General features: G+C 41.8%; 2 protein-coding genes across 2 annotated transcripts; one reads left to right on the forward strand and one right to left on the reverse strand.

Moving 5' to 3' along the window:
- Nucleotides 1-113,406: 113,406 nt before the first annotated feature.
- On the reverse strand, nucleotides 113,407-122,760 carry LOC109492397 (spidroin-1-like). Its single transcript, XM_045036548.1, has 4 exons — nucleotides 122,681-122,760; nucleotides 121,798-122,575; nucleotides 113,982-114,095; nucleotides 113,407-113,738 (listed from the first exon to the last, which is right to left on the reverse strand). Exons 1-4 carry the CDS (start codon nucleotides 122,758-122,760, stop codon nucleotides 113,613-113,615), a joined length of 1,098 nt encoding a protein of 365 aa, XP_044892483.1. The 3' UTR covers nucleotides 113,407-113,612.
- Nucleotides 122,644-227,262, forward strand: MARCHF11 (membrane associated ring-CH-type finger 11). The gene is made up of 4 exons (XM_023239442.2): nucleotides 122,644-123,310; nucleotides 124,541-124,696; nucleotides 202,857-203,049; nucleotides 226,771-227,262. The coding sequence occupies exons 1-4, from the start codon at nucleotides 122,759-122,761 to the stop codon at nucleotides 227,091-227,093; spliced, it is 1,224 nt and encodes a 407-aa protein (XP_023095210.1). The 5' UTR covers nucleotides 122,644-122,758; the 3' UTR covers nucleotides 227,094-227,262.
- Nucleotides 227,263-288,358: the final 61,096 nt, after the last annotated feature.

Here is a 288,358-nt window from a genome sequence, read left to right on the forward strand (position 1 = left end):
TTGGGAAAGGGGAGAGAAAGAAGAGGAGGAAACATGGAAGAATCCTGGGGAATAGGTGGAGGTCCAGGGAGCCGTGATTAGGACCTCAGGTGTTCTCAGCAACAGGAAGCGCAGGATTCTCCTGTTGTCCACCCTTGTTGTTCCTTGTGTCAATACTAGGGATCACGGCACCCTTACACACCGGTCTCCTGCACATATCCTGTGTGTGCGCCTCTCTCTGTGCACCTCTCCCCTATGGTGAAGAATCAGCAGTACCAAAGGGACATGCCCACCTTGAATCCCCACCTAGGCCCCGGGATCTTGCAATGCCCTGCCCATCTGGCCCTCAGTTGGCCTCCAGAGCCTTCACAGCACTTCCCGTCCATCTTCAGAGGGCAGATAGCTGAGCAGAGGAGTTGTCCCTTAGGCACAAGGTATACTCTGAGTGGGGTTACAGCTAAAGCTCTACACCTGGATCTTGCAGACCATTCTCAAGGCCCTGGGAAGGCAGAATGGGTCTAGAGTAGCCCGGAGGTGTCAATATATTGACAGAAGAGAAGAGTTGTAAGATGTCCCAGCTTCGTTCTGACTCCCAAATCTCTGCCGAATCTCACCTAGGCCGAGATGTAACTGGCCCTCCTGTAAGTCCTCCAAAGTTTTCCTTTTCTTAAAAAGTTGGAAAACAGAAAGCATTACACATAAAATATTAAAAAACCCAATCACACATACTCCTAACACCTGGAATTAACCCTGTCAACGTTTTGGCATATTTGCTTCTAGTCTTTTTTTTTTTTTTCTATGTAGACACCAAACACAATTCTGCTGGTGATATATGCATATGTCACCATTTCTTGGTAAATTTTTTTGATATAATTTCAAACTTAAAAGTCGGAAGAATGGTATGAAAACTCCTCTTATGTCTTATACCCAGATACACCACATGCTAACATTTTGCCTCATTTGCTTTATTTTTCTCTTTTTCTTTCCCTCCCTTCCTTCCTCCCTGACCCCTTTCTTTGTAGCTTTCTCTCGCTCTCTCTGAAGTTATTTTCTGAACCATTGGATAAGTTTTAGTTTTTAGTTTATTCCAAAATATTTCATGTGTGTTCGCTACAAACAAGGACATTCCGATGATCACAGTCAAGAACTTTAACATTGATACAACACTGTTATTTCAGTCACAGTCCAAACTTGTTTGATTGTCCCAGTCATGTCCTTATAGCTATTTTTGGTTTGGGCTCAGAATCCAGTCCAAGATCGGGCATTGCACCTAGCTGCCTTTAGTCAATTCCTCAGCTTCCTTGTCTTTCATGACCTTGACATTTTTCAAGGGTATAGGCCAGTTATTTTGCAGAATGTTCCTTAACTTGGGTTTTTCTGATGTTTCCTTGTAATTGGATTCAGTGTCTTTATTTGGGGCAGGAACACAAGAGATGTGGTGTTAGTCATTTCCCAGAATGTTGTAACAAACAGTCTGGTGCCCTCCAGTAAGGCTTCTCTCTCTGACGATCCTGATTCCTATTCCTGACGCCTGGATCTCCCTTACCCCCATAGCCACTGTTACGTGGGCCTCCTCTTGTTCTTTAAAAATAAATTTACAAACTTACGTGTGCTAAGGGACAATCTGTACTGTTAATTTTATACTTTTAAAGTTATACACGTAAAGTTTGAAGCTATACATACGAAACATTTGTAATGTGTCTGAACTCCATCCCTGGCGATGCATATAGACCTATGCGATTCCTTTTATGGTTCTTGTTCTCCAGAATCTTCAGTTTAATGCAGGCCTGAGAATTTCTCCAGGTGGCTGCAATATGGATCCCACAAGATCATATCTATCTAGTTTACTACTGTGTTACCAGTCCAAGGCCTTTCCATCACAGGTCCTCAACTAATTTCTGCTGGATGGACTGAGACATCACCAGGATTAGAGGAATCTTCCAAGCCAGCTCCAGGGCTATTTCCCATACCTGGTTCTATCAGCACCAGGAGAGCTTACTGATTCCCCCACATTGTGACACTGACTCCTGGGTCAGAAAGTTCTGATGCATGAAATCTCACCTTTCTGTAAGTTTTCTTAAAAATTTGTTTTCGAATTCACGTTAAGAGAGAGGAACTGGTAATCAAGATTAATGTTAGCCATTGAGGTGCACATATTTTCTTACTGTCATAAAAGAACATTATTGGTATTTGAGAACAGTGAGTCTCCATATATCGCTGCTATTAAAACTTCAACACAAAGCCTTTTCAGGATGTTTTAATGATCAGTGAATGACTTAATGAATGTTGAGCTGGAGGCTATTAACCCTGACTCTGACCTCTATTAGCTATGAATTAAGGCAGAGCTTTAGGCTTCGAAGAAGGGATCAGAATAAATGTGGGGAGTAATTAAGCTTCCAGGGGTCCCTGGATTTTTGCATTTCCCATTGTAGCCTGTGTAATTGCCCAAAGAGCTGATCACTCTGAACCTTCAAAACAAAAAGATTTCTTATTCTTTGATTGTGAGTCTGTATACAGATGAAATGGTGTGTAGTCTTTCTCACTTTGAAGAGAGTAGTGGAAAAAGAGAAGTAGAAGTAAAATTGATGATAGAGGAACCGACTGCCATGCTTTCAAACATGTAATACACTTGTCTGGGGGAAATGGCTTAGTATTCATGTTTTCACCAAGTAGACTTCTGTAATTGGCCAAGTGCAAACACAGAGGCTTTTACCTTCTTGCAAGAATCGAGCAAAGCTCCTTTTTTCTAATCAACAGGATATCTGATTGAATAATATATTGTGTAACTCTGGGATATCAAAGTCAGTGTTCTTCGAATATGTATGAATCATAAGGAATTTAGTTGGTCAACATATTTACCCTGTAAGATTTTACATTTGCTTTTTTATTTGTAGTTTTTGGAAAAAACAACTCGTTCCTAAAGGGGATGATTTGATGACAGATTTTCATGTTATAGAAGCCAAATTGGGTCAAAGATATCCTTATTTTTAATCAGGTTTTCTGGGATAGAACTTCAAAAACCTGGAGGCTTTTAATTCCACTTTTCGTTAGAAAGGAAGAAAGGAAGAATGGAAGATATTAAGGAAAGAAGGAAGTAGAATGGAAGGGAGAAAGAAAATAGACCCTTTCATAAAATTAATTCCTCCTTTGAAGAGCTATGTAGAGGCACAAAGGATCCCCTAAGTCCTCCTGAACGACGGATGTGAAAAGTCATGTGAGTGGTATACTGATAGTGATCAGGGGAGCCCCTAACCAGGAACAGGGAGCCTAGGACCTAATGGCCAATGCATAGGACATATGGCAATACCTAACTCTTGGGCTTAAATTCCAATGTGCATCTCTTATAAAAACAAATAGTAAGGGAGTACAAGAGAGGCCACAGCACTTTAATATGCTTGGAGACTCCCATCTCTTCTCTGCTCCTAGCAGAGAGTAGAGGGATTTCCCCCAAAATATGTGTCATCTGAGAATGGTACTTGAAGAATTAAATGAGACAAGATGGACTATATGTATATTTGCATATCCCTGTAGTATGTATGTGTGTACATGTGCACGCTCACATACACACATATTTTAAAACCTAGGATAAAAGCTAAATTAATAGTGGAAATGCCAGCCTTTTTAAAGACTGTGAAAGTGTTTGTTTATTCTTCGTGAGGAAGCGGGATCTCTCCACTATGTTCAACACCATTAAATCAAGCAGAATAATGGATCCCTGAAGAGTTCCACATTCTGGAGCCTGTGAATATATTCCCTCATTTGGAAAAAGGGAGTTTGCAGATGTGATTCAGACAAGGATCTTAAGACAGAGAGCTTATCCTTGAATATCTAGGTGGGCTATGTAATCACAGGATTCCTCAAAGATTGAAGAAGGAGGCAGAAGAGAAAGAAGTGACAGAGGATTTGAGGGGTGTCTGCTGCTGGCTTTGGAGATGGAGGAAAATGCCATAAGCCAAGGAATGAACGCAGTCTATAGAAGCTAGAAAATACATGGATCCTCCCTGAGAGTCTCTAGAAGGAATGGAGTTCTGTTGACACCTTGATTGTAGCCCACTAAGACCCATTTTGGACTTCTGACCTCTAGAGCTATAAGATAATAAATGTGTGTTGTCTTAAGTCACTGGGTTTGTGGTGATTTGTTGTAGCAGCAATAGGAAACTAATGCACTGAAGCATTTGCTTTCCAGATGAGAGTCTCTAATGTTCTCTAACACACCATTGACTATGAAGGTCTTGTGTTCTAGATGGTTGTCACTACAGGATGGTGGAGCCTCTGTATGCCTGGGTCTCTGAGTCCCCACATTACTCCTTAGACTGGGGGCGGGCTCTGCTCGAGCGATAAATAAACTCTCTTCTGATTAAGACCTGGAGATTTTAGGATTGTTTGGTTTCACTGGGTCACTTGGCCTTTCCCCAGTTAGTACCCAGGACCTGCCTGGTAAACTCAGATCTTCACAAATGAGGTTTTATCAGTGGTGTACTGATAAATGGTTATTTCTATGGTGTAAATATTCCCACCACGGCTAATTTCAAGTAACATATAATGTCACTGAAGGACAAGTAATATGCACAGTTAGCTTTTGTGAGTGTGTAAGTTGTACCAGCTCATTTCTGGGTGAACTTTGATTGGATCTTAAAGATGGGGCAGAATTTGACTATTTTGTAAATTTAACAGTGGCATATCTATAGAGGGAGATGAATGTGGGAGAGGACACAGGCTGTTTGTGGTAACAATAACTGGAAAGGCTATATTTAGTAATATTTTGTATTAAGACTTTCAAGCCAGGAATTAGAAGATTGAAATCATACCTGGTAAAATAAATTCTAGCACTTAAATTTTAAGATCTATTTAATATACCCAACCAAGGCAAATAATTTGGAAAATTATTTTGTGGGTTTGGGGTTAAAAAAAACCTTTTTTTAAAACATTTATTCATTTTTGAGAGATGGGGGGTGCAGAGAGAGAGGGAGACACGGGATCTCAAGTAGGTTCCAGGCTCTGAGCTGTCAGCACAGAGCCCCGACACGGGGCTTGAACCCACAAACTACAAGATCATGACCTGAGCCAAAGTCAGACGCTTAACCAGCTGAGCCACCCAGGTGCCCCTTATGAGTTTTGGTTTTAAATGATGGCTGTATAGCTTATTTTTGTGGAAAGAGCAAGTTACTGCCATAGTAAAATAAAGGTAAATGAAAACAGAACATTTTGGAATTTTTTATAGTAAATGAACTTTCTTACATTTGTTTTATAACTCAAAGACATTATAATTACCTATGTAAATATTTAGGAGGATGTGAAATGTCAACCGAGGAGTTTAGGTAAGTTAAATTATAATTTAAATATCATTTTTTACAAAATGTTTCTTGTGAGACCCAATATCACAAATTATGTGCTCCTATAAAAACAGTCCATTTAAATTATCTAGGAAAATATTTCAAGTTTCTTTTTTTGAAAGAGTCTTAATGTCAAATAATAGTGTTATTTTTAATGTTAATCTAAATATATTTTTCTAAAGCCCATAATGAAATTTAGGGCTTTAAACCAATTCACTCTTTTTTTTTCTTTTTTAAAAAAATATGAAATGTATTGTCAAATTGGTTTCCATACAACACAGTGCTCATCCCAACAGGTGCCCTCCTCAATGTCCATCACCCACCCTCCCCTCCCTTCAACCCCCCCCATCAACCCTCAGTTTATTCTCAGTTTTTAAGGGTCTCTTATGGTTTGCCTCCCTCCCTCTCTAACTTTTTTCCCCCTTCCCCTCCCCCATGGTCTTCTGTTAAGTTTCTCAGAATCCACATAAGAGTGAAAACATATGGTATCTTTCCCTGTATGACTTATTTCACTTAGCAGAACACTCTCCAGTTCCACCCACGTTGCTACAAAAGGCCATATTTCATTCTTTCTCATTGCCATGTAGTATTCCATTGTATACATAAACCACATCTTCTTTATCCATTCATTGGTTGATGGATATTTAGGATCTTTCCATAATTTGTCTATTGTTGAAAGTGCTGCTATAAACATTGGGATACAAGTGCCCCTATGCATCGGTACTCCTGTATCCCTTGGGTAAATTCCTAGCAGTGCTATTGCTGGGTCCTAGGGTAGATCTAGTTTTAATTTTTTGAGGAATCTCCACACTGTTTTCCAGAGCAGCTGCACCAGTTTGCATTCCCACCAACAATGCAAGAGGGTTCCCGTTTCTCCACATCGTCTCTAGCATCTATAGTCTCCTGATTTGTTCATTTTAGCCACTCTGACTGGCGTGAGGTGGTATCTCAGTGTGGTTTTGATTTGTATTTCCCTGATGAGGAGCGACGTTGAGCATCTTTTCATGTGCCTGTTGGCCATCCGGATGTCTTCTTTAGAGAAGTGTGTCTATTCATGTTTTCTGCCCATTTCTTCACTGGATTATTTGTTTTTCAGATGTGGAGTTTGGTGAACTCCTTATAGATTTTGGATACTAGCCCTTTGTCCAACATGTCATTTGCAAATATCTTTTCCCATTCTGTCGGTTGCCTTTTAGTTTTGTTGATTGTTTCCTTTGCAGTGCAAAAGCTTTTTATCTTCATGAGGTCCTAATAGTTCATTTTTTCTTTTAATTCCTTGCCTTTGGAGATATGTCAAGTAAGAAATTTCTGCGGCTGAGGTCAGAGATGTTTTTTCCTGCTTCTCCTCTAGGGTTTTGATGGTTTCCTGTCTCACATTCAGGTCCTTCATCCATTTTGAGTTTATTTTTTGTGAATGGTGTAAGAAAGTGGTCTAGTTTCATTCTTCTGCATATTGCTGTCTAGTTCGCCCAGCACCATTTGTTAAAGAGACTGTCTTTTTCCATTGGATATTCTTTCCTGCTTTGTCAAAGATTAGTTGGCCATACATTTGTGGGTCCAATTCTGGAGTCTCTATTCTATTCCGTTGGTCTATGTGTCTGTTTTTGTGCCAATACCATGCTGTATTGATGATTATAGCTTTGTAGTAGAGGCTAAAGTCTGGGATTGTGATGCCTCCCACTTTGGTCTTCTTCTTCAACATGACTTTGGCTATTCTGGGTCTTTGTGGTTCCATACAAATTTGTTTGTTCTAGCTTCAAGAAGAATTTTGGTGCAATTTTGATTGGGATTGCATTGAATGTGTAGATAGCTTTGGGTAGTATTGACATTTTAACAATATTTATTCTTCCAATCCATGAGCACGAAATATTTTTCCATTTCTTTGTATCTTCTTCAATTTCCTTAATAAGCTTTCTATAGTTTTCAACATACAGATCTTTTACATCTTTGGTTAGGTTTATTCCTAGGTATTTTATGCTTCTTGGTGCAATTGTGAATGGGATCAGTTTCTTTATTTGTCTTTCTGTCGCTTCATTATTAGTGTATAAGAATGCAACTGATTTCTGTACATTAATTTTGTATCCTGCGACTTTGCTGAATTCATATATCAGTTCTAGCAGACTTTTGGTGGAGTCTATTGGGTTTTCCATGTATAATATCATGTCATCTGCAAAAAGTGAAAGCTTGACTTCATCTTTGCCAATTTTGATGCCTTTGATTTCCCTTTGTTGTCTGATTGCTGATGCTAGAACTTCCAACACTGTGTTAAACAACAGCAGTAAGAGTGGACATCCCTGTCGTGTTCCTGATCTCAGGGGGAAAGCTCTCAGTTTTTCCACATTGAGGATGATATTAGCTGTGGGCTTTTCATAAATGGCTTTTATGATGTTTAAAAGTCTATCCTGACTTCGAGGGTTTTTATTAAGAAAGCATGCTGAATTTTGTCAAATGCTTTTTTTCTGCATTGATTGACAGGATCATATGGTTCTTATCTTCTCTTTTATTAATGTGATGTATCACATTTATTGATTTGTAAATATTGAACCAGTCCTGCAGCCCAGGAATGAATCCCACTTGATCATAGTGAATAATTCTTTTTATATGCTATTGAATTTGATTTGCTAGTATTTTGTTGAGAATTTTTGCATCCACGTTCATCAGGGGTATTGGCCTGTAGTTCTCTTTTTTTGCTGGGTCTCTGTCTGGTTTGGGAATCAAAGTAAATCTGGCTTCATAGAATGAATCTGGAAGTTTTCCTTCCCTTTCTATTTTTTGGAACAGCTTGAGAAGGATAGGTATTATCTCTGCTTTAGATGTCTGGTAGAATTCCCCAGGGAAGCCATCTGGTCCTGGACTCTTATTTGTTGGGAGATTTTTGATAACTGATTCAATTTCTTCTCTGGTTATGGTTCTGTTCAAATTTTCTATTTCTTCCTGTTTGAGTTTTGGAAGTGTGTGAGTGCTTAGGAATTTGTCCATTTCTCCCAGGTTGTCCAGTTTGTTGGCATATAACTTTCACAGTATTCCCTGATAATTGCTTGTATTTCTGAGGGATTGGTTTTAATAATTCCATTTTCATTCATGATTTTATGTATTCAGGTCACCTCCCTTTTCTTTTTGAGAAGCCTGGATAGAGGTTTATCAATTTTGTTTATTTTTTTCAGAAAACCAACTCTTGGTTTCATTGATCTGCTCTACAGTTTTTTTAGATTCTATATTGTTTATTTCTGCTCTGATCTTTATTATTTCTCTTCTTCTGCTGGGTTTGGGGTGTCTTTGCTGTTCTGCTTCTATTTCCTTTAGATGTGCTGTTAGATTTTATATTTGGGATTTTTCTTGTTTCTTGAGATAGGCCTGGATTGCAATGTATTTTCCTCTCAGGACTGCCTTCGCCGCATCCCAAAGCGTTTGGATTGTTGTATTTTCATTTTCATTTGTTTCCATATATTTTTTAATTTCTTCTCTAACTGCCTGGTTGACCCATTCATTCTTTAGGAGGATTTTCTTTAACCTCCATGCTTTTGGAGGTTTTCCAGACTTTTTCCTGTGGTTGATTTCAAACTTTACAGCATTGTGGTCTGAAAGTCTGCATGGTATGATCTCAATTCTTTTATACTTATGAAGGGCTGTTTTGTGACCCAGTGTGTGATCTATCTTGGAGAATGTTCCATGTGCACTCAAGAAGAAAGTATATTCTGTTGCTTTGGGATGCAGAGTTCTAAGTATATCTGTCAAGTCCATCTGATCCAATGTATCATTCAGGGCCCTTGTTTCTTTATTGATCCTGTGTCTAGATGATCTATCCATTATTGTAAGTGGGGTATTAAAGTCCCCTGCAATTACCACATTCTTGTCAATAAGGTTGCTTGTGTTTGTGAATAATTGTTTTATATATTTGGGGGCTCCCGTATTCAGCACATAGATATTTATAATTGTTAGCTCTTCCTGATAGATAGGCCCTGTAATTATTATATAATGCCCTTCTTTATCTCTTGTTACAGCCTTTAATTTAAAGTGTAGTTTGTCTGATATAAGTATGACTACTCCAGCTTTCTTTTGACATCCAGTAGCATGATAAATAGTTCTCCATCCCCTCACTTTCAATCTGAAGGTGTCCTCAGGTCTAAAATGAGTCTCTTGTAGACAGCAAATAGCTGAGTCCTGTTTGTTTTTTTGTTTTTTTTATACATTCTGATACCTTATGTCTTTTGGTTGGAGCATTTAGTCCATTTACACTCAGTGTTATTATTGAAAGATATGGGTTTAGTGTCATTGTGATGTCTGTAGGTTTCATGCTTGTAGTGATGTCTCTGGTACTTTGTGGTCCCTGCAACATTTCACTCACAGAATCCCCCTTAGGATCTCATGTAGGTCTGGTTTAGAGGTGATGAATTCCTCCAGTGTTTGTTTATTTGGGAAAACCTTTATCTCTCCTTCTATTCTGAATGACAGACTTGCTGGATAAAGGATTCTTGGCAGCATATTTTTTCTGATCATCACATTGAAGATTTCCTGCCATTCCTCTCTGGCCTGCCAAGTTTCAATAGATAGGTCTACTACTACCCTTATGTGTCTACCTTTGTAAGTTAGAGTCTGTTCATCCCTAGCTGCTTTCAGAATTCTCTCTTTATCCTTGTATTTTGCCAGTTTCACTATGATATGTCATGCAGAAGATTGATTCAAGTTACGTCTGAAGGGAGTTCTCTGTGCCTCTTGGATTTCAATGCCTTTTTTCTTCCCCAGATGAGGGAAGTTCTCACCTATGATTTATTCAAGTACACTTTCAGCCCCTTTCTGTCTTCTTCTTATGGAATTCCTATGATATGGATATTGTTCCGTTTGATTGCATCATTTAGTGCTCTAATTTTCCCCTCATACTCCTGGATTGTTTTATCTTTCTTTTTCTCAGCTTCCTCTTTTTCCATAATTTTATCTTCTAATTCACCTATTCTCTCCTCTGCCTCTTCAATTCGTGCTATGGCTGCCTCCATTTTATTTTGCACCTCATGTATAGCATTTTTTAATTCCTCATGATTATTTTTTAGTCCCTTGATCTCTGTAGCAATAGATTCTCTGCTGTTATCTATGCTTTTTTCAAGCCCAGTGATTAATTTTATGACTATTATCCTAAATTCTTGTTCCATTATATTGCTTAAATTGGTTTTGATCAATTCGTTAGCTGTCGCTACTTCCTGGAGTTTCTTTTGAGGAGAATTCTTCCATTTCATCATTTTGGGTTGTCCCTGCGGTAGCTCCAAATGGCAGGGCACTTCCCCTGTGCTGTCTTGTGTTGGTGGGCAGGGCTGCAGTCAGACTGGTGTGTGCCTTCTCTTCCCCTCTCCCAGGGGCAGGACTCACTGTGGATTGGTGTGGTCCCTGTCTGGGCTACTTGCACACTGCCAGGCTTGTGGTACTGCTTCGATGGGATCTGGCCAGGGGCGTATTAGCCGGGGTGGATCTGCAAGGTGCATGGGGGCGGGAGGGGCAGGCTCAGCTCACTTTGCCTTTGGTGGTCCACTTTGGGAGGGGCCCTGCAGCACCGGGAGGGAGGCAGACGCGTCTGAGGGATGGATCCTCAGAAGCACAGCGTTGGGTGTTTGCGCGGTGCAAGCAAGTTCCATGAGGGGAACTGGTTCCCTTTAGGATTTTGGCTGGGGGATGGGCGAGGGAGATGGCCCTGGCCAGCACCTTTGTTCCCCGCCAAGCTGAGCTCTGTCGTCCGGGGCTCAACAACTCTCCCTCCTGTTGTCCTCTAGCCCTCCCGCTCTCTGAGCAGAGCTGTTGACATATAACATTCCAGATGTTAAGTCCTGCTGGCTGTCAGAACTCAGGGAGTCCAGTCCCTCCACTTTTGCAAGTCAGACTTGGGGGCTCTGCCTTGCCAGCCAGGCTGCCCCTCCACCGCCCTGGCTCCCTCCCGCCAGTCCGCGTAGCGCGCACCGCCTCTCCCCCCTTCCTACCCTCTTCCGTGGGCCTCTTGTCTATGCTTGCCTCCATAGAATCTGTTCTGTAGTTTTCTGGTGGTTTTCTGGGTTATTTAGGCAGATGTGGGTGGAATCTAAGTGATCAGCAGCCCAAGTCACTCTTTAAGAAGCTATTTATTTATCTAAAATATTCTAAGGAATTAAAGGATACCATACCACTGTCTGTGATAAGAGATAGTTAATTACCAGAAGATGACTATGACTGTATGTATTATTAAGCATATTCATTTTAAAAATAAAAATGTGTGTTTAACAAAGGAGTGGAAAAAAAAAAAAACAACCAAAGACTTAAAACAAGGGGGAAAAGGGATAAATGTATATTGACACAAAGCCCAGAGAAGGCAATGCTTGCTATTTTGCCTAGGATGAAGGACCCATGAGATGGGCGTCCCTGTCCAAATCAAAACCTTGACCTCATCTTTGAAGTAAATGGGTCTGGTCACCTGCACACACACGTAGAGCTGCTCTCTGTCTGTGCTGTTTTCCGCATGAGGAGAGGAAACGTTCTTTGTCTTCTGCGTATCCTGTCCCAACAGCAAAATTTGTTGTCCTCAGTTTACCATATAGTCTGCCCTAAAATCTGCTGGCATGTATATTGCCTGTAGTCAGTTGTGAAAATGTTAGTCACGGGTGCAGTCGTTGTCAAGTAGTTATTCTAGTTAGAAGCTCAGCCAAGACTGTGGACAGTCCTCATTCCTAAACTCCATCTTTGCTTTCATTTCTATCAACTGGTGAATCTCCTCTGAGGACCTTTCAGATGCTGCCCTTTTTTATAATCAGTCCTTAATGCTGTGTATGTGTGTGTGTGTGTGTGTGTGCATGTGTGTGCACACACACCCGTGTGCACACGCATATGCAATGCATACATATGCACGCAAACATACTCATGCATATACACATGTGTGCATATACAGACCTATGCATGTGCGCACACACACATACACACACACACACACACACACACACACGATTGGGAGACTTGCAGCATACATGCATGTGTGAGCATACACACACATTTTGTAGACTTGTAGGAATTGTTTTGAGTCATTGAATTATTGGTGGACTTTCCAGACAGCCACTTGGCAGTATTCTCTCCTTGCTTGTACTTCCTGGCTTAGCACCCAGAAGCAAAGTGGGGCAGGTGATGTCCTCATGATTTGTATGCTCTTCCAGTGTGGCTCAACACTGCTACCGAAGTCATACTGCCAAGCAGGTGCACATGTGTGCAAAGCTGTGCTAACAAAGAAAGAAGCTTATCCTTCCCATCGGGGGCCATTTGTGAATATTCGGGTTGATTTTATTTACATGGAGGGAGTACTATCCACAGGAATGTATCCTAGTAATTGTACGTGTATTCATAGGATGGCAGAAGTTCACACATGTGCAGAGGAGACAGGACTCATTTCATTCAAAAATAAGATCAGGGCTTTGGAACAGAGTGATCCAGCAGCTATACAATGATTCAGACAGGCAGGAAAGTCCAATGGGTTTCTCACTCTAACACAAATTTAAGGACTTCTAAAACACTTTATTTCCAAATTTGGCTTATTCTATTTGACCAATAAGAACATTTGCTTATTCCACAGGTCACATTGCAAAAGAAGTAGTGAAAGCCCTTATGGACTGAGAAATGTTTTGAAAGTTCACATCATCTAGAACCAACAGGGGCACAGAGAGTTGAAAAGAAATTGTGAAAAAAAAGTAGCCAAGTTGTGGGCAGAGAGCCAAAGTGATTAGATGCCACTTGTCACAAAACCTATAGCAAATGGAGTAGTAGGACTGTGTTTGAGCGTGAGTTCCTTGAAAATGGCGTCTGAGACAAAGTTCATAGTGTCCAGATATGTTATTCGGGATTATGATTCCAGGGAGCAGGAATGCAGGGTATAAGGAATGAAGCAGAGAAGAAAGGAAGGCCAATATTGAGATGCATTACAGAGCAGGTCCATCCTCCAGGTAGCCCGTGCTCTCTTCTGCAGGAACTGCTGAGGAACCTTATGAAATGTGCCTGAAAGTGACTACATAAGAGACAACAGGTGGACTTATTTTCCACTGACTCCAGCTTACCATTTGTTAAGGGAAGCTTCACGGGTGGTAACGCTCCCTCGTACGTTTAAGGTCCTGAGGCAAAAATCAAAACGCGTGCATTAGTGCAAACAAGATACTATCAGATTGAACTTGCATCAGGCTGCTAGAAACGTGGGCAGAACTGGTAGCCAGAGCAAAGGCTGGAATGAGGCAGTGCCACGTGGATGAAATTAATGTAGAAGTATCTGAGAAAGACTAATTATCTTCGTCGGTTTTCACTAGGTGTGCTGTGTTAGGAAACAGCCCTGATATCTCTTAAAACAACAACAGTCAAGGGGCGCCTGGGTGGCTCAGTCGGTTAAGCATCCGACTTCGGCTCAGGTCATGATCTCACGGTTGGTGGGTTCAAGCCCCGCGTGGGGATTTGTGCCAACAGCCTAGAGCCTGCTTTGAATTCTCTCCCTCTCTCTCTCTCTCTCTCTCTCTGCCCCTCCCCCACTCACGTTCTGTCTCTCTGTCTCTCAAAAATAAATAGATGTTAAAACAACAGTTTACTTCTTGGGCTTTCAGACTGAAGGAGAAGCCTCTATTTAGGAATGGCAGAGGGAGAAGAGCAAGGGCATATGTTGACTTTTAAGGCATTTGCTCAGACATGACATGTATCACTTCTGTTCATGTTCCATTGGTCGAAGCAACCATATGGCCAGGTAGCACAGACTGGAAAACTCAACTCCAGAGGGAAGCACTACAGCTCACGTGGCAACAGACAGGATTGTGTCGCGCGCTCACAAGGAGGGCAGAGAATGAGCAAGAACAATAATACAGTCTAACCAGGGGACCTCCCCATAAGAACTGTTTACAGGGAGGGCCATGAGACTTCTTATCACTGCCTTATTACTGCCTTATTACTGACTAGTGGTCACCTGGATAACTAAGGTAACTAATGTAATTACTGCAAAGCATTGAGAATTCGTGATCAAGCATTCCAGTCACAGATAAAAGAAGCCCTGTTCACTGAGCCTGCCACATATGACACGAGAGAAATCAGAGTCCGAGTTTACGCCCAGATTCATCAAAGACACAGACAGCAGTGTCGCTGTCAAGATAAAGTCTTTCCATTGTCATCCATGCTTCTCACTATATGTCATCCATGCTTCTTACATTGGCCACATTACACACACACTCACACACACACACACACACACACTCCTACACTTCCCTTTTTCTCTTAGACACAAGGACTGAAAATAGAAACATGTGACTTGAGCTTCAGAAAGGTGCTGAATGTCCACAGGAGGTCTTGGGTGTTTTGAGATGTTTTGCTTCCAGCTCTCAGACCTTCTATTTTAACGATGGCTCGTGCATAAGTAAAATTCAATGCAAATTTCAGAATTAGCCAACTACCATTGAGATCTCCTCCCACTGGGTTCTGGCCTCTATATTTAAGATGCTCAAGGAAATCTTACAGAAAACTGCCTTCTTTGGGCAGAAGAGATTTTAATTTTTAATTTGCATGCTGTCTTAGTCTATTTGGGCTGCTGTAACAAAACACCATAGACTGGTGGCTTACACACAACAGAAATTTATTTCTCACAGTTTTGCAGGCTAGAAGTCCAAGATCAAGGCGTCAGCATGGTCCTGTTTTGGTGAGAGCTGTCTCTTGGTTCATAGCTGGCACTTTCTCACTGTGTCCTCACAGGGATTTCTGCGGAGCTTCTTTTATAGGAGGACTAATTCCATCAGGAATTAATCACCTTTCATAGGCTCTACCTCCTAATACCATCAACTCTGGGGGTTAGGATTTCAACATATAAATTTGGGGGAGACACAGCCATTCAAACTGTAGCACATGCTTATTTCCTACCAAGTTGAAATTCTCCAGTTAACTGGTGGTTTCGGCCATGTCTCAAGTTTCAAGGCACAGACTTGCAAAGCAGATACCGCATGATTTTTCCAGCTTGCCTGAGGTGTAATTAGTATACACAAAGCTGCACACAATTAATGTATACCATTTGGTATACGTGTGTGTGTGTGTGTGTGTGTGTGTGTGTGTGTGTATTGGCATTACTATCGCCACAGTTTGGGGAATGAACGTACTCGTCACCTCCAAAGGGCGGATTCAGTATCACTCGTCCCTTTTCTGCCAAAAACCGTTGTAACTATTTTCTCATTAAAAAGTGAGGGGTTGGAACTTCAGGTCTTCCTGACCAGTTACTCTACTATCAAAATATACGTGGACAGCTGGGGTGCAGGTGCAGGAATTCTAAAGGGCATCGCCACCTAAAAGTAACTGTTTAAATAAAGTGAGAGGCTAAAAATCATTTAGGAGAAGAAACCTCTGTTCTGTATGCAATTGCTGCAGCAAATTGTCCTTTTGATGTACATATCACAACGGAAACTGTCTTTGAAACTGAACCTGTGGAATGTGGCCTTTACCTTTTTGAATACTAATTGGTCACCATCGGTAACAATGTTTAAATTAATGTATGCAAGTTTCAAAGACATATAGATAGATTTGCTTCCCTTTCCAGAAAAGCTTTGGAATTTATTTACTCTCCCTCCATGAATAAAGGGTAGGTATAGTGATAACTCCTTACTGTAAGACAATTTAAGTATAACTGGCTGCTTATTGTCATGTGACTGGGAAGGGCCTTCAGAATTGTGCTAATGAGGTCAGATAAGATTAATAATGTAAGAACCACAGTTAAGGGCCAAAATGGTCTTAGAGGTAACAAAGTGAAGTAGTAATAAGGGATGGATGCCGGGAAGGGCTATGGGGGACTGAGGGAAGCTGGCTGCAGTTGGGTTTGTTTTGGGGGGGGAGGTGGAAACATTCGTCCCTGTCAAATGCCTCTCCCTTTACATGATCAGTGGGATCATATAAGGACCCAACATCCCATGACATGTCCTGGTTTTGGTTGAATGTGACATGTCTAAAGAATAATAAGGCTGAATTTTCCTTGTGATTTAGGGAAGCAGGGCAGAAGGACTGTCACAGCCACTTCTAGTCACACTTGACAGAGCAGCATGTGGCCCTGTAGCTGGTCAGTCTGCTGAGATCAAGGGAATGTTTTTCTTTGTCCATGTGAAAATAATTGCTCAAAATGCAAAGCTTTAATACCAAATAACACATAAATTTTAATCAACTAAGGATAAATTATCGGACATATCAGTTAGCATCTCTAGGGATAAAGTAACGTTCTAATCAGGAATTAATTCCCCCCCCTGTCATATTGGGTTTTAAAAGTCAGGAGAATACCCCAGTCGTAATGAGTACCCCTAACAGCCAGATCTTGGTTTTTAATAATATTCTCAAATCAAAGGAACCAGAGCTTTGGAGAAATGACTTATTCCAGTACTGAGGCAGGAAATAAAAAAGATCAGTCTAGAGTATCTAATAACATCAGAAAGTAAGGAAGTATCCCTCTTTTCCCCAAACCGCACAATGACAGGCTCTGTCAGAGCCATGCAGGAGCTAACTGAAAGATTTCCCAACAGCCAGAGCTGGAACAATTTGAGCAGTAAAATAAATACAGCAGTATTGGATTATAATCCCAAAATAAATAAATAAGTATCCATGTGTCCATACTGATATAAATAAGTGATTGAATACATTAACAAATGCAAGAGAAGAGACAAGTCTATGCAGAAGAATTCCAAAATACCTATACAGATACTCTGAACTGGAGAGGGAGAGCGTAACTCCCCATTCCTTAGGTCGGGGCTGCAAAGGGTACATTCATTCTAGTATGAAAAGGAAGAGGAAAAAAAGAATAAATTTGCAGTGGAAAATCTGACAAACACTGCCTCAGCTAGGTGGTCAAGGTCTGTAACAGTCATAAATCAAGTTGATGGTAGATGCCCATGATGTGATGTGACGAAGATGGCACCTGACCTCGGTCCTCCTGATAGTAGTATCATGAGAAAAACATCACATTCCCAGCAATGGATCCCTGACAATTTTCTCAAAACTTTCAGTGTCACCAAAAACAAGGAAAACCTGAGAAATGGCAGCAGCCAGGAGGAGCTTAAAGAGACACGATGACTAAATATAATATGGTGTCCTGGATGGGATCCTGGAACAGACGGACATGAGGTTGAAACTGAGGAAATCTGAGTAAACGCTGGACTTTAGTTCATAGCAACGTATCAATATTGGTTCATTAATTATAATAAATGTATCATACTTATTTGCAGGTGACATGATACTATATGTACAAAACCCGAAAGACCACCAAAAAACTAGAAATGATAAATGGATTCAGCAAAATAGCAGGATATAAAATCAATGAGCAGGTATCTGTTGCATTTCTATACACCAATAATGAAGCAGCAGGGAGAGAAATTAAGAAAACCATCTCATTTACAGTTGCACTAAAGATAATAAGACACCTAGGAATAAACCCAACTAAAGAGGTGAAAGACCGGTACTCTGAAAACTATATACACCAATGAAACAAAATTGAAGATGATGCAAAGAATGGAAAGACATTCCATGCTCATGGGTTGGAAGAATAAATATTGTTAAAATATCTGTACTACCCAAATCAATCTATAGATTTAATGTAATCCCTATCAAAATACCAACGGCATTTTTCATAGAACTAGGAAAAACAATCTTAAAATTTATATGGAACCGTAAAAGACCCCGAATAACCAAAGTAATCTTGAAAAAGCAAACAAAGCAAAGCTGGAGGCATCACTGTTCTAGACTTCAAGTTATATGACAAAGCTGTAGTGATCAAAACAGCACGCCACAAAAATAGACACATAGATCTGTAGAACAGAATGGAAAGTCCAGAAATAAACCCACAATTACGTGGCCAGTCTTCAACAAAGCAGGGAAGAACATCCAATGGGAAAAAGACAATCTCTTCAGCAAATGGTGTTGAGAAAACTGGGTAGCAACTTGCAAAAGAATGAGACTGGGTTACTTTCTTACACCACACACAAAAATAAACTCAAAACAGATTAAAGACCTAAATGTGAGACCTAAAACAATGAAAATCCTAGAAGAGAGCACAGGCAGTAATGTCTCTGACATGGGCCATAGCAACATTTTTCTAGGTATGTCTCTGGAGGCAAGGGAAACCAAACCAAAAATAAACAATTGGGACTTCATCAAAATAAACACACAGTGTTTCCCACACAGTGAAGGAAACAATCAACAAAACTAGAAAGCAACCTAAGGAATGGGTGAGCATAATAGATAAGTAAAATAAGTCAGACAGAAAAAGACAAACACCGTATAATTTCACTTACATGTGGAATCTGAAAAACAAAACAAATGAACAAACAAATCAGAAACAACAGACTAGTGGTTGGCGGAGGAAGGAGGTGGTGTGAGGGGAGGGGCAAAATGGGTGACGAGGGTTAAGAGGTACAAAGTTCTAGTTTGTAGTAAGTCATGAAGATAAAAAGTACAACATGGGGATATAGCAACATTGTAATACTGTCTAATGCATAGACTTGCCAAATCACTATGTTGTACACTTGAAACTAAGGTAACATTGTCAATAGCATTTAAATAATAAAAAAGCTTAAAAATCGTCTCAAGTGTGCATGGGTGGCTCAGTCAGTGAAGCGTCTGACTTCAGCTCAGGTTATGATCTCTCTGTTCATGAGTTCGAGCCCCACAACGGGCTCTGTGCTGACAGCTTGGAGCCTGGAGCCTGCTGCAGATTCTGTGTCTCCCTCTCTCTCTGCCCCTCCTCCACGTGTGCTCTGTCTCTCTCTCTCTAAAAATAAATAAACATTAAAAAAATAAGGGCAAAACTTAAGGGGACACCAACATAAGTACTATTTCACTGAAATCTTTTTCAAAAGCCAAATGAATGTAAAAAATCCATGACGAATCAAATGCCAAAATTTTATTCAATTTTAATTCCAATATAGTTAACATACAGTGTTATTATTGGTTTTGAGCGTACAATATCGTGATTCAACAGCTCCATATGTCACCAGGTGCTCATCACGACAAGTGCACGCCTTCACCCCTATCACCTACTTCATCTGCCCCCCACCCCCGATCCCCCCTTGGTAACCATCAACTTGTTCCCTATAGTTAAGAGTCTGTTTCTTGGTTCCTCTCTCTCTCTTTCCCTTTGCTTGTTTATTTCCTAAATTCCACATGTGAGTGAAATCATATGGTATTTGTCTTTGTCTGACTGATTTATTTCACTTAGCATTATACTCTCCAACTCCATCAGTGTTTTGCAAATGGCAAGATTTCATTCTTTTCTATGACTGAATGGTATTCCATTGTGTGTGTGTGTGTGTGTGTGTGTGTACCCCATCTTTTTATCCATTCATCTTCACATATAACAATTGATTCATTTTTAACATTTATTTATTTATTTATGTTTATTTTTGAGAGAGAGAGAGAGAGAGAGAGAGAGAGAGAGAGAGAGAGAGAGAAAGTATGCATGTGTGCATGAGCTGGGGAGAGACAGAGAGAGAGGGAGACAGCTCTGAGCACAGAGCCTGATGCAGGGCTTGAACTCACAAACTGTGACATCATGACATGAGCCAAAATCAAGAGTCAGACACTTAAGCGACTGAGCCACCCAGGTGCCCCTAACATATAACAATTTTTTAAAAAATCAGTACCAGTGCCAGGTTGACCCCCAGTGAGTTCTGAGGCAAAAAGAAAACTCAGTAAACTGAATCAGATACTGATCCTATCTTCACTTAAATGCTTGATATTTTGTCTGTCATGGATTTTTAGGTATTTGCTTGATTTTTAAAGGATATTGCTGTGAACTATGATTTTCTTGAGTACCAAGTTTTCAGTGCTTCTTAATTTTGTGCTCAAGACCTCACTCGAGCCTCGGCCCTGGATGTCTGCCTCAGATTTTATCCTCCTCTTTTCTCTTTTCCTCTGCTCTGGCCACAACGGTTGCCTTGCAGTCCCTCAAACATTCTAGACAATTCCTTACATTAGGGCTTCTGCACTGGAATCACCTCTTCCCGAACTCCTTTTACCCCAGAAAAGTACATAGCTTGGTCCCTCGGCTCTTCTAAGTTCTTGGTACAAAGCATGCTTTTCCTGAAAGGTCTACCCTAGCCACTGTACGTAAATATAAAATCTGTTCTACCCCTCCTGCAGCCTCCCTTTTCGCTTCAGTCCTCTCTTTGAAATAAATAAATAAATAATCAATCAATTGATCTCCATGGCACTTCTCACGTCTTTCACTAGATAGTTTCCTGAAGGCACAGTTTTTTTGTGTGTGTCTGTTTTGGTCACTGCCTAGTGCATAAGGGTTGTTCAGAAAATATTTGTTGGATAAATGAATGGTTTAACCACTCCAAGGCCCGTTGAGAGCTTTTGGAAGGGTCACAGATTCATTTGATTCAGATAGACATCAATTGTAAAGTGTTTAAGAGGTAGAATAGATTCAGTCTGAAACTAATTGAAGGAAAGTTTCTGCAGAATGGTATTGGGCATGGTCATTAATTTTTGTCCTTAATATTGGAAATTTGCCTTTCTCCCAGTCTTCTGCAAGAAAACACGATCTGAATAGGATCCTCCCAAATGATGTGGAAAAGTATGCCAAAATCTATATTATAAAATTCCAAAAACCACGCTTAACTACTAGTAAGGGAGGAAAATGTTGATGTATTTTGTGGCTGTTGCTGCCTTTGATTTTGTAGAATTTATCTGGCAAGGGCAAAATGTCCCGTATTGCAGACTGAGATTCGGAAGTCTGTGATTCTGTTAACCGAAAATATTGAAGTATTTCACTCATTGTCTTTATTTTTTCCTCATAATGAATATTTTAAACAATTAGAAATGTGTTCTAATATAATGAGCACTCAGATTGTCACTAAATTGTCAAATTGTACTATTTTTTCCATATTTGCTCAAATTTTCCTTTCCTTTTTCCCCTAAGAAGTAAAACCTGATAGATATGACAGATAATATATGCTTTCTCTTTCCCATGGTTCTTCCTCCCTCTCCAGTTAAGTACTCTCCTAAATTTGTTGTTTATCATTTGCATGCATGTTTTTATACTTTCATTAATATGTATGTACCCATAAACAATTTATAGTTGCTTTGCAGATTTTTAAAACTGCATATAAATTTTATCCTACTGTATATACCCATCTGAAACATTTTCTTCTGTTGTTAAAAATTATGCTTTTAAGATTCATCCGTGTTGTTACATGTAGCTTTGGCTACTGTAGTATTACATTGTGTAAATATACCTACCCACCATTGGAAACAATGTTGTATACATCATTCATTGTATTTATCTCTTTGGGTATACAGCTGGGTGCTTGCTAGGATTGCTGCCTGGGGAATAGGTCTATGTATCTGCAACGTTACTAGAAGTGGATTGATTGTTATCCAAAGTGATTATGCCAATCATGGGCATTTTCCATTAGATCCCGGAATATTTTCTGGGAGCCTGTGTTTTGTACAAAAATGATATCACCTAATCTGATCACCCATCTGTTGAAGTGTAAATGTGTTGTTTAATTTTTTTTTTAATTTAATGTTCATTTATTTTGAGAGAGAGAGACAGAGCGCAAGCAGGGGAGGGACAGAGAGTGAGGAAGACCCAGAATCCCAAGCAGGTTCCAGGCTCCGAGCTGTCAGCACAGAGCCCGACGTGGGGCTCGAACTCACGAACTGCGAGATCATGACCTGAGCAGAAGCTGGACTCTCAACCAACTGAGGCACTCAGGCGCCCCAAATGTGTTGTTTTTCTTATAAAAAATATATCGCTTAATAGACATATTAGTAGAAAAAAGTACTGCTTAATAGATATATTAGTAGAGAAAGGTGCAAAAAAAAAAAGCTTGGACTAGAAGAGTGATGAATATACTGTAAAATCAATTCAATCAGCATTACCTATGGATGCAAAGTGGGGGAAGAGGTTTCCTGCTGTTCCCGCCAGAGCCGGGGTCATTGGGAACAGTCTCGCGAGCGTTGTCAGAGCAAAGTGTTCATCATTCGGCTCAGTCTGCGTGGCTTCCACCAAGGCTCTTGAAGCCTCTCCAGTTGCCTGTACACCCACATTTGAGACGGAGACAGGGAGGGGAAAAGAAAACTCTGCACTGCCTTTTTTTGGGGGGGGGGGCAACTTTGGTTATATTGCTTTACTTCAAGCAAAAGTAAACCTTAGCCCCTAACTTTCTGCTCCCATTGTTCTCTTGATTAAGCCGCTTTTCCCTTCTTTTCATTTTCCCTTCCGTCCTCAAAGTGAAAGGTACCAGACACAGGACGGCAGGTGGAGACACTTGAATGAAGAGACAATATCCACGTTCATGCTTGGATAAAGTTGGGGGAAGGATAGGTAGTGGCTTTTCCTTCACCCCAATTTCTGCCCTCTTCCCCAACCAAGGCTGAAACATTCTTTGTCTCCTTTTAAATGGTTTCACTTTATTTTCCCCGAAGCATTTTTTGGCTTAAACAGTGACTGAAGCTGTCCTGGTTTCCCCTTCTCACCTTCAAGAGTGTGTTATACTTCCTTTGGTGCCTTTCTGCAGTGGAGAGAGAACCTGGTTAGATGGCTGATTAAAAAACAAAAACTAAATAATTTGTCCATAACATTAAAGTCTATTAGTGAACAACAACATTTTGGCAAAAAAGCACCACTTTAATTCAAGAGAACATAGTCCAGCTGTCAACCTACAACTGCTGCCGTTTCCCAACCCAGAAAGTAAGATTCAGGAGGTCATTTGGTAGAAAATGGCTTTGTCAATACCAAGCGTAATGCCACTGCTATGGCTGTGTTCCACTCTCCTATTCTGAAGTACAAATGGGACTTTGTAAGACTGGGTGGATGGAGCTTAACATTTTTTAGGACTTTAATGGAATTCCTGAACTTGCTTTTCTCATGGTAATAAGGGACCTGGCCTCGATGGAGCAGCCGTTCAGAAAAAGCATATGCAGTGTTCCGATTCTGCAAAGACTAACGTGGAGAAATGGGGTGCGTTGAGGAATTTATCTTCGTGTATTCAGGCGGTTGAAACAATGTTGCTTAATTCTCACGTCGCTCCCACCAGGTCTACTGGAGTCGGGAAGAGGCTTTAAATGGCTTCCTGAATTTTTCTTTGTGTGAATAGTTTAAGGGTCTGAGAAACTTGGCACATAAAGGCTTGAGAAGTGGTTGGGTTGATTCAAAAGACACTTATTAACTGCTAATGGCATGCCTTCATGTCACCGGTGATTCTCAGATAGAATGTATCTCCGAAACTCTCCTCCCTTTCCCTAGTAAGCTCATTGCCAAGTGTGTTAGTTTCCTAGCGCTGCAGTAACAACTTAGCACAAACTCTGTTTAGAACAAAAGAAGTTTATTCTTTCACAGCTCAGGAGGCCGGAAGTCCACGATCATGATGTCAGTAGTGTTGATTCTTCCTGGAATATCTGAGGGAGAAATGGCTCATGCCTGTCTCCTAGCTTCTGATGGCCACCAATGATGTTCGGTGTTTCCTCGTCGGTAGATGCACTCTCTGGAGGTATTCCAATCTCTGCCTCCGTCTTCACATTGCTTTCCTCTCTTTGTGCCTCTCCTCTTACTAATCTCTGGATTTAGGGCCCACCTAAATTTCTGTGCCTTTGCCCTCCACCATGCTTGGAACTACTTGTGTTCATGGTAAGAACACACCATGATGCCTGCCTGTGTCACCCCCCATGAACGCTAAGAGATGGAGTCCAAGAGAGAGCAGAGAGGTGAACCAGATCATCTGCATACTTTATGTGAGCAGCAGATCTAATGGTCATGCTTACCAAGTCACTAGACCTCCAAGTTTTCCAGGTTATCTGTTCTTCCCTGGATGCTATCTTCCGGTCACACATTTCTCTGAATCTTTCACCCATGCGCAGTGATTAATTGTCTGCCATCAGCAAAATCCCGTATCTTTTACCTCTTCTCTGCACAACTTTGACTTTCACGATCCAACTAAAACTCACTCCCTAAGGACTCTGATTCCCTTATAAACTGAAAGGGTGGGCCTATGCCGCCGACTCCATCTTGTTCTGTGTCCTTCACCTAGACCACGCCTCCTCCCCTTGAGTAACCTCCTGCTCACCCATTCAAACTTCCTGATCAAAACATGCCCAGCAACCTGCGTAACAGGACTCTGACCCTTCCCCAGCCAATCGGCCGAGGCCACGCCCCTTCCCCAGCCAATCGGCTGCCCCTAGACCCCTATAAAACCTTTGTGCTTTTGGGGCGCCTGGGTGGCGCAGTCGGTTAAGCTTCTGACTTCAGCCAGGTCACGATCTCGCAGTCCGTGAGTTCGAGCCCTGTGTCGGGCTCTGGGCTGATGGCTCAGAGCCTGGAGCCTGTTTCCGATTCTGTGTCTCCCTCTCTCTCTGCCTCTCCCCCATTCATGCTCTGTCTCTCTCTGTCCCAAAAATAAATAAACGTTGAAAAAAAAAAATTAAAAACCTTTGTGCTTTTGAAACTCGCTCCCCCCCCCCCCCCCCCCCCCCCCCGTATCTTACCGCTGCGTCGGTGCAGGTAGGGGGCTGAGGTCGAGCTAGCTCGAATAAAGGCTCTTTTGCTTTTGCATTGGACTCAGCTCCCTGGTGGTCTTTGGGGATCACGAATTCTGGGCATAACATAAACTCTTCATACGGTGCTGTTTTTCCAATACCCACCCTGTACCACTTGGGCCAGAGGTGGAGTAGAAGACCTTTTTGTTCCTTATTGCTACTTATGGACACTGTCTTCCCCTGTCCCTCAAAAATCTCTAAACCTATCATCAGAATCCACCACCTGCTAATTTTTCTGGTTGTAATCATCAACCAGCATCCTGGTCACATCTGCATTTACTGAGGTTTTTGTTCCCTGGTCCATGGTCTTTTTAATCCAACATTTTGTGTCTCACTACATTTACCTACCTTCCAGAGACTTTTTCCCAGCCCCCACCCCCAGCCACTTCTCTAGAACAGTGGAGTCCAATGGAAATAAAATCTGAGCCACAAAGGTGAACTCTATGTGCAACTTTCAATGTTACAATAGCCACATGATAAAAGTTCAAAAAAACCTGAAATTAATTTTAGTGATATATTTTATGGACCCAATATTCAAAATATCATTTTAATATATGATAAACATAAAAATATTAATGATGGGTTTAATGTTTTTCATACAAAGTCATCGAAACTTGATGTGTATTTTATACTTGCAGCATATTTCAATTCAAACGAGCCATCCAATATCAGTCCTTAGTGGCCATACATGGCCAGGGCTACCATACTATATAACTCACTCAGCGCTAGGGAATGGATACACTCCAGGTGTTGTCCTAACTAGTAACTGAACCACCACCATTATCCTGATCTTAAGGGTCTCATACCCTGGCACCACCTCTTCCTAGGTCACTGACCCTAGAACGACCTGTCCAAGAACTCTTCTACTCTAAGAAGACTTCTACTCAACTGACCTACCTCTTTACTGTCCCTCATTCCTCTGATATCCATATGCAGCCTAGCTACTACGTTCTACCCACTGTAATGGTTCCCTTACAAATACCCTTCATCTCTCACTCCTCCCTTATGCACTTGACTCGTAAAACACCAACTCCAGGAGCACGTGGGTGGCTCAGTTGAGCATCTGATTTCAGCTTAGGTCACGATCTCATGGTTCATGAGTTTGAGCCCCACATCAGGCTCACTGCTGTCAGTGCAGAGCCTGCTTCGGATCCTCTGTTCCCCACTCTGTCTGCCCCTCCCCTGCTCATGTGCGTGCTCTCTCTCTCTCTCAAATAAAAACATTTTAAAAAGACACAATTATAAACACACACACACACACACACACACAAACACCAACTCTAGTTAAGCTCAGCCCCTTGACACCTGTTCCACACCTGCACCAGAACAGCTGACTATACCTGGAGAAAATACATGACTGCAAGAATCTCAAGTGGGACCTCAGAAACATGCTGTATTTCCTTAATAGTGAAGTCTCATTCTCTGAGACAACTGTTTAACGTTTTCTCCTCTCTTCCCAAACTGATTATCTTACTCCTCATCTCACTTAGAAAATAGAAGCAAGCAGAGAACAATCCCATTTTGTTGTAGCAAATCTACCAATCTAACAAGTGTCGAAATCCTGCCATTCTGCCTGTTGTCCTGTTGGCAGGATGTCTTAGGCCAACCTCTCTTCCTGCACTTGGATCCTAGCCTATCTCACTACTCAAGGACTTTGCTCCTATACCTGTTGCCTCTCTTCCCTACATTATCAATTGCTACCTCTCCAATGGAATACACCTCTTCCCTACCCAGAAAGGCTACAATGTATCAAAAGTTACCCAAAAAGTGCCCCCCTTGATCTTCCAATCTCCTCCAGGAACTGTCCCACTGATCTGTTTGCCTTTAAGCAAATTCTTTTAAGGAATTTTCTATCTTCTCCATCTCATTTCTCACCTCCCGTTTTCTTTTTTATCCCCTCTATTTAAGCTTTTGTCCCTATTCACTTGCCCCATCCACTGAAAGTTCTCTTGTCAAAGTCACTAATGACTTTCATCTTGCCAGATCCAATGTAAAATTCTCGATACTCATTTTATTTGAGCTTTCGGCACATTCGACGCACTCCATACTCCTTGAAGCACTTTATTTGCCTTCTATGACTCACGTTCTTGATTTCGATTTACCTCATTGGCTTCTTCCCTTTCACTCTCTTGATGAGTCTATTATCTCTCTGCTTCTCTTAATGTTGGAATGTCCCACAGCTCACTTCTCAAAACTCTTCCCTCTGACTGATCTCATAGCTTTAGATACCACTACATGATGATCTCCCCAATATTTTTCCTCTCTCATTGAGCTCTCTTGAGCTCCAGACTCTTATAATCAACTGCCTTGTCAACATCTTCTTCTAAGGACCTTCATGTTATCTCAAGTGTAGTATTTCCAACTCACAATTGATTCCACCTCCTCCAAGCCACTCTTCCTCCCATTATTCATGTCAGAAATCTAAGATTTGAGTCCTGATTCTGTATTTTCCCTCATATGCCATTTGTAATCCATCAGCAAGGCCTGGTTGACCTACTTTAAAAATATATATGAATCTAATCCCAATTCTTATCAGTTTTTCCTCTAACACCCTAGCCCAAGGCACCATGGTCTCCCTGAACCACCGTCAAAACTCCTACAGAATGAACCTTTCAGATGTAAGTCAACGTACTTCCAACCAAATCCATGGCTTTCTATCAGACGGAGAACAAAATCCAACACTTTAATATGGCTGAAAGCCCCTATGTGATCTGGCCCCTGCTCACCCCAGTGACCTCCTCACCTGCCATCTTTCTCCTTTGCCTATTCCAGTCTGTCTGCTATGGCCTCCTTGCTGATCTCTGTATACACCAAGATCATTTCTGGCCCAGGCATTTGTACTTTTTAGTCCTTCCCATTAGAACACTCTTTTAAAAGGGCTTTAAAGATCTTGCCCTTATAAGTTTTTTTCAGGTCTTTTCTCTAGTGTCCACACTAAAAAGTATAAACACCACCACTATCAACAACAAAAACTATCTAGGACTTAAATGTAGTGTTCATGATGCCCCCAAATAAATAAACAAATATAAATAAATAGAATCTCCAAAATTAAAAAATAAAACACCGAACTCCTCTTACTATCTGTCACATTGTTTTCCTCAGTCTCTGCTTCTAGAGGATGCCAATCAACGTCTGAGAAGCCCAGGAGAAAAGAAGGACCTTCAACATTAATTGACAAGGAGGAGGAAGAGAGGGCCTTAGACGGTGCTCAATATCTAAACATCCCTCCTGCTCAGAAACATTTTGGCACATTTGGTTTAAAAAATTAACTCTACTAGTTGGGATTCCTATCTGTCTTTACGTGGCTCAGATGCAAAATAGCAATGTCTTAGATAAGACAGTTTATTTTTCTTTTGTTTAGGAGCCTGGGCTGGTATCATGACTCTGCTCTACAAAGTCTCTAGGGATCCAGCTCCTTCCATCTTGTTAATATGCCAGCCCTAGAATACCCACTGGCCGTTCTAAGATGACTCCCCCTCCAACAAGGAAGGAGGAGGGGAGAAGGTAAAGCAAACCCCATGCCTTTAAGTCCTAACCCCAAAGTGGCACACGTTATCTCCACCAATACGGCATTGGCCAGAATCTGGTTATGTGAGTATGTCTAGCTAGCTGTGTGGGAGATGAAGAATTTTGTCCTTGTTCTATTCTGTGTGGTCGTGTGCTATATACTGGCTGAATATCAGGGGTTTTACTGTTACAGTAGAAGGGGTGAATGGCTATTAGGTAGTGATGGGAAACTTCAGTAATGCACATTTCATGAAAAATAATCACATAAGAATTATAGAATGACTGTATTGCAATGAACTGGCTATCGTGTGCACATGTATGTGTGTGTATCTATGTAGGTGTATAAAAATTTGTGTATGTCTAAGAGAGATGAACTCTTGAAAGATTGATAAACTCTCTCCATAGAGGAGTTCAAGAAGGTCTGGGAAACATCATGGAGTAAGTCTATAACCTCTCAGGGCAATGACTTTAGAGAGAGCATCAATAATTGTGTTCTTAAAGCCTGCTGTGTTTTTACTTCATACAAATGCATGAGGATCAACCTCGTACTCTGTGTATTAGGAACATGACATGATTTATACCTGCATAACCAGATATGTGGTGTAACAAAGAACTTTTTAATTTCCTCATTAGAATAAGTAATCACGACTGTAAACAGCTATCAGTATGATTGTAGGGCTTAGTAATACCTATGGAGGAGGCAAGTCTGATTTTAGGTGTAATGGTCTCTCCCTCCTTCTCCCCCCCGTAGCTTTGCCTCGACTGCTGTTAAATGCTATCCTTTTAATCAGTCTTGATTGCTTTGCCTTGCTTTGAGACTTGCTTAGAGACTCCTCAGAGGCACATTGTTTCATGGGAGACAGCTGTTCTTTCCTAGCTCACACTGACTGCGGTTATATATAGTGACGATAATAACCGTCTGCACATACGCACACAGCACATGGGGACCCACTGATGAAAATTAGTGTTTTGTGCGTATGTAGTGCTTTCCTTTGATTGCATTTACAAACATCCAGCCTAACTTCCCCCCTCCAGCTGCCGCAACGTATCTCCTTAGCTCACAGAGGGGTCAAAAATTGCCCCCTCAACCTCCAAGACTCCTCTACAACTTGATAATTAACACATTCCTGACTGAGGTTTCCCCTTCCAGTTTCTCCTCTAAAAAAAAAAAGATTCAGATCTCTAGGTTTTTAATTCTTTGAATTTTATTCTGCGAACAAAGCTTTTATTCTGTAAGTACGATGCAATTTCTAGATAAATTCCACTTACAAAAATAAAATATTTTTAATTTTTTTAATTTGAATCAATTTTGAAATTGGTATTTGTAACATTCAGCTCCACTTCCACTTCCCATGAGGCACCAGTGACTGTAAAACAAAGGGCTTAAAAATATTGATTACCAGTGGGAAGAAAAGTAGAACATGCTCCTTATTAATGTGTTTGATAACAGTTCCTTTGTTTAAAATGCCAACCCAAGTTTCTTCACTGATCATATAGAATTTATAACAGTCATATACTAAAAATGGAGACCACCTATTTGAAATAACAAATAGTGTCCTTGTTTGTGGCGTCAGCCTAATCAGATCTCATATGCAGTGACAAAGGCCCCCTCTCATTGCCAAATGGAGCATCTCTAAAGCCCAAAGTATGGTTGTTCACCACACTGGCCTTTCAATAACAATCTATTTTGAAGTTGGCAGTTGTATTAAAGGGCATGATATTTACACTACGGTGCATATTCTTCGGGGTCTCTGGTTTTCATTTAATTTTAGGTCTTCATATTCACTCTTTTTTCTTCCTAGTTTTACATATCCTTATGTTAATGTTTCATTGCCATGGAAAATCCCATTATTTTTTTTTGTTTCTTTTCTTTTTTTCATTTAAGACACTACAGTGTTGTCTTTACCACAGTTTCCTCACAGTTTACCACCATAGCATAAACTAGGGCCATAATTTCTCTATGTCCTCTTTGAATTGCATCAGGACCATAGTGGAGTGAACCAGATGGTTTTCCCCAAAAGAGAGAACTCTGGGAGAGGGCACACCGTTTCTGAGGTCACAGATGACCCCAGTGGCCACATTGCATATGGTACCCCAAGACAATGCAGTCAGTAATTATAGAGGAGGTGGTCTCTGCTGTTTAGAGCCTCCTCGTTTTTCTTCCAGGCTGCTTTCCCTCTTGCTGCACATCCAGCCTTTCCTGATGGCCATTTTGTCTACGTGCAGTATACCAGAGACTGCACTGGCTAAGGCTTCTGCTCTGGGCTCTATCTCTTCCTATGTCAGTTTTGATATGATAGATGGCATCTCTGAGCCTACGTACTTAGTTTAACAGAGGTGGGAAAATGGAAAGAACTTGAGAGTAGGCTGACTTGGGTTCTGAGCTTGGTTTTGTCTATTACTGGCGGCACAATTAATTACCTTGAGCACTTGACCTCCTCTCGGGGATTTGGGCACAATGCATGAAGTCTTACATTTGAAGGGCCTGCCTTGTATCAGAGCTTTATAGCTCTCTGCTTTCTTGTCCTACTTGTCCCACCACTTTTGTGAGAGTCTGGTGAGATAAAATGAGAGAACACACTTTGAGTATTGCCTGGGAGCGTTCATGGTTTTCAATGGTGGACTGCATAACCAGAAGGTACATTTAGATCAGATAACTATTACTGACAACAGTTGGTTACACTGAGAACATACACACCCCTGGCCTGTCTTGGTGACTTCAAAAGTGATTCACATGTGGGTCAAGTCCTCATTGGTATTTTACTCTTATTTTCTGCTTTTCAATAATCTTGAATAATGTGTGAATTTTACAGTTTGAAATTAAACTTGAGGGACTTGAAATTATGCCACTTAATTGAGTTTCAGTTGCAAATGTGAAGGGTTCTAAATGATCCCTGTACACAAATGATACAAATGATGTCTGTCAAATGATGCCTGTACATAGGCAATACAATGGAAGCCAGTCATGGTTTATCAGTTTCTGCCGATGAGCTAATTCAACGTGCTGTTGTGCTAACTGTGCTACCTTGGCTGGACTCCATTCCCCAGGCATTTACTCTCTAGCCTTCTCTGTCCTGCTCTTTGCCCGAGGTGGCTGGTACTGTGGGCAAGGATCCTGGAGCTCCTTCACCTTTCTAGTTAAGTTTGACCATAGGGAAGCGTGAGCAGGAGCTCAGAGGATCGAGAGAGAGAGGTCAGCATACTTCAGACTGGATTGCACATTAGCTGGTCTCTCCCAGTAGCTGATTCCTTTGATGACCACAGCCACACTATTTCTTCCAAAGCTTCAGCTCTCACTGAGCTTCTTCAACACAAATTCCTTTCTTGTCCCTCCAGTTTTAGGGTTGAAAAAACTCCCACCTGTTGCTCTTCCTTTGGGCCTCCCTGTTCCTTGTCTGTTCCTTTAATCCTTCCCAAAACTCAGTAAGAAGTCTCTCCTATTGAACCTCCATATTTGAATCACTCAGGGTGAACCCTGTTTCCTGCTAGACCCTGGTCTTTACTCTTGAGAGCCCTCAAGTCACCAGTCTACACAGGGGATGCCCAGATTCTCGATTTCCTCTTCTTAGATCATGAAAAAACTTTACCTCTGATTGTTCCTGCTAGAAATGCCTTCAATTAATCAGCTTTATATGTTCAGCTCAATTTGAGGGTGAGGGTGGCATTGAAACATTAAGTACAAGCATGAGAAACATTTCATCTTCTCTAAAATTAAGTGAATGTCCAAAGTCATTCATTCAGATAAGAATCCACATGCTAAACCTCTCCACCATGAAAAAGGTTCTTTTTGTCTCAATAATGTGATTATTAAATATCTAATTTCTCTATTAATTCTCTGAAAACATTTTAGGCAGTAGTCAGGTTATAAATTACACATACAGAAAATTCCATTAATATTACTTTTATTACATGATGAAGTCAAGGGTCTTGGCAGATAGCCATACTGGGAAGGGATTGCCTCCTGTATGTATGGCTTAGTGAACCCTCTAGTTGTTAGTGTTGTGGAAATAGGGACTAAACTGATGAAATAGTAAGAAAAATTGAGGGACCCAAATATCGATACAATCCTAAATAGAAAGTGGGGGGAAAAAGATATGGATGTTGAGTTTTTAAGAAAATTGGGAAGCAAAGTATAAAAGAATGAACATTTTATATATGGAGAAAGGGCAGAATTTTGCAAGATCTCATAACTTCGGCTAAATGGCCTCCTAACCTTTTGAAAAGATGGATAGGGAAAAAAAATAGTTTAATTACTGAAGGCTTCATAGAGAAGTTAAAGGTATATGGGGAAGTCTTATTAAGTAAAAAAAGACAAATTATTAGTAAATTTTTAAAAGACTCTAAATTATCTAAGATTAAAATTTAGAGGGAAAAGGGTAAGTATATGTGGCAAAAAAATGAGAATACTAATATAAGGCAATTCAGAAATATTCCCACTGAGATAGGAAAAAAGCCTCCAAAGAAAAGCAAATGTGTTAATAAATGAGACAAAATTCTATGACTCTTGCAAATGGCTTGGAGAAATCAATAATTCAAGATTTTTAATATATATATATATATAATATGTATACTATGTATATTATAATATATAATACTATATATTATATTCAATACACATTTATTTATATATATTTAAAAAATATATATATATTTATATATATTAAAAACCTTGAAATATATATGTGTGTGTGTGTGTGTGTGTGTGTATATATATTTATATCAAACCCCTTGAGTATGTTGTTATTAAAAGGAATTATTGTTATCATCTCAAGTGAACCATCTGTGGGGTCAGTGAGGAGTTACCCCAAGTGGTCTTTCCCTATAAAATTCAAAATGTTGCACAGTAAATAAGCACTGAGAAATTGTCAACTTTTGTTGTGGGTTGAGTTGTGTCCTCTAAAGAGATACATTGAAGTCCTAACCCCTTAGTACCTGTGGATGCAGCCCTATTGGAAATAGATGTAATTTGTAGATGTAATTGAGTTAGGATGAAGTCATAGGGTGGGTCTTTAATCCCATTTGACTGGTTCCTTTGGGAAGAGGGAAATTTGGACACCGGCACAGACACACAAGGAGAAGGCCATGTGAGCTCAGAGGCAGAGCTGCAGGGTCTTGCTGTTGCAAGCCAAGATATGACAAGGCCAGCAGCCACCAGCAAAAGCTAGGAACAGGGACAGAGGGACTCAGAGTCTCAGAACTGAGAGAGAGTGCATGTCCATTGTTTTAAGCCACCCACTTGGTGATACTTTGTTTTGGCAGACCTAGGAAATGAATACAAGTTCCTCTTCTTTTTCTTGTCCTTCATGATGGTGAAAAACAGAAGGAGAGGTCCCTATGGGTACAGGCAATTAGGTAGTGCATTCTTTACAGAGAACTTGTAAACAATAATACAATTAAACTAACAGCCAGGCTGTGCTTTGTCATCACGGTGGATCACCAATTTTAAACCTTGTCAATGATCAGCAACTAGTCTTCCCCCCAAATGAGGTGCTGCTGTAAGGTCTAACCATTTGCTGCAGTTACCGTAGAACTTTTAAAATACATATATAAGCTTCCAATGAGTACATTTATATTCTGTACTTTTTATTTAAAAAAATTTTTTTAATGTTTATTTATTTCTGAGAGACAGAGCATGAGTGGAGGAGGGGCAGAGAGAGAGGGAGACACAGAATCCAAAGCAGGCTCCAGGCTCTGAGCTGTCAGCACACAGCCTGATGCAGGGCTTGAACCCACGAACTGTGAGATTGTGACCTGAGCCAAAGTCAGACGCTCAACCGACTGAGCCACCCAGGTACCCCAAATTCTGTATTTTTTAATGAAAAATGTTTTCTGTGCAGAGGTTAATATGGAGAATTCACAGTTAAACAGTCATCCTGCACCGTGGGCAGACTCAGCTATCATATTCCTTTCGGGGTAAAGCTTGAGCTCTGGGTTTGTGCAAGGTTTGTGCCTTCCTCCCCTTGATACTAGATATTCCTGTGTTTGAAGAGCAGACTCAAAGTAAACAGTGATAACACTCTGCCTCCCTAATGTGGCCACTTGGAGTTTTTATTTGTGTGTAAGTTTTTTCGACAGAAAAACTTAAAAGCTGCTAGAAAGGAAAGCGAAGACATGGATAGTGTTATGGTTTCTGGAATTTAATGCGAAATAGGATTTTTATAACTCTCGACCCAACTTACTCTTGCGTTGAAGGCTTTTTTTTTTTTAATCACTTGTAAGTCTGCAGTTTAATGTAAAAGAAACTCATCTAAAATAAAATAAAATAAAGTGTGATTCAATCAACCATGATTGAGACTGGGTGGACAAATCTCATTGTGTTTTTTATCAAACATGACTATGTGAAGATCAATGTTGATGAAATCATTGGCAAATTTGCAGTTAAGAATTGAAAAGAGAAGCTGTTGCACTATTATCCATTACGGTGATAAATCAATATATATGCATAAATCTTTCGATCTTTTAAAATGTGTGTGTGTGTGTGTGTGTGTGTGTGTGTGTATGAACTAGTACTAATCAAAAGTACTAATCCATTACTGTATTGGTTTCCTACCACAAACTGGGGAGCTTAAAACAACAGCAATTTATTTTCTCATAGTTCTGGGGGTCAAAAAGCTGAAATCAAACTGTTGGAAGGGTTGGTTCCTTTTAGAGGCTCTGGAGGCAGAATATGTTTCATGCGTCTCTCCTAGACTCTTGTGGCTGCGGGCGCTCTCCCATTTTCTGCCATTGCTTTCTCGTAAGCCTTCTCCCCCTGTGTCTGTGTTTTTCTCCTCTTCTTATAAGGACACTTATCCTTGGATATATGGATCTTGAGATTCCTCACTTAATCACATCTCCAAAGACCATGGTACCAGGGGTCAGGACTTGGACATATCTTTGGAGGAACCACGATTCAACCCAATACAGCGAACTTTTGCCTATTATCTATGGCAATACTTATTTTATCTTTTTATTATTTTAATTTGGGGGGCATGATTTTATATGAAAAGCTTCATAAAAGAAAGTGTTCACTGTCTCTGTTTCTTCTGTGGCCATTATTATTATTAATTTCACTTTATGAATATTCCTAAGAGTACTAAAAATGGCTATGATTTATGAAGGAGCATGGCATTAAAAATTATTTTCTCTGAGTGCCAAATAGCTAGATATGGATTGCTTCTTTGCTGGGTTTTCCAAGGGAGAAAACAGAAAGCAGAGTACAGGCTGGAAAAGAGAAAACTGGGAGAGGATGAGAACTCATCCATGTGGTGATGTCATTGTGCAGAGCTTAACAGCATGAGCTTCTGAGTTTGAAGGTGAGGATTCATAACCCCAGCCTGTTGCCCTTGCAATGATATCTGACCTTAGCATGGCTTCACCAAGTGCAGAGACTTTTCAGAAGAGGGTGTAGGAAGGGAAACTCAATCATTTTTCACTTGTTGTGCATGTAGGGGTGCAAATGTAGGACCTGGTGCGCCCTACAAAGCTGGCAAGGATGAAACAGATCTGGGCAGTCAGGCAGGGGTGAGGGTGGGGCAGCTTTGGACGCCCGGAGGATAAATGAAGGCATGGAGACTGGGAGAGAAGGGGTCAGCTGCGCTGTGCTTAATGTAGAGTCTATTCCTTCATCTTATTGGAAAAGGGAAGATAAAAGAAGATGGACAAGCTATACAATTAGTAGGCCATGACCTACCAGTGCTAACTGGGCCTTTAGAGAGGAAATCATCCAAGCTCCTTCATTGTCAAAGAGGAAATGTGGAGTCCACAGGGGTCTAATGTGTTATCTGAGACAACTCATTGTGTTGGTGTGGAAGCCCCTCTTCCACGGTGCAGAAAACATACACGTAGCCTTTGTAGTAAGTTGTCCTCACCTGCCACGGAGGCTCCTTCGAACACTCTACTATGTATTTGCACGGAATGACTGGTACCATGAAAATACACCTATACAAGATTGCAATTATAGTCGCAAATTTATTATAGGAAGAAAATAATGAAGTGAAAAAATTAAAAACAGAGTCAATGATACACTTTACTGGGAAATACTTACCTTGTGTAAATACCTTAGATATGTTAAATGACAACCACTTAGAAATGCATTACAGAATTCCTTTAATAAAATGTAAAATCCAGAGTTAATGGCTATATATATATTTTAATGACACACATTTATTGCTACACATAATTCATTGCATATATTAAGTATGAAATTTCCTGTGAGCAATAATAAATGTGATTTATAAGTCACAAATTTGTGTGGAATCTATTTCTTATTCTCTTGAGGACAGTTCCAAGAACCATAAAAAAATAGAAAAATATCTAAAACAATTGGAGATCATGCCAGTCAGAGTGGCTAAAGTGAACAAATCAGGAGACTATAGATGCTGGCGAGGATGTGGAGAAACGGGAACCCTCTTGCACTGTTGGTGGGAATGCAAACTGGTGCAGCCGCTCTGGAAAACAGTGTGGAGGTTCCTCAAAAAATTAAAAATAGACCTACCCTATGACCCAGCAATAGCACTGCTAGGAATTTACCCTAGGGATACAGGAGTGCTGATGCATAGGGGCACTTGTACCCCAATGTTTATAGCAGCACTTTCAATAATAGACAAATTATGGAAAGAACCTAAATGTCCATCAACTGATGAATGGATAAAGAAATGTGGTTTACATACACGATGGAATACTACATGGCAATGAGAAAGAATGAAATATGGTCCTTTGTAGCAACGTGGATGGCACTGGAGAGTGTTATGCTAAGTGAAATAAGTCATACAGAGAAAGACAGATACCATGTGTTTTCACTCTTATGTGGATCCTGAGAAACTTAACAGAAGACCATGCGGGAGGGGAAGGAAAAAAAAAAGGTTAGAGAGGGAGGAAGCCAAAACATAAGAGACTCTTAAAAACTGAGAACAAACTGAGGGTTGATGGGGGGGTGGGAGGGAGGGGAGGGTGGGTGAGGGGTATTGAGGAGGGCACCTGTTGGGATGAGCACTGGGTGTTGTATGGAAATCAATTTGACAATAAAGTTCATATTTAAAAAATAATAAATAAAACAATTGGAGATTTATTTGTTTGTGGAATCATCTTTGTTTCAGTTCATCCTACAAAATATATTTTGAAATACAACTAGCTTATTTATATTCCTATCATCAAAATTATACGGAAATTAAAACATGTAATTTTAAGTCTCTCTTCATTATTTTATTTTATTTTATTTTATTTTATTTTATTTTATTTTATTTTATTTTATTTTAAATTTATATATTTTTCAGAGACAGAGTGAGACAGGGTACAAGCAGGGGAGGGGCAGAGAAAGAAGAAGACACCGAATCTGAAGCAGTCTCTAGGCTCCGAGCAAGCGTTCAGTACAGAGCCCAACAAGGGGCTCGAACCCATGAACCCTGAGATCATGACCTGAGCCGAAGTCAGTCACTTAACCGACTGAACCACCGAGGTGCCCCAAGGCTCTCTTCATTTTAATCACTCAAGGAACATACTAATTTTTTATGATTTTGAGTAAATCATTTTCTTCTGCTTTTTTAAAAATTAAAAGTGAACTTTATTACAAAATTAGTGAATATAAATTGTAAAAAATTTTAAATAAAAATAAAAAAATTAAAACAGGACAACCTACAGAATGGGAGAAGATACTTGCAAATGATATTTTCTGATAAAAGTTTAATATCCCAAACATAGAAAGAACATACATAACCCAACCCCAGAAAAAACAAATAGTCCCATTAAAAATGGGCAGAGGACCTGAATAGACATTTTTCCAAAGAAGACATACAGATGGCCAACAGACACAATGAAAAGATGCTCGACATCACTAATCATCAGGGAAATGCAAATCAAAAACCACAATGAGATATCACCTCACGTCTGTCAGAATGGCTAAAATCAAAAAGATAAGATATAACAAATGTTTACGAGGATGTGGTGAAAAAGGAGCCTTTGTGAACTGTTGGTGGGAATGTACATTGGTGCAGCCACCCTGGAAAACAGTATGGAGTTTCCTCAAAAAATTGAAAATAAGAATACCAGTAAATATGATCCAATAATTCCACTACTGACTATTTATCCAAAGAAAATGAATAAACTAATTCAAAATGATATATGCCCTTCTTATGTTTATTTCAGCATTATTTATGATAGCCAAGATATGGAAGCAATCAAGTGTCCATCAATAGATGAATAAAGACGATGTGGTGTGTGTATGTGTGTGTGTGTATGTGTGTGTGTGTATGTATGTGCACATATATACATGCACACACATGTATGTACATACACACACACACAGGAATATTACTCAGCCATAATAAAGGATGAAATCTTGCCATTTGCAACAATGTGGATGGATCTAGAGGGTATAATGCCAAGTAAAATAAGTCGAAGAAAGACAAATATCATATGATTTTTACTTGTGTGTGAAATTTAAGAAACAAAACAAATGAACAAATAAATGAACAAAATACAGACTCTTAATACAGAGATAAACTGATGGCTATGAGAGAAGTGGGTGAGGGATGGGTAAATAGGTGATGGGGATTAAGAGTACACTTATCATGGTGAGCAGTGAGTAATATATAGAATTGTTGAATCACTCTAGTGTACATCTGAAACTAATATAACACTGTATGCTAATTATACTGGAATTTAAAAGAAAGATGTGGTATAAATGCACAGTGGAATATTACTCAGCCATAAAAGAGAATGAGATCTTGCCATTTGTGACCACATGGATGGACCTAGAGGGTATTACGCTAAGTGAAGTGAGCGTAATTTCATTTGTCTTTCTCTGAGAAAGACAAATACAATATGATTTCTCTGAGAAAGACAAATACCATATGATTTCACTTATATGTGGAATCTAAAAGTCAAACGAACAGATAAAAAAAGCTGAAACGGACCCGTAACGTAAATACAGAGAACATGATGGTTGCCAATGGAGAGTGGGGTTGGGGAATGGGCAAATGTAGGTGAAGGGGAATGGGAGATACAAGCTTCTAGTTACGGAATGAATAAGTCACAGGGATGAAAGGGCACAGCATAGGGAATACAGTCAGTGGTATCGTAATAGCACTGCATGGTGACAGACGGTAGCTACATTTGTGGTGAGCATACCATAATGTATAGAATGGTTGAATCACTATGTTGTACATCTGAAACTAATGTACCATTATGTGCCAACTATACCTCAATAAAAAAAGAAAAAAGAAGATTAAAATACTATATTCCCAACACTAGTAGCACTATAATGAATACAGTTGTAAATTTATATATATATATATATATATATATATATATATATATATATATTTTTTTTTTTTTTTAGAGACGAGAGAGCCCGAGTGGGGGAGGGGGCCATAGAGAGTGAGAGAGTCTTAAGCAGGCTTTATACTCAGCATGGAACCCAATGCACGGCTCAATCCCACGACCCTGGGACCACAACCCGAGCTGAAATCAGGAGTCGAATGCTCAACCAGCTGAGCCACCCAGGTGCCCCATATACATATACATTTTTAAAAAAAATGAAATAGCATATATAATGTGTATGAATGATTTGTTTTTGTCAGTTGACATTTTCCATTTTTCCATGTAAATGAAACTATCCCATTTAGTATCCAAGCCACGTTAAATTGCCCTAATTATACCCAAAATGTCTTTAAAGCTTCCCAAGAAGAATCTCCATCAGGACTGTCTATTGCATCCTGTTGTTATGTTAAGTCTGTAATCTAGAACAAGGGCTGCTGGCCAAATTCATCAGGCTGCTGGTTTTTATAAATAAAGTTTTGTGGGAACACAGACACTCATTTATTTAGGGCCGTCCATGACTGCTTTCACTCTATAAAGGAAGAGTTGAGTAGTCATGACATAGGCCATGTAGCCCACAAAGTCTGAAGTGTTTCTATTTGGCCCTTTTCAAAAAAGATTTGTTTACCCCCAATCTAGAATAGAACAGTCTTCTTTTTTAATGACTCTGAATTGCTGATGTGACTGGGGCAGTTGTCCTCCAGAATGTCACAGTTTCTGGATTTATCTGGTTGCTTCCTATAGTATCTTAGTTTATTCTTCCTACTGGATGTTTTTTCCCATTTCATTACAGTAATCTCAATTACCTTAGTGTCAGTATGACCAGGATTTCATAGATACTAAAAGGATACATTAAATGAAATGAATGAAGAGAATTCTCTGATCCTGCCAAAACTTAGTTTATGGGGATAAACTCTTTCACTGTATCAATAGAAAGAAATACTTCAAATGAAAATATCTTGGGAGAAAGTATAATGGATGAGGCAGCACAGCCAATGGCTGGGTTTTAAAGCAGGGGAAGGGGAGACGTAGGGAAGATAAAATGCTGTTGGAAAGCCAGTCATACCAAGGTGTGAGTGGTCCAGGCTTGTGACAAAGAGAAGCACAAGGCCTGCAGAAAGGCTTTGTTTTCCTGAAAGAGTGGAGAGATAACAAACCATAAAGAAGAGAAAGTTGAATATCAAAGACAAACTCTTTATTCTAAAATTTTGTCTGGAGCCAATTCTGAGCAGTAAGCATTGTGTAGTGTCCAACCATTTCAAACTCATTCGTGTTTCCATCTTCTCTATGGGAGGCATTGCATGGTGGTGGAGAGGCATAAGGAAGACCTACCACTTGCCTAGCACTGTTCTGATTACATTTCTGTAGCATTATTATCTATAAATTTCAAGTATCCTCGAGTGGCCTAACTCTATCTTTATCATGCAGTATTCAGTATCGGCCAATGAGTCACAGCAGAATAATTTGAAAAGTAACAACAGGATAATTTGAAAACTGTCGTAATGTTTGATACAACACTGGCTTTTTAGGTGCTAGATAGTTCTCTGGTGACCTTTGATTACAGCATGTGAAATGACTTCTGCCCAAAGACCGGTTGATTAAGCAAAGCTGAGTTCACTAAACTTCCCGCCGCAAAGGAGATTGTCACCTTATCTTGGAGGAAGTTAGGGAAGGATTTCTTCCGAAGGAATTTTGAGGTCTGGGACAAATGTTTAAGATGGGTCTTTCAAAGCAGGGACTGGGTGAGGCCAATGACAAAAATTTAGGTGTGGTGAACATATATGGCAAAGCAAGGTTCTGATGAGCAAGCTCTTTGAATAGGGAAGGAAATCTTTGTTCTGACAGGAGAGCTGTTTGCCCAGATGAGCAAACTGTCTGCCTTGATAAATTGACTTGTAAGCATTTCCTGAAACAAATGGTGAGGTTAATTATTGGTTTCTAGTCTTTCTCTTCCAAGGTATAAATTACCTGGAACAATCAGGTCATATTAATATAGACGGTCTCAGTTTTCAGTCCTAATGGCTGAGTTATGTTGACGCAGATGGTCTCATGCCTCAAGAACTTGGTGGAAATTAAACAAAAACAAAAACCTAAGACGTAAAATTATTGCCTTAAGTATTTTTATATATTAATAAGGAATATTTGTTTTGTTATACCAACGTTATATTGGAAATTTTCCAATTTGCTTTCAATGAATATTTAACTATTTTAATCATTTATTTTGAGTTACCCAATTATTTATAAGAATAAATATTAAAAACATGATCGTGAACATACTGGTCTTTTTCCCTTAGTGATAATTATAGCTGCTTAGACAACTTTTGGAAATTAAAAGAATATGTCAAAGTTAACATGCTAATTAACAGCATCCGAAATGTTGTTTCTAATTAAATATGTGGAAGGAATCTATGTGTTTGAACAAGATATGACAAAAACAATTTTGCCAATTAAAATGATTTCCTAAGATACTTTATATAATAGTTTTTCATTTATACTTCTTACATTTAATAGGTATTTATTGGGCATCTACCATTTACAAGGTACCATGTGCAATCTCTAGAGAATTCAGGCCCTCCCTGACCTCCAGGAGCGGACAGTTTAATAAAATAGATGACAGAGAAAACTATAAGTAAGGGATATTTTATGCAAATCAAGAGGAGTCATAGAAAGTACTTCCCAATGATAGTGTTAAAGTATAATTTTTTAAAAAGTTAAAAACATGAGTCTAATGCAAATAGAGAATGACGTGAGTCAGAGTTTTATTAACTCATTAGTGAAAGAACTATTAAAATGATAAAGCTGGTCCAAAGATCATTTTGAGGAATTGGGTATTTATTGGCACTTTGAGAAAAGAATGTTAAAATATGACAGGTAGGTTAGGTACAAAATTAGCTAATGTCCTATAGGGCAATAAAATCATAACCTCGAAGATTATGTTTTCTTCCAGAATAAAATCTGCAAGTAAATAGTAATTCCACACAGTCGAAGATTCTTAATTAATAGTAAATAGCAAATTCAAATGCAGGAATTCCCTGAGATAATTAAATAATCTTTATATGAGCCTATTATATGTGACTTTGGAAGTAGTGTTTTCATATGGGAGTTCCAAAGTGACATTTCTTGGGGATGTTATTCTAAATCCTGAATCCCAAGAAAAATCAGTTGAGAAAAGGGGAAACAGGACAAAGTATTAAAATTCTCTTGGGGCGCCTGGGTGGCGCAGTTGGTTAAGCGTCCGACTTCAGCCAGGTCACGATCTCGCGGTCCGTGAGTTCGAGCCCCGCGTGGGGCTCTGGGCTGATGGCTCAGAGCCTGGAGCCTGTTTCCGATTCTGTGTCTCCCTCTCTCTCTGCCCCTCCCCCGTTCATGCTCTGTCTCTCTCTGTCCCAAAAATAAATAAACGTTGAAAAAAAAATTCTCTTACAAGAGTTAAAACTTTTATCAGTGTAGAGACATTACTGGCTCAAAGGAATCCACTGACACCAAGTAGAAAGCAAGGGCAGTAAATGATCATACACAGAGGAGAAGGTTAAGTTAATGTTTCTAGGAATGTTTCGATGTAAAGTTTTAGACCATTTTTCTTAACAGACACAAGAAGGATCAGAAAACACTCTTAGAGAAAGCTGTGGACGAGGAATAGTTTAAACACGCAAAAACACAGATGGGGTGTGGGTAGGAGAAAAGAAGGGCTTTCTAAGCAAAGGGAACTCTGCGAACAGAAGCAGAACGTTTGGAAAGTGTGCGGAATCTATAAAACCTATAAACAAGGGAAGATGAAGGTTGGGCCAGATGGTAGGAGGTCTTAAGTTCCAAGATAGGATTTGAGTTTTATTCTGTGAGCAGAGTAGTTACGTGACTGTAGATGGGTTTTGTGTACATAATTAAGGCTGCAGATTTTTGGAAGGGGGTGAGAGAAGCTAGGTTAAAGGAGTGATAGCACTGGAGTCGGGCAGATGGGTTAGGACAATGTCACAGTATAAGTTAGATGTAACTCTGGCCTAGACTAGGTTAGCAGCGGTAGGAGTAGAGATTAAAGGGAAACAGGTACACTGCTATCTTGGTTGCAGATGCCAAAAGGTAGGTCAAATGCTTGGATGTATTAGGGGGTGAAGAGGGGCTGATAGGAAGGCAACAAGAGTTTTAGAAAAAATAAATGTGAGACTGGAATATTCGTATAGGAAATATGGAAAAAGTAGCAGGCACTTTCTGCTTTGCCATTAAAATGGCTTACTATGATGATCGTCTTACCAATAAATTTGAATATTCATCAAAAGAAAGGTTTTCTGTAAATTATTTAATTTGAAATAAATTTTGTTTCTGTATCAAAGTTACGGAAAAGTTAAAAACTTTTTTTTTTTTTTTTCCAAAATACATTCTCCCTTTTTCAGGAGAAGGTCAGTTAGACAATAATCAACATACTACAAAGACAGTTGGCTTTGGAAATAAGCCAACCCAGAGAGCAAGGTTCTGGATAGAAACTCAGCAATTGGGTAGCCCAAACTTAGGTACTCTTGAGTCTGTGTCTTAGTCAGTTATCTACTGGCCATTTGGTATTATGAACGGACAGTGAGGAAAACAAGGGCAAGTGTTTTGGAGATAGGAAGGGGGATGGGTTGGGGGGAGGGAGTATCTCTAGCAGAAAGGTGACAAACTTTATTAAAGAAAGAGAACAAACTCTATTATACATCCATGAGAAAATGGAACATTAACATCAATACTAATGCTACTGACTCATTAATTCATTCACTCCTTTGTAATTAATTCTTATTCTGAGAATCTTGAATTAGCCATCTGTTTTCATGAAGTTTCCTCCTTCTGCACTAGAGAGAGTCCTGGATATTCTGACTAAGTACACTTTTGGTCTTGGTTTTTCTAAGCTATAGAATGGCTATACTTTCGGAGTGTGTTGATATATACATTATGGGATGTGTGTATTTGGCATGTGTGTGTGCGTGTGTGTGTGTGTGTGTGTGTGTGTGGCTTAGTTAACTATGTTTCAGTATTTTATTTCACATAGAAATTATCTTGATACCCAAACATTCTCCATTAATTAACTTAATTTAATTGTAGTCTAGGATGAAAAATTATCTAAGTACCTTAGATACTATTTTTAAAATTACTTTTACAAAATGTTAGAATCATGTTTTAATTTAGTTGAACACACAATTTTATATTTTTTACATTGCTAAACATTATACAGATGTTAGTTATCTGATCAATAAACTGATATAAATCATTTAAGGAATCAGATTAACTAAGCTCTTAAAAAAACTAAAAAAAACCCATATGGTTTGTATAATGTGCTTCACTGATAACATGCCACACTGATATCAAAGAAAAGATATATAGTTGGTGTTACTTGTTTTTTTTTAATCAAAATCATTAAATAAGTCTGACTTGTCTAAAATTCACTTTAAATATGGGAACCTGAATTCCTTTTTAAAAGAAGCTTCTGAGCCAGTGGTTTCTTTTGTTTAGTTTTACTTAAAAAGCCTAGCATAATAAAAGTATTAGAAACTGAGTTTCTTTATTTTCTGAAAATTCTGGCAAATTATTGACATGCAAATACATATTTATTTCCATAAACCAATCAAACAGAAGTTCTTTAAGAGGTGTTATAATCTAATTGAATAATAACCTCTAGTGGTAGGAGAATATTTATGGAGAGGTAGAGACCTTTTCCAGGTTCAGATACACAGGTATCCAAAGAGAATGTACTTCAAGGTCCCACAGGTCAGAGTGAACACAGACACATGACGCCTCACCTGTCTTGTTCTCAAAGAACCATTCTTCATCCGAGATCACATATAGGCAAGGATAAAGAAAAGACTAACAAATTGGATACTCTGTTGTTTTTCACCAACTCAACCAACACACCTGACTAAATTGCCAAACCATTAAACCAGATTCCCAGCCATCATTCTCCTAATGCTGCTGCTGCTGCTGCTGCTGGTAACTTATCTGCTATGTATGAAGTCATAGCCACTTGGACAAAGAGTTTGCAGCTTCCCACACAAACCAGAACGAGAACCAAATTTGGCCAAGATCCAAAAGCAAAAGGAAGGGCTCAGCATCAAGTTACAAAAAGAAAGAAACAGAGTGAGCAAAAGTAAATGTTCTAGTGTGCTGGAATCCCCCCGGGTCCTAGAAAAGATGAACCTACGAGAAACACTTCTTGGATAGCGTGGTTTAATTTGTTCTGGCACAAATTACCTGGACATGTTCGACCATCTCCAAGCAAAGTCCCATTTGGGGAAAGTTAAAAACATTACCTGCTTTCAGATACAGAAAGAGCACATGCCAAAAGTTTTACTCTTGTTAATCAATGAAGGAACCGGCAGGATCACAGGACTGATTGAAAGAAGAATTCCTGGAACAGGGATTTATGTCACCAGAAATTCAGAGGAATGCAGAAATAAATGTTCTAATGGCTACAAAATTGGTTAGTGTCCAATGGGACTATACAAGTTTAATAACTGGAGCTGTCATTTCTGGTGGACTGACATCTACAAGTAAGCTTTTAACTTTATAATGTCTGTGCTTTAATCAAATATAGTTAAGAGTGATGTTTCACACAGGTGCGTTTGTCTAAATAATTAATTATGACGTGTGGGATCTTGAAGGCTTTGAATAGACTTTGGATTTTAACCAAAATGCAGTTTGCAGCAGAGTGATGATAGTAGCTTGGATTAGGGAATTGGCAAGGGGAACCAAGAATGCTCTTGAGATATATTTTAAGGAGGAAGATCCCCCAGATGATTATTAGATTACTGGCATGAGCATTTGGGGGTATTTGGGTGGCATTTATTGAGACACAGAACTGGAGGGAGAACAGATGAAAGCAGGGATGGGGAGGTTAACTTGGGAAGCACTAGGTTAGAGATGTCTGTGAGATAGGCAAAGGCTATGTTAAGTAGACAATTGGGTGTTGGGTCTGGGGCTCAGCAGAGAGGGCAGGGTAAGACTTAGCGGTGCGGGGATGCAAAGTATTAGATATGGATGACCTCCATGAGGAGAGATTGTGAACGAGATGTGAGCTCAGAATGGGGCCTTGGCACCCTACCCTGAGGGGTCAGCTGGTGGAGGAAGAGCCAGCAAACAAGACAGGCTGAGGGGCCAGTGAAGTAGGAGGACCTGGAGAGTCAAGAGGAGAGAGTGGGTTTTGAGAGTTTATCAAAGAAAACTCAGTCACTATTTGTGTGCACTTGTGTCCCCTGAAAAATATATGTTGAAGTCCTAAGGCGCATTACTTCGGAATATGATTTTACTTAGAAATGGGGTCATTACAGATGAAGATGAGGTCATCCTGGAGTTGGGTGGGCCCTTAATCCAATATGGCTGGTGTCTATTTGATTCATAAAGTGCCAAGCATTGGTGACTTGAGCAAGAGTGGCTTTGCCGAAGATAAGCAGAGCCAGACTGCCGTGGGGGATAAACTGCAGGAGATGAGAGGTGGGGGCAGCTTTCCAGGAACTGTGACCCCCAAACCTCCTATGCTTACAGAAGCTCTGACAAGGTTTGGGAAATGTGTACCTCCATGACAGTTGTATGTTAACAACCTTTCACATCATAATTTTAAATAATACCTATATCTATATCTATCCATGCATTCTTTTGGGTCTTGTATTCAATTTCAGCATGTGGAGGGGGTGAGGGTTTTTACGGAGGCCTCATTACATGGGCATGAGTGATTAAATCATTGGCCATTGGTGATTGAACTCAATCTCTAACTTCTCTCCTCTCTCTGGAGGTTGGGGGTGGGTAGGTGGGACTGCAAATTCCAGCCCTCTGTTCACATGGTGCTCCTAGCAACCAGTTCCTATCATTAGGTGGGTTCCAATAGCCACCTCATTAACATAAAAGGCACATCTATCACTCTTTCACTTAGGAAATTCCAAGGGTCTTAGGAGCTGTGTGCCAGAAATGGCGATGAATACCAAATATAGATTTCTTATTATAGACCACAATATCACAGGCATATTGTAATAATTGAAATTTTAAGATAAAACTATTGTACGGTCCTTTAAAATATACCTAGTGGAATCAGCATGCAATCGCAATTTGATATTCAGTAATTCACTTGAAATATTCATGAACAAGTTGGAAATTTTATGCTGTTCTTTCCCTGTATAATCTTATTGTCATTTGATTTCTTCTACAGAATTTTATCATAATATATCATTATGTTTGGCAATCTTTTTTTTTTTAGCAGTCTTTGCAATAAAATAAAGACATTGACATTAAATTTTTAAAAAGGCCTATGACCATAAACTTTGAAGCAGTAAATATTTTTCTTTTGGATTGATTTCTTCCTTTCTTTTTTCATGTTTATTTTATTGAGAGAGAGAGAGAGAGAATGAGTGAGCACGTGTGATTGGGAGAGGGGCAGAGAGAGAGGGAAAGAGCAAATCCTAAGTATCACAGCTGACAGTGTAGACCCCATCACAGGGCACGATCTCACCAGCTGGAGATCATGACCTGAGCCAATATCAAGAGCCAAATGATTAACCAACTGAGCCATGCAGGGAGCTCCCTGGATTGATTTCTTTTTCACATTTTCATACAGTTGGTCAAAACAATATAATGCAATCTAAAATTCAATACATAATTGTTAAGTGTATAAAAGCTAGTGGAAATGTATCTGATAATGAGACAGATGGCAAAGGTTTTTCTTCAAGTAGTTTAAGTATCCCTGGTTCAGTATTTTTTTGTGAGAATGAGACAGAGTTCTGCACCAACACTTTTCTCGTTTTTCACTTTTGTTAATATAACTCCTGAGAAACCTTTTCACAGAAATAAGTAGACAAGAATGGAAGGACTTTTGTTCTAGCAATACCACTAAATTCTTTAAATGGTCCCCATGATGCCTCCAGAGGAAGAGCTACTCTTATACTAAAGCTCAGTCCGGCTTAATCATAGGCTGTACCTCCTCCCAGTGCTTTTGAGTTACATGGTAAAAATCAGAGTGTGTGTATCAAACAACATTTCCCATAATCTATTCGTTGACAGAAGGATTGGTTTCTCCCTTCACTTGTGTTGAAAGCAAGAATTGGAAAAGATCTTTTACCCAGTTGCTAGAGTGATTCACTTTCTTAACACCTGTACTGACATTTTGAACTGCCCCTTGGGCAGTGGCAGAGGAGGAGTTACACCTAAAGACAATGAAGTTAATGAGATTTGAGCTTCCAGAACCTTCACTTGTACCTGCCCCAGCTAATGCCGAGAGTTAGGAGCCTTGCTACTTGAAGTACGGTTTGTGACTGAGCCATACCAGTATCCCCTGACCATGTCCTGGGGATTGTCAAATATGTAGAACTCGGAGCCCATCCAGACCTACTGAATCCTAAATGGATCTACATTTTGCCAGGTTCCCCAGATGTTCATAGGTTCTTTGAGGTTTGAGAAAACACTGCTGTTGGGTATTCCAGGTTAGGAAGACCAACCAAATTGTAATCAGTTACCATTTCTGGTAAGTTGTGCAAAGAGATCTCAAAAGAAAAAGGACCCGGATTCCCAAGTCTCTAGTATTTGGTGTGTTTTCTTTGCTCATTTGAAACAAATATTCACCTTCTGGGGTGCCTGGGTGGCTCAATCGGTTACGCGTCTGACTTCGGCTCAGGTCCTGATCTTACAGTTCGTGGGTTCGAGCCCCGTGTCGGGCTCTGTGCTGACAGCTCATAGCCTGGAGCCTGCTTCGAATTCTGTGTCTCCCTTTCTCTCTGACCCTCCCCCATTCATGCTCTGTCTCTCTCTGTCTCAAAAATAAATAAACATTAAAAAAATGGAAATAAATCTTCACTTTCAGACTAAATTTTAGGTTTGTAATGTTTTTCTTAAAAGGGACTCTTAATACTGTACAAACTTCAGGGCTTACCAAACCTGTTGTGTCCTGGCCGGGGGGGGTGGGGGGTGGGGGGGGTGGGCACTGAGAGCAGAGAGTGGGGGAGGAGGTGAGGAAAGATGCAAAGGGAGAGGAAGCTCAATGGGGAAAAGCACCAGGGCTAAGTGTCAGTGAGGAGGGCCTACTGGAGGTTGGCGATACTGCTTTGGCTGTGTGACCTTTTTTTTTTTTTTTTAGCAGCTCCTAATGATAGACAGGGTGGGTGCCTTCTTTCTCCACAGGTTCATGGGGTAGATTCAAGAGAAGGAGGAGGAGTGATGAGAAGATGGTAGTTTCTTATTTCTCATTTTATCCTCATGACACTTTATGATATGTGAGGGCATACATACGACCACCATTTTAGAGTTGATGCTGAGCCTTGAGTCAAGTACTTTTCTAAGATGCTACACTGTTCTTGACCCACTTTATCACCTCCCCAGATCCACTTAGCTTTTCCTGCCTCCTGCATCTTAGCCATTTGTTCAGTGGAGAGATGCATGGACCCTCTAAGCCCAGAGGGGTGGGTGCTCTGGGAGTGTTGGCCTTTGGCACGGCCTCCATGATGCCTCCAAAGGAAGAGCCGCTCTTATGCCAAAGCTCAACCCAGCTTGGCCATAGGCTGTACCTCCTCCCAGCACTTCTGGGCTCAGGCGAGCACTGTGCCATAGGCAATGCAGCGGGCCCTCCAGCAGCTGCCTAGCAGGGTCAGACAGCAGTGTGTGGGAGTCAGCGCCCCAGGGGATGAGACACAGGTAGGCGCTGGAAAACAAACTCCTCTCCCCTCATAGATGGTCCTGAGGCTCAGGACTTCTACATGGCCCATCTGGCTGGTGTCCTGGGCTAGGAACCAGCAGCATCTTAATCAGCAGCTGTAGCTGGCTCAGTAGCATATGTATCACCTTCATTTTGCTTTCTGTTTTCTTCTCTTTCTGAAGGCCTTGGGGTTGTACCTCCTGAGGAGGCCTCAACACACAGCTCTGCCTCAGTGTTTGCTTTTGGAAGTGCTCTGGACCAGGAGACACTTATTCAGGACACAGGAGAACCAACAATAGAAGTTACCTCATTGTCAAGGATACACTATATGCCAGGCACTGAGCTGGAATGCAAAGTAAAACAAGAAATATGTGGCCCCTTCCTTCGGGGGGTACAAATCCAGCCTTCCCATCTCCTGGTCCCATGTTCTTTCTAGAAGACACCATAGTGATTGCAATGGATGATCCGTCTCTAAAGAATGGATGGAAACTCACCAGAAATCTCCTACTGGAGAAAGTTCAAGCCCTCTTGTCACACTGCTCAGAACTCATCAGTTTCGTTTTCTGAGTGGATTTTATGTGAAAGTATAGCTTGTTCTTTCTGTGTCTATAGAATAGAAAGAGAGCAGCAAGCAATATATCCCACAAAAATAATTTATCTCAAATGGGAATTTTTTTCCCTAGAAGATATGCTTTTCATTTACTCCATTGAATCTGACACACCTTGTGGTTATCTAGGTTATTAGCCACTCTAATAATGAATGAACACATATCCAGTCCTCTCTTCCCTTGTCTCCTCCATAAATGTCATTATTCATACTTCATTCATTCATTCGTTTGTTCGTTCGTTCATTCATTCATGTATTCATTCACAGAGAAAGGGTTGTTGTGCTGAATTTAGCAAAATAAAATATTGACTTCTGGTGTAACCTTAGCCTTTGGTGAAGAGCCAGCAGCCTGTTTTGAGCCATGATATTGACCATTTGGGAGGATGCAAAGTTGGCATAGTATGGGCCATAGGGATCCTCACTTTACACAGGAGGAAATGGAGTCCCAGGGAGGGTAGAGGGATTCTCCAACACTAGTTAGTGATAGAGCTTGGACTTAGGCATAATCACGCTCTCTTACCATCATGATGTTTGGGGACTATTTTCTTTATCAGAAAAAAACATGTTCTATTTTGATATTCAAGTATTCATCCTCCTACTGCAATCCTCTCTTAAGAGTGAGCAACTGGGATGAAGTCTACTTCTCAAAGAAAGGGCCATAACCTTGGAGTTAAATATTTATGAGGAAAGCATTTCTATTTGCAACTGCCACATAAGAATTTGGGAACAGCTGCAGGGTCAGGCCGTAGCATATAATGCTTCTTCCCCCACTCCAGCGTCAAAGACAAGATTATCTCTGCTAAATTTTCTAGGTGATTTCCCCTGCTTTATATTTTGTCCAGATTAAAAATGTCCAGAACACCCTAAATGTAATTTTGCAGAATTGGCAATATTTAATGATGCTAACATCTTGGTAATCATTACTCTGAAAATATGCACCTAACTGCCTGGCCTGAATAAGGGAAAATGTTTGCCTCATCAGGCTGTTTAGTGGATTTTAAAGTGGATCGATCCACTGGGAAAGAGTTTATATGAGATTGTTCTGGTTTTTTTTTCTTTAAGTTAATTTTTTTGAAATTTGCTGCATAAGAATAATGAAATGAACTCCAATGAGATTAATTTAGTATAATGCTTCCTATAATTAAATCCCAACTTAAGTTCAGTACTGCAAATATGAGTAAGCATCTAAATTAAATCTGTTTTAACTAGGCTCTAATAGTCTAATTGAAAAATCTATGCTAGAATCAAGTACTCAGGTTTATAGTAAATGAGCATCTCTCATATGACATCACACTGTAAAATGGAAATCTTTAGTAAATTTTGATAAATATCTAAATACTTTGCCCCCTATATTTTGAATATGTTCTCTCTCCACCCCCTGCAATTTTTAATATTTGCTATTTTAGCTTGAGAATCTGGGGAAATGGCTCCATGGTTAAATGTGGAGTAGTTAACATAGTCCTACATTTTGGTTTAAGGGACTTAAGTCCTGGTCGCAATTCTACAACAAGACATCTTCTTTACAAAACCACTTAACCTCGGGTTCATTATCTGTCAAATGAGAGATTTTGTCTACCAGACAATATCTGTGTTTCCTGCCCCATTCAGTCACCAAATGAATATTAGTCTTTGCTCTAGTATTGGAATGTGCATTTAGCCTTTGCTGTGGTTTTTATTATCACACATTTGGAGATGTTGCCTTAACTACCTTTGAGAAATAGTATTACATAAGGAAATCATTTTATAGATACGCATATCAAGTAATTAGTAGTGGTTCTTGAAATCATTCAATGTCAGTCAGATTTTAAACCCTTCAGAAGCGTCCTATTCTTAAATTATGGTAATACATATCTTTCCAGGAGACGTTTTCTAAATGAAAGGAATTTTTAAATGTATATAATCGTCTCTAATTAGTGAAGAAAGACATCAGGCCTCTTGTGGTTTACAACACCCAAATGAAACACTTAGTCAAGTAGATTGTTTATTTGGAATATACATCAGGACATAGCTTGCAAAGTTTGAAGGTATTCAGTCAAAGATTTTGTAATCAAAGACCCCTGAGAGCAAATCTCTCCCTGCCAAATAAAACATGGTAGAAATATTAGATTTGGTCATTTACCAACTGCATGAATTAGACAGGATGCATGTTTATATTCCAATTTTACAGAAGAAAAAACTGACCTTCAGAGAGTTTAAGCACCTTGGCCAATTTTACACAGCTCTCCCACTGGGATCAAAATCCAGGCCTTTCATTTAGTTACTCTGTTAACTACATCACAGATTCCTTTGAGTTGCCTAAAAGGAAAACAAAATTGCACACGGAAGGTAAGAAATGCCACTTTATTTAAATGGACAAACAGGGTAACAAAACAAAAGCCAACTGCTCTAAGAATCCCAGAGGAATTTGAAAACGTTGTATTCACGTAATTTCTCTCACGTATAAGTGCTCTTGCTTCTCTGCCCCTTGTTAGAGACGGAATTTGTTGAAAAGATTGGTTGAAAGAATAATTTTCATAAGGAAGGTTAAGGCTGGAAGAAGGGAATGGCAGTTTATCAAAGCTCCCCTGTTGAAGGAATTACTTCTTACCTAGAACGTAGGGCAACAGACCATGGACCAGTGAGGTGAAGACGCCAGCGGGGTTGGTGGTCCTTTGCTGAAGGCTCACAGGGCAATTGAGTAAAACCTGAATAAGAAATAATTTGATTCAAACGTATACAGGTTACAACAAAGAGTGGCTAGATACTTAATTATGTGTTCCAAGTCAGAGAAATTATCGACAACCGATGGCAGAACAAATATAAATAGTTTGTTGCATTACAATTTCTTCAGATAAGAAAAAACAGCTTTCTTTGTATGAATGAATGGTCACACTTGGCATATTTGAATCATCGGTGAACTGGTTATGTAAAAAAGAAATGCAAAGATTCCATTTCTTTGTTCTCCTGTGTTGCCTTTGGAGAAAGTATTTTTGGCATTGTAAATGCTTTCTTCAACTATAGGAAGTGTTAACAGAGGTAGGTGTAAGATGGTGATTCTCACCCCTTGATGAGCAGTTGGGTCATTCAAAAGGGCAGCCAGAGTGGGGAGCTCCTGCCACGGTGGCAAGGTCATGGGCCTCGATGTCAGAAGACCTGAGTGTGAGGATCAGTTCCTAAATTTATTAATTTTCTTTAACGAATTTAAAAATATTTGTTTGATTTGATTAACGTGTGGTCTGTAACATTTGACTTGTAGTCATTTTCCCGGGGTGGTACAAGAGGGCTGCACCTCGTATAATCTGGGGAGAACTTTTCGAGAAAAAGAATAGAAAGATGTCTTACCTTTGCAAATATTAGAAAACCGTCCAACCAAGTGGACACAAGGCAAGCGTCAAGCGTTTCACAGCAATCCCCGCTCTGGCTTTACCGTCAGATCATTGTCGGTGTCTGTTACCATCAGGTGTCTCGTTGAAGAGTGGATAAGCGTGCATTCCAGCTTTAAAGAACTTTATGCAGTATCACTATGGCAGCAGGAAAGGGGAAGGACAAGGCGTTGGGGGGGGGGCATTTGTAGAGGAGAGGGAGCCTATTCTAAAATTCACGGGCTGAAGGAAGATGGATCCTTGCCGAACGAACAGCGCCACCATCATTGGGCCACGTACGTTGAATGCTTTCCCCTGACATTTTATAGTCTAGATACATTCACCGCCAACTTTTTTATTGTTGTTCAAATAGTTTCCTTTGTTACTAAAAGAAGTCATCCTTGAAATTACTGTCAGACGTTAGGTATGTACAAGTTGGATCTGGAATAAGGAAGGTTGTTGGCTTACACGGAAATTATAAATTCATAAATATAAAATGAAAATCCCCCTTTGGCTCTTTTTATAGCATATCCTTTTCTATATCGTAGAGATCTTATCTATTCATGTGGTTTCAACGGCCACATTTGTCTTACTTCTCATTTTATGTGTGCCGTGGTTGCACATTTAACTCACGTGCGCATCAAACACAAATGCCAGTTTCCAGTCGTCTCTCTTGAGTGCAAGATACATATAGGGGCACCTGGGTGGCTCCGTCAGTTGAGTGTCTGACCTCGGCTCAGGTCATGACTCATGGTTCGTGAGTTTGAGCCCTGCATTGGACTCTCTACTGTCAGCTCAGAGCCTGCTTTGGATCCTTTGTCCCCCTCTCTGTGCCTCTCCCTGGCCTGTGCTCTTTCTCTCTCAAAAATAAAACCTTGGAAAAAAAAAAGATACGTATAAATGCCTACCAGACCTCCACATTTCACCTCGAACCTCCTCCGTTCACAAGTGCAAGCATGGAAGCTACCCAGTCTCCTACCAGGATCCCTGTCTTAGTGAAAGACCCACTATCTACACAGCCACCTAAATGGGAGGACTTGGAATCACTTAGACTGCTCCCTCTCCCTCACCCCTGACATCTGATCAGTCATTGAGTCTCACGGATTCTGTTCCTGTATCAAATATCACCTTCTCTGTCTTTGCACCGTCTCTAGCTTGCATTAGGCTCTCCTCGTCTTGCGCTGAACTATTGCAATGTTTGAGGAACAGGTCTACCCCCCGCTTCCAATGCACTAGTAGAGTATTCTTTCTACAGTGCAAAATTCATCATGTTTGCAATCCTGCAAAAGCCTCCTATTTTTGAAGATAAAATCCTCAAGAGCATATCACATTCAGGATGTGGTCTCGGACTTACCCCTCCTATTACCCCTATTGTCTTTGGTCCAATAAGAAAGAACCTGTTGTAGTTCTTTAACAGGCCAGCTTTCTCACTTTTATGCCATTGGTCATGCTGCCCTTCCTGGCTTCTTTGCCAGCTCCTTCTGCATATAACACATGTGCATCCTATAGGGCTTAGCATAGGCATCACCTCTTCACAGAAGCTTCCTTGGCTTCTTCCCCCAATATCCAGGCTGAGTTACATGCCTCTTTGCTGGGAATGAGAGAAGAAGTAGAAACAGCAAGTTTCGATAACTCATATGAAAGGGAACAGAAATATGAAGGAGTAACTAGGGTTAAGTAGCTTCAACTCTACACAGGATAACCGTGACAGAAAACGGTGAACCGTGTCTGAACTCTCCAACTTGATGGCTTCAGCACTGCCCAGCTCAGGAAGAAATCACATGCATTGATGCTTCTGACTTGGATTTTTTTGTTTGTTTGTTTGTTCTGATTTAGTTCTATTTCCTCAACGCAACTTTTAAGATTTTTTATGATAGTTATACCATTTAGACATGAGGCCAATCGCTAAAACTAGTGCTACTCTTAAAAATCAAAGGGTACGGGTGCCTGGGTGGCTCAGTTCATTGAACATCCGACTCTTGATTTCAGCTCAGGTCATGATCTCATGGTTCACGGGACTGAGCCTGCATGGGGCTCTGTGCTGACAGCGTGGAGCCTGGTTGGGATTCTCTCTCTCCCCCACTCTCTCTTTGTTCCCCCGCCACTGGCATACTCATGCTCTCTCTCTCTCTCAAGATACATAAATAAACATTTTTATATATATTTTTTAATGTTTATTTATTTTTGACAGAGAGAGAGACAGAGCATGAGCAGGGGAGGGGCAGAGAGAGAGGGAGACACAGAATCCGAAGCAGGCTCCAGGCTCTGAGCTGTCAGCACAGAGCCTGACGCAGGGCTCAAACTCACAGACCGCGAGATCGTGACCTGAGCCGAAGTCAGACGCTCAACCGACTGAGCCACCCAGGTGCCCCCATAAATAAACATTTTAAAAAAATCAAACAGTAAAGATAAAAACCGTATTTTGAGCTCTAATACATTTTATAAAATTAATATTATTTCTTCTTTGGTAGAATCCATAAGTGAAGCCATCTGGGCCTGGAGATTTCTTTGGGAAGGTTTTTGAATACAAATACATATCTTTAATTATTGTAAGTCTATTCAGATATTTTTTAATGTTTATTTATTTTTGAGAGAGAGAGAGACAGAGACAGAGCATGAGCAGGGGAGGAGCAGAAAGAGGGAGTCACAGAATCTGAAGCAGGCTCTAGATGCTGAGCTGTCAGCACAGAGCCTGATGCGGGGCTCAAACTCGCAAGCCATGAGGTCATGACCTTAGCCAAAGTCATACGCTTAACCGGCTGAGCCACCCAGGCACCCTGTCTGGATTTAGAATAGAAAATAGATTTTAGAATAGACAATAGAAAATAGATTTTCTATTACCTCTTATGTCAGTTTTAGTAATTCGTGGCTTTCAAGTACTTTGCCCTTTGATCTAAATTGCTAAATATATTGATATAAAGTAGTTCATAAACTTTATTATTCTTTTAATGTCTATAGATCATTATCAATATCTTCTCTTTCATTCTTGTTATTGGTAACTCATGTTTTCTCTATTCTTATCTTATCAGTCTAATTAGGATGTTTCCCTAGATTCTCAATGAAAGCAATGGCTGTTGATTTTAATCCTTTCCTCTTTTTTATATAAGTATGTAGGAATATAGAATTCCCCCAAACACCGCATCCCACAAATTTGGATATGTGGTATTTTCCTTATCATTCATTTAAGAATATTTTCTACTTCTTCTTTTACCCAGGTCTTAAGACATAGGCTTCTTAATTTCCAAATATTTGGGGATTTTCTGGTATCTATTTTTAAATCATTTTATAATTTAACTACTTTGCTGTCAAAGAATATACCCTGTATGGTTTCGATTGAGATTTATTGTAGCTTGTCTTATGGCCCAACATATGGTCTATATTGGTAAATGCTTCATGATCGTTGGGGAGGAAAAGGGTATTGCGCAAGTGAGGTTAGTTGATAGTACTATTTAAATCTACTGCATGCACATGGCATGTTTTATATACTTATTCTGTCTACCTCTGACAAAGGAGGTTTGAAATCTAAAACTTTAAGTGTGAAATTTTCTATTTCTCCCTTCTGTTCCATTAGGTTTTTCATTGTATATTTGGGATTTCTCTGTTTAGGGGTATACACACTTATGATTTTAAAGTTTATTTATTTTGAGAAAGAGAGAACATGAGTGGGGGAGTGGCAGAGAGAGAATCCCACGCAGGCTCCGTGCTGTCAGTGTAGAGCTCAATTTGGGGCTCGATCTCACGAACCCATAAGATTATGACCTGAGTCGAAATCAAGAGTCAGACGCTTCACCGACTGAGCCACCCAGGCACCCCACGTTTACGATTTTAATGGCCTCTTGATGAAATGATCATGTTTCCATTATGAAGTGTCCCTCTTTATCTCTGATATTTTTTTTTTGTCCTAAGGTCTAATTTATCTAATATTAACATAGCACCCCAGCATTCTTATGATGAATATTTCAGTGAAATACTTTTTCATCCTTTTCTCTTTCATAAGCAGCATATTGCTTTTTTTTTTTTTTTTTAGAGAGACAGAGAGCCGGAGCACGGGGAAGGGGGTGGGGGGTGGGGGGGTGGGGCAGGAGCAGAAGAAGAGGGTGAGAGAATCTTAAGAAGTTTCCACGCCCATTGCATGCCTAATGCAGGGCTCAATCTCACAATGGTGAGAGATCATGACCTGAACTGAAATCAAGAGTTGGGTGCTTAACCAACTGAGGACCCAGGCACCCCAACAGTATATTGCTTTTTTTGAAAACAAAAAATCCGATCTGATCATTTTTTCCTTTGATTAGAGTCAGTCCCATTGAATGTAATTATCAGATAAATATGATTGTGTTTAAATATGTTATCTTGTATTTACTCTTTCTGTCCCATTAGATCTTTGTTCTCTTTTCCTCTTTCCTGCTTTCTTTTGAAAGAAGTTTTATTTATGATTCCATCTTATGCCCTCTGTGAGTTTTTTTAGCTTTGCCTCTTTCTTTCTTTCTTTCTTTCTTTCTTTCTTTCTTTCTTTCTTTCTTTCTTTCCTTCCTTCCTTCCTTCCTTCCTTCCTTCCTTCCTTCCTTCCTTCCTTCCTTCCTTCCTTCCTTCTTTCTTTCTTTCTTTCTTTCTTTCTTTCTTTCTTTCTTTCTTTCTTTCTTTCTTTCTTTCTTTCTAAACTAGTTGCCCTTCCGTTTCCTGGGTATATCCTTGACATATCACGGTCTACAGAAATATAAATAAATAAATACATGTTATGTATAAAACATATTATGTGTGTAAGTATACACACACACACACACACTTATAGGATATTTTCATCTTTCTGTAATTAAGCAAGAAGAAAGTAATCAGGGGCAACGTGCTGGCTCAGTCGGAAGGACATGTGACCCTTGATCTTGGGGTCATGAGTTTGAGACCCACATTGGGTGTGAATATTACTAAAAATAAATAAATAAACTTTTTCACAAAGAGAAAATACTCATTTATATTTGTTTACATATTTACCTTTCTTGTAATTCTCCATTCCTTTGTGTAGACTTAATTTCCATCTAATATCATTTTGTTTTAGTCTAAAGAACTTCCCTTAATATACCTTGTAGTGCCTGTCTGTTGGTTGCAGACTCTTGTGGCATTGATTCGTCTAAAACTTTCTTGATTTTTCCTTCATTTTTGAAAGATGTTTTCACAAGGTTTTAGAGTTTGTTCTTCCTTTTGTCTCTGTTTTTCCTTTTAGTACTTTAAAGATGCTGATCTAATATAGTCTGCCTTACTTTGTGCTAATAAGTTTAGCTTATGAACTCATATTTCTTTGGCTGACCTCCTTTAAGATTTTTCTCTTTATCACTTTATATATTTTAGAAAGTAGTCCCTTCCCCCAAAAAGTATCATACTTTCTAAGCATTCAGAGGTTGCGATTAATCCCATGTTTCCAAAAATAAATTGTTTACACTTTGTATTGACTGACGTTTCTTTTGGTTCTGTATCGCATTTTGCTGCTTCCTCACAATGTCTAATAATTGTTTATTGTATGCTAGATACTATGGATGCTATGTTGCTGAAGAGCTGGCTTTTATATTCTTTCTTAATAGACAATATATTGAGTATCATTCGTATTGATATTGAGTATCGTACCTCTTACAGAGAGGTAAGTAATTAAGCTTGACACTTTCAAGGATTATTGTAGAGATTTGTTAGGAAAATTTTAGAGTAGCTTTTACTGTGGAACTAGATAAGCATGACTTTTCCTGGGTCTCTGTTGAATGTCAGGGTTATTTTACGAGGTGTCTCCACTCCACCTGGTCAGGACTCAAGTATCTCCCAGGCTTCGTGAGTTCTAGCAGTTGCTCAACTCAAATTTCCCCAGTAATTTTTCTTCAGTACTTGTTTTTTGCCTCATCTTACAGATTCTTGCCCCATGCATACACAGTTTGGTATTGGACCAAAGACCAAGGGGAACCATATGCAGAATTCTGGAGTTTTCTGCGTCTCTTCTCTCCATTCCTGCCCTCCCCAGTGTCCAGCCACCTCAGTAGCCTGGAGCTATGATATCTGCCTACTCAGCCCAGTGAGATTACTGTACTCTCTTTGACTCCTTCCCCTTACTATTCGCAGAGTGCCTCCAGGCACAAACTGGTATAACTTCATCTTATGTTTCCTTTTCTCTGGGATCGCAGACCTGTGTTGCCTATTGTCTAACATCTCAAAATAATCATTTCCTGTATTTTATCTAATGTTATAGTTGATGAGAAGATTAGTCTGACACAAGTTACATTGTTGGTTTTTTTTTTTATTTTTTATTTTTGTCAACCTTTATTTTTGAGAGACAGACACAGGGTGTGGGCGGGAGAGGGGCAGAGAGAGAGAGAGAGAGAGAGAGAGAGAGAGAGAGAGAGAGAGAATGTGAGGCAGGCTCCAGGCTCTGAGCTGTCAGCCCAGAGTTCAACACAGGGCTCGAACTCATGAACTGTGAGGTCATGACCCGAGACATAGTCGGACGCTTAACTGACCAAGGCACCCAGGCGTCCCTGACACAAGTTACTTAGTGAGGGCCACAAGCAGAAGACCTCTAACGTGTTTTGCAATATACCTTGTGAAGTTATAACTCAGCCATCTTTGTAAGTTTCAAAAATTCATTTGTCTTATGAATATTACATGAAGAACAGGGTTTTTTTTTTCTATTTTGAAAATATTGGCTAGACTTTCCCAAGTCCTGAGAAGTAAAATTTTCACTGTATAAACCTTGGATGCCTTCCCACGGTTTGCTGTTTCAAAACTGAAATGGCAAAGAGAAAAAAAGTAATCAAAATTCTACAAGAAATTTTATACCCTGGACATCCCAAGTACAGCCCTAACGCTTTTTCACAAAAAGCAGAGGGTGATTTATTTATTTTTTTTTAGTTCAGAATGGTGGCCAAGTGTCAAAGAGCATTAGACTAAAATATCAGAAAATACTGAGTCTTATCCTGGTTCTGCTGCTTCATAATCATGTGATATCGGATAAAGGCGACAGTTTCCTCATCTGTGAAATTGTGTCTGGTTTGTTGACCTCGTGAGATTAACATGTGGTTTCCATGTTGTTAAATAGATCAGAAAGGATGTTGCTCCTTATACCTTGGGAAATATAAGGGCCAATTTATGCGTAAAGATGCTAATTTCAAGTGTGAAACTCTCAAGTTAAGAAGAATGTCAATAATGGGGTGAAAATAAGAACTTACCTACAAGGATAACTTATTTAGTTTTTATTTGTAACAAAGAAATTAGAAATCATTTTTTTTCTTTTTCTTAAGCTTTTATTTAAGTTACAATTAATTAACATACAGTGTAATATTAGTTTCAGGTGTACAATATGATGATTCAACATTATATTAGTTCATATTCAACATATTCAACAACAATATGATGATACAACACAGGTGTTGTATGGACAACAGCTGATACTCATCACAAGTGCACTCCATGATCCCCATCACCTACTTCACCCATTCCCCCACCAACCTCCCCCCTGCCCCCCGCCCCCGGTAACCATCAGTTTGCTCTCTATAGTTTCTTGGTTTGCCTTGCTCTCATTTTTTCCCCCTTTTCTCATTTGTTTTGTTTCTTACCTTTTTTTTTTAAAGTTTATTTATTTATTTTTGAGAGAGACAGAGAGAGTGAGTGGGGGAGGGGCAGAAAGATAGGAAGAGAGAGAATCCCAAGCAGGCTCCACACTGTCAGCATGGAGCCTGACACGGGGCTCGAACTCACAAACTGTGGGATCATGACCTGAGCTGAAACCAAGAGTCAGGTGCTTAACTGATGGAACCACCCAAGTGCCCCTGTTTTGCTTCTTAAATTCCGCACGAGTGATATCATATGGTATTTGTCTTTCTCTGATTGACTTATTTCACTTAGCATAATACTCTCTAGTTGCATCCATAGCATTCTTTGTAATGGCTAAGTAATATTCATTATATAGATACACACCCCCTGCCCCCACACACAGACCACATCTTATTTATGTATTCATCAGTGGATGGACACTTGGACCGTTTCCGTAACTTGCCTGTTGTAGATAATGCTGCTATAAACATCAGGGTGCATGTATTCCTTTGAATCAGTATTTTTGCACTCTTTGGGTAAATACCTAGCAGTGCAGTTGCTGGATGGTAGGGTAGCTCTATTTTTAACTTTTCAAAGAAACTCCATACTGTTTTCCAGAGTGGCTACATCAGGTTGCATAACTGAAAGTCACTTACGTGTTTTTAGAAGCAGAGCAAATTTCACTCAACTTAGTCAAAATATGTTTAAATGTTGTATGATCAGTTGTTTTTTAGTATTTTAATCACACCTTAGTTTTAGTTATTTAGCTTAATAATTAACACTAATTAATAAACTAATAATTTTATCAGCCAAAATAAAATTTCATTGAAGAAAGAAAATAACTGTGACTTATATCAGTAGTTCTGATATAATTATAGTCTATGCCTTCAAATTTTGACCCAAATTCAAAAGAATACATTACTATTCTTCAATAGTGTTTTCCAACAAGAAAATCACACCTTTGAAACCTTGAAAGATTGCCATTTACCCCATTTTGCTAAAAATAAGCTATTTACATTTTTTGAGCCAATTAGTTCAAAACATCATCAGGGATTACACTTTCCCTCACCAAATTAATGGGCTTATTTATGTCAAAAAGAACTTACTTCTCTCAGTAATCTTATAATCACAGAATCATAAGACAAGGGGTCCAGAAGACACCATGGCCCTGATCTGACTGAGCCAAGATTTCATTGTAGAAAATCAACCATTCTGATGGTGACCAACTCTGGGGAGCCCATGCACAAAGCAGACAGAAAGAGACTGTATACAAATGGAAAAATAAAATAATGCCATGTCAGTCTACAACTATAGTAAAATATCATTTTGTTTTTAGGAGTTATTTAATCTACTAATGTTTTAAATTTTTTAAATATTTATTTATTATTGAAAGACAAAGCACGAGCATGGGAGGGGCAGAGAGAGGAGACACAGAATCCAAAACAGGCTCCAGGCTCTGAGCTGTTCGCACAGAGCCCGATGCGGGGCTCGAACCCACAGACTGCGAGATCACAACCTGAGCCGAAGTCGGATGCTTAACTGACTGAGCCACCCAGGAGCCCCAACCCGCTAATGTTTTTGAATGCTTCTGTCATCACTAATGGAAAGCACTGTACTTGGTGTTTTGATACAAAGGAGTGAACAGCAGAGGTCCTTCGTTCAGATCTTATGCTGAAGTGAGAAAGACAGCCTGGGGCAAGGATGTTGCATCATTATTTCTGTCTGTGAGTTGGGGGAGCTGAATTGAACTTAGTTCCATGAGGGCTTATGTAACAGGTGGCTGTAACTGCAATGGGAACAAATATGTGAAAGAGAAGGCCCTAGCTCTCTTGCACCTTAAAGTTTCGTAGTGATGAAGGATATATGAACAAAGATGTGCATTAATATACGCAGGTCCTGGATTGATAAATATTGTAGTAAGACAGAAGGATGTGGTAGGAAATGAGGCCACAAGAGGGAAGGCAGGGGCAGCGGGGATGAAAAGAATGGTGGAAATTTGTGAGATATTTAGGAAAGAGACAATAGGAAGTGGTAACTAGATGGATGTAGAAAGAAGGCACCTGAGAGGAGACTGGCTTATTCGTTTGGGTGAATGGGTGTGGGATGCAGCCACCAGACAACAGAGAAAATACCGAAGAGCTGGAACATGAGTGGCATTGGGGACAAGAACAATGGTTTTCATTTTTTGGTATGTTGACTTTGAGATGTCTGTGGCAAAGCCTGGTGGACATGCCAGGAAGACTTTGGATACGTGGGAGGCTTTAATCTTTAAGCCCTAATGCAAATAGCGGACATAAATGAGATTATCTGGGGAAAGAGTGTAGAGAGAATAGCAGCCCAAGAAAGAAATCCTGGAGAAGACCAAAACGAAAGGGACTACGCGGAGTAAGACGACGTTATGAAGAAGAGCCAGAGCACATGGTGAGGAAGGTGGAAGTGAGTTCTGTCCTCCTGTACGCGTGGCCCATCGGACCTTGTGTGTTGTAGAATGACACCCTTCCCTTGTCCCAGGAAAATGTACAGTGATTACGATGCGCCAATCGTGGACATCTACCTTTGTCAGTGATATGATTATCCATGAGCACGTGAAGCCGTTCTGGCCACGAAGAAATAAGGGGAAGTCTGAGGGCTGCTATTGTTTTTCAGGCCTAGCTCATAGATTTGCCCGCTTTCCGCCTCTCAAGGAAGATGTCCGAGGCTGAGTTCATTATAACTGTAGCACCCATCTTGGACTCTGAAAAAACACGCCTGAAAGTGAAAGCCAACAACCTACCAGGGGCAGCAGAGGGCACAGGAGGCACTGGAGAGATTTTGCTGTAGGCAAGGCTGAAACTGTGCGTGTGCCTACTTTATATGTGATGAAGTATATGTCTTATGGACTAAAGTGTGTCCCCTCTTTTCCCCCTATTCATATGTTGAAGCCCTAACTTCCAGGGTGACTATATTTGGAGATAGGCTATTTAGGAGGTAATTAATTTTAAGTGAGGTCCTAAGTGTGGGCACTTAACTGAATAGGGCTGATGACCTTATAAGAAGAGAAAGAGGGTTCTCTCTCTGTTTCTCTCTGCACATGCACAGACAAAAGTCCATGTGAAGACATAGCAAGAAGGTGGCCATTTGCAAGCCAGGAAGAGAATGATCATCAGGAACTGAATCGACTGGTATCTTGATCTGGGACTAGACCCAGAACTGGGACAAAATGAATTTCTGTTATAGCCACCCAATCTATGATAGTCTGTATGATGGCCTGAGCTGACTAAGATAAGACCCTGTATATTGTTGAGAGGGAGAAAGAAGGGAGAAGGGAAGGAAGGGAGGGAGAGAAGTCCAATTAGGAGAGGCTGATGTGGAAATCAGACAAGATAGATTATTTGCAAAGGATGGAATGGTTGAAATCTCTAAAGACTCAAAGATCAAGTTCAGTAGTACTGGAAATAATTTCAGAAGGTCGCTGGTGACCTTAACGATTTAAATGATGTGGTCACTACCCAGATGACACCAGAGCAAGGAATGACTAGGAATTGAGCAAGGGGAAACCAATACAACATTTTCAAGAGAGTGGATTGAGAAAGGAAGATAGGGAGGCATCTAAAGGGATACAAGGTCAAGGAAGACTTAGTCTCTACTATGGGAAAGGTTTTTAATTTTATAGGCAGAGGGTCAAGAGTCAGGAATGAGGGAGAGGCTGAAGATGCCAGAAGGAGACTTATTTATGGGGACTGTCTCTGAGAAGGTGAGAAGGGGTGGGCTCAAGAAGAAAGATGAGGATTTTGACCTCGAAAGGACACATCCTTCTCAGTCCATGGAGAGAAGTGAGGAGTGTGAGAGGAAGGGATGGGCAATAGAAGCCAGAGAGGTGATATTATTCTTTGCCTTGAAGGGGGAGAGAATTTTGTTTGTGGCGAATGAGGGGGTGGGTGTTGGCTGGAAGCAGGAGTGGCCACATTCTGTATCTTTGGACAAGCTCACGCAGCTGCCTCTTGGCAGACTGGGGAGTAGCATTAGCCCAGGAATGTGACCCTGTTAAGTCATGCATCTCATTGCACCCAAGTGAATGACGCACCGTTGGAGCCACTGCTATATTAGGTTAAAGTACATGCCACAGGGCCTTATCAAGATTGGGAGTGATTCCAGGGGATATGTGACTGCGTCAATAAAAAGAAAGTAAAAGATGAATTAATATGTTAAAAATAAGGAAGTAATTTTTGCAAGGTTACTCCTATAAATGAATTGTATCTCTAGGCGTTGATATCTGGTGACTTGATTCTATCACCTGAGTACTTACGGAGGGATGACCGTATTTTTTGTTTTTATTTTTTTAATTTTAAAGATTTTAGTATAGTTTTAATTTTTTTTAATTTTTAAAATTTATTTATTTTTGAGAGAGAGAGAGAGAGAGAGAGAGAGAGAGACAGTAGGAGAAGGACAGAGAGAGGGAGAGAGAGAGAATCCCAAGCAGACTCTGCACTGTCAGCACAGAGCCCGATGCAGGGCTCGAACTCACGAACTATGAAATCATGACCTGAACTGAAACCAAGAGTTGGACACTTAACTGACTGAGCCACCCAGGCACCCCTAAAGATTTTATTGTTAAGTAATCTCTACACCAAACGTGGGGGTCAAATTTACAACCCCAGGATCAAGAGTCCCACGCTCCACCAACTGAGTCATCCAGGTGCCCCTATGTTTTATTTTTAAATTAAATACATGTATAGTAACTTGAGCATAATGTGTGTTATCCCAGCCTCTGGCTTGTGTAGGCCATTTGCCATAGAGAAAGCAGAATCCTGTTGATTCCGGTAGCACACTTAAGAAAGGTGGGCAATATGGTGATCCTTAAAAAAGATCATGGTCCATTTGATCAGAATATTGAAAAGTGAACGTAAGAAATAGGTATGATATTATTAGCTATTATTTTCCAGTGGCTTATTAAATAGCAACAACCACCACCTGAGTTTCTGCTCTGTACCCATCGTACTTATTTATTGCCATAGAAGGAATCGTACCAAAACAACCCAAATCCCTTTTATTGTTTTCTCCCATTTTTCTGGGTGTTGACAAGGCTCAGTTAAGCAGGTTTTTTTTTTTTAAATTTTTTTAATGTTTATTTATTTTTGAGACAGAGAGAGACAGAGCATGAACAGGGGAGGGGCAGAGAGAAAGAGGGAGACACAGTATCCGAAGCAGGCTCCAGGCTCTGAGCTGTCAGCACAGAGCCTGACACGGAGCTTGAACTCACAAACTGCGAAATCATGACCTGAGCTGACGTCAGATGCTCAACTGACTGAGCCACCCAGGCGCCCCTCAGTTAGGCAGTTTTTGCTTGGGGGAATCTCATGCTATGGTAGCAGATGGTGTGTGGGGCTAGAGTCATCTTGTGACTCACCTGCTCGTATGTCAGGAGGCTAAGGCAGCTCTTGACTGGGACCTCAACTGGAACTTTAGCCAGAAAGTTATACTTGGCCTCTGTGTGGTCTTGCTACATTCTCACAGCATAGTGGCTAAGTTCCAGAATGAACGTCCCAAGAGGACCAGGTAAAATCTGCATGGCTTTTCATGTCGTAGCCATGGAAATTCCATAGTACCATTTCTGCGGTCATCACAGTCCCCAGCAAGATTCAAGGAGAGAAACAAAACCTCCATGCCCTATAGAAGGAGTGTCAGCATCACACAGGAAGAAGACAGGTTAGACAGCCATCTTGGAGGACACAATCTACATCCTGCTTTACTACAGGTTTATTGTTCCATTCCTCTCCTGGTACAAATGTAAAGAAAAAGTACTTTGGCTTAAAAATGCTTTGTGTAGCTATTCCTGAAAGTAGTAGTTCTTCTCTGACAAATACTCTGGATGCCTAGAGTCTGTCATCTAAGGAAGAAATGGAACCCATTAAAGCACTAGGTGAATGGAGACTATGTCTGGTGGAGGAAGCTATTGTGGAAGGGACCTTCTCTCTTTAAAAACAAGAGGGAACCAGAAGTTTTTCCATTACTGAACATCTACTCTGATTCTTCCCTTCAGCCAAGATTAAATCAGATGGAAGTCTGAGTCTGGGAAGCCTGAATGAAATGGTTCTATCCCACCAAGTACATTTTGTGCTAAGAAGGAGGAGAGTACTGATTTTGTACTTGAAAAAAATGGATCTGATTCAAATATAAATTCATTTCTTCTCTTCAATGGTGGTTGCCATCATCCCCAAACTGATGTCATCATTATGGTCATTATAGTCGTTCGACTGACACAGGAGGAAGTGATTAAATTAACTACATCAAAATAGTTTTTACAAACATTATTTTAGACCTGGACAAATGATAAGAAGTTTAAGCCTAGGACTATTTTTCTTAATAAAACGAATCGAAGCTAAAATAAGGAGGATTATATCATCAAATATGTTTCTACTGATCTGTATAATCTTTGTTGTTGTAAATGCCACACAGCTAATTTTTATTCCTGGTGTTTGTCTAATATTGACTACATCAATAATGAGTAAAATGATAGCACTCAGAAGGATGAAGTTTAGAGAGATGGTCCCAGTGAAGGCAGTAGTAACAGCAAATGCATTTTATTTTACATTGTTCTTTTTTGAAAATTTGAATAAATAGATCTTAGAAGGGTTTAATATTTAATATGAACTTCACTTATAAGTTTGGGGACAAAGTTTCCTTAAAAAAATTTTTTTAATGTTTATTTTTTTTAGACGGATAGAGCGTGAACAGGGGAAGAGCAGAGAGATAAGGAGACAGAATCAAAAGCAGGCTCCAGGCTCTGAGCTGTCAGCACAGAGCCTGATGCAGGGCTCGAACCCACAAACTGGGAGATGATGACCTGAGCCAAAGTCGGACGCTTAACCGACTGAGCCACCCAGGCGCCCCCGAAGTTTCTTTAATAAAACACATCTTGTTCTTAGGAGTCTGCTATTTCAACATTGTTCCTTCCCTTCAGTGATTTTATCTTAGCGTATATGTTCTATTTTATTTTTGCAAAAAATTATAATGCTCATTTTGATGTAAAGTAATGGAGAAAAGAGCATATTGTATGCAAAAAAATTCCCTGAATAATGCTCCATTGAAGACCATCCTGTTGATGCATATATCACTGTTTTCCTGGCTTAGCTCAATGAGGGTAAAGCTCAGTGTCTGGGTCACAGCCAAATGCTCTTTAAGAACTATGAAGTACAGACACGAAATTTCCTTTTACTCACATATAAACCTATTGCCTAATGTTAAGCCATCTTCATTGAATTGATGGTCTTCCTCTCACTTATTTTACTTAATCATATTTATTAGGGAAGCTTAACACATCAAAAGCACATTTAAAAATAGTCCTATGATTTACCTTAGGGCAAAAAAATTAATGTAATGTATATTGCCAAGTTTATTAACTATCTTCCTGATGAGCTAACAGCTGTGTGATGAAGACAGTAGCCATCAATTAGATGAACAGTGATCTTGAGACCAGAGTTTTCATCATGAAATAGTCATCTAAGTTATGGGCATTGAAAGGCAACCACTGGATGGACATATTTCCAAGGATTCCTCAGTTCTATGCCTTATAGAAGAGTGCTTATGAAAAACCTAGGCAAATTGGTCAGGTCAGAAAGCCAAAACACATTTATGTAGTTTGGGAGAATTTTAACAAAAAGTGATTTTTTAGAACATTAATGTATTATGGAAGTACATAGTCACATTCAAAGGTTGTTATTCATCTAAGGTATTAGCAGGTATACACAATAAGAAGTATAAATTATTTTTTTTATTTAAAAAAAATTTTTTTAACGTTTATTTATTTTTGAGACAGAGAGCATGAACGGGGGAGGGGCAGAGAGAGAGGGAGACACAGAATCGGAAGCAGGCTCCAGGCTCTGAGCCATCAGCCCAGAGCCCGACGCCGGGCTCGAACTCACGGACCGTGAAATCATGACCTGAGCTGAAGTCGGACGCTTAACTGACTGAGCCACCCAGGCGCCCCAGAAGTATAAATTATTAAGCTTGCTATTGTCCTTACTCCTTTGCAGAAAGATGTCATTAAATAAAAATGTAATATAAGAGAGACAGCTAATACTCATATAATTGGTATTTTTTGATGAAGCTAACAGACGCTACTTTGAGGGACAAGAGTTGACCAACATCTCAAAGTAAGAAAGAAATGCTTAAGTCTTCTGCTCCATTAAGTAAGATAAATCATAACACAGTTGTTCTAGGGCAGGGGTAAAAGGGAATTTAAATATTTTTTAGGCCAAAGTGCTTCTCTTTTTTCTTGCAGAGTTTGCAGAGGATCAAGAGGGAAGTTGTTTAAATGGTGATACATGTGAAGGGCATATTCCTAGAGGTCGCAGACACTTGCATAAAAACAGTGGAAGTCTCTTCTGGTCATTATGCTTAGAAGAACCCATGTGAAGCAGTTAGTCCAGGGCGTGGCTCAAAGCCAAGGGCTCAAGACATTTAACTGTTGTTATTATTTCATTTCACTTCATTTCATTTCATTTCATTTCATTTCATTTCATTTCATTTCATTTTTAAAGTTTATTTATTTCCGAAAGCGAGAACCAGTGGAGGAGAAGCAAAGAGAGAGGGGCCATAGGATCCAAAGCAGGCCACGTGCTGACAGCAGAGAGCCCAATGTGGGGCTCAAACCCATGAGTCCTGAGACCAGGACCTGAGCCAGAGTAGGATGCTTAACTGGCTGAGCCACTCAGGTGCCCCTAGCTATTGTTATTATTATCCCTCCAAAAACAATTGCATAAAAGCTCTAGGTTGTTGATTCCCACCTAAAGATATGGTCCCCTAATGATGTTGATTCACTATAACATTAAACTCTGATGAGAAGAAAAATCAAAGGTGTAACATGAAAGTTCTCCTTTGATTTTGCCCAGGGAAAATTAAGAAGTTTCATAAACCTGAGATCATTTTATCCAAAAAAAAAAAATCCAAAGTGTTATTGGAGTCTGAAACCTCCACTGAGAAACTGTCTCTATTATTCTAGAGAAAAAAGAAATGTTAATGAAATGAAAGTCCTAAAAATGCTCCTCTACCATGAAAACTTGGATAGATATAAAGACATTTGTGTCCATCAGCCACTGTTACTGGCAGCTGGCTTTGAACCTGGGAGAAATGAGTAGGTGTTATTTATTCTGTCACTGAGTCCTATCTCTTTGCTAGATGAGGAAGAGACTACAGAGAATAAGGAAGCTAAGTTCCTTTCTATTAGGGAGCCTGTGGTCCAATGGGGAGTGGGAAGTTAAGGACAGACAGTATACAAATAAATAATAAACAATATAGAATAAATAATGGCAAAAATACAATAAATAAAGAAAAAGAAATGAAGAAAGTGAACCAGAGTGACATATGGTCATGTGAGATGGGTGGAATTGGTGACAGTCTTGGTGATTGGTGATGACGGTCAGTGATGACATTTGAGCTGAGAACTGGATGGTGAGAAGGAGGCCGGTGGCCATGTTAATATCTTTTTTATTCTCTTTTTTTTTTTTCCAACGTTTGTTTATTTTTGGGACAGAGAGAGACAGAGCATGAACAGGGGAGGGGCAGAGAGAGAGGGAGACACAGAATCGGAAACAGGTTCCAGGCTCTGAGCCATCAGCCCAGAGCCCGACGCGGGGCTTGAACTCACGGACCGCGAGATGGTGACCTGGCTGAAGTCGGACGCTTAACCGACTGCGCCACCCAGGCGCCCCCATGTTAATATCTTTAAAAAGAACATTCTAGGCAAAGAGGTTAGTATGATAAACAGTCTCCAAAGATGGCTTCCACCAACTCCTTCCTTTCCTATTGGGCAGGCCTCTCCTTCTGTCTTCTCCCTTCACTTGAATCTGGGCTGGTCTTGTAACCTGCTTTGGCCGACGTAGAGCTGGGCCAGTTCCAGGCCTTTATCTGTGAAAAGGCCTGGCAGCTTCTGTTTTCCCTCTTCAAAACCAGCTCTGTCTCTTCATAAGTTCAAATACTCTGAAACTGCCATGCTGTCAGGAAGCCCAAGCTACCCAAAGAGGCTCCACAGAGCTCCATCTGGGCACCAGACTTGTGAGTAAAGAGTTCAGAAGCCTTCCAAGAGAGTAACACGATCCACACAGAAGAGAAGAACCACCCAGCTGAGGTGAGTCAACCCACCAAATTGTGAGAAAGAATAATTTGTTATTTTACGTCACAACTTTTGGGGATAGTACACAACTTGGGGGAACAGAACAGCCTAAGGAATGTGCTTTCTTTTTAGGGTGAGAGTAGTGGGTGATAGCGTGTCCTCCAGTTCTACAGCCCGTACTAGAAACATCCTCCACAGGACTTGCTAGGAGGCGGGCATGCTGCTTAAAAAGCATCTGTGTAAGGAATCACCAGTCACTGAGTGCAGCAAGCTTGCAAGTGTATTTGTAGGGAAGAAAGTGCCACGGTGTTTCCTTTTTCTTTTTCTGTGGGGAGAAGGGATTAGTCCTGGTCCTTCCTCCAAGTCCTGTGCAGGAAGCAGTAATTGAACCCTTTGCAGGGGCTGGGGGTTGTTTACCGGAAGAGGAGACCAGAATCCTATGCCTTCTCTCAGAACTTGCTTAGAGAAGCTCAGAGCTCCGCCTCCTGCTGCTATCAGAGAAATGTGAAAGGTAGTTCTTGGAGAATCTCCGATATAGGTGGCAAAGAGTCTGTGGGCCAAACTTTGGTTGGAGAAGACCCAAGATATGAAGGTGGCTGAGGAAGGTGGTGATGGTAGGGCGAAGGGAGAGAACAGAGGGGAAGGACACCAGCAGCTCGGGAGGGGGGTGGGTAGGGGGCTGTGGGGGGGCATCAATGTGAGAAAGTGCCCAAGGACCCTGTGGGCTCTGTGGAGGCAGCATAGCTTGAGACTGCCCGAGGGCTTCATCAGAAGGCTGCCTGCTGAGAGAGAGGGAGTGGGGAGTGGGGCGGGGAGGGGGTCGAGGACCTCTGAGCTGCTTCCTCCTGCCATTTCCAAGCATCAGGCCAGACCTGAGCCAGGGAGAAGGGACAGGCACTACAACGGGGGTGAGGCGACTTTGTTTTCTTTACAAAGTGAGCGGAAGGCCAAGAGCAGGAGCTGGCACAGCTTGAACGGGAATGGGAGAGCATTTTTTTAAATGGAATAAATTTGACACGTCACATCATGTAAACTTAAGGTGTACAACTTGCTGCTTTGATATATTTATATATTGTGATATGATTGCTGGTGTAGAGCTATTTATCACACTACATGATTACCGCATAGTACATTGTAGTCTGCATTCGTCATGCTGTACGTTAGATCACCATGGCCTGGCTACTTCTTGTTCAAGTCAGCAGAACAATCCTCAGAGGGGCACCTGGGTGGCCCAGTTGGTTAGGCGTCTGACTTCGGCTCAGGTCACGATCTCACAGTCGGTGGGTTTGAGCCCGGCATCAGGTTCCGCACTGACAGCAAGGAACCTGCACCTGCTTCAGATCCTGTGTCTCCCTCTCTCGCACTGCTTCTCCCCCACTGTCCTTGCAAGCTCGCTCGCTCTCTCTCTCTCTCTCTCTCTGTCTCAAAAGATAAATAAACTTAAAAAAAAAAAAAAAGAACATTGTTCAGAGCCCTGGTAGGAGAAGACTAAAGCTCTTTTCTGATTACACTCACCCCCTGCCCCAAGTTTAGCCCATTCCATTCAAAGTTCAAAAGCTCTAAGGGAGAGGGGCGCCTGGGTGGCGCAGTCGGTTAAGCGTCCGACTTCAGCCAGGTCACGATCTCGCGGTCCGTGGGTTCGAGCCCCGCGTCGGGCTCTGGGCTGATGGCTCAGAGCCTGGAGCCTGTTTCCGATTCTGTGTCTCCCTCTCTCTCTGCCCCTCCCCCGTTCATGCTCTGTCTCTCTCTGTCCCAAAAATAAATAAACGTTGAAAAAAAAAATTAAAAAAAAAAAAAAAAAAAAAGCTCTAAGGGAGAAACAGGTTTATTATGTGCGAGGATATGAAAGAAGGTGTCTGTGGCAGGCAAGCGCGGGCCAGCAGAAAGCAGGGGAGAGTGATGTAAAGTGAGGCTGGAGAGGAGAGGTAGGCAAGGGTTCCATCCTGTGTCACTTTGTTGCCCAAGAGTGTTTTACTGAATTTTACGGAGTGTGTCGGAAAGCCATTGGGGAGTTTTAGGCAGGAAAATAATAAGATCTTAGTTGCACTTTTCAAAGCCTCTGGCCTCTCTTGGGGGAATCGGGTGGGAGGGGGAGAAGGGTTGAAGCAGGGAGGCCTGTAGGAGGCCCCCCATCGATGGGGATGCCACTTGGGAAGCAGTTAACATGCAAGTCCCTTCTGATCCCCTCTGATCAGTGGTGTGGGGCCCTGAAACCTGCACTGTTAGAAGCACCTGCATGCTCATAACATCTTTGACATCAGCCCTACAAATATTTCTCTACATATGTCTCCTCTGGCAAGGGAAACAAAAGCAAAATTGCACTATTGCAACTACATCAAAATTAAAAGTGCCATATAGTGAAGGAAACCATCAGCAAAACAAAAAGGTAACATACCAAATGGAAGAAGGTATTTGCAAAAGCTCCATCTGACAGCGATTATTAATATCCAAAATACATAAAGAACTTCTCTAATTCAAGACAAAAACCAAAACAAAAACAACAAATTCAATGAAAAATGGGCCGAGGACCTGAACAGACATGTTTCCAAAGAAAACACTCAGATGGCCAACAAACACATGGAAAGATGCTCAACATCGCTGATCATTAAGGAAAACGCAAATTCAAACCACAACGAGACATCAATCTACACCTGTCAAATGGCTAAAATAAAAAACATGAGAAGTAGCAAGAGTTGGCAAGGATGTGGGGAAATAGGAACCGTCTTGCACTGTTGGTAGGAATGCAAATTGGTGCAGCCACTGTGGAAATGGTATGGAAGTTCCTCAAGAAATTAAAAATAGAAATACCATATGATCCAGTAATTCCGCTGTTGGGTATTTGCCCAAAGAAAATAAAAACACTAAATTGAAAAGTTGAAAAGACATATGCGCCTCTACGTTTATAGCAGCATTATTTACAATAGCTGAGCTGTGGAAGCAATCCAAGTGTCCATCCCAAGCGGCCATCCATGGGTGGACGGGTAAAGAAGAGGTGATTACTCAGCCATAAAAAAGAACGAGATCTTGCCATTTGCAACAACCTATACCTAGAGCGTATAATGCTAAGTGGAACAAGTCAGTCAGAGACAAATGCCATATGATTTCACTCATACGTGAAATTTAAGAAACAAATGAACAGGGGCACCTGGGTGGCTCAGTCTGACTTTGGCTCAGATCATGATCTCACAGTTCACGGGTTTGAGCCCCGTGTCGGGCTCTGTGCCGACAGCTCGGAGCCTGGAGCCTGCTTCGGATTCCGTGTCTCCCTCTCTCTCTCTGACCCTCCTTCGCTTATGCTCTGTCTCTCAACAATGAATAGATGTTAAAAAAATTAAAAAAAAAATGAACAAAGGGGGAAAAGAGAGACAGCTGTCCCCCCAAACCAGACTCTAACAAAGTGGTGGTTGCTGGAGGGGAGGTGGGGCGGGGGGGGGGAATGGGTGGAATAGGAGAAGGAGATTAAGAGTACACTTATCTTGATGAGCACTGAGTAGTGTGTAGAATTACTGAATCATTCTATTGTACACCTGAAATTAATATAACACTATATGTTAATTATATTTGAAAATGAATGCATGCATGAATGAATGCATGCATGAATGAATGAATGAAATTTTAAAAGTGCCTGCATTCTCACACAAATGGTTCTGGGACCCGAAAAACCTCTGAATCCAGAGGCCCCAGTTCCCTGTGATTTGGGCTTTCTCAGATGTGCAGTTAACTCTGCACTCGGAATTTCAGCACTTATTAAACATTTTTCTTTTGTTGTTTCATTTTCTCCATTTTATGCTTTTTTACTTCCAACCCTTGAACTTTAAACACTTTGAGGACTAGCTTCTTTTCCTTCCTCCTTCTCTCCCTCTCTCTTTTTAAGTGTTTATTTCTGAGAGAGAGAGAGAGAGAGAGAGAGAGAGAGAGAGGCAGAGAGAGAGGCAGAGAGAGAGGGAAACAAAATCCCAAGCAGGCTCTGCACTGTTAGCACAGAGCCTGATGCAGGGCTCGAACTCTCAAACCGTGAGATCATGACTTGAGCCGAAATCAAGAGTCAGATGCTCAACGCACTGAGCCACCCAGGCACCCCTCCTTCTCTCTCTTTTTAATTACCCTCCTAAGGGAATAGAATTCCAAGTGCATAAGTACTTCTTAACTGTTTTTAAAGCAACACCATTCACAGTATAAACACTTTTAAAGGACAATGTATCAATTACTAGCAGAACAATTTAGAGACAGAAGTGGCTTAATGATATAAATAAAGGACTCATTTTCTCTAGGAAGTAACAGAGACAGTGTCTCCAAATTTCCCCTCCTATAACCAAAGACATTTTAGGAGAATAGACTTCCAGCTCACAGGCAATAAATGGTAAATGAAAATATACAAATGTCTTTATCAGGCATTTTAATCTAAAAAGCAAAAAAAAACCACCCCTAAGTTTGCAGACATTTAATGCTGTGCTATCGGACCTAATGTGGGACAGCTTGCTTTTACCTACAACAAAATGGAATTTGTTCCAGATATCTGGATGACCTTGATGTAGCAGGAAATGTGTGATTTAATCATGTGAGCCATAATACCTCCTATTGGTACAACCAAAGTTGGCACATGTTCCAAACTGTCCCCAACAAGATCATCCAATGGTGGATGGCGGAGGAGGGGGGGTGGGGGTGGGGCAGACATCATACCTTTATGCTGATGAAGGCAGGAAATCATTCCAGTCATTAATGGAGACAGAAGCAAAACTTAGCTGTTATAAGAGTTTTATTATTTTCTTTCAAGTAATCAGCTCTCCCCCCCACCCCCCGCCAAAGGCCCAAACAAAGTCCAAATGACACTTTAAAAACAAAGTATCTTTTTTTTCAAAATACTTTTCTAATAAAATTTGTGTATGAAAAATCAAGAATTACTTTTATCTAGTCAAAGCATGTGGTAAAAAAGACAAAGACCTCAGAAAAGCACCATGTGTAAGTGAAAAATGAATTTCTATTTTTTTTCTTTTTTAAAAGTTTTTTTTGAATATTTATTATTGATTTTTGAGAGAGAGTGAGGCAGAGCATGAGCAGGGGAGGGGAAAAGGGAGGGGGAGACACAGAATCTGAAGCAGGCTCCAGGCTCTGAGCTGTCAGCACAGAGCCCGACGCAGGGCTCGAACTCATGAACCGTGAGATAATGACCTGAGCCGAAGTCGGATGCCCAAGCTACTGGGCCACCCAGGCGCCCCTTTATTCTCTTTCTGATTGCTTTTCTAGGCCCAAAGAAACTGATAGTCAATGCAGACAAGTTGTCCAAGAAAACTTATTTACCCCAAACTGAGGCCAGATCAACAGAAAACAACTAACCAAAATATGGTGTTTGCCACACCTGAAGAGCAGGCAGAACACCTCACAAAACCCACCTGAGGATCGATTCTTTTGTTCCACACCGTTGTCCTCAGACAGGGACACACATGAACGGCTTGTCCCACGGTGAAGAAAATTCAATATGCCTCATGTGATTGCTTGCCGGATGGTGACACATGGCATACAAGTGGAAAGCCAATTGGCATTCAGTCACTTCTATTTCAATAAGCAAGAAAAACACTCATCTCAAACAGAACTAAAAGAAGTCCCTTTTCAGTTTCAGGCCAAGGGCTGGACAGTTGATAGATACACGTCTGGCATATATCAGCAACTTTTCTGTTGGGAAAAATACTTCCCTAAGTAATAAAGTGTTCTCACTGTGATTGAATTCCAAAGTAGAACATGGTATTTTTTGATGTTTATATTTACAGAAAAGGGACCTGCTACTCTTCTCCTTTCTTGAAGAAAATGATTGCCTGATAAAAAACATTATAAATGTGAAAACACTGTTGTCTCTGGAGTTAGACGGAGACACAGTATTAAGGGGAAAAGTGAGACATTTGTTGAGCTAATGAAATTTTTAAGAACTCCAAACTTTTTAAAAAGTTTTTAAAAATATTTATTCACTTTTGACAGATGGAGAGAGACAGAGTTCTAGCAGGGGAGGGGCAGAGAGAGAGGGAGACACGGAATCCGAAGCGGGCTCCAGGCTCCGAGCTGTTCAGCACACAGCCGGACATGGGGCTTGAACTCAAAAACCCTGAGATCACGACCTGGACTAAAGTCAGACGCCCAACTGACACAGCCACCCAGGTGCCCCAAGAACCCCAAACTTCTTAACAATTATTTATAAAAAATAGTTTCATGCCTCAGTGGAAATTGCCTAAAATGTAGGAAATTGTTTCAATGTCATTAAAATCCAAGATGACACAGAAAGGTTTGAGATGATTGATCTATTATCCCTAGGTAATGTCTCTGCCAGAATCCACTTGATAGTTTTTATGGGCTCTTCAAAAAATGTCCAATTTCTGAAAAGAAATTGACATGTCTGGACTATGTATAGAAGCATTACATCATTCACTTCTTATCTCAGAAGAGAGTCTTTGGTACCAGAATGGGCCTTTCTTTTTCTTTCTTTCTTTCTTTCTTTCTTTCTTTCTTTCTTTCTTTCTTTCTTTCTTTCTTTCTTTCTTTCTTTCTTTCTTTCTTTCTTTCTTTCTTTCTTTCTTTCTTTCTTTTAGTGTTATCAGATTGATCAAACCATTGGAGCACAAGGTTTCAATTCAAAAAGGAATGTGTTTGTTCTTGTTAATTAATACAGCAGGCTCTGGATTACAAGGGGGTAAACCAGGTTCTAACCTCAGGAAAGGAGGTTTATGGGAGCAGGGTTCATTACTGCTTGTCTCTGGAAAGGCTGTAAATCAGCATGCAGACTTCAAGGAGGAAACTCTTTAACCTGGTCATTTACATAATTGTGTGTCAGCACACTTTTTCCGCCCCTTCTCCCCTTGGTTGGCATTACATTTTCTTCAAGTATTTATCTTTTTAAAAATAGTATCTCCATTTGCCCTTCAACGTAAAATCACAGACAGGACCTGACTGATACAGGCAATAGAAAACACCTACCCGAGACTCTAAAATGGCTCACCCAAAACACGTTTTCTTTGATGTCCTGTAGTTCGAGGTATGTGCTATTTCTTGAGCAGATGGAAATTTTTTGTCATCTAATAGAGTTCAAGGAGATATCTGGCTGGGGAAACCAATGTATAAAAAAAGAGAAACCGCTATTTAATTTTGTTTGTTTTTGTAGCTAAAAGAAAAAAAAAGTGATTGTCCTAGATATGCTCAAATTTACCATCTGGTTGTCATTCCATATTCTCGTGGTTCAAAAAAAATCACTAGATCCAGGACTGCCTATTAGGGTTATTCTGATTAAGAATGGTTAGGAGGACAGATGGTAGCATTATTTGGTGGAGAAAGTGATGGGGGACAGTGAACTACTTAAAATGGATCCTCTGCTAGCATAGGGGCTGTTGAATTATTGGGTGGAAACTCTAAGTTGAGTGTCATGTCTGGAACATCCCCATGCGGAAAGCATTGCTCACAGAAGGTAAAAAAAAAAAAAAAAAAAAAAAGTTTTGACAAAAATGTATGTACATTAATATAAAAACCTAATCATGTGTCATTATTATTGTTTGTTATAGTTAGCACTTGCTGAGAATTTATATATCATAAATTATACTGATTTCTTTTAATTGAAGAATAATCGACATACAATATTGTATTAGTTGCAGGTGCACAAGTAGTGAATCAGTATTTACATACTATGAAATCGTCACCACAATAAGTCTAGTTACCATCTATTGCCATACAAAGTTGTTACAATATTATTGACTATATTCCTATGCTATCCTCTGTGTCTCTGTGTCTCATTTATTTTATAACTAGAAGTTTATACCTCTTAATTCCACTCACCTATTTCGTCCCTCTCCCACAGGGGCCCTCCTCCCCTCAGGTAACCATCAGTTTGTTTTCTGTATCTTTGAGTCTGTTTCTGGGGGTTTTTTTTTGTTTGTTTATTTTGTTTTTATTAGATTCCACATATAAGTGAAATCCTATGGTATTTATGTTTCCCTGTCTGACATATTTCATTTAGCATAATGCCCTCTAGGTCCATCCATGTTGTTGCAAATGGCAAGATTTTATTCTTTTTTTATGACTGGAGTTGTACTAATTTCTGACATGCACTATGTCATTCCCTCCTCAAACAAACCCCAAGAATCAAGTATTCCTACAACTTCCTTTTTTTTTCAGACCTAGAAATGGAGACCTTGAGAGTTCCAGAATTTGCCCAAGGTCAACTAAGAAGTGGCCAAATGGGAGACTCAAAAGAAGTCCAATTTTGAAGCCCTTACCTACTAAACCACACTGCTTTCTGTAACCTTGAATGATTGTGAATGCAGCCAGTAGTGGTCCTTCTGCTTTAGTCCTCCATTCAACTTGTTTTTCCCAATGTCCACCCTCTCCCTCCACTCTTCCCTTGACATATGCCTTGAACTTGACTGTGATTGAAGGAGTTTCCAAGGAATAACACTTGCGATACAGTTTCGAATTCTAGATGTCATGTCTGCGGTCGCTTACATTTTCCTTGCCTACAGAACCTCCTTCCTTGGTGTACAAAACAGCACTGATCATTTTTAGCTCGCCTCTGTTCTGCTGCCATGCACGATTAACTTTGCCGTTACCCTCGGGCCTTTTGGGACATTAATATTTGACTGACTTCACTCATCCATTGGCAGTCCATGTTTTGAATTCTTTGTTAGTTCTCCAATATATTAGATTGTGACTTGCCAAGTTGAATTTCAGTCCCTCTGTGGTTTTCTCCTCAATTTAGCATCAGATTTCATTACTGTGGTATTTCCACATTCTTCCAGTTTGTCAATAGAGATGTTAAAACCAGAGAGACCTTCAAAGTGACCCCTTGGTTCCTATCTCTATTCTCTTTCAGTGACACCAACCAGGAATAGGTTAAAGTGAATACAGATGGTGGAACTGGATTGCGAGAAGCACCTAAACTTGTTACCAAGGGTCAAAAGAATTACCCATGTGGCAATCATATGGAAGGGGACTTGGAACAGCAGGAATAGAGCAGTTCCAGTAAAACCGGAAAACACAAGGGAGAGGATGAAACAACCTTAGTTCTTGTTGCTAGAGATAGCATGAGGAACGACGTGTATAGTGCCCAGAACATTATTACAAGTTCTTACAAAACAAATTGTATTTTCTCAGAAATGGTTAATGTCATTTTACTTTCACAGCCGGGGTTGTTTTTCATGTCTTCAAAACCATCACCCCAGAAGGTGAATGTTATCTCCATTCAACATATAGAAATGGGGAAGCACAAAAAGATACAAAAGTGCTGATTTGAAGTGATACATGCACCCCAATGTTTATAGCAGCCTTGTCAACAATAGCCTAATTATGGAAAGAGCCCAAATGTCCATCAGCTGATGAATGGATCACACACACACACACACACACACACACACACACACACACACACACTGGAATACTACTCAGCCATCAAAAAATGAAATCTTGCCATTTGCAATGATGTGGATGGAACTAGAGTGTATTATGCTGAGTGAACTAAGTCAGTCAGAGAAAGACAAATACCATATGATTTCACTCATGTGTGGAATTTAAGAAACACAACAGATAAGCATAGGATAAGGGAAGGAAAAATAAAATAAGATAAAAACAAAGAGGGAGGGACAGCTAGGTGGCTCAGTTGGTTAAGTGTCCAACTCTTGATTTCAGCTCAGGTCGTGATCTCAGCGTCATCAGATTGAGCCCCGCGTCTGGCTCTGTGCTGAGAGCACAGAGCTTGCTTGGGATTCTCTCGCCCCCCCCCCCCCGCCTTTCTCTTTCTCTCTTTGTCTCACGCACACTCTCCCTCTCTCTCTCAAAATAAAAATAAATAAACTTTTAAAAAACAGAGAGGGAGGCAAGCCATAAGAGAGTCTTAACTATAGAGAGCAAACTGAGGGTTGCTGGAGGGAAGGTAAGTGGGGAAATGGGGAAATGAGTGATGGGCATTAAGGAGGACGCTTGTTGGGATGAGCACTGGGTGATCTATGTAAGTGATGAATCACTAAATTCTACTCCTGAAACCGTTATTACACTATATGTTAACTACTATATGTTAAGAACTTAAATAAAATCTTGAAAGAAAAACAAAATAGAAACCGGGAAGCAACTTGACAAAGCCCCTTTCTCTTTGGCATCAGACCCAAGTCCACTCATTTCTAGTAAATTTGGAAAGGCATCTGAAATTTAGCAATACGACTAATAAATTGTACATAATAAACACACAATAAATATCTGTTTAATAAAAATCCTTTGCAATCAAATCAGAAGTTCTGTCCTGAAGGTTCAGGAAGTGGTGTTTCTACAAGAGAACCATACCTTGATCCTTCCCTACCCTCTCCTGTATGTCTGTGGGGACATTTGACTTCTATCTATTAGAAGACTTGTGGTACTAGTTTGCTCAGGCTGCCATATAAAATGCCACAGTCTGGGTGGCTTCAACAACAGACATTTATTTTTCACAGTTCTGGAGGCTGAAAGTCCAAGAGCAAGGTGCCATCAGGGATGGTTTCTGGTGAGACCTCTCTTGCTGTTTGTAAAGAGCCACCTTCTCGCTGTGTCGTCATGTGGCCTTCCTCTGCATGTGCATGGAGAGAGAGAAAGAGAGGGAGAAAGGGAGAGAGATCTGGTGTCTCTTGTTCTTCTTAAATGGACACCAATCCTATTGGATCAGGGTCCCAATCTTACAGTCTCATTTAATCTTAATTACTTCCTGAGGTGCTTGGGTGGCTCAGTCCATTAAGCGTCTGACTTCGGCTCAGGTCATGATCTCACAGTCCGTGAGTTCGAGCCCCATGTCAGGCTCTGTGCTGACATCTCAGAGCCTGGAGCCTGCTTTGGATTCTGTGTCTCCCTCTCTCTCTGCTCCTCCCCTGCTCATGCTCTGTCTCTCAAAAATAAATAAATACATTTTAAAAAAAAATCCTAATTACTTCCCTAAAGCCCCAGTCTCCAAATACAGTCACATTGAGGGTGAGGGCCCCAACACATGAATCTGGGGCCGGAGGCAGGCACAATTCAGGCTCTAACACGTGTTGGTGCTGCATATCAACTTCATAGTTGAGCTCTGAGTCTGGTGTAGGTGTAGGTGTGTTCCATTTTTCCATTACGCGTCTCTCGCTACTGCTCCAGAAACACACACACACACACACACCCCACCCTACCACCACTTTGAAATGCCAGGCTTCAGAAAATAGTGAGGCAGTTCTGATCCTCTCCTGGGCCTGGGGTGACACCCTTATCTGAGATGGTGCTGTCTTCTGGTTCCTCAAGAGAGAGCAGTTTCTCAAGAAGAACTGTGCAGACCCCTTGGCTAATGTACTAAGTTGTACAGTGTCCCCTCAAATTCCTGTCCGCTCCCAACCCGTGAATGTGACCTCTTTCTCAAACAGGATCTTGAAGATGTCATCGAGTAAAGATGAAGTCACGCTGGATGACGGTGGGCCATAAGTCCCGTGACAGGTGTCCTTATGAGGAGAGGGAGACACAGATCCACTGAGGCAAGACAGCCAAGGGAAGGCAGAGGGAGGAACCAGACTCACAGAGTTACAAGCCAAGGGACCCCAAGGATTCCTGGCAGGCACCAGCAGGAAATTCGTGATTTCTCTCCTTCACATGGTCCTGTCCAATTCATAAGTAGCACTCATGGAGGGCGCTTCTAAGATGTGTCCCGCTCCTGACCACTTCTCTCCGTCACTATCTGAGGTCGCTGTCGACCTCATCTAAGCCGTGGTCAGCGTTCATTTAAAGTACTGGGATAGTTCCTCCGTTGGCCTCTTGCGTCTCACTCTTGACACCCTATAATCCATCCTGTGCACAGGGGCCAGTGTGATTTGTAAACATTTAAATCTGATCTCCTCGCTCCCCTTCTTAACCCCCCACAAAGGTTGCCCATGGCAATCGGGATGAAACCCAATTGGCTTTTCCTGCTCTTACCACCCACCTTCTGTGACCCGGCCTCCGTCTACAATTCCGCCTCCGTCTACAATTCCACCTCCGCCTCACGCCCTCCCTGCTTGTACACACTTTCCAGCCACGTCTGTGCCCACGACGCCTAGTTCCTCTGCTTAGGTCACGCTTTCTCCCGGGTCTTGTTGCACTTGTCTGCTGCTCAGTACCGCACACGCACACGCTTGCTCAATTTAAGTATCACCTTCTTGGAGAGACCTCCTCTGGGTGTACAATTTAAAATAGTCCCTTGGGACTCCTGGGTGGCTCAGTCAGTTGGGCGTCCGACTTCGGCTCAGGTCATGATCTCAGGGTCCGTGAGTTCGAGCCCCAGGTCGCGCTCTGTGCTGACAGCTCGGAGCCCGGAGTCTGCTTCGGATTCTGTGTCTCCTTCTCTCTCTGCCCCTCTCCCGCTTGTTCTCTGTCTCTCTCTGTCTCTCAAAAATAAATAAATGTAAAAAAAATTTTTTAAATAGTCCCACAGGGTTGGTCCATCACATCAGGTCTCTGTAGGCACTTTGTCTCTGTTTTTCTTGTGTATTTGTTTGTTTGTTTTCCTCCCTCACCCGTAATGTAAAGTCCACAAGAGCAGGGACCTCTTCTGCCTTGTTCACTCCAGAAAGCCAAGGATGGGAGCATGGCTTGACACAGCGAAGCTGCTCAGTAAATACTTGCCTAATGAAGGAGCAAACAAAGAGCTGGAGAAATTATTGTCCTGATGGTGTTTGTGGGGGTTTCCAAGGATCACCAAGTCACAGAGACCCTTCCTCCCTTTCCTTTGCTGAGAGGATCTCGGTACCCCTCAGCGTCACCCATGGCCATGACATGATCCGGCTTTGAAACATGTTTGTTAAAATTTTTTAATGTTTATTTATCATTGAGAGACAGAGACAAAGCATGAGTGGAGGAGGGGCAGAGAGAGGGGGAGATACAGCATCGGAAGCAGGTTCCAGGCTCCGAGCTGTCAGCACAGAGCTCGACGCGGGGCTCGAACTCACAAACCGCGAGATCATGACCTGAGCCAAAGTCCGACGCTTAACCCACTGAGCCACCCAGGTGTCCCATGTTTTTGTTTTTGTTTTTTTACTCACCCTGAGTGTTTCACCTATTTCACTCTGAAAGGAGTAAGTTATCAAGTTATTATTATTATTATTATTATTATTATTATTATTTTTTTTTTTTTGCCTGCCTCAAGGGATGCAAGATAGTTAAGAGTATGTTGAATATACAAGGGGTAGTATGTGATAGTTTCCCTGGGCTTGGGCAAAAACTTTTGACTGCTCAGTGATGCCTGAAATTCCTCTACCTAAGTGAAGCTTTTCATCCTGGATCAGAGATGAAGCTTAAAGATAAAAGACACAGCACTGGCACCTGGGGAGGGAGGTGGGAGAAGCCACCTGTGAGGGCAGGAGTGGAACATCCGTCCCTCTGTGTGGCTTCCTTTGCGATTTTTATCCTGCGTAGAAGCTGGTCACAAGAGCTGCCTAACTCTGATTAGTGGGCGAATCAACAGGCATGCTCCCTTACGCATCCCGACTGCTTTGGAGCCCTTTCCTTCTCTCCACCTTTTGCTAGGCCCCTTCTCCCTACAAACTGTGTTAGGCTGTTCCTTGCGTGCGGAAAACGTATTTCTCTCTGGCTTTTTTCTCAGCAAAATCCGTCTCCTGCAAATTTGTTTTCAGAACTAGGTTTCACCAAATCTTTTGAATCCGGTCCCCGAGTCAAATTCCCTCCCTAGGAGGAGAAGGCCTGAGACGTGGCTCAGGGAGGAAGAGAAACGAGACAGAAAGTCAGCGATTCCTCATCCGTGAAGCCCGCCTTCCTTCCAGACGCTTCTTTCTGGTTTCTTATTTGCTTCTTGTCCTGATTTGCCCTTCAACCGCAGGCCCAGTGGACAAAATCTGTCCCCGCCTTCGTGTTCTCAAAAGCACTCTATAAATTACAAAGGCACCTGTTTTGTTGTAGTTTCCCTATGTTATCTGAATTGCTTCCCTTACGCGGACTTTTTCACAATGATAAATACCCATGCTGTCCTGATTCAACATCTAGTTTCAGTGAGGGACACAGAGTTGATAATAATGCAGGGGTTCGGAGCACAGAGCACAAAGCCGAAGATATGGATCTAAATGTAGTAGTTATGCATCCCCACTCTGCACTTGAAATTGAAATTTAGGCCATATTTTATCAGGGTACCTCCATTTTATATGTAAAGAAAGGGGGGAAAAGGCAAGGTGAGGGTTGTGTTGGGCTCTAAAATAAAAATAGATGTTAGCAGAATCAGGTAAGATAAGGCACACAGATTCACTCTGTAAAACATATGTGTATACAAGTATAAAGTCATAATGTATTATACAGACAGTTGGGTTTGTTTTTTTTTCACTTTCAGACTATGTGAGTGTTTTAAGCTTTCAGAAATTTTTTGAATTTCTTACCAGATGGAAGAGGGCAGAAGGTATAAAGAGTAACTTAGTTTTCTCCTCTTTCTGATTCTGCTCAAAGGTTTTTGTAGGTTGCTAAAGAAAATGGGTGGAGAATTTACTTATTTTCATATGTTCTTTAAAAAAATTTTTTTTTTCTTAAGTAGGCTTCATGCCCAGCATGGAGCCCAACGTGGGGCTTGAACTCACAACCCTGAGATCAAGACCTGAGTGGAGATCAAGAGTCAGACGCTTAGCCCACTGAACCACCCAGGCACCCCTTTCATATGTTCTGAATATTATTTTATTATCTTGATTTCCTCAAGACCAGAGGATATTCCTCAAGAATATCCTCAAGATATTATTTTATTATCTTGATTTCCTCCTTCCTCCTATGAAGGAGCCAGCCACGATGATATAGGTCCAGTCTATGTCCTGTTCCCAGAAAAGAAAGGAAATGTGTTATTAATAATCACTGTTATTAACTGAAATGATTAGAACTGATTTACATCATCAGAGGGTACTTAATATTTGAATAGTTTAGCATCTTTGTGGTCTTTATCCTGGTTAAAGCTCGACATCTCTGAGAAGAGAGAAAAGCAGAAGTGTTATACGCACTTTAGGGATGGGCAGACTGAGGGCCAGAGAAATTTACACCGAGGATTATAATCAGTTGTGTGCTGTTAATCGACAGTCCTGGGGAGGGAACCCCCAAACCCTGATTTGTAGCATTTGCTGGTTCTTGGGGTGTAAATACTCCCACGTGGCTGGCTTCAGGCTGCCTATGTGAAGCCAGTCAACACGCAGTTGGAAGAGATCCAAATGGTGGCTGATGTGTGATGCCGAGAAGATTGAGGTGCGAGACGCGCGGGCAAAGCCAGGTCACATAAGTCCAGAAACGAAAGGTTTTGGAAATGGAAAGCACAATATACCTCTGAAAGCAGGGTTTGCCTGGGGCTGAGGACAGAGATTGTCCACAAGTGTTGACAAGTTACCCCCCGGGTCCCCTTGCTTTTTCCATTTTAATCCTGATTTCAGCTCTCCTTACCTGGCAGGAGACGAGAGAATTATCCTATAGGGAAGCTGAAGCAGCCAAAATCCAGGTTCCTGCTTCTCCAGACAGGTTGCCCCGAGCCCTTGTGCTGCACTCGGCTTCCTGTTCTGCTCCCACCCCCAGAACTGCTGCGGGGGGGGGGGGTGCTGAATTCTGTGGCGTCCCCAGAGGCTGCCCGCCCCCCAGCAGGGTCTGGTGCAGGTGTAGGGAGGGCCAGGGTCAGCGGGGGGGCCCGGGCTACCAGTGCCAAGGCTATTTGGTGGGGGACTCTGCACAGTCTCTCCCCTGCTCCCTATTCAGGAACCAGCACAAAAGTGCAGTCACCTGGGGGGGCAGGGGGGAAGGTGAGGGTGCAGACCGTGCCTTATTTTCTTATTCATTTGGTTATTCCTGTCTATGATTTTATCTTTCTTCGGGAACTGTGAAAAACATCTGAAATCTGAGATAAAGGTGGGTTTCTCCAGGCAAATTTAGCTGTGCTTTTTCAAGGCACTGTGGGTACCGCCCATCTAACTACTTTAAATCGGTCTTTCTCTTAACAGAAGACCATGGGGGAGGGGGAGGAAAAATAAAAGTTAGAGACAGAGGGAGCCAAGCCATAAGAGACTCTTCAAAAACTGAGAATAAACCGAGGGTTGATGGGGGGTGGGGGAGAGGGGAAAGTGGGTGATGGGCATTGAGGAAAGCACCTGTTGGGGTGAGCCCTGGGTGTTGCATTTGCCAAGAAATTTCATATTAAAAATAAATAAATAGTGTAAATCGGTGTTTCTCAAGGAGTGTGTTATTAGCATCTGGGGTGGGGCATTTCTTGATTATGGAAGTTCCGTGCCTCTGCTTCTACCTGAAAAAAAAAAATGCCCAGGGTGCTCCCAGGGATAATGAGAACTCAAGAAAATCCCCAGTCTTTCCCAAATGTCTCTTCTGTCAAGTGCTATCCTCACTGGATGAGAACCCAGGTTCTCAGTGATATTTTCAGCTTGAGGCTTTTGGGATCTCGCAGGTAGTTTGAAATACGGTTTCCATTCTCCCAGGGACCAACTAGTAGCTCCAAATTCTCACGGCTTTTTTCTACTATAATCTGTTCCGAGACAAGGGTTGAGACATTTGCTGTTCCCTGTAGTAGCTTGAATCAGAGGGTACGGTCTTGCTTTCTCCTTGTCTCCCATGCTCACGTGTAACCCTTTGGAATCTCATCTTCATCTAGACCATCACTTATTGGGACCCCCACTTGGGGCCCACCTTGGACTTCATATTCTGCCCTGTAACTGCTGAGGTCATAAAAACTAAAACTCTAGGGCATCGGTTTAGGCAAAGGACCTGAGCACCAAAGCTGGATTGAGTGCTCTTCTGGCCTCCCCTCCTGGTCTGATAATTGATATCTTGTTTTTCTGTTTGTCTTCTTTTGTTTTTGTTTTTGTTTTGTTTTGTTTTTTTTAAATTTACCCAAGATTTCTAGTCCTTTTCAGAAGCTGGAGTGGTTTAGCTATCATAACGGAAATCTTGGCAAGGCATCAGTAGTTACAAATTTCATAGCTTGATTAGGAAAAAAAAAGTGTTATAAAAATGAGCACTTTTATGAGAAAGGCGAAACCACGGGATTCAGGAATAACACGAATCACGCGATATAAGGAGACTCCAGAGTGTGGGAACCAGAGAGTTTTGGGTCTGAATCCCTGCTGTACCACATCCTATCTGTGTGGCTTGGGGTAAGTTCTTAAATATCTTTAAAGCTCAGTTTCCTCCTCTGTACATTGAGGGAAAAAAAATCACACCTCTCAGGGCAGTTGAGATGATTGAGGAGATCGTATATTTTTGGCTCTGTCCCTTCCCCTTTAGTTCAGCTCTGGGGACTTTCAAATCTTATTCACGTTCCTTTACTTTAAAACAAAACAAAACAAAACAAAACAAAACAAAACTCTTGCCATTCTCTTGTCTTTGCAGTGGGCCTTGCAAAGGGAACTGGACACACCTGGGTGCCAGATGAAGTTTTAATTAAATCTCTAGAAGCTCAGGGAGCAAATTCAAGTATATCCTCAGATATAGAACTTAGAATCTCTCTCTCTTTTTTTAAAGTTTATTTATTTATTTATTTATGTATGTATGTATGTATGTATGTATGTATCTCTTTTGAGAGAGAGCGAGAGCATGCCTGTGAGCAGGGGAGGTGCAGAGAGGGAGAGAGAGAATCCCAAGCAGGCTGTGCACTGTCGACACAGGGCCAGATGTGGCACTCGATCTCACGGACTGTGAGATCATGACCTGAGCTGAAATCAAGAGTCGGATGCTTAACCGACCGAGTCACCCAGGCACACCAAACTTAGAATCCCTTAAAAGAGGCCCAGTTGTAAATGAACAGACCACTTCCCATCCCCAAATACCTGACATATTCCTCAGATGTGTACTATAGTGGATGCCATTAGCTGTTTGAGAAAATGGACAGTGTCATGAAAATACAACCCCAGGTAATGCCACTGAGACTGTCTTTTATGTTCATTAAAAACTGGAAGAAATAGACAAATCCAGTTTGTTCTTATGTGACCAGAGTACAGGGAGCTCAAAACTCTAGGTCAGAAATCACACTTGTGATGATCAGAAATGGGAAACCATTGGAAGAGGGAGTGAGTAGACAGGTAAGCTCTTGGTTACAGTTGAGTTTTTAATAAGCTACTGAGAACAGTTATGAAAACTTCCAACGTAGACACAGAATATGTGCATATAACTTCTATGACTTATCTCAGAGAGAGAGAGAGAGAGAGAGAGAAGGAGACAGAGAGGAGGGGGGAAGGAAGAAGAAAGAGGAGGAGGAGGGAGGGGGGAGGGAAAGAGAAGGAGGAAGAGCGGGGGAGAGGGAGAGGGAGAGAGAGAGAGAGAGAAACATTGTGATGATTCTGCTCGCTATTTCATCAAAGACCATGTACCTTCAGCGAGAATGAAATGGAAGCCAAATCTGTTGTTGGTCCTGGGGGACCTGGTTGCAGAATATCTCATGCCACTGAAAATGATTCTCATTTTGCATATATATTTTATCCCTAGAAAATGGCTTTTACATGTATGCAAGCCAGTAACTTCATTTGATATGGAACTGATGAAAAAGCCATCTGTGGTAATGTGAGATTACATTATGTGTAAATGTGAGAGAGATTTGGCGGCCTTGGATTTGAGAGAAAAGGAATGTCTACCTTCGTTTGGGTGATTGTCAGGGGTAATTTTTTTACACGTGATTTTTGCCAAATAGGCCGACTTTAGAACGTAACCCGGTACAGTGTAACTCTACTGTGATTGAAATTTATATTCTCTACACGATAATCAATAAGCTATGTTAGCACTTGGATTGGTGAGAGCGAATCTGTTTTTATATACCTTCAAAAGTGTAAAAAATTAAACATAATTCGGATGAAATCAACCACTAGTGGAAGCAATCTACCCTCAAAATCATACAAAAACCCTCTTTTCTTTCCAAACCTTGATCTAAGTGCAAGGGTGTTTATCAAATACGTAAGAACTTAAGTTATAGCCACCATGAGATAAATGTTGGCGCATTTAATTCTGGTAGATTAGGGGTAACGTTCTAAAAGATGTGAAATCTCGCAAAAAGAGATTCAGAGTCAGAATTTTTCAGGAATAAGTAAACGCTGTCCAGGAGGTGGACCAGGAAATTTTCTACTTTCTGTATGCCAACGAATAAATAATGCATACGCTTGGTGAGCATACAGTGGCAGCCTATTTTATCCAGGTTGTGGTAGATTGGACGCTCCAGCTATAGAAAATTATCCTTCTAGGAGGTCCTGATTGAAGATAATGGGTACCTTAGCACAAAATCCCAACAGACACACGGCAGACTATTAAGTATGGACTAGATGCCAAAAGTTCCACAGCAACTTGGTGTTTGAAAGAATGTATTTCATACAATTATCAAAGTTGCAACTAACCATCTGTTTCAATATCATGGCATCGTGCTGTTGGTCAGCATTGTAAAAATGAACATCTTGTTGTTTTTGATGAGCACCATTTAGGTTTATCTGAGCATATGAAACACTAATGGTAATTTAATTCAACATTCATTGTGTGTCTAGAATGTGAACGGCATGGCAGTAGGCAGTAGGAGAAAGATTGGGCAAAAAGAACTCCTTTCCTCAAAGTGCCGACCGGCAAGAGAGACAAAGACTGTGCACAGATTGATCTTGTAGAGGGCGTGATGGGGTTATTTGTTTTAGACATGGTTTGCACACTTACTCCATGCCTGGTACTGTGCTTAAACCTGCGGACACAGACTCATGAGGCACAGTCTTTGCTCTCAAGGAGGTGACAATAAGGTTGCAGAGGGCAGCAGGAAGAGACACGGCCATGGAAAGTCACATATACTGTTCTTCGTGCTATGATAGAGAAAACCGGAGGGTATGTTGAGTCACAAGGGAAGAAGATCCTATACCGTCCTCCTTTGGGGGCATCGGGGAAGGCTACTCAAAGACCCCCTAGGCTGAATATTTAAGATCGAGCATTTATTGACTGTTTCACTCAGCACATGCACACTGACCCCCACCCTCTTCTGCACGCTGTGCGAGACAGAGGGGCCCTACAGCAGCAACACGATGAAGCTCCCTGGGTGCACGGAGCATATTTTTCTAGTGGGAGGAAAGAGGGAGTAGTGAGTAGATGATGAAGCTAGTATCAGCTGCTAAACTCGCTTTGAAACCTTAGGTTATGTGGGGACAAAAATAATAACTATATGTTAACGCTGAATCTTCTTAATCAGAAAACACGGTACTTAAATTCTATTTTCATTGCTTCGCTGGATTAGAAACACATCTCCTAAAGACAGCAATCATCTGTTAATAGTTAAGCAATCTCACTAATTTAATTATAGCCAACCGAGGAAGGGGTAAGATGGGAGAAGAACATACCAGAAAGGAAAACAATGGTAGGGAAAAATACCACGTTGGCAAGTCATAGACACAAGAGAGGATGATGTCCTCGCACACCTGTAAACGTATTTAGTGTGGCCAAGGCGTAGGGGATGTTGCAGCCAGAGGGAAAAGTGAGCAGTAACTAGATCATAAAGCCCTGTCTGCCCAACCGAGGAACTTGGACGTTATTATCAAGGGAGATTTTCAACCTGTCATCCAGATGATCAAATGTTTATATTAGAAAGATGAATCTGGCAGCAGAGTGGGGAATGGTTAGGAGGGGGGCAAAGTTGGAGATGGGGGTTAATCACAAGGCTGCTGCAATTGTCCAGAGGAGAAGTGATGCGGGTCTGAGCTAAGGCGGAGTCAGTGTTGACGGACGTGAGCTAAATTAAGGAAGGCAGAATCCTTGGGGGTCTAGTAATTAACAGGGTATGGAGCCTCTGTCAGATGCTCCAGTGAGAGGGGCACTCGTTTTCAAGATGGAGACCCTAAGGAGGAACATATTTAAAAAGCCAAATTAACCAAGACCAAATTAGGGTGTTTGAGATATGTGAGGGACAAATAAATGGGTGTGTTCAGGAGGCAGCTGCATCTATGAGTTTAGAGCTCAGCAGAGTTGGGGACTGGGAATCACTGAATCCAGGGCCGTCTGGGTGACTGAGGAAGCTATGGGAGTATCTGAGGAGAGAACTGAGGAGAGAAGCAGGAACTGATGAGAAGAGAAGAGAATATTCACACTGAGGTGCAGCCAGAGAAGAGCCCCCTCAAAAAAAAGACCAAGAAGGAGTTGCAGGGATAAAGGGAAAACAGGGTTCTGGAAAGCTAGGGGATTTGTAAGCAGAAGGAAGTGGGCAACTGTCAATCACAACAAGAGTTTGTGATATGGAGCCTGAAAATTGTCTGCTGTTCAGCAACGGCAAACCCTGTGGCCACCTTCCGCAGAGAACTTTTAGAATGTGTGTGGCACGGGGCTGAGGATGGGGGCTGTGTACAGGGATGAGGAGGCAGGACATTATAAAAGGCTAAAGAAAAGGTGAGGGATTAAAGAGTGGAGACAATGTTTGGAGAGAACACTCAAGAATGTTGACTCTGAAAATAAGGAAAGTGAGTAGAACTCGGGATGGAATCAAGAAAGCACCCTCTCCTTTGCCAGTGGGAGAGGCTTCAGGTGATTATTTTAAGCTGAAGCTAATGGCGGGGGTGGAGGAGGGAGAGAGAGAGAGAGAGAGAGAGAGAGAGAGAGAGAGAGAGAGAGAGAGATTTCAGAGAAAAAGGGACTCTGGCTCCCAGAGGCAGGGGGAGATACAGGTCCAGAGCAGAGAGGGAGTGGCTTTCAACTGAAGGCAAACGACTTTTTCGATTAAAATGGAGCGAAGAAGGTTTGATGTTTAATTTTATGTGTCAGCTTCAGTGGGCTAAAGGGTGTCCAGGTAACTGGTCAAACATTGTTTTGGGGTGTGCCCATGGGAATGTCTCTAGGAGAGATTAGCATTTGAGTCAGTAGGCTGAGTAAATGAAACTGCCTTCACTAATGTGGGGTGGCAGGTGGCTGTGGGGGGGGGTACATCGTCCAGCCCATTGAGGGCCTGCCTACAAGAAAAAAGGCAGAGGAAGGTTGAATCACTCTCTTTTTTGCTGGAACCGAGACACCTATCCTTTGCCCTTGGACATTGGTACCTCTGGTTCTCAGGTTTTAGGACATAGACTGGAACTAACCCAATCAGCCTGATTCTCAGGCCGTCAGACTCGGAATTTACCACTGGCTTCGCTGGTTCTTCTCGCAGAGGGCAGACTGTAGAACTTCTCAGCCTCCGTAACTATGTGAGCCAACCCCTCTAATAAATCTCCTCCTCTCTCTAATGTAGCTATACAGATCTATAGCTATAGCTATATCTGTCTCCTGTTGGTTCTGTTTCTCTGGAGAACCCCGACCGATACAGGAGGTGTGGCTGTGTTTGTGGGCTGGGAAAGCTAGAAGCCAGCGGAACTCAATGCTCGTGGGTTCTGTTTTCACTCTGAAGTAGGAGGAAGGGTCAAATGCCAAGTAAGGATGATAGTATGTGTTATTTGGGATGGGAGGAGAGGAGGAAAATGTGAAGGGCCAAAAAAGAGATGGATATAATTTTGACTAGTGTGTAGGACAGACAAGGTTTTGTGGAGGAGGTAGATTTGGCCCCACTGTGGACAAGATGGAGGAAGATGGTGAAGGAAGAGGAAGTTCCGGGAAGGCGACTACAATGAGAAGAAGAAAGAAACTGAAGAGTGAAGGTCATTTCAAGATCACTCATTCACAGAACTGAGAATGTTGGTTAGATAGCAGGATGCATGAAGGCAATTATACAGATATAATAATGACAAATGTTACGTTTATTTATGTGTCTATAGAATCCAACCTGGCTCCTGGCACAAATATGGGTCCTCAATACGTGTGTGTTAACTGAATGAGAGCAACTTCATTTGCTGTATCATAAACTAGAAAAATTAAAAGGAGTGTCCAAGGGCAGCCAATGGATGCTAATTTCCTTTTTTTTTAATAGCAAAATATTGGGGCACCTGGGCAGCTCAGTTGGTTAAGCGTCTAACTCTTGAGCTCAGGTCAGGATCTCAGGATTCCTGAGGTCAAGCCCCACATCAGGCTCCACACTGTCAGCATGGACTCTCTCTCTCCCCCTCTCTCTCTCTCTGCCCCTCCCCATTCACATGCACTCTCTCTCAAAATAAATAAATAAACTTAAAAATAAATAAAATAGAAAAATATCATTACATTTCATTTTCCATCTATGGAGGTGCTCTAGTCACTATTGCTGTACAACAAACTATCCCAAAACTTAGTGGGTTAAAACAGCAACCTTTCAAAAGGTGAAGGTCACTGATTCTGTAGGCAAGGAATTCGCGCATGGCTCAGCTGGGTAATCCTTCTGCTTCTGGTGACTTTGAGATTACTTAGTGGTACTCAGTTAGCAGATGGGCTAGTCTGAGGGTCCACAATGCTAAACATCCTATGATGCATGGGACATCCCCCACCCACTCTTCCTCACAAATGATTTTTCAGCCCAAAATGTCAACGGTGCGAATGTTGAGAAATTCTGCCGTAGATCCTGGGACCCAAGAGAAACAGACAGCGGCTGCAAAACCTTCTGAAGTCATGCAGAGGGTCACTTCTCCTCCACTGTATTAGTTACAGGATGTTCACAAAGCCAGTCTAGGGAAAGGGACCAGACTCTACCTCTTGATGGGGGGAGGGGGGGTGGGGATTAGCAAGGCTTCATTGTGCTACAGCATGTGGACAGCACAATTTTGGTAAATGCAGTTTACTAGGACAGAGATGGAAGCACAAAACAGATGAGGAGGCAGTATTTAATGCCAGAGAAGTTGGAGTCCAGAATATATGTAGAATGCGGACGGGAAATGGAATGGACCCGATGTGCTTCACAGAAAAAGTGTGCTTCCAATAGGAAAGCTGAGAGGGAAAACTGCCTCTCCCCCATTTGGAATTGTCCAGTTGACAAGCGACAAATCAGTGGTGGGTGGGCCTATCAGGAAGAATTGGGCTTCCCCTTCTGCTAGTTCCTTGGGACATCACAGTCTAGGGTCTTTACTGATGCTGGGGTCACTGAGCTTAAGCCATCAATACTTTCACCAGGGATACTCACTCTCTGAGCTCTTGGTACCCAAGATTATTCTCCAATAATCTTGGAGATTATTGAGAACAGTTCTTTGGTTTGTGTTCATTCTCGTGTTACCCTCCCCTTAGGGCCAGATCACCTGTGAGGCCGAACCTCTGAACCTCTACTCTGCCTTCCGTCAACATGAATTCTTTTGTAAAAGGCTCCTTGGGCCTTTATGTAAAGTCACCAACCTGTCAAATTGGATTTTCAGTTGTATTTTGCTTATTAAAAACATTTTTTTTTGTACTGAATCTTTAAAAGACACTTAAACAAGTTGTCAGTATCTCAAAATTAGAAATTTTGCATAGAATAAAAGAACTGTTTTTGCTACTTTTGCAAGCCTGGAAGATCCAGATACATTGGACCCACAATTTTGACAGCAACAATTGTTGGAATCAGGTAGCAACTGCCTTGGAGATACTTTGTGGTGGAAAAAGTCTGTGAAGTACAAGCGAGAGTCCTCATCTTAGGGATTCCCAATGCATGGTGGCATATTAACCCCTCTGGCGAGCCCCGAATCATGCCGATAGTAATGATAATGATAATAATCACGGTGTAATTTTGTTTAATGGAGCATTTTCCAATGGGCAAGAAAAATTTTCTTTAAAAAAAAAAATGACTTTGAGACAGGTAGAAGCAAAATGTAAGCAGGCCCTCGTGAAAGCCTATGCTTTGGACTTCATGAAAATATCTGAATCTGGGATCTTTGGTACATGGCGCATATATATATATACACGCGCCCTAGTGACTTGTTTGGCTAATAGGGGAATAACAAATATGACACATGCATAGATTTAAAATTCCTATGTATTAGGTCTTGCCCTTACTTCCTCAGAATTCTGAGACCACCGTTTGAATAACCTGAGCTAGCCTGCCGGAGAGGCCAGGGGGTGGAGAACTGAGGTGTCCCAGCCTACAAACCAAGCCAACTGGTAGGCTCATGTACGAGCTCTCTGGGACCAGCCACTCTACAGACACTTTTCCAAATAACCACAAATACATACACAAACCCAGCTGACACCACCTGGAACAGCTAAATCTTCCCAGCTGAGCCCTGCCCGAATTGCCAACACGCAGCATCATGAGCAAATAAGTGGTCGCCATTTCAGGTTGCAACTTTTGGGATTGAACAGCAGTGGAAGACAGACACGTCTCACCATCTGAAATTATGTAGGATGATTGGCTTAGTCACTGCCCTCCCTCCTAGGATTTAGCCTAGCGAAGGCAGGAACGTAGCCTCATTTACACTGTGGTTGGCAAGCTTAGAACACAGTCCAGAAGCCACCTACGGAAACCCTCAGGAAATATTAGTTGAATGAATGAAAATCGCCTGAGAATCTCTCATGAAGCAGCCTCATGTGTGCTCCTCCTCCTTCTGGAGAAAGGGAAGAGAAGGAGGTGCCCTCAGGAGAAGTGAGGGGATTAGAGTCTGGGTGATTTGGAGTAAACAGTGCTTGACATTTTTTTTTTTTTTTAAGAGTGGAAAATTTCAATCTGCACAAGAGTAGAGAGACTGGTTTTAATACACTGCTCCTGAACTTGAACTCCTTCTTCAACAATCATACATTTATGACCAATATTATTTCATTTATTCTGAGTGAAAACATTTCTGGAATATCTGAACATGGCCACCCCATCTGATACAAGGTGTGTGTGTCTGTTTTTTTAATTCAGTTGATTCTTAAGTCTATTAGAGAGAAAAATGACTTGAAGTCCTTTTAATTTTTTCCTGAATACAATATTACAAATGAAGCAGCCAGGCTTACTCATTAAACTCCAATCCTCTCAAAAATCTTGGCATACTATTTTAAAGACTGCTATATATTAGCTGCACATTATGAACTCAGTCCAGCAGTCTGAATAAAGACAAAACTCCCATTTGGATGAGGAAAAAAAAAGCAATTAAGTGTAACTGGTAAAGAGGAAGAAATGGGAAAAAAAAATGTGAGATTAAGACCAAGATTATTTTTTTTATGTGAAATCATCAACACAGGTGAAATTATTTCAAAGATCAAAGGACTGACATTTTGTAAGGAAGCCAAAGAATGTACTATATTTGCTCTGTGGGTCTACACATATGGAGTCCTCCCATCGACTGGACAGGCTGTTTTAATGTAATCAGTTCAAGTTCTGAATCAAGTTTAATTTCAAAGGACGAGCAGTAGAGCACCAGTCCTTTATTATGCAAAACTATTTTACTATCTAATGAATTTACTGTCAAGATATCTCTGCAGACAATGTTGCTTCCCCCTTTTTTTTAAAAGTCTTTTTTTCAGTTTATAAAATTGCATGAGAATCTCAGAAACAGAACCTCTGAGATCGTAAAAGCCGTATTATTCCTGCCTCAATTTTTACTATTAACATAGACAAAAGAGTTGAGACAAAACTTGGGCATAAAATATAGGTAATTGTATCATGCACCCTCATTAAGACTTTAATTATTGTATTTTTGAAATTATGCATATGATCAAATGCCAAATGTTACGAAGAACGTATAGTAAAAAGAAGCCCTATATGCCACCTTTGCCCACCTGTCCCAGAGTGCCTTTTCCAAGAGTCAACGATCCAAGTTGTTTCTTGCACCTTTGTAGAGATATTCAGTGCACACACAACCATTGAGTAGGTGCCTCTGTTTTACCTTTCTCACTCAGATAATAACACAGTATAAACACTCTCCAACACTGTTTTCTATTCCCACCGTATCCAGCACATCTTGGCAATCATCCCATGTTAGAAGGACTGGTGCTTCCTCACGGTTTTCAACGTTGCATAGGATTCCATTATACGATGTATTATAATTTATATTATCATTCCTCTATTGATGGATATTTAAGCTGTTTTACTCTTTAGCTGCTGTAGAAAGTGCCACAATTAATAGTCTACTACTCTGTCTTTAAGTTTCTGTGTAAGTATATCTGTAGGCTAAAAGCCCTCAGGGGCACCTGGGTGGCTCAGTCGGTTGAGCGTCCCACCTCAGCTCAGGTCATGATCTCACGGTTTTTGAGTTCGAGCCCCGCATCGGGCTCTGTGCTGACAGCTCAGAGCTTGGAGCCTGCTTCAGATTCTGTGTCTCCCTCTCTCTCTCCCCCTCACCTACTCATGCTCTGTTTCTCTCTGTCTCAAAAATAAATAAAAACATTAAAAAAAATTTTTTTAAAGCCCTCCAATAGAACTGCTGAGACAAAAGGTATACATGTTTTAAATTTTCATACATATTGACAACTTTTAGGGAGATTATATAAAAATTATACCACCAATAATAATATACCATGTGCCTATTTCTCCAAAATCTTGCCCACTCAGGGTGCCACATAATTTTGACAATGTAAGTAAGAAATGGTATCTTTTAAAATTTTTTTTTGATGTTTACTTATTTTTGAGACAGAAAGAGACAGAGACACAGAATCCGAAACAGGTCCAGGCTGCGAGCCGTCAGCACAGAGCCCGATGCTGGGCTCAAACTCACGGACCGTGAGATCGCGACCAGAGCCAAAGTCTTACACTTAACCGAGTGAGCCACCCAGGCGCCCCAGAAATGGTATCTTATTATAGTTTTCATTTGCAATCTCTTATTTTGAGGTGACTTTCTTTTCATAAGCATGAAAAAGTTTATATCTCCTTTCTGAGAATTACCTACTCATGACCTTTGACTGTGTGCATAAGATTATTGATTTCTTCTTTTATTTTTTAATTTTTTTTTCAACGTTTATTTATTTTTGGGACAGAGAGAGACAGAGCATGAACGGGGGAGGGGCAGAGAGAGAGGGAGACACAGAATCGGAAGCAGGCTCCAGGCTCTGAGCCATCAGCCCAGAGCCTGACGCGGGGCTCGAACTCACGGACCGCGAGATCGTGACCTGGCTGAAGTCGGACGCTTAACCGACTGCGCCACCCAGGCGCCCCTGATTTCTTACTTCTTAATAATTTGTAATAAATCAGTAGTATTTATAGTAACCATTAAATATATTTACATAATTAGAGACATTATCTTCTATGTGAATATTGCCAATATTTCTTGCAGTTTGCTATTTGTTGCTTGACTTTGATCATGTTGTGGTGGAATTTTTTTATATGATTATTTTATAAGCAACCTATTCTATCTTTGAAGGTCTCTGTCTGGGAGTCAACACTATAAAGAATATATCATATTTGTTCTGAGAATTCAGATTTAACCTAAATTTTTAAAAACTGTTTGCTAGGGGCCATGCATGCCAACATGCTTTCTAGGTGAAACGGGAGAAGATTCTAGCAGCAACCAGTGGACAGTGAGCACACTCAAGTAGAATCTGACCGCAAGAGAGTTGATCTTTGAAAAGGTTCTACATCTTAGATGACAGGGAACATAGCATTTAAGATACAGGATAAGAGTCTCCATTTAAAAATATTTACTCCGAGGGGCTCCTGGGTGGCTCAGTCAGTTGAGCGCCCAACTCTTGATTTTGGCTGATGATCCCAGGATCATGGGATTGAGCCCCGTGTCTGCCTCTGTGCTGAGCGAGCCTGTTTAAGATTCTCTCTCTCCCTCTGCCTCTCTCTCCCACTCACACATGCTCTCTCTCTCTCTCTCTCTCTCTCTCTCTAAAATAAAAACAAATAAATAGATAAACATTTAAAAATATTTACTATGAAAAACAGAGGTTAATTTGGAGAAATATTTGCTTCCATGATCAATGAAATGTAAGGATAGATGAATTCCGGGAAATAAGAGTCCGATGACAAGATGAAAACCCCGTCTTGCACGAGTTGGGATGTACCTGAGAGGTGGGTGGAGATAAAAAGATAACTGGGTGAGACAGAGAGGGTTGAAAACAATGTCAAGACAAAATTATGGAGGTAAACTTGTCGTTGGAAGACTAATTGGTACTGTAGAAAAACAAACCATGAGGTGAAAGCGAACGTAAATATTTCAGAATACACAGGGAAAGGACAAAAAGAGAATAAAAATGAGCCAAAAGAAAACGAAAATAGAGGAGGAAACACAGAAATGGAAAGCCGCTGATGTTGATGAAGACGCTAGAAGAGATGAGATTAACAAGAATGAGGACAGTGTCGCGTTCTGATTTCTTCACTGCAAGCTGAAGAAAAAAATTCTGGGTCATTTCACCAGAAAGAAGAATTTACTTACAAGTAGTGGCTAGCTCACGATATCTCTAAGAAGCTTCCAGAAGCAGGCTTGGCAACTTGGTAACCAGGAAGCAGGCACATGGTTAGGCAAAGATGTTGCTGCCTGGACCTCAGAAGTACTGAACGCGGGATCCAGAATGCCCCCACTTCCTGCCGCACCGTGTGCTTGGGTGTAGCTGCTCCCAATACTTTTTCCCAGGAGTGGCTTTTGTTTCAAAGTCTGTAGTGGTACATCTAAGTGGGTAAGTGTAGATCATATCCTTGTATCCCCGACGCTAGGAAGGCAGTGAATGTGTGGTGACTGCCATTGTCACTTTCTGTAGAGGTGCACAGGCTTTTCCAAACAATGAGAGGAACTTCAAACATGAAAAAAAAAAGCATGCAACTCTTGATCTCAGGGTCCTGAATTTGAGAACCACGTTGGGTGTGGAGCCTAGAAGAAGAAGAGGAAGAGGAAGAGGAAGAGGAAGAAGAAGAAGAAGAAGAAGAAGAAGAAGAAGAAGCAGCAGCAGAAGCCTAGATGGATTGGGTTGGATTTAGAGACATGTTTCTAATGAAGAGAATACAATAAAAGTGATGGGATATCCCTCCTGAGATTAGGTTACAAGAAACTGACTGCCTCCTTGCTGGACTCTCTCTCCCTGGCTCCTGTCACTTACTCATTTGATGACACAAGCTGTGACGTTGAGCTGTTGAACATCCAGTGGAAAAATGGAATCCTGCCAACAGTTACAGGAGTGGGCTTGGAGGCAGATACTTTCCCAGTTGAACCTTGAGATGAGTCCCATCCGAGCTGACACCATGACTGCATCCTGGAAGAGATTCTGAGTCAGAGCCACACAGCTGAGCCACAGAAATGATGAGATAGGATATGTTGTAGTGTTTTTTTTTTTAATATTTGTTCATTTTTGAGAGAGAGACAGAGACAGAGAACGAGTGAGGAGGGGCAGAGAGAGAGAGAGAGAGGAAGACACAGAAACCGAAGCAGGCTCCAGGCTCTGAGCTATCAGCACAGAGCCTGATGTGGGCTTGAACTCAAGAACTGTGAGATCATGACCTGAGCTGAAGTCAGATGCTTGACCAACTGAGCCACCCAGGCGCCCCAGTGTAGGTTGTTTTAATCTGCTAGGTTTTATAGAGTTTGTTATCAAGCAATAAAAAACCAGTAAAAACAAAACAAAACCCTAACTACTTCTTAATGATTCTTAGATCAAGAGTTAACCAAAACTAAAACTATTGATTCCTCAGGAAAAAAAAAGCAGCGATGAAATAAATCACGTATCAAAATAAATAGGTGAGTTTTGACTTCTGACCTCAACGGTAGAGTCTGTGGCTGACCAGTACCTCAGTGAGAACAACCAAAGCTGGTTGCATTAAAAAAAAAAAAAAAAGATTCTATCTGAAGGTTCCAGAGACTGCAGACGCAGCCTGGAATAAGGGACCAAGCTCCCGGAGAGAGGCCAACTTATTGGCTTGGATTTCTGCCAAGGCTGGGAACTGAGGGGCTAATATCCTGGACAGAAAGAAGAAGATGGAAGCCGGTAGGTGAAGTATTTCCCTTTCCTTGCCCTCCCCTCCCCCATAAAGACATTCCAGAGGTGCGGTTGGCCTGAAGCAAGCCCACCTGCAGGGCGACATTTCTGCAGCCAGGCTCCCAGGGACCCTCCTGACAACGGTGCCTCACCCGCCTTGTGCCTCATTCCTGCTCCTGGGAATGCTAATTCCTAATAAAGTAATAGCTCATAAGCCCCTCCGCCTGAGGCTTTGCTCGGTATTGAAACCAGACTCCAAACAAATGAACAGAAACTAAAACATTTTTAAGACACCAACAACAGCTAATTAGGAAACATAATGGGAAAAGCACCCCGTACGTTTTATTGGGTTGTGTTTTCATTATCAGTTAAACATATTTTCTAATTGCCATAGTGATTGCTCCTTCAGAACCATAAATTGATACACGTGAAGTGCTAAAAGGTACATAGTACACCCTGTATAAGTGCTGGCTTTTATTCTTGAAAAGCATAAAGATAACATATCCATAACGGTACATTTACATACATATTAACATACAGTATTACAAGTAAAAGGAAACTTACAGTGTATGTGACAAACAAAATAATAAAACAGATGACATTAATGCAGTGCCCTCTATGTCTTATAGGACAATACCATGTACTTTTATCCACACTTTATAAATGAGGAAACGGAGGCACAGTCATTTGTCCAGGTCATACAACTGGTAAGTGACAGAGCCTAAATTTGAACATAGGCAAATCTGACCATTGATAACAGTCCAGTTTAGATAATGAGAGGCATAATAAAGACTTTTTCTTTTTCAAACCCTATTAAAATATAAGAAGAAATCTCTAAGTAAACCCGTAAGAGACTGGAAAGCCAGTGGGGGTGCTAATGGCATAATAAAACAGGAAATTCTGGAACATAGAAAGCAACTGGTAATTGAGTGAGAGATATGCTAACAGAGCTGAGAACCTACAACCTGAGGACACTGTAACTTGAGCTCAAAAAAAAGAAAAAAGCAGGAATGGGAGAAAGCATGGGCTGAGGAGGTGAGCCTTCTAAGCAAGGGTCCTCAGGAGCCCAAGATTCCAAGAACCCCCGAGGGATGTGGAGATCTCACATCACAAGTACGGACAGTACGTCTAGCTCTGTGTCTGTGGGTCTGTCTGTCCTCGTGCCTCCCTTCTCCATGCTCTCCTGTCTCCCTTCCTCCTGCCCTCACCCATCCCCACACCCCACTCAGCACCAAATGCTGTGTCGAATAGAAAACATAAACGAAACAAAGGTCATTCCAGGGGTGCCTGGCCAGCTCAGTTGGGAGAGTATGTGACTCTTGATCTTGGGGTCATGGGTTTGAGCCTCACTTTGGGTGTAGAGATTACTTGAATAAATAAAGATTAAGGAAGAAGAAAAAGGACATTCCAAATTACTATAGGGTAAATAATTATTTTAATTACATTATATATTATGTAGAATATATAGTTCTTATATAAACACTACACATATATTAAAAGATACAAACTTTACACATAAAAGTGTATATTATATAAATATAATAGTAAATAAGCTTAATAATAATAATTAGCATGGTTAAAGAGTTTCAATATAAAGCTAAATGAACACAAATCCAACAGACTCATTGAGCGATTTTCACACTCTTAAAAATCGGCACATCAAGGAGAGAAAAGCCCATTTACAATGTACATATGACTTTGCCCTAAACAAAATAAGAATATGAAGTCTTTTCAAGCGCTTATGAAAAAAAATGACAAATGTTCACCACAAGCACTAGGTTGCAAAGGAAATCTTACATATTCCAAAGCAGAGAAATCCTGCTGGCCCCATCCTCAGTCCACAATGATGTAAAAGCAAAAATAAGTGACAAAAAGCATGCTCTTCTCTTTAATATATTGTCCTTGAAAGTTTTTAAGTCATTAAAGAATACCATTTGAGAGAAAAAAAATTAAAATAGAAATGACATTCTATTTAGAAACGCTCAATGGGTTGCTGCCAAGACACTGCTTCCAACAATTGTTTCTAGTTTTCGAAATAGAGCAATGACAGCAAAAAGAAAGCACAATTAAATTAATTAAATCAAAACTTTAATTTTTGGAAAGTAGCAAATGAGATAGTACAAATAAAACATTAGGTTGGAGGACATAATTATAAACATTTTTTAAATAAAATATGAAACTTCGAATCGTTGTCTTTAGAAGTCTACATGAAAAGGGTAATTTTCTAAAGAAATACAAGACGGGGGAAGAAACCTCAAATAAGAGGGGTTAACAATGTAAGGACAAAAACCTCACAAAGAGAGAGAGCAAAAAAGTATTTGCTATGCATGTAGCATTAGGGATTAATACCCAACCTATATAAAGTACTCTTATAAGACACTTAAAACTCAAAATTAAAACACACACACACACACACACACGCACATTCAAGAGATGGGGTGGGGGACACCTCAGTCACTTAAGCATCTGACTTCAGCTGAGGCCACGATCTCTTGGTTCCTGAGTTCGAGCCGTCCCACATCCAGCTCTGTGCTGACAGCTCGGAGCTTGGAGCCTGTTTCAGACTTTGTGTCTCCCCTTCTTTCTGCCCCTCCCCTGCTCATGCTCTGCCTCTCTCTCACTCCCCAAAATAAATAAACATTAAAAAAAATTTTTAAAGTAAAAAAAAAAGATAGGGTCGCCCAGCTGGCTCAGTCGGTAGAGCATGTGATTTTTGATCTTGGGGTTATGAGGTTGAACCCCACGTTAGGTGTAGAGATTACTAAAAAAATGAATAAAAACTAAAAAAAATCTTAAAAAATAAAAATAAATATAAATTTAAAAATATTCACAGGATATAAATATGCTATTCACAGAAAAGGGGATAATGAACGATAAACCGATAGAAAATAACACAACCTCACAGGACATCAGGAATATGCAGATTAAAACCAGAAGACTACTTATGTGCTCTTTCTCACCACATTATAATTTAAAATGTTCACATGATGGCTCATATCCTGTTCTTTTGGACGTGAAGGGAAACATATAGGTGGAAGATAAATTGATAAACCAGTTTGCAATGTATGTGGGCAGCATCTATCAAAATTCAAACTCCGCCATCTATCTTTTATTGTAGATTTCTACTTCTAGAGACTTTCTGTTTGGAAATATTCAAACAAAATGTATTAGTAGAAACACCCTATAAGAAACAATGGACAACTAGGGCGCCTGGGTGGCGCAGTCGGTTAAGCGTCCGACTTCAACCAGGTCACGATCTCGCAGTCCGGGAGTTCGAGCCCCATGTCGGGCTCTGGGCTGATGGCTCGGAGCCTGGAGCCTGTTTCCGATTCTGTGTCTCCCTCTCTCTCTGCCCCTCCCCCGTTCATGCTCTGTCTCTCTCTGTCCCCAAAATAAATAAACGTTGAAAAAAAAATTTTTTTAAAAAGAAACAATGGACAACTTACGTTGTTACACAGAGTAAAGCACATTCAAAAACATGAACAGCCCTACAGCTTTAAAAAGAATGATATCCAAAGTATTATGGAAGGAGACATTTAACGTCATTCTATTTATTTATTTATTGTTTTATGAAAAAAAAACATTTAATGCAATTTTAAATCTCTTTTTAAAGCTCCATTTGGCAATGGTATCAAAAGTCTCTAAAACTTTCATCTTCTTCCTGCTGTCACCTTGGATCTCCCAACGTGTCCTGTTAAGCCTCAGACACCGTTCCTGCCACGCAGCCGCAGTTGCACGGTCCTAGGCTGGGACAGGGTCGGAACAGAGCCTGATAGTTGTGAATCCGTATAGGAGCTGCAGGAACAGGATTCCACACAGGCAAGCCCCCCTGGCAACAACGCCCGAGATAGATGGTCCAGTCAGTAAAAGCAAAGCAAAGGAAGTCTTGGGAGGCCATGTCCACACCAAGTCCTCAACGGGCTACAGAAGTTACTGGAGTAGCCTCCCAAATTCTTAGAATTCTTAGAATGTGCCCTTTGTCATCACAAGGCCACATGTCTATACGAGCCCAGCCTCAGACACCTACATAATTTTAGGGGAAGAAGCCAAGGTCAAGGGTCTGTCTCAGCAAGCATAGCTAGCAGCTGCTGAGAAATTCAAAATTCAAGTGAGGCTGTTTAGAACCTTCCAGAAAAAGAGAGACTCCAAGTGCCTAAGAGGAGAGTGAATGGAAGGAAGTTAATGAAACAGATGTGAACATTCAGGCCCTGGAACTGATCATGTCATAAGCAAACGTGTCGAGCGCAAAGGCAGTTGGCGCCCTGCAGAACAGCAGTAATGACACTGTGAGTGTTATTATGGAATTAACAATGAGGCCATCCAAATAGAAGGGCTCTTCCTTCTTTCGGTGTTTCAAAAGAGCGACTTAGCTTGGTTTTACATCTGTGCCGTTTCCACCATTGATCCAAGTACAGTTTCTGTTCCAAACTGTTTGGCCTATTCCTTCTAATGCTGTGATTCCTCTTTAGGAAATGATCATAAAACACAAAGAAAAAAATTCTATACTTATGCGTATACACATATTATTAAAATATAAAAAAAAAAAACAAACAACGAAGCAAAAACAAACAGTGACAAACATAGAAAAAAAGAAAAGCGAGCAATACTCTAACTGTCCCAGGAGAAAATAAACAGGATCTCCATAGAATGCGGTGTGATCTCGATGTGAGGTCTTCGAGTGCAATGGTCGAGAAAGAATTCTTCAGACGGTTGACAGTGCAAAAAAGTGCTTTTGTTATAGCCTGGGGACAGGACCCCTGGGCAGAAATGGCTGCACTGGGGTTGTGGGGAGTGACTGCTCATATAGGATTTTTTATCCTGTGGAGGAGAAAGTGATGTTAGGGCTCCAGGACATTGACTGTACAGGTTCCTGGAGGTCTTTTACTCAGATTGTACTTTTCTTGTAAAGCGTTAAGACCATGACAAACTCTGATCGAGTTTCTGTCCTGCATGACTGCAAATCTTTATCAGTTGACCATTTGTTGCTCCCCTGCCTTTGTTCTTGGGCAGACCTGAGGGACATCACAGGTAGCCCACCTTTGATGTGGGGGAGGGGGTGGTATGTGGGTGTCAGTTTGCCTTTTGCCCTTTCTTCAATCTCACCATTAAAAAGTCTATTTTAGGAGCGCCTGGGTGGCTCAGTCGGTTGAGCATTCGACTTCGGCTCAGGTCATGATCTCACGGTTTGTGAGTTTGAGCCCCACGTCGGGCTCTGTGCTGTCAGCTCGGAGGCTGGAGCCTGCTTCAGATTCTGTGTCTCCTTCTGTCTCTACCCCTCCCCTGTTTGTGCTCTGTCTCTCTCTGTCCCTCAAAAATAAAATGTCAAAAAAAATTTTTTTTAAAGTCTATTTTAGAAGGATATGAGAAAATGACCAAAATATACTGTCTGTAGAGTAGACTTCCATTAGCTGAGCCATATCTTTGGGAGGACTACAGGGCTTAGTTAATTCACTCAATTAGGAAAACTTTCTGATAAGTCTGCATTCCTAAAGACTAGCCTGTGGAGATTTCTTATTACGTTAAGGGTGTTCTTATTATGATAAAAGTGTTCTTAGTCCTTGTGTCCCCTCCTCTAGGCTTCAGTCAATCTCTGGCTCACTCCCCAACTCTGTACTTTCAACTAAACCCCTCTTCTTTGTCTTTCTGAAGAGGATTGGGGGAAGGGCTCAGATGCTTCTGGCCCTTCAGGGAGAAGCATTTATGACAGAAAGAGAAAGCATTTATTTGTCTACCCTAACTTCTGGCTCAGTAGCAGAGACACCCCTTTGACTCCTTGTCTGTCACATTGTTATCCCAATGGAGACTGTGGCTCTTTTCCTGCTCTTTCCAAAGATCCCTCCTAGGAAGGCATTTCTGGAGTGGAGAGAAAAGCTCCTATACTACGTACTTATGTTTGGGTAATAGAATCAGTAGTCATTGTTTTATTTTTTTCATTTGTTTTCTGTATTTTTCAACATTTCAACAGATAACATATGTAGGGAAGGAAAGGTAATTTTTTTCCTCTACTCTTCTAGGTTCTTGGTGGAGAAGGCCCCCGGATAGAAGATTAACAAGAGAAAAACAAACAGAAGTTTACTCCGGCATACATGGAGGGACCCAGGAGAACATCATCTTAAGGCTTAAGACAGAAGGATGCCGGGGGGAGGTGACCAGGAAAAGCTCAGGAAACAAGGTGAGGCTTGTTACATAGGTCTAAACTGAAGCCTTCCCCATGGCCAAGATTCTTAGGATTTAGAGTTGGCCTTGTGTTACCAGAGGGAAACATCCTTACACTTGCAGATTTCCCTTGTTAATGGAAATGCCCCTTAAGAGAGGGTAGCCTCTTGGTTTTCAGAGCTTTTGCTGTGGCTGCAGTTTCTTCAAAAATAAAAGTTAAGGGGCGCCTGGGTGAGCATCCCGACTTGGGCTCACGTCATGATCTCACAGCTCCTGAGTTCGAGCCCTGTGTTGGGCTCTGTGCTGACAGCTCAGAGCCTGGAGCCTGCTTCGGATTCTGTGTCTCCCTCTCTCTCTGCCCCTAACCCACTCGCATTCTGTCTCTTGTCTCTCTCAAAAATAAATAAACAAAAAAAAAATTTTTTTTTGAATAAGAAAAGTTAAAAAATCAGTTCCAGATCATCTTTATGCCAAAGAGGCATATTTTGGGGTGGAATGTTTGGCTCCCCTTCTTATAAAAAAATCTGCAAAAAAAAAAAAAAATCAGTCATTACAATTTTTTTCTTTTTGTCTTAAGAGTTACTAACATGATATTGGATGATAAGGGATTTCTTCTGAGTGTTTTGTATTTATGTATTTATTTATGTACTTATTTATTTATTTGTGAGACACCCCAACCTATCTCTGTGATATCTCTCCTGATAGGATGAGGGCCCCCAAACGTGGGGTGACCCGACTGGGTGGAAGCTGGTGGGATGGGAGGTGAAAGGATTCACCCAGGGCAGAACAAAGGAAAGAGAAGTTCATTGAATGCATCACTATGGAGCTGCAGGCCAGACAGCAAAGCAGAGAGGATCTGCCACAAGGCAGTGAGTGAGGGTTGTAGTTAAAGGGAGAAGGTGAGGCTGTATGGGAACTTACGGGATACTCCTTTTCTGGGCCCGTGCCTGGTTGTAAGTAGCCCATTGGTAATTGGCCTGTGGATATTTTGGGTGGGTCACCTGATGGGCCTGTCTGTATTCAGCTGGAGAGGGGCTGGTTACTGTGGGCCCTTTGGCCTTGATCGGGTTTCCATTGCTCAAGCCTCTTCCCGAAAAGTGGCTTCTACCATCTCCAGACATGGACAAGTAATCCTAGGGTTGGAAGATACAAGTGGGCAAAGTCGCTCCCTATTGAGAACCGCAGGACTAGGGCCAATTTTAGGTGTGTGTTGCCATTTTTCCATTATGATTTATAAAGGGATTACTCTCTGAAATATGAAAGTGAATACGCCTTTTACACCTGGATTTTTTTTTTAAGACTACACAGATAAGAGCATAGGAAGTACCATACTCACTCGACTCGATGACCCTTCATTTCTGTTATTTTATTTCCGCTAGTGGCATCCAAACATGATTTTGAGAGAGTATGGCCATAATACTTGAAGCTATCAATCTCAAACGGTCAGGCACGTCTCAGTCCCACCTCCCCAGTGCCCCATCCTAACACTCCCTGCTACTCAGGAGCAGAAGGGAAAATGCAGATGAAAGTCACGTTTACCTCTGTCGAAAACAAGACATCAGGCCCCAAGTGGAGTCTCTTATGCTAAACCTCACATTGCCAATCCAAAACTTAATTATGGTTCCTGTCTTCCCAGAAATGGAGTCTTAAGCCTATCAGTCAGGAATCTCCTGGTCAGCACCAGACGGGTCACCTGCCTGACGGACCCCTGCTAGCCCCTAACAGAAAGTGACTTTGCAATAACCAGCCCACTTTTTGTTGCCCCGTATAACTTTCTTGCTCCTTCTGCCCCTTCTGCCTGTCAGTCTTTCATTTTGCATAGCTTCTCAGAGCCCCTTTCTATCTGCTGGATTGGGTGCTACCAGATTGATTTTTGCTCACACTCAATATTTTTTACACGCCTCTGTTTATCTCCCATGCTCACTGCTTCATTATTAACAATAGCCAAGATATATAAATGGATGCAGAAAGTGTATTCTATATATGCAACAGAATATCATTTGGCCTTAAAAAAGAAAAAAATGCTACCATTTGCAACAACATGGATAGACCTTGAGGATATTATGCTAAGTGAAATAAGTTAGGGAAAGACAAACCCTGTATGATCTCACTTGTATATGGAATCCAAAAATGTCCAGCTCACTTGTATATGGAATCCAAAAACGTCCACTCGTAGAAGAGTGGTTACAAACTGAAGACTTTTGTTTTTTAAGTGGTGAAGCTACACTGATGATCTTAGCTGTCTCAAGCCACACAGGTTTCTTTTTGGTCTGCTATGAGTTAGATGACACGGGAGGCGTGTAGCAGTGTGGGTAAGGGGATGGGCTTGAGCATCGCATTTCCCGGGGTGAAGAAGGCAGCCTCTGCTGCTTACTAGCTGCCCGGATGGGCACAACTCCTTTTCTCCGGTCCTACTTTCCCATCAGTAGAATGAGCATAATTGCACCTGCTTCATGGCACTGTGGCAAAGATTAAATAAATTAACGCATGTTCAGCGCTTGGAATGGTGCCTGACCCAGGAAATGGTCAATCCATTTCAGTTATCATGGGTTAAGTGCAAGAGAATTGTTCATGTAGTTAAAGGTTCATTCATTTCTGACATAAATCTTCTTTCAAAGTGTTACAATCACGTCATTTCTCTGGTTCATGAGCTAAAACATTTTTGGCTCCCCATTACATACCAATGCATTTGTACTTAGCACTGGGAGCAAACCATAAATTTCGTATGTATATAAATGATCTGGCTTCAACCCCTTGAGATCTGCTGGCCGAGAAAGAAGCAGCGAGAGTAAGAGGAGGGAGCTTGTGTGATCCCCGCCCCACTTGGAGTTGGGGGAGGGGGAACTAAGGGGCTCCAGCCCGGAGCCTGATACAAGTCTCCATCCTAGGACCCTGGGATCATGAGCTGAGCGGAAATCAAGAGTCTATGCTCTCAACCAACTGAGTCACCCAGGCACTCCTCTGAGAAAAAATTTTTAATCTGGTTACATTAAGTGGTAAAAAGTTGTAATTTACCATATTGGAAGGGAATCTTCTGAACGTGTGCCTCATCAGTCTTTACAGATTGCCCAGGCCATTAACTTTTCTTGGGGACTCAAGCCCTTCATGGTGAGTAACAGTGATTGTGCAAGACTACAAGACAAACACCCCCCCACCCGTGGCTTCATAAACTGTGTGCAGAGCTGTTTGCTCTTAAATGAACCCTTACTGCTAAGATTTTTATTTTTATTTATTATTTTTTATAATACTCTATTTTTTAAGTCATTTATTTATTATTTTTAGTAATCTTTACATGCAACCTGGGGCTGGAACTCATGGCCCCGAAATTAAGCATAGCATGCTCTTTCGAATGAGCCATCCAGACGCCCTACCGCCAAGGTTTTTAAATTATTGGGTTATATTGCTAGATTGGTTATTTGTAATTTGCTGTGGATAGGGAGATCAAGCATAGTAATGAGGATTATAGTTAAAATCAAATACAACATCTAGCGGTTTCACTTGATAGTTAATGTGATTCTGCGAGGCGGGCTGTGGTGCTTTTCTGGAGGCTGATTTATTTCCTGGTTCTCAGGTGGTTCTAGGTCACGTTTGATGCAAGAGTGACTTCTTAGGAATTACATGGTCCAAACCCTTCTACAGTGATGTTTTTTCCAACAGAAGGAGTGCTCCTCTTCTAGCATTTCAGGAGCTAATAAGTTATCCTGCTTATCACTGTCTTCATTTTTTATGAACTTGAATCATTTCCTCAATCACCCTCCCTCGTCTCTCTGGTCTTTGTGCTTGAGTCTGATGCCGACAGCAGGTCCTGTGTCCTCTTGATTTTGTTAGTTGCTGAGATGGGCGTGTACCTGGCACACTCCTACCTAGCCTTCAAAGCCCAGTCCAAATGACCCACCCTGAGAAACTTTTTCTCAGGATAACCATCTTTCTCCCGCAGAACTGTTGCTATCTGTACCTCCTGCATGCTTTTAATCTCCCTACTATAACTCTTAATCTGTGTAACATGTTTATGTCTATGTGCTTATCTTTTTAGTTGGACTATGGCTGTTTTGTGGTTAGGTCCATCCCTCTCTCAAAGTCCCTTACCCAAAAAGTTGTCCCTTGGCAATTGCTGATTTTACAAAAAGATGGCGTTTTATGGTCTGTCCTCAATCCCTTTTTGACAATGCCCATGATTGTGGAATCTTCCACCCACCCATCCACTTATCCCCCCCGTCCCGCTCCGCCCCACCCAGTATATTGAGCTCATGCTTATAGCATCAAAGATTATTTATTTTTTTAACGTTTATTTTTCAGAGAGAGTGTAAGCTGAAGGAGGGGGAGGGGGGGATAGGGGATCTGCGCCGATAACAGGAGACTGACATGGGGCTCAACCTCACCAACTTTGAGATCATGACCTGTGCTGAAGTTGAAGTCTGATGTGTAACCGACTGAGCCACCCAGGTGCCCCCCAAATAACACTTTTTAACTGTATTAACTTATGCCCCGTTATTCAAATTTTCCTGCATTTAAGAAGCCTTATGGGGGCGCCTGGGTGGCGCAGTCAGTTAAGAGTCCGACTTCAACCAGGTCACAATCTCGCGGTCCGTGAGTTCGAGCCCCACGTTGGGCTCTGGGCTGATGGCTCAGAGCCTGGAGCCTGTTTCCGATTCTGTGTCTCCCTCTCTCTCTGCCCCTCCCCCGTTCATGCTCTGTCTCTCTCTGCCCCCAAAAAATAAATAAACGTTGAAAAAAAAAAAAAAAGAAGCCTTATGTATAGCTGCAGTTTATAACTCTTGGTTTTGCATTTCAGTATCTTTCAGAGTACAATTTCATATTGTTGGCCTAGCTGGGAAGGGCTACGTTTGGGAGTTCCAGTGGACAGGAGGAAGGGGCTGACAAGTACTGCAAATCTAATGGGCTAAAAGTCAAATTCCAAGATGCAGGGAGGGTTGTATCTGTTCATATCTGTCAGTCATGTTCAGTCATTTCCCTGGAAAAAACATTTCTCTTCCTTTGAGGAGTTGCTGTTTGACCGTAACAGCCGCATCGTTGCGTTGAAGGTTAACTTCAGTGGTTGATCAGCAGCTCCTGATGCAGACTGCGTCTATCATGGTCATTTCATGAAATTGTTAAAGTCTGGAGAAGGGGTGGGTTGGGGTAGAATTGGAAGTGGGATGTGGAATTTGTGATCTGGTGTAAACATGGAACTGTCTCCACCTCTTGTCTGAACAGGGACCCTCTAAAGGGAATGGGAGCAGACTAGTACCCCTCATGGAGGCGGGGGCCCTGGAGAAGAAAGAGGGAGCCTAGGATTTTATGGGAAAGCAACCAGGGTTCAGGTCAGTACCTGGTTGAAGCCAAGCTCCAGCAGGACATCCTTGTAGGTTTCTGGCTTCATAGCTCCACTTTGCTCAAAACGGTGGGGCAACTGCCCAGCTGCCCAGGTGGTAAGAGAAATATCCTGAGGGAGGGTGGGCAGGGATAGGGAGAAGAAAAAAGAAACGTGGGTGTTTCACGGTACTTTAATTTTTAAGAAGATTTTATTTGTAAGTAATCTCTACACCCAGTGTGGGGCTTGAACGTACAACCTCGAGATAAAGAGTTGTATGCTCTACAGACAGAGCCAGCCAGGTGTCCTTCACTGTACTTATTAATCTTGGATTGTTCCTTAGGGACTCTAATAAAGGGACGTGTGAAGAGTTTGTCTGTCTAGCAAACTAATTTTCTGCTCTCCATCCAAACGTCATGGAAGCATAGCTATCTTTAAGTCATTTATGGAACTCTATCAAAAACTTTAAAAGTGTAAATAATAGTTCTTTTGAAATAAGATTTCAGTTAATATTTACTTATTTAATCCACATTTATTGAGTTCCATTAATATCAGCCATCATAGTGCATGCTTCAGAGAAAAGGACCATTTAAACAGATCCACTTGAATTCCAAGTAGCTTACAATGTAGCACAAGGCGGGGGGGGGACCCAGATAAATGCATACCTAACCACAATGCAAGGCATAATGTGATAAAGGTCCTAAGAAAACCATCTAATTTAACGTGTGAGGTTATTATAAAAATAAATGATTTTTCAGCTGAGGGAAATCAGTGCTGACTTTCTTCCAGGTCCTTCTAAAGCCTGGAGTCTCTATCAGGTCATGCTGATGTGATTGCATTCCGGATCTCAGTCAGGTTTAGGATATACAGTGTACACAATAAATCAACATATTTTTAAAATGTTTATTTATTTATTTTGAGAGAATGAGAGCACGAGTAGAGGAGGGGCAGAGAGAGAGAGGGAGAGAGAGAATCCCAAGCAGGCTCTGTGCTGTCGACACAGAGCCCAACATGGGGCTCAGTCCCATCAATTGTGAGATTATGACCTGAGCCAAGATCAAGTCGGGTGCTCAACTGACTGAGCCACCCAGGAGCCTCTAATTCAACATATTTCTATATCTTCAGCTTGTCTGCTAAAATGCCTTCTGCATTTCCAAGTTTCAAGGAAGTGAGACCAAGAGAGAAAATAATGTGTTGCTGTTTTTTGTTTTTGTAATTTTTAAACTGAATATGATATTTTACAATCAAACATGCCCTTAATATATTATTTTATTGTTTTGAAGGTCTCAAGAGTATTGGTGGGGGCGGGGGGAGATATAGGAAGTGTTTTTTGTAGAAATTAGGAAGCTCATTATCTCATAACTTTGATGATTTTGCATGCAAAGTTTAGATATCCCTGAGTGTTCAGAGAAGAGAGCGGGTTCTGGGAGAGATCAAAGGAGCTTAGTGAGGATCAAGGCACCTAGGAAGGGTAGAGGGAGGACTGGCTGGTTGGCTTAGATTTAGAAGCCTTTAGGAGTGGAAATCCAGCAGGAACAGAGAACAATGGAAAGATGGAAGAGGCAAAGATAGACTTGAAGGGGAGTATGGTACCAAACTTATGGATAAGACTGATAAAGGCTAGAATGCAGTGTTGTGCAAAATCATACGGGGTGCACCATGAGTGATCAATCTGATTGGTCACATATGGAGACCATCCATCCATATTCCTTCACTTTCCTTTAAAACCAAAGGCATGCATTTTCAAATTTCTGACATCTTCATTGAATGTGAAATCAAGGTATAGGGGAGACAGTATTTCGCCTTCCTCCCTTCTAGGTTCTTTCGGCGGGTCTACTAATTAAAGTAACATGAGACAGATGAATAGGAGAAAAACAAATCATGGAGGTATGGGAGCCCCATGAAATATGAGACCCAAAGGCAAGTGAGGCGGTTGTGGCTTACATGCCACCCTGAGCTTCGGAACGGGATAGAGACCTGGGGCTTGAAGAAGGGAAGGGGGCGATTCACAGGATAATGTGAAGAGCAGATTTCTGTAATTAGATGTTTGCTTTGCCATCTAACTTTTAGATAAAAGTTATCTCTGGTAATAGTTCTCTTTCTGGGCCATGCCCCCTATCTAATTCTTTATGTAGTTACAGGAGAGGTCAAAGTTTTTCTTGAATCTGCTGGGTCTTGAAAGCCTTCAATCTGAAATAAGGTACCTGCCAAAATGATATATTTTGGGGTCGTGTATTCTGCAGCTCGTCAAAGGTCAATCAAGACTTTGATATTACTTCTACATGGTAGCAAATGACTAGGCAGCAACTACAAATTGGTAAGAGGATAATTTTAGTTAATTTGGTTAAGCAATGGAAAATAAAAAAGTATTCGCATGACATGGAGCGTGCCAAAATGCTGTAACTACATCCTTCATTGTCCTACAGATTGCGGTCTCACTTGGGAAGTATGGTTTAACCAAATGTACAATGCTTTACAGACAGAGACTGATTGGTTATTACCTGCTTGACTGGACGGAGTTATTCATATACAGTAAAACCTTGGATTGCGAGTAACTTGTTCTGGGAGTGTTTTGCAAGACAAGCAAACATTTCTTCTTTTTTCTTAATGTTTATTTATTTTTGACAGAGAGAGAGAGAGAAGAGAGAGAGAGAGAGAGAGAGAGAGAGAGAGAGAGAGAGAGAGACAGATCCTGAGAGGGGAGGGGCAGAGAGAGGTGTAGACACAGAATCTGAAGCAGGCTCCAGGCTCTGAGCTGTCAGCACAGAGTCCCATGCAGGGCTCGAACTCCCAAGCTGTGAGATCATGAATTGAGCCCAAGTCCAACACTTAACCAAATGAGCCAATAGTTGTTGAAATTCACTTTGATATATGAGTGCTTTGGATTACAAGCTTTGATATATGAGTGCTTTGGAATGAACTTTGCTCACAAACCAAGGTTTTACAGTATTTGTTCAATAAGTATTGGCTGAACACTACTCTGACCAGGCACAGTGGACAGAAGTCTCCAATGGAGCAAATGCCTCAATAGAAGATGTTAGATAAGAAGCAAACAGGGGTGCCTGGCTGGCTTGGTTGGCAGAGTGTGCGACTCTTGATCTTGGGGTTGTGTGTTTGAGCCCCACGTTGGGTACAGAGATTACTTAAAAATGGGATCTTAAAAAAAAAAAGAAGCCAACAGAATACACACAATATGTAAAGGCAGGCATACCTCATAGATATGTGGCTTTGCTTCCAGATCACCATAATAAAGCAAATATCACAATACAGTGAGCCTACTGTGTTTTTGGTTTCCCAGTGCATATAATAGCTATGTCCACACTACACTGTGGTCTATTAAGCATACAATAGCATGATGTCTAAACAAAAAGTACATACCTTAATTAAAAAATTCTTTGCTGCTCAAAAATGGTAACCATCCTCCAAGCTTTCAGTGAATTGCAATCCCTGATCACCATAACAAATATAATGATTTAAAAAAAATTCAAGGGGCGCCTGGGTGGCTCAGCCAGTTGAGTGTCCGACTTCGGCTCAGCTCATGATCTTGCGGTCTGTGAGTTTGATCGCCGTGTCGGGCTCTGTGCTGATGGCTCAGAGCCTGGAGCCTGCTTCGGATTCTGTGTGTGTGTGTGTGTGTGTGTGTGTGTGTGTGTGTGTGTGTCTGCCCCTCTTCCACTCACACTGTCTCTCTCTCCTTCAAAAATAAATAAACACTAAAATTTTTTTTAATTCAAAATATTGTGAGGATTACCAAAACGTGACACAGAAATGGTAGTGCTGTTGGGCAAATGGGACTGACGGACCTGCTCGAAGCAGAGCTACCGCAACCCTTCTATTGGCAAAAAACACAGTATCCGTGAAGCACAATGACAGACAATGAAACGGTGTGCCTGCGTGTAATACCGAGTAGTGACATGAGAAAGAATAAAACCGGGATAGGGTCAGAGTTAAAATAGGGCTGGAGGATTCTATTTCTGATAGGAAGGTTAAGGAAGGTCTTTTGGATGAGGTGCCTCAGAGCAGAGATCTGAGTGAAGTGAGGGAAAGAGTCATAAGGAGCCGAAAGAAGGTTGAAGAGGGAGTGTACTTGGCAAGGTCAATGTGGTAGGAGCGAACAACAGGGAAGAGGAACGGGGGCGGGGAGGAAAGCTATGGTCATGTCTTCAGAGAGGTAGCCAGAAGTTAGAAGGAAGACTTGAAGGGCATGCTAACATTTTTGATAGTGCACAACGTATGACGGGAAGCCATTGGTGGGTACTGAGCAGGAGCACGCATGATTAGACTCACATTTGAATTGGATCGTCCTGGCCGCTACTGGGGATGGATTCAAGAGTAAGAAGTAGGGTGACAAGAGGCTATTTTTTTTAAATAACATTTATTTATTTTTGAGAGAGAGAGAGAGTGCAGTGGGGTAGGAGCAGAGAGAGGGGGGGGGGGGAGAGAGAGAGAGACAGAGACAGAGACAGAGACAGAGATCCCAAGCAGGCTCCACACTGTCAGTGCAGAGCCAGATGCGGGACTCAAACTCACCGACTGCGAGACCGTGACCTGAGCCAAAGCCAGACGCTTAACCAACTGAACCACTCAGGGGCCCCAACAAGAGGCTATATGATAGTCCTGGAGCACCGTGATGGTAGTTTGAATTGGGATGTTGGGGTGGTGAAAAGTAGTAGTGAAATTTGGAGTATATTTTGAAAGTACACCTGAAAGAACTTTCTGATACACTGAATGTATGATGTGAAAACTCAGTCAAGGATGCCTCCAAGGATTTTGGCTTCAGTAACTGGATGAATGAACAACTAGCTTACTGGCATAATGAAGGTTGGGAAGCGAGCAGGTTTGGGATGTTGTTTGCTTTTGGACTAGGTTGGTTTGAAATGGCCCTTTGGCATCTAAGTAGGGCAGTCAAGGAGACACGGTGACACGTGAGACTGAAGTTCAGTGGACAGGTGAGAGTAGGAGATATACATTGTGGGCTGGGCTGCACATAGCACTGTTCTATGATGCTGACACCGTTTTAGTTCTGACGTACAACAAAGCTGTGCTCTGCACTGAATATTTACAATACACAGATTGCACTTCACTATCCTCTCTAAACACTCACATTCCCACCCATACAACATAACCTAATTGCTCTATAGCACAGAGTTCTTTTCTCTTAGGTATTTGAAGGCAACTGAGGATTCTGTGTATTGTACTTAGCGACCACAGAGACAAATGAGTGCACCCCAGCCAAGTAAATGTTCTCTAGAACACTTTTCAAAAAGATGTAACCATTACCATGCGTCCCTGCTGGTTTATCCATCTTTTAATCACTAAATTATTCAATATGTATAATGAATATTTGCTATGAATTTATATTTACAAATATGGTACAGTATATAGCTTAAAGAACATTTTTCATCGGTTTGGGAAAGAGAAAAATGTCTCATTAAATAGTTTTGTGAAAATACAAGACTACCTTAAAACTAAATGTCTGGATTTGCGGTGTAAATCCAGAAATACAGAAGGAATTTGAAGGAAAGAAAAGCTAAAACAAAAACAAAACAAATTAGTGCACTCCAAAGGTGCCAACTATACAATTGTGGAACATCTCTAAGAGTTTAACTCGAAAGAATCAAAAGGCAATTCTGAAGAGCTCTCCAGGCTAATTTTCCTGTTGTTAACCCTCCTATTGAAGGGCATATCAAGGTCGTCACACATAATCTAGCTTCAAGATCATTTTGAAACCATTCTGACCTAGTGTAGCCTGGATTGTTTTCTATTTAAAATCCCTAATGTGACCCCAGAGGATAGATTCAGGACAGAGCAACATGGGAAATTCAAGGAGGATTCCTAGAGATATCCATGAATATCACCAAGTAATTTTTTGGGACATACTTGCTTGGGCCCCTCCTAGCTCTCCTTCATTCTTGGATTCAGCTCAAGAAACTTCTGGTATCTAAAGGTTTACAACTTCACAGTGAAAGGACTGTTTTGGTGAAGGGTACATTTCACTCAGCCTGTGCGTGAAGGGAGGTGGGTGGGTGGGGGTTAAGATACGACTTTTCTGGCATTTGTTATATTATTCGTATCTTTCTTCTCCTTTACATAGGTTGAAGCAGCTTGGATGTGCCTTTCAGCATTTTGGTAGATGCATGTTGGCTATTGGATGCCTGTCAGTGGCCTGCTGGTGCCCTGATGTTCTTTATCAGATGTCTGTGTCTCTATCATCTCTTTTGCTTGGATGCCAGCAGCTAGAGTGGTTCATCTTTTCTGTGCTCCCCGACGTTCTATATTCTTACAGCAGACGATGCATTCAAAGTCACAAAGGTGTTTTTCCTTGATCCATTTAAGATTCACTGAGTTAAATGAAGATCATGAACACATGTCCCTTTTTCAGGGAAGGGTCAGCTTTGGAGGTCATAGAAGCTGGGAAATAATGTTTTTATGTGGTTACTCACCGTATCGATGAAAGTTAATTTTCTCTTCCTAGCATCGTTTTTCAGAAACAATCAACTAAGAGGACACATCCAGCACTGTGGCTCTTTCCTCTTTTATCCATGATATCTGCTGTCTGAATCATTCCGCATCTTTTATACAGAATCCACGGCTTGTATGCTGTCCTTCAAACATTAATGTACTTTGTGTTGCCTGGTAGAAATTTACTAGTTGTTAATTGAATTATTTAGGGGATTTTTAAAGACAATTTAGACAGCTTTTAACTCAATAACTGAGGATCAAGGCTTATGACTATCTTAAGCCTGTGGCGGTATACAAACGGTGTGCAATGTCATTTTGACAGGTGCAAACATATGAAAACAGATCTACAACCACATTTCTTCAGTGTGGTAAGTTCCGAGGGCATTCAGGGATTATTATTTTAAAAATATGCTTGCTGCCTGCCACTCTGCTACCAAAAATAAGCAAGTCTGAGGGGCGCTAAGTGTTAGAGGACATTCCCAGGAACTATTTCATTCAGGACCACGTGTGACAAAGCATTTCTGAACTTTTTTGTTCACGACCTTCTTTCTCCGCTTTGCAATCAAACCAATTTATGTCTGAAGACCTGGGACTTTTTTTTTTTTTTAACCACGTATACTTTTTACTTCCAAAACTTATAAGAGAAAAAATAATCTCAGCTGTTAGTTTATCTCAGTCCTTTCAGAGCATCTATTAGTAGGACGCGGTGCCACCAGACACACCATTTTAGGAGGCTTTATAAAGGATTGGGGAAAAAAAATCATTGGGTATTTGAGCTGGAAGATCTGGAGTCAGGGAACTCAAAAGTTTTGTCAGTAGTCCTATGACCTTGAAGAAGTTACTTAGCCTATCTCATCCTGGGTCTTCAGCTATGAAATGCAGCCCAAAATGACTGCCCAGAGAGAGTCGATGTGCCAAAGACGTTAAACTGTTAGAGGAGTGAACATCACCATTGACTCGGATAGGCACATTGCACTACGTAAATCCGATGCTTTATGAGTTTACACTGAACGGATTTGGAAACGACTGCATGTGCGGGCTTTTCCGTCCCGTTCCCTGCAGGTATGGTAGTTTATTTCCAGAAAAGAACTGAGGAGAAAGTTGCCCTGCCTATAGAAAAGTCCCAGAAAGGTTTCCCAGAGTGCAAGCGCAGAGAACTGGCCTTGGGCTGCTGGAAACCCAGACCCGAGGACACAGCCACTTCTCAGGGAGGAGAGGTATCATTTGAGTCCTTTATAAAAGGGCGAGGATGAAAGTGACCACCCGCCACACAACGTGGCACCGGAGTTCAGCTGGGAGGAGCCGGTCCAGGAAATGACCCAAGATGGTTACAATGTCACCAAGATATTTACAAATAAACCAGGATACTCACTGCAGGAGGGAGGGGGCGAGGAGGACGCAGGGAAGATTCTGGGGCGAGACGGACAGAGGGAGGATATAGGTTCCAGAGGCTTCGGTTTTTAGGGCTCTGGTGGATCCCTGAGAGCGCCCTTGAGGGAGAAGGCTCTGAGAGGGCCCGGAGCAATCCCCGTGCAGCAGCGGTTACCGTCCCCCGGGCTCGCGCGCCCCTTCCCGGGCCCCTGCTCCGCTGGCTCCCGCGAACCAGGACACCAGCCTCGCGCCCCTCAACTCCCACGCGGGTCTCGGGTTCGACCACCCCGGCCCCACCCAGCCCAGGGCTGCCGCAGCCCACTTGCCTTCCCAGTAACGGTTTCTGGACCCGTGGCCTCCGACCCCTCCCCCTCTCCCGGCTCCCGGAGCCGCAGTGCCGCGCCGTTAGGAGAGGGGTAATCCGCCCCGGAACCGACGTGAGCGGCCCCGGGGCGGGGTCGGTGGAGGCGGCTCGGGGATCTCCCCTCCCTGAATTCCAGCTCGAGGTCTCCGCACCCCACACGGGGCTCGCACCCGCCTCCTCAGGCCCCCCTCCTCCGGAGCGCCCCCTCCGCTCCTCCACGTCGGCCCCGCGCCGGCTCCCTCCACCTCCTTCCCCCGCCCCCCCCCGCGGGGCGGCTCCGGTCCCCCTCCCCCTCCCGCCCCCCCCCCCACCCCCCGGCGCGGCTCTCACGCGCAGCCGAATTCGGCGCCGCCTCCACCAGAGCCGAGCCGGCGGCTCCGCGGAGCAGCAGCCTGTGCCGCCGCCGCCGGGCCCTCTGCGTCCCCTCCCCGTCCCGCCCCCTAGCCCCTGGCGCCCGGGCCCCCCTCCCCACCCTCCTCCCTCCCTCCCTCCCTCCACTCCTCTCTCTCTCTCCTCCCACCCCCTCCGTTCTCCCCTCGGCTGCAGCCCGAGCCCGGCCCGCCAGCTGGGCTGGCAGGAGGGCGGCGGCGGCACCACCATGAGCTTTGAGGGTGGCCACAGCGGCAGTCGGCGCCGCGGGGCGGAGAGCGGGGACACCGAGCCGCCCCCGTCGCCTCCCCCGCCGCCGCCGCCGCCGCCGCCGCCGGGAGAGCCGGCCTCGGTCCCCGCGCCCCCACGCTACCTGCCACCTCCGCCCGCGCCGCCCGCGTCCCTCGAGCGCGCCGCGGGACCAGAAGAGCCGCCGACGGAGGTGGTCCCGCGGCGCCGGGGCGCGGACGAGCTGCCGCCGCCTCCCGCGCCCCTGCCGCCCGCCGGCCAGGAGGTGTCGGCGGCTGGCGACTCCGGGGAAGGTCCGAGGCGCCTTCCCGAGGCGGCGGTCCCCGAGGCGGCGGCGGGGAAGGGCGTCCCCGGGGAGCCTGAGGCCGGCGCGGGCGGGGAGGGCGAGCGGCGGGGCGCCAGCGACCAGCCCGAGACGCGCTCGGTGTGTAGCAGCCGCAGCAGCAGCAGCGGCGGTGGCGACCAGCGCGCCGGGCACCAGCACCAGCACCACCAGCCCATCTGCAAGATCTGCTTCCAGGGCGCCGAGCAGGTAAGGAAGGCCCTGCGGGACCCGGGAGGTGCCGGCGGGGGGCTCCGGTCCGAGCTGGACCGGCGCCTGCCCAGGACGGTCGACCTTTCAGCACCACGGACAGCGCTCGCCTCCCGTCTCTTCTCCAGCCCGGCTGGTCCAGTCCAGCCAACTCAGCGGCAGCTACCTGGGTTCCCTTTTCCCTTTCTGTCAAGGCAAATGAGAATGTCCCGTTGGCGAACGCAGGGTTTAATTGGGTCTGCACTTAATTTTTCCTACCTGGTTTTACAGTTACACATTCCTCAGGTGCCTTAATGATAATGTCATAAGTATCTCCTTTGTGAATTGCTACATGGATTTTGGTTTATAGATAGAAACAAATCCTTTTTCCACACATGCCTACGGAGGCAGAGAGTCTTAGAATACAAACTGGGGGTGAGTCACGTCAAAACCAAAAAGGGCAGGGGCTTTACATATTGCAAATTATGTTGACTCACTGATGTGAAAAGCATGTCACAGTGTTCAGAAGAGAAATAGGAATGTATTTTGACCTTGCGAAAGAAAGGGTATTTAGCTAATAACTTCTTTTTTATTTTGTTAGAAACATAATTCTAACATTATAAACTCCGTTAGAGGTACATGCAAACTTCTGTGAGAGCGATCATGGAGGCAGCAGGATAATATACCTCTTACAAAATGTGTGGTCTGAGGAAACATTAGGTTTAGTATTTTTAAAAGTAAGGAAATTGCGTAAGAATCTGCAGGCTTTCAGGAATATAGTGCCCTAAGTCAATATTTATGATGCTACATTTAGAAAAAATAAAAGCATAACGCTATTGCAAGCTACTTTCAGGGATGCCATGCATTTCTTCTTTAGCAATGATTAAGAATAACTGCAGAGGAAATGCATCTGACCATCCACTTAAAAGTTATTAAAGAGGTTTAATAGTACAGCTTTCCCCCAAGGGTATTGGGAGCTATATCTTGCAGACATTTTGTGTGTTGGTAGAACATTTATGTCATAACATCAAGCAATATCTTTGAAATAGTTTTAAGATTGTAGTTTCATTCCCATCAGAAGTATAAAAATTTAATTTAATTTTCTCATGTAGATTGATGCTTGTATCCATCTGGGTAAATGGCTTTGAAAGAAAAGAAAGCAAGTGTTAGGTTTTGTTTTGTTTTGTTTTGTTTTGTTTTTTTAAGTAGAGGCACAAGTACAGATATTCACCTGAGGTGTTATCTTTTCAGGGGGAGTTGTTAAATCCCTGCCGATGTGACGGATCCGTTCGGTACACACATCAGCTGTGCCTGCTGAAATGGATCAGTGAGAGGGGTTCCTGGACCTGTGAGCTCTGCTGTTACAGATACCATGTCATAGCCATTAAAATGAAACAGCCTTGCCAGGTAAACATCGGTGACATTTCTTTTTCCTGAAATGATCTTGCTAAACATGTGTGCACTTGAGTTTAGTCATTATGAAGGATACCGACATAATGCTACTCAAAAACATTTTATGCAAATCAAAATAAAACCAAGATGAAGAATTTGTTGAGTTGGGCTTTGAAAAATCTGTGACACTTTTTAATCTGAGGAACTCAAGAGACATTTTATTCAAATGGTTTCCATTATTAATTTGTTGCTCTTCGATAAAATGATACCCATCTTTGCTTCTAAAAGGACAGGTTGGTAAACTGTGAAATACTTCAGTTAAATCGATTTTATTAATTGGACATGTTACACTATTTTTATAATATTTTGTTAATTGAAGCTTTGAAGCCATGAATGGGCCTCATTGATGGAAAACACATGCATGTAAAGTAAAACTTTACTAGTCTGGAAACTTCAGTTGAGTCTTTTAGTTTTAATCTGAAAACTAGGCTCTTCACTTAACTAGGTTCTTTTTTGTATGATGTTACATTTAGAAGCTTTGGCTACTTTAATCATTTGTTGTGTTCAAGTACATAGTGGATTCAGAGGTATTGCCAACAGTTACTCTCAATAATACCACTGAAATTGTGTATATTCTTAAACTTTTTGTGTATAATCACCTAAAACACAATTGCCATAACCCTACAAATGCCCTTGGAAAAATAGGCTTTCATTTTTTTATGGTGGGGCTGATTCAGGTTCTTTGAATCGATCAGTGGGATGTAAAATTGAAAATATTAAAAATGATGTATTAAATTAATGCAGAATAGTGTGTGACTGATGAGATCTGGTAGTAACCTGGAGCTGAAGTTAGGCAGACATAAAAGTGGAGATTCAAAACGGAGACAAAGGAAGGAAGACAAATGGAAGGAAGAGGGAAAAGGAAAAGTTAGGAGGGGAAGAAAGTCATAAAATCTCTCTATTTCTGCTTACATCAACAAATGCAGCTTGCATTGAATAATATACAATAAGTGAGACTGTTAGTGATCGCAGGGGGACCTGGAAGCTGATATACAACTGCATTCATAATTTAAATTTCATAGATTTTAATTTGTGCATCCTTCGTATGGTTTGCAATTAATTTGCATCTCTGATAGTCACCATTTAAAGCATGATTAGCAGGCATGAAATGAAAATATGAATTTTTTCAAGTTGACCTGAGGCTTATAAATAATTTGGAAAGAAGAGTAACTAATGTGGAGGAGTGATGTTATCGTGCTGAAGATAGGCACAAACCTAACACATTTTCCCAGAACCTCTAATTGATTGAACTACTTGGGTATCAATTTATGGATATATCGTAGCTGTCTTGAAAAACACACATGGAACCGTGTCCAGATACAAGGATAAGAGTCGTATAATTGGATCGGCAATAATTCTATGACTAGAAACATGGGGGAGATGGGAAAGGGGCAGCTTTGGGGCTCCAGTGAAAAAGTCCCATGAGAAGTACCATGGCCAGATGTTCAGGAGCTCAAACAGAATGCTAAGTATTTAAAGAACTTATGGCTACTATATCTTAATTCACGCGGGATGATTAATTTTGAAGTAAATAGAAGTAGGTCCTTGATGTAATTTTAAAATACAGAAGAGACAAAGGGCTAGGACAAAAAAATACTGCTTACTAATTCTATAGCAAAACGAAGTGATTGCTACTATGTTTTGTTTCATTCATAAAAGGAACCATTCAGTGTCATTTTAACAAAAGCAGTTCCTCAAAATGTGTATATGATATGAAATCAAAACAACAACAAAACCAACGAAAACCCCAAACCAAAATGAACCCAGTGTTACTAATACACTAGAACTAATTTTATTACGACACATGCGGATACTGCCCTGCTCTGCAACCTGACCTGTTTGGTAGAGTTAACGACCAAATAATATTTAGAAACAAAGTTGATATAAGTCTGATAATGATAGCGCAGAACATGCCTGAGAAATAGCCCTCCAGGACTATGTCATATGCATATAAAGCTCAGTGCTCTTAATGAGTGGAAATCAGTTATAAAGTTCCTACAGTGTGGATTCTTCTACCTAGGAGCAGGTTATTCTCAGATAAAGTTTTATTAATCGTCTGACATTTCTGTTACGGATGACCTACAAACTGAGCATTTACTCTGATTTTTGGTTTTCTCCCTTGCTGGTGTGAGGCCGATCAGATTTAGCATTTATCACATTCATGCTTTTATGACCTGGCAGAAATCCATTTCTTCATGGTGTAGGATCAAACAGGAAGTATGCTGTGGCACTCCTCTTCTTTCCACATCCGTCTCAGTATGGAAGGTTACGTATGTCTTAAGTATAGAGCCCTCTGTAGCTGTGAGTGGGTGGTTCCTTGGATGTAGAACAGAAGAGAGAATAAATAATAATATTAATAGAGAACATTTGCTGAACACTTACTCTGTGCCAGGCACTGTTCTAAGTGCTTTACATATGCTGATACTGATATTTAATCTTCCTACGAGGTAGGGAAAAGTATTATCTCTGTTTTACACAAATGAAAACTGAGACACAGAAAAGTTATATAACTTCTACTAGGTACATATCTAATCAAAGGCCAGGATTCAGATTTAGTCAGGCTGGCTCTAAGGTCCATGGTCTTACTCACCACGTCGCATATTGGAAAGTGTTCTCAATTCCATCATGGCCATTTCTGGGCCTATCATGGCTTATCCTGTGTTATGCTGAGTCCATCAGGAACTGGTTTTTAGCCTGGGTCTCTAACATGGTGTAGAAAGGCTTTGACTACTTGTTGTTGCATAACAAAGCACCCCAAATACTTAATAGTTTAAACAACAATCACATTATCTCTTCAGAGTCTGGGTTGATCGAAGTCAGCTCATAGGTTCTTCTCCATGTGTGGTGTCAATCTGGAGCTGTAGTCATCCAGAGGTTTGACTAGAGTGGAACATCCAAGGTGGCTCACTTATGTGACTTGTTCTTGGTGCTGACTGTTGGCTGGAAGCTCATTAGGGGCTGTCACCTGGCACCTCGGTTCTCTTTCCACGTGACTTGGATTTTTCACAGTACGTTGTTGAGTTCCAAGCGCATGAAAGCAGAAGTTACAGATCGCTTAAGTACAGTTTCGTGTATGTTGTATTCTCTTGATTAAAGCAAGTCACAGGACCAACCCACATTCAGAGGAGGGAAAATAGACTCCGCCTTTGGAGTCTGTCCTTCTTTTAAAGAGGGTGGCTATCTTTAATCCACAATAAAAGATAGTTTCTAAAATGGCTCTAACTACCCTGGTCTCTGTATTAAGTACTCACTAGGCCCAGATAGGTCCACAGGTACCATCATAACTCCCCTCCCAGGGCTCAGAAATAAAAAACAAGCTTGAAAAAATGTATAGGAGGTTGACTCATCAGTGATGCTCGATGCAGACCCCCAAGCACTTCCAGAAATGATTATTACCATGAGGTACCTCCTGGTGCTCAGAGGAATATGGGGGCCGAGAAGGGAAAAGAATAGCTAACCAGAAGCAGGTGTATGTGCGAGGGAAACATGTTGCAGTGAGTCTAGAACTTTCGTTTTACTTGTTTTCCTCATTGAGATTAGAATTCTTTGAGAATTTGGGTCTAAAACTCTCCATTCCATTGGGTTTTAGCGATTCTCAGCAACATGACCCAGTAGAAAACGGATGTATCCTCTAAACATATTTAAGCCTTAATTGCTGTATCATTAGCAGTGGAGTTAATTAAGACATTCCAAGTAATTAACATGCATTTACCCTCCTACCTACTTGCAGAATCTATTTTATTGATTAGCATATTCAAGATGACGCATTAATAATATTCTAAGAGTAAAAGCTAATTGTTTTGAATCTCATACTATGGTATAAAATTAGTGGAATCTAAGGACATATAAGATCGATTTTATCTTGAGATGCTGGTGACATTAACTAATTAAGCTATATTCAAGGTTCTGAATTCTTTCAGTGCTTTTTGCAAGGAATATGGACGGTTGAAGAGATAACATTTATTTGGTAACATATTGTAGGAGAATCTTAAGACTTGTTATAAAAGACCTCACTCCTTAAACATAGGAAAATACACTAGAAATGGAAGGTACCTGGGACAAATTACTTAACTCTTTGTGCCTCAGTTAACTCATTTTTTAAAAAGTCGTCTCTGTACCCAATGTGGGCTAGAACGCACAACCCTGAGATCAAGAGTCATAGGCTTTACGACTGAGCCAGCTAGGTGCCCTCAGTTAAGTCATCTTTAATAGATCATAATGGCATCTATTTTATCCATTATTTTGAAGACCAAATACATAAATATGTGTAAAGTGCTAAGAATAGTGCCCAGTACATAGTAGGTACCATTTTATTTTATTTTATTTTATTTTATTTTATTTTATATTTTATTTTATTTTATTTTTATTTATTTATTTATTTATTTATTTATTTATTTTTAACGTTTATTTATTTTTGAGACAGAGAGAGACAGAGCATGAACGGGGGAGGGGCAGAGAGAGAGGGAGACACAGAATCTGAAACAGGCCTCGGGCTCGGAGCTGTCAGCACAGAGCCTGACGCGGGGCTCGAACTCACGGACCGCGAGATCATGGCCTGAGCCGAAGTCCGACGCTTAACCGACTGAGCCACCCAGGCGCCCCAGTAGGTACCATTTTAATGTTAGCTTTGATTATTATGACTTGGTCATTCAGCTAACAGATGGGGACCTTCAGTCACTCACAGGTCCCTGTTGTTTGCTTCAATCTCTTGTCACCAAAATGAAGTTAATGACTTCTCTTTCCATATCACTCTTTATCCCTGGATGTTGACACCCCACTTTTTCTTCGAGAGCACATCTCGGTGTCTAAACAAATTTATTTTTGTACACAATGAATAAACAGCATTTTAAGAATCAGGTGTTATGCTATATAACAATCTCAGCACACAAGGGCGTATGTGCTCCAGAGATAATGTCCCTCCCCGTGGGTCCTTATTGGAGTCTACTCATAATCGGGAGTTATGAGATGCTTCCACAGGTGGCCAGGCACAGACTAGTGCGATTCAGTTTCTCAGGCGTCATTTGTTTATACTTTGGAAATGCCCCTACTGAGTGGGGTGTGCCTGTGAGCAAGAGGAGGTTGGAGAAGCCCCAGAGATCCCTGGGGGGCAATCACAAAGAGGCACAGGCAGTTGGCTGAGCGTCAGTCAGTGAATGGTGGTGCCCATCAGCTTTCCTTCTCCCCCCTTACTTCAAGTACCAAAGGAAAGGGCGAGGAAGGAACTTGCCTCGGACAGTGTTGAGAGTTGCATGGGGGCCATATACCTTTGTGAATATTAGGCCCCTGGACATTTTTACTAGCCTGTAACATTTTTTTCTCAGCATTCCCCTTACTGCTTTGCCTTTCAACACTCAGTGTGCTGTCAGCAACAGGTCTTCTCATAGCAGTAAGAATGACTCAAAGTCTCCTAGGAGGGAGAACGACTTGAGAGCAGTTTTCATTTCTACCCATATTCTCAAAACCCCGGGGCTCATCATGACAGTTTTGAATTAGAGAGGAAGTTGGCACCAGGTGGGTCCCTCTTGGCTAATGTTCCGGACCTTATTTGTACAGCGTTTATAGAACCTTAACTTCTCGAGGACTCTGTGGTCGTTATTTTCCCGAGTGGGGCTGTGTCACGGGAGGGGTGGTCTACCTTCAGAAGTGATGCAGTCATTCTCGTGATGTAGCTGACACCACAGCAGGAGAAGTTGACAAGTTATTATAGAAAATCAAGTGTGATTTTGAACATGTAGTAAGAAGACATCAGAGCATGAACTGTGTCGCTTTTGCATGCTGTCATTTGAAACGCTTCAAAATACTTCAAAATACTTCAAGGCATTTTCCTTTTATGGGTTAAAAATGTCTGCATACATACCACCTGGCTGACATGGTGAACCGCCCTTTCTCTGGTTTTCTCTAACCCCTGCTCTCTTACTAACATTCGCTGCGGGCTTAATAGCAAATGGCAAGCTGAGGAGAAGCTTTTCGTTACCATGCCTGAACAACTGAGAAACAGCGTTAAAATGTAATATTTAAATGCATATGTTGGCATATTTTATAGGTAATTAAAAATGTCAAAATAAACAAAGAACACATCATGAGGCAATTTGCTCGCCTTTGAAATTATTTTTGTTCCATTTGCTTACGAATTCTCAAAACACATGAATCTTCATTTTACTCACTGGAACAGATTAATGATTCTCTGCTGAATAAAATATGTAAATTATACTTTGTGTACTACTTATAAGCCATCTTATTTATTGTATAGGCCACGTGTACACTGATGTTACAATTTGTCTCAAGGCCGGATGCTTCTGAGATGGCAGTCAAACAGATGGAGTCCATTGAGGCATCTTGTGCTGGTGTTGACCTTTACCCTTTACCAAAAGAGGACTGGGATGATGTTGCCCGGATGGTGGTACTTTCCAGAACTGTCTTCTATACCCGTTTGCTTTTCTACACTTCCTAGCTCTGGTTAAGTGTATTTCTATTTTGACACCTCTCTCTTCTTCACTTTCTTGGCCCCTCCCCAGTTGCCCTTGGAAGAGGAACATCCCCCCCCCCCCCCCCCACCGCCGCTGCCAACCTGGGGTGGAACTGGGCAGACTTTTTGGTTAAAGCAACTTACGGTGGCAAGAAAATTGGGTAGTGGTTGGGTAGAGGAACCTTGCAATGGCTCCAGAATGTCTTCACTTGATAACATTAATCTTGGTACGTAAACCAGAGGTCAGCAAATCTGTTCCGTAAAGGTCCAGACAGTAAACTTTAGGCTCTGAGGGCATAAAATATTATGGTTACTGTCCTAGCACGAAAGCAGTCATAACCATCGCGTAAAGGAATGAGCGTGTCTGTGTCCCAGTGAATCTTCACTTGTAGACCTTGGAAGTTGAATTTCACATAATCTTAACATGTCAGGAAATAAGATCCTTCTTTTGTCTCCCCCACCCCACCCCACACCGCAGCGATTTCAAACGTAAACACTTGTGGGCACCACAGAAAGAGGTGGATTACCAGCTGGATTGAGCCCACATGGGTTTGACAGTAGTTTGCCAACCCCCAGTTTAAACAAATTAAGTATCAACATGGACTTCGGTATTTTCTGACCTCTTAGAAAATGAGATGGGTGAAGTGTCCCCAGATTTTTATATGTTTCTTTGTAATTTTGAGTGAAATCATCATACACTTATATCATTCAGAAAATGGTGGGACTGTATCTCCATAACAAAATGCTATCAACTTTACACTAAATATTAAAACCATTGTTTCTTCCGAACAGTTTCTTGGTTGTATTGAACTCAAAGCCTCCATTTCCAGGAGCTGCTTCAGTTAAGTTAGAAGCAGAAGGCGGAGACATCCCAGAAGAAGCCCTCAGTGTCCCTGGAGTAGGCCACCTTCTTGTCCCTTTGAGTTGTAGAATGCATTTTGGAGAGTGCTCGCAGACCCATCCCTAAAGCAGGTCCTCCCAGGCTATCTGCAGCCCAACAGGTATGCTTAGAACACCCACTTTTGAATGTTTGAAAATGTTGTTGAGTTTGATTGGGGTTTCCAAGCCTGCCTTCTGGGAGGACAAGCTTATCAGTGAGTGGGAGGGGTTTGGGAACAAATTCTGTAACACAGCTCAACAGAGTTTGGGAAAGCGTCTCTTTCTTGGTCGCTCTGTGGTCATTCAGTGGCTGTTTGAGTACGAATGAGTGAATGAATGAATGAACGAGTGTCTTAGTAGGATGAACAGAACCAGGGGGCCATGTTCCTATTTGTGCAGTGAGAATACATCTCAAGGAAAATGATCGAACGTGCGTTCGATGCTGGCACGTCAGCCATCTATTGGCTGTGAGTTTTCAGCTTGTTCTTAAGTTGCTTTTCTAACAATTCTCTTCTGAAGCTGTTCGAGCAAGTATGTTCAGTTCTTCAGACCACAGGAAAAAGCCTTGAGAGTAATACAGAGATCTATTTTTAAAAGCCTAAAATTGAAAGGAAAAAAAAAAAAAAACCCACAAAAGATTCCAGAGAGACATGTCTGCTCTTTTCACAAAATAAAATGTCATGAAAAAAGACTCTGTAAATGTGAAATTACCCATGTGTGACACACTTGCTTTCTTGAGGTTGTCACTGGTTGAAGGATTTCATCTAGCATTTGTTCAGAGAATCTGAATAATCTGCTGGAAATTTTGCTGTATGATCATGGGTATAGATGAGCTGCTAAGAACGTCTACGTGGTACAACTCTTTTGGCGTGGAATCTGTCACCTGGCTAAAAACAAGGTGAATTTTTTTTTGTTTTTTGACAAACGGTTTGTACAGTTGTGATGTAACTCCAAAAGTGCTTTTCTACTGGTGAGAACAATACTCCAACACAGAGAGACACGGAGGAAGAGAACAGACTCTTCTCCTTGCTCATTTCCTGCTTGGCACGTGGCTTTACTGTGATGTGACCAACTAGGCTCCCTTCTATTTTCGGACCCTGTAAGAGTAGAATGGTGCGACTGAGGAAGGGGGAGTGTGCTTCTGACCGTTCGTAGCAGCAGGGAGTGGACGGGCAGGAGATAATCGCCTATAATTACACGTAAATGGATGGTAGTCCCTGGGGTCTCTCCAGGAAAAACTGCGCTGTGGCTTGTGCTTTCTGTGTCCTTGGATATTTGACCACATGGTCCCTGCCAGAGCGTAACTTACAATTCAACAGCTGTTCTACATGACTTAGCCCGATGAGGTCCCGTGTAAGTAGAGGTGGATGGCGCCTCAGCACGAAGCAGCTCACGTAGGAAGACATGGCCCAAACCGGAAGCATTTCTATACAGGCAAAGCCCAGAAGAGAATTTACGGAGGATTTCTGTCCTTCCTCTTAGGTGTGGTATGCTCTGGGGACTAGCGTCTGAAAACCTGCTTTCTCTCCAGTGTTTATCTCTTCTATCAGTTCTCTTGGCTAAAACTTGGGCAGTGTGTTCTTATCATAATAATAGAGTTTCATTGCCTTCGTGTGCCCTTTGGTTTCCTTTCTCATTTTGGTATGCTAATTATGTGCAAGTGGCCAAAGCTTAACTTGGGCACAGGAGGCCCTCCCATATGCATCTAGCTCTTATTACAGGAACCCTCTGGGCGCTCCTTTGTTATATATGGACTTGATCTTGTGCCATGATACTCATTTGTGTCGTGACTCTGAGTTACAATATAGTTCAAATAAACAAGGAACTATTTCTTCAAGAAATTTATACAGGCTCTCCTTGGTTTGTTCAGCCTGTTAAAAAAAGATTTTGTTTTTATTATTTTTTTAATATTTATTTATTTGGAGAGAGAGAGAGAGAGAGAGAGAGAGAGAGCAAGTGGGGGAGGGGCAGAGAGAGAGGGGAGACACAGAATCCGAAGCAGGCTCCAAGCTCTGAGCCATCAGCACAGAGCCCTACTCAAGGCTTGAATTCAGGAGTTGTGAGATCATGACCTGAGCCAAAGTCGGACGCTCAACAGACTGAACCACCCAGGCGCCTCCAAAAAAGATTTTTAAGAATGATAACCTCTCTCACAAGTATCAGGGATTTTTACTTATATTCTTGTTGAAAGAATATTCTAGAAGCCACAGGAGAGTACTTTTTTCTTTTCTCTCCCCCCGCCCCCCGCCACTCACTCCTCAGTATTAACTTCTTTTCTATGTTACATTTGCAATTTTTTTACATAAATATGTATGTAAGGAATCTCTTATTAATTTAAAGAAAAAATAAAAAACATAAAATATTTATAGTAGAATAGAAAAAGAGCACAGGATTTACTAGGAATACATGGAACATTCAGTAAATATTTGTTTCATGCTCATTCCATCTTTTTCTTATTTTCTTGACAACATTATCCCCTTACTTTTTTAGCGGAAGCTCCAGTCCTTTGGAGAGGAAGGGTTATCTATTCTTACCCACATTGTATCCCCTAGGATCAAGCATTCCCAAGCTCAAATCTGGAAGTTGAAAGAAAGTCCTTTTTTTTAAATTAAATTAAATTAAATTAAATTTAATTTAATTTAATTTAATTTAATTTAATTTAGAGAAAGAGCACATGACAGCAGGGGAGGGTAGAGGGGGAGAGAGAAAATCTTAATCAGGCTCCACGCTCAGCACGGAGCCCAACATGGGACTCGATCCCATGGCCCTGGGATCATGACCGGAGCCAAAATCAAGAGTCAGACACTCAACTGACTGAACCACACAGGGGCTCATGGAAGTTGAAAGGAAATCTTGGATGTAAAACCACCTTTTCATCCTTCTGAAACTGCTTTCTTGTACCCTTCATGAGGGCCTCTCAGTCCTGCTGCTAAGGCTTCTATTAAAGTCATTTTCAAATCTAGATAAGACTTCTCAGCAATTTAAGTAGTATAAAGAAATGAAAAAAAAATGCTAAGCCAACACGATTACAACTAATTGTGTCAAGATTTGTTGGGTACATTTGGATGACACGTGGTTCTTAGAATATGGTGGGAAAATTCTTGGATACTGAAACTTGTTTGACTAATTTGGTGAAACACATAACAATGGGTGACTAATCTCCCTACCTCCTGCCCACCTCTTCTCTCTGACCTGCACCCTACTGAGACTAAAGGTAGTATCTGTTACAGATAAGGACATTTGAGATAGAAACATGCTACTTTCATTTTGGACATGATTAAGCTCTACTATAGTAAACTTTAGGAGGAGAAAACTAACCATTTCTTGAGTTGCTTGTAGGGAAAATTTCAATGCTAAGTGATGATGAATGTGTGGAGATTATTGATATAACAGGGCATAGCAATGGATTAATATGTGTATTTTTGGTCTAGAAGATGACTTTACTTGTGTCAAGGGGTAGCCTCAAAATATTTCATCTTTGTTATTTCTTACTAAGAATTATATAATTAATACTTTCCTGTTGATTATTTTTTCATGCGTTCAACATATTAACCTCTATCATATAGCAGGCACTGTTTTAGGCCCAGGAGCAAGGTAAAACAGGCAAACCTCTGCTTCTTATTTTAAATTCTTGATGGTGAGGGACAGACCATAAACAAATAAGCAAATAAATTTTAAGAACTAGGTAATTATAGATTATGTGAATACTTCTAATGGAAATAAAGTGAGTGACTAAAACAGGGCAAACTAGACTCAGCCATGTGGTGCTGGATTAGAGTTGGAGACGTCAGTACAAATTCATGTTTTGCTTAAGATAGATACAACTATTTATAGCTATGTGCTTATGCATGGGTTAGTATACGCCTATCCATTGCCTGGCTCTGTCTGTTGAGAAGGCCTAATAGTAGTGACACTCCAGTAATAACAAACTCAGATCTTAGAGCCAGATCTTAGCTTCCAGTACCATTTTCCAATAAAAGGAACGAGTCACACACAAAATGCTTATTCTTACACAAGGTGGGTCGGGAGTGGCTTGTGCTGGAAAGTCAAGAAGTGCCCGGAAACCAAAGGGTGGAGGCACAGCAAAGGGACACAAGGGCCAACGTGAAAGAGCCCCCAGTGGCAAAATCTGGAACAATTTGAGGAATGAAATAAATGACGTACTATAAGATTATAACTCAAACTACAATATGAACAGCCATGAATGCATGCTGATATAAATAAGTGATGAATAAGTGAATAGGAGGGAAAGAGACAAATCTCCCTAACTGAAGAATGCTGAATAATTTATTTGCTTACTGTCCCCTCCGGGAGGTGAGGCGCATCTCTGTGCACCCCTTGAGTGTGGGCTGTATTTAGTGACTTGTTTCCCAAGAGTAGATTGGTTACAGGGTGGGAGGAGCCAATGGAGTAGCCTTCCAGTGGAGAAGCCTGGCAAATTCTGCCTTACCTAGGTTTATGTTAAACTTATGCATGATAAGTCATATTCATAACCTATGCCCTTGTTATGTGGTGATGAGACTACTTGACCTCTATGGTTTTCCTCTTAAAAACCTCCAACCTAGTCTAATAATGACAAAACCATCAGCGCAAACCAAACTGGGGGATAGTCTACAAATGCCCCTTCCACATTGCGAAGGAAAAACAAGGAAAGCCCGAGAAACTGTCACAGACCAGAGGGAGCTAAAGAGATGTAAGGACTGAATGTAATGCGGTGGTGTCCTGGATGGGATGCTGGAACGGAAAAAGGTGGACATCGGGGAAGAATTAGTGAAATCCTAGTGAAGTGTGGAGCTTAGTTAATAAGTGATGCACCACTGTTAGCCTATTAATTGTGACCAATGTGTCAGGGTAATGTAAGATGTTAACAGTGAGGGAAACTGTGTGCAGGGTACAAAGGAAGGCTTTACACTATCTTTGCAACTGTTCTGCAAATCTAAAACTGCTCCCAAATTCAGTTTATTAAAAAAAATTATGGGGAAGCCTAAGTCCAACTAGATAGAAGGGGTAGGGAAAGTCTTCCTGAGGAAATGACATCTGAGCTTAGACATAAAGGTTGATGATAATCCCACCTTTGAAAAACTCTAAAGAGCATGTTGAAAGGGAGAGCAGCTAAACCATAGACTGTGAGTAGGAAAGAGCTGGTATGTTCGAGGGAGTAAAAAGAGGGCCATGACTGAGGAGGAGCAAATGATGTCTTCAGGGAAGCAGGGGTGCACTTCACCACGCAGGCCATTTGCATTTCATTCGTGCATTTCCTCATTCATGAGGAATTTGCATTTCATTCTAAGGGCAGGCAGAAGGCTCTGGAAAGTCTCAGTCAGTGGAGTGATGTCTTTTGTTGCTTTGTGGAGACTGGGTTGGAGAGAGGCTGGGCTGAGGCGAGAATGCTGTTAGAAGGCTCCCTTGGTGAATGGGTGGAAGGACAGAGCAGTAGGTCATGACGGCAGCAAACATGAAAAAAAGTGGATCCACTTGAAAAACGTTTGAAAGTAGAAGCAGCAGGTGTTTAAATTTTATTTTCATTTGTGTAATTCATTTGATGATAGAACATCTGAATTGACCTGAAGCTATTGATAGTTGTTATTGATCAGTTAAGGTCAATATCCATGTGTTTTGCTGTAGAGATACTGTGATTAGAAAATAGGATGTTGACCTAGATAGACCCTGCTGAGGATGTGGAATGTTCCATTTATGTTGAAAATGCGCCGTATCATATTTTAAAAATCTGGACAATTTCAAATTTGAAACATATATGGCCTACGGTATTTTGGGTAAGGGATTTTGGCCTAACATATGGTTTGTCCCAGAGACTGTTGCATGCATTTCTGAGAAGCATGTGTATTCTGCTGTTGTGAAGTGGTGGGTTCTATAAATGTCTGCTTGGTGTAGTTGATTGTGTTGTTCAAGGCTTCTATTTTCTGTTGATATTCTCTCTAGTTCAAAGTGGGGTATTGAAATCTCCAACTATTATTGAACTGTTTCCCTCTTCAATTCTGTCAGTTTTTGCTTTTTGTATTTTGGGGCTCTGTTATTAGAAGCAAATATGTTTATGAGTGTTATACCTTCTTGAGAGATTGACCATTTTATCATGACAAAATGTCCTTCATCTGTAGTAGTAGTTTTCATCTTAAAGTCTGTTTTTGTTTGATATTGTGGTAACAATCACTGGCATAGCCACTCCAGCTCTCTTTTGATTACTGTTTGGATATATATATATCATTTTCATCCTTTTACTTTCAACCTATTTGGTCTTTGAATCCGAAGTGTATCCTTGCAGACAGCATAGGGTAGGATTGTTGGCTAAGGGAGCTTGAACCTGCATATGGCTATTCCTGAAACAGAGCCTCATGAAAAATCAGTAAGAGTTGGTGAGCTAGCTTTCTTTGTGAAGTTATCAGCTTAGGAGATTCTATGATTCTGCAATCATGGTGATTATGTACTGCATGAGATTAAGTGTTTCAGATCCCTAATCAAATAGTCTCTTAATCTGTGTGTTGGTGCAGTTGTCCTCTCCCATCATTCATGAAGGAACTATGTGACTTTTCATCATCTTCTTTTTCCCTGATCACCTGAGACTTGGTGTGAGTAATTGAGGAGTTTTGGGACTCTATGCTTTTCAAGTATCAAGGAGATACTTACTGCCATTCATAAATACCCAACTGCTTCTTCCAGGTCTCCAGAACATCCTGGGTATGAGTATGTTGACACAATTAGCCTTTGTAACTTAAGCCCATCCTTTAAAATATTTGTTACATATCTTCTAGAGGGGTTGAGATTATATGAGGGTCAGTATAATACAATAGAAAAAGCGTGGACTTTAGCAATGTGCAGACCAGGGTCCAAATTTTAGCTCAACCTCTAACAAAAGCTGTGTGACCAGCAGTGACATTATTATATTAATTCTGTCATATTGTTGGGGAAAGTTAAATCAAGTAGCATTCTCAAAGTTGTTGGCATTTGATTGTGCTTCATTAATTCCTGACTTCTAACCTTATTAGAACAAGTGTTGTAACAAATACAATTCTGCCTGATTTTGTGTTTGTTGTTTATTCATTCTTTAAATAATCCAACAAATACTTAATTACTAATTGATGGGCACTGTTCTAGGGGCAGGGGATGAACAAAAAAGTAAATGAAAGAAATAAAATCTCTGCCTTCAGAGGGCATACAACCCAGAGAGGGAGACAGATGCTATACAAGTATAAATTGCAAGTCAAATAAGTAGCAAACTAATTAGCAGCAAGTGCTAAGGAAAAAAATACCGGGCAAAGAAGGAGACCTATAAAATCTTGGGAAGAGGTGGTTACATTTTTAGGTACATTGGTCAGAGAAGGCTACCAATCCCCGATCTTTGACTTTGATTGACAGAATTTTCAAATTTATGGCTTTCTAGAAATAGGGTATGCTAGTGAATGATTACTTTTCCTACTGAAACACATATCATTCTGGGTTTCAGTTTTCTAGGAACTGGAAAGGTCAATACTTATAGCTTATAGTTTTATAATTTGCATCAATATGTTAAAAGCCTTTATAGTGGCCAATTCCCTCAATCCACTGTACTATCCAGGATATTATGGTGAAGATTCAATACATTGGTTTTAGGAGCAAGGACAAAGAGTGCAATCAGATGGATGTAAAGAGAAGAAGAGTAGTAAAGATGTATTTTAGAATCACAAATGATCAATTTGCTCTTCCTGAGTCATTCACTGTTTGATCTACAGAATTTTCAAGGGGTAGGATTTTAAATAAGTGCCATGATATATGAGAAATTCAGCCTACTTTGGATTATTATAATTTTTAAAGTAATCTCTATGCCCAACATGGGGCTCAAACTCATGACCCTGAGATCAAGAGTAGCACACTCCACCAACTGAGCCAGCCAGGTTCCCTTGGATCATCATCATAATTATTATTTTTAATGTTTACTCATTTTTGAGAAAGAGAGCACGAATGGGGAAGGGGAAGAGAGAGAGGGGGACAGAGGATCTGAAGCAGGCTCCGCACTGATAGCAGAGAGCCGGATGTGGAGCTCGAACTCACAAACCGTGAGATCATGACCTGAGCCAAAGTTGGACGCTTAACCGACTGAGTCACCCAGGTGCCCCATGGATTATAATTATTTTTAATAATGATTTTTATAAATATAGTGATAATAAAACAAGTAAAAAACTAATATTGGGCTTATTTTATCCTGATGTTGAAAAACATACAATTTCTAAGGTGGATTGTTTTGAAGAGAAGCTCCATCGTCTAACTGAATGTCATCTAGGAAACTTGGCTATTTGGAGAATGGATGTTTGAGGCTGTAATTTTCAAGATAATATAATTAAGAGATACTGAACATGACTTGGCCACTATGAAAATCATGCATTGACCAAAAGAGGGTAAATGACTTTTTATGTTGCTTTTGGAGCTACAGAAACTGACATCTGGGCTTCCAAAATCCATTTGGAATAAATGGCTTCCATTAATCAGTGAACTGGATGCTGGGCAGCCCATCTATTTGAATCTCTGCCATTGACAGAGAATATGAATATAAAGGAGTTTTGAAGGGTAAACACTCCTTCCTTCTCTTCAGAAAACTTTTAATAATATGGAGACACTCTGTTTGAGCTTATGGTACTTAGTCAACCAAAATGGAATAATCAGTTCCCTAAATTTGATGGGAAATGTCATCCATAACTCACAACCCATGGCTTTCAAAGGCCATAAGCAAAGTGGGTTATTAAGAATCTTTTATTCAGAAGAAAAGTGATGGTCATTTCATGGAGAGTAAGATTCATATTTATAAACATATGCAGGAGGGAAGACAGATCATTCTGAGAATAAGCATTCTCCATGGAGCCCTTATCTGGGTTTTCCGTATTTGCTTGAATTCCTTTGTTATAGATAAGTTTAGGTCATCAATTAAAAGTTCAGTGCTTTTCAAAACAAGTCAGAAGTGGCAGGTCTTGAGGATTTATAGGAGCAAGCATCTGACTATTGGTATCCGTTTCCCCAATTAGATGTCAGAAGAGCTTCACTATGCAACTACGCCCTCTAGTGTTTCCTGTTAACTCCACTTGTGTTCTTGAAACGGATCTCATAGTGCACAGAATTCCCTTGACCTTAGACATGTTTCTCTACCTTTTCATCTTGTTTGGAAATAAATTTGGGCCAGTTTTCATTTACTTAAAAGGCTTTGGCACCTGGTGTTTTTCACCTAACTTGTTTCGAAAAAGGTGCTCCTTTCTCTGTTCGACCTTGATCAAATCAACCATTTCTACATTTCTGTTTTCTTTCTTTCTTTTTTTTTTTTTTCCTTGACACTTTTCAATTTGGGGGAGTTAATCTTTACTCTGTTCAGAGATTTTGGAATAGCTACTTCTTGAATAGTTGAAGAGTGTGAAGTATGTGAACCCAAGCAGAATGTGAAATCCATTTAAAGTTATTTTAGGGGGTGCCTCACATTTTGATTGCCCATTGACTATCTGGGCACAACAACTTTAAATGGAAGATAATTATAGCGCCTAGTGGTCCCTGCCAGAATATTTGCACTATATCCACAATCAAGTATTTTCGATATTTTTGTCAATAAGACAAAAAAACCTCTTTTTTGGATTCATCCGTATTTGGAGCAGTTTTGTTATTTGAAAACCAGTCATTGCATTTTGGCTTGTTGTTGCTGCTGTTGTTTGGCTTTAGTTTTTGTTTGTTTGTTTGTTTGTTTGTTTGTTTCAAGGGCCTTTTACTTTTCTCTGGGCAGCATTTTAAAAGAGAATTAGACAAGAAGCAATTTTCTTGATGTAAAACTTATGAACTATATTTGACAATGAGGTTTTTAATTACTACTGATTGTTTTACTAATGGCAAGCAATCTTGCTTGAGGGAGAAAATTTTTCCAAGCAGCTTGAGTTCTTAGTTAACAACCAGAGGAACTGTAATTAAGCAGTAACTAGGCACCGGGCGTCTCCTGAGGTTCGTCCTGGCGGGGAGGGGATGTGGAGGATGATTCTCTCTGGCTGGTTGTGAATCCCCAGGAAAGGCTCTGTTACCCTGGAAATAACAAAGAAATAGAGCAAGGAAAAAGGAGAGATAAGTAGAATTTTTCTCTCTCTAAATGGGAAATATAATTTTGCTTTAGAGGTACAGGCATTTCAAGAACACTAATAGTGTGCATTAGAACAAATAGTATTTGTCTGAACTCACATGCATACCCTTTCCAGATCAAGGAGGCCACAGTTACTCTTGTCTCGATGCAGAGAAAATATGACCTATTTGTTACTGAAAATAAACAGTATATAAATACTCAAAGAACTTGGTTTGTAACACTTCCCCTGCCTTCTGTATTGAGTAACTCATTTATCAAATAGTACATGAGAATATGGCAAGAGGTACAAAGAATGTTATGTTCTGTCAGAGAAAACCATTTAAACTGTGGTTTCCAAGAGCCGTAGGTGGGGCCGGGGCCTGTAAGAATATGAAGCTTCTGTTAGATGATGATGGGGGCCATAACATTCATTAAATATATTTTACATAGGGTTACAGTGTGTGTGTGTGTGGGGGGGGGTTAAGTGAATAAATACATAAATAAAAACAGTATCTTTTACATAAAAATGTACATGTAGTACTTCTGCCTTACCAAAAACTGAAATGTATTTCTAGGCCAAAATAAGTTTCAGAGAATATTTAAAAAGCTAAGCACGATAATAATTGCATACATTAGCATGGTTAATTCATAGCCGGATATCTTGGTAGCTAGTGTGTATTTTAGTTTGGCCACCTAGAAAAATATTTTTCATCAGATTTTGGGACAGTAAGAAAAATGATTTATATTATTTATTAAGTGCCTTTTTTTTTCTCTCAGCTGCAAACGATAGGGTACTAAATGACAAACACAGTAAATTAAAATTATCTTGCGTGGTCAATAACATGTTTTCAGCAGCTAAACCTTGAGCAAATGCTGAGCATATTAATTTTTATGGCAATGTTCCGGCAAAGGGTTGGTACAAAACTGGGACAGTTTTCAATAACATAGCATAAAGTTTCATTGCGCGTAAGGAGAGAAACATTTACACTGATAATGTATCTGCATTGCATGTTCTGTATTAAAACCATTGCCTAGCAGCTCCACACTCACATAAGATTGCTATTCCCATAAAGGACTGAGAGAATACTAGCCATTGTTGAAGGCGGTTTTCTTTTTTAATTTGAAGACAAGACCCCTACTACAGATAAGGTGCTAACTATACATGGGTAACAGTTGTATGACATGAAAAGTAATACAAAGCTCCTTGTCAAGTATGGGTCTGAATTTGTCTAGCACTTTAGATGTGAGAGAGCTCACTTCTCAGATGCTATCAGAGTCTGATAATGGAATTTCTTCTAGATGTCTGATCAGAACCGAACAGTGCCTGCAAAGTGACGATGCCATCGTCAAATTATACAATTATTATCTTTTAACTGTATATATATACAGTGAATCCATTCAGAGCTCAGCACAACAGATAGATGGCTTTATTCACTTCCAGATACTTATGGATTAAAGCTAACTTGATTGCAAAGCAAACAGCTATGGAAAGTGATGTGGATTAGACAAGTGTTTACTTAAGCGAATCCCAACATGTCATTTCCAGGACTGAAAATATCTTAAGTATGGTTGTTGAGAGCGATCTGGAGTAGGAGGTTAAGAGTTATGTTTGGGCACCTCCCTGTGTACACACTTTCTCAGGCTGACCATGGCTGATGAGAAAACATGGTTTGGGAAACAAGCATTTGTTGTCGCACTACAATCCCTATTTCTAGAGACCCTTCCTGATAATAGCCACCATTTATGGAGCACTTGTGCAGCAAGCAGTTTGCAAAGTGCTTAAGAGGCATTGCCCCGTTTCGTTCTCAAGCTGCTGTACCAACGAGTAGTCTAGAAAAATGTGTCTTGCTCTGAGGTGCTTCAGTTTAAGTTGTGCCAAGATTTACAGGATTAAATTTGAATCAGTTTGGGAAAATGGAAAGAACGCTTCCTGATAGGGAGCCTGATCCTAGTACATGAGCCACCACAAATCCCTGTGGGATTTGGGTTAAGTCTAATAATTTACTAAACTGTTTTGAACTACACAAGTAATTCAGGAAGATGTAGTGTAGTTAAAATGTATGTTAAAATTTAAATGATTCAGGTAGTATAGAAACCAGTGGAATAAAAATGGATAATCTCTCCTTTTGTTTACCTCCCAAGCCCCACCCCCAACCATTACCCCAATCCAAGTGTTCACCGATAAGACTGTCACCTTCTAAGACTTTCTGAATAATGTATTATTTTCATAGGTACAAATTCTGTGTATTTATAGTATTTCTCTTTCCTGCTACCTGCCTTGTTCTGCAGTTTCTTTCATTTGACAGTGTTTTGACCCTGTATTATTTTTTTAACTGATGTATATATTCTTCAGAATGGATCTAACAATTTATTTAATAGTTTTCCTGTTGAGGGACAGTTAGTTAGTTTATAAATTTTCGCTGTTGTAAAATGGCGGCAGTGAACTCTATACACTCACGTTGGGTGTGTTACTGTAAGGTTGTGTCAGATGTAGAAATGTTGGATTATAGAGTGTCCACCATTAGATTTTTGATAGATATTTCCAAATTGCCCACAATCAGCACTGAATGAATATGATTCTCCATTAGCATTGTAGGACAGTGGTCATTTCCCCTATTCTGACCAACGTAGGAAATTACCAATTATTAATTATGAATAAATTAATTATTAATGTTGCAGAAAAGTGATACTTTGTTATTTTGATTTGCATGTCCCTGATTACTAGTGAGATTGAACATCGCTTTCTATGTTTACTGATCGTTGGTATTTCTCTGTGCTTGTGAATTATATGTTCATATCCTTTGTTTTTATTGACATTAAGCTTATTAATTTAAAAAAATTATATTTACATCACTACATTTTTTTCCTTTTTTTTTTTGGCCAGCTCAATCCGTCAGTTTCTATAACTTAGCTTACAATCTAACTGGCAGATAGACATTAACAAATCATCATGCAATTAATTTTTCAACTTTTTATGAGGATTACCTTTGTGTTTCTGATTTCTTGCTTAATTGCCTTGTGATTAGAAAACATGGTGCGTAAGAATTCATTCTTTCAGTGTTTGCTGAGACTTGAGTTTTGGCCAAGTATGTGTCCCGTGTGCTGGAAAAGAATGCGTTTTGTCCAGTTGTTGGATGCAGTTCCTCGGGTTTAATTGGATTCTCCAGTAGGGCTTTGCTCCACCCTTTCCAGAATTCTTGGACTTCTTACCTAGGGTGAAACCCACAGACTTTCTGGGCAAGGAGCTACAGAAAGCCCCTTGCATTACTTCCTAACCATGTCAGATAAGATCTGCTGTAGGTGCCCATGGTGGCTGTGATGCCAGTGGTGGCTATCTAAAATATCTGCAACTCAGAAGAGACAGGCATTTCTTTTTTCATAAAAGTGTCAGGTAAGATCCTTTGGGCTATGAAGGTCATGCATCAGAGTCCAGGCTCTTCCCCTCTCATTGTCCTGACATATGCGACCTCCATTTCCAAGTTCATCTTCTTGCCCAGAGCGGCTGTTTCACCTTCAGACATTGCATCCATGTGCCAACTGGGAGCCAGGAAAAAGAAAGCTAAGCACATCCCTCTAGAAATGTCTTAAAGTGTCTAGAAGCCATCTCCCAGAAGTTGTGCACAGCATGTCAAACTATGCTTCGTGCCTACGGGACGGGTGGGCCGTATGACTAAATATGATCATATTTAACTTCAAGACAAGCTAGGAAATGTGTGGAGTTCATTCTGGACAGCCTGTGACCAACTGAATTTTGGGAATTCTTAAACAAGAAAGCGATGCATGGGTACTGAGCAACAGTTACCAGTCTCTGACATAACCAGTTCTTTCAACTATATATCCGTCCATTAATAGCCAACATATTGAATACAAGCGTCTTGAAGCGTAAAGAATATCACACTTAATGTTGGGTGCAGTCTTTGCTCAAACACTTAGACTTTCCCCTTTCTGCGTCCTAAAACACAACTCTGAGCGTGCTTCTTGGGAGCCCTTCCAGGAGCTCCTGGTTGCCTACAGAGTGCGTTGCATGCTCCCAGCATGGTGGTCAGGTCTTATTCAAGCTAGCGACATCGAAGCTACCAAATGTACGCCTCCTTCAGTGCTTCCGATAACCCGTGATCCTGCCAAAGAGTTATCCTTGTTTTTCTAGCACAACCCACAAGTCCGGTCTTAGTTCCTGAGCTGAGAGCACTCCTTTCCCATCTAGAAATGCCCTTTCTCTCTTTTCTACATGGAGAAGGTCCCTCTGGCTTTCCAAGTCTAATCTAAAAGCCACTTGTCGACCAAGACATCTTTGAACACTGCAGCACGTGTGTGATCTTCTTCTCCTTGCAACTGCCATGGTACTTTATCTTTTCTGCGCTTCTGTCATCGCGCACACATTTTTATCTTGGCGCTCAAGGGCAGGACCGGTCCCTGACTTAGTATTCCACCCGCCACAGTGCCCAGCCATGTGTATAACATTGGACAATGCATCGAGAAAGGAAATTAAGTGGATGATCGACTGCTTGTAAACCGGGTGCATTTAGTGTCATAGTATTTATTTTATACGATCCGAATGATCGTGCTACGTTAACGTAACTTACGCTCTGTGTGGTCCAAATGACACGGTTGCTGCGTTATCATTGTAATAAACTGAGAGATGCATTTAGGCTGAATATAGCATAACCAGCTGCAGGTGGCGAGAGAAAACACGATACCGCTCACTGGCATATCTTAATATTTTAACAGACCCGTTCTTAGCCAAATAGAGGAAGCAGAATTTAGAAATGGTGCCAATTCCTGCAATTGAATCCATCAGGGGACACTTTATTTCATCAACTTTGGGAGGGTGTGATGAAACTTCCTGGGCTCCGTTTGTGTCTCTGATTGAGGGGAAGAAACGGATCTCTGATTTTGCTCTGAGAGCTGTTTGTAGGCAGTCTCTTCTCTTGTGGCTTTATACCTATCTCTTCTCGATCGGGATTTCTTTGTATTGGACTGGGTCCTGCCAGAATTTGGCTTGGTTTCTTTAAGATGAATTAACAAACAGGGCTTGATACGGTTTGTGACACGGCTCTTGATAACACTTACTGTTCTTGTGTCATAGCTATACTTGGAAGGTGCGTTTGACCTATAGCTCTCCACATTGGGCCAGAAGCTTGGAACAAATCTCATGTTTGGACAAAAACTGAAAAATTTCTTCGTGATACAGAAGGAGGGGGACAGGTAGACACTGCGTGGTTTGCATCACAGCCGTTACAAGCCTATTTATCTCCGTGTATTCATCTTTTTTTTTTTTATTTTTTTTTCAACGTTTATTTATTTTTGGGACAGAGAGAGACAGAGCATGAACGGGGGAGGGGCAGAGAGAGAGGGAGACACAGAATCGGAAACAGGCTCCAGGCTCCGAGCCATCAGCCCAGAGCCTGATGCGGGGCTCGAACTCACGGACCGCAAGATCGTGACCTGGCTGAAGTCGGACGCTGAACCGACTGCGCCACCCAGGCGCCCCATCTCCGTGTATTCATCTTAATAGATGCGCAAAAAATGCACTTGGTGAAAGTCATTTATTTAGAACCGTAAGCAAAATATAAACAAAAATATAAAGCTCAACTAAAACCCTTTTCATGCTTAATGAGTGAGATACTGGAAATACAGCTGTCACGCGTTATCTGAGGTTGTTCTGGAAGTACTTAACTAACGCAGTTACCTTTTCCTCCCACTGAACATCAGCAAAACAACTACACTTTGCCTTCACCCAAAAATGATGACAGAGAAAAAATCCCCAAAAAGCCATTATTATTTTGTTTACATTCCTTTGGCTAATGGGGAGATTAGGTATCTCTTCATGTGTTTTATTGGCAATGTTAGGAGCGAGATGTGAAGTGTTTACTTGTGGCAGTAACTGGAGACCTGGAAGAAAGAATTCTATTTGATATTGGCTTTCAATAGCTCCCATCTCTTTTCTCCCCTCCCCAACACATAGGCTCCCAAGGTAAAGATGCAAGAATGTCGACTGCCAGGCTTTTGTCCTTCTAGGAAACAAAATAATGAATCAGTCTCAAAGAGTGGGATATGGTGGGGGAGTGGTTCTGGGAAAAGGATTTGGGGCCTATAAACTGATACTCTGTTTCTAGAGAGTGATCTAGACATGTTTCTCTGAATATAAAATAAAATGTGTTCAACTCTTTGCCTTGGCAATCCTACCTTAAGAGGTTTACCGTAAGGATATAATTATAGGAGTCTGAAATGATGGATGTATGAGGATATTGGTTTCAGCCTGGTTTGTGATAGAGAAATATTGAAAAAGACCTAAATGCTGATCTGCAAGGCCTGATGCACGGTTATGTAAATGATGCCACCCCAATGCAGTGGAGTGCTAGGAAGCCAATGAAACGTGTTGACTTGGAGAAATTTTCCACCACCTGTTCATGAGGACAAAGGGCAGGTTACAGAACATGCGTGTGTTCTAATTCCACTTAGTAGCTGAATAGGTAGATAGACCTGTATCTATATATCTGAACGTATCTTTGAATGTATAATTATACCTAGAAAAAATTACTAAAATATGGACACTGGTAATTAAAATCCAGCTGGGAAGACACGTGTAAAAGAGAAGCTCTTGGGGACTAACTTGGGGAAGATACTTACAATGACTGAAGGTCACAGGGTTTCAGAGAAGGGAAAGATCAGCGGCGCAAGAGAGACCAAAGAGGGTCTTACACGGTGGGAAGCACTTGTGTTGGTTCGTTCACCAGAGTCAGGGGTTGATTGGGTGGAGAGGCAGGAGCAGGATTACAGGCAAGAGGGGCAGCATTCACCCTACAATATTTGCGCACAGCAGCGAGGCGGACCCTAGGAATCACATGTAAGTTATAGCTTCTAGACTAGAGGGGCGTACAGCCCACTGGGGGATAAAAACACATAAATTACAACCCAGTGTGGATTGTACTGTGTGCACTGTGAGAGTACTAAAAAATGGTACCTGCTTAAGCCTTGAATGTGGTGAACAGGGGTAGACGATGAGGGGACTGCCCGAGGGAAGTTTCTAGAAGAGGTGAGGGTGAGTTGAAAGTCAGCAGGCGTTAACTCTGTGGAGAGTAAATACTGGAGGCAAACATGAATGCTTACCTCAAATACAAATGCTTACCTCAGACTTGACCGTTACGCTGTACAAAAGGCCATCCGCAGCTCAGTAACAGGTAATGTGTTGAACCTGTTTGGGAATAGCGCTCCTTTTTCACTCACAGAGCCCGTGTGGGTTTCTCTGGCTTGTCCACTGAGGCCATTTTGCCTGGATGCTGAGCACCACATATGGAGCTGCTTAGGTGGATTGATTTCTGGGTCTGGGGAGGGGAGGAACATCTGTCTCCCCGTTTCATCTCCACTCTAGCTCTGTGACAGGCACGGGCACAGGGCAGGGTGAAGAATTTGGGCCACATGCGGCAGGAGGCCCTGGGTCATGGGGCATGTGTCTATATAGCTTTCGTGGAGACTACCGAAAAGCTTCCAAGGACTTGTACCAACTGATACTCCCACCAGGAGTAGAAGAGAGTGCTTCCATATCTTCACCGGGAAGCATAAGGGCAGAGGACTGTTTCCTCTTCTCAGCTTTCCATCGCCTTTTGTCTTCATTTCATTTGGACCCTAGGTCTTTAAAACAAGAGGTACGAGTGACTTTCTGGGAAAACTTCCCTCAAATTTCAAAAGAAAGCCTTGGACATTGAGGTCAGCCGGGGCTTGGGGGAGGAGTGGAGCTGGGTGGGCAGCCCAGAGCAGTGCCGGGGGCAGGGTGGGAGACTGGGAGGGTGCGGGGTGGTGGTGGTGGTGGTAAGGAGGGCTCTGGGTGAAGAAATGAGAGAGGCTGCTAGCAGGGTGCCTGGGTGATGGCTGGGGAAGAATCGGTAGGTGGAGGTGGGGAACAGGTCCTGGAAGGATGGGGTGCTTTTTCCCCCTTCCCCAGACTCACCATTGCTCACTTGCTTTTGGACAAGGGTCAGTACTGATTAGAGTTGGACGTTGGTGCCAGGGGTAGGTAAAGAGTGTCAAATATTAGTGAGTATGTGTACCAGTGAGGAATAAAGGAAAGAGAGGAAAATCCCACGTAGACACTGAATTCGGTGAATTTCTGGGTAGCCATTCTTTTGTAAGGGGAATGGAATCATCTATCTATCTATCTATCTATCTATCTATCTATCTATCTATCTATGTGTGTGTGTATGTGTGTGTGTGTGTATATATATATATATATATATATATATATATATATAAATTTAACATGTATGTATGTGTGTGTGTATATATATTGATTTAAATACCACAACGACACAAAAACTAAATTCATGTCCTCTGTTTCCTAACAGTGCTCTTACTTCATACTCTGATTATTAGATCTGCTGTTGATTGAACCTCTCCACCAATTTTTCCTCAATATTCCCTAAAGTGTACAATATAAACCAGGAGCAGAAGATGAAGAAAAACTCACTTTATAGACATTGCCTCATGGGCGAGGGTGCACTACGTGGCCTTGCAGGTGGTGTAGACATTTCCTGGAATATACAGTTGTATAGACCATATAACCTGGGCTCTGCAGCTTATTCAGTGTATTCCTGGGTGCTCGTTGAATGCGTATCGTGTTCCAGACATAGACAACGAGCCCAAATAACTGCAAACCAGTGTGCAGAGTGATCGGAATTGGTATGTGTGCCACACCATGTTTACTTAGCAAAGACAGGTCCAGTAGACTCTACGTTCTCCTCTGAGATAATTGGGGACTGATTCATGGTCGTTCAACGTACACATTAAAGACCTTCTAGATCAGCCCTCTTTTCTAAAAGGAGAGATGGGGCAGCCAAGCTCCTCGAGACAATTAGTGACTTAGCCCTGTCTAGAACCAGGGCCCCCTCCTTCTGCCAAGAAGCTTTGTGGGCAGGAGCATGGTTTACTAAGCCCATAGGTCAGGTTTTGAGTCTCCGCATTTACTGGCCTTGTAATGTTGGGCCTGCTTTTTAACCTCTCAGTGCCCCAGTTTTCTCAACTGTCAAAAGGGGATAATAATAGTAGTAACTGTGTCACAGGGTTTCGGAGGATCAAATGAGAACATGCACGCAATACACTTGGCCGAATGACACATGGAGTAAACGCTCCATAAATATCAGCTGTCATTAGCGGTGTTTTTAAATGAAGAGTTTTATAGTTGAAGGCAGAGAAGGACTAAGTACCGATTCAAGGTGTTCTTGAAAGTCCCCATAGACTGACCAGTGAAAACCTGTTCTTTTGTGACTGCCCTACTTTAAACGCAGGCCCCTCAAACAAGGCATCTGCCATGACATCAAATGAAAGGGAGTTCTTTGAAACATTACTTTCTTTGGGAAAACTGATCAAAGGACTACTGAGATACTTCAGGATTTCCACTTAGGTACACTTGAACACAGTTAGCAGATTCTGCCTCTGTTTTAGTGTCTGTCTGCCTCTCTCTCAATGTTTTTCAGATTTTTAGCACAGAATAGCTAAGCTAGAATTTCCACTTATCCGGTCTCCTACAGAGTACTATAATGGAAGGCAAGAGTGGTACTGCTTAGAAAATGTGGCAGCTACAGCCTGTATTTCTGCACTAGCTGGCTTGTTTTAAAATTGTTACAGCAGAGGGGTGCCTGGGTGGTTCCGTTGGTTGAGTATCTGACTTCGGCTCAGGTCATGATCTCACGGTTCTTCATGGGGTCAGGCCCCACATCAGGCTTGCTGTTTCTGATCCTTTGTCCATTTCTGATGGACAGAGAGCCCATTTCTGATCCTTTGTCCCCCAAATCTCTTGCCACCCCCCCTTTTCAAATATAATTAAAAAATAATATAAAATTCAAATATAATTAAAAAATTAAAAATTCTTTTAACTGTTATAGCAGAAAGCTACATTGAAATTATTGATTATCCTCCTGTTTAGCTCTTGTGCCACAAACTTAAAACCTTGGAAACAGCCAACCCCAAAGAATTTCTCCTGCTTCTCACAATCCTTCAAATCAGAACTTTGAATTCCTTTTAGATTTGTAGCTCTTTAAGCTGTAGGTACCCTAGTCATCACATACTCCAAACCCCCACGACCATAAAGCTGGTGGAGTGAGCCTCAAAATCCTGGTTCCTGGGGTCCAGGGGTCACTTTACCCTTCTCCAAGTGGTGGCAAACCAGAGAGAGTTCTCTAGTTCTGAGCTGACTTCTTTCTGTCTCAACAAGAATACTCTTTTTGAAACTTTCAACCATCAAAGCCAAAGAGATAAAATAGAATGCTGTTAGCAAATGAAAGGTGTTGCTTAACTATACCTTGTTTTTTCTTATTTGTGATCTTAACTGATGAATAGCAGGCCTCAACTTCCAGGAGTTGGAATGATTTGGTAAATATAAAGAAAGCCACTGTGAGAGGTCCCCGGGAACACTGCCTAGCCCTTTGTTTTGAAAAGATAGAAATAAATTGAGTCTTGACATTTTGACAGTGAGATTAACAACGTCATCACCTGCTTATGATTAGGGAGGTTGACCTTATGTTGCAATTCTTTTGGTTATTTACAAACTGAAGAAATTTTCTGCTGTTCTTAAAAGAGAGCCCCATTTATGAAATTGGGCGGAATGTTAATTGAATTTAGATAGAAGAGATTTGAAATGCTTCCACACAGAACCCTCTTAAAATCCCAGGGCGTGATAAAGGTAAAACTGTATATATACTATTATTTCCCTTGGACAAATATGGATAAATCTTATCTAGAAACGGAAGGGCGTTCATGACTAGGTCACGCATCTGGGGGTCATGTACTGCATGAATGTTAAAATCTGGAGATAGTGATTTGGTGAAAAGCAGCACCAGTGACATTCATGAGGAAGAAAAAAAAAACATCTTTCTGCATTTGTTTGGTTGACAGCTTGTTCTGGAATGGGGAAAAATGGATATGGTTATATTTTTTCCCAAATGCCTTTCTCTCAGTATTGACAAACTGATCTTTTCAACACATGAATCATTTTATATCGCATAATAGTGTTTGGTTCTGTATTCCAAAAGTACTTTTTCTTTCACAAAGAACTGTATTGGTCAGTTTGAGCGGCTGTAATCAAACACACAGATCAGGTGGCTTAAGCAACAGAAACTTGTATCTTACAGCTCTAGAGGCTGGGAAGTGCAGATCAAGGTGCCGACTGATTCAGTTCCTGGTGGGGCTCTCTTCCTGGCTTGCAGAGGTCCGCCTTCTTTCTGTGCTCTCCACTGAAGACTACCTTCTTATAAGGCCACATTCCTCTCGGATTAGGGCCCTGTCCTTATGACCTTTAATCTTAATGCCTCGTAAAGATCTTATTTCCAAGTACAAGTCTCATTGGTGATTAGGGCTTGAACCATGAATTTTGTGTGGGACACAATTCAGTCCACGGCAAGAACTTTCTGCTGGATTGAAATGGATATCTACAAAACAAAAGCATTTTAGTTGGCAATTTCGTTGAAAGCCTGGCAAGGGTACTAGGATTCAGTTTATATATTCCATCCAGGTGTCTTGGTGAAGAGTGAGCTGTCTAGCATTCCTTGGGCATGATGAAAAAAAATCCAGGAAATTTTGCTTTGCCCTTGATTTATGGGCCTTTCCCAACTGAGTTCACTTCTTCGTCCTTAAACATTATTCCAGGTAGTATTGTAGATTACTTCAGCACTGTTGATACATTAACATCATTGGATGGGTGGGTCAGCACTCCCCAGAAAAGAGAGAGTGGAGGTCGAGGGTGGGAGTCAGGAAAGAGACCTCGTTTAGGGTCCTGTGATGGAGTCCTGTCCTTGGCTGTCTGGTGGGAACAAAAACAGATACCACCAGAGCACAAAGGAGGGCAAGAAGAAGATGAATGTGAGGCCCGATCTGGAATTTAAGGATATAGAAACAAAAACCACACCACCACATAACTTACCAGTTATTTATTCCAGCCCTACAAAATGCTTGCAATGAAAGCAATTAGTTTAGTTTTGGGGGTGCATGCCTGGGTAGAGCATGTGACTCTCATTCTTGGGGTTGTAAGTTTGAGCTTCACGTTGGGTGTAGAGGTTGCTTAAAAATAAAACCTTCAAAAAAGAGAAAGCAGTTAGTTCAGGTTTTCCAGTTGTGAGTGCTCTTTGACATTTTGATAAACTTTTAATTTTAGAACGGATTTTTTTAAGTGTATTTAGTTGTTTTGAGAGAGAGAGCACAAGTGGCAGAGGGGCAGATAGAGAGAGAGAGAGAGAAGAGAGAATGAGAGAGAATCTCGAGCAAGCTCCACGCTGTCAGCACAGAGCCCGACATGAGACTTGAACTCACGCACCATGAGATCATGACCTGAGCTGAAATCGAGATTTGGAAGCTTAACCAACTGAGCCACCCAGGCGCTCCTAATTTTAGAATAGTTTTATGTTTACTGAAGAGACACAGAGTTAGTACAGAGAGTTCTTGCACGCCCCACACCCAGCTTTCCTTGTTAAACATCTTATATGGCTCTGGTACACCTGTCACAACTAAGAAAGAAACGCTGGCACGTTATTGTTGACAAAGCTTCACATTTTACCAAAATCCCAATAGTTTTCTCTTAACAGTCTTTTTCTGTTCCAAGGTCCTCTCTGGGACACCAAATTGTGTCTAGTTGCTGTCTCCCCTCAGGATCCTCTCGGCTGTGACCATTTCCAGACTTTGCCTATTTCTGATGACCTTGACAAATTATGGATTCTTTATCAGGTGACCCCTCGTATGCCTCTTCACTTAGGTTTGCCTGATTTTCTTCTCTTAGGTAGACCAAGATTGTGGGTTTTTTTTGTTTTTGTTTTTTGTGGGGAAGACCCCATAGGCGAAGTGGCATGGTCATTGCCTCGTATGAGGGCACGTGCTGTCAGCACGACTTATCACGGTTGATGGTGACCTCGCTTGCTTGGCTCGAGGTCACGTTTGTCACATTTCTCCACGGTAAAGTTACTCTCTCCTCTGTCCCCACTCCATGATAAACTGTTTGAAAACAAGTCAGTAGGTACAGCCCACACTCAAAGAGTGGAAGATCTTGAACTTTTTTTTTTTTCAACGTTTTTATTTATTTTTGGACAGAGAGAGACAGAGCATGAACGGGGGAGGGGCAGAGGGAGAGGGAGACACAGAATCGGAAACAGGCTCCAGGCTCCGAGCCATCAGCCCAGAGCCTGACGCGGGGCTCGAACTCACGGACCGCGAGATCGTGACCTGGCTGAAGTCGGACGCTTAACCGACTGCGCCACCCAGGCGCCCCGATCTTGAACTTTTTAAACTGAACATATTTAACTTTCTTCTGTTGACCTGCAACACTTAAGTGCATCTCAGTTCTAACACTTAACTCTAATGGGAAGGTTTTGTCTAGGCATTTTCTCACAAGCTCCACGGACCATCTTTTTTTTTTTTCCCCCTCATTTCTGTCAGCTGTCACTCTTAATTGTGCAGGTTTTCTGCTGTGCGCACATGACATTTAAAATCTAGATTAAGGCTGAAAAAGTTAGTCAGCTATCCCCACGTTCTCACTTACTGTAAATGTTTCCCTAATAGGCTAAAAATTCAAATAACGAACTAAAAAGCATTTCTTAATCACACTGCTTGGCATTGCTAAGTGATATACTGACTCTGGCACCATGAATGCCTCACTATGCTATTAAGCAAGGATGTAATTTCACTGGCTGTGGAGCCATGTGACTCATTTGAGCATTCCTCTGTGTGCTCGATAAACAGATTGCAATATGTTGCTTTGATTAAGAATCAAAACTCGCGCTTTAACTAAAAGCTAAAACCCCCAAGTCGATCAAGCAGGCCGATGGAAAAACAAGAGGTAGGATTATGGGATAAAGAGGAGAGAGGGTCAGTGAGCATACATTTAACAGTCAGTAGTGGAGAACGAAGGCAGAAGACAAGGAGTGTGTGGGTGATGCTGTTGGAAAGCATCCTGTGATGGGGAGACGGTGAGCACCCACTGGTGGTTGTCCATTGAGGTGGATGGGACGCTGGGAGAGGTTATATGATCTGGGCATCATGCAGCAAGTTGATACAATTCCATTTTAAAGAGCACGGATGGTCACTTCAACGAATATCCAGAGAGAATTCGAGAACATATTCTCAACTTCTGCATTTACCAACCTCACTGGTTGAAAAATAATAATGAGAAATAATAATGAACATCCGCGTCTCGTTTCTCCATGTATAAAGTGATTTCGCACCCATTAGTTCATTAATCCCTTATGAAGAATCCGAGGTGTTAATTTTGTCATCATCCCATTTTGCAGATGGGTCCGTTGCGACTTGGGGAGGTCTCACTTGTTCAGGGATAAAGAACCAGGAATTTCACTTTGTTTCAGTTCAAGTTTCAGTTACAAGAGAGGGAGCCCCCTTCCCTGCTGAGCCTGGGGGAGTCATGCAAATGTGAATCTACCACTGTCCATTTAAATAAAACTGCCTCTGGAAGCCTGTCAGTATTTTGAAGAGATTTTGCTATCAGGATGTCTAAGGAGTGTCTCTTATTTTGGCGGAGGGGGTGCTAACTTAAACCGAGGCCTGAGGATTACGACCGCACCTTGAACTCATTGCCCCCGGATCTGGACAAAACTCCCAAATGCTTGCCTCTCTCTTTGGCCTTGCTCTATTTTGTAATCAGTCCCTCTGGTTTAGGCAAAAAGACTACATTATAGTTGAGGAGAAATGCCGTGTTCCTTGGAACGCTAACCGGGGCCTGGCTCTTGGGGGGGGACAGTTTTCTTCCACGGGCACATTCTTTTAGATTAGCTGCTTGAGAGATCAACCGAACCTTAAGAGGAATAGGGCAGAGCAAGTTCATTTCAGAGGGGCGATCGTCAACATTCAGTGGCGCGGTGAGCCAGCTCCTGGAAGGTGACGAGGTGGCACAGAGCAGCCGAATTGCCATCATCTAGGGTGTTGTTGGAGAGACGGGGAATGCCTGGGAAATAGAAGCAGAGGGCAGGGCAAGACGTGTCTTCCCATCAGCTGTCCTCTGCCACCCAGGTCCCGCCTCCTTGCCTGATTCCATATCCATGGTGTCCTGTCACCCTTCTCTTCCCTCTGCTGTCTTAGGAGTCCGAAACAGAGAAAGAACAAAGGGGCAAGCTAGATGAGCTTTGAATAGGATGAAGGTCCAAGGACAGAGGCAACTTCACAACACAGAAAGGAGAAAGGAGGACACAGGGGCATAGGGTGTTTAGCCCCTGTTAACGTCTGACGCTATTTGCCTGTACACATTAGCAGGTAACCTGCACAAAGTGCTTCCTTTTGAACGGCGTTACCAGTGGAGAGGAAGTCAGGGTCATGGGAGCAGTGATGGCTGTAGGCAGTGTGAATCCTCAGGGCCCGACCAGGCTGCTTGGACACTACAGTGTATTTTGTCACGTGGTCACCTTTTGAGCCATCTACTTGGCTTAACGCACCGTTGAGGCCAGAAGAGGGATGTTTGAGATCTGTCCCAAAGGTCCTAGAGTGGAATTACTTTTAATGTCCTTAAAAGTGACAAGTCAAGTGAGCTCGAGGGGAGGAGATGACGACGTAGATGCGTACTTAGGTTGAGCAGGAAACCATGCTAGGATTTGTGTGTTCTTGGATGCCTTTGACTCTTAAAATCTCACCTTAGAAATGGCTTGTCTTTGTAAAATATAGTCCAATTTAATAATTTCCCCCCAATTTTAGCCACTTGTTGATAACTATTTTGGTTTTGGAAATAGTGATGCCAACTCCTTCCAGCGAGGTTTCTAGTCATTTTGGCCTGAGTTGATACTGTGTGACTAAGATAGAATCTGCTGTTTTTCCTCTTAAAAAGGAAGGCTGTCTTCTAACTTTTTGGCAGGGACTCGTGTGGAAAACACAGGGTGGCTCTGTTTTGCCTTCTAAAATCTTTGTATTAAAGTGATTTTCCAGGAAGACGGAAAAGAAAATCTCCCTAAAAATTAGGCAACATCCTGGTTGCTGAACGCCTTGTAGGGGTCCTTGCGCCGTGAGGTAAGGAATGTGCGGTATTTGGACACTAGAAAGTACTTTATGCAATATAGACTTCTAAGAGGCAATGCTGCTTTTTGTTGCTCAAGGTCAGAGTATATTGTTCTCATGTGTTTCTTGGCTCTTGAGTTTCAGTTCACAGTTTCAAGATGAATGGAAAATAGATGTTATGGTTTTTAAAAACATGTCATTTTTTTCCCAAAATATTAAAGTGAACGTGCTGTGTAGACAAGTGTATCTCAAGCTCCTTGGCCTTGAAAGGATGTGATTCGCTTACATTTTTATTTGATGACTTTCCAAGGACGTCCTTCTTTCATTTTGCCAATAGAACGCGGTGGAGGGTATTTGCAGTTCATTGGCTTCCAGACAGCCTTCACGTCTTTGTGGACACTCTAGGCTCCTTAGGAAAGGGCCATGTTTCGTTTTTATTTTATTCAGCGCCTGAGATCTGGGGAGTGTTTACTACTAATAAAGAAGGTTTATGCTGCTACATTCTTTCTGCCTTTAGATTTAGGACCAGAAAGTGAGCTGGGTGAGGATCATTTATCAGTACTGGTATATCTTTAACACCTAGAACAGCATCTGGTACCCAGCAGGCACTCAATAAGTGCACGCCGAATGACTGTGTCTGCCATCTGATGTGTTACACAGCAGTTAGTAGATAAAAGCAGAGTGTTTTATATATAGTCTCTAAGATGTACTCTCAACAGGGTTGAAAGAATTCTGGGAGGTGGAGCTTAGATGTTACTTCTTCTGTTGGTTTGGCAACTAGATGATTCCTTCAGCTTTCAGCATAAATCCAGAGTCCTACAGTGTTGGCTCTGTCCGCTGTCCCCTTCATCCCCCCTGCCATTGCCTTATTTAGCATTACTTTAGAAAAAGGGAGAAAAGAACAATTTTGAATAGGTGCACATCCACTCATAGCAGCACCAGGCATATAATATGCACTTTATAAATGCTCATTATATTACTCATTATTATGATCTTGGTGATGTGTCCATATTTTTCTATGTTATTAAGTCTAAAAAATAAAAAAAATGGAGAAATTTTAAATTTTATGACATTTTGTCCCATTCTTCCTTAGCATTAATGGAGAACCTCCAACTTCTCTCTTTTTACTTACTGATATGAAGAATTATATTGACACGTTTTCTAATGCTAAACATTCTTTGCACGCCTGTTAGAAGCCCCATTGTATTGCATAATTCAGCTTGTGTCTATTTACTTTGAGATTTTTGCGTTGAGAACATAAGTGAAATTTGTCTGTAGTTTCTCTTTGTGTGGATGTGTTGTCTCAGGTATTGATGTGGATGTTATGCTGGTGTTTTTAGAATCAAAACCTTCCCTTCATCTTCTATGTGTATTGTAAATGGATTTGAAATTATCCGTACCTTTAAGGTTTTGTAGAAGTCTCAGTTGTGAAATTGATTAAGTCTGGTGCGTTTTGGGAGGGGTTATTCTTTGAAACACTGCAGTTTCATTTGTGGTAATTGGTTATGTATGACATCATCCATTCATTTAGGGCTTTACGTTTATTATAATATTTTGGAGGCCAGTAGTTTTTATGATTCACATATTCCATGAAAAATTTATGGTTCTTTCTGCATTCTCAATTTTTTTTCCTTTATTTTGGTGAGTTAACGGCTTAATCTCATATATTGGCCTTGGATTTCTTGACTTGAAAAAAAAGGCTCAGTTTCTTATTGATGCATATAAGTAGTTTAGTCTGTGAATTTTCCTCTGAGCACATCACAGCTGTATGCGAGTTTCTGATATAGAGCATCCCATTGTTACTATTTTCTGTATATTCCATATTCTTGGTTTTAATTTTATTTTTGACACCAAGTTTATTTTGGAGGCTTAAATGTTTTGCAGATGGTAGGGTTCCTTGATTTTTTGGTTTTGTTACAGATTTTAATTTTTATTGCATTATGGGCAGAATTTTTTTTATTCCACTGCTTTTTTTTTAATGTTTATTTATTTATTTTGAGAGAGAGAGAGAGAGAGAGTGCATGGGAAGGGCAGAGAGAGTATGAGGGAGAGAGAATCCTAAGTAGGCTCTATGCAGTCAGCACAGAGCCTGATGCAGGGCTCGAACTCACAAACCATGAAATCATGACCTGAGCAGAAATCAAGAGTCAGGATGCTTAGTCAGCTGAGCCACCCAGGCGCCCCTATTTTATTTCTGTTTTGATAATTGATTGAAACTTTTATTTTTGGTCTAATTAAGTGTCAAGATATTCCATGGAGATTTATAAAGAAGTCACATTCTCTGTTTTAAGACACGGAATTCTATTTATATATCAGAACAGCCTTGTGATTTTATTCTTATTTTTTGTTCGTGTGATCATTCATCTGCAGAAAGAGATAAATTTCAATACATCTGTATTTCTTACACTTGTACCTCATATGGGTTTTGCTGTATAAACGGAGATGCCATATTTATAACTGTTGGATGCTCATTGTGGCTTGCAATCTCTACAATTTTAAATATATTTTTTTAAGATTTTATTTTTAAGTAATTTCTCCACCCGGTGTGGGGCTCGAACCCACAACCCTGAGATCAAGAGTCACCTGCTTCACCGACACAGCCAAGCAGGCGCCCCAGCAGCCTCTACAATTTCAAAGTAGCTATTTCTTATCGCAAGTGGCTACTTGTTTTGAAGTCAATGTGTCTGAAATTTCCATCAGAATTCCCAAGTTTGTGTTGGTACTCACCTGGCATGACTTTGCCCAGCCGTTTATTTTCAACTTTTCTTCGTCACTTTCATTTTACGTGTTTCTTCAATAGAGCCTATCATCTATTTTTTTCCCCCCTTGGGAAGCAGTCTGGAGGTTTTTTGTTTTGATTTCTTAATACAGTGCCAATACGTATATTTATAAAATAGATGTGTTTGGTCTTAATTCTGTAATCATTTTATGTTTTTCTTTCTTTTATTAACTTTTATTATATGGTCTTAGTTTAATTGTATGTTTTTTCCTCTTATTTGGAAAGTTCCTATCTGTTACGGCGTAACTCTTTTAGGAACAACCGTTATAACTGTACCTTCATAGATATATTTAGTTAATTATATTTCTTTAGACAGTATCTATTTATGCTCCCTCCCAGGGCTCGTGAAGAAATAAGTATAATTCCACTTATTTCTACTTTCTATTCCTTCCTTCTACCGCATAATTTTAGTTGATTATACTATATATTTTTAGCTATTCTCTATTTACCTTTATATTTTTAATGTACTTAAATTTCTTCTCCTCTTCCTTCACCAGATTTAAGTCTGGCATTTTTACCCTGGCTGTAAGAGTTGAGGCCGTTGGTACACTTTGCCTCCGCTATTTCTACGTGGTCACGGTGCATGCCATTTCCATTGTGTTCTAGAGCTGATGCTCACGGTGGCTTTAACTTTCGTTCCTTGCTTACGTGCAGCCAGGGATCACTACTAGTCATTTTGCTAAGGGTTTTTATTTGTCTCTTGACTTTGTTTGCCTGAGGACTTTGGAGACCTTCTGCCATGTCTCAATATTGAATGTTGCTGGGGAGAAGCCCAAGGTTAGCTGATGTTTTTCCCTTCGAGATAAATTTATCTCTTTCTCCTAGCTGGTTGCCCAGAGGATTGTTCTTTATCACTGAAGTCTACGAACTTCATGTCTGTTGTTATATATCAAGTTTATTTCTGGCATCCAATGTATACTTTCAATCTGTTTCTTTATTTCTCAAAACATTTCCTTGAATTACATCTTCCTCCGTCCCTCCCTCTCTCTCTCCCTACTTTCTTTCTTTCTTTGTCCTATTTGCTCTCACTTTTTTTTTTGAGCCACCATTTGTACAAATATACTATCTGCTACCACTTTCCCCTTGAATTTTTTAAGAGCATATTACTTAATTTATAGATGAGAAACTGAGGCACGGTAAGAGACATGGCTGGCTAGGATTGACAACCATGTCTGCTTTCCCTGTGTCTTTTCAGATGAGCACCTTTCTTCCTATTTCGGATCTTTCCAAGTTTCTCCTTCCTCCCTCCCTTCCCCTTCCCTCCTTCCTTCCCCCCCTTTCCTTTCTTTATCCCTCCTTTCCCCCTTCTTTCCTTCTTCCTTCCTTCCATCCTTCCTTCTCTTCCTCCTTCCCTCTCTTTCTTTTCTTCACTCCCCCAACCTCTCTCTCTTCCTCCCTCTCTGCTTTCACTCTCCCTTTATTCCTTCATTCTTATTGCCTTTGATATCTTTTCCCACATCTTTGCACTGGGGAACCTATTCGATATAATGTGATTACCTGGGGTTTGGAGGATGGTGCTGGTTTGAGGGAGGGAGATGACGTGATCATTACGTAATTTAATCACACTTTCTAAGGAACATTTTATGCTCCATATGTAGACGTGGAGACCACTGGCCATTGCCAGCTGTGTAATAATTACTTTTCATCTGTCCCAAGATTTGAATCTTTCCAACAGTATTTTTGAGGGTGGGGGGTGGGAGGGGTGCTACATGATCTCATTTCTGAAGAAATACTGTTATTTATAATGTTTTCCTTTGAATCTTTCTTCTTAAATTGTGAATCCAAAAACTGTAGATGATATTCATAAAATACTATATGTGACCAGTGGGGTGGGGAGGAATTAATCTCATGTTTTACTTGTCATTTTAGGTTTCAATAATGTACTTGATTCTATACACAGGTTTCTAATTCATGTTCAGTTTCTGGTCTGCTGACTCCTAGATCCGTTTCAGACACACCTACACTTGTTATCTATTACATTGTGTAATTAACTTATCCTTGTTAATGACCCAACAGAGGTCCCTCTTACATCTTGTCTTTTTATTTCTGGTTACCTCAGCATTTAACAATGTCATTCTGAATTCATAAAGTCTCCTGATTTGGTAAAGGACCCAAAGCTGTTAAATTTATATACTGTCCAATGTGTAGCCACTGATGAAAAGATTATAAAATGCACCAGGTCGAGAACTGACCTCTAAATTCACCCAAAGCTGTAACCAGTCATTAAAAAAGTGAATTTATTGGTTGTACTTTTTTCAAAAAATTTTTAATGTTTGCTTATTTTTGAGAGAGACAGACAGAATACAAGTGGGGGAGGGGCAGAGAGGGAGGAAGACACAGAATCTGAAGCAGGCTCCAGGCTCTGAGCTGTCAGCACAGAGCCCCATGGGGCTCGAAATCATGAACACCGAGATCATGACCTGAGTCAAAGTCCGACATTTAACCCACTGAGCCACCCAGGCGCCCCCCCCTTTTTTTCCAAAAAATTTTTTTAAATGTTTTATTCGTTGTACTGATAAAATGAATGTATGCTTACTATAAAGAATTTGAAAATTCTGTGTGTGTTTGATATATCACCCAAAATCCTAATCCTGGAGGTACAACGATTACTTAGCATGGCTTTGTATTTGCTTTTAGTCTTAAATATACATACACACACATATAATTTTATTAAATTGCAGTCATGCTGTAAACACCTAAAAGTTGGTATCGAGTTTTTCTATGTTGCTATGTTATCTCATTTTCTTAAATATTCTTCACATGTGTTTTTTGTAATGATCCACAAATTTTAAATTATAAGGCTATTTTAAGGCTATACCCAAATTTACGTAGTCACTCTCTCATGGTTGAAATTCTTGTGTTATTAAATTTTGTACATATGCATAAATATTTCATTGAGATAATGTCCAAGAAGTAGAGTTAATAGATAGATGAGCATGAAGACTTTTTTGGTGCCAGGTTTTTGGTTTGTTTAAGTGATTTTTTTTAATTTTTATTTTTTTAATGTTTATTTATTTTTGAGAGAGAGAGAGAGAGAGAGAGAGAGAGAGAGAGAGAGAGAGTTAAAGGGAGAGGGGCAGAGAGAGAGGGAGACACAGAATCTGAAGCAGGCTCCAGGCTCCGAGCTGTCAGCACAGAGCCCGACACGGGGCTCGAACTCCCAAACCGTGAGATCATGACCTGAGCTGAATTTGACACTTAACCAACTGAGCCACCCAGTTGCCCTGTTTTTTAAGTGTTTTGTTTTGAAAAACTGGGGGTACAAAAATATAACACGAGTGTGAGCATTTCGAGGCCCAAGACTTGATGTGAGCCTGATGAGGATGGCTGGGCCGTAGTCCCTTTTCACAAGGAGTGTGTTTGAGTGGCCGCCTGCCTGTGCCAGCCTTAACATTTATATGAGTCTTGAATTGTGTTGTCAATTTAACGTAGTAAAAACGACATTTCTCTGCCTTCATTTGTTTATCGCGTATCAGTAGAGTTGAGTAGATTGTGGATGTTTGTTAGCCGTATGAATTTTTTTTCTGTGAATTGTCTAAGGAGATCTTTGCCAAATTATCTGTTGGAGTATTAGAATTTTGCTTATTTCCTTTAAGCATTTTAAATATTTCAACATTCTTCTATCTCGCAGATACGTGTGTGTGCATGTGCACGTTACAATTTTTTGTTCCAATTTAGGTAGATTAGTTAGCTCGTGCTGTGTAACAAAACCCACCAAAACTCAGTGGCTTACAACGATAATCCTTTCTTATTGTTTGTTAGTCTTTGGGTAGTCTATGTGTTCTTCTGGCCTTGGCTGGATTCTCTCATGCCTCTGTGGTCCACTGTGGGGTAGAGAGACTCTTCTGCTGATTTTCGCCGAGACCTCTTACATTTAAGGCGCTGGCAGGCTGGCTGAGCTCTGGTGACCTGGACGAGGATAGCTGGGCTCTCTCTCCGTCTCTAGGCTAGCTTGATTTGTTCGAACGGCAGGGTTTGAAGAAAGGCTTGGAACTGGTACACAGCTATTTCTGACATTCTTAGTGGCAAAAGTAAGTCACAGAACCAGACCCGATTCAAGGGATGGTGAAATGGACTCTTACCTCTTGATGGAGAGGACCGCAAAAAATACGTTGCAAAAGGCAATGGCAGGAGTGCTTAACCTGTGGCTATTCTTCTGGTTATCCTCAGTAGGTGCATAGTTTCTTGGTGGTGGCGGGTTTTGTTTTTATTTTTTTACTGGATATTTTTAGGATATTTCTTCATCCTTTTGTTTCAAAATGATGTATTCAAGAGACAGTCAACAAATAATTTTGCTTTTTTCAAGCACAGGGAAGCTTTTTTTTTTTTTCCAGGAGGCTTTTGATGATTGCATCAATTCCTGTTCCTCATAATGCCAACTGTTTCCTGCACTGCGGGTTTTGATTGGCCTGTTATGTCTTCTAATTTCCTTGCAGTTATTTATCTTCATCCCTGTTCTAGCTGGTTGTTTCTGTCTGTTCCTACTGACTTTTCATCTGAGGACTGCCTCTCGTTGTTTCTAATTCCAGTTCTTGCAGGGCATACCTTCTTTCATATTTCTGAAGCTTCTAAGAAGTCTCCTAAAATGTTCTTTGGGTTCCCTTCATAAGACATCAGCTGTCCTACCCTCAATCTCCAGGCTAGCACACCACACTGTATTATCCTCTGACACTTTGAATTTTAATCAACCACATCCAAAGGCAGCCCCTTGTTTGCCTGTTACTCAAACTTTTTCCATATCCTAGCACTTTGCTTGTAAGAAAACATTCCTAATACAACCAGGTTTCCATGTTCAAGCTTTCCAACACTGACTCATCTTTTTCCGGCAACCCCGACACTGGAGGAAGGTTATGAGCGTCACTTTAAGGAGGAAGAAGTCAAAGATAGATGCAAAATGGAATCTCCTAGACCAGCAAGAAATGGAGCCCCCAAAGAGGCACTAAATTGGACAAGTAAGACACACATAACTGGCCTGAAGATTGATAATATCAGCCATCCAGATGACTGCTCATCACACTTCGTCCCTTCTCCTTCTCAGCTCACTATCTCCTCTCATTCTCTTTGCTCTTGGGCCATGTAAACACCTTGAGAATAACTATTTTCTACTTGGTTCCGAACATGGCGGCTAATCTGCTCTGTAGGCGAGGGGAGGAGCTGCCCCTGCTGTATTCTCCCATATCCCCTGGGTAGCGTCCCCAGCCACAGTTGGGGTGCTCTGAGCTCCTGCCGTGGGGCTCTGGATCAGGGGTGAAAGGAATCGTCTGTAGCTGGCTTGGACTGTACTCGAGGAAGCAGTCAGTGGCTTCACATCTGCTTTTCTTATCGGATCTTTCGATGTCAGTGAATTTTACCCTACCTTCCGCCATCCCTGGCTTAATTACTGTAGCTCTCTTTTAACTGGTGCCGCATCACCGCTATTTAATACCTCACATCAGAAGTTGGCAGAAATTAGAACTGAGTAGGAATTTTAGGGGGAAAAAGGACATATATTCTAATTCTTAAGCACAAAGTAAAATGCGCTCTTTAGGTTGTCCTTTGTGAAATGGCAACATTCCCAGAATATTTGAACTGACAAGGATCTGATAGATCATCAAGTTGAACCGGAGGAACCTGGGCCCCAAGAAGGTTGGGACTGATTCATTCATGATTCCAGAGTGGGGAACTGAAAAACAGGATTTACACCAAGATCCCCTTAATCTGTTGCCTTTTATTGTTTACCTACCCTCCCAGGTCTTCACGTTGCTCTGCTGATAATATTGCGTTTTGTTTTAGATTATATTTTTCCTTCCTTTGCTACTCCCACAGTACAATTTTTTCACCATTTTCCTGGGTATAATTATACATTTGTCTATTTATTATATTTCAAAGTTTAAAATATTTCCGGAATCTCTTTCTTGTTGTCTAGAAATCCATCCATAACAAACTGTCATTGGCTATTTTCTGCTTCCCTTTCTCCGTGCAAGGTAATTCTGATGGAGATTATGTTACTACTTACTGAACCAAATACTATGTGTTCCATGATGGTTGTTCGCTTTCTTCCTTACAAATTAATTAGGAATTATCTCCATTAGGATTAGAATTTTGAACTTTTTTTTTTTAAGATTTTATTTTTAAGTAATCTCTATACCCAACATGGGGCTTGAACTCACAACCTTGAGATCAGGGGTTACACGGTCTACCGGTTGAACCAGCTTGGTGCCCTAGAATTTTGAACTTTTTATTTTATTTTATTTTATTTTATTTTATTTTATTTTATTAAGTTTATTTATTTTGAGAGACAGAAGAGCATAAGCAGGGGAGGGACAGAGAGAAGAACAGAGAGAGAATCCCAAGCAGGCTCCCCACTGTCATTGCAGAGCCTGATGTGGGGCTTGAACTCACAAACCGTGAGATCATGACTTGAGCCCTAATCAGGATGCTTAACTGACTGAGCCATCCAGATGCCCCTTGAACTTTTTAAAAAGAATTACTTTTGACCGTTGAGGCACTTGCCTTAATATTACATGTGGATTCATGTTAATTTGCCCCTCCCTTCTATTTACCTCTTCATGCTATCCTTGTTAAGTGGAATAATGAAGGTACTGCTGGCTCTAAAATGCATTTTTAAAGGCATGTGTAAATATTCATCGTTATTTCATCTATTTCAAATGAAGGATCCAGCAGATCATATTTGCATGGTAAATTAACATGAGCCTTCAGGCATATGGATTAAAATAAATTTTGCCAGATAGGAAAGGATTCAGGAAGTGAATTTCAATGAGCAGGGAAAATGCGGTGTCTCTTAAACATATCTGGAGATAGGCTGTCATCAGCTTCTGGTTCCAACTCTGGAAGTGATACTGGGTTGATTTGTGAGTGGTGACGATTGTCTTCTACCCTAATAACTACAAGTTAGGAGCATATGGTCAGCATCTCTGATGTCCTTTAATAGTGCCTTCTTGATTGTTTCCATCTATGATAATGTTACTGCCTTTTGCCCTTTTATGTCTGTTTCTTTCATGAATATCATCATCAGGAAATATATATATATATATATATATATATATATATATATATATATATATACATGTATATATATATATACATTTATCTATATCTATATCTATCTATCTATCTATCTATCTAACCAGAACCAAGGAGGTTTTCTTTTCCAAAGAGTGACTTGTCCTCTGTCTAGTAGCATCCCTGCATTGACTGTATTCCCTAACAGCCCACGGGTCTGTATAAACCTTCAAAACAACAAAACCACTTCTAATGCCTAAGTATCACAGGCACGACATTTTGTACCACAATATTCTAATTTGTGAGCATATTTAGCATAGCAGAAGTATTCAAGTTCAAGGTCTGTGCACATTCAATCTCACTGAAGAGCTTATGATCTTCCTTGGCTAGAAACAGGGGCTAATGGTTAATAAATATTTAATAAAAATGTGAACACACTATTATATGTGTGTGTCGATCCCCTAGAATTTATGGTATTTTCATCTGTACCACAGTTAATATGAATTGTTAGCTGAAAGGTAGATCACATTTCTGAAACTGAAGCTAGATATAATTATTGAATTTATTAACATGTGATTTTACCTGTATTTATATAATGCAGTTAGACAAAATCTTGGGAACAATAGTTACCTCTCATTTGCTCTGTAACTGATGAAATATTACGTCTATTATTTGCAAAGGAAATGTATCTTAAAATGCTAAAAATGAGGAGGCATGGAAATTTTAGCCATCAGCCATATTGGATTTCATAGCACAAATTTGACTGCATGCTCTTTTTTTATTTTGATTTATTTTTCTTTTGGTCCTTATCTCACGGATAGGCATTCCTCATTCTGTAACATATCCACAGTGCCATGTAGAGATAAAAGTAGGTGGGGACAGGTGTCATAAAATCACCTTAAGATGAATTATGTAGCTCAGTGGAATGAGTGTCCATTGGAAATCACTCATTCTCTGTTGAAATACCTGGAATAAAAAAAAAACCCTCAAGCAGAGCAATGCAAATATCTTATTCAATTCTACATTTAACTTTTATAAAACCTTTTCTGGAATTGCTGAGACTTAATGTAAAAATAAAATATTGCCGAACCAGCGAGTTGTTTGAAAAATAATTTACTGAAGACATAATGTGAATGTAAAATAACCCTAAGATAAATATTTTACATATCTTTATTAGGCCATCTTTATATTAAGTAAAATTAAATTTGACGTAGCTATTTCAATATAAAACACTTGACTGAAAAACTAAATTTTCCCCTTGTAAACGGTGACTTTAAAAATTGTTTATTCTGGGGTGCCTGGGTGGCGCAGCCGGTTGAGCGTCCGACTTCAGCCAGGTCATGATCTCGCCGTCCGTGAGTTCGAGCCCCGAGTTGGGCTCTGGGCTGATGGCTCGGAGCCTGGAGCCTGCTTCCGATTCTGTGTCTCCCTCTCTCTCTGCCCCTCCCCCGTTCATGCTCTGTCTCTCTCTGTCCCAAAAATAAATAAAAACGTTGAAAAAAAAAAATTGTTTATTCTAATACATTGCTTTATAGAAAAAAAAATGAAGGGCCCAAAGTATGCGCTAGAAAAAGCTTTCCTGAGCCATATCATGAAAATATAACCAAAGAAACATTGGTAGTAGTGTGAAAATAATAGAAAACATTCCTAGCTATTCCACAACTTTAAATACCTTTACATGTCTTTGGGCAGTGGGACATATACGATTATATGAGCAAGACATCTGACTCCAGAAATGAGAAAAAGTAGTGTGCCGAGATAAGCAGTGGAGAACCAGCTCATGTCAATCACGTGCCAAGTGCATGAACTGTGGCGAACAGTTTATAAGTTCTGCATTGCCACATAAAGGACTGCATGATGATATTAAAGTTCGTCTTCTCGGGGCGCCTGGGTGGCTCAGTTGGTTGAGTGCCTGACTCTTGATTTTGGCTCCGGTCGTGATCCCAGGGTCATAGGATCTAGCCCCCAGTTGGACTGCATACTGAGGGTGGGGCCTGCTTGGGATTCTCTCTCTCTCTCTTTCTATCTCTCTCTCTCCCTCTGGCCCTCTCCCACTCATGCTGTCTCTCTCTATAAAATAATTTTTAAAAGAGCTTATTTTCTAATCAATGCCTGCCAGTCAAGGGTTAATGGGACTTCTTTGTGTAAAGACATAAACGTGGAGAGGGGAGGGGTTTTACATACAAAATAAAAGAGACTATTTTGTAAATGAAAACAACAAGGCACAAAAATGAATATCTGAGGCTTAGATATCCATCTGGAATTGATGTTTTATGAATCACTTGTATGAACAGATGGCCAAGCTTGCTCACATTTTTTTCAAAATGTTTGAATATTGGATCAGTTTTTTTATGAGCTCTGAAATACGCATTGGAAAGTGGTGTTTTTACACACACACGCACACGCACACACACACACACACACATACACGCACACACACAGTTTGGCATATAACCAGCGAACTCTAGTTCATTCCAAGGAAGTTATTTCTTTTGTTAGGGCACATTCTTTGTTCAGAGACTTTCCCTACACCACCTTCTCTAGGAAAGATTATCTTCTCAGGCCCCATCAGCTTAGAATTACATAGGTGGTGACTGAAATCAAGAGCATTTGATTCTGTTTTTCTGGCTCTCATCCCTCCTTCCTATAATGGGACCCCAAGTGGCTTCATACTCTTTCCTGTATATTTCTGGGTATCCCCAGGGACTGTCACTGGGCCTGAGTGTGCCTTGGCAGTTAATGGCTGTTCAGCAGTTTGAAAAGCTGTGCAGAAGTACCCAGGTACAGCCTCTTGTGCCCACATTTGGACTGCCTGCAGATAGGCGCTGTTTCCGGCGTCCCTTCACCCCCCCCCCCCAGAGGTATGAGTACTGCCCAGTCATCCACTAGAGATCAGATGCACCGGGCAGGCTGTTTCTGTTGGCCTGCACGTTAGTCAAGCTGCGTTGTACCTGGAGTCTGACTAAGAGGAAATCCTTACTTTCTCTTCTTGGCAAGCATTGCCCGATAGTACTGCCTTGTGTCTGGGGTCTTATTGAAATTTCAATAAAGATATTAGCCTTTGAAATTACATGTAGCCTGCATCAGCCCTGGTAGGAAACAGGGGGATAACTCAGTGGGTTTTGTGGGGGGGATGGACAGGGTCAGGAGAACCAAAAAGAGGTAGGAGGTGGAGAATTCCCAGAGTGCTTTCGGAGCTGTAGCTGTTGCAGAGATGAGCTCAGGATAGCAGAATAGAGCCACTGCCATGTTCCTGATCAGATGGGGAGGGAGCAGGGGGGAGTAGATACTCTGACTTCTCCGCTTCTGCCCTCTGACTTCATCCAGGTCCCTCCCATTGACCCCATCCATCCAGGAGCCAGACGGCAGGGGAGCTAATACGGTTTCATAAAGAACAGGGAAGGAAAGGACAGAAATGAGATCTGGAGGGGCGAATGATGAGTGTTTGGCACATTGCCTCTCCTCCCCTCCCCCCCCCCCCCCCCCCCCCCCGTCCCATGCCACACTAGCTTATGGGTCTTAGGAGCTGGGTTTGAGCATACGTTTGCAAAGAAAGGGAAGGAAAAGAGACAGATAAACACAGAAGATGACTTTATGGCTAGGCCCGGTGTGGCTGGCATCTGGTCACTCATATCCTATTGGCCACTTAGTCACATGGCTCTAACCTGAATGCAAGGAAAGGCAGGATGTTTGAGGAGTATGTGCCTGAATCCCAACGATGAACATAACCTAGAGTGAGTTGGGACTCCTTACCCAACTGTTAACTGAATACTCAGCCCCCACTCAGCCTCCATTAATTCCTGTTGTCGTACAAATTTTCACCATGTCCTGTGAAATGTTTAACTAGTTTACTCTAGATATGCTACTTTAATGATCTAATTTTAAATATTATGCGCTTTAATTATTTACATTATTCATTATTTGGAAGAACCAGGGGAGATTTTTTTTTTTTAACTGAGTTGAGATAATGTCAGTATATAGGTTTATGTTGTTTTTCTTTTTTAATGTTTATTTATTTTTGAGAGAGAGAGAGAGAGTGTGAGCATGGGAGGGGCAGAAAGAGAGAGGGAGATACAGAATCTGAAGCAGGATCCAGGCTCTGAGCTGTGAGCACAGAGCCTGATGCGGGGCTCGAACTCACAGAACCGTTAGATCATGACCTGAGCCGAAATTGGACACTTAACTGATTGAGCCACCCAGGCACCCCGATAGGTTTATGTTATTAAAGATTTATAGTCCTTTAAAAATATCCCTCCCAAATATTAATTAAAGGGAATATTAATGTTTTAATCAAGTTTTTAATTTGACTCGTTGTAAAATGTTCATGCCTATTACAAGCAGATGCTAACCAAAGCAGGACCTTTGCAAGATGCCATTTCTTACGGTTGGAACAAACAATGAAGGGTATTATGGGGAACAGGTAATATGACAAATTGATTTAATGTCAGTACTTTCAGAATCTCAGCTCTGTAACTAGAATCTCAACTCCACATTTCTCCTACAAGAGAAATTCTGAATATTTGAAACCAAATATCTAGGACCAAAGAGAAGTCCAGAGGGAGAATATATAATTTCGCTTTCCTTGCCGTAGGAAATATACCATATAATGCTATTTTTTCCCATTCTTTTTTTTAATTTTTAGTGTTTTATTTATTTTTGAAAGAGAGAGAAACAGAGTGTGAGTCGGGGGAGGGGCAGAGAAAGAAGGAGACACAGAATCCGAAGCAGCCTCCAGATTCTGAGCTGTCCGCACAGAGCCTGACAGGGGGCTCAAACTTGTGAAGCACGAGATGATGGCCTGAACCAGAGTCGGATGCTTAACCGACTGAGCCACCCAGGCGCCTCGATTTTCCCCCATTCTTATAAGTAATTAGTTCTTATTTGTAAAATGTCTACGCAAGGCACTGAAAAAAGTAGCTGTTTTAACAATGAGAATGCTCTCAAATCGGGGCTTTGCAACTGAAAACTTAAATCCAAATGCAAAGTATTATAATTTGAAATAAATTACAAAATAATTCATGTGTTAAAAATTAGTCTATCTGCCAACATTTTCTTGTAAATGATTTAGCTGTTAATTAGCGGTGTTTATATGGTACATTCTTGGCATGTGAATTCATGGAATTGGTGAGCACAGTACAAATGAGAAAATAATTTGTCTTAATTTCTGACTCTCCTTTTATTAGATGTCAAAGATCTCTGCGTGTCCCTTCCATCCAACACCCCCCAACTTAAAACCATGCATGGTTTCACGTTACATTATTCCCTCATTAGCAATTTCTCCTTGAAGCACCAGGTTACGATCAATACCTAACGTGCATAGTAACTATTAGTTGGGGTGATGTGTATTTAAGAAACCCAAAGTAACAACTGTAAAGTTAAAGGATTTCTCTGAATCTTTCACCATGAACACTCATAATGCTTATTTTCTCAAGATTTGCAAGCAAGGCATTATGTTCACAAATCAGAGCGAGGAAATTCTCATCACGTTGACTTGGTATCTACGGATTTCAGGGGCATCAGGTCTCTGCTGTGACTTTCTTCTCATGGAGAAAAGTAAAAATGTGGGTTACCTCAGGCCTACTGGTGTTTATCAATTGAACCTGAAAGCGATTTGCATTAAATTTCTGCTGACTTACTTGTGTGGCTTTTCTCTCTCTCATCGAGCAGGTGTAGTTAGAGTTCTTCATAATCAGGCCACATATGCTGGGTCTCTTGACATGGGTCCCTTTGGTGTTGTAATGAAGCCGTGGTCAGCGTGAACTATGCACAGCCAGGGTTCACAGCTGAGAGGTAGCCATGGATATCCAGTTCCTATAAACTCCAGATCCATCCCTGGATGCCAGACTCGGGACTAGAGTCTGCATGGCAGCCCAAGCATTGCCAGAGAGTGATTCCATGCTTTAAAAATTACGTGGCAGAGGGCCATTCTGGGGACTCTTTACAGCACTGAGGGCTCCAAGAAAATGTTAATCTCTTAGGGTTTATTGAACTTGAACCGCATGCCGTCCCCGTTCTAAAGAGTTGCATATATGATCCCCAGTGCACAACAGCAGCTTTACCAGTGTTTAATACACAGTTGGTGTCTGTGCCAGTGCCCAATTCCAACGTGAGATGATCAGGAAGGTACCCTCAGCAGTGTTCCAGAAAACGAGTTCTCGGCACCCCCTCACACCCCACACGTATTGCGTTTCAGGGTCATGTGACATATCGCTGCTATCAGGGCCCTGAGGAGCTGATATTGCAGATTACAATACATGCTTTCAACTCCACTTCACCCATCACATAACTGGCAAGAGACTGAAAAATATTCCTGCCAAGAAACTTTGGATTGAAAGAAATTATAATAATGGAGACCTAATCAGACAATAAGAACATGGCCAAGCTGGCATTCCTAGTATCAGTTCAGTCATAGTTCCAGAAAAAAAAAAAGAAAGAACAAATCTAATCATACCTGACAAAAAGCCGAGAACCTAGCGAGTGAGTGAGAGAGTTTTAGAAACGTGGATTTGTATCTTCCATCGTTAATTAAGAATCTTGCCCCTAAGTGCATTGTTGTGGACTAGATAAAAACTAATGATTCTATAAATTCCTGGCTCGGAAACTTACTTCCTGTGACTTCCCAGGGGCACCACCAGGTACTGTTAAAATGTCAAGGAAAATACAGCGCCACCTGTCGGGCACTGGGTGAATTACTATTCGAAGTAGCTTCCGGTTTCAGGTTTCAACATTAGATCTTGCACATTCCGTTTGATGATGTCGTGCATTGTGAAGCTAGATTTTCCGCATTTGCTGTGATAAAATGTAAGTGCTTCTCGACAGCCCAGGTGGAACAGGGAATGGAAGTGACAGCGTCTTATTTCAGTCTAAAGTTTGAGACGTACAGTGCCGAGCAGCAGGGTCATGTGTCTGTAACAAGTATTTATAGTCATTTAATAATGACACTTACCTGTATTATTATTATTTTTTTTCAAATGGCTACTAAGTTAGGGAATAAATACTTATTAGTTGTCTGGATCCAGCTATTTAACAAGCGGGACTATAAGCAATTTCTTTTCGACTAGGAGCTTCGTGAGAAAGTTTACCGTCTTACTAAGGGCTCCTTGAGCCTAGGAAATATGGCAACCTCGGATGTAAACCCATGATAATTACCAAGACCTTTTCAAAGGGTAATATACATAATACGGAGACAAGTCTCTTACACTGTTTCTACAAAGATAGTTTCAAATCATGTTTGAATAGGGCAGACCGGTTTCATTCATGTGCTCAGAATCTGTCTGAAGGTCTTATAAACCTTACAGTTCTCACCATGCCTACAAATTTGCATTAGGCCATCTAGGTTCTCTTGAGACTTCGGTTGCCCTGAATTGGTGACTGCATTTCCAAGAATCATGGCTGCCTTATATTTTAATTTGACTATGCAACTAAGACCAAACAGGCTGGGGACAAGCCCCACACACCAAAGTGCCTGTTCTTACTTACCCTAAAGTGCCTAGCTGTGAGGTTCCTCGGGGCAGCGTCTTTCATCATTCCCTGTGGGAGGTAGAAATCTTTACTAATAGAGCACGTGGGGTAGCAGGCTGTGCCTCTGGTTTTGGCTTCACTTCTAGAAAACATACTCTTATATTCCCTGCATGTCTCCCATCATCCATTATGCTCAGCTCCAGATTCAACTCTCTGTCTCATGTCAAACGTCATTGACAGTTGTTTGCCCCCAGACTCATGGTTCTGCCCTCTCCTGGATTCATAAGGAAGAGGGGTAATTTAAAAAAATGTTGATTTATTTTTGAGACAGAGAGCACAGGTGGAGAAAGGGAAGAGAGAGAGAGAGAGAGGGAGAAAGAGAATCCCAAGCAGGCTCCGTGCTGTCAGCACAAAGCCTGGGCTGAGGGGGGGGGGGCGTTGGTCTCACGAACCATGAGGTCATGACCTGAGCTGAAACCAGGAGTTGGCCACTCAGACTGAGCCATTCAGGCACCCTGAGAAGTGATTTTTGTTCAGACTACTGAGACAACTTGGGGTGAGCTTTGTGTGAACTAGCCTTCCTTTTCCGTAGCCGAAATAAGTTCCGGAAGTGTCTCCATCAACGGTGGCCATCCAACGCCCTATCCTTTCTTTCCCTCCCTGCCCTTGCTGGCTTCTCTCATGCTGAGGCCCCAGTCTCTACGTACCAGGTCCTCACATTTTCTTTTTCTACTTCCTTCACCTCACAACTTATCATTGATTCTTTTCACCATTCCCAGACCCCTCATCCTGAGTCATTCCATGCCCAGAGGCACACAAAGCTAGCTGCTAACTTGTTGGCAGTTTGACTGAGCTCAGCTAGGCAGTTCTAATGTTGGTCTTGACTAGGCTCACTTATGTGTCTCTGGCAGCTGCCAGGAAGCTGGTACTGACCGGAAACCTCAGGTGAGATGGCTTGTGTCCGATCCACATCTGGATGCTCACATGGCCAAGTCATTTCGGCCACATTCTATTGGTTGAAACAGGTCTCACAGCCAATCCCAAATGCAGAGTGGGGAATTGGCTCCACCCCTTGATGGGAAGAATTGCAAAGCATCATAGCCGTTTCTGGAATCTACACACAAGGCCAGAGAGTGGTGCAGCCTTGTCCGTTGTAAATGTGAGTTTAGATTTCATTCATAATGTAAGTTGGAGAGCCATCTGAGAGTCTGGAGCAGAGCTTTAACATGATCTGACTTAGTAATTGCAAAGTGTCTCTCGGGGCTCCTGGATAGGAGCTCAGGTCATGATTCTAGGGTCGTGGGATCGAGCCCTGCCTCGGCCGCGTGCTGAGCATGGAGACTGCTTAAGATTCTCTTTCTCCCCCTCTCTCTGCCCCTCTCCCCACTTGCACATGCACTTTCTTTCTCCATCTCCCTCTGTTTCTCTTCCTCTCTCTTAAAAATTAAAAAACAGAAAAGGAAAGCCCCTCTGTAGCTGCTCTGAGGAGAAGAGACCATAGAGGGACCAGGAAGCTGAATGACCAGCTAAGAGGCTATTGAATAATCTTAAGTCAGATTTGGTGGCAGCTTGAACTGGGGGGAGGATAGCAGTGAAGGTGGTGAGAAACAACCATATTCTATGTATACATTGAGTGGCTTCCCCTGCTTAGTCTTTCTTTTTGTCACCTCATGAAAGTTCTTTGTGGGTAAGGAATGCTTTATTTTCCACAGTGTTCCCCGCACCTAGGACCATGCGTGGCACATAGCAGATGGTCAATACATATTTGTTGAATGAATGAATGAGTAAAGGAATCTATTGGTCTTTCTATTTCTGAGGTGAACTTACAGAAGCTAATAGACATTCTCAGAAACTCTTTGGGACCCCAGTGGCTCTGGGTGGATCATGGCATGCAGTGCTGATCCAGGCCTCTGCTTGCTGTCCTTGGACCAGGCTGCTGGGATGGGAGTGTCCTTGAGTTGAGCACTTAGCGGCATATGCATGGACATAAAGCCGAGGGGAATCCATTTGTGAAGGGTTATTTAGTAATGCATTTGAAGCTAGTTCATTTCGCTTCATTGCATTCTGTGTGTTTATTTGAATCTGTGGGTTGAGTTTTTATTACTATAAATAGAAGTAATAAAACACAGAGCCTTGGGTTTTTTGCCTTAGAGGAATAATTGGTGGGATAAACTCAGAATCTGAGTGTTCTTAAATGGTATTGTCAGCAAGTCAGGAAACATAATTGCTTTGTTGGCTGATAGGACTTTAGTATCTCAAAACATAATCATGTTCATGGCTAGGCATCCTTTAACATTTTTAAATGGCTTCCAATATTCATGGCTCTAGGAATTCGGAAAAATTAAAATCAATTTTTTTTTCCAAGTCTTGTGGAGAAAGAGTGTCAGGGTGATGCTTTCCGCATGCTCTCTGCACCTAATACCAGAGGAAATATCTGCCTCTTCAGGACCCATCCTTCTATTCCTGCTCCAGAGCTCAGTCCCTCAACAACTCAGGGCTTTTGCTCCTCAATTGTTTTTCACCTCTTCCCTGACTCTTCAGTTGTGTCCTCTCGAGATTATTCCAAGGGTAGTTATACAGAGTTCTGTAGTCCCCTAGCCTCATTCTAAGAAACGGAACAGAAAAACCAAGATGACAAATACACCTTCCTTTGACCCACTCAGCCACGGCTCGCCTTTTCTTCCCTGGCCCCGGCACTCAGCGGCACCGCCCCCTTCCCTGCTTCTGCCTCTTCCCTTCCCTGTCCCTCTTCAACCCACTCGGAGCTGGCTTCTGCCTCCATTACTTTCCTGAAACTGTTCTTGCGGAAGCCAGTCAGGACCTGAAAGAGGAGTCTTCGGACATTTCAGAGCGAGACGCGGTGGGCGATGCCCTCCTTTGCTCGCTTGCCCGGATTCCTCTTTCCTCCTTCCCCTCATCTCACCCACTGCTCAGTTTTGTTTTGGTTTTTGTCTTGGTTCTCCTTCCTCTATCAAATATGGTCATTCTTTCGTGCTCGTAAATCCAACTACCTACTCCCTGTCGTCGCTTGAATACTTAATGGGGATTTCAAACTAAATGTCTCCAACAGAACTCACGGTCTTTCCCCTCAAAGTTTGTCCTCTCCCGTCTCCATGTGCTGCGCCTCCATGCATCTGCCTTCTGAAGCTACCATCTGGCCCCAATCATGGCCGCTTCTTCTTTGGACCAATTGAATGGCCTTCTGAATGGATTTTCTGTTTCTTCCCTGCTCAGATCTATTCTCTACAAGGCAATGAAGGGAACATCATCTTCTGCCTTAAGACACTTCAGTGGTTGTTTCCCCAGTGACCTTGGGAGAAAGCCTCAGCCCTTGGAAGGGCCCCCAGCCTCTGTCTGGCCCATACCATGGCTGAGTCTGTGAGCTCCTTTCACATCACGGTATCTGCAGGTGGGCGTGTGCCTCCAGATCGCCACGGGTGCTTCAGGGCTCTTCCCTCTGCCAGGCACACCTTTCCCTCTACTCTTCTCCTAATGAATTCCTTTTACCTGTCTCTCAGTAGGATAAAGTGCCTTTTGATCAAACCGGCTTCCTTGAACACCCAAATCCAAAAGAATTCTGTTCGCCTTCCTCCTTCAGAGCAGCCCATGTCTCTTCTCATGGCCCTTGTCACTTCTCATGGCCCTTGTCACAATGCGTAGTTACACGCTGACTTTCTTTGTGCCACTTTGGTCTAATGTCTGCAATCTTCTGCTCTGCTGTAGTTATCACATGAGCAGGAACTTGCCTGACTTGTCACCAACATATGCCCAGCATCAGGCACATAGTAAGCACTCAGGTAGGATGAACGAGTGAATTTTACTTCCTAGGTTGTTTTGGAAGACAACCGAGTCTAAAGAAGGCAGTCGTCAGTTTCATCACCGAAGGCCTACGTGGCCTTCCTGTGGGACCAGTCCAAATGGCCACATGACTGTGCTCTGCTGCTCTGTGTAGGGCACTTCCTAAACGTATGATCCCCTTTATGGATGCATACACAAAAATCTTTCAGGAGAGCAAAGAAGCTAGTCCTGAGACATGCCTACCCAAATAAATCAGTTTCAGAAAAGTTTGCACCATTTTATGAGATGGCTTTAAAAGGTTAGTGAATAAACATGCCGAGTGGGTACCGTCAGGAATAAATAATTCACAGCATCCCAAATGAGCCATATTATAGCAGAGCCGATCTAGTCATATTTTATTTATCTCTGTATTGAAGAAAATCAATTTGAGAAAATTTCCAGAGCGGTCCTGGTGCTTCGCCGATCCCCCTCCTCCATGTGTAAAGTTAGGTGATTCTTTTCAGCCAGAACAGCTGCAAATCCCATCCTATCTCTGGTAAGATCCCCACTGCAGTTACCACTGGAGTATTTAACACATTTGTCCTTTTCAGCGTGTTTCTGACTCGTCATTGATAATTGCTCTGCGGTGCTAATCGCCAGCTTGACATTGTGTTACAGTTTAGTTCTCCTCCACCGTTGCTGTCCTCCTCAAAAGTCCTAGCTGGGCAACCTCGACACGCTCTCACCCCTGCACGAGGTGATGGGACTACTTCTAGAAAACCACTTCTGGCTATGAAGGTGTTCTTCGGGTCTTTCAGCCAAATCCAATTTCTGAAGCGTTTGTCCACAGGTTTAGATATCTTTGTGCAGTTGTTCAACGTTGAATGAGGGTATACCTTTGAATTATTTCCAAATATTCCAAAAATGTTTTTCATCATATGCAATAGGATAGCAGGTTTTACTAATGATTCCAGGAGCCTTAAGATTAATTTTGCTAACCTTGTTTATAGGATCTATTTACTCTATCAAAGTAAGCCAAGTGTAATCAATAGCTCAGCATGGCTTTTTTTTTTTCTTTTTTTCTTTTTCCCGAAGTTCATATGGTAGCAGAGACCTGTTTCCTGTATCACCTGTACTAACAGTTCTCTGCAATTTGGGGGAAGAATGAAGCCATTTGAGATAGTTAGAGTTATTTGAGGAAATCATAAGCATGGAAAATCAGGCAATCTCAGTTGCCTGTTAGATGTGGAACCTGTCGTGAAGGTAGTATATCTTGTGCAGTATATTTCCTGGTGAGAGAGAATCCCAGGACCTGGGCACTGAAGTACAGTCAATTGGATTTCACAGAGCTAGATTCAATTTGGTGGTTGCAAAGAATCAGAAGGCATCGCGTGGTCAAAATGTTTCATTTCAGGACACTAACTTCAAGAAGACCATTCACTGACTTGATATGCTCAAACACAAAGAGGATGATTTTCTTTTGTTCTGACAGTCATTAGTAAGTACATGCATGTTCCAGAGGCTAGAATCATGCCACACTCAACTTTCCCCCTCTTTCCCCCAATGATGTGCAACCTCACAAAACGCATTTCAACCTGTGCTCACAAGAGCATTTAGTTCTCAGAGACGCACATGCAAAACCAGTGTCAGCAAAATTGCTCATATTGAAATTGTCCTAGGAAAAAAAAAAATTTCCCGAAGTCAATAAGTCCCAGGTTTCAATTTCAACGTTCTCAAATTGTTATTTAGATCTTTTTATTCCTTCCTGCTTACCCAACGTACGAAACTCCTAGACCACGGGTAATGTACATGCCTCCTGAAAATACTTGTTTAGCAAAAAGTATTCTCCTTTCATGCTATTGCTTCTGTCCTGTCTTCTACGTTGCAGGGCTCTTGATTCAGATTTACTGATGAGTTCATTCTTTTCTCGTAAACCGATGAGGCCGTGACATCAAGCTGCACTTGACGGTGCTCCCCTGCTGAGGAGAGAGCCAGGCGCGCACAAAATGCCACTCAGGGACGCGAAGGAAGAGAATCTAAGTGCCTACTGGGTGCCAGTGTTATGACAGAAGTGGACGCATTAGGGAAGGAGAGGGCACTCGTTACAAAATAATGGTTTAAATTAGACTCCCAAATTTCATCTTAATAAGTAGATTGGCTAAATATTTCATTTTAAGTTATTCTTACTGCAAAATGCCCTTTGCAAAGTTCCACCCCGGCCTTCGTTAAAAATGCTACTGCAAAGTCAAGACTCATAATCCTATTCATGAACCTCACTGGTGACAGGAATTTATTCAGCGCAAAAGGCTGAATGTCGCAACAGCGTGAGCCATGGTGTGCAGTTAAATGCTACCGATGAATAGTAGCAACTAGAAAACCTTGGTTGCTGGGTTTGGATTCCACAGCACAGGAATTCGTTTTGTTGTTGTTGTTGTTTTTATTGTTGTCTTATGCTGAAAACAACAATCCAAATAACCAAAGTAAATAGAATCTCAGGGAAGATATGGGAAATCATATTGTTATTTCATGTTCATATTAATAATTCAGGCAGCCATTTCTTCTTGTTTATAAAAGAAAGAATTGCAGGAGAGCCGGCCCCAGTATACCTGCCAGCAGGTTCTCTGCATCTACCGGTTGGGCAAAGCGGCAGTTCTGGACGAAAAGGGGAGGTTACAACTCCATCAAGAGCAAGGATGCTTTCCTGGGTGGTAAACAAGCTGGAAGTAAGAAAAAAAGGCCATGTTGAAAAGAATGCACAAACACGATCAGTGCAAAAATGAAACGCAAAAAAACCTTTTTCAGATTTTAGACTCTTTCTATACCTTTTTCTTTAGTTGTATAATCTCGGTTTTCATCTTAATTTTTTTTAACGTTTTTTATTTATTTTTGAGAAAGAGACAGAGCATGAACGGGGGAGGGGCAGAGAGAGAGGGAGACACAGAATCGGAAGCAGGCTCCAGGCTCTGAGCCATCAGCCCAGAGCCCGACGCGGGGCTCGAACTCACGGACGGCGAGATCGTGACCTGAGCTGAAGTCGGCCGCTTAAGCGACTGAGCCACCCAGGCGCCCCTCGGTTTTCATCTTAAAACCAAGGTTTCTGTTACTCTGTGAAAGAGTAAGACAGTGACCTTCCTTTGAAAATAAAAAAATACTCCCTTGATGTAAATATTGGAATTAGGAAAATGGATTGTATTGCTAACCATTTCTCAGAGACAGCGTGGTGTTGAGATTCTACTAAGGTCATTCCTTAATTATGCCCCTTTTTATCCTCACTCAAATACCTGTATATTTTTTTAGTTGGAGAAGGTAGACTATGATCTAAAAAATGATATTTTATTTTATTTTATTTTATTTTATTTTATTTTATTTCATTTTATTTTTGAGAAAGAAAGAGAGAGAGCTGGGCCTGCACACTCAAGTGGGGAGAGGCAGAGAGAGAGAGGGAGGGAGAGAATCGTAAGCAGGCCCCACACTGAGTGGAGCTGACATGGGCTCAATCTCATGACCATGAGATCATGACCTGAACTGAAATCAAGAGTCAGATGCTTAACTGAACGAGCCACCTAGGTGCCCCCATTTTTCTAAAATTCTATCTTTTGGGGGAGCCTGGCGGGTTCAGCGGGTAGAGCATGCGACTCTTGATCTCAAGTTTGTAAGTTTGAGCCCTGTGTTGGATGTAGAGATTACTTAAAGATCAAACCTTTAAAAAAATAAAATAAAACTGTATTTTTAAAAATGGGGCACTAACAGCAGTGTATTTCTTTAGTATGCCTGGAAATATTCCAAATTTTAGTCATACTTTTCATTTGAATGCTGGTTAACATTAAACACAGTTGTTTCAGTGAAATGGTAAACTGGGGGCGCCTTGGTGGCTCAGTCCGTTAAGTGTCCAACTCTTGGTTTGGGCTCAGGTCACGATCTCACAGCTTCATGGGTTCAAACCCCGTGTCGGGCTGTGCCGTGGCAGTGAGGAACCTGCTTGGGATTCTCTCTCTCTGTACCCTTCACTGACTTTCTCTGTCTCTGTCTCTCTCAAAATAAATACACTTAAAAAAAAAAAAGAAAGAAATGGTAAACTACGTTAGATACAACTTACTTCTTTTGGAACGGAGGTCTCAACTCCCCATCACCAAAAGAATAAGAAAGCATAGGATACCTTGAATATTGCCAATCCAATATACAAAGAGCTTTCTATAAATTATGTTAGGCTACTAATAATTTTAAGGAAAAAGAATATGTCTGCCAAAGATTTATTTTAAATATATCTCATATTGCCAAGACTTTAGTTCACTAGGGGTGTCGGCCATGTCTGAGCAATTGCCTATCATGGATACCCTACCCGTCGTGCTTTGTGGTTATATCACTCTTTAATTCCTCAGCTTTTGATATGGAACCCATTATCTTCTTGTCAGACCTCAAGGAATACAGTAACTATTACTGCCTGGGCTGGAAATTAGAAGTATAAAATCACACCATTTTCTGAGTCTGCTATTATTATAATAATAAATAAGGTCTGTACTAATAACAAAACAGATCTATAACTTTTGTTATGTTGGCCATTAACTAGCTGTGTGATCTTGGGTAGGTCACTTTACCTTTGGTTCCAGTTTATGTAAAATGGGAATTTGGACTAGATGGTTTCTATGTACTTTTTTCAAAACTCTAATATTCTCTAGTCCAAATACATATCCACTTTATATTATGTGGTTCTATTAAATTGTATTATGGCTGTGCACTTCATATACGAAGACGCGGTTCTTCACCTACGACTACAAGCCTGTATGTCAGTGAATTTTGAAAAATTCAAAAGTAGATGGGATGGATGGTCTTCTTCATTATGTCTGGTCCCCTTTGAGACCAGTGACACGATTGAATGATTCGTTTGTGCAAAACGATCTTACATATACTGAAACTGAACTATGTGATCTTGGGCTCAGTGTCCCAACCTAAAATTATCATTTTTGTCCTTTAAAGGAGGCCTTTAAAATTACAAATATTCTAAATTTTTCTAAACCAGTAACAAAATATATAAATAGAATATGCTCAGGTTTTCTAGAGAACCCCAAGTGGGACTTCACTGATAAGTCACTCTAGTGATCCTGGAAAAAGAGTAGTAGTTGCTGTGTTTGATCATTTGAGAAAGCATCTCTGGGCTTGCTTTCTCTCAGAGCTCAGCTGGTGAGTTTCTGGGAGGTCCGCCCTCTTAACAGTTAATAGCTAGATGTCGTTCATTGAGTGCTTATGTTCCAAGGATACCGCTAAGTGCGTAAAACTTATCTCTTGTGCTGCTCACAGCACTCCTACAGGTTGGTGTTTTGCGTTTGAGGAAACTGAGGCTCTGAAACAACAAGCAGATTTCCCAGAAATGCAGTTAGGACTCTTTTTTTAAAAAACTGTGTATTGATTTTTGAGAGAGCACAGGCCGGGGAGGCGCAAAGACGGGGGGACAGAGGGTCTGGAGCGGGCTTCTCCCTGACAACAGTGAGCTCCCGATGCGGGGCTTGAACTCACGAACCATGAGATCATCGTGACCTGAGCCGAAGTCAGAAGACACTCCACGGACTGAGCCACTCAGGTGCCCCAGCAGTTAGGACTCTGACTGAGGTCCATTGAGCTACACTGAGGCTGCGCTGAGGCTTCTGACATTGACCGTCGGCAACGGCAGTCTGTGGACACAGGCGCACCGCCATGAACGCACACGTGTACTCACGCACACACACACGCCATAGAGGCTGTCTCGGGCAAGCTGTTCACCCAGAGCCCCACTTCTGCGGCTGCCGGAGAGACACAGCCCAGAGCACGCTTTTCTCACGTGCCTCAGCTCCCTGGCAGCACAGTGGCCTTGTTTTGTGTTGCCCGTCGTCCTGGCTTTTTCATGTCAGCGAGAGCTTTTTAATGTCAGACGTCACCGCCACCACGACGGCCACCTTGGTTGTGGACGTCTGTGCCGTGCTCGCTCGGGATCTCTTGCTTCGCGGCTCCTTCCTCCCCTTCCTTCTTTCCCCTCCTTCCTGTCCCAGGCTGCTGGGGCTTCTGCGAGGGAACAGGTCTGACCTTGCGTGCTCCTTTTCTCCACCTGGAGCCTGTCCTTTCCTGGGAATAGTTCGGCCACCAGTAGGTCCCCTTCCTCCACCCTGGCCGATGTTAAGAAAGGACCTTCCCGGTTCTGTACCCATCACTACAACCCTGTGCCTGCCCGCCCTCTCCTATTCTGTGCCCTAAAATGCCCAGATATAGGTTTTATTTCTTTTAGTGTGTGTTGGTGGGGGAGGGGGGGCCCTTTTAATGTTGCTGCAGCTATTTCATAATGTATTAATTATCCGGGGGTACAAGTTGCCTTATCTTGCTGTTTGCAAAGCGTGCTCATCTCTGGGTGTGCACTCCTCCTTTCACTTGCAAAACTTGTCAAAGAAGTTTCTTGAAGAATAAATTATCCTTCACTAGGGACATAACCTCGGAAAAAGCAACCATATGGTAATATGATTTCCAAAAATATCAATGGTGCTTCCCTCAAGCCCTCTTATCTTCAAACCACTTCTTTCTTTTTTTTTTTTTCCCCACTCTAAATCTCTTGCTGGGGAGGGAAAACTCTAGAAAATTTGCTTTCGCATCTTCTATCAGATCAATCTTGTTCATCAGCAAAGCTGCTTAAAAGCCAGTTGAGCCGTCGTGAGGATAATTTCATCGTCATTCCTTCGGTGACACTCCTCATTCAGGAATGTTTTCCAGATGGAGTACAGGTGCGGTTCTGTATCACACCCCACCTGCGGCCAGGGCCCTGGGCGCGGTCGAGGGTCCTGGGGCAGGAGGCTTCTGCCGCCGTCATAAGGAACGGGCTGACCGTCCTGCAGCGGCAGGACCAGACTAAGAGTGACTGAGACTAAGAGACATTGAATGAGCAGATGGCCCATCTGGAAAGGGTGAGGTTGCAGGGTAAATCCCGAGTCCCCACAGCTGAGCTCCAGGAGCCCTGGACCGATTCTGGGGCCCATGTCCCATCAGCCAGCTCGGCAGCCTTGCCCCAGAGCCTTCTCGGCTTGTACCCCTCTTGGCTCGTCCTTAAAATGAAGGGCCTCTGAGGAGCTGTCTGCCTCCTTCCAAATGTGCTTTTATGAGGACAGGTTCTAAATTGTGTATGTTCGGATCTGGCACAGGCTGAATTTGGCCCTCAATGGACGCATTTTTCTTCTGTGCTGACCATTCCTCTCAGAACTAGAGCTTTCCCCTCTACAACACAGTAATTTATTTTGTCAGGCAGTTTCCTCTACCTAAAGGTGACCTGATCCAGAATATTGGTGCCACCCTAATCTTTGTGGATGGCTTTCTTCCACTTCTCTTTAACTTTTTTTAAGCCTTATTTATTTTTGAGAGACAGAGGGAGGGCGAATGGGGGAGGGCCGGAGAGAGAGGGAGACAAGGAATCTAAAGCAGGCTCCAGGCTCTGAGCTGTCAGCACAGAGCCTGATGTGGGGCTCAAACTCACGAACCGTGAGATCATGACCTGAGCCAAAGTCGGAAGCTTAGCTGACTGAGTCACCCAGGCGCCCCTTCTAATTCTTAATCAAAACCAGAAAAGGCCAACTGTTTCCACTAACCTGGGGGGTTACAGTGTATGGAGACACAATGCGGGATGGCTCTACAGCATTATGGATGTTATAGTGACCTTGGCAGTGGCCTTGGGTGAGAGTAGTTCAGTCTGTTTCTTTGTCCACCAATCACTTTGACCACTGACTCATCCAACCTCCCTCCCTCCCTTCTCTCCCCTTCTTCCTCCCTCCCTTCCTCCCTCCCTCCCTCCCTCCCTTCCTTCCTTCCTTCCTTCCTTCCTTCCTTCCTTCCTTCCTTCCTTTCTTCCTCCCTTCCTTCCTTCCTTCCTTCCTTCCTTCCTTCCTTCCTTCCTTCCTTCCTTCCCTATCTATCTCTCTCCCATGCTATAAAGAAATCTTTCCTTAAGCAGCATGCCTTGCCCTCCTTCATCAGTGCTTTATTGAATCATCTCTCATTCACTTTAAAAGTAGCATGTAATGCTAATATATACATGTAGCTTCTTTCATGCAGAATCACAAAGACTTTGAACTTGTTTTTAACTAAGGCACCTCGGACACATCAGCACATTAGTCACCATCTGACAACATCCTCTCTGCACCGTTCCTCACACATTTTCTGGACGCAGCAACCATGTAATGGAGTTTGCTGGCTGATGAGATGACCCGTGGCATACCTTGGATGTCTCTGCTGTTAAGTTTCCTGGGAAACTAAGTGCAATTATCTTGAAAAGAATCCGGCTCTTTCCCCCTCATTTCTTTTCACATGCTTTCTGTTCAGAAGAGAATACAACTAGAACCCCAACAATCCAAACACGGCATCTATTTTCATCTTTTTTTTTAAAGTTGATTTATTTTTGAGAGAGAGAGAGAGAGAGCGCACGCGCACGGGGCAGAGAGAGAGAGAGAGACAGAGAATCCCAAGCAAGCCCCACGCTGTCAGCACAGAGGCTGACGCCAGGCTTGAACTGACGAACTGTGAGATCAGATCATGACCTGAGCCAAGATCAAGAGTTGAACGCTCACTCAGGTGCCCCAACATCTATTTTGGTCTTAAGTGTGATAGACTAGAATAGGGTTTCACGAACTTGGCACTGTCAACATTTTGGGCCAGACACGTTTTTTGTTGGGGCGGCTGGCTTGCAGCCTGTAGGATGTTGAGCAGCGTCTCTGATCTCTGTCCCCTAGACACGAGTAGGGCCAGTAATGACAAGCAGAAATGTCTCCGGACATTGTCAGATGACCCGTGCGGAGTGAGTGGGGGCAAAATCAGACCTGACTGAGAACCACCAGGCTGGAATCAGAAAGCTAAAATGGCTTTTGGGTCCTTTCATGCTGTCCAAACAGGTCAGTCACGTGAAGAGACAAAGCAAAAGCAAACCTCAGTTCTTGACCCAATTTCCTTGAGTTCTGCCAACAGGCCACCACGCGGCCAAGAGACAAAGACTCAGACATCAGTAAGGTCCATCCTTGCCTGCAGAGAGCTCACAGAGAGGTTGGTTGGGGAAGAGACGTGTAAACAGGTCGTCATATACAACAGGACCACATGGGGAGAACACTGGTCGTGTCGCTGGATGTTATGTAGCCAAATCTCACTGACTCCACTTTTCACTTTCAGATAGCTTCTCCCGCATCCTAGACTCCCGGTCCCTTTATTTATTTATTTATTTATTTATTTATTTATTTATTTATTTATTTAAAGTTTTATTTCTTTATTTGAGACAGAGAGAGCAAGCATGAGTGGGGGAGGGGCAGAAAAGATGCAGAGAGAGGATCCCAAGTAGGTTCTGCACTCTCAGCATAGAGCCCAACACGAGGCTGGACCGCCGAGCGGAAATCAAGAGTTGGACACCTAATGGACTGAGCCACCCAAGCGCCCTCCGGGCCCTTTTCTTTTAAACCACAAGAGCGTCTCTTGCTCATTCTCCCTCCTTGGAGCCTTGCTGGAGTGGCTCCTTCTGGAAGGTTTTAGCTCAAACTTTCACATCTCTGAATTCCCCCTGCCGTTCACAGGCCAGCCTGTCTCTTCCGGGAAGCTGTTCTAGACTGTGTTGATGTCTGTCTGTCAGACTCCTCCTACGAAACCCAGAGTCTCTTCTGCACAACTTGTGGGCTCAATTACATGCTGTCTTTGTACAGTATGTCCTCCCCGCCCCCTGCTTGCCAGGCATCGGTCTAATCACTCAAGAGGTTGTGGGCTACTTGAAGGTGGAGATCAGATGTTATACTGGATTATTCACATTAATGGCAAAGGAAGTCACCATTGGACTGCCGTTGGCTCGCAAAACTCGGTGTGCGAGGAGAACTCAAAACCATGAGGAAAGGCCAGTGAAGGAGAAGATGAAATTAACGCAGACCTAAAGCCAGAGAATGACAGGCATTTGGTCTTCTGTCTGGCGCCTTCTTTTCCACCTAGTGACTTCTGCTGATGCTTTAAAACCCCAGAGCGCACACTACCTTCTCCTCTATGCTTTCTGTGGCTTCTGATTATGAAGTGTATCTCTGCTATGCATTTTGATAGCGTCGTTGCAAAGATGCGATTGCTGGGGTGTCCCCTGCGGTCGCTGGTGGTGAGTCCGAATTCTTCATCCGGCAGTCAAGTGTTCAGGGCAGGGGCGAGCGCATCTCGTGGCAGTGTCCTGTCCAGCACTCTGCCTGGCCCACCACATGGTGGCTTCTCGATCGCAATGTAAATGAATGGCCTAAAGTTTACGCAGAGGGAAGATATCTCTTGAGTGAGGAAAAGCTTCTTCTTTATTATTCCTATAAAACTCTTATTAGTGAGAAAACTATGGGTCAGTGAGGAATTCCTGGAGCTGGTGGGAAGGCCTTTGTTTTATTAAAGTATTGCTGAAAGTAAAGAATAAATATGAGAAGATATCATAGCTCTTCCTTCCCCCCTTTCCCCCCTTAATGAGTTGCCAAATCTCACTTAAGAGAGTTCTTGTTTGTGGAAAGGATTTCTTTGTGCTCAAGCAAAGTGACATGCTCACCGTGGCAGGATGTCGGGAAATGGGACATGGTTTAGGGTGAAACTGGGAGCGGGGCAGGGCAGCCTTGTTCAGACACACTGCTGACCACTCTTCCATCAGACTTCTTCTAGAAGGATCTAGAAGCAGATGGCTCAGGGATTTCCCTTTCTCAGAGAAGTTGTCAATTAGGGCTCTTTTGTCTTTGGAATGATAATTATAGCTGAAGGAGTACTGGTTATGTGCCCCGTGTATACAGTGTGTGTGTGTATACGTTATGTAGTGCATGTATGTGTGTGTATGTTGTGTGTGTATGTGTGTATTATCATTTAATCCTCACCATAACCTTTGAGATAGTTACCAGGATCTCAATTTAAATGAGGAAAAAAAGGTTCTTGTCCAAAGTCCCACAGCAAAGAAGTGGAAGTGTCGGAGCCGGTGTTCGAATCTGACCTCAGAGTCCAAACTCTTTATCTGGTGTGCACCTTTCTAGGAATTGAAAAGCTGAGAAGAGTGAATTCAGGTAAATGGCCTTCTTAGGGGTCCCCTCTCTGTGGGGTTGCACTAGAAATTATATTTAATTAAAAAATTAAACACATTTCAAGGATAAAACATTTGTAAACGATAGCACACACCAACCAAGCAAGTAATTGCTGAAAAGATTTCACTTGGTTTGCTATTTTAAGGATTTCCTGAGGGCTTAAAAAATAGTTTTATTGAGAGGCATAGCTTACATACCATAAAAATCATCCATTTTTTTGGTGCACGATTCAATAATTTTTAGTAAGTATATTGGCTTGTGCAACCATCACCACATGCCAATTTTAGATCATTTCCATTACCCCCCAAATATTTCTCACGTTTTTAAGGACAAGAACCCTAAGTGCATATGGAGAGAAGATGGAGGGGTAAGAAAAATGGTGCGAACGCAAGTTATATAATAAAAAGGCATATTTGAGGGAATTGTAGAGTAGAAGTAAGACTTACAGGTGATCTAATTGAAATCTTCGTTTTAAAAATGAGGATGAGAAGGGTCGGGAGTTGGGGAGCGGGAGTGAGGGGGCGAAACACCAAGAGTCTGGTTTTCTAATTCTCATCCCGCAATTACCGCAATGCAAAGAATGATCTGCGAATGGATGGGTTCCACTTTGTCTCTTGCTATCGAAAAAAGCTATCCCAGTACTTCGTGGTTCTTTTGCTCATGATTTTGTAGTTGGAAAGGGTTCAGCTGGGTGATTCGTCTGTGATCCCTGTGGTATCCGCTGAGGTTCTGGGGCTGGAGAAGCCACATCCAGATCACCTGTCATTCACGTGCCTAATGCCCCTGTACTCCTTGGGCTTTTCCTCATGGCTTGAGATTCTTACGGCATGGCGGTCTTGGGGGAGCCACACCTCTTCAGAAAAAAGCTGCGAAGACAGTTAAAATCTGTGCGTGGAATTGACATAGGGTCACTTCTGCCAGATTCTGTTGGCTAAAGCATCCATTACTCGAAGGAGTGGAGTAATTGATGCTCCTTCTTGATAAGGATTGGCAAGGCCGCATGGCAGGAGAGCATGTGGGATGGGATGTATCGTGTCCCTCTTTGGGAAACACCAGAAGCAAGAGCAGAAGTAGGCAGATAAACCTCTCTGAGCCATCTTGTCACAAGACGTGGCTCTTTCTTGTGATTACCTAATAACCATTGCCTTATAGGATAAAGTTCAAACCGTATCGCCAATTCTGGAAGCCCCTTCCAAGCTGGCTCCCACACCACTTGCCCACATGGGTTCTGCTCTTCAGCAACAATAAAACCCCCACTATTTGCCAGCTCCTCTGCGCATGCTTCTTCTTGTCTGCCTGTCCCGTCTCTCCCCACGTCTTCAGCATACTCTCCGCTGAGCAGGCTCTTCTTACCCGTGTGTTCACACTCAGCTCACCTTTTGCCCTTTGTGCTTCTTTTTAATGCTTAGATAGTGTTTCTCATAGCAAGAGGATATTTCCTCAGTCTACTAACTCCTGTAAGGTCTGCCATGTACCAGGCATCTGGTAAGTGTATGTTGAAGGGTTCCATTTATACACATCAGAAATTTAAAGAGGGTGCAGTCTGTGTGCACTGTAGACTATACAGTGTTTGGGTGACATGAGCTCAATTATTTAAAATGGAAAGATGGTTGCTTTCCGTGAAAATTCTGCTTCAGAATCAAGGTTGAACACAGCAACAATCCACTGAAAGTTTAAATAAGCTTTAGCAAAGGTAGCTCTCAACTCTTTGTGGAGATAACACGTAAATATGGTCATGACCACCTACTAATTACTTAGATACAAATATCCTCGGGAACCTGTATTTAAACATAATTAATATCAAATATTGAGAAGAGTAATGAACTGAAAATGCATTATATACAGACACACTGTTAATTCGTGTGGGAGCAAAATCTAGTTACTAAGATTAACTCTTAGAAAGTTGGCACTTGGAACAGATTTCCCTGATTTGGAGTAATGGATAGCACCAGCTTTTGTTAAAGAAAGAATTAATACAGAGAGGGGGAAGGCAGTATAATTTCTCGAACCCTGAAGAGCTCAAATGTATTTTTATCTTAACTTTCGGACTGTTAAGTGTGGATTCACAAGACTTTTGGCAATTATGAAAACCTATAGCTGACAAAACAACTGAACAAAAGGTAACACTGAGAGATGAGATAGGGAATAGTTCTGGAAGAATTAAGGGTGGGGGGGAAGGGAGAATCAATATGCTTTTTCTTAAGTGAGATCTAGAATCTGGCATTTCTCATGTGGACTCCGTGCCCTATGGTTGCTCAATTAATGCTTGTTAGTTCAAAAATTGTTCCTCTGTTAACAGTCATTTGAGAGATTTTTCTCAGACTACACCTTCCAAATAAGGATACTTAGCTCCTATACGAAAACTTTTTACACCTTCTACTCCTTTGATCTACCTTTGTCCTGTGACTCTAGAGACAGCCAAGTAGGCTATTCTTCGGGACTTCATGTCCTATCCCAAGATTTGGCATCAAGTAAAGGACAGCTTTTATTACCAAGGTTTTTCTGGACACACATTTCTTTAGAAGGCTCACCTCACTCATGTAGTTAGTATCCTGGTCCCTGGACATTCACAGATGCCCCTCCCATGCAGCGTCCCTCCCCACTCCATATCACTGGGCTCTGCTAATTCTGCTTCTCACTTAGTAACCAAACTTTTACTTTAGATTAATTTCCTTCCCCTGTAGAACTAAGTTTTCAAACTTGGCAGGCTCTCTGGTCACTTTGGCCTACCTCTGGATCTGTGGTCCCTTTTAATTCATATGGGAGCAAAATCTAGCTACTAAGACCAACTCTTTTAGACAGTTGGTACTTGGCCTCGGACCGGGTTCACCTCGTCCCAATTCATCCAGGACTTGATTCTCCTGGCCCTGAAGTCAAAGCTCAGCCTCGCCTACTCATATGTCTAGCACAACTGAGCCCAATTGCTGTGAGGAAAGCTGAGAAGAATCTCCTTACCAGAGTCAAGTCTTAAAGGCCACCTTCTCCCAGGGGCTTTCTTCTGGGGGGCGAAAAATTTCTCTCCTTCTTCATTTCATCTTAGGACACAGACAGAGTCCTTGACAGTCCATTCCAGGAACCCCCAAGGTGGCCCTCACCTTGAGATTCTCAGTTTCTTCTCCCTGAGCTTCAAACCATATCGAGTACATCTCTGTAGTCCTGGTACATGGCTTGTCAAACCTCTTGGGATTTCCAGGTTTCTGGAAGAAAAAAACTTTCATTGGTGGTCTGAGCCCTGTACCATAGCACGAAGCCCTCACAACATGCCCTGGTACACATGGGGACCTGCCCACCCACTTCTCGGCTTTCCTGTTGGTCACATGATCTACTTCGAAGCATTTTAATTAAACCAAATGATGCTCTGTGGTCAAGACACAGCACCCTGCAGAATATGCATTACCGCCAGCTCTGGGAGTGGCAGTCAAGACTATTCCCTACAAGAAAGTGAGTCCAGAGAGTTTTCTGCCAAATTCTTGTGGAAACTGCAACCCATGATTTGGAGATTTGTTTTTCTTTTTTAATCACTGTGAGTTAAAAGTAGATTGATAATATCAACGGATCGGTGTTCATTTTAAATTCTAGAGCAGCGGCCTTTTTTTTTGAAAATGTAAACAATAACAAGAAACCTTTGTGCTTTGGATACTATTTTTCTTCCCCTTTAACTGTAGAACCTAAATTTAGGGAGAACAATTATCTGAACAATAGTGAGTCTTCATGAAAGCCATTTCTTTAAGTCCTCTTTATTTCAGCAGTAACTTGTAGATTATCTTTTAAACATTTTAGTCTTAAGTAATTTATGATTTATGGTATTTTTAATGTAGCGCTGTTTTTTGTAATTTTATTTTCCAACTTTTTGCGGGGGTATTTAATACAATTGATCTTTGTTTATTGACCTTGTATTTTGAGGCTTCGCGAAATTAACTTCCTAATTCTGTTAGGTTTTCTTGTGGATTTTCTAGGATTTTCTACATAGATCATCATATCATCTACAAATAGAAACCTTTTTTTTTTTCTTGACTTATTCCATTGACGAGGATGTCTATCTAGTTCACTAGTGCATAGGAGTAATAAGGGTGGACATCTCTACCCAGTTCCTGATCTTAGGGGGGGAAAGCATTCTTTCTTTTCCTCCACCATTAAGTATGATCCTAGCTTTAAGTCTTGTACATGCCCTTTACAGGTTAAGTTTTCTTTCTTTCCTAGTTTTCATCATGAATGGGTGTTTGTCATGTAACTTTATGCATCTTTCGGTAAGATCTGTTTCTTTTTTCTTTGCTTTTTTGTTTGTTAGTATTGTTAATTACATTGATTGACATTTTGTTATATCAATCTTTCATCCCTAGGATAAACCCGGCTCACTCATGATGCATTATTCTTTTTATTTTTTCCAATATATGAAATTTATTGTCAAATTGGTTTCCATACAACACCCAGTGCTCATCCCAAAAGGTGCCTTCCTCAATACCCATCACCCACCCTCCCCTCCCTCCCACCCCCCATCAACCCTCAGTTTGTTCTCAGTTTTTAAGAGTCTCTTGTGCTTTGGCTCTCTCCCACTCTAACCTCTTTTTTTTTTTCCTTCCCCTCCCCCATGGGTTTCTGTTAAGTTTCTCAGGATCCACATAAGAGTGAAACCATATGGTATCTGTCTTTCTCTGTATGGCTTATTTCACTTAGCATCACACTCTCCAGTTCCATCCACGTTGCTACAAAGGGCCATATTTCGTTCTTTCTCATTGCCACGTAGTACTCCATTGTGTATATAAACCACAATTTCTTTATCCATTCATCAGTTGATGGACATTTAGGCTCTTTCCATAATTTGGCTATTGTTGAGAGTGCTGCTATAAACATTGGGGTACAAGTGCCCCTATGCATCAGTACTCCTGTATCCCTTGGGTAAATTCCTAGCAGTGCTATTGCTGGGTCATAGGGTAGGTCTATTTTTAATTTTCTGAGGAACCTCCACACTGCTTTCCAGAGTGGCTGCACCAATTTGCATTCCCACCAACAGTGCAAGAGGGTTCCTGTTTCTCCATATCCTCGCCAGCTGCATTATTCTTTTTATACACTACTGGATTTGCTAGTATTTTGTAGAGGATTATGTTTTCGTTTATGCTCATAGGGAGTATTAGTCTGGAATTTTTTTGTATACATATTTTTCTTTTTGGGGTTTTGGTATCAGGGTCTTGCACGACCTTATAAAATATCTTGGGAAATGTTCTGTCTTCTTTTGTCGTCTGATAGAGTATATGTAACTTTGATATCATTTTTTTCTAAATGTCTGATAAAATTTCCCAGTAAAACCATCTGGTCCAAGAGGTGTTTGTTCATTTGTGGAAGTCTTTTAATTATAAGTACAATTATTTTGTAAAGGGTTATTCATACATTCTATTTCTTCTTGAGTCAATTTTGATAAGTTATGTTTTGCAAATAACTCATCTATTTCATCTCTATTATTGAATTAATTGGCATAAGACTGTTTATGATATGTTCTTATTACTCTTTTTATCTGTAGGATCAGTCATGTTATGTTCCCAATTTTATTTCTTAATTAGCCTTGCTAGAGTTCTATCAGTTTTTGTTAGCTATTTTAAAGAAGGAGTTCCGTGTTTTCCTATTTATTTTCTCTAAGTTGTTTAGATTTTGCTTCTCTCAAAGAACAATTTTTCACCTTTCTCAGGCAAAGCAAATTCTCTTTTGTCTGATTACCATTTCAGCTCTGATAAGTTTATGAGGATGCTTTTCTAGCAGAGAAGACCCACACCGAAGCATGAAATCACGTTTAATATGCAGCTTATAAATACAACTCTACAAAGAAGGGGCATATAACTAACTGAATGTTGTATCCGCATGTCAGGTTGATTACACATAGAGATGTTTTCTACCAGCATTTCAAATCCCAACTTATAGTGGCTCAATTTAAATACCATCTAAAGATGATTGAAAATAGGTTTTAGCTAAATTCACTTTTCTGAAGAGGACATTTCTTAAGAACAGGTTCTCCCTCCTGTGACACTGGTAAGTGATCCCACCTGTCATACTGCATGCTATAAATCATCATACTACAAATCTATTAGCTTATGATTCATATCTGGCCTGCCTTTTAAAAACAAAGGTGAAACAGTTTTAGAATGAAGGATTTAATGCACACTCAATGAACCTACTTTCCTTGAGTTCAATTTCATTCCCTCTGAGCATGTGTTATTTTCGGGGAGGAAATTGGGTTCTAAATTGAGAAGGTGCATTAACTATTTCAGACAACAGAATGACAGGTACATCTTTCTAAATAGCTTCCTGGAGGCCCGATGGAGCGTATGCCTTTCTCCAGTTCTTATCTTACTGGCTGGAAGTGACTGATACCAGGAGACGACTTGCTCTTACCTTGGCTTGGGCTCCCGTAACTTCTTTAAAGAAAATTCCCAGCTTTTTCTTTCATCCTTTTTTCTCTGAAGGAAGTTATAAATCTGTGCTAATCAGTTAGATTTCATTGGGAAAGGCAACCATTTTGCCATGGTTTCACAGCAGTCTGTGGCAATTAGTGGGGTAGTTATTTAATTTTCCGGGAAGAATGCCACACAGACATGGACCCTCACACACAACGATACCCAGTTCCGGGCCATGTACGTTGTCTGTGTCTTTTTAGGACTGGTGGGCCTTTCTTGGTGCATCTCTGAACAGCTGTGTTTAATGAGAGTATTAAATAATTTCCAATGTGTATTTATTTATTTCCTTTCAAACTTCATTAAAATAAAATGATACATCTCCTTGAGGTTGTCTTCTTTACATTAGTATTCAGTTAACAAACTGCAAATTTCAGACTCAAGAAGTATTGAATGCCATTTAGAAAGTGATCGGTGATATTTCGTTGGGACTCTGCGGTGCTGAACTGCTTTTCGCATATGTTGACTTTTCCCTAACTGTAGAGGTATAATTTTTATGGAGGTATGGTTATGCCCAGTTTGTTTTCACTTTCAAATACAGGATGTGTCAGTTGATGCAGGTGGCGAGAAGGGCATTTCAGAAAGAACTTGGGCTTTGGAAACAGATCACAGTTTAAATTCTCACTTCTCTACTCTTTGGTGGCTTGGCCAGAGCTGGAACTTTATCTTGGAGCAAGACTAGAATGGAGGTGCAGAGAATATCATTGTGACAGTCAGATAGATGATGGAAACTGAAGTCAGGATACCATGTAGTGAAGCATTTCCTGGGTCTGTACAGCTGTTTGGTGAGTATCAGGGGGGATGAGGCTGAGCCTCTGCCTTCATGAAACTTGCAGTCTGTGGACAACAGGGAGATAATCACCTGGGATCCAAGAGAGAAATTCACACCACACAGAAGTAGAAACAGTGGATTATGGGGTCCAGACGGGGGAATCTGCACGAGGAGAGGCGGGGACGGCTTTTTAGAAGAGGTGGCATTAAAGCCAGTTAAGGATGGGTGAGAGATTTCAGCCCGTGAGGAAGGGGAGAAGGGCATGGCATGCTGAAAAAGAGACATGCTCAAAGGCAGAGAGAGACCAAAATAAAAAGTAAGTACATGCATTTGGGACAATACAGGCAGGCAGATTAAGCAGAATTGAGGAATGTACACATCCCTCCCTCTTTCTTCTTTCCTTCCTTCTTTCTTCCATTTTCCCTTCCCCCTTCCCTCCTTCCCTCCTTCCTTTCCTTCCTCCTCATTTCCTTCTTTCCCCCTTCCTTCCCTCTCTTCCTCATCATATCCCTCTATCCCTTCCTTTCATCCTTCCTGCAACAGTTATATGCCAAGGACTCAGAATATGTGCTGAGCCATATGTGTAGCCTTCCTTCCTGGGACTCCTTTCATTAGGAATGTAGACTTGGGGCTGCCACGGGGGACCAAGGCATGAGTCACGGCTAGCAGTCCAGCTGGAGAGCTATTTCAGGAGACCATAGAAGACAGACTTGAAGCTGTTACCAGGAAAATTGTGGTGTCACTGCAAAAACAGGGTGTGAGCCGTTAACTGTCATCAGAGCGTAGTAGAATTATCGTATGGTATAGGTGACCCTTGGACAACACAGCTTGGAACGGCGTGAGTCCACTTATACACGGATTTTTTTTTTTTTTTGGATAAATGCAGTACCCTACTGCAAATATGTTATTTTCTCTTCCTTATGATTTTCTTAACATTTTTTTTCCCTCTAGCTCACTTTGTCACAAGAATGCAGCATGTAACTCACAAAGTATGAGTCAGTCGACTGTTTATGTCATTGCTAAGGTTTCCTATCAATAGTGGGCTATTAGTAGTTAAGTCTGGGGGGATTCAGAAGTTGTACATGGGTTTCCTGCTGGAGAGGGGGTTGGTTCCCCTAACCCCCGTGTTGTTCATGGGTCAGGTCTATAAGAGAGTGAACCTAGGAGCCAGACTGCCTGGGTTTATATGGCAGCCTTAGCCCTTAGTAGGTGTATCACCTTGGGCGAATTGTTTGACTTCTCTCTGCCTCAGGTTCCTCATCTTTAAAATGGAGATCGTAATAGTACGTTCCTCACAGAGTCGTTGTGGGAATTAAGTGAGTTAATATGCATAACCTCCTAGAAAAGTGCCTGGGACATACTGGCCCTATATAACCATAGACTATGTTTATTACATTACTTCTAGTACATTGCATGAGGATGAACTTTCAAAAGAGGAACCGCTCGGTCCCACTTTTGCTAGAAACAATACATCCAATAGTTTGTGTAGAAGTGAGCATCTTTTCAGGAAGATAAAAGCCAAACATATTCCAATATTATGGAAAGAAATAAATCACAGCAATTCTGTAGAGTCAATCTGCTCATTGTTATAGTACTTACCTTTCCAAACTTGGGAAGAAATGTAAATAAACACGCATATTACATACGCTTACATATTAAGTTTTAGAGGTGAAAAGTATGTTCAGCAGTTGACAGATTCTGTTCAAATATCAGAAATGTCTTACAGACTGAAATCCAAGCCTTGGATACCATTGGGATAGCCTCGAGAGACTCATCCTCTATTTTTATTGTCTAAGCTAATGGTCCATTAACACAGCTTCTTGAGGCTAAGCTCGCTAGATAATGTGTGCCTTCTAGGGCAAAGACGCCAGGTGGGTGTTTCCTAGTGGTGGAAAGCAACATTATTTTTCCTAGGGGAAGAATGTGAACAATCCCACTTTTTTGCATAATGGTAACAATAATAAGAACATTATATAACGGGCAAAGAAATTGCCAAGATGACATCAGCGTTCAAAGGGAAAATCCCCATGTTCATAATCAGTTTAATGATTTTGGTTTCAATACTGGCTTGCCCTCATTAGCTATTCAGATAAACGGTGCTAATTTTAAGGATCATCAGTATATGAAGAACATCGACGCCCTTTCAGACTCATTGGCATATTTGCATTAGCGGACTGATATAAAACCAAAACTTTCAGGAAGCTTTTTATAGCGTTTGAGCAGTGTTTCCTTCTTTAGAAATAAACTTCCAAAGTCTCAACATTATTTCTGACCTTATTTCTTATCTCCACAACACAAAATAATTTCTATGATAATAATAAATAAGCATCTCAGGGTATGAGAACTGAGAGTTATGCTCTTTTTTTTTCCCTGGCTTTCTGGACGTAATTTTAAACACCTTAATTTCAAACTGCCAGGTATTTGAATTTTAAGCCATTTTCAATTTGGTGTCACCAAACAAGTGTGCAACGTCAATGGTTCTTATTCCTGGTAAGTCTGTCCATTCACTCATTCTCCTTCCCTGCCAGGTAATAGTTAAGCTTCATGTGTCAGAAGATTCCCAACACAGGGCTCCTGGGTGGCTCATTCAGTTAGGTGTCGGACAATTGATCTCAGCTCAGGTCTTGTTCTTGGGGTCATGGGTTCAAGCTCTGCATTGGGCTCTGGGCTGGGTGTGAAGTCTACTTAAAAAAAAAAAAAAGCTGCCCAACCCGGAGTGGCCTCTCTGCCCTCTCAGTCATGCTGACTCTCAGATGTGACCCACCACAACTTCCTGTGTCCCAGGAGACACTTCAGCTTCATCCGTCCCTCCTGATCAGTTCACCAAAATCTAAGTGGTTAGTAGGACCTCACCGCATATGCCTATGACCACCATGTTTCGCTAAATCGCCACGCGGGCAGTCTTGGATCAATTAACTACTAAGCCTAATTGAAGCTCAATATAATGAATTGTACAATATTGAGCTGTCTAAATTTAATTCTGCTAAAATTACGGAATGAATCTGGAACATAAAGGATTCCTGAAAAAGGAAAATAGGTATCAGTAAAGACCACTTTTGATAAATCCTTCTTACTTACCGCTCGCTGCTTACCCAAGACTCTGGTGAATCTGGCTTATGTATTTTGGAACATATTGTTCACCATATGAAAATCACACACACACACACACACGCACACACACACACACACACACACCACTTGTGTTCCTTTGCCTTGTGGATTTAAAAGCATGCTTTGTTCTCATCTATCTGACGTGATTAATAAATTGATAGAACACCATAATGCATAGAGATGTGATAGCAGCCATCTGGGATGGATGTTGGTTGGAAGTTATTTTCTACTTAGCTTTCCGTGTTGTGGTATTTAAGGCAAAACTTTAACAAGCACCAAAACTAAACTAAGACAACAACTAATACTTCACACGTGTTTGGTGACGCCAAATTAAAAAAAAAATCAGTGTTTATGTATTTATTTTTGAAAGAGAGAGAGCACGAGATGGAGAGAGGCAAAGAGAGAAGGAGAGAGAATCCCAAGTAGCCTCTGCATTGTTAGCACAGAGCCCGATGTGAGGCTCTAATCCACGAACTGTGAGATCATGACCTGAGCTGAAACTAAGAGTCAGACGCTCAATGGACTAGGCCGCCCAGGTGCTGCTAAAATGGCTTTAAATTCAATTGCCTGGCAGTTTAAAATTACGTCAGGAAGCCAGAAAAAAACAAAACAAAACAATAGCTTCAAGTACATGCTTGAAGTAAATTGATTCATTTGTAATGATAAAATCATATTGACTAATTTAATTATTATTCATCCAGAGTTGTAAACCAAAAGCCAGTTTTCGATAATCGAATCTGCATCTTAAAATCATTAGAAATACGTTTCTTATGGAATTCCACAGAATGGTCATTTGGTTATAAAATTTTTAAAGGAAGGGGCGCCTGGGTGGCTCAGTCGGTTAAGCGTCCGACTTCGGCTCAGGTCATGATCTCATGGTTCGTGAGTTCAAGCCCCACGTCAGGCTCTGTGCTGACAGCTCAGAGCCTGGAGCCTGCTTCGGATTCTGTGTCTCCCTCTCTCTCTGCTCTTCCCCTGCTCACATGCTGTCTCTATCTTAGAAATAAATAAAGATTAAAATAAAATAAATAAAAGAAAATAAAATATTTAAAAGAAAAATAAATGACCCTAGAGAATTAAATGTTTCATATGCATTTTTGTATTTAATCTTTAATAAATGTAGAGTTTAATAATATCTATGAATATGCAAGGTAAAAATGCATATTTGAATATAATATATAAATTATTTATGATGAGAGACAGAAGCAATGAGGGAGAAGAGGGAGTCATGGGTAGTGACAGACTTACCATTTGGGATCCACATATTCAGACTTAAGGTAAGTAAAGAGTTTGAGGAAATATCGGATTCACCCAGTGGATGCTGGTTGTTCAAGCTCATTTGTTTTTAAAGCTTATTTAAACTGTTTAGGAATTCTTCTGACAAGCCATATGTTGCAACAGCCAGAGCCCTTTCACACAGAATAAAATTGTGCAGGTTGTTTTGAGTTTCATTGTTTACTGACAAACCATAATAGCAATCCTAGTCTTGTTTCTGTCTCAATTATGCAAAAGGGAGAACATGACTAATTAATCCTTTCAAGTTGATAACACTCTTGAAAGACTTTTGATCATTTGGACTGTAAAATCCTCACAAATACTGATACTTAGGATACCAAATTATTCTCCCCATTGACTAGTGTGGTACTTACACGGTTTGTGAATTTCAAAGATATTCCATTTGTTTACCAATTCGAAATCTTGACAAAAATGGCTTCACAGATCACTCACTAGATAATTAAAATTCAGTAATATCTGAGTATATGAAATGTACCAGTAACAGATAATGTACAATTTTATAGTTCTTTTAGAATTCTAGTGTATTACTTTAATGACTTTTGCATTGATGTCCTTATGTAACTTATGTATTTGTTTCTTACATTTTTTTTTTTGCAAAAGCAAGAGACAGTTCCCCTTTTTTGCAGTAGCCAAATGTGCTAAAAAGCAAAATAAGTTTCCAAATAAAGGAGACTTCAACGCATATCTTCGGAGTATATTTAATTTTGTGCATGCATGAAAGATAATAATGTGATCCCAGGTACTAAATATTCCTCAGCCATTCGCTTGCAGTACTGTTATCTGGAATAAAACTAGATTAAATGTGCAGAGCGGTGAATTACTGAAAATAATGAAGCTAAGGCAATTCATTAATCTTTATCTGCTTGTCTATTTTTTATAGCCGGGATGAAATGGAAAAATTCATTTGGGGGCTGATCAGATCGAAAAGCGTCTAACATTATGAAGAGAAACATGGGGCTGAAAATGTTTTTTTTTTTTTTTTCCTTTTTGAATTGAACACAGCACCTTTTTCTTACATGCCTCTGTTTTTCTTTTAGTGGCAAAGCATTTCTATAACACTGGTTGAGAAAGTTCAGATGATTGCTGTAATCCTAGGATCCCTGTTCTTAATAGCAAGTATGACCTGGCTCCTCTGGTCTGCCTTCAGCCCCTATGCAGTGTGGCAGAGGAAGGACATCCTTTTTCAAATCTGCTATGGAATGTATGGTTTTATGGATCTAGTGTGCATAGGTAAGACCATGCCGTTGAACGTTAACAAACTGTCAGTAATCCATTTCTTTCAGCTGTTTTACTTTCGCCAGTGGGATCTGGGGTAGAACGTTGTGGTTCACGGGATCTCGGTTCTCCAGGTACTTAACTGTCTGGGGTGTCACAATCGGGCCGCTTTCCTCAAAACGCATAGCGTCTATATACCCAAGTTGTTGCAAAAAATTTAACAGAGTAATGCCCATTTGAAGTGACTTGTTTTGCAAGGTAAAGGAAGGAAGAGTGGAAGAAATTATTGGGGGGGGGCAAAATAAGGTCATTTATTTCTATGGCATGAGAGCAAATCAGCCCCCTTTCACCAAGCTGGGAAGGCATTGACTGGTGACGGTGGTGGTCTGTGCATTTGGGGAGAGGAGGGACAGACCCCTGGTGGTCCTACCTCGTGGTCAAGTGACTCAGGTGCCTCGAGGGCACAAAGTACTCCTTGGCGGGATGGGGGCTGGGGGTCAGTTTCTCCTATCACCTGTGCCTCTTTGTTTTGCTTAATACATTCAGTGGCTTAGAAGAGAAAAAGGAGCAAACATTTTGGCTTAAACAGATCCCTACGAAAAAAAAAAAAGGTTATTTGCACGTTCCTCTTGACTGATCTGCTGTTTCCCCAATACCAAGAGAAAGTGGAAGCCAATTCATGCAGCAGTTATGTGGCGTGTAATTACGCAGTTATCACACTGGCGCTGTGATGGTGTCTGGTTGGCAGTGGGGGGCGGGCACATAGAGGGGCCACGCGGTCTCGAGGGGACTGTCCCTGCTCTGATGTGGTTGCAGCTCGGTGGGGCGTAAAAAGAGCTGAGAGAGGCAGCCGTGGTTTAGAGCAATGGTCCTACCGCTGCTTCTTAAGAAGTGCACATTCTCAGGCTCCACCTCGTCTGCCAAATCAGAAATTTCAGGATTGGGGCCCCCGGCCGCCTGTGCATCACAAGTCCCCTGGGATTCTGAGGCACGCTGAAGCTTGGGGGACGCTGGTTGAAGGGAATGGTGCAATTTGGGATCCAGTGACTCGGTTTCCAATCCTGGGCTCTGTGGGGACTAATCAACTCTCTCTCTCCGTGTCCTGGATGGAAATAATAATCCCTAGCACACAGGCCCAAATCAAGGAAATCATGATTAGAACCAATTATGTTATTAATTGGAAGTTACAGATTAAAGGTATTTGAATAAGTCACAAACATTAAAGCAACTCAAATCATTCACATTAATGCCTGTGCTCACTAGAGCCTTAATTTCACTAGCAGTTTAAATATCTTCAGTCACTTTTTCTAAAAGAACCCTATACATTTTAAAATAGGATTAGCCAGAATTTCCTCTCTTTCTCCTTCCTCCCTTGTCACTAGCACAAGACTAATAGGAAAGAAAATGATCAAATTGCAGGCCAGGAAGGGAAAAAGGAGGTGTGGGGGGGAAACGTCATGAATAATATGTAAACTGAGCAGATGTTGCCTGAATAATGGAGCTAATGATGTGTATGAACAATTTGCATTAAATGTGATAATGCACTTGTAAGCATTTGGAAATGCTAAATCTCTATACAAATATAATCTCTAGGGTATTGCTCTAAATAAAGAAGAGTCACAAAACTGTTCTACAAATTCCTTAATAAATTCAGAGATAGATAGTATTTATTTTTTTTCACCATAAATGTTATAAAATGTGGTATTCCGTTGATACGAAAAGGAGAGATGAAAAACAAAGAAACCATTAGGCTTCCAGTCGAACGTGGAGGGAAAAAGTCCCATTGGCTTTGATATCATTACAGCACTAAGAAACGAACGTATATTTATACATCCTGGTTAGGAAATCATTATCCTGGCTTTCCTTTCTTCTTTTTTTTAATGTTTATTTACTATTGCGAGACAGAGAGAGAGAGGGCATAAGCTGGGGAGAGGCAAGAGAGACAGACAGACAGACAGAATCTGAAGCAGGCTTCAAGCTCTGAGCTGTCAGCACAGAGTCCAATGCGGGGCTGGACCCCACGAACCATATGAGATCATGTTCTGAGCCGAAGTAGGATGCTTAACCGACAGAATCATGCACCCCCATTATCCTGGTTTTCAAAGCTTGCATTTAGTACCAAGTTACCTTATCTTAAATTTTGATTGCTAATGCCAGTTTCTTAATCAAAATTATTAAATTTTGGTTTTAAACGCATAGGCCTATGGACTAATGATTTTTGGCAGAATATGGACATATTTGGGCTTTCCTTTTGAAATCTCGGTATTTGCCCATTTTATGAAGTCAAGTTTCTTAGGAACACAAACCAATCAACATTTTCCTGGCTTACACTTTGGAGAGTGCATTTTTATTGAAGTTTTAAATAATGACAATAACCTATCATTGCATTCTAACTCATTAAATCCAAATCTCACCCTTGCAGGATTTATTTGTATATTTTTTAAAATTTTTTTAACGTTTATTTATTTTTGAGACAGAGAGAGACAGAGCATGAACAGGGGAGGGTCAGAGAGAGGGCGACACAGAATCTGAAGCAGGCTCCAGGCTCCGAGCTGTCAGCACAGAGCCCGACGCAGGGCTCGAACTCACGGACCGCGAGATCATGACCTGAGCCGAAGTCGGCCGCTTAACCGACTGAGCCACCCAGGCGCCCCAGGATTTATTTGTATTTTTTGAAAAATGTCAAAGAATTCAGGTTGAACAACCTTGTTCGTTTTCAGAGAGTATCTTATTTTTTTCCTCAAGAAATTGGGAAACCACTATAGCCAAGTTAGCAAATACACATGCAGGTTGTCAATAGCCAGCTGGATCATAGCCAATAATAGCTCCGGCAAATTAATTCAAGGGTCTGTTAATTGCATGTAGATAGTAACAAAGTAGGTTACATTGATTACGCCTCCAATCCCCCTGACTGCAGGAGTCTGAGGGTGAAAGCAGGTTACCCTCTGAGCCCAGTTTGGTCGGGTCAATAAATATTTATTGAAAACCTTCTTTGTGTCAGACACAGTGCTAGGTGCTGGGAATACAAATCAGAGTGGGTCATTATCCCACCCCCACGGAGCTCCCAGCCACACAAGAGGACAGGCATGTCAGTAGGTAATTAGAATCTGGTGGAATGTGCACAGTTCTGGAAGCAGGCACAGGAGGTGGGCAAAGCAGGGAGACATGACTGCTGGGATGTCGTATGCAAGGAGGGGGTGGTTCCAGGCAGGTTTCACGGGGAGGTGACAGCCAAGCAGGCTGATGGATGAGTACATGCATGGCAAGTGGGGAGATGGCCCCTTGTCACTGGTGGAGGAGGTAAGATTGGCTCCCCTTTCGGAGGGCGTTAAAGTACTTGGGAACATTCCCACATTCCTGTGTGCCGAAGCTTTTCAAACTTGTTTATACTTCAGTGAGAAGGAACAGGCTGGCAGCTTCATAAATCTTCTGTTTAAAAAAAAAATAATTCGGAAAATCCGTAGATTATTCCTGAATCAACAAATGTTATAATCCAGCCAGTGTTTGTAATGCTTAGGAAGAGGTTGTTGTTGGATTGTTCAATAAAAATGTAAAGATGTGTAGAAAATGTATTTACTCAGGGAAATTCGTTAACTTCTTTCTACACATAGTGGGTTTGGTTTTTGCTTTTATTCATGATTAATTGATACATTTTCTGCTTTCCCGAGAGTCAGTTTTTTCTTGCTATTAAAGTTTTGAATTCTCCCTGGGTTCTAGGTGCCATTGTCATTGCAATGCCTGGATTAGGGCTGTCCAGTAGAATTTACTGCAGTGTATCTGTTGTCCAGGACCACCAACCCTAGCTACGTTTGGCTCTTGAACACTTGAAATGTGGTTCGTGAGAAGAGAAACAGAATTTTTTTTTTTCAACGTTTTTTATTTATTTTTGGGACAGAGAGAGACAGAGCATGAACGGGGGAGGGGCAGAGAGAGAGGGAGACACAGAATCGGAAACAGGCTCCAGGCTCCGAGCCATCAGCCCAGAGCCTGACGTGGGGCTCGAACTCACGGACCGCGAGATCGTGACCTGGCTGAAGTCGGGCGCTTAACCGACTGCGCCACCCAGGCGCCCCGAGAAACAGAATTTTAAAGTCAATTTATTTAAATTGACTTAAATTTAAATAAATAGCCACATGTGGCTGGTGGCTATTATATTGGACAGTACCGATCCTAGATGATGATTCAACTTGAATGTGTAAGGGTTCGATGAACACAATCCCCATCGCCTATATAACCAGGTTGTATTTACTAAATCACAAAGTGGCCGTGTGCCAAGAGAGATGGAGAAAGTAAGAATGAGTTGAAGATCGTTAAGAGAAGATATTAAAGGTCAGAGGGTGGTGGTCGAGAGGTCGATGGAGAACCATGAAAGGGAAATGTGTCTTAAGGAAATCGAAGTACAAAAAGGTAACTTTATATCATACAGGGGGAGCTCTTTTAAGTATTTAAATATTTGACATTCCAACTATAATTGTGTACCAGGAAAACTAATATAAAGGATTTAAATCACTGAGATGTTTTAGCCTGGGACAGTAAGTTAGGGACAATAGTCAAAGCAAGCTCGTTTGTGTTGGCTCCCCCCTAAGAAGATTTGCACGGTGGGCAAAGGAAGGTTATGAAACCCAGAAATGAAAAGCAAATGCATGGTGGAAGGCTTTGGGCTCAGGATTTGGTTCTTAAGTCTATACTCTTGCACATTGAGAAATTAAAAGGCTATCGCTTCCATTGACTGATTCAGAGGAAGCTTGTTCCGTAAGAGGAATGCATTCAGTAGTGACCCAGAGTCAGCCATGAGGAAAGGAGGTCATTTGATGAACTTGCATCCAAAAAGTGAGGGCAGTAGTTACCACGTCATTTGAGTGTCTGGTAGAACCTGATGAGGTGGGTTCAATTTTCTGTCAAAGCAATAAAATGAAACTAGAACCCAGTTAGTGGGATTCCTGAATTCGGGATAGCAGTGCTTATGCTTAATTTCATTAACACTCTAAATTAGTGCCGAATCCATGTCTGGAATATGTTTTGAGCTTCCTTGAGATACCATTGAAGGGGCTGGTTATGGCCACAAAATTTAAGCGGCGCCTGGGTGGCTCAGTCGGTCAAGCATCCGACTCTGGCTCAGGTCATGACCTCGCGGTTCTTGGGTTCGAGCCCTGTGTCAGACTCTGTGCTGACAGCTTGGAGCCTGCTTCAAATTCTGTGTCTCCCTCTCTCTCCCTGCCCCTCCCCTGCTCGCACCCTGTCTCCCTCTCTCTCATCTATGGATAATACAACATTAAAAAAAATTTAAGAACGTGGATCACTTTGTTCTTTTAAAAAAATCTCTTAATTGTCCACATAGTATAAACATATACATATTCAAATAAACCCATTTTATGAATATATAAAGTTTAAAAAAAAAGACTTCACTCCCACTGCCCTGTTATGTCATTCCCTTTGCAGAAAGGTCCCCCTCCCCCAACATTTTGGTGTATATCCACCAGATCTTTTTCATTAGGTTAACATGTCTATGGGTACATAGACACATAGGTGTTTTCATATAAGTGGGATCATACTATTCGTATTGTTCAAAACATAGTCATTTCATGCAGCACCATGACCTAGAGATCTTTCCCCATTAGAATGGATGTACAGCCGTTTACTTAACTTCTTCTACTGACGGATATTCAAGTTGTTACCAATTTTTGTCATTAGACACAGTGCTGCCTAGCGGTATTTCTGTAGCCAGGATTCCAAGAAGTGCAAAGTCTGGGTTGAGTAGTAAGCACACGCCCCGTTTCAGCTCTCTAATTTTGGTTCTCTAAATTTGACTTATATTGCACTCACCCCAGATATATGAGAATTCCCATCTTCCCACGCCTTGCCAAAAATGGATATCCATTTTTTGACATTTTCATTGGTAGTTTGAGCTATGTTTAATACCATTAGAGTGCTTTCCTTAAAGTCTCTTGTAACTATTTAGGTTTGTGGGGCGGTTTTACCTAAGAAAATAAGAATGGCCACACGGACCCGTGCTCTTAATGCAGCCTGTCCTGCGTGGCGTCCTTTGGGATGCGGTGGGCAGGAACATAGACTAGCTCTGCCCTGTGATTACTCCCACCTCGTCTTTCTGAAAATGAAATCAGAAGATGGGCTCGAGGTCAAAGGTCGCTGCCTCTCGAGAACAGTTCTATCGATGATACCATTAACACTCAAGGAGTTTCACTTCTCAGTCTGTCTCTTTTTTTCATGCAGAAAGTGCTCCCAGAAATTGCTTTAAGGAAAATTGCCTCCCTCTATCACTTGGGTCTGTGGCTAAAGTACTGACTCTGTTATTGCTTGTTTTCCGTATTACTCTATTAAATAAACAAATTAAAGCGCAGACATCCAGAGTGGAGGAAACACACATGTACCCACCAGGAACTAAAAATCCCTCTCAGAGCTCTTTGAAATAATGATATAAAGTATAGTACGGTAGTTTTTCTTGTCCTGCTTTTGACAACTGCAGAGATTAAGGCATTTTTAAAAATAACCTGCTATACACTTGAACGAGGATCAGATCAAAATATCTTCTCCTTAATCTACCAATTATATAGTCAGTGCTGAAAAATGCTCCTTCTGCAGAAATTTCATATCCTCCAATGTGAGGTTTTATTTTACTCTGTTTGAAACCTAATTTTTTTTTTAAAAATACATATGAATTCTTGTAGTTATTATTATAGCCCTTTTAAAAAATCTGTTTTTCACAGTTGATGATCTGTCTAGTTAAAGGTTCTTGGGCACACACAAGAAAACGATATAGAGTTACCAGTTGGTAATGTATTCACATTTCATTATAGAACTTCAAATGAGTAAATACCACATATTCTTACGGTCCTTGATTATATCGGAGACAGGGAGACACGTGTTTACATTTTTAAAAGCTAAGGTAACATTTCTGTCTTACTTTCCATACTGCTTCACTGTGCTATTTTTTTTCCCCAGGCAGAGCAGCTAAAAGTAACACATCGTTGAACCTTTCATTGACATGAAACTTAAAACGTACATTTTCTAATTCTGTGATATTGTATGAGGAAAAGTGAAGACTTTTAACCAAGAATTTCAGGATAATCAAACTCTTGGTTACCACAAATGAGTTCTCCCCATTGAGGATGGCCAGTTGTCTATTTCAAAAATTTTTTTAATGTTTATTTCTGAGAGAGAGAGACAGAGCACCATTGGGGGGGGGTGGGGCAGAGAGAGAGAGAGAGAGAGAGAGAGAGAGGTAGGCAAAGAATCCAAAGCAGTCTCCAGGCTCCCAGCTATCAGCACAGAGCCCGACTCAGGGCACAAACTCCCGGACTGCGAGATCATGACCTGAGCTGAAGTCAGACACTTAACTGAGACACCCAGGTGCCCCGCCAGTTGTGTATTTCATGCCAGGGTTGTTTCTTTCTAAAATGAGGCTTTTAGATTTTCTTTCTTCCTGTGTCTTGTTTTCAACAAATATAAACCAATTAGCATAAGCAAAGCGTGATTAAGAAAGTAAATCAACTAAGGAAGAAAAATTCTAATGCATTCCAAGCAAAATATAAATGACTGTTGGACGATCTCTTGTTTAAAATTTTCCATGCTCTCTGGCACTTCACAGCATGATTCAGAAGTTCCTAAAGCATTTTAGGTGAAAAACATATATTTACTTAAAGAGTTTGAAAGAAATTAGCATTGGAAGGTGGAATATGCCATGATGTGGAGCAGAAAAAAAAAATGAGTTTGCAGGAGACAACAGGGGAGCCTTCAATTCTTAGATTGTCACGCAGGGTCATCAACCGTATAGATGAGTGAGTTTGAAAAAGAAATGTGGGCAAAGTTTGTAAAATGTGCAGCCCTTGGCTCACTGCAGAGAGACGAAATATTTATGGATAAATATAAAACCTATCAAATAGTTTCGAGTGAGAAACGTAAAATTGCCAAGAATTCACCAGCATTCTTCAGGGCCTGTGTCGGTTCTGTCCTGCGCAGAGGAGTGAAGGATGCCCGATAGAGTAGGAGAGCCGGGATCGCAGAATCCAGTGTGGTTCTGGGGGCCTCTTCTATGAGAAATGGGGGATAATAGCTGTCAGCCACCCACAGGCCCCACACCTCTTCTCAGGGCCACACCAGCAGGGCAGCTCCACCCCATTCAAAATTGTCAGTAAGTTTGATCCTGAGACTCCAAATACATGTTGATTTTTTTTTTTTTTTTAAATCACAAAACACCGGGAGCCCACATCCAGCCTTTCATGGCACTACACCCCTGTCACCACCACCACCACCACGGAGTCTGGGATCTGAGCCACCAGAATCATTCCAGAGAACAGAGCTTTGAACGTCGGTAGGTCCTCAGCACGAAGTGGGCCCGCAGAGGCTGTTTCAGAGCTACGGGCAGAGCTTTGGGCTGCGGAAGGCAGAGTGTAGGAGGGCGGCCCCGCTCTCCTCTACCAGAGTTTCCTAGGAAGCACCAATGTGGAAGCATCTGCGTGAATCATAAGGCATGTGAAAAAAAGCAGCTCAACTTAAACACTGTTTGGCAGAATAACTAGGAAAGTTGACTAGCCCGGTACTTCCTTTTTTAATCTTCCTATCACAATTTTCAATTTTCCCTCCAAGACAGGAAAAGACTATCAGCCACCTCCGCTCTCAAGACACGCTTCCATTCCCTGCTCTGTGATCTGACTGGGGATCGGTACCCCTCTGGTGCCACAATTTGGCTACTTACGAAACTTGGCCCAGCTGCTGATGCAGGGAGGACAAAAGCCTCCTTCTGCTCTTGCCCGGAGCCCCTCTGGGTTTCCCTTCAAACTTCCTCCCAGGCAGAGGGCTGGGTTCTGAGGTCGGCTGCTGCAGCCAGGACCACTACCAGATTTGCACGAGCTGCTAGCTTGATGGGAATCATTTCTTAAACAGAGTAGAATCTTTTACAAGTATCGATGTTATTTCCCGAATACAGAATGTCTTAGCAGGCATCATGCGCTAGGAAATGCCGCAACTTTGTCGCGAAAGAGTCTCGAACAGGAGTGCATCCTCCCACACCAGTCCCAGCCTCCTATCGGATCCTTCGCCTTCTGACCTCTGAGGCCAGGCCCCTCAGAGAGGCAGAGTGGTGCTTTGTAATTCAAAATTGTTAGAGGAAAACCAAATCTTTATCATTTATATGCTTTGAAAAGTATGCCATTATTAGCATTTTACTCTGGAGGTACAAATTAAAGGCTTTTCTGTGCCTTAATCATACTAATGTTTACCAATTTCTCTAAAGATTATTATCATAGTTGGTTATCAGAGATACTGCTGCCTTTAAAACCCCAGGAAATAAAATAGAAGGGAACTTGTTTTTTGGCACTTGCCCTTCAATGCTGCGCTTGCAATGGACTCTCAAAGCGAATTAACTCTTTAGGCTTCCTCAGGGAGAGAAGTCCCAACCCCTTGCCTTCCTGTCCTTTGCCCTTGTACAGTTCAAGCTCTCCGGGGCAAACGCTGACATAGTTAGCAAAGCAACAGACCAAATATGCTGATCTTGTTGACTTCTGTTTCCTCCAGAGAAAATGTGACGCTCTTAGCCATCTCTCTCATCTGGAGGCCATTTAGCCAAATGGGTCCCCGTCATCTATTGAGCCAACATTTGCTAAGTGTTGACTGTGTCGTTGTAAGCCTGGAGTGCAGGATAGCGATATTAATAGCATGGGTCTGCTGCCTGTTTTTGAACAGCCCATGATCTAACAATGGGCTTTACCTTTTGAAATGATTTAAAAAATATTTAGAGGAGGTTATTATTTTGTGGCACATGAAAATTACATCAGATATGAATTTCAGTGCCCGTAAGTAAAGCTTTATTGGAATACAGACATACCCATTCATTTATGTGCCATCGATGAGTAGTTACAACTTCGTCATTGAGAGACCATGATGTTCACACAGCCTAAAGTATTCACTGTCTGGCCCTTTCCAGAAGAGCTTTATGCAGCCTGACACGCTCCCTGCTCCCCAGCTGCTGGAGAGGGCCAGGGAGCTTAAGCAACTAAAATGCCACATGAAAAGTGTCAGGAGACAAATACATGTGAGAGTAGGTGGGAGAATGTTGGTTAACCATACTTAGAGGCAGCAAAGTCTGTGGGGAGGAAGAAATCTTGAGTTCAAGTCTAAAGAAGAGCACGAAGGGGGCCAGAGAGAGGCAGCTGCCTGAGGCTGTCAATACATGAAAACATGTATTTTGGAGGACTCCTGTGTAATTTGGTGTGACAAGAGCAAAAGACGCTTGCTGGGGAGTAGCAGTGAGGAAATAAGGTGCGATCATCTAGCAGGACCCTGTGGCTGGAGCATGGATTTGGGACGGAACCGTGAAAGCTCAGGGAGCCCCTGGAGGGTGGTCTGCCGCCTGTGACTGGTCAGCTTGACAGTGAAGAAAGAGCCTTGGTAGCAGGGGACGTTAAAGGGGTCAGGGGAGTGTGGTGGGCATGCTGGGAAGGCAAGAAGATAATAATCCAGGCAAAGGATTAGGCCGACATCAGGGCTGATAGGCAGCTGCCGGAACTCAAAGAGGTTAATCTCCAGATAACGGGGATCAGATCAGTGGAGGCAGGGGTGGAGGTCAGGGGTGAGGGAGAGGGACCGTCAGGTGTGATTCACAGAGGCTGATTGGTAGATGGGAGAGAAAGAGGATAGGTGCTGTTTGAGCATTTTCTTTTTGCAGAATTTCTGAGGAATCGAGTGGATAGGGCCAGGCAGTGGCTGCGTATAGCGGTCTGGAGCTCAGGATAGAAATTTGAGCTGGAGATTTGTATCTGGTACTTGAAGCCACTGGCTGCAGGGGCAGGTGATCTGGGCGAGAAGAGGAGCAGTTTGAGGAACACAGAGACATGCAAATCAGGCAGAGGGATATGAGACAATCTGCTGAGACGGAGAAGAGGCAGCATGGGGAAGAGTCTGAGGGGAGCTTTAGAAATGAAGTTCAGCGGTGGAGGGCTTTGGAGCATTAAGGACCACTGGGTATGATGGAGCGCCTCCCCCCCCCCCCCAGAGGTTGGAGCAAGGTGCCCCCAGTCTGCACAGCCATGTGGCTCTGTATTTTTACCCAGTAGGGATGAGGAGCAGGTGCAGAGAGGTGAACTATGAGGCTGGGCTCAGAGGGGGTTTGTAATGCAGAGTTGCAGAGAGAGGAAGCAGCAACCTCGACCTTACCTTTTCACTGCCCTCCCCCCACCCCCACCCCGTGCTGGGAGAGTGATTATGGGGTGGGGGAGGAAACAAAGCCAGAAAGAAGTAGCAGATCGGGGCGGGGGGTCTTCAGGAGGTAGAAGAGGATGCATTGAGATGAAGAACGTGGGTAAGAAGCCCTGGAGGGTGGTTGTCCGCACTGGGTGGGAGAGTTTCAAAGCTAGCAGTTGGAACGGTTTCTGGAAGGGAAGGGCCCCAGGCTGGAGTGAAGGAGGGGCAGCAGAGGGCAAGGAGCATGTACATTAGGTCAGGTCGTCCACATGGGCCTGGAGTCCTGTGTGTTGAGGGGGCTTAGGGAGCCAGGAGCCAGGGGACAGATCATCTGTGATTGTTGAGAGCGGCTGAGGGGCCAGGAGAGGAAATCTCCTGTGGCCGCACCATAGGCTCACGTGGCCATACGTGTGTTTTGTGCAACTTGACTCTTTTGTGTGACTTTACTGTTTTCCCAAAGAGTAGTTGTGGGACTTTAAATACAACAAGGCTCACGCATGGCTGCAGCAACCGTAGAGAAATCTGAGTGTGTCCCTAGGCCAGTGTGAGATAAGGTCACCTTGGCATGGGAACAGGAAGTTTTCCTGGGAGGACAGATCAGACTAGACTGCGTGGCAATGGGACCCAGGACACTAAGAGGCAGGCCCTCTAACCTAAAAACCTGGAGATTGTTCTTCAGAACTGACACCCACCTCTTTAGGGATCTCTTGACTTAGGACTGTTTTGCAGCAAAGAACCTTATTTACTGAAGAGAAATGTGAACATGAAGATTCTTCTAGATGATGTGCACATCACGGCAGGTTGGGGACTATGGGTTTGGTGACAGGGAGCAGGAGACAAACTTGGGTCATGAGGAACCACAGAGATGAGCATAGAAACGAAGCCCGTATGTGTTTTCAGGGGCCTCCAAATAGGTAGAAATAAGGTTTTAAAAACCATGATCTCCAATAATAGGTAAGATTATGTTTTCTAATCCAGGTACTTTTCCTCAAATGTCACTCTTAATCCCCACATTGCTCCACTAAGTGTAGGTACTGCCACTATATCATCTCAGAGATGAGAAAACTTAAGGCGCCATTAAGTAGTTCTGCCAAGGTCACCCGGATTAGAAGAGGGACCCGACATTGGAATCCAGACCTTGTCGCTCCCAGAGCCTGTGTAAGAATATTTATGTGATCCGGTCAATTCTATTTATTATTTAGTCGGTACCCCTTCTTATATGCTGAGCTTGAATAGCTAATTTACAAAATGTTGTTGTTTATTCATGAAGTGAAACCACATTGAGTTGCTGTCTCAAACACCTAAGGCGTAACAACAGGAATAAATATTTATTTGAGGTATGGGGGATCTGATTTTAGATCAGACATGGAGAAAAATTTTCCCTAAAAGCCCAAAGTAATGTAGCTATTTTGTGAAGTCTTTACTCATTTATTCTAAATTAATGGACCCATACAGAACATACAGAAACAGTGGAGAATGGGAAATATTTAATACAGCATACCAAAAGCGATCTCTTTCTTTTTTTTTTTTTAATTTTTTTTCAATGTTTATTTATTTTTGGGACAGAGAGAGGCAGAGCATGAATGGGGGAGGGGCAGAGAGAGAGGGAGACACAGAATCGGAAACAGGTTCCAGGCTCTGAGCCATCAGCCCAGAGCCCGACGCGGGGCTCGAACTCACGGACAGCGAGATCGTGACCTGGCTGAAGTCGGACGCTTAACCGACTGCGCCACCCAGGCGCCCCGCGATCTCTTTCTTTTGACTGATCTGAGTGAAACAATTGCCTGATAAGAATTATGTATGTAAAGAATCCCCTCTAACCCTTGGATTTTATTGCTAGATCACAGAATAGAATATTAAGGAAAGCTAGGTCTGAGCATTTTTTATATTCAGGTTAAAAATCCCATTAATATTTTCAATTACAAAAATCTTACTGATGTGTGAATGACATCAAAGAGTTAGAAAGTTTATTTCTGTTTATTTAGCTGGTAGCTTCTGTTTGGAATTTTTACCCACTGCCTGTATGATTTAAGAGAAATGAAAAACAAAGCCAACAAAGATGAGATAGCCTATGACAAGTCACAACGATAAATAGAGTTGTAACTAGATATTTCGATTTAGATCTTTTTAAGTCTTATTCTCACCCTGAGAAATAGAACAACCAATACATATATGATCTACTCTAGAAATTAATAAAATTGTGTTCTGTGAGTTTGCGGTAGACAGTTTGTCCATTGGCGAAGAAGGAAAATTAGCTGTGTTTGTTTCTACTTGCCACCAGGAAAACAGTCTCCACCAATTGTCTCCTTCTAGAACTGTGTTTTTAAATTTTTCTTAATTTTTAAAATTTTGAGAGAGACAGAGACAGAGACAGAGACAGAGAGAATCTCAAGCAGGCTCCTTGCTTAGTGCGGAGCCTGACTCGGGGATTCTATCCCACAACCATGGGATCAAGAGTCAGATGCTCAGGGTGCCTGGGTGGCTCAGTCAGCTAAGCATCTGACTTTGGCTCAGGTCATGATCTCGGCGTCCGTGAGTTCGGGCCCAGCGTCGGGCTCTGTGCTGACAGCTCAGAGCCTGGAGCCCGTTTTGGATTCTGTGTCTCCCTCTCTCTCTGCCCCTCCCCTGCTCACGCTCTCTCTCTGTCTCTGAAAAATGAATAAACCTTAAAACAAAACAAAACAAAAGAGTCGGATGCTCAACCAATTGAGCCACCCAGGCAGCCAGAATTGTTTTTAGTCCATATCTTAGAGTGTGGGAAACAAATGGAAATCTACCAAAGTAGATTTCTAACTCTAAAAGCTTTAACACAGCAAATGGACATTGGTAGGACTTTTTAACACAATACTATTACACTGGGGTTTGTGGAGTTACTTTCATAAATTGTGAAGGTCACTGTAATCCTTCCCAATGCTGTCGTGTGCCCTTTAAGATAAAGACCAGAGGAGAACTTAACCATCCTAGGCTCTGGTGTTATTGAAGAGATTTTGATTCTATCTACTTCATAGTATCATATCCCTTGGGCCAAAGAGGCACCAGTGTGGACTAGCTCTGGCCAAGGATGGTTCCTGGGGTCTGAGTTCTTACAGAGTAAGCACACTGAACCAGCCATCAAAGGTCTGGCTCTGGTTCTGGGCTCCAGCACTAACTAACTGTGGACACTTGGGCAAACCATGTCACTTCTGTGAGACTCAGAGCCCTCATCCCCCAAAGCAAAAGGGTTAGATTAAATCATACCCAGTATTTTCTAATTTTGAAATTCAGTGACTGCGTTTGTCCACTGCTGATCCCATGACACATGATGTTACCCCTTTGCTACAAGGTGTTTCATCGGTTCATGATTTAAAGGCAGACTTGAAGTTGTGTTCGGCTGAAATTAAACGAGTTCTAATCCATGCTTCCAGTTATAGGAGGGCTCTAGGATACCTTTGTCATCTATAAGGACATTGGACTAATTCTTTTATTTTTTTTATTGAAATAACCATATTCATTAGGTAACTTTTTTCTCAAGCACTTTTGGGTAGAAGCTTAGACGATATAACAATTCTTCTCTCCAGTGAATTCTTTTAATCCTTTAAAAAATTAACTTTTTGAGGTGTGTGGGTGGCTCAGTCAATTAAGCACCTGACTTGGGCTCAGGTCATGATCTCATGGTTCATGAACTCAATGCAGGCGGTGGGCTCTGTGCTGATGGCTCGGAGTCTGGAGCCTTCCTCAGATTCTTTGTCTCCCTCTCTCTGTGCCCTTCCCCTGCTCACACTCTGTCTGTCTCTCTCTCTCAAAAGTTAATAATCAACGTTAAAAATTAAAAAAAAATAACATATCATGTATTTTATAACATGTAAGAAAGTTTGCAGCTTTTGAGGAATGTCCTATAACTATGCCAAAGGTGGATTCGAGAGGCAGGACTACTAAAGATTGAAAGATCAGGAGTTTCTTATTTACTAAGAAATAAGAGAAATCATTAAGATCATTCGTTGATGGATTGGCTTCTTAGAACAGCAAGCGGTCAGATGAATGGGGAGCATCTCTTTTAGTCTCCCTGTTTTGCCTGGAAATAGCAGAGACAAATGCATATAAGTTGCTTAGGCTTTCAGCCTGAGTGTGGTCATTTTATGACCAGCTGGGTTCATGATTGTTTGATTCAGGCAGATGTTTGATGACCAGGTCTACAAGACCTTGGGGGAGTTGGCTACAATTTACTTGGACTGAAAATGAGTCCCAGTGAAGAATTTTAGCTCTTCTACCCCCTGCCAGGCTGTGTGTGTGTGTGTGTGTGTGTGTGTACCCGTACATATGCTCAAGTATGTATGGAACATGGGCCCCGATTCCTAAACTTTTTTCATCTCTAGTCTTAGAGTGCATGTCTCAGTGTGGTATCTTAAGATATTACTCTGGTATTTTATTTTATTTTTAAATTTTTTTTTTATTTTGAGAGAGACGGAGACAGCTCGCAAGAGTGGGAGAGGGGCAGAGAGAATGGGAGAGATAGGGAATCCCGAGCAGGCTCCATGCTGTCAGCTCAGAGCCCTACTCAGGGTTTGAACTCATGAAACCCTGAGATCATGACCTGAGCCCTAACCAAGAGTCGGACGCTTAACCGACTGAGCCACCCAGGTGCCCCATAACTCTACCAGTTTAAAGAACACGGTTTTAGTGGCACTTTCATGACTAGACTTAAATTGACCCTTGTTCCCCTTTACATTCTAGGGATGCCTGCTCACCTCTTTCTCATCCCCTCCCATCTCGCAAAGATTTATTGAGTTTCTACTATGTTTCAAGCATTGAAGTGAGAATAAGGTCTCTGTTCTCAGAGATCACACAGCTGATTGAAGTCACACGCATATAAACAAATTATTGCAGTACCAGTAGTAGGTAAAACAGGGCAGGTATTTCCTGTATGGAATGGCAGAAGGTAGGAGGGAAGGATTAATTCCGAGTGGGCCAGAGAAGAAATTATGAGAGAATATGGATCAGGAAGCATATTTAATAATAGTTCATTGTGAAAATGTAGGAGCATGATCCTTCTGGAGAATTCTCTGTCTTATGGGTTTATCTCGGATTTGCTAAGAAGATAGAACTAGCAGAATTTAGTGCATAGAGGAGTCTAGGTGATTCCAAGGTTTTAGCTTAATTGACTCAGGGGATGGTCATTAACTGAAATAGAGGTGGTAGGTCAGGAAGCAAATTCAACCTATGTCAAGACCTTTCAGAAAACAGTGTGCTTCACTCCCCACTAGTTAGTAAACTATTATACTCCTTAATGAAATTTGGCTTTGCCATCTTGTTCTACCACCAGGCAGTGATGTCATCGACATCAATGATGATCCAGGAGCCCCTGAAGTTCCAGCCCCACTGTGTTCTTTGCGTGAAGGCTGAGGACTGCAGATTTCATTGAGCAGATGGGAGGACATAGAGAGTAGTGAGCGGGTCATAGGACAGACACTGTGAATTTTCTTTTGTGTGCTCTCAGAGAAGCAATCACGTAGGGTTTTCGCTATTCTAATAATCATTTCTTCATGTGTACTGTTACATACTCTGCTTTGGGGTTGGGGTGGGTCAGATCATCAGTATTTGGGAATTAGCCAGCGCCTAGTTGCAAGGGTTTTCATGCTGTGGGAACTTTGTGAGTAATCTTTATTCTTATTACATTTCTTACGCAGAAGATTTTATTACCAACAGATTGAGTGTTTGGGCTCCTGAACTTTACGCTTTCGTGATTAGCCTGCCATCCTCAACTTGGTTCTGTGAATTTATGTATATATGTGTAAGATATACATATTATACATATATACAATGTACATACATATATATGTAATATATGTAATTTACAATAGAAAAACTAACTCATTTTTTATAGATGTAAGTGCATTTTATGTGGGATATTTCTTTACATTATTTGTTCTGATTTGGGCAACACTGCAAATACACTTTCACAAAAATCCCCGTATATAATCAAGACATTGTAGTCCCCAGTTGGCTTTTAAGATACCAATTTCTGATGGCTTTGTTGTGTGAGTCTAGTGACTTCAGTGAGGGCATATGTATTGTCTTTCAATTTTCATCTCTAAGTTTCATATTTTTGCATTTTTTTTCTTTAAGTTCCACATATAGTTCAGTTCAACAAAAAGCATTCGTTACGCAAAGAAGTAATCACTCATGTTTATTTCTTCAAGATTCATATTAACAAGATTCAGCAATGGGGGAATGATTTACGTGTTCAAGCGTTGACCTCTATACTCATATCTAACTTTCCATTAAATGTTCAGCATTTAAATTTGAGGTAGGTTGAGAAAAATAAGCCAGGAAGATTAATGCATTTTATGACACCCCAGCAAAGATTATGCATCAAAGGGTATCTTGGACCACAGTCTCATTTAGTTGATCTTTCTTATACAACCACGCTCTGGTCCTCAAGTAGTGGCAGTTAAGGAGTCAGAAATGGGTCCATTTTGGGGTATCTGGGTGGCTCAGTTGGTTAAGCATCAGACTTCGGCTCATGTCATAATCTCAGTCTATGAGTTTGAGCCCCATGTCAGTCTCTGTGCTGACAGCTCAGAGCCTGGAGCTGCTTCGGATTCTGTGTTTCCCTCTCTTTCTGCCCCTCCCCCCTCAAAACTAAACATTAAAAAAATGTTTTTAAATGTGTCCATTTTTTGAAACTGGTTCTAAACTGTTCTTAAGTGGGATTAAATGGGACCCAAAGTTCCCACCCAAAGTTTCCATTCTTCTTCTGTTGCCCACTGACTTCTCAGAATGACATAGGTTATATTTTATAGAGCATGTGTAACTTTGACTGAGAGAGATGGGCAGAGAGAAAAAGAGGGAGACAGAGTGAAAGAGATCTTGGCAATGGACACTGGTGAAATTTAGTCTAAAAATCTTGGACATTTTCACAGTCAGGAGCCTTTTCTGGCCAAATGTGTGCTGTGCGTTGCAAGTTCTTTAGCTTCTCCCAAAGGTTGTTTTGATTGGACAGCACACAGGGCTTTCACCTGTGCTCCTTTGTGGTTTCATCAGAACCTCTCACTTCTTGGGAAACCTCAAGGTGGAGGCAGCTTCCCAGATGAAGCTCTCACCACTTATAGTGTTGTCTTCAACAACTTTCTTCCTGTGGATGGGAAGAGGAGGAAGGGGCTGTTTCACTGGCACTTTTAGAGATATAACAGTGTCAGTGACCTACAAGATATTAAAAATGGCAGTTAATGGTATAACTTTGTCCAAATCACAGTCTCCAGGACTTAATTTACTCATATTTTCCATGAGGATGGTGTAGGTCTGCAAGGTCTGGCTTTGTCTGTTCAAGCCTCTATAGCAAAATATCACAGGACATTTATTTCTTAGTTTTGGAGGCCGGGAAGTCCAAGGTCAAGGTGCTAGCATATTCAGTGTCTGGTTAGGTCTCTCACTGTGGTTTGCAGATGGCTGTCTTTCTCATGTGTTCTCACATGGCCTTTCCTTGCTGTCTCTTCCAGATTATATAAGGCCATTAATCCAATCATGAGAGTCTCACCCTCATGACTCAAAATAGCCCTTATTACCTTCCCACGGGTCCCACCTCCACATAGGGATTAGGGATTAGGGCTTCAAGGTATGAATTTTGGAAGGATACACTGAGTCCATAGCAAGGGTTCTTTTAGTTGATCTTCATTCTGAGAGACCGCCTTGCATTGGAAATTTAGCATGGGTAGGACTATTGTACACAAGGTTTATATGTAGATAAATTTGAGCCCCAGTCTCTGCCCTTATTCTTATGTCTTGATGTTGGACAGTTATTAAATTTAAGTCTCAATTTCCTCAACTATGAAGTTGTTCAGTCGTGGTGTCTATTTGTAGAGTTACTGCCAAGATAAAATGAAAACCGTGCGCGTAAAGCACTTAGCACAGTGCTTGGCACAAAATAGATCCTTGATGATAATTTAAGTTCTGAAAATCAACCAAACCTCTTTGAACAAGAGCTGAGACTGGTAACACAAAAAATGAAATGATTTGATCAGTAGTTTGTTAATATCAAAATTTGTTTGTATTTGATTATAATTTTTGCAAGTCTCTGTTAATTGCAACATATCATTTGTGTTGCAATAAACATGGACAAGTGGTGTGTGTGTGTGTGTGTGTGTGTGTGTGCGTGTGTGTGTGTGCGTGTGCGTGTGCGTGTGTACATGCTTGCGCATGTGAGCATGGGAACATGGGACCTTGATGGTCTTCCCCATGATGTATTTGGGTAATTAATTCATTTTCTGCTACCATAGAAAAAAATTCAACCAACACACCACTTACAAATTTGGGATATATTTTACCCACACATCACCCCTCTGCTTTTATTTTAGTGAAACCGGAAACATTTGAACTTTCTCTTTTTGAAGCATATTATTCCCTAACAAAAATGTTCCTCTTCACATCAATAAGGGGATGCTCGAATTAAATGTTACTGGGAGGAAAATGATAAAAAACAAATAAATAAAAAATAAATAAATAAACAAAAAGAAACCACCACCACCAACAACAACAAAAACAACCAACACTTAATACAACACACATACTTTCTGAACTCTCAAACTCCCAAATTCTTAGGAATCACACCTTGACATCCATGCTATTAATAATGTAGCAAGTGTCGGGGCGCCTGGGTGGCTCAGTCGGTTGAGCATCCGACTTCAGCTCAGGTCATGATCTTAGTCTGTGAGTTTGAGCCCCACGTCGGGCTCTGTGCTGACAGCTCAGAGCCTGGAGCCTGCTTCGGATTCTGTGTCTCCCTCTCTCTCTTTCCCTCCCCTGCTCATGTCTCAAAAATAAATTAAAACATTAAAAAAAAATTTAAAAAATAGTGTAGCAACTGTCCTAAAATATTTCATACTTACATTTTATAGAAATTATCATTGCTTTTCCTTTCAGGTCTAGTGACTGTTGAAAAAAAATAAATCTAAGCCTGTTCTTACATGACCTGAAATGTCAAGATGACACATTCATTTTAAGGCTTAACTTAAGGTATTACTCAGAGAGTGAAGGTCCTGGAGGAAGTGGGTTTCTCAGTTGTGAAACAAGAGGAGACAAGATCATCAGTAAGAAAGTATGGCAGCGTGAATTTTAGTAGTTGGATTTTCAACATATGGACTAGAGTTGAATGAATCTTTAGTCTCGGATTTTGACGATCTTAGTACCATATGTTCTCATTACCTTGAGTACAAAAGGCATTTGCTACAAGTCTAGAAGACTTAAGGAAGAAAGGGAAAGATGCATATTAGAGAGGACCTCAGGGGTAGGGTAGCCCTCCTCCTATTTCAAGAAAACTTAAGCTTCTAAAGGGCAAGGAGTGATTCCCAACACTTATAGGAAATAAAACAAAATCTAAGCATCGTTCATAACTTGAAGTGCAATGAAGAAGCAGAACATGGAACTGAAAATTCAAGAGGACTGTGTTTTCCTGAAAACTTCAAGTAGCTCCCTCTAAATTCAGAATGCACTAGAAAGGCCTGTGGGATTTATTTCTGCACACTGGGTAGATTTATGTATTTAGAAAAGGGCTACCAGGAGTGCGTTCCCAGAAAGTGACGTTAAGCTCTAGTAAATGATCTGATTTCTGGCCTTTCAAAGGAAATCGATAAAAAAACAGAACAAGATCCTGTGAAATGAGTGATTTCCTGGGGTGAAGCTGTCCCCCATCACTGTACTTCTCCAGAATGAACCTGTTGCAAGCTGCACTGGTTTTGTGATTAGTGTGAATGAATGTTTCTCGTCATGTAGATTCACTATGGACTTTTTAATTAATAATAATGTCTTGTGTCTTTAGAGCCGCCATCTCGAGGAAATTTGAGTGCATTATAATTGATGAATTTCAATTTGTCTTCATACTATCCTGCTGAATGTATAGATTAGGTATTGCAGTTGTGTTTTGATGAGGAAAAATAGAACCAGAAACATTAAATCATTGCCCACAGAGATTTCAGAAGGCCAATAATCGAATCATCAATTACTATCTGGTAGTCTTTACTTCTAATTCTGGCTGTTTCCCCAGAATGTCTGATCAGTTGTGACAGTTTGTCCTTAGAAAAATAGAGTTGATCAAAACAGTTATTTGCAGTTGCTATGATTAACAGAAGTTTACATTCCTTCTCATTATTTTGGTGGTGTTACACAATTATTATTTGTTTATTTTTATTGATTAAACCACATGCATGTTTTAAGTGGCCTATGCCAACATCCTTGGAATTCTCCTAAGTCACGCATGTCAGAAGTTTTTGTCCTGGTAAGGGAGTGGTGTAAAACTTAAATTCGGATATTAGGTAGTTGTGATATTTAAAAATTGGGTATCTCCATCACCTACCTGCCATTGTTTTAGCTGCCAGAAGAAAATGAAGTAATCTCCCCAACAAAACCATGTTCAAAACCCTTACTCGTTGTACCTTTGGAAAGATTACTATCATCCTTTCAATCACCCATTCCTCTAGGCTTGAAAACACGAGACGCTGATTTTTCCCCTTCTGGTATTACTAGTTCTATCATTGTTTTCCTTTGACAAGTGTATTACTCTGTCCCTTTACTGTGCCCACTCTGCTCCTCGCCTGCAATGTGGTGATCTCCCTACTTGTCTCCTGACTTCAGTTCTCTGTGCCTCAATACGTCTTCGATAAATTTTCCTAATAAATTCTTTGTAATTTTAGAAAGTATGACTTAGGCATAAAAAAGTATACAGAATATGTTGAACATCACCACCAGCCAGCTTAAAAAATGGGACCTTAGAGGGGCACCTGAGTGGCTCAGTTGGTTAAGCGTCCGCCTCTTGACTTCAGCTCAGGTCATGATCTCATGGTCATGAGATCGAGCCCTGCGTTGGGCTCCATGCTAACAGAACAGAGCCTGCTTGGGATTCGCTCTCTCCCTCTCTCTCTGCCTCTCCCCCACTCACGCTCTCTTTCTCCCTGCTCTCACAAAATAAATAAATAAACGTGAAAAAAAAGTGACCTTAGAGATACAGCCAAAAAGCCTATTTGAAACCTCTCCGGATCTCATTTCTTTTCTTTCCTTTCCACTGTCACAAATTTCATGATTATTTTTTATGCATCTTTTTATACTTTTTACCTATATATCTGAATCTGTAAAAATGGGTAGTATTTCTCTACCCCAGTAATTTCTTTCTGAAACTTTCATGTTTTTTTTCACATGACTTTAAGAGTTCCTCTCTTTTAAGATGTATACATGTTCGTGTATGCGACTTTGTTCCCTTCAGTTGTGTTGCCGTGGTCCACTGGATCCATACGACACGATTTATCCATTCTTCTCCGCATGTACTTTGAGGCTGTTTGCTATTTCCCCCCTCAAACACAAACAGTTACATGACAAACATGTTTGAACATGCTTCCTTGTTCACATTTCTGAGAGTTTCTCTACACTCAAGGTCTAAATCCTGGGAGGTAGGATCTGCTCACTTTCCAATTTTTCATTCAATAGTGCTTGTAGCCAACTGACATATTGTAATTATGTGCCCTATTCCACCTAAAAAAAGACTCTTCATTCATCCCTCCACCGATGTTCAATGAAATTTCATCTTCCTGAAGGAGAAGAGCTCCTTCTCATTTCCCAATCTGACCGGACCTCCCCCAAGGAATTTCTTTCAGTGAGGGGTCACCAGTTCAAAAGCTTTGGGCCACATGCTGAAATGCCAATGTGTGAAAAATGCAGGGTGTGGTGGGATCTGGGTAGAGTGGGAGCCATGTATCAGGGCACCACATCCTATTTACAGACTACGAGTTTATGGTCCCTGAGATTCTTGTATTACCTTGTTTATTTTCCTGAGAGTGTCTCCAAAATGCGTAATCATCCAATATACTGCATAGCAGCAAAGACCTAGGTCTCTGGAGCCAGGCTGCCTGGGTTTGAATCCCTGTGCCACTGCTACTAGTTCTCTGCGTCTGAGCTGGCTCCTTGTTTGCAAAATGGGGGACATGCTCACACTCCTTTCCTAAGGCTTTGGCGAACACTGGACGAGGTAATATACATGAAACTCTCACGTAGGTGCCTAATGCATTTTTGTCGAGTTGTTGAAGAGAGTGAAAAGAAGAAAAAGTCGTCTCATACCTCCTCGGTGTGAGACAGTGCTTTAGGAACTGGGAAGATGATGTTGACTTTAACATCTGTCTCTTTCCCAAATTAAGGTGTCCGTTGAAACCAAGCCCTCCACACGTTACTTGGCCCCGCAATGAGTCCGCAAATATACGATGAATGAATCAATAAGCCTAATGATTCTCTTAAGGCAACATGAGTGCCCAAGGTGTGTTCTGAGCCACAATGGAGCAGGTTAATTATACCCGTGATAACTTTACTCTGTGCACGTTAGTGTATTCTTATTCTTTGGCTATTGATTATTCCTGTGTAATATGGACAGTAGCTTGCCGTTAGCCGTGACAGTTGAGTGGTCAGGATACCATCTTTTTTTATGACAACGAGTAACAGAGAACTATTTCTTTAATGCCTTACTTGTATACAAAACCACCGACTTTTGATTATGACGAGCCTTTGTCCCCTCCCCGCCTCCATTTTTAGGTCTCATTGTCCACGAAGGAGCTGCAGTTTACAGAGTGTTTAAGCGCTGGCGGGCTGTTAACTTACACTGGGATGTATTGAATTATGATAAAGCCACAGACATCGAAGAAAGTAGCCGGGGAGAGTCTTCCACAAGCAGGACTTTATGGTTGCCACTGACGGCCCTGCGGAACAGGAACTTGGTCCACCCGACGCAGTTAACTTCCCCCAGGTTTCAGTGTGGCTACGTGTTACTGCACCTGTTCAACCGGATGAGGCCCCATGAAGATCTGTCCGAAGATAACAGCTCAGGGGAGGTTGTGATGAGAGTGACTTCTGTGTGACAAAAGCGTAAGGCGGTGTGGTGTAGACCACCCTGCACATCTTGGAATGTAATTGCAATGAATGGCGAAACCACAGCACTTCTAAAAACACACATCTATGAACTTTTTAAAATTTATGCTTTTTATATGAACATTTGAATTGCAAATACATTTTTCTGAAAAAAAAATAGCTCTCTGGTTCTTTGTTTTCTGATTTCCCACATCTTTTATAAGTTGGTACTTGAAATCATTATACATATAATTTAACCCTACTTGGTTCAAAGAATGATGGAAGCTGTCCTGAAGGCCGAGACTATTTTTTCTTGCTTGTTTTAAATATATTTTTTATCAAACGTTTTGCTCCGTGTGTAGTTTTTCAGGCATGCTACGAACGGGGAGGAGCTTAGAACTCTGTGGGCAGATGCCAAGGTGCCTGTGGGTTCGCAGATCCCAGGTGCTTGGGCGATGCTGTGGACTGGTCCTCTTCGTGCCTCACATCTACTGGCAGATGTAAGCGGGACTCTTTTGCTGGGATGGAATAATCTGTCACCAGGAATGCAAGCTCTAGGAATGTTGGCTCGCTTTCTAGCTTGTGAAACAGTACAGAGAGCTTATAAACAGTTAAAGATGAGTGGGGAAAAAATAGTACGTATAACTTACTGGTATTACATACAAGTGGGCAGGGCCTTCTGTATACTTATAACCGTAAGAGCTCACCGAAACGTCACATCATTGCTTGTGAAGTCATAATCCCACCGCCTCACATTTGCATAACCCTCTTACAGACCTACGGCAGTCATTTGGGTTAATTATTAGTGTCTTGAAGCCTGTGAGCGCTATCTTAATTAGATTTTCTTTCTGTAAAAGCTTATATACCTACTGAATCATTTAAACACGGACCCTATCACTCGCTTTAATGAAGTCCTGGGAAATATATTCACCTGCAGCGAGAAATGTTTTCTTTCAGTAGATAAGTATTTTTTAAGTGAAAAGAGGAAAAGAAAAATGAGGCTATTGACTCCCTAGGAACGGTTTGCTAACTAGTGGCACCTGGAGATTTTCCACCTTTTAATCCTCCTAATGGAGGGAAATGGCACATTTTAATGAGCAGTGACAGAATAAATGAAGAGGCAGGCGGTCATGCTTTCCTTTGGAACATGAGTTGAACATGTAAGTCATTGGAAGTCACTGATGAGTAGATTTTAAAGCATATGAAATAAGAACGCTTTACATTCTATTTTCTAAAAATGACCTTTGGATGATTCGTACTCGGATAGTTAACGTTTACAGGTAGCACTGTGATTCCTACGTAGCAAACCCCACCAATACGCGAAAGAATATTTTCCCAGTTTAAAAACTGTCGCAAATGAGTTAAGGCTGTGCTAATTTGCATAAATGGGAAAAAGGAATCAGGAAATCATGAAAGAAGGAACACGCAACCACTGTTAAGGGGGCAGTTGTAGGAAGCGAGAGTGTTCAATATTCCCATCCTGTATGTCACTTTTTTAATTCTGATGTTACACAAGCACAGTCCTGGGGAAGACACTGGGAGGTAGCAGTCAGTCCTATGAATCTGGTTCCGGACGCTCAGAATCTTGCCCCCTGGGACCGAAAAGCAGATTAATTAATAGGGACACCAGGAATGCCAATCTGCTGTCAAAGGAACAACCCATTTTTTGTGCCCCGCAGGTGTTGATGTTTGTCCTGGACAATTTAATCACGAAGAGGAGTCGTCGTCAACAACACGTTTAATGGAGAATAATGTGGGAACTGTTCAGAGCATCGCATTAAAAATACCGGATAAAGAGACAGACACAGATTAGATTATCACGGCTCCGTATTTAGCAAGTCTGCCCTTCTAATTGGCGTACACCCTCGTATTCCATCAACTCACTAGACACAAAAAGGCGTAATGGATGGGAGACCCCGCTCAGTGTGGGGTGCACGAGGTAGAGATGTCGCCAAGAGAGTTCAGAGTGAGCCTGTCAACCTGGAAAGGAATATGGGTCCCTAGGCTGCCCTGCTTTCCAGCACCCTGACCTTTGGATGCACATTTTGCCCACACCCACTGTTCCCCCCCCATCACCTTCACACCTCCTAACACACCCACACACACAGTCACACACCCACACGTGACCCAAGTCAAGGTTGGAATAAGGATCTGGCAGAACCTCCGCTCAATAAAACGTACCCTCTCTGAAATGATTACCTAAAAACTCAGAAGAAATACTCCAGGTGGGGAGGAGACGTGCCTTGAAAGAATTGAATTCACTGTTTAAAAATAATTAAAATGTTAATATGTACTACGAGTTACGATATAAATAATTAACTTCCAGTTGCCAAGTCTGTGATTCAAACATGGGCTCCCTTAAATATCAAAATCACCGACGTAAGGAAATAAGTTCGAAATGCCTTATGTTTAGGAACTTTTCCAATATGAGAAACACTGAGACCTGTATGCAATTTGTCTCTTTCCAACCACTCATTTGAAGGACAGGCATCCGCAGAGCACCTCCTGCGTGCCACATACTTTCGCAGTGGGCCACAGAACGACCCAGGTTTGCAGGGAGACTTTGGGGACATGTGCCACAGCATATGTGGCAGGATACAGGCCAGCAAATGAAAGTGGAAGATCAGGAGCAGATTTCCCTGGGGTGGCCGGGGAAGGAATCCCCAAGGAGCCGGCATCACTTGGGTGCTAAAACGTGAGAAGTTTGCCACTCAGACAAATGGAGAAGAAGTTCTGGGAACGGCTCCTTGGGGGTAAAAGAGAGGCATGTTTCAGTCATGGTGACAGGCTTCTCACCGGGGGGGGCAGAAGATGCCTGGGAGGACACGATCCATCTCTATGGGGTTTACTAGGTAGCAGGGTCCGAACTCCACAGGGAACCCTGAGAAGACGGTGTTCAAGCTGCAGGTGGCCAGACGTGGCAAGGTCATCTCGGGGGGATGTTCACCCCCCTCTAACCCGATTCCTATGGGCGACACTCTCTGTTCTCAAGGTACAGCTAAAATAAATGGACAGTGGTCACACCCTCAAAAGAGTTCGGAGAAATCCTACAAAATGAAATAGTAGGCAGCGATCACACACAGGTGCCACCACTATAAATTAGATAATACAGTAGAAACACTGGGGGCATTGAGTGGGCTCTCTTCCCCTCTCCCAGAAGACAGCAAAACCCACAATTCCGAAGAGGAAAGCACACCGGAGATTTTGTGAAGTAGAAGATAGTGTCTCTGTTATTGAAAATACTCCCAAACACTTCCCAGAATAAAGACTATCACCTGATTTTTCTTAAACATGATTATTTTTTTTTATTATTCCATATGTCTCATTAACTAAACAGATGTCAAAATAAAGCAAGCTCTCTCTACTGCTTCGGTTTCAGCCTGGGACTGTATCCTTTTCCTTTTTGTTTTTCTTTTTTTTTTTTCCCACACTACTAGCATAGTCTATTATTTTTGATGATGTGCTAATCAATCCTCCTTTATCTATGGAGTGAAATAGCAAAACTAATTTGTCTTTGCCAATCCAGAATTAGATCAGCGATCATCTAATGATGGAAGTGTCATTTTACACAAAGGTCATAATTTGTCCCTATTTTCCTGCGTAGCTTGCTTCTTTTTTTTCTTTTTGATTTGCAGATTTTAATGACAGTAGCTTACGAATATCTGATACTTAAAAATTTTTGTTTCCAGGCTCATCGTCTATCAGACTTCAGTGGCAAAATTTGGCTTTTGATTTTCAAAACGTGTTTGCATAAATGATATCATATAAAAATAATTTGATGTCCAACCTATTAAGAAATAATTGGTTTAAAGCCTTAAGAAGATACTGGAGGCAGTTAGTTCAATCCCATTTTATCAGTTCAGAAAAAAAATGCTCCCATAACGTGTGTGTGATTCAGAATTGCGGCAGGTAATTTATAGCAAAGCTCAAAGTTCCGAGCCCCGGTGGAACCTAGAGATTAATTAATTACCTCATAAAGATGCCATTTTATACACAGTGGATTTATCTAATAAATTAGTCAAAGGCTTCAAAGTTATTTTAAGGGATTTTCCCTCTAGGAAGTATAGACACTGGGAGCCAGTGGGAGAATGAAAACTATGTATGATTTCCTGTAAAATTTTGGTGATGCATAAACTTTACCCCAAAGCGCTTGATGCTGATTTTCCAAAATAAGTTAGAGGTCACTTAATTTTCTTGTAACTTCTTCATATTTCTGAGAAGTTTGTCTGCATGCAACGTGGCCTTTCGGAAGAAAAGTCTCTTTTCCTAGGGCTGCCAGTAGAAAAAAGAGATTTGCTCCAAGACACATAGGGCGTGGAGCCTAGCGAGCGTAGGGTGGAAATGGTGACCTACGTGATTTAAAACCCTGCTCTCTGGGGCTGTCAAGCACGAATGTCCATCTCAGCTGCTGGGCCACCGAAGGAGCCTCAGCTGTGAGTGAGTGGAAACATGGAGAGAAATGTCTCATGTAGTCATACCTCTAGCTCCCTAGCATAGCTGTCCTGGGGCTTTGAGAACACAGGAGATCTGCCCAGAAGCTGTTATGACAAGGACAATGTGGCCAGAAGCTGGAAATGCTCCATGGAACACGCTTCCCATGAGACTCTTGGCAAAGTCAAGATTTAGTAATAAGAAAGAGCCAAAGCATAGATTCAGAGACCAGGAGAAGAAAAAGTAACACAATTCAACACCATTTAACGGCACGATGTGATTAGTTTTGTTAGCTGCAGCTCTGGGGATACTTACTTCTCTACCTCGCCTTCCTTATTCATCATCCCTGGCTTAGACAACAAGGTGGCACCGTCCCCATTATGCCATTGTTCAAAGTATTATGCCCCAGGCACACAGTGAGGCTCCTAGCTGCTCCTGTTGGTATATCACTAAGGACCAGCTCCCCACATGGGCTGGAGAGACTGCCCCCCAAAAAGAGATAAGGAAGAAATCAGAAGAGGCAGCCATGATGGAGGGACAATAAAAAGTGGGCCACAGTGGCAACAAGCCCAAGGGGTTGCTCATGAGGTGACAGTGAGGGAAGGCTGCCTGGGAACAGAAGATAAAAGATAAGCTGATTTGATGAAGTTTGTGATCTTAGGGAGGAGGAAGCCCATTAATTTGGCAGTTGAATGAAGTGGTTTAAGCACTTTGATGCCAGAAAAGAAAATTTCAGAAAAGACACATGACTCAAACCTACTGTTCAGAGAAAGTTTCCTGAAGAAGGTAACCTCCAGACCAAGATGGCGACAGAGGTTGTTCCTGACTTGACTCTCCCTCACAAGAACAAATAATAACTCTTCAAGAACAAGACACCACTGAGAGAATTCTAGAATATGGAGTGAGGCTGAAGCCCCCCTCACCTCCCCCCCCAGACCAGGACAGACTGCATCGGCCAACCTGCTGGGCTTTTGTTCAACCTTCCACTGAAGTCATAGACGAACTTAGGGGCACATAGACAACACTGTGGAGTCTTTCAATACACTAACATTTGTGTAGGATTTCATTGTTTTATCTCAACCACATCTTATATTTTAAGTGTGGAGTTCCTTTACCTCTTTTGTTAAAATTAGTCCAAGTATTTCATGTTTCTGTTTTTGTAGATCATGTTTTCTTTTATCTAACTATTTATTGCTAGTATGTAGAAATATATTGGTTTTGCTATGTGGACCTTGTATCCTGAGACCTTATAAATTCCCTCATTATCTCCAAAGCTTTCGTTGTTGTTATTGTCCTGGTGTTCTCTATATACACAGTCAAGTCTGTATCTGTAAGCAATAACTGTATCTTTCTTTCGGTTTTATAAATTTGAGTTTAATTTTTTCTTCTTTGGCTTCTTCTTTTTAATTTATTTATTTGAATTTGTATTTTATTTTTTGAGAGAGAGAGAGAGAGAGAACGTGAGTGGGAGCAGAGGGGCAGAGGGAGGGAGAGAGATAACTTTAAGCAGGCTCCACACTCAGCATGGAGCTAGATGCAGGGCTCGATCCCACGACCACTCATGGCCTGAGCCAAAACAGAGTCAGACACTCAACCAACTGAGCCACCCAGGCACCTCAGTTGGGCTGTCTAGCTTCTTAAGGTGGAGGTTTAGATGATGGAATTAAAGGATTTCTTCTTTTCCAATGTAAGCACTTAAAACTACAAATTTCCCTCTAAATGCCATTTTAACGGCATTGCATATCTCTTAACATACTGCTTTCCCTATCATCCTATTTAAAATATCTTATAACTTAGCTTGTGGTTTCTTCTTTGATCCATAGATTATTTAGAACTGTGTGGTTAATTTCAAAATATTCGTAGACTTCCTAAATCTCTTCTTGTTATCAATTTATAAAATTTATAATTTAATTCATTGTGGTTAAGAAGACACTTTGTATAATTTAAATCCACTGAACTTTATTGAGATGATTTTATGGTCAAGGATATGGTCTTTCTTAAGTGTGTCATAGATCTACTGCTGTATCACAAACTACCTGAAAAAATAAGCCACCTCAAAGCTTCGTGGTTTAAAAATCATAATTTATTATTTTTCATGATTCTGCTGGTTGTCTGGGTGATTCGTCTGCTAATTTCCTCTGATCTCACCCTGAGACTGCATTCAAATGGAGGGTTGGCTGGGGGCTGGGCTTAACAGGGACACTGGCTGGGCTGGGCTTCTCTCTCTGTCTCTCTGTCTCTCTCTCTCTTTTTTTTTTTAATTGTATTCCTTTTAGAGAAAAAGAGCATGAGCAGGGAAGAGGGGCAGAGGGAGAGAGAGAAAGAATCCTAAGGAGGTTCAACATTCAGTGTAGAGCCCAACTTGCAGCTTGACCTCACCACCCTGGGATCATGACCCAAGCCGAAATCAAGAGTTGGACACTCAACCAACTGAGCCACCCAGGGTCCCCTGGGCTTCTCTTTCAATCTCAGAGGTTAACCTAGGTTTCTTTACCGCCACAGTGCAAAAGTGGGTGAACAAAGTCTAAGAGGCCTTGACTCCAAAGTGGTGTAACATCAGTTCTGCCATACTTCATTGGCTAAGGCGGATCACAAGACCAGCTCAGATTTTTAAAAATGGGAAAATGGATTCTACCTCCCGACAAGAGGAAGGACGATTAATTTGTAGTCACGTTCAATGTACTACATTTTGTGAAGGTTCCATGGACATTTGAAAAAAATATATGTTCTTGCAATTGTTGGGTGTGATATTCGCTACATTTCTGTTATGACACACCGATCAATATTGCTCAGACTATATCCTTAAATATTTTTTAAGTTTATATTTAAATCAATTACTTCCTTATATAGTTTTGTTTATTTCTCTGTTTAGCTTATTTTTGTTTCATGTGTTTTGAAGCCCTGCTTTTAGCAATGGATGCATATACATAGGGTCGTTGTGTCTTATCCTTTCTTGCATTAGGGAGTGTTCTTTACCTCTGATATGGGCGTTTACTTGGTTGACATTAATTGTGCCCTACCAGTCTTCTTAAATGGTCTTATTTACACATTTTCTTCCTTTAACTTTTAAACTGTTTGTGTTTTCATACTTAAATTTCATCTCTTGAAAACAGGATGTAGCTGAATCCTGCTTTTCTTTAAAAAAAAATTTATTTATTTTGCGAGAGAGAGAAAGAGCACAGGCTGGGGAGGGGCAGAGAGAGAGAATCCCAAGCCATCTCCGAACTGCCAGCACGGAGCCCAATACGGGGCTCGAGCTCACCAACCATGAGATGCTTAACCAACTGAGCCGCCCAGGTGCCCCATGAATCCTGTTTTTATATTCACCCTGAAAATGTTTGTCTTTTGCCTCCTTTGCCGTGTAAAGTAACATAATCTGCTGTCTCGCGATTTAGAACTTGGACATTTTTGGGGGGGCATTCTATCCTTTCTTATGTCTCTTCCTTGTATCTCTCAGCTGCCATCCTTTCCAGGACCCAGGATAATTTCCTCAGGAAAAGTAATAGTAACAATAATAAATAACAATTGAACAAAAAATCAAAGCAAAACAAAAAGAGAAAACAGTTCACAACAGGAAAAAGATGTAAACATAACCATAGGGATGAGGGAAGGAAAATTATTCTCTTACATTTTAGTTTCCTATGGACATAGAGGGAAAAAAAGTATTAATTACTAGTTAATAGTTAGTGAATTACTTCTCTGCAGTTTACTTTATATCTCCAAATTCATGGGGGCGCCTGGGTGGCTCAGTCGGTTCAGTGACTGACTTTGGCTCAGGTCATGATCTCGAGGTTTGTGAGTTCAGGTCCCGCGTTGGGCTCTGTGCTGACAGTTCAGACCCTGGAGCCTGTTTCGGATTCTGTGTCTCCCTCTCTCTCTGCTCCTCCCTCGCTCATGCTCTGTCTCTCTCTCTCTCTGTCAAAAATAAATATTAAATATATATATATATATATATATATCCCCAAATTCATGAAACTCTCCCAAAATCTCTATAGATGAAAGTACCATTTAAGACATCAATTTATGTCATTCTTTGTCAACGTCTGTGCCCGGAACACCAATCATGAGTCTAGGCAGAGATGGATTTCCCGAGGTTGATGGAGGTTTGAAATGTCAGAAGAATGTTCAGGAAGAGAGTGTGACATTTATCTCTCACAGATTTAATCTTTCCTGTCTGCCCTAGATCTGATAGCCTTACAGGAAACAGAATTCGGAGGGCACGTTTGAATTACACCCTAGGGGAATTAGGCCCCAGCAATCTCTGTTCCATTAGAAATCTTCACCTAGCCATGTTTATGAAGATTTTGCATTAACACCCTTCCAAATAAAAGGGTGTATAGATAAAAGGGTCAATAGATTCGGATTCTGAATTTGACAGAATTTGAGGCTGAAAATGTTCTTCCACTTCTTCCCTCCACGTTTACTTAAAATACGTGGGCTGTACCTTATTTTGGTCTTTTTTTTTTTTTTTTTTTTCCTGAGGCCTGGAGCACCAAGTTTAATCAAAAAGGCAGACAAGCTTTTTTTTTTTTTTTTAAATAAGACTGTAGGACTCAAGTCTTTTCTATTTGGACTAAAATAATATTAAAACACCTAGGTCCAATTAACTAAAACAACTACTTCCATGGGTAATGAATTTTCTGGATGTAGCAGAGAACGTGCTTTGAAACAGCAGTAAAACAAAGTAAGGGGGTTTGGGTCTATGACATAGTCACAGGTCCGTGACTTACAGGTCTGGTAAATAACAGTGTTCTCCAACCATTACCGGTGTCAGACTTGGAAGGTTCTATAGTTCTTCAGAGTCTTCTCTGAAGAAATAGTCAGGATGAGTAGCCCTTTTTACATAAATCTCCTAACTGCATAATTGCAGTGTTTTACAGCCCTCAGCTCCAATCATCTCCATTTTACTCGGTTGTCATTACCAGAAGGGTGTGCGTTCTTGGGTAGGGAGGTGGGTGTGGGTGTCGCGGAGAGATTAGAGCAGACTGTCAGCGTCAGTGGAAAATTCATCGGCAGGACTAAAGGTTGGGGCGGTCAGTGCTCAGGGGTCACTGTCAAGCGTCTGGTGCTTGTCTGCACCACCGTTCATGGAGCCGAATCTAATTCTCATCCATCCCGCTGGCTCTTCAGAGTCACTTAGAATCAATTTGAGCTGGGCTCAGAGATGTGTGGGAGTCTGGCTCCTGTCCCGGCTTTATGATCTCACTCCGGGCTGACAGTCTGAAACCCCAGCAGCACCCAAGATTCAAAATGTAAAGCTTGCCTCTGGGGACAAGGTGACTTTATCTGGTAAATATTTATCGGTCCTCAATTATGGGCCAGACATCGTGAAAGAGGGTGGGGTAGAGGGTTTGGAGGTGGAGTTGACTAACCATCCTTAGACCTGAAGAAAGGAACTCCTGTCACGTGGCCCTCACTGGCAGCCCCTTCTAGCCACACTCCTCCACATGGCACAAGAAGACCTGGCCAAGGGACCCAGAGTCCACCCAGAGCCCAAATGTCAATATAGAACGTGCACCAAGCACTGAATTCCCAGAAGTTTCTACCCAAATTGGTCGTGTCTACCTCATGAGCTCACACGGACCTCTTTCCTGGGTTCGTTCTTCTAGGACTGACTGTCCCTCCAGCGTGACCATCCCTAGGACTTGGGGCTGGCCAAGCAGCGCTGATGAGGCATGTGTGAATGAAGCCGGGTAGTACAAGCTGGAGGTAACACACGTGTGACCACACGTGTAAGTAAGGAGAGAATCCAGGGGTAGAAGGAGAAGCGGTATAGCCATGGGGTCCAAGAACTCAACTGACCATTTAGATTTCACGAAGGTGTATGTAAAGGGGATGAAACTGATTTGACAGTTTTTGCCTTCATTTTTAACTTCTAAATATTAGACATCTGGGATCTGTCCTCCTGCCTTGAACCTTGGAAATATTAAGAGCTTGTCTGTAAGCATGGAGTTAGGATAATACACACTACACATTATTATGTATCACCAACTGTTACGTACGGTTTAGTAGGGGCTTCTAAAATTCTTTTGTAGGACCATAGTAATATAATTCTGAAGTCAGACGGCTGGGTTCAAAACTAAGCTCTAGCTTTTAATAGTTACCCAATCATTGAAGAGTTACAGAGGATGTTGGCTTAGCAGACCCTCTAGCTGATGCGTGTTCAGCGTTCCTTCTGTGAAACATACTAATGAGACCCGAAACATTCATTAGCTGGTCTAATGTTGCACAGCAAACCACTTAAACTGAATGGGTTCAAACAGCGGTCTTTTATTTTGTTCACTAATTTGTAGTTGGGAAGGGCTCAGCAGAGAGGTCCCCTCCTTACCCACTCGGTGTAAGGTATAAGAGGGGCTTGGCTGGGGCGCCGGGGTGGCTCAGTTAATCGTCCGACTTCGGCTCAGGTCATGAACTCACAGCTCGTGAACTTGAGCCCGGCGTCGGGCTCCGTGCCGACAGCTCAGAGCCTGCTTCCAATTCTGTGTCTTGCCCTCTCTCTGCCCCTCCTCTGCTCTCTGCTCGTGTGCTCTCTCTCAAAAACAAATAAAAACATTAAAAAAAATAATTAAAAAAAAAAAAGAGGGGCTCCGCTGGGATTGCAGGATCTGCTGGCAAGACGGCTCAAGACAGGGCTGGAGAGGTGGTGTTGGTATTGGCTGGGAGTTCACTCAGGGCCACGGGCAAAGGGCCTTGGTTCCTCTCCATGTGCATCACTACAGTGTGCTGGGGCTTCTTGGCAGCATGCGGCTGTCCAAGAGGCAGGGCTGTAAAAGAACAAGGCAGAAGTACGTGGCATTTTTGTGACTTAAGGTTGGAAGTCGCAGAGCATCATTTTTGCCATACTCTCAAGGTAGTTACCAACGCTCCTCCAGGTTCAAGGGGAGGGGACGCGGATTTTGCACAAGCATCTGAGATGCTCCAAGACCTTTCCATCTTGGAGTAGAATCTTCTGTAACAGACACATACATTCTTGCTTCTGCCAGATGAGTTTCTGAGAATTAGTTGTCAAATCACTTGATACCAATGTCATTACATAATTTCATTTAACATAACTGATGATGGAATTGAGTATGAAAAGAGGTGACCACTAGGCTGAGAGTTTTGGAAGGACTGGAGAGGCGTGAGCCCTGCCAGTGGGATGTTGGGAAAATATCTTGGGAAGATTATAGAAAACAAAAAAGAAATCTAGAAAGACTCTGCATCAGATTGTTTCACCTGGGTCTCCAGGTTTGTTTCGCATCAGAGAAACTGAACGTAGAAAATGTGAAGCATATGTTACATGGGGGCTTTATGCAGGAAAACAGCCCTGAATCCCACCGGCAACTTCTACCAAAAGAAAAGCCCTTATCGAATTGATGTATATTATGCATTTGAAAAAACAGAATGTTTAAGGTATGCATGAATCAGTTTCTAACAATTCCTTGTTTCTTTTTTTAAGTTGATTTATTTATTTTGAGACAGCGAGTGAGCAGGGGAGGGGCAGAGAGAGAGAGACTCCCAAGCAGGCTCCATAATATCCGAGTGGAGCCTGAGGCGGGCCTCAAACTCACGAACCAAGAGATCACGTCCTGACCTGAAATCAAGAGGCAGACACTTAACCGACTGAGCTTCCCAGGTTCCCCAACAGTTCCTTGTTTCAATTGGTTTTTTCGATTAACTGATTAATTCTTGGCACTTACTGTATTCAATAAGAAGACTTTTGTTGTACTTGACCCCCTTCACCTTACTTTACTCATCTATAAAATGATAGTATCATTAGGATGCTTACTTCACAGTGTTTTTGAAATGATTAACTAAAACAATCTACTCACACATTTAACATACAGCAATCAGGTGATTCTTTTTTTTTTTTTTTAATTTTTTTTTTCAACGTTTATTTATTTTTGGGACAGAGAGACAGAGCATGAACGGGGGAGGGGCAGAGAGAGAGGGAGACACAGAATTGGAAACAGGCTCCAGGCTCTGAGCCATCAGCCCAGAGCCCGACGCGGGGCTCGAACTCACGGACCGCGAGATCGTGACCTGGCTGAAGTCGGACGCTTAACCGACTGCGCCACCCAGGCGCCCCAGCAATCAGGTGATTCTTATACTTATTGTCATAATAAGTACTTTAGGTCACAAGGAGGAGAGATAGGCTTGAGATACCTCAGGTGATGGGGATCTAGCAGGGAATATTTGGGGAAGTGAGGAGGGTCAGGAAACCACCTTTGCTCTCCCACAGTAATGCCACAAAGAATCAAAGCATCATTCCAGATCCTCAGCTCTGGTGCCCTATTGTCCTTTCTGTCAACAGCACTGGCACCTAATCCAGTGAGCCTACCATTCTCAACCTGTGCTACTTTCTATCTGCTTCTCTCTCTACTCTTGGGTTTCCTCCATGGCTGCCCTGCCTCCTTTTCTTCCTTCTATGTCTTATGTCACCTGTCAGTTCCTCCAGAAAGAAGCTCTTAGTGGGCTCACCGATCTTCATCCAAAAAGGAGCACATCGATGTGGCACTTGACCACCTTGTGAGCCACTGGCCTGCCACATATGTCTTGTGGTTTTTAATCAAGGAGCCGATCTCCGGTTCAGTCTGTTGTGGGTCAAGACACCTGTATCTGAGGGCCCAGAGCAAGACAACACATGTAATTCCACTCTGTCCACGGGTATAGCAGGGATGCAGGGTTTCAGGAACTTTAGCTGACGGTTGGTATGCATGCCTGTGCAGTTAAGCATGCCATCCTGGAAGCTTATAATTGGCATTCATTCTATTTGAGCGGTGCTGGGGCTGTACCATTTGTCTTGACGCCCATGGTGTCATTTGGTGATAACCATTCTGCATGGGGATTATTTGATGATTACCATTAAAAAGAAAGGGCATTGTGCAGAAGAACATGAGTGGGAATCAGATCCTGGTTTTTAATCTTGGCTTCTCCACTAGACTCTCTGTCTCTGCCCCCACTCCTGTGGGGTCTCTCTGGGTGTCTCTATCTCTCTTGATCTCTCTCTTTCTTTCTCCCCCTGCCCCCTGCCGCTACACTTCTCATTAAAAGTAAAATTGCTCCTGAAACTAATTTGAAATAAAAATCATTTATTATTATGGCAAGTACCCGTAGGTACTTGGGCAGAGATGTGGATAACTCATCCCGTAGATTGATCCTGTCATCCCTACCCTACGAGGATTACCATCTCAGACGTGTTGTAGATGCACCAAGAAAAACAAAACAAAACAAAAATGGAAAATGAGACCATTTACCCAAAGTGACACCTGGATACCACAACATTTGCCATCCAAGTCGCTTAATATTTCAGCATTCTTCAGTCTGCGGTGAACACGTACATTCTATCTTTAGAATCCATTTAGAAAAAACAATTCCATAAATGATACAAAGAGAATCCATCTGGAATCAATTGTTTAAAATACTCAGCAAAACTCTCTCCCTCTCTTTGGAACACTCCAATCCCCTAAATAGAGTTAAGATTAAAATAACTCTCCCATATCACTGCTGGCCAGAGAGCGGGGGAAAGGGATGTGCCAACATAATGGAGTAAGAATTCCCACAAAAGATTCCTTTATGTTATTAACCAGCACTCCATGTAGCTGCTTTCTTCTGGCCTCACACCTCCTGACAGTCACTCCTAGCTTGCGTGAGCCTGGCCGCTCACTTCCTTTCCAAATACAGTGAAGGGATGGTGAAATCACCCTAAGAAAGAGAACTTACCACCAGGAGGTACAAATAAAATGATGGATAATCAAGTGGGCCATCTGGCCATCACACCAGCCTCAACTGACGGTGTCCAGCGTTGCTCATTGGCATGCATTTTATCACTTGGGGCAGAAGGAAAAATGTCTTTCCGTACAGGCCAGGGACAGAAGATCCATTCTTTAATGGGGAGCCAAACCCACTCACTCTTCCCTGCTTGGGTCTTTAAGATCCCTTTGGATGGGACTTCCTGGGGTGTAGTTTTATCAGAATATGCTTCGTCCTTCCTACGTGCAGTTTTCAGGACATAAATAACGGACCAGACTCCGTATGAAGTGATTTTCCAAAACACCAGGAAAAATTGGTTTCCTCCCATCAAGTGGCTTTCACTACCCATAATCCCAAGCTTCACATCTCCTAGTGTCTCTTTTTATTCATCCTAATTAGCAGTAAGTGAATCCAGTCGCGTTCTGTGGTCAGCCAACTTACAATTGGATTTTATGTGCACTTTAGACTCAGCAACCTGCCGCTATCTGGCTCCAGACACCGTCTCATCTATGGTCAAGAGAAGTGTCTGCTTTTGATTTATTTCCACTAGAAATCAAACGGCTGAGTCCGCGCGCACATCTGACACACGGTGACCATGCTCATTTTCTATATGTCTCGTTTTTAAGAAGCTTAAAGTTTCAATAGGCAATGACTAATTTGTGCGGCTCTACTGAATGCATGGGGTGGGCACCAGGCTTCATTTTATCAAGAAAGGCTCTCCAAGGGTCACAAACAGTGGCGTAGAGGCGAGTGGGATGTCAGATAACAGAGGACAAGCATGTCATCAGCTCAGAATGGGCTTTCTGGGCAAGGATTCAAGCCCAGTAGCCCACTTTGATATAAGTCTGCCGTAATGGGACACTACTTGGGCACATTCTCTGTATCCCTTTCTCTGTATTGGATTGGCACTCTGGGGACCTAATATTAATTAGGATACTAATACTAATATTATAAAGAGCAATAAATGAAGTCTGCACATATAATCCAAGTCCAGACCAAAAAATCTCAACATCAGTGATTTGCTATCCAGTTTTCATGGATCATTTTCAATGATATAACACAGAATGTGCTCTCTTTTGAGAATGCTTTTTTATCCCATCCTAGACTCAGACTGGGCCCTCTGGGTTTTCTTGGCTGTTTCTTAGAGTGACAGGGGCTACTTAAAAGCCCCAGACATCCCCTCAGGGGACATACCCAAGAGGAGTGAACACAGAGTTACACTGGCCTCTCGAGCTAAACCCCAGGTTCCTGTGACCCCACAATGTCCGGTTTCCCATCCATAATGCCGAACTTGAAATCTCCCCGTGTTACTCATTGTAATTACCAATGAGTGAACCCCACCTAGTGTTATGCCCTTGGAAGAAGACTGGGAGGGAAAGGTTCCCCATGGGTCGGCCAGAATTTGACCTGAAGGTGCAAACCTCTGTTCCACAGCCGGTCAGGGTCAGAGGCCCTGGCAGCTTGACCGCACCTCAAGTCCTCCTCTTGGCAGCCAATGTGGTTCTCGCTGCTTGGCGAAGGTGCTTCCCACTCTGCCCTATGTTCCACGTGAACCTCAAGATGTGCAGCACCCTCAGACCGGGACAGGCCAAAGAGCTTGCCATCTTCCCTGAAGGTATCTGTTGACACTCACCCTTTATTGATCATGATGTCCGTTACCATCTTCAAATAGGTGCTTTACAGTGGCCCAGGAAAGGGGCTCCAGGAACCCACCTCGCGCCATGCTTTTTATACTGGTCCCTCTCAGGGGCGCTCCTGTACAGCCCTACCTCTCTTGAAAGACCTGGTATGATCATTGATTACACCTTCTAAGCTAGTTGTTTCCAAATCATCTGTACTTGCAAATAGCCTTGATAGGAGAAGGGAGGACCTAGATACCGAACTATGCACTCATTCACTCCAAAAATATTTACTGAGCACCTATAATGGGCAAGAAGTGATGCGTGCATAAATTACAATTACAAAGAATACACCGTCCCGACCCCAAGGACACAACAGATAGATAGCCAAGGCCCAAGAGAGTATGATAAGGTTTGGAACAGCGAGCCCTGGGGCCGTGTAGGCATGGGGATGGTCTGACCATGCATTGCCACGGCAAAGGCTGCCATCACAGGAAGTAATACACACCCCCGTGCTGTTTCAAGTGTTGTTTATGGATCTGATACATAATACCTCCAGTGTATTATTTTTTTCAGCTCTATGAGATTAATTTAAAAGCATTGCTGGATGTGTATGGAATCCTTCTATTCTTATGTGACTTGTTTTGCAATGAAAGCTCACCTACAATCAAGAGAGAGGGTAGCGTAGCTGTTAAGAGCAGGGACTGTGGAATGGTGTCATAACTCAGCTCCCCCTTACCTGTCCTGTGACTTCCCCTTACCTTGGCTTTCTCCTTTGTGAGATGACAGGCTATTTTCCTAACAAAGATGGAATGAACATGAACAGAATCAACACACAGAAAACACCTAAGCAAGGCTGGCACATGATAAAATGTTAGCTACCGTTATAATCATGGAGGGGGGGCATGAAGTATTTTGTGCTTAAAAATGGATTCCTGATAACTGGAAAAGTTTGGGAATGGAACTTTTCTTCCAAGGGTCTGGCTGGGAAGAACTGAGCCAGTGGCCATCAAAGGACATAAACCCTGTAAACTGCTGTCATCAGTCCCAAGTCACAACATGCATGGGGGCCACTCGGTTCAAACTTGTCATGTCCATTTCTCATACGTGCCTTCTGTGAATTGGTAATGGTCAGCGAGGACACTGCCATTGCCTGAGACCTTTTCCTGCTCCAGGTATGTGAGGTGTGTGCCATTATTTCAGGCACCCAGTCTCGATGGGCTCTGCTTTACTGGGCTCTTTCTTCCAAGGACCTATTCCTACCAGCCTCTATCCCGATTCACCCAGTGTGAATTCACCCTGCTCTTAACACCCCTGGATTCCACATAAACACTAACTTTAGTTACCTCCCAGCTACACATAAAATCTGAGGTCATGGGAACGCTTGGCAGGGGAAAGGAGGTGTCGGGGAGAGGGGAAGAAGGTTGAAAATGTACAATTAGATTGGGGGAAGTTATATACCCTTAGCTCTCCAGTTTTCATTTGGGCCCATTTTTATCTGAGTAGGTTTGCAAGTTTTTCGTCCTTACTTCGTAGCTCCACTTTCCTGTGATATCATTACTCAGTGACAAGAAAGAAATACACATAACCAGGACCTGCGGTGAAACCTTCCAGGTCCAAATGCCATTTGCAATTACTCAGCCTTTGGATTCAGAGAGATTAAATGGTAATGTCTCATGGAGGTGGGAGTGAGTCAAGAACAATACTTCAATTCCCTATCAATTTCCATCTATCTTCCCGTCTCTTCCCCTTTTTCTCCCCGTCTCTGACTTGATTTTCTCCACCGGTATCTCTCTCCATCTGTGTATGTACCACGTGTTTCTCTCAATTTCTGTCTCCTTCTCTCTGCCCATCTGCCCATTTGTTACTTACTATCTACCCATCTATCTGTCTAGTCTCTAGACTGAAGAAATGACTGTCAGTGTTTCCAGGAGATCTGGACTTTGGGAATCGAGACAGTTGTTGCCAAGGGTATGTTTAGTATAAAGGACAGATGAGCATGTAAACCCACCTAGAAAATAAATAACTGAGCAACTACTCTGTGCCAAGCATTGTCCTGGAGGCCTCACTTAGATCATCTCATTTGATTCTCACAACAATGCTGTGCAGCAGGTTACAGGCTATTTCCCAAAAGTGGAAATATGACACTTAGAGAAATTAAAACTTATCCTCAGTGTCCATAGCTAAGAACTGGCAAATTTGTCTCCGTTTAACACGCAGGTAAATGGATCCAAGACAAAAATAATTTTAAAACAGTTACATAACTAACTTAAATAGAAACAAGGCCTAAATACCAATTTTGGGCATCCCAGTGGTCCCACAAGTGCACATAGCAAGCTAGTGCCCTCCTGGACCCAGCAATTCTGCACTCTCAGTCAGGTATCTGTCACATCTGTCCTCTGTCTTCTGCTAAACCCCCTTTCACCACCACGCCAGCCAAGGCGAATTTCCCTCTCTCTCAAAACAGATCATCTGGCCCATCAGCCGCTCACCTGTGCCCCAGCCACACTGGCTGTAGGACTGTTCTCTGGCCATATTCGGCAATGGACCCTTCAATGGGACAAAGACCTCTGGGGGCTCCCATGATACTTACTTTTCATGCTACTTCCAAACCCCCAAGTCCTCACAAATGAATAGATGTGAGTGTCCATCCCTGATGAGATTTCAGTAAGATGGGAGTTTTTAAAATATTCGATATTTCCGGTAAATGTTTTTTTTCATAGCTAGGTTTCACTTTTAGAGGCTACAGTCAAGTTTATAACATTTACTGTGCTAGACTCAAACAGAGGCATGGGTGTTACGTCTTTGCCCTAAGAATGGAAACAAGGTCAGCCAACGATCGAAGAAGAGATGGGTGGTAGTGAAAAAAAGTGGGACATGTGTCTGCCACTTGATGGCTTAACTGTGTGACTTTGGTTAAGTCACCTTTACTTCCTGGAAGATAAGACTTGTGAGGTACGTCCTGGTGGTCTCAGAAGGTGCCGTGTCAAATGAGATCATGGCTGTGGGAGAGTTTTAAAAATTGTGTGTGTGTGTGTGTGTGTGTGTGTGTGTGTGTGTGTGTGATTATAAATATGAATATAGAGAGTTCGAATATATAAATTTACCTATAAAATTATTTTGTATATATATATATATAAATAAATTATTGGTATAGATACAGATATGGAGAATTCTATGCTGTATAGTCACCACTTCCATTAAGCCAAAAGCTGAGTCACTCAGACTGGCAATGAGCAAATGATAAAGAAGAAAAGGTCATGGGACATCTAGATGCAACACTGAGCTGAGTCATTCTCATTAGGCCCTCATTACACTGTGGCAAGTCGGTAGAGGGTGACACACGGTGGAGGGCACATCGGGTGAGCAGAGGAGAGGGAAAGAGGGTGCATTTTTGCCTATGAAGTGGCTCAGGAGGTAGAAGGTGAGTGAAAAGGGAGAAACGGGTTGGCACATGAGGACACTCCACCAGTGAGCTATGATCCACCCATTAAGTCATTCAGGTAGTCAGTCGTTCTTCTCACAAGTATTGAGCACCTACTATGTGCAAAGCACAGGACTAGGTACTGGAGGGATAGGGGAGTCAGGCTGCAGGACATAGTTCTTGCCCTCGATCAAGTAAGTAACAGAAGCCTAGTGACACGCAAGATAAAATCGACGTCATAAATGAGGTATGATAATCTCTCCCTAGTCATGTCTCATTCGCTGTGTACATTTCAGGCAAGCTCAAAACACCACCCCCAGAAAGTGTGTAGGACTAGCCCTTCCTACGTATGGGGGAGTTAGGTATTCCCATTTGGAACCTGGGCATGTGGAGGTAAATCAAATGGCAATGCTAGAGTAGAGGTTTGGATGTCTCGGAAGAAGATCTTCAAAGAATTAGGATTCTGAGGGATAGGGCTTGGCCGGGAAGTATAGTGTAGAGCAGCCTTCAGGTTGGGCTGGTGGAAAGGAGTCAAGGGAGAGTCTAGTCCTGCTTCCAGAGCACTGAACTGCTTCAACCCGCCGATGCCCTCAGTATCTCTGTCTCTATCTGCAGATTATATCTACCCTTTTGGAGTGTCGTGGCAATGAATATGGTAATCTATGTAAATCTCCAAACAGGGCGCTGGGTAGGTAGGTGCTCACAAGAACTCATGACTCCTCATGCCTTTTCCTCGGGAGTAAATACTACCCCAGTTATTGGCTTCTGGAGGTTAAAGTGGTTAGAAGGAAGTGGACCGCCTTTTTCCTTTTTTTCGTTAATGTTTATTGATTTTTTTTTTCTACGTTTATTTATTTTTGGGACAGAGAGAGACAGAGCATGAACGGGGGAGGGGCAGAGAGAGAGGAAGACACAGAATCGGAAACAGGCTCCAGGCTCTGAGCCATCAGCCCAGAGCCTGACGCGGGGCTCGAACTCACGGACCGCGAGATCGTGACCTGGCTGAAGTCGGACGCTTAACCGACTGCGCCACCCAGGCGCCCCAATGTTTATTGATTTTTAAGACAGGGAGTGAGAGCAGGGGTGAGGCAGAGCGAGAAAGAGAGAGAGAATCTCAAGCAGTCTTCACACTGCTAATGCAGAGCTTGATGTGGAGCTCAAACTCACAAATTGCGAGATCAGGATCTGAGCTGAAATCAAGAGTTGGACACTTAACTGACTGAGCCACCCATGTGCTTCAGGAAGTAGATTTTTTTTAATGTTTATTTATTTTTGGGAGAGAGAGAGAGAGAGAGAATGAGTGGGGGAGGGGCAGAGAGAGAGGGAGACACAGAATCTGAAGCGGGCTCCAGGCTCTGAGCTGTCAGCACAGAGCCTGATTCAGGGCTTGAACGCACAGACCGCGAGACCATGACCTGAGCCGAAGTCGGACCCTTAACCGACTGAGCCACCCAGGCACCCTGGAAGCAGATCTTAATAAAACTTTCCCACTGACTACAGAACTCCATTAAAATGTCATATCGATAATCACATCCTCTTCCAGCTGTTTGGATGGTCTCAGTATATAGAAAGGACTCGTTCCCATGAGATCGAATGGTATTCCTTATCTGGCCGTATACGTGATATGTTGGGGAAACGAACACAGCGTCTTGTTGCCTTTGCATTTGTCCAAACAAGGGCCACTCTCTTCGGAAGCATAATTTTCAAGGATATCATGTGCCACTTCTCTGAGTCTGCAGGAGGCCGCAATGGATGGAAATAATTTCACCTGCAATATTTAGAGCTGGGACTAATGAATCTTCATATCTTTTCAAACTCATCTATTCTTATTTAAAAGTGATGAATAGTGGCAGTTTGGAAAGATGTACTTGTTCATTGGCGCAATAAAAAATAGATGGCATTACGGTGCAAAAGTTCTTAATGTCCTTTCCCAAGGGGAAAAAATAATTGCTACAAAGAATTAGAATTTAACTCCTTGCTCTTATTCCTTAAGAAGGTTCACTAGATTTTTACCCTTTTTTAAAACTTCTTTCCCCCGTGGTTCACTCAGCTCATGTGCAGAACATTTTGTGTTTACATATATAAGGTTTATATTTTCTTACCTGTATTTGGCATATTGAGAACAAAAGAAATTTTTGTAAATGTTTCTTTTATTTTCATTTTTTAATGTTCATTCATTTTGAGAGACGGAGAGTGTGAGCGGGGGAGGGACAGAGACAGAGAGGGAGACACAGAATCCGAAGCAGGCTCCAGGCTCTGAGCTGTCAGCACAGAACCTGACCCAGGGCTCAAACCCATGAACTGCGAGATCATGACCTGAGCCAAAGTCGGAGGCTTAACCAACTGAACCACCCAGGCTCCCCGATAACCAAAGAGATTTTCAGGTTTGAACTCTTTTTGTAAAGAACTCAAAGGGCTTTAATAATGGAAATTCACGCAGAATTCAGACTTTGTGTATTACTCTCCCGTTTACAGATGAGTAAATAGAACCTGGAGACAAACTGTATCTCCTATTTCTAACATGAAAAGGGTCTCAGGAGAAAAATACCTCTAAGTCAATGCAGAGGAAACATATCCTTCAGGGAAGAAGGGTGGTATGTGTGTTGGGGACGGGAGGCTTTTTTTGGATTACAGTCTCATCAGAGACGAAGACTGGTTTTATCACCTGGAGGGCAGAATTAAGCTATACTCATGCATTGTTCTTCAGTGATGTGGTAGAAAGGGAGTCAGGATATTGGCCTTTTTTGCTAACTAATTGTGTGATCTTCAGAGTATCATTTAATGTCTTTGGAGCTCAGTTTCCTCCTCCATAAGAAGAAAGGGTAAGACTTTCATATCTCTAAGTCTGCCACTCCCCAATCTTGTGCCCACAGCGGACATCAGGATCAACCTTGGCATTATTTTCTGTTGAGTCCACAGTTGGCTTTGGCACAGTTTCAACATCATGCTCTGGGTGAAGCCACAATCAATTGATAAGAGTTAACAATGGAAATAAAATCTATTTGCCACCCCTGGACTGGAAGATTTCAAAGGTGCCATCGAAAATCCTAGACTTCTCCTTCTTACTCGGCCTGCCTACATTTAATAACAATGATGTAAAACAAATGAACATTTGGAAAGCGTCCATAATACCCTTTGTTCTATGGAAGCCCCAGGGAACATGGCCCCAGACTAATGAAGTACTTAAAACATCATGTGCCTGGCCCACAGCAGTCAAGTGCTAACTGATGGCTATTGGGGTCTGACCTCAGGGTACAGAGATATCATCTGGTTTCTCCTAAATAATATAAGTGCACTACATGATTTTAAAATTATGCTGCAAGCAAAGGAAAAAGAACACTTAGCAAAAAAAAGATCCAGATATTGGCAGCAATACACTATTAGATCCTTGTTGAATTTGTGTTGTTGTTGAGATAACACTGAGATATTGAGATGCCACAGAATTCTAAGCCCGACTTCCCTCAGCCTCCTGGACTTGACTGCAGAAAGACATATATCAGCAGGCTGGGTCTGTAGTAAGGAATTACATATTCGCATGCATCACCCAACTGACTGGCTGAGAACATACCGTTTAATGATTGCACCAATTAGGTCCCTATGAGTAGACTCTGATACATATTGTCCTGGCTTATTTTGTTTTGCACTCTGGATTCTGAGATACTTTGGCCTGGAGAAATCAAGACGTTCATAAAAGAAGCCAAGCATTTTGAAAATGCACTCTTGATTTATACATGCAAATCGTCAAGCGTCTCGGGGAGAATAAGGGCTCCTTGTGTTTTGTGTTACTTCGGTATGACTTGAAGCCCAGTCTTCTTCCAAATGAATGTATAAAGTGATATCGATGAGAGGCTCTGCTTCTCCTTTGTCTGCGAGTACCTGCAATTCTTTCCAGAATTTCCTTGCCGACTGGAGAAGACAATCCAATGATACTGCTCTGGTGCCGGAGAGAGAGAGCTCCTTGAGGTCGTCCAGGGAGGTCAACCCAAGGGGACGTGGTGACCACATCTCCTTGTAGTGTTCCGTGTACACATTCATTTTCCTCGCTCTGCCCTTACCCTCTCTGTAGAGCAAACATCTACTGAGCAGTTGTATTCGTCTGCTCAGGCTGCCGTAACCAAATACTGCAGACTGGGCAGCTTATTCGCCAGAAATGAATTTTCTTTAAGTTCTAGAGGCTAAGAGTTTAAGACCAAGGTGCCAAACAGGATTGTTTCCTCTGACGGTCATGAGAGAGGGATCTGTTCCAAGTCCCCTCCTTGGCTGACAGATGGCTGTCTCTCGGTGCACATGCACCCCTCGTGTCTCTGTGTCCTAATCTCTTCTTATAAGGACACCAGTCATATTAAATCATTACTAATGTAAATAATGGCCTCATTTTAACGTAATTACCTCTTTAAAAGTCCCTATTCCCAAATACAGCCACGTTCTGGAGTACTGGGGCTTTAGCGCAGGTGAGCCCATAATAGCACTCATGATTTAGGCTCTCCTAAATTCTTTATGCATGCTGCCTCATCCAGTTCTCACATAGGAAACCTACGAATTAGGTACTGTTTTTGCCCCATTTTACAGGTAAGGAAATGGAGGTTCAGGGAAGGGAAGAACTTATCCCAGATCCCAAATATACACACAGGCAGTTATTTCATTTGAGAACGTTTCATTTCTTCATGCTTTGAACGGTGCCATAAATCAGCTTTATTATATTTGCTAATCTTGTACTTGCATGGAAACTAACAATGATCTTGTTTTCACCTATGCCTAGATCAGATTCCTTATTGTATACAGTGCCTTGCATCTATGATATGCTCAGCAGTTCATAATTTGACTTCAAAGGGTTTGAAGGCAGAAATAGAATAGAACAGACTAGAATAGAACAGGAACTTCTAGACGAGGCCAGAGTGACAAGATTAACTACACGGCAGTTTCGTCTGTGATGAGAGGGGCCGCATGAACAGCAGGACATAGAAACTGCGATCAATATATACTTGCGAAAGTTTGGCAAATATAAGGAGCTGTTTCCTTTTCCTTTTTGCTCTAGAATGTATTGATCGGTAGTACCAATGACTCCCCCAAAGCTTGAAGAAACAGACATGATTTTATAACTTTTTTCTAGTATTTTTATGTAACTGGCAGAGAGATGGAGAACAGGCTGGAAAGTTACTACTGCCCTAAAGTCACAGAGTGGATGTGAGGTGGAATTTGGGCTGACGCCCAGCACAGCAAAATACGTAGAGACATATTCAGTATTTATCACCATGAGGGATTTAAGCTGTGCTATCTCAATTTGTTGTGCAGCCACCTTCCTCCACCTGAGAGACCTGTCAGAGCAGACAATGTTTCTTGCCTCTTGTACATACATCGTGTATGTGGAAAGGCTCATGATAAACTTAGATAGAGGATATTTATATAATCGACGCGTAATTGTCATTTTGTTAGTTTAAACTTGAAGCCTCCAACGACTATTCACTATTTACACTCAATTCCACGGCAACATTTTTTGCACTCTTCATTAGAGGAAAACCCCAAGTCCATTTTAAAGACAGAACTTGCAGGCTGCCTGGGTGACTCAGTCGGTTAAGTGTCCAAGTCCGGCTCAGGTCATGATCTCACAGTTTGTGGGTTCAAGCCCTGCATCAGGCTCTGTGCTGACAGCTCAGAGCTTGGAGCCTGCTTCGGATTCTGTATCTCCCTCTATCTCTGCCCTCCCCTGCTCTCTCCCTCTCTCTCAAAAATGAATAAACATTAAAAATACGTACTCAAAGACAGAATTGGCTTAGCTATAACTGAAGGCTTCCCTTTGTTCCAAATCCACAGTCTAGGGCAGGGATCTCATCGTATTATCCCCTGGATGTTCTTTGGTCTGATCTTGTCTCCCTCTTAGTTCCCCCCAAGGTGCAGTGGGGAATACCACCATCGTGTTTCATTCAGATTTTTTATTCTCCAAGTTCTTACTCATTAGAATGGCAACTCTTTCAAAGCTGAAGACTTAGAAAGTGTGGTGGCTCATAGACGTCGTGCTTACTGCAAGGGATCAGAAAATGAAAACCAAGTGGAATTTTTAACCTCAGTCTCTGCTTTCCAGATCTTCTGCTTGGAGGCATTCAAACCGACTGGGGATCAAACAGCCCAATATAAAGAACCAGATGAGTGGAGGGGCCTTGGCATTACACAGGGGTGTTCTGTGGCTGGGAGACTTGGCATAACCTTGACATTACCCAAAATTTGATAGATGTAAGCCAGGCTCTTAACTTTATTTTAATGTGGTTTCTGAGCCTGAGATCGATACTTACATATTGTATACAGCTGTGGCTGCTTGCAGAAGCAAACCTCTGTGATCATGATTTTGTTTTGTTTTAGAAAGAAATACTATACGAGTACTCCTCAATAAACCTCTAAACTTTTTCTGTCTATGAAATCAGCAGTTTTATCCAGTCTTTGTTTTCTGATTTACTGCTCTAATTGGGCTTTAATAGGAAGTGGATGTCTTCTTCAGATGTTATTTCCCCTAAAGCCATCATTTGTCTGATTCCACTGTGAAGAGATAGCTCTATCTGTGCCTACCTTATGCTCTCAAATCTATTTGTGGGCCAAAGACCTAAGTCGATTTGTCTTAAGAACACAGGGAATTATGGGGCGCCTCTGTGGCTCCGTTGGTTAAGTGACCGACTCTTGATTTCAGCTCAGGTCATGATCTCACGGTTCATGGGTTTGAGCCCCATGTTGGGCTCTGCACTATAAACTTGACACTGTCTCTCTCTCCCTCTCTCTGCCCCTTCCCAACTTGTGTGCTCTCTCTCTCTCTCTCTCTCGCTCTGTCTCTCTCAGAATAGATAACATAAACTTCTAAAAAATTTTTTAAAAAGATCACAGGGAACTATCCCCCCAATACCCTTTTATGGCTATGGATGCCCAGAGTTGAATGACAATATTTCTCAGGGTAGTGGGTAAAAAGTGTGGTTTGACTTTACATCTATGTTACTTTAAGAAGTCTCACTGACAGGCAGCCACGGCTTTCCTCTAAATGTGGAACCGATCACTGTTAAGTTATAGCTACGTCTCTGTTGTATTTCAAAAATCCAAGAGAAGCCAGCAAACAAACAGAACTATTATATTAAAAACTGTAGGTTAGGAAGATAATGCTTTGCGGTATTACTGTATTTCCCCTTTGGATAACGCAGCCTTTCCTCAAAGCCAGGAGCCTACAGCTTATTGCTCAGGAGAGGAGGATGACCATCACTTAAAATAGTAATGATGGTAACAAATAGTGGCAAATGCTTAGTAAAAGTATATTATTTGCCTGGTATCGCTCGATGCAGTTTGCATTAGCTCCTTGAGTCTAGTCGTATCCCTTATGCTCAGCAGGCAAACATACACCTCTAGGCTCACATGTGAACCATCTTAGGCTACTGAAAGAGGAAACAGGATGGGAACTCGGGGTCAACACCTTATTTAGCAATAAAATAATATATCTCTCTGGCATTTTCTTTATGCATGTAAAGAAATTCTAGGACTTTGCATATAGATCCCTCAGGGCATAGAGATCCCACCAGGAATCTATTTGGAAATGGGAACATGGTCATGTTTTTCATCAGGCACTCGGATCATTTCATGGTACATGGATACAGTCAGCTATACCCTCTTCTTCTCCATCTTCAGGGTCATCTCCAGGACACTGATCAGATAGAATAAGCACTGAATTTGGCCAGAAGTTCATATTCTCAAACAGTCTCCTTAATGACCAGCTGGCTCTGTGTTCATGTAGAATACAGGCACGGGTCAGTCAAGAGAGCTTGAGCAACGGTAGAAAATTCTGTCAATTCTTATTCTATGAAATGGCCATTTTCTTCACAGAGGACTTTAATGTCTTTCAATTATGCTATTCCAAAATTGGTTCATTCAGCCTGACCAAAGATAGCTAATATGGGAAAGACGTATCATTTCTTAATATGTATATCAATGAAGTCATCATGTTGTGCATTTAAGTATCATACAATTTTATTTGTCAATGATACCTCAATAAAGCTGAAAAAAATGAAATGAAATGAAAATAAAATAATGTAAATCCAATATGATTATTGAAAGACTCCATTTGGCTACTCATCAGCCTTACTAAAAAAATTGCTTAGTCACTCAAATATCACAGGCACCTACCTCATTCCCTACATCCTCCCTAGAGTTGGATATAAATGGAAGGAAATGCTTTATGTACGTGTCTTACCATAGGAAAAGCAATGGGTCATATCCTCCAGCTTAACCCCAGGATTATGCCTTTAGTCTGTGCTTTGGCTGCTTTCCAGTGGGCAAAGTATGTGACTGGCTTGACTCCAAGTCTTGTTTTCCTCTTCATTTTTGTTTGGCCTATGTCTTGAGGTATTCTTTTATTATAGGTAGAAGATATAAAATGTACAAAAAATAATTTCAGAGAATATGCATAGCTCAATAATTATTTATGAATATGGATAATTAATATTATTGAAAATCATATTCTGTATGTCCTCCTTCCCCCAAAAAGAAAAGATACATTTATGAAAATTTGGAAAGAGACTTCTGAGAACATCTATAGCTCTCAGAGGCTGGGATATACTACGGAAGTGTATTTCTTTAAGTTTTTAATGTTTTTTATTCATTTTTGAGTGACGGAGAGAGACAGAGCGCAAGTGGGGGAGGGGCAGAGAGAGGGAGACGCAGAATCCAAAGAAGGCTCCAGGCTCTCAGCTGTCAGCACAGAGCTTGATGCAGGGCTTGAACCCACGAACTGGGAGATCATGACCTGAGCTGAAGTCAGACGCTTAACCGACTGAGCCACCCAGGTGCCCAAGAAATGTATTTCTTTATTCAACAAATGAACATTCTCTCAAGGGATTGCATGGTTCCAAAGCATCTCATTAATCCCACAAAGTTTTTCCACATATCCCTACACCTTGGGAATTTTTCCCAAAGCCCTTGCAAATATCACTCCAGAGAATGGAGGAAGCAGCTCCTGAATGAGGTTGGCCCCTGTGCTCCAGAGGTGAGGGTGAGGGTGGGGTGTAGAGATATGGGGTAGAGTGACTACTAAGGATGTCTCCAAGGACCTCTGTCTTCTCTTGTCTGCTCTGGGTTAGAAGTAAGCCTGGGAACTGAACTTTTGTCCCATCCTAGAGAGACATGGGGAGAGAATGGCTATGCTGAGACCAGTAGGTAGGAACTAGAGGCTGGGTCATCTTGATCTCCCTGATTCTGGAAGTAGGAAGGGTCAGGGCACCTGCATTTCCCCTTGAGGTCTAGCTGCTACCAGAAGCATCAGAATCCAAATTCCCAGGTTTAGAGATTTCACAATTCTAAAGTAATACTGAGAAAGAACAGAGCTAGAGGCATCACATTTACTGACCTCAAGCTATATTAGAAAGCTATAGTCATCAAAACAGTATGGCATTGGCATAAAAACAGACATATAGACCAATGGGGCAGAATCAAGAGCCCAAAAATAAACCCGTGCGTATACAGTCAACTAATATTTGAGGAGGGGGCAAAAATACTAAAAAAGTAATGGGGAAAGGAGGTTCTCTTTAATTGATGTATTGGGAAAATGATATTCACGTGCAAAAGAATAATACTGGCCCCTTACAATTTTCACATGCAAAGAAGAATTTTATCGGACCCAATAAAATTGGATCTTACACCACTCCCAAAAATTAACTCAAGTGGATTAAAGGATTAAATGTAAGACCCGAAACCGGAAAACTTCTAGAAGAAAACATAGGGGAAAATCTCCTTGACATCAGCCTTGGCAATAATGCCAAAAGCACTAGCAATAAATGCAAAAAATAAACAAGTCAGACTATATCAAGCTAAAAAGCTCCCACCATTGTGTTCATTTCAACAAAATTAAAAGGCAGCCTGTGTAATGGGAGAAAATATTTGCAAACTACATCTGATGATGAGTTGATATCCAAAATATGTAAGGAACTCACACAATTCAATAGCAACAAAACACAACAAAAACAAACAAAACCCCCAAACAATATGATTAAAATACCGGAAAAGCACCCAAATGGACATTTTCCCAAATGGCCAACAAAAAGGGAATCAACATCACTAATCATCAGGGAAATGCAAGTCAAACCCGCAATGAGGCATCACCTCACACCTGTTAGAGTGGTTACTGTCAAAACGACCAGAGATAGTAAGCACCGAGGAGGATGTGGAGAAAAGAGAACCCTTGTAACAACGTTGTTGGAAACGTAAACTGGCGCGGCCACTGTGGAAAACAGTATGGAGACTTCTCGAAAAAATTGAACAGAGAAGTACGATAAGCCCCAGTAATCCCACTTCTGGGTAAATATCCCAAAGAAGTGAAATCACTATCTTGAAGAGATATCCATACGTCCACATCCATTGTCGCGTTATTCCTAACAGCCAAGACAGGGAGATAAGCTAAGTCTCCATTGATGATGGATGAATGAAAACAGGAAATGCGGTGTGTAGGTACACGACAGGATATTATTTAGTCATCAGAGAAGTAAACTTGGACGTTTGTGACAACATGGACAAACTGTGACAGCATGATGTTAAGTAAAATAAATAAGAGGGAGAAAGACAAATAATGTATGATCTCACTTACATGTGGAATCTGAAAAAGGCCCAGCAGGACTTTTAAAAAAAAGTTAGCTAATTAATTAATTAATTAATTAATTGAAGATGTCTCTCAGGGGCTCAGGCTCCCCACCCACCCCTGCATCTCCCACCCTGTACATACAGCCCTGTACCCGCTTTGCCCTTGTGTGTCATAGCCCTGTGAACTCACCACTCACCCTCAAGACCCCACCTTTTAAAAAATTCTCCCAACGACAGTTTAAAAAACTTCCCGCATCAACAGTTAAAGCTACAGCTTTAAAGAGGGGGCCTACTGCCATCCCAGGGCAGGCTGGTTGGGTGATGGGAGGGAGACAGGTCTGCCAGTCTTTTGGCTGTGACACAGCCAGTCAAGGCCACTGTGGGTCTCTGCATGGGCCGTGGGGAGGATCAGAGCCTGGCAATGGCCTGCCTGGCTCCTCAACCCCGAAGGTTCAACTCTTTTTTGGAGGGGAGGGCTGCCATGGGTACTGTTCTGATGTCATGAGTGTCAAACATACCCCCAGGTCCCCAGGGAATAGAATGCTGGTTGCCATGAGGTGGGGGGGGGGGGCGGGCGAGAAAAATGATGAGATGTTGGTCAAGGGGACAAATTTCCAGTTAAAATATGAGTAAGCCCTAGGGATCTAACGTACAACATAATGACTAGAGTTAACAATACTGTATTGTATATGTAAAAGTTGCTGATAGAACAGATCCTAAGTGTTCTCACCACCACTGCTACAACAAAAATAGGTGAATATGTGAGGTGAAGGATGTGTTAACTCACCTAATTGTGGTAATCATTTCACAACGTATACATGTATCAACCCATCACATTGTGCACCTTAAACTTACCCAATGTCAAATGTTAATTATATCTTCAGAAAGCTGGGGGAAGAAAGGAAACTTCACAGCTGAGCACATTTACGTGGGCTCCCTCCCATTCTGTAGGTCCTGACACTCCCCGTCCGATGCTTGGTTCCGTTTCACTGGTTCCTCCTGCATTGGCAAAGAATAAGGGGCTCAGCTAAGAGACCTGTCCTGAAAATGTATGTGTTAATACTTCAGGAATAAAAATGTGTTTTGTTTTAACAACTTTGAATGAAAACTTTCTAAAACATACCATTACTTTACCTGATTAAAAAACCAAACCTACAGGACGCCTGGGTGGCTTAGTCGGTTAAGCGTCCGACTTCAGCTCAGGTCACGATCTCGCGGTCCGTGAGTTCGAGCCCCACGTCAGGCTCTGGGCTGATGGCTCAGAGCCTGGAGCCTGCTTCCGATTCTGTGTCTCCCTCTCTCTCTGCCCCTCCCCAGTTCATGCTCTGTCTCTCTCTGTCCCAAAAATAAATAAACGTTAACAAAAAATTAAAAAAAAAAAACCTACAGAGAAAAGCGATCTCATTTTGATTACTCAGGATTATAATTATGAATGGTAGACATATACGGTATGCATCACACAGGGTTGTAGGGGCATTTAAATTGAAGAAGGAAAAAGAGCACACTGGCCAGAATCAGAAGGTCCTGGGTTCCAATCCCGATTCTCCCACTCGTGCAGTTTTCATCTAAAAGATGCAGTCAATAATTCCTTGTGCTGTATAAAGATAACATGTGTAAAGTGTGTATTATGGTATCTTGCACATAGTAGGCACTCAATAAATCTTGGTTTCTCTTCTACTTTCTTCGATTCTCCTCGACTTGTCTTCCCTGTAATTTTCTCAAAACTTAGAGTTGCACAGAACTGTTCCTTAAGTTTTTATGACAACAGTGACGAGCAACTGATGTCCAATATTCCAGGTTAGGGGATCCATGTAGAGTGAAGAGTGAAGTCTTTTCCTGCCCTCCCCCCGATGAAAATACAAACAAAGCACTGACCAAGACTCTTGCAAAAGGGGCTTAGACCCCACTGGTATAATCTAAAAGTTGGCTGAGCTTCCATTTCCAATTTATACATGGAGGAGTTCAGTTCTTTATTCATTGCTCTTTTTCAAGGAAAAGGAAAATAATCTAGAGGAGGAAGTATTTTAATTTTTTAAGGCAAACTTTATTTACACATATATGAAAAAAATGAATGATTAAATCTAACTTATATTAGGTCCCTATCACTGCCCAGGCTCTGTTTTAAGCCCTTTACAAGTATTAGCTCACTTAACTCCCACAACAGCCTTATGAAGCAGGTTTCATAGATGAAAAAACTGAGGAATCAAGAGATTAAAACCAAACTCACAGACAACGAGTGGCAGGGCCAGAGTTTGACCAGGATGCTTAGATCTGGAGTCTGTGTTTTTAGTTTCTGTGCCACATGTCCTAACTTAGTAGATATGCATCAAAATATCATATATATCTCATTATCAAGTAAAATTTGAAACATTCTTTAGATTTAACTAGTAATAATGACTTTTCTAACATACAAACTCTGTATCTTAACATAGGAGTTGGGCTGTAGGAAAAAAAACACAAGGCAATTTTCAGGCAATAGCATATATTCAAGCATGACAGAGTGCCGTTCTCAAGGAAGAAAAACAATATTTCAAATTAAAAAGCTATAATTTGAGGCATCTGATTTGGGACCCAATATCTTTATACTGAAAGGGCTTACCCATTGATTTTTCTGCCAAAGGTGTCTAAATCCATCCAAAAGTCTTGGGTTTCCTATTTGCTTTATATACTCAGGCTTAGGCTCGTACAGACCTCTAGAAAGTTTAGTGCTTGTGTTCAACAAATTAAATAACCAAACACATTAACAAAGGCGATGCTTCCATCAAGTGACCATTTTGCCTAATCTTAGTGTAAAGATACACTATGGAGCTGACCATTTCCATAAACATATTTGAAAACCACACAATTTCTCCTCATTCCACACCTCTGGCTTTGAACTCTGTTCACTATCCCTTATTTCTGGCTGTCCGTTGAATGAAGAAGCTCTCAGGTCCCACCCAGGTCAAAGGGCCCATGGAGATAAGATAAGAGCAGCAGAGGCTTGTTAGCAATTCATTGGTCAATGATGACCTCATGCTCTAAATATTTGACTCTGGAGATTAGAGTAATTGAAAACAGTTTCCATTCTCTCCACACCCACAATAACGCTATCTCTTACTTCTCCACGTACAATTATCACTGGATCAGTGTCTTCACAAATATAGGGTTTTATTCAGTCCTATTCATATGGGAAGGCAGTGTTCAGGGACTAACAGATTAGCCAAAGTATCTCCATCTTATGTTGCCTAAATGCCCTTAATGTCTACGCATTGGATATTTCGGGAAAACAGGTGCATGAACATGAGCATGGGTACTGATGAGTCTATTAGTATAATGTTTCAACTTAGTTACAGAATGAAGAATGTCATGTTGATAGAACTCCTTATTACCGTTCAAAATAATATATCATTACAGAGCCATATTGGATTTCATAGAGAATCTCAGACATGGAGGAAATATGAAAGACCTTCTAGTTCAAATCTTACGCTATTTTTCACGTTACAAAAGGAAAAGGAATTTTTAAAACTCCAAAGCGTAAGCTCACAATATCTTCTTTTACAAAGAACCAGTACTTTTTTGCTAGTGCTTTTACTCTCTCTCCATTTCATTAAGCTTTTAAAATCTTATCTGCATATATTATTTTTTGCATGTCCTCATTCCCCCTGCTTTGACTGTTACTATACTTGGGTACGGTTCCTATTTTAAAGACATCGTGCTCCTTGTTAGACTTTCCTTTTTTTCTACCTTGCCTATATTCTCTTTCTCCTTTAAAAATGCTATATACTCTAATAGATCTGAATCACAAGAAAAAAGAACTATATAAACTCTGGCCATCCTCATACCAGCGGCTCCATGGTAGAATGTCGACTACTTCCATGACCACTGGAGGCTATCATGAGATCATTAAGGTATCATTTCATCAGGGGGCTCAATAATGACTGTATCAGCTTCAGACTCATCACTTTGCCAAAAGGCTTCGCTGTTACGGGACGGTGGTTTACAAAGGAAGGTAATAATAATGCCATAGTTGTTTAGAACTTTGTCCCCAAAGCCCCACGTAAAATACTTTTAATCCTCTTGAGCCACATAAAGAACTTCTACGGGGCTCTTTATCTCTAAAGCCCAAACCCAAATCTGTGATTTCATCAGTGTGTAAGAAAAGGACTATCGAATGTGCCAGACCTGGTGTCAAGAGGCGTGGACCCTAAATGCAGTCACAAGTGTCCTTGTAAGAGGGTGGTGGAGGGAGATTTGACACGGAAGAAGGAAGCCACGTGGCCGCTGGAGCACCAAGCTACTGCTGGCTTTGAAGACGGAGGAAGGGGCCAAGGGCGCAGAAATGCAAGGGAAGCAGCTTCAGACGCTGGTCAAGGCAAGGACGCAGATTTTCCCCTACAGCTTCTAGAAGGAGTGTGGTCCTGCGGACACCTTGATTTCAGTCCAGGGGAAATGATTTCAGACTTCTGACCTCCAAAACTGCAAGAGAATAAATGTATATTGTCTTAAACATCAAGGTTGTGGTGATTTGTTACAGCAGCAATAGAAACCTGATAGTCGATGTGCCTGAGTTTTAAACAATGGAAGGTGAGTAGATCGGGCATGTTTTTAAGCGTGGTCCGTGAACACTGCCCATATGGTACCCTCAAAACTCTTTAGGACTGGATGGCCCAAAGCATGGGGACTGCTCGGCAGGAAATAAGCCTTCTACTGTGTGTAAGCTGCTACTCCGTTGGGGGTTGATTTGTCACAGTGGTTGTTGTCACCCCAGCTAGTACAGCTGGGGTATGATTTCTTTTACCCTCAGTATCACTCTTTCCCGAGAGATTTAGTCTCTTCCTTCCTGAGCAAAACCCATCAGGGCCCTGGCTGGATGAAACGCTGGCAATGGTGGATCCTACCAGGCATGCGTACAAAATGGCGCTTTGTGTTCTCTTCACCTCTGCTGGCACTGCTCCCGAGAAAATACACACAGACACTGATGGTCCGAAGCAGCGGAGTGTGGCATCTGGTAAATTGTCAGTTGGGTGTTTAGCATCTGGAATTTCATATTCCTCTTAGAGGGAAATGGCAAAAAAGGGTAAGACCGTCTACATTCATCTATTTTTCATCTATCTATCTAATCTACTTCCCTCATATTTATAGTTACTATATAGATACTCGCTCATTCAATCTTCAGACCGAATAGACAGATGGACAGACAGATGATACATACATACATACAAACATGTATAGGTATATATGTGTGTGTATTGTGTGTGTGTGTGTGTATGTGTGTTCTCAGAATAGTATCTAGGGGTGCCTGGGTGGCTCAGTCGGTTAAACATGCAACTCTTGGTTTTAGCTCAGGTCTATGATCTCACGGTTTGTGAGTTCAAGCCCTGCACTGGGCTTTGTGTTGACAGTGCAGAGCCTGCCTGGGATTCTCTCTCCCTCTCTCTGCCCCTCTCCTGCTTGCGTGCTTTCTCTCATAAAATAAATAAATAAACTTAAAAAAAGGCTTTTTAAAAATGAAAAAAAAAAAGAGAACAGCGTCTAGAACCTGGGTTGCACAAGTCGTCGTCATTATTTTCGTGCAGACAAAGGAAGCACAAAGAGCTATGGGATCGCTTAGCTGAAGGATACAGTTGTGTCTAAGGGGTGGCTAATGTCTCACACAGTAAATTACGTTGCAAGCTGGCAGCTGAAAACTGGTTAGAAGCTGGGCAATCGGGAGCGAGGGGAGGCTTATGGATATGGGAAGCAAAGCAGGGAGCATCTCGGAGGCTGGCAGGAGGAGCAGTGAGTTTCCCAGCAAACAGAAGTTCACGGGCAACAGCAACGCGTAAAGGGAAGAGGGAGAAGGGAAAGCTGAAGTTCGAGAGGTGACAGAGGCCAAGGGTGCAAAACAAACCACGGGGTGTTGACTTGGGCTGCTTCCGCTCGCTAACATTGATCGGTTAGCATGAAAGGGATTCTGTTAGTACAACGGTCATTGAAAAACCAGTATCTTCAGAAGTGTTCTGTGGAGCAACGTGTATGTTATCTCAGAGAAGCTTTGGTGGACCCAAATGCACTCACTTTGTCCTCCTGGTTTGTTTCCAGCACTTATAAATTAGACAGAATAAACCAGAAGTTACCGGAAAAAGAAAAGAGGGAAACCAGCCCCCTCGGCGTTTCACTTCCGCACCACCTCCTGTGGCGGGTGTGAGGGACCTGCCTTCCCTACCCGGCCGGTCAACTCGGTTGCTCACAGACCGTCCCGGGCCAGGAGACCATTGCCCGTGATGCCAACTCTGCCAAGAGGGAGACTTCAGCTCAAGCCAATTTATTCGACCTTGGGCCTCCTCTTTCTTCGGGGAGTTCCCGACCAGGCAGCGTGTGGCCCACCTCCTTCAGTGAAGGGAGCGCTGGAAGGGGCAGAAGTCACTCGATGGCCCTTCACCGGTTCTGGAAGCCAGCTGACATGTCCCGTAAGGTCAGAGCGGCATCTGAGGGGCTGGCCTTGCTTCTTCCAAGGGGAGCTGAATCGCCTCCCACAGTCTTCCCGCAGGTGCCCGCATAGACGCAGCAGTAGCAGTCCACACCGCACGTCTCCACTGGCAGGCTGGCTTCGTGCTCCCCACCCAGAGACGTCAAGCATCAGGTGTTCTCTGATTACCGGGAACCTGTGCTCTGTCTCAGAAAAATCAATGCTTTTGATTTTCACAGCCTCCCCGCTGCATCATCCTGCTGTTCAGCCCATCATTCTGGGTAGTTTGATGTCTCTCGAACATACCTAGCGCTGTTTTCCCCCTCTTTTCTTTGACACAAGTTGCTGAACTTTCACGGAGACCCCTGTAGCACTTGTTTTCTCTGTTCAAGAAAAATCATGCAATAAATATGAGTTGCGTTGGCAGCACAAAGATGAGCTATAAGACTTCGGGTGTTTTTTAATACTTTACGTAAAAAACACTTCGTGATTGTCCGAGTGTTTTTGAAAATGAGTATTGTCATCTCCGTGGCTCTCGCCATGGTTATTCATCGTTCCTTCCCCTGAGGAACATGCACTCACGGAGACGTAAAATGATTTTGACCCTTACAGGCCAACCTTGAGGGACCAGCGTGGAAGGAAAAGAAACACTCTATGCGTTCGAAGAGGTGGGAGGCCTGGCCTGTTAAAATGGTAGATGTCAGTGGAGATGACAGGGCTTAAAAAAAGTGCTTTCAGAATCGGAAGGAGGAGGAGATAATTAACCGTTAAGGTACCTGTTCTGGTTACAGGATAACATCAGTAATAAACCTATTCATGGACAGCTTTTATAATTACCATGTATCTGCTCTGGAATGAGATAGAACCTATCCCATTCCTAAATACTGGTGTCACCAACATGGATATCACTGATCATGTCTGTCGGCTGGTGTGAATTGGTGGGAAGCCAGCAAATGAAACAGAAGTTGGAGATAATCAGTGAAGCTACTTGTAGATGAAGTCTTGGCTTTCAGAGAGATTTAATAATCTCCTTCTTAACAGAGCCTTCATTTCTCTCAGGAGTTTTTGGGATATTGGTTGCAGAATGATTTCTAATAATCCTCAAGAGGCACTGAGGCCGAGACAGAATTCATTTTGCTCTTAAGAATTACAATGCAATTATTTTATATAATCGGATACTAAATTTGGCCGGAAAACTTCAAGATAAAAGCCTCCTGATGCTATAGCCTCTCTGCCCAGTAGTTGACATTTGTGCCCTGAGGCACAGAGGTGTCACACTTCTGCACACGACTCCGAGAGAGGACTTTGGTTAGGCCTTGGCCTCCTAACTTGAACGGAGAGCTAACTCTGCCTCTGCAAAGTCGCTCACCTACTCTTGGTTCTGGGCAGGGTTGGAATCGCCTAGTTATCGCTGCTTGGACCAGGCATCTCTGCTATGGCTCCCCACTGCCCATAAGACTCGCATCTGAGTCCATATACACCAAGAATAGCGTCCACCCAGATTTTAGGCAGTGGGGTGGTGCTGTGGACTGAATGTTTGTGGCCCCTCAGAATTCATACGTTGACACCCTAATTTCCAAATGATCGTATTAGGAAATGGGGCGGTGATTCGTTTTAGATGAAACCACGAGGCCAAGCTCCCATGATAGAATGAATGTCCTTATAAGAAGAAGAGACTAGAGCTGTGTCTCTGTCTCTGTGTCTCCCTGTCTCTGTCTCTGTCTCTCTGTCTCTCTCTCGTGAGGACATGGCAAAGAGGCACCATCTGCAAAGCAGGAAGTGAGCTCTCACCAGACATTGAATCAGCCAGCACCTCGATCTTGGACCTCCCACGCCCCAGAACTGTGAGAAATAAAAGTTCTCTGTTTAAGTTCTTCCATCCATGCTATTTATTACGGCAACCTGAGCTGACTAAGACAGGCGAGGAAGAATTTTAGCGAGCGTCTGCTGGATAGTAAACATTTTAGGCTCTGTGGGCCATCTGTCTGCAACGAGATATTGACTACAACCCAACATGGAGGTGGACACCTAGGGCTGAGGGTGAAGGGGAAGTGAGGGGGAGGTTGGTCAAGGTCTCTGACAGTCTGGAGCCCCCTGCCTCCTGCCCGGCTCCCCTCTATTCTATGTGAGACGGAAATATGCTTCTAACTCAGTGAAGCCATTAATCACACTGAGCTTCAGGTTGCTTGCTCCCTAACCTATTTCTCACTAATCCAGGCACCTGAATCGCAACTCAAAATACTTTAAGCCACACTGATCTTCTTTGCCATCCCACTTTACTTTCCCATTCTCTCAGTGTGGAGAAGAAAGGCGGAGACAACGTGGTGGTTCCCAGCAGAATGAATGAACTAGAAATGGCATCGGTGTGTTAAGAGCAAGATTGGCCCCCCACGTAAATCCACGTGGCTGGAAGTTCCATGTCTTCTTCCCCAGCGCTGCCACAGACCATACGATTGCTTGTCCTCAGTGCGTCACGTAACAGTCAGGGGTTTTGGTTCCAGGAAACCAAAAAACAACACGCAAATGAAACTTTGACTGACCGAAACAGAGAAGTATTTTACTGAGAAGACGTAGGATAACTCTCAGGACACAAGACCATAATAACTGGGGGGGAAAAGCCATTGAAAAGGAACATGGAGGGGGAGGCGCCTGGGTGGCTCAGTTGGCTAAGCGTCCAACTTCAACTCAGGTCATGATGTCACAGCTGGTGAGTTCGAGCCCTGGGTCGGGCTCTGGGCTGACAGCTCAGAGCCTGGAGCCTGCTTCGGATTCTGTGTCTCCCTCTCTCTCTGCCCCTCCCCCATTCATTCTCTCTCTCTCTCTCTCTCTTTCTCAAAAGAAAGAAAGAAAGAAAGAAAGAAAGAAAGAAAGAAAGAAAAGGAACATGGGACACTGGCAGCAACTAGGACCATGCCAAACCATGGGACAATAACCAGTCAGAAGAGGACACCATTGCAACCTTCAGAACTGAACAAGAATGCCGCTGTTGTGGCATTGAATCTGCAGTTTCTGACCACCTTGCTGCCACCACCTACCTCCCTGTTTTTTGCTTGTTTGTTTGTTTTATACCATGAGATCCCAGTTCAGAATTGGCGGCAAGTGCAAGTCAGGCTGATAATGTAAAAGTCTAGGGTTTTCAACATCTGCATTGAGAATCAAGCTTCGTCTCCCACTGTGACTTGTGAACTGAAGGAACCATCCATTTTAAGAGGGTTTCAGACGCCCAACAGCCAGAGACAGAGGGAGAAGGAGAGAAACAGAAAGACAGAGAAACTGACTACAACAGGACTCCATTTGCCCTGAGCAGGTCAAATGAAATAATCTCTGAAGTTGTTTTAACTTTTCTAGGGTTCTCGTTCTAGAAAAGTAACATCCTGATGCTTATGCATGTTTTAAACATGTTTCTTGTCATTTAAGAAACACATGGGAGGAAGCCCCACACAAAATATCCGTTTTCTGAGCTGCTTGGGCCTGACTAAAAATCTCGAGGCAAATAGGTTCCCTCTTGCAAGCTAATGTCTATTGATTTTGATTTCCAAAACTGTTATGTAAAACATAATTCAGAGAATGACCCTATATGTATCAGGAAAGAGAGTTGGGGTCTATTACCGTGGACTTCTACACAGGGGCTGGAGTGGGGAGGCGTTGCACTTGTGTGACCTACCTACCAATCCAGTCTACACTCAGGAATATTAGGGGGCCAAGGCTCTCTTTTGCATACCCATGTTTTTCTCCCCAAAGGGGGACCTATGAATGAGAATCCTTCTCTCTTAGGAGAGGTTCAGGTCATGATAGCAAATAGGCCAGGATGAAATGATTAATTTTATATGTCAGTGTGACTAGGCCACCAGACATTTTAGTCAAACATCATTCTGGTATGTCTGTGAGGATGTTTTTGGATGAGATCAACACTTGAATCAGTAAACTAAGTAAAGCAAATTGCCCTTCTTGATGTGATTCTCATCGAAGCCACCGAAGACCTGAATAAAATCAAAAGATTGAGTAAGAGGGTATTTTGTCTTTCTGACTGTTGAGCTGAGACATTGACCTTCTCATGCCCTTGGACTAGTACTTAAAACATAAACTCTTCTGGTTCTCAGGCCTTTAGACCAATTCAGACTGAAACCACACCACTGCCCTAGTGGGTCTCCAGCTTGGGACTCCTCATTCTCCACAATTAGGTGAGCTGATTTCTTCTAATAAATATTCTATATATACATATGTCTTGTTTTGGTCCTTAGGGGAACCCTAAGACACAGGACTATACTCAGCTCAGCTAGGACGAGGGTCAATGCTGGGTGAGGTCACTTGCCCCCCCCACCCAGTTCTGCATCCACAATGATGAACAAGGGCATCCAGATCATTAGTCACCAGTGTAGCTGCTTGTTTGGACTCTGTTCCAGTGGACTTAAGTGACGTTACCAGAGTCAGGTTAGAAGACCTGGGGTAATGGTGTAGACCAGCAATTGGTGGTGGTGGGGGGGGGTGGTTCTCTCTTTGAAGCACAGACCCTGATGCCTCTCCATGGTGGATTTCAGAACAAAAAGTGACTGTACTGAGAAGGTGGAATACTAAAAAAGCAGATCCAAGAAAAAGCCTGAATTTTTGGGCTGAGAAAAACTTGGAGAGTTTCCATGTGAATTCTTTCCCGTTAGTGGATTCTGTATTTTCTTCCAACTCATCTGCTTTAGTCAGTTCTGTATTTGCAGAACCTCTAGGCTATACTCTCTTGGTTTACCAGAACACTAGGCACACCAACACTAGACGACTGTGACCTTCTATGATTTGGCACACAGATCGTTTATTCATATTTATCAAAATACTCACTAATAATGTGAGTTTGGACGGTGGCCTTTGCTTGCAGGTGGAAAGTGGGACTCTGGTCACAAAGAAAGTGGAAGCTTCAGTTATTTCTACTCCTTGCTTTATACAGCACCCTGCTAAGGAAGCATGTCTTAACTAGATAGAATCCATCTATTAAGGTAGATACAAAAATACCAATAAATAGATTCTGTTCTTCTCTCTCTTTTTCCTTCTTATGTTCCCCTTATGCAGATGTTACACATTTTGTAGCTGTCCCAAGAGTCCTAGGACTTTGTTTGTTTGTTTGTTTGTTTTTTCAGTCTTTGTTCTCCAAGCTTTTAATGTTTTGAAGATCCTACTGATGTATCCTCTAGCTCAAGGATTCTTCCGTTGGTCATGTCCAGTCTACTAATAAAGCCATCAAAGGCATTTTTCATTTTTCTTTCTGTTTTTTTTAATCTTTAACATTTTTTTTCTGTTCTTTCTGAGGATACTATCTTTCTGCCTACATTGCCCATTTGTTCTTGCATGGTGTCTACTTTACCTGTTAGAGCCCTTAGCACATGAATCATAGTTGTTTTAAATTCTCGTACTGATACTTCCAACATCCCTGCCGTGTCTGCTCTGATACTCGCTCTGTCTCTTCAAATTGTGGGTTTTTTTTCTCCTTTTGGTATGCCTTGCAACTTTTTCTTATAGAACCTCTTCTTTTCTGATAGCTGGCTATGATATACTAGGTATAAAAGAAATTGTTGTGAATTGCTGTAAATTTAGTCATGTGGTGGTGGGGTGTCGGGAAGGGGAAGTGTTCTATAGTCTGTGATTAGGTCTCAGTCTTTCAGCGAGCCTATGCCTCAGGTCTGTGAACTTTGCATGTGGCTCTCAGTTTTTGTTTTTCCTTCCTATGTGGGACAGGATGACTAGAGGGGACTGGGTTTGGGTATTTCCCTTTGCTGGGTCAATTAGGCAGTTTAGGCTCTGGTTCATTAGTCTCCCCTGAAGGCAGGCTTTGTTAAGACTAGAGTGCTCTGGCTTTTTCAAAATGGTTCCCCTTCCCATGTCCCTGCCAGAAGTCTGGTAGGATTTGTTTAGTATGAGAATCTGGTCAAGTTCCTGGAGGCAAATCTGACACTATTGATGGGGCCCCCAAAGACTGGACCCAAAGACTGGGTCCCCTGAAATTTTAAGCTTTCAGAACTGTACACACTGGGGCTCCAGCAATCCTTCAATATGGTTAAATTTCCTTCCCCAGCTCCACTTTCCATGGTGGTTTATACTCCTGCATCTCCACTCTGGGAAACCTCAGCTCCCCATGTTCACCTGTCTGTTTCTCCCATCTCAGGGGCAGTGGATTCCCTGTGTCCTCCCCTCTCACAGATCCAAGAAGAGTTGTTGATTTTTTTAGTCTATTCAGCTTGTCCCTTGTTATGAGGATGTAGGGATCACTTCCAAACTCTGGAAGCTTCAAGTCTTAAATTCTGGCTGTGAATTAATTATGAGTAAGTTAGGGAAACATTCTGTGAGCTTCTGAGAAGATCTAAGAAGAGGTGTCTTTGGGGAAAGCTTTATTCCTCATTTTTTTAAATTCAGAAATTAGTTGTTTTAAGAGACTTTGTTAGAAAATATTCCAGACTCATCACAAAGGACAGAGAACTTAGTAAACAATTGCATATCAATTATCTAAGAAATAAAAAGTGGGTTCCAATGCATCTGTTACTAAGCATTCTTTTTAGGCTACAAAAAGTTATTTCCATTTCTAATCTATTTGCATGATCTAGAACCCATGAATGCAAAGGTCAATTCAAGTACTTGAACCACATAAGATTCTTTCTCTCATTGTAAAGTCATCTCTCTTTACTGGTCCTGATTGGCTTTTGGCTGTCGCATCAGTCCTCTGAAGATGACAGCTGTCCTCTAGGAAGGGGTGTCAAGGGAATGCATTATAGTCTCTGAAGGCCATTTTAGTGATGAGGTAAGAGAATTTGCTCCAAAGCAAAATCATTGGAATCAGTGTATAAATTCCCAGGGTGGTAACACTGAGGTGATGATGGTCGCTTGACTATATAAATTCTTGAATGGCCGGTAACATCTGTCACATTATTTAATAGGATTATTTTCAAATGTCTTCATGGAATTTTCACAGTACGACTTGTAACTCTTACTTCTGGGAAGCTCCTTTTCACATCAACCCTTAATACCTCTTCTACAATCCAGCTGATTACATTCTGCTTGACCTTGAGTCATGATAACAATAGTTACCTTTTGAGACTCAGAATGGCTCTCCGCCCATGAGGTGGGTACTGTTACAGCCCCTGTTTACAGAAGAACAACATCACATTTGGTGCGATGAAGTACTTTGTCCAGAGTCACACGGCGAGGATGGAAGGGAGCTGGGATTCACACTCTCTCAGATTCTGGGATCTTTAACCATTGCTCTTCAGATCCCCACTAGAGGAGATGGCTTCTCAGACATCAGGAGCTCATTTTCCCCAGAGACGGAAATGGACACTGTCTTCCCCAACACATAAAGGAACTCCTCTTGGAATGGGTTGCTCTATCTTGAATTCCTTCAGGTCTCATAGACTCAATAAAAGTGAGTGGCTCGGTGTGGAGCTACCCACAGGATACCTGCACTTTTCCATTGTGAGCTATTGTCTCCAAAAGGGGTTTTGCCAGAGAATCTTAATTCCTTATGCTTGGAAGTAGATGGACCTGGTTCCTTTGCATTAGTTGCTAGGTGACTCACTGTACCAGCCAGCCAGAATTATAGATGCAAGGCAGAGCATAAGAGGGAGGCCAAAAAACGGTCCTCTCCTAAAATCCCAAAGGACTCATTTTCAGCATGTCTCTGGGCCCTTGGGAGACAATCATAACAATGTACGCCATCTCCATCCAAAGGAAAATAGAAAAGACTCTCCTTTTTAAATCTTGGGCAGATAGCCATGCACTACATTCAGTTCCTAGGTTTTCTGCCACAGATATGGAGCCTTAGCTGGTTGTGGATTTCACCCAACATACTAATCTTATAGTGTTAACTTCTACTCCCCACCACCACCCTAAATAGTCCTTTGTTTCTTGGGGAAATGTACATGCCATCCCCACCCCAGTTTCAGGTCAAAACTACCTTTTCGAAAAATCACTTGACAACTTCTCTATTTAACAACTTACTTAAATACTTTGCCTTTCTGGGCAGTTGTATCTTGGGAGAGGTTTTTCTTTTTCTTTCTTCTTTTTTTTTTTTTATTTTTTTAATGCTTATTTTTGAGAGAGAGAGAGAGAGTGCAAGTGGGGAGGGGCAGAAAGAGAGGGAGGCACAGAATCTGAAGCAGACTTCAGGCTCTGAGCGGTTAGCACAAAGCCCGACACGGGGCTTGAACCCACGAACCGTGAGATCGTGACTTGAGCTGAAGTCAGACGCTCAACCGACTGAGCCACCCAGGCGCCCCGGGAGTGGTTTTTCTAATAGCTTCCTGACCTCCCAATAATTTTAACAACACTTTCTCTGGACAGCTGCTATTTTTCCTCTACCTCCGTTCTATTTGAAAAGTTTTAAATATTTGCTCTGATTTTTTTTTTGACTGTCTTGTAGAATTACATTTAAGATTGGCCATGACTGAGTGATAGAGTGGCTTTCCCCTGCCTTTGATTTTGAGCTTAGCCACATGACTTTCTTTGGCTATCCTAATTTCTATTGCTGTTATAATAAATTGCCACAGACGTATTGGCTTAAAACCACCTCCGTTTATTATCTCACAGTTTCTGTAGGTTAGAATCCAGTGGACTCAAAACTTGGTCTTCTGCTTAGGGTCTTTCAAGGCCTAAATCCACATTACATAAAGGATGAACTCTTTAAGGAAAGTTCTAAGGATGTGTCTGTTCCCAACTTCATTCACATGGTTGGTCCAATTCAGCTCCTTATGCAGAAAGGAGACCCTCCATTTCCTTCCTGGCTGTTGGAGGTTGGGGAGGGGGGTGCAGTCTTTGCTTCTACTGGCTGTCTGCATTGCTTCTTGAGCTGTCTTCCTCTGGCTTGAAGATGTGGCCTCCTCCAGCAAGGGCGGGTTGAATTTCTGTCATACTTCAATTCTCTCTATCTTTCCCTTCTGTGGCATCTCTCTCCCACCAGCTAGAGAAAGTTCTCTGATTTTGAGGACACGTGGAAATAGATTGGGTCCATACGGGTAATCTTGGATATCTCCCTATTTTTAAGAATCATAATCCTAATTACTTCTGTAAAGTCCCTTTTGTTACATAAATGTAATATATTCACAGGTTCCAGCGATTAGGATATGAGCATCTTTGGGGACCATTCTAACCACCATATTGGTCGGCAGGATGTTAGCAAAGGACATGCACGCAAAGACATGAAATGTCCATGCAAGAATGACTTTGAGCTCTGGTTCTTCCTTCATCACCATGGGAACAACTCGTGTAGCTGATGACTCTTCTGCTTGGGCCCTACAATGAATACAGTTGGAAGAGCTCTGAGCCAACACATAGTGAGGATCCAAGCTCAGCACAACCTGTATCTCGAAGCAGTGCCACCAGGTTAATCCCAGCCTGGATCAGTCCCTTTACAGTCCCCTTATCCTGAGAGTAAATGATTATCCTCATCTGCCACTGAGTTCATGGGAGATTTTCCCATAGAGAATTATTGTGGCAATTGCTCACTTGGTATAGCAATTGACCTTAAAAAATAAAACAAAGCACATTTTTTTCCCCTTCCTTTCTTGTTTTCCGATCTAAATTTTAGTTCAAAATCTGTGCCAACCCTATTTCAACCTGGAATATGAGCTTTATTACTGTAAAAAAAGCTCTGTCCAAGGACAGAAAAGTTGGCCTTGAACTCTGGCTCTACGTTTGACTCGTGTGCTCTTAGACAAGTCATTTTATCTCTATGTGTCTTGAATCTTCCTGTATAAATTAGGAAAATAACTCCAAACTTATAGGATTATAGCAAAAATTAAATGAAATAATACATTATTTCATTCAACTGGTCTTTGGTATATTCACAAAGCTAAAACGTATTGGGTCTCTACGTGAGCCAGGTATTCCGTGAAGGATCAAGGAATCAAAGATTAATGAAGACAAATTTCTTATTTTTAAGAAGTCTCCATCTCCACGAGTAAAGTATTTTATAAATGCTAAAGCAGTCTACAAATTCAAGGCATTGCTGTTATATTTCTTCTTCTTTTGCTTATCCCTTCCCATTAGACATGAACTACCTTTCCATAATTTCTGTCCTTTTTTCCTCTATCTTGTCAATCAATTGTTGGCTCTTTTTAAACATTAACATCCCTCAGATTCCACCTTCACGTTCTTAACTTGAAATAAAAGGTAGTTACATTTATGCATTGGGGAAAAAAGCATTTCACTTCAGGGAGACCCAAATCCAGTAAGCCCTGTAGGCAAGCATGGGAGCTTTTCAGTTGAAAAGGATTAACCTTTCTTAGATCGATTGAAAATCCTCTTATTTATTTTCTTCACTCATAAAAATGCACCTCAGGGCATATGTGCATCAGTACCAAAACCCAACAACAACACAAATGAGTTACATGCCATTCTAAATAAAAGATTATAATGGAAATTGTCTGACTGCATTTGTTGCTGTAATCCTCCAAAGCCCCATCTAACTATTCATCTTTCCTTCAGGATCGGAGCATTTCTATAAATTCTTATGGCCCTTAATAGTTCTCTTTTCCAGACATGATCATTATTCAAAGTGTAACCCAATAGAATATTTTTGGAACATTGCATTACTGTCATTCATTATGCTATTTTAGCTTTGGTTTGCTTCCCTGCTTCTTTCTATCTCCTTTTCCCCTGCACTATGTCTCTGGACCAGAGCAAATGTTCCTTTTGTTGGGCTGCCCGTGATAGTCAAAAATAACACGAAGTGTGCATAGCTTGACCCGTTCTGCAACAACTCACCAACAGTCTAAATGACAGAATATTGGCATAGAAACTTGCTTTAGGGACACATCAACACCCCACCGAGAACCGCCAAGAGGGCTGCTGCACTGTGATAAGTGTCCCCTTTCCCCTAGTGCCAAAACTGACCATGCCTCCATGGAATCATCTTAACCTTGTCTTGAGAAGGGCCTCTGGTCCAAGCCTAAAGTACCTTCAAGAGCCACTGTGATGGTAACTCATTTAAGTTTCTACACTGTTCTCAAAGACCTTCTTACCATGAAGATATTCTTGCATACGATGAGTGATTGAATGGTAACAGACCCTCAGTATCATCATGCTTTCCAAGGAGACGGCCAACAGAGTGGAATTTGCAACAACACTCATTTAAGGGACAGATCACTCGCTAGTCACTGCAGTGTGTTTTTGTCATTCTGGTCATCACTTGTACCAGGATATGATATCCAACATTTGGGTGTGAGAGCCAGAGAAGATATGGTATATGCTGGGAATGGGAGATACTGTCTACTGATGCTGGTCTTAGGGGAAGTGTCATGAGGCATGTTAGAGAGGCTTATCAATAGAAGTAGTCCTGGGGCGCCTGGGTGGCGCAGTCGGTTGGGCGTCCGACTTCAGCCAGGTCACGATCTCGCGGTCTGTGAGTTCGAGCCCCGCGTCAGGCTCTGGGCTGATGGCTCAGAGCCTGGAGCCTGTTTCCGATTCTGTGTCTCCCTCTCTCTCTGCCCCTCCCCCGTTCATGCTCTGTCTCTCTCTGTCCCAAAAATAAATAAACGTTGAAAAAAAAAATTTAAAAAATAAAAATAAAAAAAAATAAAATGTGGTAGTTTAGAGAAATTCTGGTCTCCTCCTGTTCCTTCTTCCCTGAAGCTTAGTGTGCAGCGTCTTCATCTGGTCAAGAGTAGGGGTCTTGATTTGGTAGGCTGCAAATATATTCCATGTCTAAATTCTGTAACTTAGAAAAGTGAGTTCAATACAAGTAAGTCTCCTTCAGCTTCCTTCTCTCCCAAGTATGTGATAAAACTTCAGAGGACTGACTTATCTGTCAATGCCTTAAAGTATAATGGTTAAAAGAAATCCCAGAGACCATTTGGATTATTCTCTTGCCTTTTGGCAGATTGTCCAAACCACCCAACATTGCTCTTCATGTCAGTATGAAACTACTATTACACAACTCCAACCAAAAGAGATCCCAATGGACATGTGGTCAAGGCTTATCTCCTCTTGATAGAGTCTTATGAGCAAACCCCTGGGTCCTGTACATCCAATTTAATCACGTTGACAAGATTGTACCTTTCAAAGATGGACATGACCTACTCTTACCTTTATCTTCACTAGGCTTTCCAATGTCTGGTACATAGATGTTTCAGAAACGTTTGTGGCATAGATAAAAGGCTCAGTTCCAGATCCTTGGCATTTTTAGAGCTGATGAAGTCTGCTAAGAATTATATTAAGTCTAGATCATACTAGGCACAAAAATCCTCACTGTGCCTGTTCCACTACTGGAAAATGAAATTCAGTATGAAGCTTATTAGCGAATGTGGATGACATTTCAAAACTATTGCATGGATGTAAGCCATGGTGAATAAGCGGGTGGGAAAGAAAGGAGCAAAATCTTCTTGGTCGAATCAAGCCTATTTTGAATAAATGATCATTAGCAAATTGTGTCTATGACAATGGATTAATGAAAATATTACACGATCATCCGAACACTGCTCTAGTGCAGAGTGGAGATTAAACACAAGGAAACTTTATGGACTTAATTTTCAGATGCCAAGTAACCTAGTGCTTCAGGCTGGGAAGGAGGAAGATAAAGTGGGCTGAACCGGAGCTTTTTCAATTTTAATTGTTTCCCAGTTTTACTGAAATGTAATTGACATATAACATTGTGTAAGTTTAAGGTGTACTGTGTAATGTTTTGATGTATGTCTGTATTATGAAATGATCACCACAATACATTTAATTAATGTTGATCACTCATGTAGTTGCAATGTCTTTTCCTATTATAAGACCTTTTAAGATGTACTCTTTTAGCAACTTTCAAATATACAATACGGTATTGATAACGATAGCCACCATGCTGAAAATTACACTCCCAGAGCTTATTTATTTATAACTGGAAGTGTGTACCTTTCGACCACAGTTACCCATTCCCTCCATCCACCATGACCCCACTTCTGGCAACCACCAATCAATTCTCTGGTTTTATGAGTGTGATTCTTTTAGGTTTCCCATGTAAGTGAAATGCCGTATTTGTGTTTCTCTGCCTTATTTCACTTAGCATATTTCACTTGAGCATCACTTATCTCACTTGAGCATCTTGTCCTCAAGATTCACCCAGGTTGTTGCAAATGGCAGAATTTCCCTCTTTTTTATGGCTAATATTCCATTGTATATGTATACCACTTTTTCTTTAACCATATATCCATTGATAGGCACTTAGACTATTTCCATGTCCTGGCTATTTTGCATAATGCTGCAATGAACATGGGAGTGCATATATCTCTTTAAGGCAGTGATTTCATTTCCTTTGTATATATACCCAGAAGTGGCATTTCTGGATCACATGGCAGTTCTGTATTTAATTTCTGAGGATCCTCCATACTGTTTTCCATAGTGGCTACGCCAACCTACATTCCTACCAACTGTACATAAAACTTCCCTTTTTTTTCAAATTGTCACCAGGGCTTGTCTCTGGTCTTTTTGATGTTGGCCATTCTAACAGGTTTGAAGTGATATGTTATTGTTGTGGTTTTGATTTGCATTTCCCTGATGGTTAGTGATGTTGAGCACATTTTTCTATACCTGATGGACATTTGAATATCTCCTTTGGGAAAATGTCTATTCAGGTCTTTTGCTCATTTATTGAATTGTTCTTGTTTTGTTTTGTTTTGCTACTGAGTTGGATGAGTACTTATATATTGTGATATTAACTCTTATCAGACTTGTGGCTTGTAGATATTTTCTCCCATTCCATAGGTTGCCTTTTCATTTTGTTAATGGTTTCTTTTGCGAGGCAGAAGCTTTTCAGTTTGATGTAGTCCCATTTAATTATTTTTGCATTGCTGCTTGTGGTTTAGGTGTCATAGCCATAAAATCAATCACCAAGACCAATTTCAAGAAGTTTCCTTTGTGTTTTCTTCTAGTAGTTTTATGGTTTCAAGAGTTTAGATTTAAGTCTTCGATCCATTTTGAGCTTTCAGGAGGAGTGGGGTTTTTGACTTGTGACTGAGGGGGGCTTTCTCCAAAATCAGAGCATCTCTAGTTGCTGTATAGTCCAGGGTGCAGGTGGCCATGTAGGACATTGGCCGACCCATGCACAAATGTCTCTGTGCAAATTAGGAAAAGGTGCCTACTCTTGATGGATGCAGCCCAATGCTGGGGTACATGGTTGGCACACAGCACACATGCTGTCTTTCAATCCCCACTCTCTTCCTTGGCTGGCCACATGTGCATAGGTTCACCCTGTCTGCCTGAGTGGGGTGACCTTAATGATGGGCTGGGACTTCCCAAGGTTCATCCTGAGAGGCCAAGACGGTGGAGAAAGGAGAGTGTGCTTTCTGGTCTCTCATTTTTTGTGTTGTCCTGGATAAAAGACAGACATCTGAGCTTATTTTACTAGATTGGAAATACTTAATATGAATTCTTTGGATTCTTAAGGCTCCACAGACAGGCTTCTTTAGGTTTCCCTAAATCTTCCCGAACTTAGATAGCTTTTGTAGGCATGTGAGTATAGAGATTTTTCTACAAAAAGATTTCATATCTTCACCATTCTCAAAGGGATCTGTAACCCCAACAGGCTCAAATTACTAGTCAAAGTATCCTTTGTAATTTAAGGATTAAACCAATGAGCACAAATGAGAAGGAAGAAAGCATCTGATAAGGACTTGTTCTTTATTTCACTTTAATTGTCACAGTCCAATGAGCATAATATAAACATACAACGTTTTGTGAACAGCTACGCATTTGAAGAAACGTATTCTTACCCGCTCTGCACAGCCTCGGAAAGTAACTCTTGACCACTCTGATGCACAAGTTATTTATTTTTCTTTCCAATATATGAAATTTATTGTCATATTGGTTTCCATACAACACCCAGTGCTCATCCCAAAAGGTGCCCTCCTCAATACCCATCACCCACCCTCCCCTCCCTCCCACCCCCCATCAACCCTCAGTTTGTTCTCAGTTTTTAAGAGTCTTTTATGCTTTGGCTCTCTCCCACTCTAGCCTCTTTTTTTTCCTTCCCCTCCCCCATGGGTTTCTGTTAAGTTTCTCAGGATCCACCTAAGAGTGAAACCATATGGTATCTGTCTTTCTCTGTATGGCTTATTTCACTTAGCATAACACTCTCCAGTTCCATCCATGTTGCTACAAAGAGCCATATTTCATTCTTTCTCATTGCCACCTAGTACTCCATTGTGTATATAAACCACAATTTCTTTATCCATTCATCAGTTGATGGACATTTAGGCTCTTTCCATAATTTGGCTATTGTTGAGAGTGCACAAGTTATTTAATCAATAAATCTGAAAGATTTAATAATAAGAACTCTATAAATGAGAGCTTTTTGATATTTATATTATTATTGTTATTATTTTTATCATTATTGGAAAAATAGACCTATCAGAGGCAGATTGAGGGCTTTAAAGTTTTTGGTGACATTTTCTTTTCCTTTCTGCTGCGTTCCTTTTTGTTGCTAACCTCATTCTATATAATTTTAGAAACAAATGCCAAAATTTCTAAGGTAAGATATACATCCCCCTGATTACACCTTGGAGATCTATTAAATTTAACCTTTAAATAATTTAACAGCTATTAACAATGTACAGTGAACAGGAGTTAGAAGATCATACTGTGAAAAATGGGCAGAAAGAGTAAAGATGAGTAGGCAGAAGGCATAAATCCACTGGGTGAAATGATGCACAAATATTAGAAACAACTTTATTTCCCTTGGATTTGGGTTTAAGGCCAATCTTGAATTTTTAGACTTTTGGGGATCCTTTTGGATTTAGAAAGTAGCTAGTACACAGGTCTGAATGTTCAGAGAACATGATGCCTGGCTGAGTCCTGAAACTCCCTTCAGTCCTCAGCTGACTCTGTTGTGTGGACAGTGCCCTTTCAATATCTAGGACATTCTTAGGGACCGTCAAAAATCACATCTAAGACAATGAAGAATATACATACCTGTTTGGAAATCTATAAAACAAACAAACAAAAAAAAATGGAAGCATGTCAGAAAATACATGGGAGCGAGCAAAGGGAGATAGTAATAAAATTATTGTTATTTGAGCATGCCAGAAGTAGCTGGACCAGATGGAGGAAATGGAAGATGTCTCACAGGTCACAGGTCATCAAATCCAGTGGTGGATTCTTTGAGGGAACTCAATCCCATGACTATCTGCTGGAGTACCATTGGGCTGAAAGTAGAATGTCTGATATACTTTTGACCAGCTTCTCTTACAAGCTGATTTTTCCAAAAAGAGGACAGATAAATAGGAGAATTGGTCCTATGGCTTCAATTCTGATGAACAAAGAGGATTTAATTTCAGAGGGGGAAGTTAAAGATATCATTGAAGAACATCCCTATTACTTTGGAACGTTTTTGACAGGAAGAGAAGACTTATCAAGTATGGGATCTAGATTTAAGAAAATGGGTAATTGCATGTTATGAAAATTGGACGTGGGAAATGCTCAAGAGGGATGAGCAACTCCTAAAAGTCAAATGGTGAGCATGTAGCCCCAAAGCAGAAGGAAATGAAAGGAAACAAGATTATATTCCCAAGAATTGGGAACTGTGCTGGTGAGGCTAAAACCCTTGCCATAGACTGATGTTTGTGCCCTCCACCTCACCCCCATCCCTACCCCACCAATTCATATGTTGAAATCTAATCCCCAAATCGATGGTGTTTGAAGGTGGAACTTTTGAAAGCTGATTAGGTCGTGAAGATGGAGCCCTCGTGAATGGGATTCGTTCCCCCATAAAACAGTCCAGAGATCTCTTACCTCTTCTGCCATGTGAGGATATAGTGAGAAGATGGCTTCTGTGAATCAGGAAGAGGGTCCTCACCTGACACCACATCTCTGGTGCTTTGATCTTGGACTTGCCATCCTCCAGAACTGTGATAAATAAATTTCTGTTGCTTACAAACCAACCAGTCTATAATATTTTTGTGGTATAAACCCAAATGGACTAAAACAGCCCTAAAGACAGTAACAGTGGCTTTCTAGAATTTCTTTAGAAAGAGCAGATTTATGGCTTGAGCACTCCTGGGATAATTATGCTATATTTCTGGATGACAGTAAAATCACAACTTTCCATGGCTATTTTCTTTCTGTTTTATTTGTATTTTAAACATGGAAAACCGTCATTGGTAGGTGGGGATTGAAACATAAGATATATGAATAAATGAAAATGAAACTTTGGCTATTCTACTTTTTTGGCTCAGGCAGTTGCCTTCCAAAGACCAGAAGTAATAATAGCTATGATTTATTGGATGCTTAGAAGTTCCAGGCATTGTACTAAGTGTTTTAAATGAATTATCTTGTGTAATCTACAGAAATTCTTTGGGAGAAGGTATTCATTAATATCCTCATCTTATATGTGATAGAAATTGGGTTCAGAAAGGTTGATGACCTATTCCAAGGGGCAAAAATAAAAGTTAATACACGATCAATCTCCCAGACTGCAATACAGAAAGAGCTTGCAAATAAAAATGGTAAATCATTTTCCATAATTTTTGAGGTATTGTGAAAAAAGGCAATGGTGCTCCTTGGGATAGGAGCAGAGCTCAAGGATGGAAGAAAAAGGGTGTCTAAAAAGGGTGGAAATACAACCAACTTTCTGCCAGTGGGCAGATATCATCCCTGCAGAGGGATGTTGACGGCTCAGAAGAAAGGATTCCTCTTCTTATCTGGTCTATCATTGGGGGTCCTTTTTTCAATTCCTTTGCCTGAAAGTAGAAACATCCTAATTTACACAAAAGTGCCTTGTGCTCTAGAGGTCCAGGATGAAAAGTGGAATAAATAAATGAAGGAATGAGTGTGAGAAGATTAAAAAGAGAGAAAATGTGAATTCAATTTACAACAAGATGAATAAGGTAGGTTTTGAGTACTAGCGGCCAGTAAGATTGACTTCCGTCCTGGGCAAGATTCCTGGAAAGGCTTATTAAGGGAATGATTTGTCTTCCACTGTCTCACTTGTCTGAGGTATTTTTTGAAAAGTTGACAGCAGGGATTACATTAACATATACACCCTGGCAGAGAGAGCCTTATATGGGCTTAACATGTATGTTTAAAATATATATTTGTATGTTTATATGCATTTATTCATTTTAAGATAATAGTGCTCAATAATTATTTTTTAAAGAATGGGTAAATGTGTAATAAGAGAGTAAGGTCAAAACGAGTCCCCATATTGATAGCTGCTTTTAAATTAATTTGGTCATAGAATCTGCCATCGACACAGTAATGACAATGATCTCAGTCATTTTTCTGGTCTCAGATGCAACGTGCCTTCCTTGGGTAAATCTTCCTTGACTTCAAAATTTAAATCAGATCTCTCCTCATTATTATTATTTTCTTTTTACACTTTATTTTATTTATTTAAGTAATCTGTACACCCACCTTGGGGCTCAAACTCACGACCCTGAGATCAAGAATCGCATGCTCTTCTGACTGAACCAGCCAGGCTCCCCTCTCTTTGTTCTTCTTGCTTAAAGCACCTAAATTCTTTGCCTTCATTTCATTTGCTACAGGGGGGTAATTTATGTCTACTGGTGTGTACTCATTTAAAGCTTTCCCACCACAACAGCGACTGAATCTTTCATTCTATTGTCGTACCTCCAACACAGCAGAATGTCCAGCACATAGAAGCCACCTGATAAAATTTTGTTGAATTAAAGACATGAACGAAAAAGGAGGGAACATCTCTGGACCACTGTGTTATTACTGCCATTCTGGATAGCACACTTTAAATGCATATGGACAAAGAAGAGTATATTGAGAACAGAGGAGCCAACCCATTATTGCAGTCAATTCTGAAAACTTTACAGGAGAATTGATTCTAAGTTACATGAAGAAACTCATATAGGAGTCATCCATATGAGTCTTTCAGCCCATTGAGAAAAGTCTGAAGGTAATGAGTAGGGACATGGACAATGACAGTTGGCTAATTGTCTACAGATATTGCAAGAGTCATCTCTGAAGAAGGGAGCATGCACTCCACACACACACACACACACACACCTACATCCCACCCCCCCCCCAACCATTTTTAATTTGTCCCTTGATGGTATTCTAGGACCAACATTGGCAATGATAAATACTGGAAGGTAAACATTTGAGATAGGTGTAAAAAAAGATTGTATTTAATAGTCAAATCTGCCGCCAAATAGAATGGATAACTGTAGGGAGCCTTCAGATCTTCAATGAGACAAACAGCAGCTACAGTAGACTAGGCATAATTAGGAAATAGCATGCAAGTTGGACCAGAAGGAAATGGACAGCACTGGAGAGTTCTGGTTCCTCATGGCTGTCTTGAACTTGTGTGGGCTGGTCAGATGACCTTTGGCTTCTTCGAACCCCAGAGTTCTGCAGAAATGAGTGTAAAATTCATAGTTCTTCGAATCTTGATCATCCGTGGCACTCTGAAAGAGGCTAACGTAGAAAATCTGGCCTTTCATATTTGAAGTATATAGGCTATGTCACTGAAACTGTAGTGTTTTATAAACTCATAACAAATGGGTTATGATTTAATAACTTTACTTTTTCAAATGGAACATGAGAAATCTAAGCAATTGCTCCAAAATGCCTAACTATTAACCTTGATTTATTGGTAGCCAAAGCAATTACATATTCTTGGTAATGTAAGCCCTATGTAGACACAGTATTAATATTTATTAAATATACAGCAAAAAGAACTGAACTATTTTTTTCCAACAAACCAAAATTCAGCACATTTTGACTAGCAAATAATACCGTTAAACACAACTATGAGCATGTAACTTAGACTTTTCATCTTCTCAAACACCATAGTCCAAGACTGAACTGCTGTGGGCCAATCTCTTAGGAATAGATGCAGTCTGGCCAGATGTCTTCATCTTTGTTCACCATATGTAGGTCATAGAATGAGTGCTTCGATATTCTGGAAAGTAATTGTCTTTGGAACAAAGATGATAAAATGCTTCAATATTTTATGTTATTTATATATCATTTATATTCATTTTCTTCCATCATCCCACACTCCTTCAAACATGACACCAAATACTACTTGAGAAGAGAGAAACACAATATCTTTCACAGTTTATGGTGTTTGTAGGTGTGCATTATTATTTTTCTACTTTATATTTTTGCACTTACAATTACTAAGAACATCATTTTAATATTCACTGCTCATCAGACCCATTTGACTGGAAACAATGATCATACATCAGCGAGTTTGGGGAACACAGGGTTTTATTAGTGCACACGATACATAAAAATGCCCTAGATTCAGCAGGGATGTTCTCTTCTCAATTATAATTAATATTGCACAAGCCCTGTTGCCAATTTTTCTCAACTCATTTTTTTCCCTTCAAACTTCTTTTTAATCTTGCTTCTTTCCCACAAATTATGAGGCAAACTGGCTGTGCTGAGGCAATCTTCAGGACCAATAAATCAAGAGTTCCCATAAAACTGTACAATTTCTTGCTGATGGCACTTGAAGAGGAAAGTTATTAAATCATTACTCATTTAATATGAATTTTTAGGATGCTCCAACACTTCTCACTATATACTTTGCCTGGTACAGTCATAGTACAGAAATCTAGATATTGCATACAAAACGTGGGCAAGTTCTTAGTGATTTTCAGGGTTTAATAGTTGGTGCACTGTTACTAATGACAGGAAAGATGAGCCGATAACTTTCAAGAATGCCTCTTTTCCTTTACCTGCAATATCCAGGGCCGGATGCCATGCCACAATGGAAAAAAAATGGACTGGAGTCAAGTATGCAGATACAACACCCTTGCTTGGTTATCTCATGGAGTGGGACTCTCTAAATCATCTCTGCATTCCCATGGCTTTGCCTTGCAGACTGTAGATTGCCAGTGATTGATGAGATGAATTTAATGCTTAGTCATTAGAGAGAAAAGGTAAGACACAAAGCCATGTAGATGAAGAAAGTTACTCATCTTGTCAGACAAGTGAGCTGATCCTTTGCTTTTCTTGGAAGTGGAGCAGCGAGAGTGGGGTCCCCTCGAGTGTGGTAGTAGTAGGCTTTATAGCTGGGACGAAGATTCTTCTCCATGGGGCAAGAGTTGATCTCTTAAAGCACCTGAGGTCGTGACAGTCCTGAAGCACGAGGCTTCAAATTTTATTTGTAGTCCACGATTAGGAGGTTTCCAAGGACAGAAAATCCTGGCCCACGGCTATATTTTTATAAAAATCTGCTCTATCATAAATTTCAGGGGTACATGTGCTTCTGTGTGGACTGAAAGAAAATCTCTCAGAAGGTGACTGTTAGTTTTTAGTCCACCAAAATCCCTCTCAGTAAACTGCCTGAGATACTGAATGGTGACCTGCTGAATGGCATGTGTTGCGGAGAGAATCCAAGAAAGCTGATTTTTCCTCAGTGTTGTGTCCCTCCTATGAGGGCTTTTACAACGATAATGTCACCTACGATGGTCTGAGCACCAGTTGATGTGGTTTTGTTTATTTAACCAACCACAGGGTAGGATCGCCCCGTGGGAAAAGCTAGAAGGAGAACACTTGAACCCGAAGTTTCAGTCCCCTTAAGGGGCCCCTACCTAAAACTCTACCATTACCAATGCATTTTTTGCCCTAAGTCTCATCATCTTCCTCTAGTTTCCTTTTTCAAATAGCCCAGATATATATTAATATATTAAGTCACTCATCAACACCTTAGGGTAAAAGAATTTGTCACATCCATATGCAGCAGGAAAAGGTAGGGAGACAAAAAGCTCAGTGTAGTGGTGGGGGCATAGGAAAATTTTTCAATAAAAATGGTTTTATTGTGGCTTGCGGAACCCATATGTAAGCATCAATTTTATAGGACTCTCTTGTCCCAAGAAGAATTTCTCCCATTTTATTTATTGATAGGGTGGGAAAATTCTTTGGTGTGTAGGGCTGTCCAGAACATTGTAGGATGTTTAGCAGTATCCTACCTTCTACCTAGCCTGTTATGACAGTTGTGACCAGTTATGACAACAAAAAACATCCTAGATGTTGCCAGACGTCACCCTGGAGGGCAAAATCTCCTCTTATTGAGAACCACGGGTCTAATGTAAATTGTAATCAAGATGTTAAGGGTAGAAGTCAGTATAACTGATTTCTCCCATAGATGGAGCTCTTGTTCAACAAAGCGCCTCATTAAAAGGGCAATGGCAAATCTAACCAGAAGGAATAACACCGTTAATTCAATGGTCACTTAATCAACTGCACACTGTCCCTTGGTCTTGCCCCTCTTTGAATCAGCAGGAAATGGCAGCACTGGAGAGTTCTGGTTTGTAATGGCTGCCTTGACCCTCTGTGGTCTGGCCAGAAAGGCTGATTTTGAAGATGGAAGGTGCCAGTTATCCAGGCCTCATCCAGAGGGAGTCCGAGGCCACGGTGGGTGAACGCCAAGCTTTGCAGAGCATTGCCCAGAGCAGCAGGCCGTTGACATGCTTTCAATATTGCCGAAATTGTTCCTCGTTACTCTGTACATTTTGTCTTTAAATGGCTTCCATTGTTTTATGTGGTCTGTGTACCCACCTCATTTCTTTCAGCTGGCAGCCGTAATATTTCCAGCGGTTAGCTTGTTTAACAGAAGTTCTTTGGATGTTTAGGCTGAGGAGTCGACATCAAGTTGAGGGGTAGAGGTGAGGGTTTGAAATCCATAGCCCTGAGATGAGAGGCAACTTCTCATAAAATGTCCTGTTACCCAAAAGGAGAAGGAATCTTCTTTGGGCACTCAAAGCGATGCGAAGCAGGTCTCAATAACCACTTTGAAACTTTGCTGGAATTATATGAAACGGGTTATGTGTGCGCCAGGCCACTTGCCAGTTTCACTTACCACCTCAGGGCGATTTCGCACGACTGGAAAACGACACTGATGCTTTTGCAGGGGACTCACACTGCAGTCCTCACCCTTTTCTCTGCCATTTAGTTAGTGAGTAGCTTGACAAGTACAGAATACAGTGCATACTCAGAGCTGACACTCTCTTAATTTGTCACTAGCAGCAGTGTCCAGCAATAGGACTGAAATTCATCATCCCTGGGATCGGTGGGCTGCACCTGTTTATTACCAATAAACTCTTTTAAACAAGTTTCACAAGAACTCCTGTTGTGTAGATAAATACCCCGTGGCCCCAAGGTTCAGGGCCCTAGAGAGCTTCCTTTAGATTCATTCATTCAACAAGTACTTTCTGTAGACATAAACTTTGTTCCGTCTTAGGCAATGATGTTCCTCCCAGATGCCAGTAGTAAGAGTAGCCCCACCTGGAAGCACAGAAGCCCATACGCGGGACACTATCCTGCTTGTCAACACTCCAGAATCTCCTTTTCAGAGGCTCTCTGGGGACCTTTTCCTTTGCAGCAGCAGCAGTCGCATGTGAGCTGCTCCAGAAAGCAAGTTACATATGGTCTCCTCTCCTTAATGCTGCCCACCCGCCCTCACCAGGCATGACAGATGTGGGGGGGGGGGTTGTAAACTAAGGAGCCTGATTTAGGTCAAGGGTGCCACTTGGATTCATAATCTTACAAATCTCCTTGGATGTTTCTTGTATGTACTACTGTCTTAGACCCATTGTTTCGATAGAGGTTCTCAACCCCGGCTGCACATTGAAATCACATGGGACAGCCTGAGAAATACCACTGTCTGGCCCCATCCTTAGAGATGCTGATTTCATTAGTCTTGGATGGGCTTTTCTCTGCGGGGAAGTAATATTTGTATCAGTGGTACTCGATCCTGGATGTACATTAAAATCAGTTAGGGACCTTTTAAGTATCTTGCTGCCTGAACCTCATCCCAGAACAATTAAAAATGAATATGAAGGCTAGAGTTCCAGCATCTGTAGTTTTTTTTTTTTTAAGTTCCTTAATGTATTCTAATGCATAGGTAAATTTGGGCCCACTGATACAAATTCTGTTACTTTCATGTAGAGAAAATATATACCAGCAATCAAAATCGTAGAAAGGGTCAGTAAAAAAAAAAGAGTGAGATTGGGATGATTCTTTATGCATAAGGAATCAAGACCCAGACATTTCATCTGGAACTGGTGACAACACGCATGCACACGTGTGTGTGTGTGTGTGTGTGTGTGTGTGTGAGACCATTGGCAGGACAGCTTTTGGAGAGCTGCATGAACAGGAGTAAGATGCTCTTGATTAAGAAAATACACATTCTGCACCATGAACACCTATGAACACCTCCTATGTGCCAAACGCTGCCAGGGAAACTAAGGGAAAACTAGATCCTTTCTCATGATTCAGAAGCTTGCAATCTCAGAAGGAAATGTTACTTTGACAGGCCTACAAGAATCAGACGGAACCATAAGAGAGAAAGGACCTAACTCTGGCTCATGTCCCCAGATTTGTCACTTGTATGGTCTTGGGGGAAGTTCAATACCTTTATAAACCTTTGTTGCTCACCTGTAGAAGGTCCCATCTAGAAGGTCCCATCTAGTTGGAGAGGCGACCTCTTGCACCCTCTTCTTCTCTATAATTTCTTCTCCCCCAGAGAAGCTTCCTACTATCTCACTCCCAATATACTCTGTACTCATCAGTGTCCCGGCATCCAGACCTATTCCTAAGTCCTCCTTCCTCCTCCCCCATGTGATTCACCCCGTCATCGATTCCCTGTTCCCTAGGGACCTTGTTCTCTGAAGTCCCCAGTGATAGCTGATGAGCCATGAAATTCTCTACAGGTGAGGTGCTAATGAATACTATTGGCATATTTAATTTCCCTCCCAAGGATGAGTAATTGGGAGCAACATGTCCAGAAAGTTTATTTCCTGGTGGGGATTGATGAAATGTGTAAGGGAAACATGGAGATCTCTGTGAAGTGCTTCAACTGACTGCTAAGAGTGAACTGCTTGTTCAGCCTGGGAAATACCTGAGTGAGGGACCAGTTCTATGGGCACATTACCTCACCCCAGGAGGGCTGAGTCCCACGGCAAGGAAGGAACGGGCCCTCTTTACTCTGCCATGATTTATTAATGGGAGACCCTCTGTAAGGTTAAAAACTCGTAATTTTCCTTTGAGACTAGTAACTAATTTCCAAAGAAGACTTTTATGAATTGAACTGAATCCAGGGCACTCTGTGAGGAAACATTTTTGGAA

The sequence above is a fragment of the Felis catus genome, chromosome A1, assembly GCF_018350175.1.
Source record: "Felis catus isolate Fca126 chromosome A1, F.catus_Fca126_mat1.0, whole genome shotgun sequence".
NCBI classification, from domain to species: Eukaryota; Metazoa; Chordata; class Mammalia; order Carnivora; family Felidae; genus Felis; species Felis catus.

Bases quoted from the DNA above. Each gene is read 5' to 3' on its own strand.
- MARCHF11 (XM_023239442.2), top strand. From the start codon at position 122,759: ATGAGCTTTGAGGGTGGCCACAGCGGCAGTCGGCGCCGCGGGGCGGAG. The intron at 123,311-124,540 runs GTAAGGAAGGCC...TTATCTTTTCAG, and splicing joins GCTTCCAGGGCGCCGAGCAG to GGGGAGTTGTTAAATCCCTG. The intron at 203,050-226,770 runs GTAAGACCATGC...CTCCATTTTTAG, and splicing joins TATGGATCTAGTGTGCATAG to GTCTCATTGTCCACGAAGGA.
- LOC109492397 (XM_045036548.1), bottom strand. From the start codon at position 122,760: ATGGTGGTGCCGCCGCCGCCCTCCTGCCAGCCCAGCTGGCGGGCCGGG. The intron at 122,576-122,680 runs GTGGGAGGAGAG...GAGGGGACGCAG, and splicing joins CCGAGGGGAGAACGGAGGGG to AGGGCCCGGCGGCGGCGGCA. The intron at 113,739-113,981 runs GTACTGACCTGA...TGACCATGATAG, and splicing joins TGGAGCTTGGCTTCAACCAG to ACGCAGTCTGCATCAGGAGC.